The following is a 288,358-nucleotide window of genomic DNA, read 5'->3' as shown; positions in this document are numbered from 1 at the left end:
GGTTTGAACTGCCAACCTCTTGGTTAACAGCTGTAGCACTTAACCAGGGTTCCCTGCTGTAGTCTAAAAGGAGATGGAATTTTAGCTGGATCTACGAGTTAGAACAGCAAAGGAAAAAGGGAGAGGATCATTGGTCCGGCCTGGCTGGAAAGGTGGGGCAGATTACAAAAAACCCTTTGCCATTGAGTCAATTCTGACTCACAGAGACCCTACAGAACAGGGTAGAATTACCCCATAGGGCTTCCAAGGCTGTAATCTTTATGGAAGAAGACTGTCACATATTTCTCTTTTGGAGTGGCTGGTGGATTTGAACTGCCAACCTCTCAGTTAGCAGCTGGGTGCTTTAACCACTGTGCCATCAGGGATTCGTGGGTAGATTGCAGAGGACGTTAAAAGCTTAGCTGAGAAGTTTGTACTTGGCACATCTATGCATATTTTGTATACATGTAAGCCAGAGTTCCAGAGGAGGGTACATATCTATTCTTGAAGCTCTAGAAACACCCTGTCCAATATGACAGCGACTAACCACATGTGGGAGCCCTGGTGGCATGGTGGTTAAGAGCTCGGCTGTTAACCAAAAGGTTGGCAGTTCAAATCCACGAGCCACTCCTTGGAAATCCTGTGGGGCAGTTCTGCTCTGTCCTATCGGGTCGTTAGGAGTTGGAACCGACTCAATAGCACCTAACAAAAACAACAACCACATGTGGCTATGGAGTACTTGGAATGTGAGTGGTCTGAATTGAGATATACTGCATAGGGCCGCTACGAGTAGGAACCGACTCGACGGCAGCAGGTTTTTTGTTTTTTTGTAAATGTAAAACACATACTAGATTTTGAGGATTTAGTACTAAAAAAAGTGTGTGGGGGGGTTATCTCATTAAAACTGTTTACATTGATCACATGTTGAAATGATAATATTTTTGATATTTTGGGTTAAATTTAAAATGTTATTAAAATAAATTTAACTTTCTTTTTTTTTTCTTTTTACTTTTTTGAAACTACGGTTTCTAGAAAATTTTAAATTACACATGGGCCTGCATTGCATTTCTATTGGAAAGCACTGCTCTTGAATATCAGGATGGGCTTTAAAGAATCTTGTTTGTACAAATAGCCAATAGACACAGACACCCTGGGAGAAACAGGAAGGGCTTTAAGGAAGAGGACTGGGAGATGCACTGAAGTCGGGGAGAATCAAAGCAGTGGAACTTGGCCCTAGGACAGTGAATAAAATTAGTATTAAGGGATATTTTTGTGCGCAACACTGAGGGATATCCTTCAAAGGGAAGAACTATTAAGAAAAAAGATAGCATGTAATGTACACAAATTGAGCTCTCTGCTTCAAGCTTGAAAAGCAGAGTTGTATAAATCATAAGCCTGAATGAGAGACAGAGACCTCTCCCACCTTGGGAAAATATCACTGGGGGCTGCATGTTCTACCACTGGGCAGGGCCAAGGGAGCAGAGCAGCCCCTGGGCAGCAGAATGAGGGAGTGGAAGCGGCTCCAGTTTCCAAGCAGCTGAGTGGAGGGAGATCAGTAGCTCTGACGGAAGAGCAATATCCTCCCAGGAGAACAAGGGAGCCCCCAAGAAACTCAGCCAGGGAAACAGAGGTTTCCAGTAGTTCCGTTTGTTTAGGCCCAGAACCGAGCATGATTCCTATTGTTAGTCACACATTCTGATACGTGGGTATGTGTGTATATACATACATACATATATATATCAAAAAAAAAAAAAAGAACCAAACCCATTGCTGTTGATTCCGACTCATAGTGACCCTACAGTACAGAGAAGAACTGCCCTCCAGGGTTTCCAAGGAGCACCTGGTGGATTTGAACTGCTGACCTTTTGGTTAGCAGCCGTAATTCTTAAACACCAGGGTTTATATATATATATATATATATATATATATATATACACATTTCCGGATGTTAAGGAGGAAGTTTTGCTATGTGTCACAATGACTATACCCTAAAAAGAGTGAATTATATTAATGAAGAATCTTTTGTTTTTCTCAGCATTTTGATGGGTAGGTTTGTGCAAACTTGAGTAGAATCTAAGCCCTATTTTCTTCTTGCCTCCTCTCAACCACTCCCCACCTTCATCCAGATTCTGGATGTCAGCTAACACTGAGTTTTCAGAAACAGAGAGAAACTACCATGCCTAGTAGGTAGAAAAAAATTTGGAAGTGGTGGTAGGCAGAGGAAGGGCCCGGAGATGGCTCCTAACTCTGTGGTAGGATTCTCTTCTTTTAACCCCACCAAAGCTTAAGTAAATTCTACTAAACTCACCAAAATTTAACATGAGTGTTTTCTTGGAGAAACTAGTGGAGGGACTCAGTTTTGGTTCTAGGGTAATCTGGGAGACATGTACAGCATATTCAAAGTCCAAACCAGACCTCACAATGTAAGTGCCTCTGTTCTATCTCAAGTTAGGGAGTGAGACAGAGAAAATATCAAAAGAACAAATAAAAATATAAAATTTGGAGTTTAAACATGCAAAAATTGTGCTCAGAGATAGTGTATGAGTGAACTGGTCCCATTGGCCTGCTCCCCGGTTCTGGCTACCTGGGCCAGGCCAAAAGGACTGAAAGGAAGGCCCGGCTCTGCAGGCTGTGCTTAAGCTGGTTTAAGAAACTGCCTGTGTCCCCAGGAAGGAGTGCTGAACTTTTCCAATGCTCTTTATCACATGCATTTTTATTTCTTTCAGTTTCAGTAAAGCCTTAATTGGCTCAAAGACCATAATGTTGAAAAGTTGAGAAGTGGAAGATGCTAGGTCTTCAGACTTAAGTATTAATGCTGCTCAGATCCAGGGACTGTGGGGAGAGGATGAGTCTGGAATGATGGGAAGAGGGAGCCAGGGAAAATGGGGAGGGGTGGGATCATGACAATTCCTTTCCTGTTCTCTCACTCATTTGTTAGTATTGGAATGAGTTGACTTCTGGAATTCAGCTGAGCGTTGAGTTTTTTTTTCCTGTTTCTTTTTGGGCACCATGCGTTAACTGAGGATTCCCACACAGAGCTCCTTGGACCATGAGCCAGTCCTGTAGCTAGCAGTGTGTATTTCTCCCTGGTGCTAGGGAGGGCGTGGGCAAGAAGAGGGACCTCAGGAAAAGAGAGGGTTCCTCATCAGAGGACCTAAGTTGTCCTAAATGAAGCTCTCTTTGTCTGAGTCCAGGTCTACCCGGAAAAGCTGTGTTTATTCCAGCAAGAATCACCGTGGCAACCAGCATAGCCGAAGGAGTCTTAGTTTTTAGGAGTGTGTTATGATAGAGCAGGTAGGAGATATGAATATAAATATGAATTCTGTATGTGTATGCGTGTATATGCAGATAAATGTTGTATGTACATTTTTTTCCATCTTATTGGCCCTATTGATTTTCACACCAAAGAGGAGCCATCAGTCTAACCTAGTAAGATTTTCTCAGGTTATTCCTTGACTTGTAACCATGCTGCCTATCTTTTGCTGATATTCTGTGTAGTAATACAAATATGGTGAATACTATATTTCAGTATATAGTATTGTAGTCAATACGGCAAAGAAAGCTGGAAAGAAGTGTCTGCTGGTTAGCCACATTTTCACAGAGTGTCAGAACTTTGCTGGGGCCATCAGGGACCTAGGATGTGGTCGTCAGCTCATCAAGTTCCAGGGTTCCCAGTCACTAGGCTTCTCGGTTATTTTTCTACAACCGTTGCCAAGAGGGCATTGGTGGTTCAGTGGTGGAATTCATGCCTTCTATGCAGGAGACTCGGGTTTGGTAGCTGGTCACGCACAGCCAACACCCATCTGTCAGTGGAGGCTTGCACACTGCTGTGATGTCGAACAAGTTTCAATAGATTTTTCAGACTAGTATGGACAAGAAAGAAAGGCCTGGTGATCTGCTTCTGAAAATCAGCCAATGAAAACCCCATGGACCATGAAGGTCTGATCTATATCCTGCATCATGGGATGGTGCAGGACCATTCAGTGTTTCATTCCTTTGGACTTTTCCAATGGTTTTTATCAAACCCTTTTTTTTTATTTCTTTCAGTTTTAGTAAAGCCTTAGTTGGCTCAAAGACCATAATGTTGAAAAGCTGAGAAGTGAAAGATGCTAAGTCCTGGTCCAACTCAATAGCCACTAACAACAACAACAACAGGCTTCTTCTAGAAGGAAGAAACATGAGATATGAAATTCATTTCAGGAAATTCTTTGATAACACAGAAGGTCAGGATAAAAGGAGGTGAAGTAGCTCAAGGAATATTGATGTTTTTTTAAAACAGTCATCTCCCTGATGAAGGACACTAGCTAAATAACCAAGGACGTTCACATTGGTGTACTTTGCCCCTGGTCAGCTCAGGAACACCATGTCAAACGCTCAAGCCCTTCCCACTCCAAAGTTCATGTACCCCTGAGGGAGAGGTAGAAACAAAAGCCATCTACCCCCGGAGAAGAGCAGGAAACCTGCTCAGGCCCAGTATCCTGCAATGATACAAAGCAAATGTCTGCTCTCTCTGGAGGTAGGCCAAGCAAATCTCTCCTTCCCAGGAATCCACACAGTTATAAGACAGAAATAGGCTTCCATGGATAGTTGGAGGCACAGGAATGCAGAGTAAGCTCCGTTCCCAAGGCCCAGGCACTCAGAGCCTACCTAAGACTGAGGTTGGATTAGCATAACTACGAATCCCCTCCTTTCCCCATCAAGAGCCTTGCACTGATTGACAAGTCATGGTAGCCTACCACCGGGGGAAGGGAGGGAGCATTGAAAGAGGCACCCCCCCCCCCCCCCGCCAGTGTGGTACAAGCATGCAAGGCCTGAAGAGAGCCGAGAGTGGTGCGAAAACACAAGAAAAACTCTTAAAACCCTTCAGCGCCCTGGACCCCACAGTAAGTACAAAATAACGGTAACTGATCACTAGAGTAATTTAAATGTTTTGATGTACCGAAAAGAACTATAGCAACAACAAACCCAAACCCAGTTCAACTACTGAATAGATTGACTGAACATTTCACACAAGTGGCTTGATGGTGAAGAAATGCTTCCATTTCCAGGTGCAAATATTATTTGCAATAGTATCTACTGTTTTACTATAGTGTCCAGCATTCAGTTGAAAAAAAAATTATGAGAGACACACACAAAAAAACAAAAACACCACAGCCTATTGTCAAAAGACAAAGCAATCAACAGAACCAGGCCCAGAGATGACCCAAATGTTGAAACTATCAGGCAATGTCTTTAGAATAACTGCTATTAATATGTTAAAGAATCTAGTAGAATAGAGAGACAACATGCATTAGCAGATAGAGAATTTTAGCAGAGAGATGAAGACTACAAAAGGAGTCAAATGAAATTACTAGATTAAAAAAATGCACTATGGTAAACGAATTCCTTCAACAGTCTTATCAGCAGACTTGACACAACAAAGGAGTTAGTAAACTTGAAGATAGATTAATAGAAATTATATAAAGTGAAATACAAAGAGAAAAAAATGGAGAAAACAAAAGAGAATATAGCATCCAATAGTATATATATATATATACACATATACACATATCTGAAAAGAAAAACCAAACCCATTGCCATCAAGTTGATTCCGACTCATAGCTACTCTACAGGACAGAGTAGAACTGCCCCATAGGGTTTCCAAGGAGCAGCTGGTGGATTCGAACTGCCAATCTTTTGGTTAGCAGCCTGAGCTCTTAACCACTGCACCATCAGGGCTCCATCTATATGTAGGAAAAAGAAAATAGAAATTTAGAGATAACGGCAAAGAATTTCCAAGTGAAAGACAGCAAATTACAAATAAAAGGTCAGAGAAACTCAAACAAGTAACAAAGGGAAAAAACAAACAAACAAACAAAAACACCCACACATTATAGTATAACTGTTGAAAAGCAAACATTAAGAAAAAATCTTGAAGGCAACCACAGAAAAACAGAAACATTAGGCACAGAGGAACAAATATAAGAATGACAATAGACTTCTCATCTGAAACAATGCAAGTGAGAAAACAACGGAGCACTATCTTTAAAACACTGAAAGACAAAAGCAGTCAACCAAGAATTCTATACCCAGTGAAAAATATCTTTCAAAAATGAAGTTTGAGAACAGATTAGTTAACAAGAGGACTGGGGTGAGAAGGAAATGGGCGCAGCTATAAAAAGGCAAAATGAAGGGTCCTTGTGGTGATAAAAATATTGTGTACCTAAAAAAAAAAAAAAAATTTTTTTTTTTTTTTTTTAATGATATCAGTGTCAATATCCTGGCTGTGATATGTACTATAGTTTTGAAAAATGTTACTATTAGGAGGTTTCTTAGTTATCAAGTGCTGCTATCACAGAAATACCACAAGTGGATGGCTTTAGCAAACAGTGATTTATTTTCTCATAGTTTAGGAGGCTACAAGTCCAAATTCAGAGTACCAGCACTAGGGGAAGGCTTTCGCTCTCTGTTGGCTCTGGAGGAAGGTCCTTGTCAATTCGACTTCTGCTTCCTTGCAGACCTCCTTGTGTCTTGGCATCTATCTTACCCCATCTCTCCTCTGCTCACTTGTTTAACCTCTTGATTGATTCAAGATACGCCCTACACTAATCCTGCCTCATTAACATAACAAAGACAACCCATTCTCAAACGGGATTATAACCATAACCATAGAGATTATGATTTATAACACATATTTTGGGGGGACATAATTCAATTCATAATGGGAAAACTCTTACCATATACAAAAGCCACACACAAAAGCAAATGCCAGGTGAATTGTAGGCAAATTATGTGGAAGTTAATATAGAATATCTTCATGGCCTTGGAAATACCTTAAACAAGGTCTCTTAAGTCACAAAAGCACTAATCATAAAGGCAAAGGTTGAAACACATTGGATTACATTAAAACGAGGAACTTCTGTTTACCAAAAGGTACCAAAAAAAGGGCATGAAAACAAGCCACAGAATGGAAGAAGATATTCCCAACACATTTAACTGACATAGGACTTGGATCCAGAGTATATAAGGAATCTATTCAAAACTCAATGAGAAAAAAACAGTGAAATGGGGAAAGACTTTTGACATCTTTCAAAAGTGGAAGTATAAATGCTTAATAAGCATGCAAAAAGGTAATCATTGCTTGAGTAGACAGAGAGATGCAAATTAAAGCCACAGTGAAAATCCAACTATAGATGCATCTGTTTGGCAGAAATTAAGAAATTTGACAATACAAAGTTTTCGCAAGGACATGAAGTCATGAGAACTTCCGTACACTGCTTACAGGAGTATAAATTGGTACAACTTGGAAAACAATTGGGTAGAATCTAGTAAAGTTGAGGAAACCCTGGTGGTGTAGTGGTTAAGTGCTACGGCTGCTAACCAAAGGGTCGGCAGTTCAAATCCGCCAGGCCCTCCTTGGAAACTCTATGGGGCAGTTCTACTCCGTCCTATAGGGTCGCTATGAGTCGGAATCGACTCGACGGCACTGGGTTTGGTTTGGTTTTAGTAAAGTTGAAGATATGCATATACTATGAGCCAGTAATTTCACTGTCAAATGTATAACCTAGAGAAATATACACACATGGGTATCAAGAAATATGTTTAAAAATGACCACAGTGTCAACATTATTCATAATTGTTTCAAATGAAAGTAACCAAAATATTCAACAACAATATGATGAATAGATAAACTGTGGCATATTTATACACTGATGTACTATAAACCCAATCCCACCCATTGTCATCAAGTTGATTCTGACTAATAGTGACCCTGTAGGACAGAGTAGAACTGCCCTGTAGGGTTTCCAAGGCTGTAATCTTACAGAAGCAGATTGTCATGTATTTCTCCCTCGGAGCGGTTGGTGGGTTCCAACAGCCAACCTTTTGGTTAGCAGCAGAGCGCTTTAAACACCGTGCCATCAGGGCTCCTTGGAAATACTATACAGCAATGAAAATAAATGAACTCTAGCTATATAACAGCATAGATCGATCTTAAAAAATGATGTTGAGTGAAAGACAAGATACAAGAGAATATATGTGTTACATAAAGTTCAAAACAAGCAAAACTAAACTACAAGAAGTTTTGTCTAGAAGGAAGGAGAAAGGTGGATGTGATCAGGAAGAGACACAGAGGTAAGGGCTTTTGGGACACCAACAGTGTGTTCTTCCTTGATCTGCATAGCGATTACCTAATTGTTCATTGTCTATACTGTACTATGTAGCTTATATGCTTTTCTTTATTTCATGATTTTAAAAGTTAATAAGAACTGTACATGCACATTAAAACAAACAAACAAACAAAAAACCACCCCCTGCCGTGGCATCGATTCTGACTCATAGCGACCCCATAGGGTTTCCAAGGCTGTCAATCTCTACGGAAGCAGACTGCCACATCTTTCTCCCTCAGAGTGGCTGGTGGTTTTGAACCGCTGACCTTTTGATGAGCAGTTGATTACTTTAATCCCTGGGCCACCAAGGCTCCTTAGGTACATGCACATAGTTTTAAAAAAATCAGGCCAATGAGCATTGCAGGACTCTGGCTGGAGTGACACTTTTTTTCAGAGCCAGGCAGAGCCACGGAAGCACCGTGAGTCTTTTGCTGAGACTGCTGGGAAAGAGACTTTTGTCCTTTTCCCTCCGGATTAGAGTCAGAGAAGCTACATGATCTGGAGCTCCCTTGGTGGCAATTCCTCCTCCGCTTGTTGGTCTAGTCCAGCCTAACGTGGTCCAACCCCATGGATTCAACGCTAAAACAATCCATCGAACATCTACCCTCTTCTCCACCTCTGGTCAGCTTTGCGGGGGACATATGGGAAAGGGAAAATATTTGGCTCTTTTTGTGCAATGGTTTAAAGACAAATTTGACAGCAAGACTAGTCCCCATGAAACAAGGGGCTGCGAAGGACAGCAGAACTGAAATACAACTATACTGCTGTTAAAGGAAGCATTCAGGAACTAGCAAAGCCCTGCTGGCCCCAACCTTCTCTGACCCCTTTACTGCCAGCCTACCAGGAAGGAGGCCGTGCTTGCCACACCAAAATATGTATGCTTTAAGATGTGCAAGTTCAAGTTCACTTCAAGGGGCACACAAACAAAAAGAAATACTAAAAATCAGAGTTTTGTGGCTAACAGAAGTGAGTATAAAACATCACCAAAAGGTATACACTAGAATGTTCAGAAAAGCACTATTTGTTATAGCTTCCAACAGGCAGCTACTCGAATGTCCATCAACTGTAGAATGGATAAATTGTTGCTATATTCACACAATGGAATACTATACAGCAGCTAAAATGAACAAGATGTTGTTACCTGTAAAAAACATGGGTGTTTAATCAAAGAAGCCAGAGACAAAAGAGTACATACTGCCTGATTGCATTTATATTAAGGCAAAAGCTAATTTATACCCTTACAAATCAGGATAACGTACATGGTGGCGGAGAGGGACGACTACTGACTGGAAGAAGGTCCAGGGGCTTCTAGGATACCCAGACTTCTCGGTTTGGGTCCTGGTTAGGAAAATATGTTTAGTCTGAAAAGTCAATAGGCTGTACACTTATGGTACATGCACTTTTCAGTATGTATTATATATTAAAAGTTAAAACAATAAAAGTTAAAATAAATATATTGGCATCTTAACAAGTTACGAAGTATGCTCAAACAGCTTTGCCAGGTAGGTAGGCATTTAATACTCTCATTTTACAGATGTGGAAACTGAGGCTCAGAAAGTTGACATGATGCACCTTTTGTCACGAACACAGAACCGAGACCGACCAAGGGGCTGGGCTCCTAGTTTTGTGCATTCTGTCCCACACCTCGCAGCCATTGCTGGTCATTTTCCCGGGAGGTTCACAGGTTTTCTGTTTGTGTTGTTCAGGGGCAGAGTCAGAGTGGAGAGTGGAAGCCGCTGCAGAGGACGTGGGCTCGTGCTCTAAGAAGAATCAACCCAGAGCCTGGTACGTGGCGGAGCTTCAGTAAATGCTCACACGCGTGGCCCTTTCCGGGGGGAATGACATGAGTGAGCAAGCTGAGGGGCACCGGTGGGTCTGCAGCGACACCATTCACCCCAGGGCAGAGCGGCCAGACCGCGCTCTCCACCACTAGGCCAAAGCTCTGTTGGGGGGCGGGTCTTCTGCCTGAGGCCCCAATCCCTTGCTGACTCTTCGTAGGGCAAGTGAGGGGCCGAGCTGCAGAATCCAGAAGGAGAGGAACGAGACCAAGTGTGAGAAGGGAGGTTCCCAACACCTGATGTCCCAAGTGCGTATGCGCGTGTGTAAGTGGGTGGACTCTTTCTGTGCTCTCTGCTGACCTTCTTGCTGGTCTTTCCTGTCTTACAGGTCTGGAAGTATAGGGTTGCCCCTCTACCCAGAGGGCTGCAAAGGTTTCTCCCTCCAAGCTTCCCTGACAACCAAGGATTTCACATCATGACGGCGACACCTAGTGGCGAGGTGTAGAAGTTCAGCCCGCCCCCATCCGAACCGGGTCTGGGAGCGAGGGGAGGAGGAGCGTTGTGAGGTTCCAGGCACTTCCTTTCCTTTTAGGCGCGGCTTCCAGAGTCGTTGCTCCCGCGGCGCGCCGCGCGCTGCCAGTTCCACACAGCTCAGCCTTAATCACATCCTGTCCTGGGTTGCCCTCTACCATGTGTAATCGTTTAAAATAATTTCATCTGCCCAACTGGGCAAACGCTCTTGAGACTAGGGCAGTTAGAAGTGCATCTTTTAAAAGTTGGATGAAAATTTAGGGTCCTCTCATCTGCTCCTTGTCTTTTCAGATGGAGAACTGCAGATGCCGAGGGGCGAGGAGACTTGCCCAGGTACTTAGAGGTGAGGTTTGAAGCAGGCCCCAGATCTCCCGAAGACTCCCAGTCCAATCCTTTCCATGGCACCGTGCTATTCTTTTAAGGAGCCCTGGTGAAACCCTGGTGGCGTAGTGGTTAAGTGCTACGGCTGCGACCCAAGGGGTTGGGAGTTCGAATCCCCCAGGAGCTCCGTGGAAACTCTACGGGAAGTTCTACTCTGTCCTATAGGGTCGCTATGAGTCAGAATCGACTCAATGGCACTGAGTTTGGTTTTTCTTGATGGCACAGTAGAAGCCCTGGTGGCACAGTGGTTAAGCATTTGGCTGCTAACCAAAAGGTCAGCAGTTTGAATCCACCAGCTGCTCCTTGGGAGCCCTATGGGGCAGTTCTGTTCTGTCCAGTAGGGTTGCTATGAGTTGGAATCTATTGGATGGCAAAAGGTGCTGTTCTTTTTGTCATACAGTTGGTACCTGGCACACAGGAGGTAGTCCAGAGATACTGCCTGACTGCACCCCACCTGCCATAGGATGTGAGACTTCAGTTGTCACCTGGGCCATCATCCGCTTCTGGATCCCTTGAGAGTTCTCATTAATTTAAGCCAGCACCCAGGCCATACCAGGCCACAGCCTTTTCCATTTAGAAGGCACACTGTGGATTCAAGGAAAGAGGAAATGAAGAGAAGGTATAAGAATTTAAAGTAGAAGCCCCATCCCAGCATCCATTTGGACCTAGCAGCTACAGTGGGCTTCACATGGTCTAGTCACACTTCTCAAACTTCCACGTGCATCGCAATCTCCTGGCAGTCTTGTTACAAGGCAGATTCTGATTCAGTAGGTCTGGGGTGGGACCTGAGGTAAGCTCATGGGGGAGGGCTATGCTGCTGGTCTGCAGACCACACTTTGAAGAGCTAGGATGCAGGCAACGGGTGTTGCATTTAATAGTGGCCCCAAAGGAACTGGGCTGCTTCTGCCTGGGTTTCTCCTTCCTCAGCCCCTCTGTGGTGGTTCTGACCTGGGCTTCTGGGAAAAAGGAAAGAAGCTGAGCAACTGTGGGCACTGTGGCTCTTCAGTGAGTCATTTCGTGTCCCTTTTCTCACCACTCAGCCCTCCAGAAAAGCCTGCCTTCAGGCAGCCTGAAGAGGAAGGCAAGGTGAATCTGATCCAAGCATTGCCCAGGAAAGGAGACGTGCCACTGGCATGCATCACAGTTCTTTTGGGGAACAGCCCTGCCTAGCTGCCATTTTATGGCTGAATGCTCATGGCATAGCTACAAGTGGCCAGGTTCTCTTTTGAATGAAAAGAGTTTAAAGGTAATATATTTATAGGTTATGAATATTTGCATTATTACTCTTCGTTTCCCACCAGTAAACACACCAAAACGTGTCCGGAAATGCTAAATTAAGTAAAAGTGAAAATGGGAATTTATTGAGCCCGTACTATGTGACCAACGCTATGTTGAGTATTTTCAAGTATATTGTCTCAATCTTTACGACAACCCTGCTGGGTGGTGTTACAAATGAGGACACTGAAGCTTACCGAGGTTTGGTAATTTACGCAGGACCACCTGCAGGGATAGGAGCCCATATGTTTGAAAAATTCCTGTTTACCATGCTAAGAAGCTTCTCTGTTTCTGTTATCCAGCTAAAACTGTCTTGGGCTTTGGGCTTTCTTTGTATCTGTCTACAGTTGGGGCCTTCCAGGAGACCACCCTCCCCATTGGCTGGAAGCTGAGGAGTCTGAAAGAACTTGGAGAGTCATGAGCCTCTCCACTGGGTCATGACCCTATCCCATGTTCCTAGCGGCTCAGGGGCTGGCTGGCAAACTGAGGAGGGCTGGCACTGTTAGAATCCTCTCTGTGGACACAATAAGTGTTGGGTGTACACATAGGACTCGTTCCCTACTGATTGGGAATGTTTCCTCACTGTATTGTTGAACTCCTTGTTTCCTTTTTTACCTTTCTAGTCATGAGTCTTGTTTTCCTACCCGAAAGATTCCAGAAAGGTGAAAGTGGCTTCATATTTCTGTGCACGCACCTACCCCCGCTCTCCCTCTAGCTGTGTAGCCACGGGCAGGTTACTCGAACTTTTTTGAACTTTAGTTTTCTCACCTGTAATGTTAGGATAACCAGAATCGACTTCAGAGGACCACTACCTAGGGATCATGAATTTAAAGTGCTTATTATAGGTCCATAAAGAGTAGCGATTTCTAAATACCTTCCTTCTGACTGAATGAATGTGTTGAATGAATTTAAGGGAAGTTCGGGAAGGCTAAATTGATGACCCCAAAGCCAAAAACAACATCCTTAAAAGTAGACATTTAGAAATGTATTATTTTGGGTAATAACTGAATAAAAAGAGAGGATCCTAAGGAAAAAGTTCAACTTCATAGCACTGTCAGGAGCTAGGCTAATCTTAGCAGATGGTGGTAAGACAAGCCCCTCAAATCTTCCTTTGGCTCAATTCTGATCCAGGTCTGAATTCAAGCTCAAGGTTTTTCACTGAAGATCTCCTGAATGACTGGGTTTTTTTTGTTTTGTTTTGTTTTTGCATAATGTGACTGCTTTCTATGAAAAGAGCAAGGTTACTTATTGAAGTTGCTTTTCAGTGGTAAAGAGCTCGGATTCTAATGAAAAGGTCGGCAGTTAGAATCCACCAGCCCTTGGAAACATTATGGGGCAGTTTTCTGTCCTATAGGGTCACCTTGAGTTGGATTGACTCAAGGGCAACAGGTTTGAGTTTTGGGTTCAAGTTACCAAAGGAAGTTAAGGTACAGTTGTACTATGAGTACGCCTACTGATAAGACTGGAGCCCTGGTTTGGATCCACCAGCTGCTCCTTGGAAACCCTGTGGGGCAGGTCTTATTCTGTCCTATAGGGTCGCTAGGAGTCGGAATTGACTCCACGGCAACAGGTTTGGCTTTTGGTTTGACTGATAAGGCTGAAAACTCTTCTGGAAAGAAGAAACATCAAAGTCTGAAAGCAGAAAATAGCTTTTCTCGTGTCTGAGAGGATAAAAACAAACACAAAAAGCCCAGTTCCCCTTGACTTAATTCCAGCTTACGGCAACTCCATATGTTACAAGAGTAGAACTGAGCTCCATAGGGCTTTCCTTGGCTGTAGTCTTCATGGGGAAACCCTGCTGGTGCTGTGGTTAAGAATTCAGCTGCTAACCAAAAGGTCGGCTGTGTGAATCCACTAGGTGCTCCCTGGAAACCCTACGGGGCAGTTCCACTCAGTCCTATAGGGTTGCCATGAATCTTTACAGAAGCAGATCTCCAGGCTATTCCTCCGTGGTGCCACTGGGTGGGTTCAAACTTTTCAGTTAGTAGATGAGTGCAAACCATTTGTGTCACCCAGGGACCTGTCCAAGAGGGTAATGTTGTTGTTAGTTGTCATTGAGTCAATCTACCTCATGGCGACCCCACATATTAGAGTAGAACTGCCCCAGAGGGTTTTCTTGGCTGTAATCTTAATAGAAGCAGATCGCCAGGCCTTTTCTTCTATGCTACTACTGAGTAAGTTTGAACCACTATCTTTAGGTTAACAGTTGAATGCAAATTGTGCCATCCAGGGACCTTGAGAGGATGATGGATTTTAAAATATTGTGGTTGGGTTTTTCTGGTCCTTTATTTGTGCATGTTATGGCTAATACATGGGCTACTTGCCTTGAAAACGAATTTATTCTCCAAATCAAGATATATGTGGTTTACCGATTGTAGCATTCCAACTCCTCTTGAATGGACTGTGTTTCACTTGACTTGAAAAAATAAAGTACAATTAACATCACCCACACGTTGAACGTAAGACTGTACGACTCATAAGTTTTAAAACTTCTGTGTCTGTGTGTGGATTGCAGTTGGTTGTAAAAGTCGGTGAGCGAAACTAGTTTTCCAAGTTAGAGTGTGTGTTTACCATCTGCTGGAATCTATGATGCTTCCAGGAAAAATGACTCCTGTCGACTCCTAGAGCCACGAACTCTGCCCTAATTACAATGCCTCAGTTTCCCTATTTTAGAAAATGAAGTTGTCACCTGCCTGCTTCTCTGGAGTGTTTGGAAAACCCATGGAGGTAATGGTCTTTGAGTGCTTTGAAAGGACAGAATACATTATAAATACGTAATAATAATAGGAAACCTTTAATAATACCCATCAAATATAATAACATTGCTAACTAGTAAGAACAAGACACAGTGTGTCTGTCTTCTTAATCCTTACTTTGTATCATGGGAAATTGGTGGGGAATTGGCGCCTCATTCAGGGTGAAGATGGTGTCCTAGAGGAGGCAAAGCCCCTCAGTGAGGCTTCTCTCCAGCGAACACCTGGTTGCCTTTAGGAAGATGCGCTCGTGCCGTTAGAAGAGGAAGAATGAGGCATCACAGCTCAACTTCTATGTCCAGAATACACGCTTTTCAAATGACAGTTCCCAGCAGGTTGGGGAAAGAAGGGAAGCAATGTCTGGGACCCAGGAAAGTTTTAGGAACGCCGGTCCGTCGGTGCGCCTGTGCGACCCCTCAATCCTGCCACGAGGTGGCGACAATCCAGCTGGAAACGCCAGCCCGGAGCCCCTGCCAGTTTCCAGCCCGGGAAGAGGGTCCTGTCTTAGACACAAAGAAGGGATCTTCCGAGCCGAGGACAGATGGAGGCGTTTCAATCTCCGAGCCGGGATCTTCCCAGCCAGGAGGTGCCGTGACTAAAACTGCCCAGAGAAGAAGTGGTTACCTTCCCTCTCACCCCCATAGGGTTCGGCTTCACGGGGCTAAAAATTCTAGGGGACTTCTGCGCCAAAAGCACCCGAGGAATTCCAGGTCTGACCCCTCCTCTGCCCAAAGGCCGGACAGATGCTTCCTGGACCGGCGACATTCCCGGGATTCCGGCAGCGGGAGCGGGTGCTGCCCGGGGCGGCGGGCAGATCCAGCCCAGCGGGGCGCCCTTCCCGGCTCAGACCCCGGCGCCTTCGGGGTTCAGGACCCCGGACCTGACAGCGGAGAGGGCTGCGCTGCGAGGCTCGGAGTCGGGGTAGCAGCCGCAAACCCGCGCGCTCCTCTCCTGCAGTACATGTTGCCTGGGAAAAGGTCCCGGCGCCGTTCCGTTGCTTGAGGGTTGGGGGTGGGGGGTGGAGGTGGGGGTTCTCTTTTTTGTTTTGTTTTGTTTTGAATGTAAGGAACCACCACGCCCGCGTTTTTTCAAGCTGGAGTAAACTTGCTTTGAAACAAAGAGCTATTAGGAAACACAGATTCCTATCTCCACCTCGCAGAGAATAAAGTTCCAAGTGCCATTTATGGGCCTGTCCTGGGCTGCAGAGTCTGACCCCAGCTGGTGCAACCTCCGTTTCCCAGCGCTTGGCTTGGCTGAGGCAGCAGCTGGGAAGATCCCTGTTCCCCCAGCTGGGGCCGTGGCCAGCACGAAGGAACCTGGAAGGGAAGCCCAGGGGTCAGTGGCCCATCCTGGCCTCACCCTGCCACCGATCTCACCCACCCTGCTGGGGTTTAGGTGGGAGCGATAGTAACCATGAATACTGATTGACTGGGAATTGACAGATACGATTAAACTGTTCAAGCCTCCTCGTCACCAAAACACCAAACCCGTTGCTGTGCGGTCCATTTGGACTCACGGAGACGCCGTGCGTTACAGAGTAGAACCGCTTCGTAGGACTGACTGTAATCTTTACGGAAGCAGATTGCCAGGCTTTTCTTCCTTGGCACTGCTGGGTGGGTTCGAACTGGTGAGTAGTAGAGCACGGTTTGTACCACCCAGGGATGTGTATTTAAGCCTCACATACCATTTTTATCTCCATTTTACAGATGAGGACACCATGGTTTAGAGATGTTGAGCAATTTGCTTAAGGCCATACAGCTCTTTAAAATGGTGGAGCAGAGATTTGAATCAAGATCTGTGTTTACCAAAGCACAAGGCTATATTACCTCCATTGATAACATCTGCAGCCGTGCTGCAAGTACCTGGGCCAAGTATAAGGAACTATTTGGTGCTGTAAAACCAAAACCAAAACCAAAACCAAAAAAAAAAAAAACAAACCCACTGCCGTCAAGTCGATTCCGACTCACAGTGACCCTATAGGACAGAGTAGAACTGCCCCACGGAGTTTCTGAGAGCACCTGGCAGCTTCGAACTGCTGACCTCTTGGTTAGCAGCCATATCACTTAACCACTATGCCACTAGGGTTTCTGTGAGCATGCTTAAATACTGGAGTGGGCAACCAAAGATATTTTGAACTTGTTTTGCCTTCCTTCTTTCAACAAATGTTTACTGAGTGCAGATTACATACCAGGAACTTTTCTAGACACTGGGAAATGCCAAAATCAAACCAAACCCATTGACATAGAGTCCATTCTGACTCGTAGCAACCCTATAGAACAGAGTAGAACTGCCTCATAGGGTTTACAAGGAGCGGTTGGTGGATTCGAACTCCCGACTTTTTGGTTAAGAAAACAGATCTTACCTGCTAGCTATGTGACCTTGGGCGAGTCACTTAATGTACTAATTATTATGCTATTGTCTCTTACCCAATCCACCTTTTGTATATGGCTTGGAGATGCTGGGGCTACGACTCTGCAAGCCACATTTCTCCTTTGCCTGCTGCTTCCTGTTTAGCTCTCAGAGGAAGAGGGAGACTGAGACAGAAGGAGGAACAAGGACACACTCCTTTCTGTGGTTTGCTAGCCTTGTCAACTTCACCACAGCATCACCAATATAGGTCCTGGCCTCTAGTTTGCTTTGGCACTCCCAATCCAGTATTGTCATGCTTCTCAAGTATGTCAGCACCAGTGACCCTCCTCTGCAGTCTGAGCCCCAGCACTGGGGGTCTATCCTCGGAGCTCCTAAACTTTCATGAAGTCAGCTTCTTCCCTCTGTTTCCCTAGCCCTGAGGCGTTAGCTGCTTTTCCAGTGACTATTTGTTTTTATCTTTCTTAACTCCATGTTCCTTTTTTCTCCCATCCTCTGATACCTGTAATCAGAGGTGTGTTGCTAAATGCTCAACAACTGGCTCTCCAGGAAAAAAACCAACAAAAAGTCCTGATTTGCTCTGTTTGCCAATTTCTGTAGTGTAAATAAACCCACCACGGATAATTTTAAGCTATCAACAAACCATCACTCGACTTCATGAGCCAGTATGAAAAATTCCAGAACACAACTACCTGCAATCAATCTCCTGTGTTAAATTTTCTCTGTTGAAGTACCTAGTTTGAGTTTTGTTTTCATGACTGGACCCTGCCTGATAACACTTAACCTCTTTGAGAATCTATTTTTTTGGCTATAAAATGGAAATACTATCATTTCATCTAACTCACAGGATTCTTGGGATGAGATGAGACAGTAACAATAAAACATCCCCAAAACTGCATTTAAAAATTATGGGCAATAACTGTTTCTGAAAATTTCTGCTGGAAAAATATAAAGTTGGGATAATAGTAGGTGATATATTTTAATGACTGCTCCTAAAGAGGCTTTCAGAACCTATGGTGACCTCAGGCCAGAGGTGGAGTCTGATGACTCAGAATATGGGAAGTGGTCATGTCAGTTACTGGATTATGATGTCACAATGTGCATGTGAGAATGCTTTGTTTTCAAGGATGCTGGGGCTCAAAATTGTGCAAACCAAGAAAACACACAAACTCATGGGGGCAGACTATTTCTGTCATTCAAGCAACGCCACATACACGGGGCAGGATTGAAATTTTACACGTTTCACTACTCCATTGTACAAAGGAAAGGAAACTTCTTCCCCACCCCACCCCCCATAACTGGTCTAATTTTCCCCTCAAGTTCTCAACCAACTGAATAGTGAGAAAAGAAGAAAAATAAATTTTAACCTTCAAATTAGCAGTATCTCCATTTTTGCCATTTAAATAATCCCTTTCGAATGACCTGGAGTTTGCATAAATGCTTAGTCCTCTTCATTTCATTTTTCTGATTCTTTCAAAGATGACATCTCAGGCGTGTGAGAGCTTAAATTATCTCATAGTATCAAGGGGAAAGAGGCCTCAGATCCACATGGCATCGTCTGGTTCTATGCTGGTCTGTGACCTGGCCTCTGGACTGGTGCTATCCTGTCTTTTGTCTTTTGCTGGCCCCCATACCTGGAGTTGGAGATCCAAGACATGCCCCTCTGATTTAAAAAAATAAAACAAGACCAAAAAAAAAAAAAAAAAACCCCTCAACACTGAAGATTCTTCATCCTGACCTCAGATTTTGGCTATTCCATCAGGCCTCAGCCCCTTTGTGTTTTCTTACAAGGGCACTTGGGAAATTCTATATTCAATAAAGGGAAGAGAGTTTCTCAATTATCCTGGTTTGGCCAAGAGCCCCCTACCCATCCAACTGCTTACAGACTAGTAGCTCATATACAGTGAGATTCCTTCGGAATGTGCCAGTGTTACTGGGGAACTGGTTCCTTCTAAGTCACTGGGAATCTGCCCTCTTCTTTTTTGCTGGTCAGGGACCAGCAAGGACATTTTGCTTTGGATTTGGGGACTATGAGCTAGAGAAAGAGTGGAAGGTGGAATATGTATGAGGGGTAGGGGAGTCGTGGATACAAAGTATAGAAGGAGATTTATGTTTCTTGGAGCCAATCTGGATTGGGTTTCCAACTGGTCTTCTGACGTGCTATTTTTTCTGAGAACAAATGCACTCTGATTTGTTTGGCTATGTCCTGTGGGGCTTGATGACCTTATTTTGAATAGGATGGGGATACAAGCACCATGGAGTCCCTGCTCAGTTACAATATGCTGAAAGTGGAATGGGTTGCTGGGCCCCAATAGAATATAAGTACTTTAGCAAGCACAGTGCGCTTTCTCTTCCATTCTCCCATTTGATCTTCAATAGCCAGCCCCATGTGGTGGACAACTGTTTAACAAATGAGGTAACCAAGGCCCATAGTAGTTGAAATGAATGCCCCAGATCTGAAGGAAAGTAAAGAGCACAACAGGTCTCCTAATTCTCAGTCCAGGCCTCTGTCTCTCTCCCTTTCCTTCCCTCTCTCTCTCTCTCTCTCTATACCAGGCTGCTGCTGTACCTTATATAGCAGTTCTCCTCTGCACACACAGGGTCTCCGTGAGTCAGAATTGACTTGATGGCAATTGCCTTTCCTTTCATCTGGCTACAAGTCTGGGTGCTCCTGGTCAGAGATGAGGTTTGCCAGCCTGTGTACTGGGTGCCCGGAAGCCAGGACACTAGTATGTGAATCATCAAACCAAAACCTGTTGCCATTGAGTCCATTCTGACTAATGGCGACCCTATAGGACAGAGTAGGACTGCCCCATAGGGGCAGGAATCACAGTGACCAAAAATCCAAGTTGGCCTTTTTTGGATTATCCCTCATCCTCCTGTCCCACTTCACAGAGAAGAAAGCTGAGACCCAGGCAGAACAAGTGTTGATCATAGAGGAACTTGAACAGGAAACAAAAGGAGTTGCAGCCCATGCTTAGTCTGGGGGATCCCAGGAGGGTGCGGGGCGGGGTGAGAGGGAGGGAAGACAAGGAGCGCAACAGTCAGGGACTAAAGACGAGATTATTGAGCTGTCGGTGCTGGAGGGTCAGGAGCCAGGCAGCTCTCAGCCAATGTTAAACTGGTGCCTTGGCAGTGTCCCTCACCCTAGTCTACATTCCCTGACTTCTATCCCCCGCTGCCACCACCTGAATGCCATTTTGCCCACCTGCGGTGGCTTGCGTGTTGCTCTGAAGCTGGAAGCTGTGCCATCGGGGTTTCAAATCCCAGCAGAGTCACCCATGGTGGACAGACTTCAGAGGAGCTTTCATGTTAAGACAGCGGAGGAAGAAACGCCTGGTGATCTACCCCCCAAAATCAGCCAATGAAGGCCTTATGACAACAGAACACTGTCTGGCTTGGCTGCTTTGCATGTGGCATCAGAAAGGATCAACTGCCGGAGGAGAACACGTTCCGTGAAGTAGAAGGCCCGTGGGGGCAAGGGAGACCCTCGGTGAGGTGGATTGGCACAATAACTGCAACAATGGACTCAAATAGGATGACACAGGACTGGGCAGTGTTTCCTTCTGTTGTACATGAGGTCGTTATAAGTTGGAGTCAACAGCAGCTGTCTGTCTGTCTGTGTCTATCTCTCTATCGTCTGTCTATCGACCAACCGACCGACCAACCGACTGACCTATCTACCTACCTACCTATCAATCTATCAGTCTATCTATCTATCTGTCTGTCTGTCTATCTATCATCTATCAATCATCTATCAATCATCTATCATCTATCTACCTACCTATCATCTATCTATCTGTCTATCTATCTATCTATCTATCTATCTATCTATCTATCTATCTATCTATCTATCTATCTATCTATCTATCTATCTATCTATCTATCTATCTGCCTATCCCCTGCTAAGCTCAGGGTCTATTTCCTCAAAGGAGAAAATTTGTATTATTTGTAATATTTGTAATAAAGACTTCGATAAACTTAAAAAAAAAAAAAGTATTGTGGTAAAACATGCATAACAAAAAGTTTGCCATTTTAACTATTTTTAAGTGTACAATTCAGTGCCATTAAATACATTCACCATGCTGTGCTACTATCACCACTATCCATTTCCAAAAAGTTTACATCCTCACAAACAGAAACTCAGTATCCCTTCAGCAATAACTCCTATTCCCTCCTCTCCCCAGCCCCTGGTAACATCGGTAAATTTCTGTTTCTATCCGTTTGCCTATCCTAGATACGCCATATAAGTGGGATCATACAATATTTGTATGGTACATATCTGTCCTTTTGTGACTGACTTATTTCACTCAGCAAAATATTTTCAAGGTTTATTCATGTGGTAGTATGTACCAGAGCTTCATTTCGTTTTATGGCTGAATAATGTCCCATTGCATGTCTGTATCACACATTGTTTATTCTCTCGTCTGGTGATGGGCACTTGGGTTGTTTCCACTTTTTGGCTATTGTAAACAATGTTGCAATGAACATTAGTGTACAAGTACCTATCTGAGTGCCTGCTTTCAATTCTTTTGGGTATATACTAGAAGTAGAATTGCTGGATTATATGGTAATTCTATTTTTAGCTTTTTGAGGAACCATCAAACTGTTTCCTACTGTTGCTATGCCGTGGTACATTCCCACCAGGAATGTGCTAGTGCTCCAATTTCTCTACGTTCTCACCAACACTTGTTATTTGCTGGTTTTTTTTAAATAATACCCCTCCTAGCAGATAAGTGGTAGTATCTTATTGTGATTTTGATTGGCATTTCCCTAATGACTGATGATGTTGACAATCTTTTCATGTACATATTGACCAGCTGCATATCTTCCTTGAAGAAATGTCTGTTTAAGTCCTTTGCCCATTTTTAAATTGAATTGTTTGTCTTTTTAATTGAGGTGTAGGAGCTCTTTATATATTCTGGATACTAAACCCTCATTGATTCATGGTTTCCAAATACTTCCTCCCATTCTATAAATTGTCTCTTTGATGATAAAGTCCATTGATGCACAAAAGTTTTTTATTTAGATAATTTATCTATTTTTCTTTTGTTGCTCATGCTTTTGGCATCATATCTAAGAATTTATTGCCAAAAACAAAGTCCTGAAGATTTACCGTTATGTTTTCTTCTACGAGTTTTATGGTTTAGCTTTTATGTTTAGGTCATTGATCCATTTTGAGTTAATTTTTGTACATGGTGTGAGTTATGGGTCTACAACTTGCATGTAGAGATCCAGTTGTCCCAGCACCATTTGTAGAAGAATCTGTTTTTCCCTCATTCAATGGACTTCATAGCCTTGCAGAAACCTGTTTTCCACAGACATATGAATTTACTTCCCAATTCTCGATTCAATTCCGTTGCTCTGTATGTCTATCCTTATACCAGTATCACACTGTTGTAATTACTAGAGCTTCGTAGTAAGTTTTGGAACTAGAAAGTGTAAGTCCTCCTATTTTGCTCCACTTATTCAAGTTTTTTTTTTTTTTGGCTACTTGAGACTTTGTAATTCCATATGAATTTGAAGTTTGGCTTTTCTACTTTTGCAAAAAAGCTGTTGGAATTTTGATAGGGATTGCTTTGGGTAGTATGGACATCTTAATAATATTAAGTCTTCTAATCATTTAACATAGGATGACTTTCTGTTTACTTAGTTCTTCTTTAATTTCTTTCTTTGTTTCATAGTTTCCAGTGCACAAGTCTTTCACTTTCCCTGTTAAATTTATTCCTAGGTATTTTATTCTTTTAGATGCTATTGTAAATGGAATCGTTTTCTTAATTTCCTTTTTGGATTGTTCATTGCTGATGTATAGAAACAACTGATTTTTGTGTGTTATTCTTGTACCCTGCCACTTTGCTAAATTCATTTATTAGCTCTAGTGGCTTTTTTGTTGAATATTTAAAAATTTCTGAATACAGAATCTTGTCATCTCCAAGTAGGGACAGTTTTACTTCTTCCTTCTATTTGGATGCCTTTTATTTCTTTTTCTTGCCTAATTGCACTGGCTAAAACTTCCAGAACAATGTTAAAAAAAAAAATGTTGAATAGCAGTGGTTAAAGCAGGCATCCTTGTTTTGACCTTGATCTTTTGCCATTGAGTATGATGTTGTGGGTTTTTCATACATGCCCTTTCTTATGTTGAGGAAGCTCCTTTGTCATTCACGAGTAGGGAGCTCACAGCTTTGGAGGCTAGGAGCCTAAATTCAGGTCGTTGGCAACGGTAAGCTCTCTTGCTCTGTGAGCTCTCAGGGGAGATCCTTGTCTCTTTCAGCTTCTTTGGCTCCAGATGTGTCTTGATTTTCCTTGGCTGTTTGTAGATCTACCTTCACCTGGTGTTTGTCTTCCTGTATGTATGTCTCTCTGTTTTCCCTTTTATAAGAAACTACTCAGTCTTTTTTTTACTCAGAAGAGATTAGTTTAGTACCCACCCTACGCTGGTATGACCTCATTAACACAACAAAAGGAAAATTCTATTCCCCGAACAGGGTCACATTCACAGATGCCAGGGTTAGGAGTTTAATGTCTTTTTTGGGGTCACAGTTCAATCCATAATGAATAGTATAAGTTTTATATTATTATTTTATTACTTTTGCAGTTTAGTGACTTGCTGGGATTCAAATCCAGCATTCCCCCCGCACCCCCGCTTCATTTACCACAAAGAACTGATTAACATTTAATTTTCTTTCCTAAGAAAAGATTCTGAACTAGAAAGCAGGGTCCATGATTTTGGCTAACAAAGGGAATTAGTAGAAGTAAGGGGTGAGGCAAAGGATTGAGAAGGAGAGGAAGGAGAGGTCCGGACCTTATGATTTCGATCATCTTATTCATTTACTCAGTCATTTGGAAACCCTAGTGGTATAGTGGTTAAGTGCTATGGTTGCTAACTAAAAAGGTTGGGAGTTTGGATCCACCAAGGTGCTCCTTGGAAACTCTACAGGGCAGTTCTACTCTGTCCCAGAGGGTTGCTATGAGTCAGAATCAACTTGATGGCAAAGGGTTTGGTTTGGTTTTTTAGTCTTCATCCAACAAGTGTGAATTGAGTTTCTACTTGTGTTTGACACTGTTATAGGAGATTTGGGAAATAAATGAAGCAGGAGAAGACAGCACTTTTGCTCTGGGGGAGTTATATCTAGGTGGGGAGATGAGGTGAACATATAAGAAACAAATAGAGAATAATACAAAATAGTCTAAAACCAAATGCTAAGCTGACTGGCAGGTGGTTTAATGGGGACAATACTGGTGTGGAGGCCAGGAGACCTAGCTCTGGCATGGTGTACTTATTAGTTATTTATTGCTGCTAACAAATTCCCCTCAAAACTTAGTTTATATGTGTCAGGTATTCAGAGGCAGCTCGGCTGGGTGGTTCTGGCTTGGGATTGAAGTCAAATGTCAGCCAGGACTGCAGTCATCTGAAGGTTTGACTGGAGCTGTAGGACCCACTTGTAAGGGGGTTGACTCACACGGCTGTCAGCATATGGTGCTGGCTTGAGTGTCTTTACAACATGGCGGCCAGTGTTCCCCAGAGCAAGAAATCTAAGAGGAAAAGGCTGAAGCGGCACTGTCTTTTATGCTCTAGATTCAAAGTCACACGCTGTCACTTCCTCAGCATTCCACTGGCCACCTAAGCCAGCCAGGATTTACTATGGGAGGAGACTACTGCATAAAAGTGTGAAATCTAGAAGATGAGGCTCACTGGGGGCCAACTTGGAGGCTGGTGACCATAGTGTCTGATTTTTGACAAATTACTCCCCTTTTCAGTCTCTGTCTTTGTTTTTGTCTATAAAATGAGAAGGTAGACTGGATGATTTCTAAGGGTTCTTCCAGCTTTGAAATTCCATGATAGAGTCCACAAGGAGATAAACTATGAATGCCTTAATAATGGAGAGAAAAACAGAGAACTCTATTTGCATTAGAGGAGTTCAGTAAAGTTTTATGAAAGATAGGTACACCTAGGGGTAGGTACCTACAGAGGAGTGAAGAGAGGCTCGGGACAAGCCTGATATTATGAGATGATTTGTGCTCCCCAAAAAGATATGTTTAAGTCCTAACCCGCAGTACCTGTGAATGTAACATTATTTGGAAATAGCGTCTTTGCAGATGTGATTAGTTAACACGAGATCATACTGGAGCAGGGAGGGCCCTAATCCAAAATAAGTGGTGTCCTTATAAAAATAGGAGAAGAGACACAGAAAGACAGTCACAGAGGGAAGATGGCCACGTGAAGACAGAGGTAGAGATGGCAGTGATCGATGGAGAAACCAAGGAGTGCTGGCAACCACCAAAAGCTAGGAGGAGGCAAGGAAGGAGTCTACCCAGAGCCTCAGAGGAAGCCTGGCCCTGCAGACACCCTGAATCTGGACTTCTAGTTGGGGACTGTGAGAGATGAATTTCTGTTGTTTTGAGTGACCCAGTTTGTGGTACTCTATTATGGTAAAAATCAAAAATAAACTCACTAGTGTTGAGTCGATTCTGACTCCTAGTGACCCTGTAGAACTGCCCCATAGGGTTTCTAACGAGTGGCTGGTGGATTCAAACTACCAGCCTTTTGGTTAACAGCAGAACACTTGCCCATGGTGTCAACCAGGGCTCCTCTATTATGGTAAAAAAAAAAAAAAAAAGAAAATCATGCTCCCGAGTAAGATGGGAATGTGAGGTTCCATTTAGGGACAGCTTAGCTGGGTATCACTATAGCATAAAATGCTTAGATTGAGAAGTCAATAGAAATATAATAGGAAAAGAATGGTAATGCCAGTGCACAGAGGGCTTTGAATTCCAGGCCGAAGAATTTGGATTTTCTTTCTATTTGCTCTAAGTAGGAGGGTGCTATTGTCAATTTTAGTGAAAGTGGAAAGTTTAACTGTGCCTGACTCTTCCTGAGGTATAAAAAACAAACAAACCCATTGTGGTCAAGTGATTCCGACTCACAGTCGACCCTATCAGACAGAGCAGAACTGCCCCACAGAGTTCCCAAGGAGCGGCTGGTGGATTTGAACTGCTGGCCTTTTGGTTAGCACCCAAGCTCTTAACCACTGCGCCACCAGAGCTCCTCTTGAGGTACAGAAGGCCGATAACTCCACTCAGTAGACATTTGCAAGTCTTTGACGGAAGAAGCACTAATGAAAAAAGAGAAAGGGCTACAATCTCATACTGGGAAAGATGCCTAAAGAAGCAGAACCAAAGCAGGTAGGTTACTTGCTTTGATTTTTTTTCCTACTTTTTTTTTTTTCTATGTTGTCAATATCACAGCTTAGGTCCAACTCGAAAGTGGTCACATCGACTTAATAGAGAATTATCTTAAAGCCTTTCTGTCCTTTCAGAAAGCAAATTAAGAAGAAATCAGGCAGCAATGGCCAAGGTGGCCAATACTATTAGGGATCAAAAGCCTCTAGGTTTTGTTCAAGAAATGAAAAAAAAAGAAACAGATTAGCCTGACTAAAATGTAACTCATTAACCATATCATTTATTATTAAGGTCTTTTAAGCCCACAGACCATTTTTGCCAGCCTCTGGATTTGCCTAGAGTGACAAAAATAGGATCATCCAAATTAAATTATAAAGATTAAAGGACAAAGCCCCCTTAGGGCTAAAATAAAGAAGCTGACATATGCCATATAATGAGAAAGAACGTGCCAGCTGTGGTGAAAGGACCAAGAGCCAGAGACCCCGGAAAAAAAAAAAAAAAAAAAAAACTGGGCTCTAAAATTGGTAGTTAGGAAGTATAGCCATGATCAGAGAAAGTAACTAGAGCACCCGCTCTGGAGAGGGGGAAGGAATGCTTCCGCTGTAGGACACCTCCCAGGACTTACCCATTCCTCTGTCTGATTTTTGAACAGCTTATTTTTTTTTTTTTTTATTAGTGAGCTATAACACTCAGTTGAGCTAAAATACAACCAACAACAGTCACACACACACACAAAAAAACTGTCAGCTTGAGAACTAGAGGGAAAAAAGAAAATACAAGGAGTGGTTATAAAATAATATGGCTCGGGTCCTTCCCCTCCGCCACCCCAAAAAAGAAGAGAATGTTACATAACCAAACGAATGTTGCCCTTTTTAAAGAAGTCAATCTGAGCTTTCTTAGGAGCAAAACGTTTTTGGAAACTCCTCTTCTGGAAGTGCCCTGAAAGGCTGTGATATTTGCTTTTGAATATTTTCAAGAGTAGCAAACTGTCAGCTTGAGTTTTAGTAACTACGGTAGTAGGGTGCTGGGCCAATTTACTAAGCCAAACTACGGTTCCCAGAATTTTTTTAGGGCCAGGTTAGGTGGGTCCTGAGAGAAATTTGCACAAGATTTGGAAGGTGGAATTGAATTAGCAGCATTAGGCTCTGAAGGTTGATATAGGGTGCCCGGTGACGCTGAACTTGCACACATTGTCGCTAATCTGGGGACTCTCCTTGTTGGCCCGGGGCAGCAGTGGGCTCGCAGCTCCTTTGGCTGGTGCTGGGTCTCCTGCTTCTGCTTCTCTGACCCCTGGCCAGACTCTAAAGGCAGGTGCGGCCCAGCTTCTTCCGCAGGCCACATGCATCATCAGGGATGAAGGCAGGGAGAGACCAAGGTGCATTTCAGTTTGTCTTCACTCTCCTCTCCTTCATGTCAGCTTTTCTTCCTGAGCCCGCTGGCCTAAAGAGACTTTAGATCCACACCAGAAGCAGAGGCGACAGTCTGGTGTAGGTATCTTCACCAGCTCCCACAATTATATAAAGCTAATCCATAAATAAATCTCTCATTCTCTGTCACTCTTGAAGTCCCTGCAAATGGTTAAGGCCTTCTACTGCTAACCCAAAGGTTGGAGGTTGGAGCCCACCCAGGGCACCTTGGAAGAAAGGCCTGGCAATCTACTTCTGAGAAATCAGCCACTGACAACTCTATGGAGAAGAGTGAACAATTCTACTGTGACACACACGGGGTTGCCACGAGTAGCAATCCACCCAAAGGCAACTGTTGTTTTGTTTTTGTTTTTAGTTTACATCATGCATAGGAGTTCTGTTTTTCTGAACTCTGCTGTTATAATTCCATACAAGAGTCATTTGGACTCAAGTCTGAAAAATAAAGTAGCCGAACAAGCTGAGTAAATACTGTATGGGGCCCAAAATTCAGAATCACAATGAAGAACAAATCTATTTCTTGTGCAATTCATAAACTAGGTCAGAAGGTTATTCTCAAAGAAAAAAAAAAAAGAGTTCCAAAATTGTTTTGAATGGGAACTATTTGGAGGCACTTCTTTTGGACGCACTCTGCAAGGTTTTTAACCAAACCGTCTGTTATTTCCTTATAGTCCCTCTTCCCCACATGCTGATGTATAAAGGATGACATGCCCCACAGTGAATGACAGCACACGGTCAAACAGAGAATGCAATCAAGTAACAGGCTGTGGAGTCACTGAGGCATGTTGTACCATCCTAAGGAGAAAGGGGGGTCTGGATGAGTCAGGGAAGGCTTCTAAGAGCAGGTGGGATGGGATTGAGAGACAGGGAATGGATTGTAGGCAGGGAGATCAACATGAGCCAAAGTACAGCATGATGAGAACAGGGAGGTACAGCGACCGACCAGCTTGAGTGAGTGGGACTTGGGGAGTTAAATTTGTCAATGGCTCCCCTTCACTGACAGAAACAAAAATCAAATGCTTACCTGAAATATGATATTCTCCATCTCTGGGTCATGGTTATTGTCCAGTCTCATTTCCCCTTCCCCATCCATCCCTACACCTGTTTTCCGTATTAAAGAACTTGAAATGCCTCAATATTGTTTGATTCATTTGACAAATATTAAGCATTTAGTAAATATTTGTTAAATGAATTAGAGACTAACTAGGAACAATGCTGGAAGCAGACAACCATTTAGGAGATCAGCTGGAGAGAAAGAATGTGACCTGAACTAGCTTAGAGACAGTGGAGATGAAGGAAGGAGGCTGGCTTCAAGAGCTACTTGGGAGGTAGAATGGATGGAATTGGGCACTTCATTGACTAACGGATATGGCCATGAGGCAGGGAGAGGAAGAGTTTGGGTAGTGGCCAAGATTCTTGTTTGAACAGTTGAGATAGAGAACACAGGAGCAGGAGGAGGTCTACAGAGAGGGAGAAGATAAGGACTCTGGTGTTGGGCTTGGTGAGTCCAGGGCACCTGGGAGACATGCACCTACTAGTCAGGGAGATAAGTGGGCCTGGAACTCAGGAGACTGATGACGGCTGGGTACCCCAACGTGAAGATGACAACTGGAACAATTGAGATTGAGGAGTTCTATGGATTGAATTGTATCCACCCAAAAGATAATTTTGAAGTCCTAACCCCTGATACCTGTGAAGGTGACATTGCTTGGAAGAAGGCTCTTTGAAGATGTTTATCAGTTAACATGAGGTCTACCGGAGTTGGGTAGGTCCTAATCCCAAGTGAGTGGCGTCCAGATGAGACAAGGAGAAGAGGCACACGGGGGAGACAGCCACGGGAAGACGGAGGCAGGGATGTTGCTACACTGCAGCTGCACGCCAAGGAGCGTCTGGGGTTACCAGAAGCTGGGAGAGATACAAACGGATCTTCCCCCGGAGCCGTTGGAGGGAGCATGGCCCTGATTTCAGACTCCTAGTCTCCAGGACTGTGAGATAACAAACTTCTGTTCTTACAAGCCATCCAATTTGTGGCACTTGGTTACAGGAGCCCTAGGAAATGAATACAGAAGATGATAAAATTAGAAAGGCAAGGAAGCAGAGCAGAAGCTTAGGAACAGCACATTTAGAGGAGAAGCAGGGGGAGAGGATCCAGCATAGGAGACCATGAAGACATGACTGGAACAGTAGGAAGCCCTGGAGGGTAGAGTCACCCGACTAAAGAGAAGAAAGTAATCAAGGAGGAAGGAGTAACAGGCAAGAGCCAGCATTTCCAAGAAGTCGAGAAAAACGGTATTTATTAGGACTCTTGAGTTGCCCATAACAAAAACCCATTTGAGTTGATTTAAGAAAAAGGAACGTATAGACTAGAAGGATACAGCAGTGTTTCATGGACCCAAGGGCAGAAAGAACTGAAGGCAAGAGCTTAAACGCTTAGCACGCTTGGAGCTCGTCTTCTGCAGGCATCATTCCTTGGCTCATGGGGTTACGTAGGATAAGACCATTCTTTCAAGAAGTCCCACAGTAAAGGCCATTGGAGAGAGATGGTGTTGAGGGTTTTGTTTGTTGGTTTGCTTGTGTGTGTGTGTGTGTGTGTGTGTGTGTTTAAGACCTGTAAGAATCCTACATATTTAAGAGTCTGTAAAATGAGCATAACGATCACGTGGGCATTTTGATGAACATAAAGATTTGGGCTCAGCAGCCGAGGAGGGCATCCGTGCAGGATGGTTATGCAATTTGTAGGGCCTGGTGCAAAATGAAAATGCAGAGTCCCTTGTTTCAGAAGCAGGAAAAATACTTTTTTTTTTTTCCTTTTTCTTGTCTCTGTCAGTCTGCGATGGTATTTTTAATGTGCTATTTAATGTCTCACTCCTGTGGGCATGGGATACTTGTGGGTTAAATGCAGACCCTCGAAGGCGCTTGGGGCCCTGCACCTGAAAAAGTGCTCAACATTATCAGTCGTCAGGAAAACGTAATTTAAAGCCACAATGAGATACTACTTCTCTCTCACCAGAATGACTAAAATGAAAAAGACTAACCATACCAAGTGTTTGGAGTGTAAATGGGTTCAATCAGTTTAGAGAACTTTGGCTGTAACTACTAAACCCAAGAGTCCCTCGGTGGTAGAAACAGTTAAGTGCTCCACTACTAACCAAAAGGTTGGTGGTTCAAACCCACCCAGAGGCACCTCGGGAGACAGGCCTGGTGATCTGCTTTGGAAAGGTCACAGCCTTGAAAGCCCTGTGGAGAAGTTCTACTTTGCACACATGGGGTCGCCATAAGTCAGAATCGACTCAACAACAAATAACAACTAAACCTAAATATATGCTATGACTCAGCAACTGAACTCCATAGAACTGCACGGGTTCATCAAAAGTGATGTGTAACAATGGTCATAGCAGCTTTCTTCACAATGCTTGGCCCCAAACTGGAAACTTCTAAAAGTTCATCAATTGGAATGGATAAATATGCCGTGGACTATTTATAGAGTAATATGCAGCTAAAAATAAATGGGCTGCTCATATGATATCATTCATGGATGATACTCACAGACACCATGCTGAGATAAAGAAGCCAGATATTAAAGAAGCTCATGCTGTATGATTCCATTTATACGAAGTTCAAGAACAAGCAAAATTAATTGAGGATGATAGAAATCGATAGTGTGTATGTCTGGAGGGGTATAGACTAGAAAGGAGCACGAGGGAGTCTTCAGAAGTGTTTGGAAATGTTCTCTACATATAGGTGTACACGTGAGTAACAACACTTCAAGCTGAACACTAAAGCTTTCTGCACTTTACTGTATGTTACACCTAAAAAATAAACAAAATAAAAGAGAGTACTCCACTATTTCAGTGCAGTTGGAAGTGCTGCAACCCTTGAAGGCAAATGACTCAAAGGAAGAATCCAATGTGAGATGAATTAGATGCTCTGTTTATTGATAAATGTCAGTGGCCATTGATGATGGAAGCAACATAAGACGTCAGTTCCTATGGTAGAAATAACAGTTCCTATGGATTTCTGAGGCTGGGTGATACATAACTGCTCCAACTCACTTGCCATGCGGCATCCTGCATCCTACCCCTTCTCTCCAGCAGATGATGGGAGTAGGGTGTGGAATTGCTGGTCACCAAATGGTGACTTGGAAGTCATTATAATACTCTCCCTCCGTTTCCCTTCTTCCCAGACCAGAGTGGTGGGGGAGTGTCAGAGTAGGGTGGGCTTTTGGGATCCTGAAGGTGAGCATGATAGAATTTGAGCTCTGGGCACCATTTTCATGAGAGGTGAGTGATGCTGGTCATTTCTGAGCTTCTTCAACTCAAGCCCCAGCCATGTGCTAGAAGGCTGACGAGGGCCATGAAGATCTGATCAGGAAGATTTGCTAAACATATGAAGTGATTTAAAGATTCAAATAAGATAGCCAAATAAACAAGCATCAATTAATATTTAATGCAGAGTGAAGATACTGAGAGTTAAATCTCCCCTTTGTTTAATATTTCCTTCTGTCTCAATAATGCTGGAGGTGATTATGATAGAAATTGGAAGCCGAAAGAGGGCCTGAGGGCAGAAGGTAACAGAGGGACTCTGTATCATTTCCTTTTCCACACAACATAAACCCAGATATTTTCTATGACCAGGAGATGACCCAGCCCATCTTCCATCTAAAAACTAAATTCTACACCCTCAGAGGAAAGTTATAAGGATCCTTCATGAAATACATCTATTCCATGCAGGGTATTTCAGGCAAGGAAGGGGAACTGTTGGTGCAAACTATTAACACACCTACTGATAACTGAAAGGTTGGAGGTTTGAATAACCACAATCAACACCCATGGAAACAGCAGTCAAGAAATCAAAAGACACATTGCATTGGGCAAACGGGCTGCAAGAAATCTCTTTAAAGTGTTAAAAAGCAAAGATATCACCTTGAGGACTAAAGTACGCCTGACACAAGCCATGGTGTTTTCAATTGTCTCATATGCATGTAAAAGCTGAACAATAAATAAGGAAGACCGAAGAAGAATTGATGCCTTTGAATTGTGGTGTTCGCAAAGAATATCGAATATACCACGGACTGCCAAAAGAATGAACAAACCTGTCTTGGAAGGGGTACAACCAGAATGCCCCTTGGAAGCAAGGATGGCGAGACTGTGTCTCACATACTTTGGACATGTTGTCAGGAGGGATCAGTCCCTGGAGGACATCATGCTTGGTAAAGTAGAGGGTCAGCGAAAAAGAGGAAGAACATCAACGAGATAGATTGACACAGTGGCTGCAACAATGGGCTCAAGCATAGCAACAATTGTGTGGATGGCACAGGACCGGGCAGTGTTTCGTTCTGTTGTGCACAGGGTCGCTATGAGTTGGAACCGACTTGACGGCACCTAACAACAACAGAGGTGGCTTGAAAGAAAGGCCTGGGGATCTACTTTCAGAAAATTCACTGTCGATAACCCATATGGAGTACGGTTCTACTCTTGACAACTCCTGGAGTCGCCACGGGGTTAGAATCAACCCCACGGCAACTTTTTTTTTTTTTTTTAAAGATCACTTAAATGTCTGTGTATCTTCCTTGAGCAGACAGAGAGTCACAAACTCAGGTCCTGGTTTCCTCTATGGACTGTATTTTTTTTTTTTTTTCCTGAATATTTGAGAATGAGTAAAACAAAAAAATTCTCATCAGGCTGAGCTGGCTCACTCTTTTGTAAGAGGCGAGTGGTTCCAGCCAGTCATGAAGTCTGGGTAGAGGAGAACATGAATGTTTCCTTTGAGAAGCCAATATTAGCCTTAGGTTTGCTTGCAGCATGTGTTTTGGATTTTTTCCCAGAGGTTTCGGCGAGAAATTGTGTGTCTCAGAGGTGAAAATAAAAAATATTTGAGTTCTGCAAAATCACAGTGGATTGGAAACAAGGTAGTCAGCCTTTTTGCTGTAAACATATTAAAAAAATACATTTCGAGTGCTTTTGTTTTCTCTCTTGTGGAAAAAAAATGTGTCTTTATATACACATACACACTGAGGGGTATGGAGGGGGCGTTCAGAACAAGATATTTCTCATTCCGTTTGTTTCAAGCAATAACTCGGAGACTCTGGAGAAAATAAACCATACATAAATAGTAGAAAACAGACTGCATCTTGTTGCTATGGCAACGCCCTACTTATATCACATTAAGCTGATTCATGTCTTTTCTCACCTCACTGTTAATAAATTATAGTGGCTGATGAGAATTACACTGGCTGGAAGGGTTGGCCTGGACAAGTTGCCTATTAATTTGTCACTCAATCCTGACTTTTTTTTAAAGGGCAAAGCTCCCTTTGATCTAACAATGCATCTTTTAAAAAATATTTTCATTGTCTTTTTTTTTTTTTTTCTAAAAAACTATGTGAACAGGATTCTCAGGTTTAGATATCAGTTCCTTTCTGGCTGCTCTGTAAGGCTCGTGACCCTTGTGGAAGGAGAAACGCACTTGAGCAACAGGGCTGGGAAAATTCCCTGGTTTCTTTTTCTGCTCCGTCCTTCTCTCCACAGCTATGTGTTTAGGGGCTGTAGACAATCCCTCTACTCTCTTTAGCTGCTCTCATTTATATACACTCCTACTTCCCCCCTCCAAAACAAGCAATGAATCTAAAAGACAAGAAAAACAAAAATCAAAAACCCACAGGTTAAAAGATAGATGACAAACCAGGGAAAATATTGGCAACCCATGCAACAGGCAAAGGGCTAATTTCATTAACATGCTAAAAATAAAACAAAACAAACAACTCTTACCAATCAAACAAAAAACCCAAAATCAACCAACTAACCAGTAGACAACCCACTAGAGGATATGAAAAGTCAGTTCATTGCAAAGAGAGAGACCAGTGGCCAACAAAATATCTGACAATATGCTCAATTTCAAGCATGATTAGTTAAAATAGCAACGAGATACAAATTTTTCTTTGTGTTAGAACACCAAAGACAAATGGTAAAGATGAGCACAAGAGACAGAAAGGGCCACATAAACCAGAGATCACATCAGCCTGAGACTGGAAGAACTAGATGGTGCCCGGCTACCACCGATGACTGCCCTGGCAGGGAACACTTCAAAGAATCCCTGATGGAGTAGGGGAGCAGTGGGCTGCAGATCTCAAATTCTCGTATAAAGACCAGACTTAATGGTCTGACTGACACTAGAGGGACCCTTGAGTTCATGGTCCCTGGACCCTTCATTAGCCCAAGACTGGAACCATGCCTAAAGCCAACTCTTCAGGCCGGGATTAGACTGGGCTGTAAGACAGAAAATGATACTAGTGAGGAGTGAGCTACTTGACTCAAGTAGACACATGAGACTACGTGGGCAGCTCCTGTCTGGAGAGGAGATGAGAAGGCAGAGGGGGACAGGAGCTGGTTGAATGGACACGGGGAATACAGGATGGAGAGGAGGAGTGTGCTGTCTTCTTAGCAGGAAAGCAGCTAGGAGTACATAGCAAGGTGTGTATAACTTTTTGTATGAGAGACTGACTTGATTTGTGAACTTTCACTTAAAGCACAATGAAAAAAAATCTGTATGGGATAAAACTGGCAACATCAACTTGAAAGTTTAGATAGAAAACTTAGGGGCCAGTGAGTTTATGTTAATGGGGGAGGAACAGCTCAGAAAAGGAGGGTGAGAGTGTTTGCACAACTCAAAGAATGCGGTCACTGTCACTGAATTGTACACGTGGAAACTTGAATTGGTGTATGTTCTCTTTGCATATCCTCAAAGACAATAAAAATAAATTATTGAAAAAATTTTTTTCTTCATGTTAAATGAGGAAACTTTAAAAAGCTATTTGATAGAACCCAGAGTTGAATATGGCCATTGGGGTGGGGAGGGGGGAAGGGCAGAAACAGGCCTTCTCAGACACTGTTTATGGTAGTATAATTTGGCATAACTTTCATGAAAGTAAATGTGGCCATACTTACCAATATTTTAAATGCATATACCCTTTGACCCAGCAGTTCCATATCAATTAATTTATTTATGAATATATTTGCATAAGTGATTAAAGATTATTTTACAAGGATATTCATTACAACATTGATTATAATAGCAAAAAAGAACTAAAAAAAAAAAAAAAAACCACTGCCATTGAGTCGATTCCAACTCATAGCAACCCTATAGGACAGAGTAGAACTGCCCCATAGAGTTTCCAAGGAGTGCCTGGTGGATTTGAACTGCCAGCCTTTTGGTTAGGAGCCATAGCACTTAACCACTATGCCATCAGGGTTTCCAAGGACTAGAAAGAACTTAAATGCCCACCAATAGATGGCTGGCAAATAAAATTAATCCATTCATACAATGGAATACTACACAGTTATTAAAAAGGAAAGAATGTACAACTACATAAGGATGCTAAGAATCTAACAAGTGAAATTATTAAGTTTCAGAACTGTATGCGTACCATAACCCCATTGATGTTAAAAGATATGACACATATATATGTTATTATATGCATAAAAATTCCTGGAAAGATCCACATAAGCAACCACTGTTGCTTCTGTGGAGTGGGAATAGACAGTGAGAAAGCAGGAGATGAAAGGAGAGGATTGGGAGATTCAGAAAAATTGGGAAATTTTGGCTCTCATTTTCCATCCTTCTATACTGTAACTCTCTTTTTTAACCTGAAGACACATTACCTTTATGATAAAAAGCTTTTAAACACCATGTACACACACACACACACACACACACACGCACACATCTGCATGTCATTCTTTGTAAATATGAAAGATTAGAAGATACGTAAGATACTCTTTCTCACCTAGCTGGGAAGACGTATGCGTGTAAAATTTAACAAAATATAGAAGGAATGTCACATGCAGAGACTGATCACGTGCCAATGGTTGGCATCTACAGCAAGCGGTCTAGGAGGCAAGAAGAGGAAAATTACCTTTGTAATAAGTACAGAAGACGGGGCATGAACGTCTGGCAGGACCTGGGTACAAGATACCCCTACACGTCAGAAAGAGGAGTGCTCGCTGCTGCCAAGAGTGGAGCTGGGTCAGCCTTGCAGATAATGACTTACCCTCTGCAAGTCTCCTCTTTGGCCACAAGGGGCTCAAGACCATGCTGAAAATTATACCTCTTCTGCCTTTGGACGTTACCTGCCTACTGGCCGGAAGAAGAGCTGATGGCTGGTTTCTCTTAACAAGTACAGAGAGAAACTGCTTCATGAATAATCTTGGTCTGTGCATAGATCAAGAACCCAAACTCTGTATGGTGTTAACTCTTACCTAGTACTTGAAACTGCATTAATGGGAAATTTCTTTGGTTACTTTTGCCCTCTTCAGGAAGCTAAGAATAGTGGTTAAAAGGATGGTCTATAGAGTCAGACAAACTGGATAGAAATCCTGAGCTCCTCAACTACTTAGCTGTGCGACCTCAGGAAAATAGCTTAATTTCTCTGTGCCTTGGTTTCTACTTCTGTAATGTGGGAATAATTATAGTATCAACAACTTCGCAGGGTTGTTTGAAAATCAAATGGCTTAATAACATATAAAGTGCCAAGAACATTTTCTGGGCGCAAAGTAATTATTCACAAGACTACTTATTCTTACCAGAGACAACAAAAAGATCCTAAAAGTTTTCAGAAAGAGAAACAATCCACACAAAGCATTAGGAAGGAGAAAAGAATGATGGTGATTTCTCAATGGTCTCAATGGTATCATTGAAGTCAGAAAAAAAAGAACAATGCCGACAAAATCAACTTCCGCTTAGAATATTATGGAGCCCTGATGGCACAGTGGTTAAGAGCTATGGCTCCTAACCAAAAGGTCAGCAATTTGATCTAGCAGCCGCTCTTTGGAAACCCTATGAGGCAGCTCTACTCTGTCCTATAGGGTTGCTATGAGTCGGAATCAACTCGACGGCAGTGAGTTTGGTTTTTAGAATATTGTGCCCTGGCAAATCAAGTGTGAGGGCCCAATACAGATGTTTCCAGACATACAAAGTCTCAAAATTTTTCTTTTCCAAATGCCCTTTCCCAGGAAGCTACTGGAGTATGTGTTTTATCAAAAAGAGAAACTTCTTAATCATCTATTGAGAAAACACAGAAGAACCAACTGGAAAACATAGAATGAATAAGAGCTTTTAATAAGAAGTCAGATAACTAGATAGCTACCCTCCCACTAACTTTTACATACGCTAAACATGACAATTAGAAAATGTTATGAAAATAAATGCCATTCATGATAGTCACAAATGCTATAAACTGAATAAACTGAAATGACAATACGTGATTCCCACTTAAGAGTTTCACAGAAAATGGGGCAAAATGTAAAGACGTGGTGCAAATGGGTAAAGAAATATCTTGTACTGTTCCTGAAACTTCTCTGTACTTAAAAATTATATCAAAATAAAATGTTACTCCAAAATTCAAGGGAAGTGAAAAAGAAAATGCACAACGCTGCAAACACAATTAGTGATCTGCACATATAATTGGAGACACTATATTATCTCCAAGCAAAATTACAAAGAGAAATGAAGGAAAAGGTGAGCCACAGAAGCCATATCTGAAAGTCTTAAAATGAGATCATACAAGTTCCAGATGGAAAAAAGGAACGGATGAAGAAGATGCAAATATAAAAGAAGTAGAGGAAGAACTTTCCTGAGCTAACCAACGTTCAGTTTGAAAAAATTCCCTAAGTGCCATGCAGAATTCGGGAAGAAGGAACAAACCTGATCATAAACCCAAAAAACCCAGTGCCGTCAAGTCGATTCCGACTCATATCCTAGAGAAATTTCTAAGCCCCAAAGATAAAGACAAAACCTCATAAGCTTTCAGAAAGGTATGTATGTGGTTGCCTAGATGAAAACATAATCAGGCCAGGTTCAGATTTCTCACCTTCTCATCTGTAACACTCTACCATGGATATAGTGAAGCAACATTTGCAGACATTTGAAAGAAAAGACAATCCAAATGCCTATTCTGAGCCAAGCTATCATCACATATGAAGGTGAAAGACAGATGTTTTCTCAGACATTCAATGGCACAAAAATATATAGACATATGGTCAGTCTGAAGGAATTGCTTGGGAAGTACTCCAACCAAATAAAAATTAAGTTCAGAACAAAGATCTCAAAATAGGGTAAAACAAACAAAAAAAATCACTATTCCTTGGAAACCCTATGGGGTAGTTCTACTCTGTCCTATAGGATCACTATGAGTCAGAATCGACTTGAAGGCAGTGGATATACATACAAAACAGGGGTAAGCCATTTTAAAATACAACTCATAGTTAAATCTATATGGATAACGCTAATGTGATTGTAAGCTGCTGTGTAAGGGTTGAGAAAGGTGTCTTGGAACAGGACAGGCATTCTACAAGGAAAGATGTAATAATAACCTGAAACTAAAATCCTGTATTACTTTAAGCAAAAAAAAAAGAAAGACATGGGTGGTTGGGGGGTTGGAATGGAAGACGTAATAAATGAAAACTGTTCAAATGGCTTAATCTCAGTGCTGGGGAACATAGTTGTGAGTTGATTAAGGAAAGGAAAAAAGAGAAACAACAGTAAAATACATTATCTAAAAGCTAAACCCATCGCCATCGCCTCGATTCCGACTCATGATGACCCCATAGGACAGAGTAGAACTGTCCCCTAGGGTTTCCAAGGCTGTAGTCTTTACTGAAGCAGACCACCACATCTTCCTCCCGTGGAACAGCTGGTGGGTTCAAACCACTGACCTTTTAGTTAGCAGCCAAGTGCTTAACCACTGCTCCATCAGGGCTCCATTAAGTATAATTAGTAGAGGTAAAATAAGATCTCGTGGTCCCTGGGTGGTGCGAATGGTTAACATGCTTGGCTGCTAAACAAATGGTTGGAGTTTTAAGTCCACTTAGAGGCACCTCAGAAGAAAGACTTGGTGATCTACTACCGAAAAACTGGTATTAAAAACCCTTTGGAGCATTGTTCTATTCTGACACATATGGAGACAGAATCAACGTGATGGCAATGGGCTTTTAAAATAAAATGAAAGCATTAAAACTCATGTAAATGAATTCAATTCGAATCCCTATAAAAATACTCTCAAGTATTTTCTGTTTAAAAGAAATGTACCAGGAACAAAATGAGAAAGGTTGAAAATAAAGGAAAGAGCCAAATAGAGCATGCAAACTCAAGCAAAGTAAGCAGGAGTGCCGAAGTTATTATCTGATAATGTAGGTTTCAAAGCTAAAAACATTACATGTGACAGAAAAGAACATTTCATAGGGAGAAATAAGACAACCCGTCAAAGAAAATATTTTATTACATTAAACATCAACAGAGCAAAACATTTATGTAAAAATGCTCAGAAACAAAACTTGATACAACCATCAAATGGGGAGGAAGTAATACAGCTGTCAGAATTTGGCAGAAAAAAAGAGCCCTCCTGGCGTGACGGTTAAGAGTTTTGTTGCTAACCAGCTGAAAGGTCGGTAGTGAATCCACCTGGTGGTCTGCTTCTATAAAGACTGCAGTCAAGAAAACTCTACAGGGCACACAACAATACAAGAACAACTGACAAAAAGTAGATAAGGGATAAAAAGGACTTGAGTAAGACAAACAACAAACTTGATGTGAGACAGTTTGCTTGTGAAGTTTCACGTTTATACCCACAGCTCCATGGTTCTTAATTTCTTTTTTTTTTTAATATACATATTTTGAACCAGGTAACTTTTTTTTTTTTAGTTGTGAGTTAAGTGAAAGTTTACAGCTCAAGTTAGTTTCTCATACAAAAATTTATACACACATTGTTATGTGACTCCAGTTGCTCTCCCTATAATATGTGAGAACACGCCTCCTTTCCACCCCAGATTTCCCATGTCCATTCAACCAGCTCCTGTCCTTTCCTGCCCTCTCATCTCGCCTCCAGACAGGAGCTGCCCATTTAGTCTCACGTACCTACTTGAACATTCTTCACGAGCATCATTTTTTGTCTTATAGTCGGATCAAATCTTTGCCTGAAGACTTGGCTTCTGGAATGGTTTTAGTTCTGGGTTAACAGAGAGTCTGGGGGCCATGTCTTCTGGGGTTCCTCCAGTCTCAGTCAGACTCTTAATTTCTTATAACTACCTAATCTTCCTCATGAGCGCTTCCTGATAGGATGCAACAAGGAGGAGTACTTAGGTTTGCTAATTGATAGTGTCTGTCTCTCTTGGATCTTTCATTGTCTTTGGGTACATACTCAGCATTTCAGGTTTCTTCTCCCAGTCCCTGCTTCTCCCAAGAGGATATCTGTTATGGATCTGTGTGACCAGGATCTGGTTGTCTTCAGAGACATCTGGTTTCTGTAATGATGTCATTGGTCTTCCTTTTCGGATGGCATCTACTGCTTAAGTCTGCAGCTGGTGGCTTCCTTGTTCCAACTCTTAACGCAGGCAGGCCCTAGTGGCCCTACTTGGGATTGAGCAATTACTTACTGACTGCATACTTCTCCAAGTCTCACTAAAACCAACATCTGACCCCTAGCTTAGACTGTCCACCTGCAGCCTCTATGGTGGGGTCAGCTCAATCCTCACCCTGGAAGCTAGTCACCTTGGGGCACATGACAACTTCTGACTTCCTTCCTTACCACACACAAGCTGAAGGAGGCAAAGGGGCCAAGCTCTTTCTCTGCCTAACTAAACCAGGGGACGGTGCTTCCACTGCTGCGGCACCCCACTCCCTCGCATGACAGAGATGGGCCCACTCTTTGTGGAAGACAACAGTTTTAAATAAAGGCACAGGCACAGGCACAAGGTCACTTCAAGTTCAGGTTTCCTGATATCCTTTTACTTGCAACCACCATGCCCCACTACCACTAACATTTAAAACCTAAACCAAGCCCATTGCCGTCGAGTTGATTCTGACTCATAGCTACCCTGTAGGACAGAGTAGAACCGCTCTGTAGGGTTTCCAAGGCTGTAGATATTTCTCCTGTGGTGTGGCTGGTAGGTTCGAATCACCAACCTTTTGGCTAGCAGCCGAGAGCTTAACCACTGTGCCACCAGGGCTCCTTCCCCTAACATTCCCCCAAACCCCAGTGCCATTGAGCCAATTCCGACTCATAGTGACCCTATAGGACAGAGTATAACTCCCCCAACATTACCACCCCCCAAACAACTCAGTCCTAGATTTCAACCTGGAGAACGTTTGTCAGAATACACATTTTCCCGTTTCCACCCTTCCCCAAGACAAAAAAGGTGATTTCCTAACAATGACTTAAGGAACTGAGTTCTGTCCGTCCATGGCTTATTTTAAATTTAACGAGCAAAAGTTCCAAGCCTGGCGTCGGCTATGCTGATGAAGCTTACAGAATTTAGAAAATCCTTTTCTCTGTGATCAAAACCTGGTTTCTAAAGAATAGACTCAAAAAATTCCATTTCGGTGGTGAAAGTTGAATATAGACTGTCACTTTATATTTTTCCTGTGAATGTCCAAACTTCTACCCTAAGGTAACGGATTACTCTGAGGAATGAAAGAAAAACACACATACGTTAATGTAAAAGAAAAAAGCACACTCACTTAGAGCATTTAAACCATAAATGTTATCTCATTTGCATAGGGTTTCTATAAACAAAGAAAACACATTCTTTTCTATTGTTTATGGAACAGCCATAAAAACTGACCATTTACTTGGCCCAAAGAAAAGCTTAATAAATTCCAGAACAGAAAGATTTTATAGACTGTATTTTCCGCCCGTAATCCAATTATCTAGATATATATAAACAGAAAAATATAGAAATATAACAAAAGCAAAAACTCTTAACCACTTTAAAATTAAAGAATGCTTTTCAATATATTCCTGAATCAAAGAGGAAATCAAACCTGAGATCATAATTTACTTAGACATTAACAAATGGAGAGCAATTTATAACAAAACCCATGGGAAATGGCTAAAATTGCATTCAATGGAAAATTCATAGCCTTAAATGCCTTTATTGTTTTATAAAAGAAAGAATGAAAACAAGCAAACTGGTCTATTTCAAGTAGTAAGCATGCCTAGGTATTTTCTGGCTCCCTAAATCCTCCTGGAAAATAAAGAAAGAAAGAACTAAAATGTTGAATAAAACATAGTTTTAAAACTTATTCTTAAAAGCATTCAACAGGACCATACATAACAAGGAATTACCAGGCCAAATATTTAAGTGAAAGAAGGAACTCAAAGATTGTTGAAGGCACATTTGCCCCAAGGACATTTTCCTAACTTGGCAAACTTAAGCTTCCGTGGTTTTTCACAGCTTGTTGAAGCTAGGCGGACTGAAGATAAAGTCCAGTGGCCTCTAACAGTGGTAAATGTAATAGAAGAATCGCCCTCATATACATCTGGGATTCCTCACTGGAGGACTATGCCCGCACTGCAGGTAGAACCAAAAATGAATAGACTACCTCAACACACACACACTGAGGATTTCAGGAATGTTGCACCGTCACTGAGCAGAACAGAAAGGGAAACATCTCTGACAATTTATAACCAAAAGCCTACCCCTAAGTAGACTTAAACTCAAATTCATATGACCTGGGTGACCTCCAAAGCCTCAAACCATGAGTTCTAGACTGGTAATGACTTGGGAGCCTGGTCAAAACAAATTCTCTCAAAAATGTGCTATAAAGGGTTAACTCTGCAGGCTTCAGGTGTTGAAGTCCTGCACATTCCAAAGAAAGGAATGACCCCTGACAGGCTCCTGGCAGATAACCTCTAAACCCTGGGAATATCCTGCCTGATGAGAAAAGCTTTGTATACCTGGGGCCCTGGCCACACGAAAGAGTTTATGCAAATGATGTGATTTAAGGTGGGGGCCATTGGCCACACTGTATCCGTTTGGCCTCTGGAGGGGTTAGAGACTAAGTAACTAAGATCAGTCAGGTGGTTGCTCCATGCTTATGTGACTGATTCCCGTAAACACCGCGGGCCTAGGCTTGAGTGAGTTCCCTGGTTGACAATACTTTGTACTTGTCACATATCGCTGTGGAAGAATTAAGTGCCATCCATATGACTCTGCTTTAAGAAGACAACTAGAAACTTGCACATTGTCTCTCCTGGACTCTGCCCTATGCACTGTTTCCCTTCTCTGGTTTTAAACGGCGTTCTTTCCCTATAATAAACACTCGCTGAGTATAACAGCTTTTTAGCATTCTGTGGATCCTTCTAATGAATCACTGAACCTGAGGGTAGTTATGGGGACCCCAACACGAAAAGAACTCATGTTCATTCTAGGCCTGAAATAATGCTCACAAATCATTTTCCAATAAAAAGGGGCACCAAAATGTCAAAAATAACCAAGTACACAGGGAAACATGCATCTTGAGCAGGAAACAAGAGAAAGACTTTAGATATTAGAGTTATCAAATACAGATTATAAAATGACCATCATTAATATGCTTAAAGAAATAAAATACAAGATTGAAAACATCTGCAAAGATCAGAAAATTAAAAAAAATGATTAATTGGAATTTAAAAGAACTAGACAGAATTTCTAAAGCTGCAAAATGTGATGATTTACATTAAAATCTGAGTAGACAGATGCATTAGTTATCTGCATAAGAAATTACCACAAATTTAGTGGCCTAAAACAACATCCATTTATTAGATTGGAAAGAGACGATGCAAAACACAATGTCATCAGTCAGAACAAGGCCAGGGGCTGACTGTGGAACAGACCATCAATTGCTCATTTGCAAGTTGAAGTTGAAGCTAAAGAAAACTAAAATAAGCCCACCAGAGCCAAACCACGGCCTTGAGTACATCCCACCCAGATTTGGAGTCATTTAACTCATTTGACTCATTTAACACTAATGACCAAAGACCAGATGAGTTGTGGGATGACATCAGGGACATCATACACGAAGAACGCAAAAGGTCATTAAAAAGACAAGAAAGAAAAGACCAAAATGGATGTCAGAAAAGACTCTGAAACTTGCTCTTGAACATAGAGTAGCTAAAGCAAACAGAAGAAATGATGAAGTAAAAGAGCTGAACAGAAGATTTTAGAGGGCAGCTCAAGAAGCTAAAGTAAGCATTATAATGAAATGTGCAAAAACGTGGAGTTAGAAAATCAAAAAGGAAGAACACACTTATTAGCTTTTCTTAAGCTGAAAGAACTAAAGAAAAAATTCAAGCCTCGAGTTGCAATATTGAAGGATTGTGTGGGTAAAACATTGAACGATGCAGAAAACATCAAAAGAGGATAGAAAGGAACACACAGAGTCACTGTACCAAAAAGAATTGCTCAACATTCAACCATTTCCAGAGGTAACATATGATCAGGAACCAATGATATTGGAGGAAGAAGTCCAAGCTACACTAAAGGTACTGGCAAAAAACAAGGCTCCAGGAACTGATGGAATGCCAATTAAGATGTTTCAACAGACAGATGCAGCGCTGGAGGTGCTCACTCATCTATGCCAAGAATTTTGGAAGGCAGCTACCTGGCTAACTGACTGGAAGAGATCCATATTTGTGCCCATTCCAAGGAAAGGTGATCCAACAGAATGTGGAAATTATTGAACGGTATTATTAGTATCACACGCAAGTAAAATCTTGCTGAAGATAATTCAAAAATGGTTGCAGCAGACATCAATAGGGAACTGCCAGAAAGTCAGGCCAGATTCAGAAGAGGATGCGGACCCGGGGATATCATTGCTTATGTCAGATGGATCTTGGCTGAAAGCAGAGAATACCAGAAAGATGTTTACCTGTGTTTTATTGACTATGCAAAGGCATCTGGCTGTGTGGATCATAAGAAATTACGGATCACATTGTGAAGAACGGAAATTCCAGAACACTTAATTGTGCTCATGAGGAATGTGTATATAGACCAAGAGGCGATTGTTCAAACAGAAAGAGGGGATACTGCATGGCTTAAAATCAGGAAAGGTGTGCTTCAGGATTGTATCCCTTCACCATATATATTCAATCTGTATGCTGATTAAATATGGCAAGAAGCTGGACTATATGAAGAAGAATGGGGCATCAGGATTGGAGGAAGACTCATTAACAACCTGCAGTATGCAGATGACACAATCTTGCTTGCTGAAAATGAAGAAGACTTGAAGCACTTATGGATGAAATCAAAGACCATAGCCTGCAGTATGGATTACACTTCAAAATAAAGAAAACAAAAATTCTCCCAAATGGACCAATAAGCAGTATCATGATAAACAGAGAAAATATTGAAGTTGTCAAGGGTTTCATTTTACTTGGATTCACAATCAACACCCGTTGAAGCAGCAGTCAAGAAACCAAATGAAATATTGCGTTGGAAGATTTTGCTGCAAAAGAGCTCTTTAAAGTGTTGAAAAGCAAAGATGTCACCTTGAGGACTAAGATGCACCTGACTCAAGCCATGACATTTTCTTTTTTTTAATAATTTTTATTGTGCTTTAAGTGAAAGTTTACAAATCAAGTCAGTCTCTCACACAAAAACCCATATACACCTTGCTACACACTCCCAATTACTCTCCCCCTAATGAGACAGCCCACTGTCTCTCTCCGCTCTCTCTTTTTATGTCCATTTCGCCAGCTTCTAACCCCCTCCACCCTCTCATCTCCCCTCCAGGCAGGAGATGCCAACATAGTCTCAAGTGTCCACCTGATCCAAGAAGCTCACTCCTCACCAGCATCCCTCTCCAAACCATTGTCCAGTCCAATCCCTGTCTGAAGAGTTGGCTTTGGGAATGGTTCCTGTCCTGGGCCAACAGAAGGTGTGGGGGCCATGACCACCGGGGCCCCTCTAGTCTCAGTCAGACCATCAAGTCTGGTCTTGTGAGAATTTGGGGTCTGCATCCCACTGCTCTCCTGCTCTCTCAGGGGTTCTCTGTTGTGTTCCTTTTCAGGGCAGTCATCAGTTGTAGCCAGGCACCATCTAGTTTTTCTGGTCTCAGGATGATGTAGTCTCTGGTTCACGTGGCCCTTTCTGTCTCCTGGGCTTGTAATCACCGTATGTCCTTGGTGTTCTTCATTCTCCTTTGATCCAGGTGGGTTGAGACCAATTGATGCATCCTAGACGGCCGCTTGCCAGCGTTTAAGTCCCCAGACGCCACTCTTCAAAGTGGGATGCAGAACGTTTTCTTAATAGATTTTATTATGCCAATAGATGTCCCCGAAACCATGGTCCCCAGACCCCTGCCCCTGCTACACTGGCCTTCGAAGCATTCAGTTTACTCAGGACACTTCTTTGCTTTTGGTTTAGTCCAATTGTGCTGACCTCTCCTGTATTGTGTGCTGTCTTTCCCTTCACCTAAAGTAGTTCTTATCTACTATCTAATTAGTGAACGCCCCTCTCCCACCTTCCCTCCCTCCCCCCTCTCATAACCACAAAAGAATGTTTTCTTCTCAGTTTAAACTCTTTCTCAAGTTCTTATAATAGTGCTTTTATACAATATTTGTCCTTTTGCAACTGACTTATTTCACTCAGCATAATGCCTTCCAGGTTCCTTCATGTTATGAAATGTTTCACAGATTCGTCACTGTTCTTTATCGATGCGTAGTCTTCCGTTGTGTGAATATACCATAATTTATTTATCCATTCATCCGTTGATGGGCACCTTGGTTGCTTCCATCTTTTTGCTATTGTAAACAGTGCTGCAATAAACATGGGTGTGCATATATCTGTTCATGTAAGGGCTCTTATTTCTCTAGGATATATTCCAAGGAGTGGGATTGCTGGATCGTATGGTAGTTCTATTTCTAGCTTTTCATGAAGGGCCAAATCAATTTCCAAAGTGGTTGTACAATTTGACATTCCCACCAGCAGTGTATAAGTGTTCCAATCTCTCCACAGCCTCTCCAACATTTATTATTTTGTGTTTTTTAGATTAATGCCAGCCTTGTTGGAATGAGATGAAATCTCATTGTAGTTTTGATCTGCATTTCTCTAATGGCTAATGATCGTGAACATTTCCTCATATATCTGTTAGCTACCTGAATGTCTTCTTTAGTGAAGTGTCTATTCATATCTTCTGCCCATTTTTTTAATTGGGTTATTTGTCTTTTTGTAGTTGAGTTTTTGCAGCATCATGTAGATTTTAGAGATCAGGCGCTGATCAGAAGTGTCATAGCTAAAAACATTTTCCCAGTCTGTAGGTAGTCTTTCTACTCTTTTGGTGAAGTCTTTGGATGAGCATAGATGTTTGATTTTTAGGAACTCCCAGTTATCCAGTTTTTCTTCTACGTTCTTAATAATGTTTAGTATACTGCTTATGCCATGTGTTAGGGCTCCTAACGTTGTCCCTGTTTTTTCTTCCATGATCTTTATTGTTTTAGATTTTATATTTAGGTCTTTGATCCATTTTGAGTTAGTTTTTGTGCATGGAGTGAGGTCTGGGTCTTGTTTCATTTTTTTTGCAGATGGATATCCAGTTATGCCAGCACCGTTTGTTAAAAAGACTGTCTTTTCCCCATATCATAGTTTTGGGGCCTTTGTGAAATATCAACTGCTCATATGTGGATGGATTTATGTCTGGATTCTCAATTCTGTTCCATTGGTCCGTGAATCTGTTGTTGTACCAGTACCAGGCTGTTTTGACTACTGTGGCGGTATAATAGGTTCTAAAGTCAGGTAAAGTAAGGCCTCCCACTTTGTTCTTCTTTTTCAGTAATGCCTTATTTATCCGGGGCCTCTTGCCCTTCCATATGAAGTTGGTGATTTGTTTCTCCATCTCATTAAAGAATGTCATTAGGATTTGGATTGGAATTGCATTAAATGTATAGATCGCTTTTGGTAGAATAGACATTTTAGCCATGACATTTTCAATTACCTTATATGCATGTGAAAGTTGGGTGATGAATAAAGAAGACCAAAGAAGAATTGATATCTTTGAATTATGGTGTTGGTGATGAATATTGAATATACCATGGACTATGGGAAGAATGAACAAGGCTGTCTTTGAAGAAGTACAGCCAGAGTGCTTCTTAGATGCAAGGATGATGAGACTTCATCTCGTGTACTTTGGACATGTTATCAGGAAGGACCAGTCCCTGGAGAAGGACATTATGCTTGGTAAGTACAGGGTCAGTGAAAAAGAGCCTTGACCAGATGGATTGACACAGTGGGTGCAACAAAGGGCTCAAAAGTAACAATTGTGAGGATGGCAGGGGATGAGGGTTGCTGAGTCACAACTGACTCAATGACACCTAATAACAACAGACAGAAAAAAGTATTTTGAACTGAACAATAAAGAAAGTTCTCCATATTAAGATCTGTGGAGGGTAGCTGTCTTAGGCTGGGTTCTCAAGAGAAAAAGAAAACAGTAAAGCATATAAATACATATACAGAGAGGTTTATGTCAAGGAAATGGCTCACTAGGTTGTAGAGGCTAGAAAGTCCCAAGTCCGTGCATCACACTGGAGGGTTCTCCTGGCTTATAGGCTGCAGGGACTGACAAATTCCAAGATGAGCAGGCAAGATGGCAGATAAGCTGCTAGCTCAAATCTCAAGAATCAGAGGTCAGAGGAGCAGGAGACGCCTGCAGGAACCAGAGCAAGCAAATGCCCATGAACTTTGCCAGAAAGTCCTATATTGGGTACAGGCCACACTCCCAAGGAAACTCTCTTTCAACTGATTGGCTACTCACAGCAGATCCCATCATGGAGATGATTACATTATATCACAGAAGCTAAAGCAGTAATTAGAGGGAAATGTACAGCCTTGGAGCACATAAATTAAAGAAGAAAGATTAAAAATTAGTGAGTAAAGCATGCAACTTAAGAAGTCACAAAAAGAATAGCAGAATAAAAGCAAATAATGTTTTTAAAAAAGGAAATAATAAATACATAACAGATGTTAAACAAACTGAACAAATATCCAAGGGAGAATCAATAAAGCCGTAAGTTAGTTCTTAAAATAAAAAGTAATCAACACTAAAAAAAAAAAAGAAAGTAATCAACACTGTAAATGATAAAGGGGATATAGCTCCAGGTTCCAGATATTAAAAAGATACTAAGAGAGTTTTATGCAGTCCCTTGGGGAAGAGGGAAGAGAGAGTAGGTTTATTACTAGCTCACTCTTACACTGAGTGTGTAGCCTTTTAATGTCGTGGGTTCATTAGGTTTCCTAACAGATGTCCCCTTCCTTAGGATCCCCAGATTTTTTATTTTTATTTTTATCTTATCCCCAGAACTTTATGAAGCCATAAAAAAGAAAGTTTCAACTTCACCCAGCTCAGCCAGTGTCCTCAAGGTAAAATCAATTTTATTGCTCAACTTATGTCTCTTGGTTCCTTTATCCCCTTTCACTTACTTTTTTGCCTGAGTAGCCCTTCTTTTCTTACCAGATAACTGACACATTTAAAAAGATAGTTTTAAATTTGCTCAGTGTTTTAATTGTTTTCCTCTGAAGAGCTGATCAGGTTACCTACCTCGCTACACTACTGGGAATGGACACTCTTTCTGTAGATATGTTATTTAGTGATTAGGCTACAACTTTTTTTCATTTTGGGGCAAATCTTTACTAGATTTCCAGGTATTTCCTGATTGTGACTTGAGAGACTGTCTATCTTTTAAGCCAACTTCTTCAGAACTCCAACCTAATATGTGTTTCCTTTATAAGATTAACTATCAAAGAGTGACTTGATTTCCAAGTTCCCTTCTGTTCTGACTGTAAGGCTTAGGGGCACACAGCAGCAGAGCTGAGTTACAGCTAATTTATATTGACTCTGTTCTCTCTTTAATGTCTTTGTGAATCTTTTTTGGGCTTAAACATTATACCTTATCTAAACCGAGAAACTGTTGCTTTTAAAATATGTAGAATGGATCTATGTGTGAATGGTTAACTGCATAAATAGAAAACACAGGCCCTTGACCTTGGTAAGGGATCCTAAATTCATGAATTCGTCATGAATAACCAAATTTATAAATACCACCACCACAAGATATAATTTCCCCCGTGAATTGCAGGAAATTATTACTGAAATTTTACTTTATTATTTTATTTTTATTGTACTTTAGATGAAGGTTTACAGAACAAACTGGTTTCTCATCAAACAGTACACACATGGTTCTATGACAGTGGTTAACAACCCCATGACATGTCAACATTCTCCCTTCGCAACCTTGGATTTCCTATTACAGCCTTGCTGTTCCCTCCTGCCTTGCAGTCCCTGCCCCAGGCCTGGTGGGCCCCTTTAGTCTTGTTTTGTTCCATGGGTCTGTTCCATCTTTGGCTGAAGGGTGAACCTCAGGAGTGACCTCATTACTGAGCTGAAAGAGCGTCCGGAGACCATACCCTCAGGATTTCTCCAGTCTCTTGTCAGGCCAGCAAGTCTGGTCTTTCTTTCTGAGTTAGAATTTTGTTGCACATTTTTCTCCAGCTCTGTCCGGTACCCTCTATTGTGATCCCTGTCAGAGCAGTCAGTGGTGGTAGCCGGGCACCATCTAGTTGCACTGTACTCAGTCTGGAGGAGGCCTGGTAGATGTGGTCCTATCACTGAAATTTTAAAGTGATTCTTCAAGCATTTAAAATGTTTCTAAATACAACCCGTACCCACTGCTGTTGAGTCGATTTCAACTCATAGTGACCCTATAGGACAGAGTAGAACTGTCCCATAGAGTTTCCAAGGATTTGAACTGCCGACATCTTGGGTACAGCTGTAGCTCTTAACCACTATGCCACCAGGGTTTTCTGTTAAATACAGGACTACAGTATTTTATATATAAAGTTATTAAAATAAATTCTGCCGTTAAAGTAATTTTACCCTATCTTACATAATTACTGAAGTAACATTAACTATGAACTTGGTCTGAAACTTCAAAACCCAGCCTGTAGTGATGAGACACTATAACTTTTGCCGTAAGGTATGTGTCCTAAATAGAGGAGGATGACAAGCCACAGGAGGTCAGCAGGGTCTTGCTGACCTTTTGGGTCAGGAGTCAGAGGTGGAAGAAGTGTGGGAAGGGGATTGTAAAGAAATATGCAATGTTAAAGCAGAATGCAAAGAGCTGGTCTCAGAAGAAGACCGCTCAATGTTGTCAGTGCTTTCCTAAAGAACATCAGGAATGACAGCTGTCTTTTTGTCCCCTTTGCAACTGTATCCATTTCCTGGCAGAAAGATAACACCAGATGTATTTCTCAAAGTAATTGTCTTTGAATATAGGCAAACTCCCTGTGCTTTGAGCACTTTTTCTGTGTTAGGGTGCATTTCCCGTATTTGTTTCTTCAGCTTGAGAGGAAGGTCAGCTGAAGCCACCTCCCTGTTAGCCTCACATTCTGCAGGTGATTGAGGCAACTTTTACTCGTGGTGGTTCAATTGCAGCAGGAGAAGCTACATCACCTATGGCTTCATACATGTATCTGTACGGGCCTTCTCCTGAGCCCTGTTTCTGTCAAAGTATTTCTAGTGTATTTCCTCAACTACTAGTTAAAGACTTGGCAGTTGTCACTGAAGTTTTATTTCTCACTTGAGAAGCAGTGTGCGTTGGCCCAAGAAGTTCCTGAAACAATTTCCCCAATCCCTTTTCCTTGTTTCTTTAGACAGGATATGGGAGACTTATCGTATCATCCATCTGAGATAAAGCAGGAGTTGACAATGGACTCTTAGGAGCCCAAATTTATTTTTTGGCTAAGAACAATCATTTTCTTAGGTTTTTCATCTTTCTTCAGCAACATTAGGACTAGAGGTTGTCTTTCTTTGCAGGGTCCTTTTCACAAGACAAGGAGGATTTCTACACCTCTTGAGGTTTTTACTGCACATGCAGCTGACGGAGCAGTCAGGCTTCATTGAGATGGGGCTGCTGGGCAGTAGGCTAGGCACACTTCCTGAATTAGTATAGTAACTCGAAAACCCCAAACTTGTGGCATTTTATCCAAACGTGTGCTCTCGTAAATTGCAAAGTTCTATTAGTCCTATCAGTGAAAATTCAGAATCACCCAAAGATGTCAACCTAGAAAACGTTAAGCCCGCACACCTGAGGGGCCACGTATTTCCAAACATATGGAGTTTACTTGGAATTCTATGAACCTTTGAATAACTGGACCTCAGAGTTAGCATTTTACATAGTTCAGTATATTTCTTTTCCAACTCTTAAAGTCTACAGAGAGCAGATTTTGTACTTGCTGTGAGAAAAAAAAAATCAGAGACTTCATTCATCATAAGTTATCTGATATCAAATATCAAGGCCAAGCAGAAGAATTGTTAATTTACTGCACAGACCTTTGCATTCGTCAGCTTTCCCTCTCCTTGGAGTGTTAGTTCTGGCTATGAAAGAATCCATCGAATATCCTTGATGCCAGATTTTATAGTTGCTTTTAAAGTAAGTTTTCCAAGTTCTTTTCTTCTTATAAATAGCTCTTCCCTTTGATGGAATCTGCTTCCAGGACCAGAAGAGGAGGAGGAGGAATTTGACACAAATTGTAAAATCAGCACAAATGTGATATCTTTGGAGAATTTCAGGTGTAGAGTAATTTAGACTCTGGTTATCCAGGTCTTGTTTTTCTTCATATCTTCTTTGAAACAGGTCCTTTTCTGATCACTCCACCACCAAAGGCAAGGCAAGAGAAGAGATTCAGCAAGGTTATAATGCTCTGTCTTCATCAAGGCTTCCTAAAAGGAAAAGGCCTTGCCTAATAACATGAATTATAGGCTCTAGGACATTATAGCAACCCTGGATATCAGTGGTGATCCCTGGATAGAAAGGCAAGTTGGGCTCAGCCTGTAGAACTTTGTCCTTGTGTTTTACCTTCCAAACAACACATGTATGAAAATCAACTGATGATTCAGTATGCAACAAACACCCACAAAATTGACCAAAGGTGCTTCTACTATTTCAAGACAAAGCCACCTTAAAAAAAAAAAAAATACTGCTTTTGTCGTTGTTGTTTTTCAAATATACATTTTACAGTTATTTCAAAGACCATTTTAAGCAGTGGTGTCTCAGCGATAGAACTCTCGCCTTCCACGCGGGAGACCTGGGGATCGATTCCTGGTTAATGTCTCTCGTGTAGCCACCACCATTTGTCAGTGATGGATTGCCTATAGCTGTGATGCTGGACCGGTTTTAGTGGACCTTCCAGACTAAGATGGACTAGGAAGAAAGGCCTGGCAATCTATTTCTGAAAATCAGCCAACGAAAACTCTATGGATTGCAATGATCTCATCTGCAACCAATCACGGGGAGGGTGCAGGACCGAGCAGCATTTTGTTCAATTGTTCATGAATTTACCATGAGTCAGAGGTGACTCAATGGCAGCTAACAATGGCCACGTAGTTATAAATGCTATATTCCAGAAAACAAAAGCAGTAACAACACTGTATTAGTTCGTTTTATTTTGTTAGGTGCTGTTGAGTTGGCTCCAACTCATAGCTACCTTATGTACAACAAAACACTGCCCGGTCTTTTGCGATCCTCAAAATGTTTGAGTCCATTGTTGCAGCCACTGTGTCAATCCATCTTGCTGAGGGTCTTCCTCTTTTTTGCCGACCCTCTACCTTACCTAGCATGATGTCCTTCTCCAGGGACTGGTCCTCTTGATAACATCCAAAGTATGAAAGATGAAGTCTCACCATCCTCGCTTCTAAGCAGCATTTTGGCTGTACTTCTTCCGAGACAGGTTTGTTTGTTCTTCTGGCAGTCCATGGCATATTCAATATTCTTTGCTAACATCATTATTCAAAGGCATCAGTTCTTTGGTTTTCCTTATTCAATGTCCAGCCTTCACATGCACACTAGGCGATTGAAAACACCATGGCTTGGATAAGGTGCAATTTAGTTCTCAAACTGACACCTTTCTTTGTCAACACTTTAAAGGTTTTTTGAAGCAGATTTTCCCAATGCAGTGTGTTGTTTGATTTCTTGACTGTTGCTTCCATGGGCGTTGATTATGGATCCAAGTAAAATGAAACTCTTGATAACATCAATATTTTCTCCGTTTATCATGATGTTGCTTATTGGTCCAGGTGTGAGGATTTTTGTTTTCTTTATGTTGAGGTGCAATACGTACTGAAGTCTGTAGTCTTTGATCTTCATCAGTAAGTGCTTCAAGTCCTCTTCACTATCACCAAGCAATAGTTTAGACAAACAACCCTCAAATCTTTACAACAAAGGTTTATTTCTTGCTCTTGTTACATGTCTACTCTGGGTCAGTGGTAGAACAGGGGCCCTGCTTCACATTGTTCTTACTCAGGGGCCCAGGTTGACGGAGACACCGCCATCTGGACATTGGTGGTCACTATGGTGGAGGAAAGGGAGATAAATAATTAATTATACACAACTCGTAGAAGCTTCTGCTTGGAAGAGACATATATCACTTTAATCACATTTTATTAATCAAAGTCATGTGGACATTCTTCAAGAGGGGCTGAGCCTAGAAGTAGAAGAGAGCTGGATATGGATAAACAGTAGTAATGCCTACTGTAACTATTTTCATTTTTTTGCAGGCCTTTTCACTTTTTGAAGCATTGACACATCCGAAGAACAAAGTAATTGCTTATCAGAGTGTTCACGCTCCATTCCTGACCCACAGGTCCAACTTCATGAGTATGTGACCTGTGCAGTCATAAAAGGTCCCGTGCTCAGAAGGGCCCTATACTTGGTTTAATGCTCTGCTATCCCCATGTTGGAACTCTTAACAGTTTTATCTTTGAACTTGTATTCTGTAAGTGAAGTTTGATGGGGGCAGTGGAGCATGTGTGGGAGCAGAGGAGGTACGCACAACACACGTGTCAATCACCATTCCTTGCTGCTCCAGTTGCATATAGCTTCCACAGTGCCTCATAAGCATAGAATTCCAGTGGACCCACAATGTGTGGGAATCAGTGAGATTCAAGGAAACTACAAAGTAAGCATGTTATGTCAATGAATGAGTAAGCAAGGGCATTGAGAGTCCTGAGTTGCTACTAGAACTTGCTTTGAACACAGAAAGAAGGCAAAGGTGGTCTAAGAAACACCAACAGCCAAGGAACTCTATCATATCCTTTCTTACTTGTTTTACTTTTCTGTATTAGCCAACCACTTATGCTGAAAATGATGACGTAGAAAGAAAGGAAAAATTGAGCAACAGGTAGCTCCTCCCCCCTCAGTCCTTTTCTTCTTACCAGTGAGCCAGAGGTAGAGAGGGTTGGTAGAACATGTGCATAGCAAGATGAGAAATAAACAATTGAGCTAGTTTTGTGCAGTTTTCCACTCTTCTGGCAAGAACAAAATCTATATGCACGTACAAGGTACAAAATACAAATTGTGTAAATTTGATGACTCTGCATATGAGCTAAATGCTCTTATATGTGGATTTGAAACCGGCATTGGACGACATAAAGATGAACAGCAAATTTTGCACTAATAATTTAAAATTTTAATTTTTCTTTATTTGAATGACATTAAATAGTAAATAAAAACTCCACGTCAGTTTTTTCCTGCCGCCATCTGGGTTCCATGTTCTGTGCACGAAATGCCCGGTGAAGCCACAGGAAGCGTCCCTGCCACAGAGCAGGAGTTACTGCAGCCCCAGGCTGAGACAGGGTCTGGAACGCAACCTGACAACGGTGATGAATCTGTACCAGGGCTGGAGGAGTGGCTTTCCACACCGGCAACCACACATCAACCCAGCTGGCAGCAGCAACTGAAACTGATGAAGAACCAGCTAGTAAGGCAAAACAGTGGGAGTGCAAAGAAGGCATAGAAAGCTATATCCAAACTGGATCGACAAGTCACAGGGGTTACTAAAGCCACTATCTAGAAATCTAAGAATATCCCCTTTGTCATCGCAAAGCCAGATGTCTACAAGAGCCCAGCTTCAGATACCTATGTAATTTTGGGTGAAGCCAAGATTGAGGACTTATCTCAGCAAGCGCAGCTAGCAGCTGCTGAGAAATTCAGAGCTCAAGGTGAAACTGTCTTGAACATTCAAAAAAAGTATATAAACTCTAACTGTACAAGAGGAGAGTGAAGAGGAAGGAGTTGATGAAACCAGTGTTTGAATTAAGGCCATAGAATTGGTCATGTCACAAGCAAACATGTCCAGAGAAAGGCAGCCTGAGCCCTGAACAACAGTAATGATATTGTAAATGTTATTATGGAATTAAAAATGTGGCCATCTAAAAACGAGAGCTTTTTTTTTTTTTTTTTTTTTTGGTGTTTCAAAAGAGCAACTGCAGTTTGGTTTGAAATTTGTGCTGTTTCTATCATTAATAAAGTTACAGCTTCTTGTTGGATGAAAAACAAACAAAAAAAACCCTCAAGTTAAAAGAAAAACAAAATGATATTTTCCCCCTGCTTTTGGAACAAAGACCCCGCATTTTCATTTCACACAGGGTCTTGCAAATTCTGTAGCTAACGCTATTCACCCACAAGTCCCAAGGATGCAATGCAAAGGGAGACTCATTCGAGGTATAAAGTGTGAGCTCATAGAGGCTGTAGAGGATGTAATCCTATGATTTGTAAAATTTCTTTCTAGCTGCAGAACTTTCTTCAGGGTGAAAGTCGGAAATATATAACAGATAAATGCAAACTTCTCTGGTTCGAAGGGGAGGAATGGCAGGCTTTGAGCCCTGTCCATCTGGCCTCTCTCTCCCCAGGCCTAGACAGCTCTTGGGGAATCTCTGTGAAACCTATGGGGCTTTCAGAACACCATGGAAAAGCTCTGATCTACAGAAGTTAAGTGACTCGCCCAAGGTCATAATCTCCTAATTGCTCATCTAGCCCTCTTTCCTCTGCTTACTAGTGCTACCTGACTGAAGCAGCTAGCAGTCTGAAAGCGTGGGAGACCATTTGGTGGCTCTGGCACATTTGAGGCTATTCTTATCTGTAAAACAAGGGTAGTAATTCATACTTCAGGGAGTTGTTTTAAGGACTGAATGAAATAATGTACCTAAGTAGATATCGGATAACTATTAGCTGCAATTTTATCATAATTATTATTCAACCCCAAAGCCGTAACTTACGTAGAAATTAGTGAGGGGTGGCAAAAGTTTCTTTTTTTTTCTTTAAAGTAAGGAAATACTTACCATAAAAATCAGGATAATAACTACCTCTATGTGGAGAAGAGGATGTGATTGAGAAGGGACACAAGGGAGGGGTGGTGTGCGGTAGTCCTCCTGAGCAAATTATAGTTGTAAACGCTTACATTAAAAAAGAAGAAACAGGAGGCGGAGCCAAGATGGCGGACTAGGCAGACGCTACCTCGGATCCCTCTTACAACAAAGACACGGAAAAACAAGTGAATCGATCACATACATAACAATCTACGAACCCTGAACAACAAACACAGATTTAGAGACGGAGAACGAACTAATACGGGGAAGCAGCGATTGTTTCCAGAGCCTGGAGCCAGCGTACCAGTCAGGTACGGCACAAGCACAGAGACCTGCTCCACCCCCCTGAACTAACCCCGGGAGGGGGACTAGCCGGTTCCACGGGCGGCGTGGGACGCAGCCGTTAGGAGAAGTCCCCGGGAGGCAGTGACTGATCTTGGAGCAGAAAGAGCAGCATCCGAGCCGGGGAACCGTCCCGCAGGGATTTGGACTGCACGCAGGTACGCCATAAACACGGAGAGTTGCTCCACCCCCTGAACTAACCCCGGGAAGGTGACCAGCCGGGTCGCGCGGGCGGCGTAGGACGCAGCCGGTAGGAGAAGTCCCCGGGAGGCAGCGACTGGTATTGGAGCGGGGAGAACAGCGTTCCAGCCGGGACACTCGGTCGCGGCACAAGCACGGGGAGCTACTCCACCCATCTGAACTAACCCCGGGAGGGGGCCTACCTGGTTCACGGGGGTGGCACGGCCACGCGGCTGGAGGGACGAGAAATCCCCGGGAGGCAGCGACTGATTTTGGAGTCGAGAGTGCACCGTCCCAGTAGGGGAGCCTTGACGCTGGGCGTGGGGCTGGAAGCGGAGGATCTGACCGTGACTCCAGCGGGCCAGACCCCCCGGGGGCAATCTCCACACAGCCAGCACACATAGGCGACGCGCCCGCGGGAATCTCAGATATAATAGTCATTCCAAGCAAGACAAGCAACTCTGGCTATATTCTGAGGTGCTACTCTCCTATCTCTCTGTTCCCTCCCCCACCCTCCCCAGGCGGCTTCATTAACATCTGAATAGCCTGAGCCAGAGGGAGAACTCTGATAGGGATCTGACTGCTGTTTTTTTTTAGCGGATTTTCTGGAAAAACTAGTTTCCCAGTGATGGCTCGGAGACAACAATCCATATCAAACCACTTAAAGAAGCAGACTGTGACAGCTTCTCCAACCCCCCAAACAAAAGAATCAAAATCTTTCCCAAATGAAGATACAATTTTGGAATTATCAGATACAGAATATAAAAAACTAATTTACAGAATGCTTAATGATATCACAAATGAAATTAGGATATCTGCAGAAAAAGCCAAGGAACACACTGATAAAACTGTTGAAGAACTCAAAAAGATTATTCAAGAACATACTGGAAAAATTAATAAGTTGCAAGAATCCATAGAGAGACAACATGTAGAAATCCAAAAGATTAACAATAAAATAACAGAATTAGACAACACACTAGGAAGTCAGAGGAGCAGACTCGAGCAATTAGAATGCAGACTGGGACATCTGGAGGACCAGGGAATCAACACCAACATAGCTGAAAAAAAATCAGATAAAAGAATTAAAAAAAATGAAGAAACCCTAAGAATTATGTGGGACTCTATCAAGAAGGATAACCTGCGGGTGATTGGAGTCCCAGAACAGGGAGGGGGGACAGAAAACACAGAGAAAATAGTTGAAGAACTTCTGACAGAAAACTTCCCTGACATCATGAAAGACGAAAGGATATCTATCCAAGATGCTCATCGAACCCCATTTAAGATTGATACAAAAAGAAAAACACCAAGACATATTATCATCAAACTCACCAAAACCAAAGATAAACAGAAAATTTTAAAAGCAGCCAGGGAGAAAAGAAAGGTTTCCTTCAAGGGAGAATCAGTAAGAATATGTTCTGACTACTCAGCAGAAACCATGCAGGCAAGAAGGGAATGGGACCACATATACAGAACACTGAAGGAGAAAAACTGCCAACCAAGGATCATATATCCAGCAAAACTCTCTCTGAAATATGAAGGCGAAATTAAGATATTTACAGACAAACACAAGTTTAGAGAATTTGCAAAAACCAAACCAAAGCTACAAGAAATACTAAAGGATATTGTTTGGTCAGAGAACCAATAATATCAGATATCAGCACAACACAAGGTCACAAAACAGAACGTCTTGATATCAACTCAAATAGGGAAATCACAAAAACAAACAAATTAAGATTAATTAAAAAAAAAAATACACATAACAGGGAATCATGGAAGTCAATAGGTAAAAGATCACAATAATCAAAAAGAGGGACTAAATACAGGAGGCATTGAACTGCCGTATGGAGAGTGATACAAGGCGATATAGAACAATACAAGTTAGGTTTTTACTTAGAAAAATAGGGGTATATAATGAGGCAACCACAAAAAGGTATAACAACTCTATAACTCAAGACAAAAACCAAGAAAAACGTAACGACTCAACTAACATAAAGTCAAACACTATGAAAGTGAGGATCTCACAATTTACTAAGAAAAACGCCTCAGCACAAAAAAGTATGTGGAAAAATGAAATTGTCAACAACACACATAAAAAGGCATCAAAATGACAGCACTAAAAACTTATTTATCTATAATTACCCTGAATGTAAATGGACTAAATGCACCAATAAAGAGACAGAGAGTCACAGACTGGATAAAGAAACACGATCCATCTATATGCTGCCTACAAGAGACACACCTTAGACTTAGAGACACAAACAAACTAAAACTCAAAGGATGGAAAAAAGTATATCAAGCAAACAATAAGCAAAAAAGAAGAGGAGTAGCAATATTAATCTCTGACAAAATAGACTTTAGACTTAAATCCACCACAAAGGATAAAGAAGGACACTATATAATGATAAAAGGGACAATTGATCAGGAAGACATAACCATATTAAATATTTACGCACCCAATGACAGGGCTGCAAGATATATAAATCAAATTTTAACAGAACTGAAAAGCGAGATAGATACCTCCACAATTATAGTAGGAGACTTCAACACACCACTTTCGGAGAAGGACAGGACATCCAGTAAGAAGCTCAACAGAGACACGGAAGATCTAATTACAACAATCAACCAACTTGACCTCATTGACTTATACAGAACTCTCCACCCAACTGCTGCAAAATATACTTTTTTTTCTAGCGCACATGGAACATTCTCTAGAATAGACCACATATTAGGTCATAAAACAAACCTTTGCAGAGTCCAAAACATCGAAATATTACAAAGCATCTTCTCAGACCACAAGGCAATAAAACTAGAGATCAATAACAGAAAAACGAGGGAAAAGAAATCAAATACTTGGAAAATGAACAATACCCTCCTGAAAAAAGACTGGGTTATAGAAGACATCAAGGAGGGAATAAGGAAATTCATAGAAAGCAACGAGAATGAAAATACTTCCTATCAAAACCTCTGGGACACAGCAAAAGCAGTGCTCAGAGGTCAATTTATATCAATAAATGCACACATACAAAAAGAAGAAAGAGCCAAAATCAGAGAACTGTCCCTACAACTTGAACAAATAGAAAGTGAGCAACAAAAGAATCCATCAGGCACCAGAAGAAAACAAATAATAAAAATTAGAGCTGAACTAAATGAATTAGAGAACAGAAAAACAATCGAAAGAATTAACAAAGCCAAAAGCTGGTTCTTTGAAAAAATTAACAAAATTGATAAACCATTGGCTAGACTGACTAAAGAAATACAGGAAAGGAAACAAATAACCCGAATAAGAAATGAGAAGGACCACATCACAACAGAACCAAATGAAATTAAAAGAATCATTTCAGATTATTATGAAAAATTGTACTCTAACAAATTTGAAAACCTAGAAGAAATGGATGAATTCCTGGAAAAACACTACCTACCTAAACTAACACATTCAGAAGTAGAACAACTAAATAGACCCATAACAAAAAAAGAGATTGAAACGGTAATCAAAAAACTCCCAACAAAAAAAAGTCCTGGCCCGGACGGCTTCACTGCAGAGTTCTACCAAATTTTCAGAGAAGAGTTAACACCACTACTACTAAAGGTATTCCAAAGCATAGAAAATGACGGAATACTACCCAACTCATTCTATGAAGCCACCATCTCCCTGATACCAAAACCAGGTAAAGACATTACAAAAAAAGAAAATTATAGACCTATATCCCTCATGAACATTGATGCAAAAATCCTCAACAAAATTCTAGCCAATAGAATCCAACGACACATCAAAAAAATAATTCACCCTGATCAAGTGGGATTTATACCAGGTATGCAAGGCTGGTTTAATATCAGAAAAACCATTAATGTAATCCATCACATAAATAAAACAAAAGACAAAAACCACATGATCTTATCAATTGATGCAGAAAAGGCATTTGACAAAGTCCAACACCCATTCATGATAAAAACTCTTACCAAAATAGGAATTGAAGGAAAATTCCTCAACATAATAAAGGGCATCTATGCAAAGCCAACAGCCAATATCACTAAATGGAGAGAACCTGAAAGCATTTCCCTTGAGAACGGGAACCAGACAAGGATGCCCTTTATCACCGCTCTTATTCAACATCGTGTTGGAAGTCCTAGCCAGGGCAATCAGGCTAGATAAAGAAATAAAAGGTATCCGGATTGGCAAGGAAGAAGTAAAGTTATCACTATTTGCAGATGACATGATTATATACACAGAAAACCCTAAGGAATCCTCCAGAAAACTACTGAAACTAATAGAAGAGTTTGGCAGAGTCTCAGGTTATAAAATAAACATACAAAAATCACTTGGATTCCTCTACATCAACAAAAAGAACACCGAAGAGGAAATAACCAAATCAATACCATTCACAGTAGCCCCCAAGAAGATAAGATACTTAGGAATAAATCTTACCAAGGATGTAAAAGACCTATACAAAGAAAACTACAAAGCTCTACTACAAGAAATTCAAAAGGACATACTTAAGTGGAAAAACATACCTTGCTCATGGATAGGAAGACTTAACATAGTAAAAATGTCTATTCTACCAAAAGCCATCTATACATTTAACGCACTTCCGATCCAAATTCCAATGTCATATTTTAAGGGGATAGAGAAACAAATCACCAATTTCATATGGAAGGGAAAGAAGCCCCGGATAAGCAAAGCACTACTGAAAAAGAAGAAGAAAGTGGGAGGCCTCACCTTACCTGACTTCAGAACCTATTATACAGCCACAGTAGTCAAAACAGCCTGGTATTGGTACAACAACAGACACATAGACCAATGGAACAGAATTGAGAACCCAGACATAGATCCATCCACGTATGAGCAGCTGATATTTGACAAAGGACCAGTGTCAATTAACTGGGGAAAAGACAGCCTTTTTAACAAATGGTGCTGGCATAACTGGATATCCATTTGCAAAAAAATGAAACAGGACCCATACCTCACACCATGCACAAAAACTAACTCCAAGTGGATCAAAGACCTAAACATAAAGACTAAAACGATAAAGATCATGGAAGAAAAAATTGGGACAACCCTAGGAGCCCTAATACAAGGTATAAACAGAATACAAAACATTACCAAAAATGATGAAGAGAAACCCGATAACTGGGAGCTCCTAAAAATCAAACACCTATGCTCATCTAAAGACTTCACCAAAAGAGTAAAAAGACCACCTACAGATTGGGAAAGAATTTTCAGCTATGACATCTCCGACCAGCGCCTGATCTCTAAAATCAACATGATTCTGTCAAAACTCAACCACAAAAAGACAAACAACCCAATCAAGAAGAGGGCAAAGGATATGAACACACATTTCTCTAAAGAAGATATTCAGGCAGCCAACAGATACATGAGAAAATGCTCTCGATCATTAGCCATTAGAGAAATGCAAATTAAAACTACGATGAGATTCCATCTCACACCAGCAAGGCTGGCATTAATCCAAAAAACACAAAAGAATAAATGTTGGAGAGGCTGTGGAGAGATTGGAACTCTCATACACTGCTGGTGGGAATGTAAAATGGTACAACCACTTTGGAAATCTATCTGGCGTTATCTTAAACAGTTAGAAATAGAACTACCATACAACCCAGAAATCCCACTCCTCGGAATATACCCTAGAGATACAAGAGCCTTCATACAAACAGATATATGCACACCCATGTTTATTGCAGCTCTGTTTACAATAGCAAAAAGTTGGAAGCAACCAAGGTGTCCATCAACGGATGAATGGGTAAATAAATTGTGGTATATTCACACAATGGAATACTACGCATCGATAAAGAACAGTGACGAATCTCTGAAACATTTCATAACATGGAGGAACCTGGAAGGCATTATGCTGAGCGAAATGAGTCAGAGGCAAAAGGACAAATACTGTATAAGACCACTATTATAAGATCTTGAGAAATAGTAAACCTGAGAAGAACACATACTTTTGTGGTTACGAGGGGGGGAGGGAGGGAGGGTGGGAGAGGATTTTTTATTGATTAATCAGTAGATAAGAACTGCTTTAGGTGAAGGGAAAGACAACACTCAATACATGGAAGGTCAGCTCAATTGGACTGGACCAAAAGCAAAGAAGTTTCCGGGATAAAATGAATGCTTCAAAGCTCAGCGGAGCAAGCGCGGGGGTCTGGGGAACATGGTTTGCGGGGACTTCTAAGTCAATTGGCAAAATAATTCTATTATGAAATCATTCTGCATCCCACTTTGAAATGTGGCGTCTGGGGTCTTAAATGCTAACAAGCAGCCATCTAAGATGCAGCAATTGGTCTCAACCCACCTGGAGCAAAGGAAAATGAAGAACACCAAGCCCACATGACAACTAAGAGCCCAAGAGACAGAAAGGGCCACATGAACCAGAGACCTACATCATCCTGAGACCAGAAGAACTAGTTGGTGCCCGGCCACAATCGATGACTGCCCTGACAGGGAGCTCAGCAGAGGACCCCTGAGGGAGCAGGAGAGCAGTGGGATGCAGACCCCAAATTCTCATAAGAAGACCAAACTTAATGGTCTGACTGAGACTGGAGGAATCCCGGCGGTCATGCTCTCCAGACCTTCTGTTGACACAGGACAGGAACCATCCCTGAAGACAACTCATCAGACATGAAAGGGACTGGTCAGCGGGTGGGAGAGAGACGCTGATGAAGAGTGAGCTAATTATATCAGGTGTACACTTGAGATTGTGTTGGCAACTCTTGTCTGGAGGGGGGATGGGAGGATAGAGAGAGAGGGAAGAAAAAAGAAAGAAAAAAAAAAAAAAAGAAGAAACATCTCAAATCTATAACCTAAATTTACACCTTGAAAAACTAGAAAAAAATCAACTGAATTGACAAGACCTTAACTAGACTGACAAGGAAAAAAAGAGAGAAGATACAAATAACTCTCCGAAATGAAAGTGGAGACATTACTACTGACACTACAGATATAAAAAGGCTTATAATACTATGAACAGTGGTACACCAACATATTAGATAATGTATGTCTTATTTACCCAGTGCTGCTACAACAGAAATACCACAAGTGGATGGCTTTAACAAAGAGAAATTTATTCTGTCACGGCCTAGTAGGCTAAAAGTCTGAATTCAGGATGTTAGGTCCAGAGGAAGATTTTCTCTCTGTCAGCTCTGGAGGAAGGTCCTTGTCATCAATCTTCCCCTGGTCTAGGACCTTCTCTGTGCAGGAACCCCAGGTCGAAACAATGCGCTCTGCTCCTGGTCACTGCTTTCTTAGTGGTATGAGGCTCCCATGTCTCTCTCCTTGCTTCTCTCTTTTATATCTCAAAAGAGATTGGCTTAAGACACAATCTAATCTTGTAGGCTGAGTCCTGACTCATTAACACAACTGCCACTAATCACATCTCATTAACATCATAGAGATAGGATTTACAACACATAGGAAAATTCCATCAGATGACAAAATGGTGAACATTCACAATACTGGGACTCATGGCTTAACCAAACTGATACACATATTTTTTGAGGACTGAATTCAATCTATGACAACATAGACAAAACACACATACCACCTAAACTAACTTCTATTTCAAGAAGAAATAGAAAATCTCAACAGACCTGTAACAAAAAAAGGGAGATTGAATCAGAATCAAAAACCTAAATAGGAAAAGCCTGCAATCACATGCCTTCACTGGAGAATTCTACCAAACACTTACAGAAGATTTAATACTATTCCTTCTCAAACTCTTTAAGAAAAATAGAAGAGGAGGCAACACTTCCTAACTCATTCTATGTGGTTAGCATTACTCTGATACCCAAATGAGACAAAGACACCGCAGAAAAAGAAACTACAGACCAAGATCTCATATGAATATATACGTAAAAATCCTCAATAAAATGCTAGCAAACTGAATCCAACAGAATATTAACAGGATATTACACCATGATCAAATGGAATTTATCCTAAGAATGCAAAGTGGTTCAACATAAGAAAATCAATTCATGTAATACACCACGTTAATAGAGCAAAGGAAAAGAACCACATAATTATCTCAACTGATGCAGGAAAGGCATTATAAAATCCAACACCATTTTACAACTGAAAAAAGCACTCAGCAGAATCCCGGCGGTCATGGTCCCCAAACCTTCTGTTGGCACAGGACGGGAAACATCCCCGAAGACAATTCATCAGACATGAAAGGGACTGAACAGTGGGTGGGAGAGAGATGCTGATGAAGAGTGAGCTAATTATATCAGGTGGACACTTGAGACTGTGTTGGCATCTCCTGTCTGGAGAGGGGATGGGAGGATAGAGAGAGTTGGAGGCTGGCAAAGTTTTCACGAAAGGAGAGACTGGAAGGGCTGACTCATTAGGGGGAGAGCAAGTGGGAGTAAGGAGTAAGATGTATATTAACTTATGTGTGACAGACTGACTTGATTTGTAAACGTTCACTTGAAGCTCAATAAAAGTTAATAATAATAAAAAAAAGCACTCAGCAAACTAGGAATAGTACAGAACTTTCTCAACATGAGAAAGGGTGTTTATGAAAAATCCACAGCGAACATCATACATAATACTGAAAGACGGAAAACTTTCCCCCTAAGATCAGGAATAAGACCAAGATGCCTGCTTTCACCATTGCCATTCAACATTGCACTGAAAGTTCTAGCCAGAGCAACAAAGCAAGAAAAAGAAATTAACAACATTAAATCAGAAGGAAAGATGTAAAACCCTATCTATTCATAGATGACGTGATTCCATATATAGAAAATCTCGAAGAATCCACAAGAAACCTACGAGAGCTAATGCATTCAGTAAAGTGGCAGGGCACAAGATCAACACACAAAGATCTGTTGTGTTTCTATACACCAGCAATGAACAATATGAAAAGGAAATTTTTTTTTTTAATTCTATTTTCAATAGTGTCTAAAAGAATAAATTCCTTAGGAATATATTTAACCAGGGAGGTCAAAGGCTTGTACACTAAAAACTATAAAACACTGCTGAAAGAAATTAAAGAAGACATCAATAAATGAAAAAACAGAAAAAACAGTCTGTGTTCATGGATTGGAAGACTTACTATTATTACCCAAAGCAGTATACAGATTTGAGGCAATTCCTATCAAAATTCCAATAGTTGTTTTTGTAGAAATAGAAAAGCTGATTCTCAACTTCATGTGGGATTAGAACAGATCCCAAATAGCCAAAACAATATTAAAAAAAAAAAAAAAGAAGAAGAACAAAGTAGGAGGATTCACACTTCCCAATTTCAAAGCATACTATAAAGCTACAGTAATCAAAACAATGTGGTATTGGTATAAGGATAGACATATAGACCAATGGAATAGAAATGAGAGTACAGAAATAAGCTCATACATCTATGGCTAGTGGATTTTAGATAAAGGTGCCAAGTCCATTCAACAGGGAAGGAATAGTCTCTTCGATAAATGGTGCTGTGACAACTGGATTTTCATATGCAAAAGAATGAAGCTGGACCCATACCTCACACCATAAATGAAAATTAACTCAAAATGGATCAATGGCCAAATATAAGAACTAAAACCTTTGAAAGAAAACATGTGGGTAAATCTTCATGACTTTGTAATTGGCAATGGAGTTTTAGATACAACACTAAAAGCACAAGGAACAAAAGAAAAAAAAATAGATAGATTAGACTTCATTAAAACAAACAAAAGAAATGTTTGTGCATTAAAAGGAATTATCCAAAAGTGACAAGACAACTTATAGACTGAGAGAAAATATTTGGAAATCACATATCTAATAAAAGAGTTTAAGACAGTAAACATATAAAGAAGTCCTACAACTCAACAACAAAAAGACAACTCAACCAAAAAAAAAGCAAAAGTCTCAAATAGAAATTTTTCCAAAGAAGATATACCAATGGCCAACAAACACATGAAAAGGCACTGAACATCAGCCACTAGGGAAATACAAATCAAAATTACAATGAGATACTACATCACATCCACTAGGACGATTATTATACACAAAAACAGAAAAATAGCAAGTGTTGATGAGAATATGGGGAAATTGGAAAACTCATCCATTGCTGGTGGGAATATAAATGGTGTAGGTGCAGTAGAAAACCGTTTGGCAGTTCCTGAAAAAGTTAAAGGGAGTTACCATATGATCCAGCAATTCCACTCCCGGTTATATACCCCAAAAACGTGAAAGCAGGAACTCAAAAACAGACACTTGTACACCAGTGTTCATTGCACCATTATTCACAATAGCCAAAAAGTGGAAACAACACGAGTGTTCATCAACAGATAAAGACAACGTGGTATATACATACAATGGAATATTATTTGCCCATAAAGATGAGTAAAGTTCTGAAACATGCTTCAACTTGGGTGAACTTTGAAAACTTTATGCTAAGTGAAATAAATTAGGCAAAAATGACAAATATTGTATGATTCCACTTTTTCAAACTATCTAGAACAAGCAAACATATAGATACGAAAGTTTATTAGTGGTCACCAGGAGTTGGGGGAAGGAGGAACAGGGAGTTATTGCTTAAGGGATAGTTAGGTGCCATCAAATCAGTTCTGACTCTTAGTCATCCTGTGTACAACAGAACGAAACACTACCCGGTCCTGTGCCATCCTCACAATTGGTATAATAGTTGAGCCCATTGTTGTAGCCACTGTGTCAATCCATTTCATCCAGGGTCTTCCTCTTTTTCACTGCTCCTCTACTTTACCAAGCATGGGACTGGTCCCTCCTGATAATATGCCCAAAGTATTTGAAACGAAGTCTCACCATCCATGCTTATAAGGAGCATTCTGGCTGTACTTCTTCCGAAGCAGATTTGTTCATGCTTCTGGCAGTCCATGGTGTGTTCGATATTCTTCGTCAACACCATAATTCAAAGGTATCAATTCTTCTTCATCTTCCTTGTTCATTGTCCCGCTTTTGCATGCATATGAAGCAATTGAAAAAATTACGGCTCGGGTCAGGTGCACCTTAGTGCTCAGAGTGACACCGTTGCTTATAACACTTTAAGGAGGTCCTTTGCAGCAGATTTGCCCAATGCAATACGTTGTTTGATTCTTGACTGCTGTCTCCATGAGCACCGATTGTGAGTCCAAGTAAAATGGGATCCTTGACAACTTCAGTCTTTTCTCCATTTCTGTTTGGTGTGATGAAAAACTTTTGTAAATAAATAGTGGTTGGACAACTTGGTGAATGTAGTTATGTCATTGAATCGTGCACTTAAAAATGTTTAAAATAGCAAAAAAAGAAAAGGAAATTACTGGAAAATATTATTATTTTGTACAGGATATTGTTTAAAGGACACTTTCTCTCTCTCTTGCAAAATGTAGTGGTCAAGAGTCAAGACTTTGGAGCCAGACTGCCTCGTGCCAGCCTGGGTCCTCCCTTCTCTACTAACTTGCTGGGTCACCTTGGACAAGTGTCTGCGTATCTCTATTGCCCTCTCTAAAATAGGATCTGAATCACAGTAAGTGCTCAATAAATGTTAACAATTATTAATATTATATGCAAAACATTTTTAATGCCAACCTGAAACTCTATTAAATATTATTTCCTAAACATCAGTCCTCATATCAGGGCCAGTACTGGACAAAGTTTTCACCAAGTGGAAGTAAGCTGATGGCAAAAGAATAACTTTTCCCATACAGCTATTTGTATATTGGAGCCCTGGTGGCACAGTAGTTAAAAGCTCAGCTGCTAATCTAAAGGTTGGCAGTTCAAATCCACCAGCTGCTCCTTGGAAACCCCATGGGGCAGTTCTACTCTGTCCTACCGGGTCCTTATGAGTTAGAACCAACTCAGTGGCAATAGGTTTGGTTTGGATTTGTCTATCATTTAAAGCTCTTGCCTTTTGTTTGAGAATTATTTCCTTCTTATCTTTCAGGAAGTAAAACGCCTTTACTTTTAAGAAATAACATTGGGCATAGATGCTAATTGCTTCATTTGGGTCTTACTTGGTAAAATTAGAAATTGTGTATCATTTTCATTCTCCCAGTTTAGAAATTTTCTTTTGAAATTTTACTGCTCTGTAAAAGTAAAAAAAAAAAAAAAAAAATGAGATTCACTGCTCTAAACATTTTTTAAGGGCTTCAGCTATCCTTCCTTTACCACTTTGCCTAACCATTTCCCTTTCCATCTCTCCTGGATAGCCCAAGGCGCCTTTGATCAGAAAGGCCGCTTTGGAAAGGGTGCTTCTGTGCGCTCCCAGCTGGGGAAAAAGGCCCCAAATCAGGACACCATCCCCAGGTGCAATGCTGTTTCCCCACGCCATTAGGCATTTCTCTTGGTAGTCCCAGTCTTGAATTGGCTCTGCCCTCTCCAGCTGGCAACTTGCAGCCTTTTCATTGTGAGGTTCCTGCCCTAGCATCGTTGTTTCCATTGCCTCTTTCTATTCTTCTCCTTTTCAGAATGGGGTCTCCTTCCTCCCCTTGCCCCCTCCCTGCTTTTCTAGGCTTGTGTAGTGTGTCGGTGCAAGGCTAAGGCTGTGGCAGTTTCGGCACCCAAAACCAGGAGCACATCCCAGGGCAAAAGATGCGTAAATCCTAAATTGCCCTTTGAAAGCAGCCCGGAGAGTACTTGTTTTTTTTTTTTTTTTTAATTCTTGGTAACTTACAATAATAGAAATGCAAATTAAAACTGCAACCAGATGCCTTATTTTATTATCAGACTGACAAAGAAAAAAATTGGCAAAGCATTGTTCCTGACTAGAGCATGGGTAATAGCACTCTCAAATACTACTACATTTTGGAAAAGTATCCCACAAACATACTAACACGTGTGAAATGTGGCATGTACAGAGGTCTTCCATGCGACATTGTTCATTACAGAAAAAGACTGGAAACCAACTGTCCATCTCTTAAAGGACAGATTGAATGTGTTAGTATGACCATGTAAGGGAATATAATGCTAATACTGTGTCCAAGACGTGCTGTTAAATGAAAAAAGCAATAAGTGCATGGTAGGTTACTCTTCGACATTTAAAAAAATTATATATGTGTATCTTTGTATATGTTTGTGTGTGTGTATATAACATGTTGCCATCCAGTCAATTCCTACTCATAGCGACCCTATAGGACAGAGTAGAACTGCCCCATATGGTTTCCAAGGAGCACCTGGTGAATTTTGAACTACCAACCTTTTGGTTAGCAGGCCTAGCTCTTAACCACTATGCCGCCAGGGTTTCCTGTGTGTACACAGTCTATAAAAATTCTGTGGGAAGTTTCACAAGGAAATAATATTGGTGGTCGTTTGGATGGGAGGTGGAAATGTATGGCTGGAAGATGAGGCTGGACAGAGAACTTTCTTTCCACTGTATGCCTTTTGTGGTCATTGCACACGTTGCTTATACAAAAAACTAAGTACGATAATTTAAAAACAACAAGTCTCTTTTCAGCAGTTCTAGCTCCCTTCCTAGCGGCGGGGAGCCCTTTCTTCTCAGCTGCTGGGAGGGAAGGGCATTTCTGCCTGCCTGCCTTGATGAGCTATTTTTTTTCTTCTTTAGCAGCAACAGAAGAAGGAAAGAGAAATAAGGGGCAGTATTTCCAATCCTGTGATGGTGGGTTTTGTTGTTGCTGTTGTTGTTTGTTTCTTTGTTGGGGGGAGTGTTAGAACTGGGGCCTTATGTGTCACCATTGGAAATTGGGTGTTCTTGATGAGTTGTTGAGGTTTACTGCCATCAACAGCTCTATGCGGACACATTCAAGCCCAGGATCTTCCTTAAAAATTCATTTAATAAAATGACCACTAATATTAAGTAGTGGTTAAGAGCTTGGCTGCGAACCAAAAGACTGGCAGTTCAAATCCACCAGCCTTCTTTGGAAACCCTGTGAGGCAGTTCTCCTCTGTCCTACAGGGTTGCTTGAGTCAGAATCAACTCAACGGCAACAGGTTTGGTTTGGTTTTTTGGTTTAGAGCAGAGCAGACAAGGGCCTTGATCATGGAGTTAGACCCTGGTTGTAATAGTTTGGCCCATTACTATGTGACATTGAGCAAGTGACAACTTCTTTGAACCACGGTTTCACCTCTGGTAGAATCTGGAAAATAATAGTAAGCATAATAAAGTTAGTAAAAATTATTGCGAAGATTTAGTGATACGGTGCAAGTTCAATGTTTAGCTTATTAAATGCCAGCAAATATCAAAGGAAGAAAGAAAGAAAAGGAGGGAGGGAAGAAGGGGTGGGGGGGGAGGGAGGGAGGGAAGGAGAAGCATAGACCATAAACCTGTACATAGTCACCACAGTTCTCTCACTTGAGATGAATGCTCCAATGACTCAATACAAAATTCATTCAGAAAACTCCCGTTGACTTCTGTTTCAAAACGGAGTTCTGAGCACAGACTTTCATCTCCTTCCCTCATGACAAACCGTTAAAATGAATTTACCAAAGAAAAGGAAAAGGAGGGGAGGAAGAGGAGAAAGGAAAGACAATCTCACTACAAAGAGAATGGGAGCTGGCCAACAACAGATGACGTTGGTCAGCAAGTTTCTGACAGTGGAAAGTGAGTTCAAGGGTACTTCCTGTTGATGCCAAGCAGCGTCTGCCATAGCCGTGAGTATGAACACAGGCAAATACAGCTACAGTGAGTACTAATCTGCCTCATGGAAATCACTGAAAAGTGGGGATTAATTGAAAGTCAGTATGCCAAGTCAGTATGGCGACATCTCTTTAAAGTGTTAAAAAGCAAAGATATCACTCTAAGGACTAAGGTGCACCTGACCCAAACAATGGTATTTTCAAGTCCCTCGTATGCATGCAAAAGCTGGACAATGGATAAAGAAGACCAGGGAATCATTGGTGCCTTTGAATTATGGTGTTGACAAAGAATGTTGAACATACCAAAGGACCGCCAGAAGAATGAACAAATCTGTCTTGGAATAAGTACAGGCAGAATGGTCCTTAGAAGCAGGGCTGGCAAGACTTCACCCTCACGTACTTTGGACATGTTATCAGGAGGGACCAACCCCTGGAGAGGGACATCATACTTGGTAATATAGAGGGTCAGCCAACAAGAGGAAGACCCTCAAGGAGATGGATTGGTACACTGGATGCAACAATAGGGTCAAGCATAACAATGACCACAAGGACGGCCCCAGACGGGGCAGAGTTTCATTCTGTTGTACATATAGGGTCGTTATGAGTCGGAAGTGACTGGATGGCACCTAACAACAACATGCCAGATAGTAGGTTTCCTCTGTTCCACTCCCTATCCTCTGCAAGCTAAACAGCATATGGCAGGGGGCAAAATTCCAGGCAAAAATATCATATCGAAGGGTTTTCCTCTAAAGAAAGTGAAGAAGGGATCAAGAAAACTTGAGTGTGCATTGATTTCACACAGCAAAGTCATCTTCCTTCTGTCATTTCATGTCCCCAGCAAATGCCTGCATCTCAACTGCATTTATTCCGAAGCAAACACTGCCACATGGCAAGTGTTCCCCACATATACAGCACTCATGCTTTTCTATTGCCTTGTTCTTACACAAGACTGGACAAGAGAATCACAGTACACTTCATGTAAACGAGCAACATGAAAAGTACACAACCAGATGTAACCTGAAGAACAACGGACTTAAAAAACAAAAACCTATGGTCTTTGTGACTGTTTTAAAACAAGCCAGAGATTATTTGACATTCCTTCCATTGACAGGTGAGGTCTATGTCCCCTCCTTTTAAATCTGGGCCACACTTAGTGACTCATCTGTAACCAAGGGAGCAAAGGTGGCACTGCTTGACTTGAGCAGCTAGATCAGAAATGAACATATAGCTTCCATCTGGTCCTCTTGAGATACTTGCCTTTGGGGCCCTGAGCCACCATGTAAGAAATCCAACTGCTCTGAGACCGCTATGTGTTGAGGAGGCCCAGGCCACATGGAGAGAGCACGTGCAGGTGCTCCTGTAGAAGGCCCCAGCCTGGGCAACAAACATACGAGTGAGGATGCCTTCAGATGATTCCAGGCCCTGCTATCGGGTCATGCCCAGCCTTTGAGTCTTCCCAGCTGAAGTCCCATATCCACTAGACCAGAGGTGGGCCACCCCTGCTGTTGCACTGTCTAAATCCCTGACTCGGAATCTGTGAGCAATAGAATATGGTTGTATGGGGATAGGTTGTTATGTAGTAATAGTAACTGGGTCAGGTTCTTTAGAGAGACTGAGAAGGTAGAATATACATACATCCAGAATATTATTAAAAATGAACCAAAAACAAGAAGTCTCTTAAAAATTAGAAATAGCATTGTTGAAATAAAAAAGTCAGCAGGGAATTGGGAAGATAAAGATATGGAGTTCTTGTAGACATTAGAATAAAAAGAAACAAAATGAGAGATGTAAAATATTAAAGATCAGACACATGTACGAAGGATCAGTCTAGGAGGTTCAACATCTTACTAACAGAAGTTCCAGAAAGAGGCAACATATAAAATTGAGGAGTGGAAATCAGCGAGAAAAAGTGGAAGAAATTTTGCTCACATAATACATGAGGAAAAAAAATTAAAAAGCCATGCTCAGACAAACAATTATGAAATTTTAGAAAGTCGAAGATAAAGAGAATACTCTAAAAGCGTTCAGAGTTGGAGGGGGGCTTGTGCGGGATAAGTTACCTACAAAATGAACGAGAATCACACTGGCATCTAACTTCTCATTGGCAATAAAGAATGACTGAATGTTCTAAGGGAAAATATTTTGAACCTTGAGTTCTAGATGTAGCCAAACTAGTAATAAACTGTGAAAGAAGTATAAAGATATTCTCTGGAATGTTAAAAACTCAGAAAGTTGACCTTCCTTCCTAGTAAGTTACTTGAGGATATTTCCCAGAAAATAAGGAATTAATGCAAGAGTGAGGAAACATGGAATCCAGGAAGCCGTGGTTCCACCCTAGGAGAGCGTGAAAAGAATTCTCAGGATGACAGCTATGAAGCTGACCTAGTGAGCAAGAACATTCAACTGAAGGCTTCAGGCAGGAAAGTTCTAGAGTATAGGTTGGCAAGCTATAGCCTGTGGGTTAAACTTAGCTTACTGCCTGGTTCTGTATGACTCATAAGCTCAGAATGGTTTTTACATTTTGAAATGTTTGAAAAAATAAAAAAGATAATAATATTTCATGAAACTTGAAAATTATATGAAATTCAAATTTTGGTGTTTATAAATAGTTTTATTGGTACACAGCCACAGTTGTTTGTTTACCTATTGTCTTTGCCTTCATACAATGGCAGTGATGAGTAGTTATGACAGAAACTGTATGGTCCACAAAGCCTAAAATATTTACTATGTGGCCCCTTACAAAAAAAAAGTTGGTTTACTGCTGCTGTAGGGAAGAAAAGAACTCCATAATATAGACTGTGTGGCTAAGCACTTGGAAAAACTTGAAGACGTTATCAAAGCAAATAATGCAAGAATGGGAGGGGGTAAGGGAATTAAAAATGCCACACACACACACATACACACACAAAACCATTGTACAAGAAAGTCACAGTTCAAACATGAAGAAATTAATCCAAATTAAAACAAGAAGGCAGCAGGTCTCAAGGAGAATGGAATATATTCTAAGCGAAAGATAAAAGGAGTAAGAAGCTGGAAAGTGTTCAATATGTGATAAAGATAAAATGTGTTTCTTCTTTCCACAAAAAGAAAGGCAGTTCAGAAACTCCAGGAGACAAACAAAACAAAAAACTGTACAAAAATAAGCATGGTCTAAATATGATGCAGATGGGATGGATGTGAGTGAAAGACTTTTCACTCTATAACCTTTATATAATTTTGGGTTTTGAACGATATAAATACATCATTTATTTAAAAAAAAATGAAACAAACAAAAAGCGATATGGTTTTAGAAAGAAGAATTCATATTAACTTATCAATAGGAACCTTCTCTTTTGAGTGGCCCAAGGGATCATATCATAACTTTGCTGGGAACAGTGATTACCCAGCCATAATAAATTTATGCTGTTTATTAGTTTTCAACTTTTAGAATTAATTTTTAGAATCTATTAAAATCAATTAATCCTAGGAGGCGGAGCCAACATGGTGCTATAGATAGAAACACCACACCGTCCCTCTGCAGCAAAGACCTGAAAAGCTAAGTAAAACAGATACAAATGTCATCCTGGAACCCTAAGTGCCAAATAAAGGAATAAATGACTTGATCAACCACCCAATGAACAAGAAACTGACAGAGAACAGAGAATGAGGAGAGCTAGAGAGTGGAGGTTCCCTGACAGCCAAAGCTGCACTGATTCACCGGCTTAGGCTACAGCCACCAAGGAGCATGGACAGGGAGTATGGAAAGGCAATTTCACAGAACTCCCAACAAGAGATAGAACACCTGATAACGAGGGACACACGCTTTCCCAACCCCCACCCTTCTTCTCTGTACGAGGCCTCCACCACTTTCCAATGGGCCACAGGCAATTTGCTGGAGAGGCATCAGCTCATTACCACAAGGGTGTGCCCCACCCCCACTGGCCAGCCCCTTCAGTGCCATGTTTTTGTTTGTTTGGGTTTTTTTTTTGGTATTTTTATTTTATTTTGGCTTTTTTTGTTGCTTCTCTCTCTCTTCCTTCCTTCCTTCTTTCTCCTGCCTGGCTAGCCCCATGTATCATCCCCTCCCCTTCTTGACGGGCTGCAATTTTTTTTTTTGGTTTGTTTGCTTAGTTTTTTTTTTCCTTCTTCTTCTTTTTCTGTTTCTTCTCTCTCTCTCCTTTCTTTCCTCCCACCCACCCAGCCCTGGGCACCATCCCTGCTCCTTCTGAAGGGGCCATGCTGCACCTCTTGGCTGGAGAGTCACTGCACATGGCTTCCCAGTGTTTGTGCCTGCTGTCACTGACTGGGTACCTCAGTGTCATTTTATTTACTGTTTGTTCTTGTTTTTGTTTCTTCTCTTTCTCTCCCTTCCTTCCTTTCCTTTCTCCCACTCATCTAGCCCCATGGGCTGTGCCCCCCTCTTCTTGGTGGGCTGTGCTGTATGGCTTGGCTGGACAGCCACTGGTACACAGCCTCCCTGGGTTTGTGCTGCCCCCAAAGGGGGCTTCCTCAGTGCCATATTTTAAATTTTTCTTTATCTTTCCCCTTCTCCATTTTCCTTCTCCCTCCCACCCAGGCCTTAGACTGCCTCCATCCTTTCCTGATGGGCTGTGCCATGCCACTTGGGGAGAGAGACATCAGCTCGCTGCCACCCCAATTCCACCCTGTCTCCCAATGGCTGGCTCCCCAGCACTGTATTTTTATTTATTTATTTATTTATGCTGGTTGGTTGGTTGGTTTCTTCTCTCTCTTTCCCCTCTTTCCTTTTCTTTCTCCTACTCACCTCGCCCCTTGTGCCACCATGCCACTTCTCAACAGGCTGAGCCACACTGCTCAACTAGAAAGCCACTGGCCCATGGCCTTGCCAGGTCTGCCCTGTCCCCACCTGCCAAATTCTATCGTAAAAAAATTCTACCATAATGCTATTTTATTTACTTTTTTCTTTTTTTGCTTTTATTTTTCTCTCTTCTTTCACTCACCCACTTAGCTCTGCACATCACATCCTCTCCTTTCCCTCCTGCCTATTTGCACCATGCACCGAGCACCATGTCCCCAAGTGGCACTGATGTGGTCCCCCAGACCCTGCCCTGCACTGCCCCTGCCCCACTCCATCAGCCTCAGTTTGTGCTGCAATCTATCCATCCCCATGCCTCCACCCCCTCTGGACCAGCCCTGCTGCACCATAACTGAGTGACCAGCCTTGCCCACCTGCACAAGGTGGTGAGAAGCCCACAGGTGAGCAAGCAACAAAACATGCCCAGCCCACCCTCCCAGACATAACCAAATAAAACAAAAAAGCAGGAAGAAACAATCAAACCTACAGTTAGTAAACAAAGAAAATAACTCCTGAATGTCCTGGAGACAGCAGACAATATCAAAACTTATTAAAAACAAAAAAAAAACAGAAGAGGATGGCTCCAGAGAGTGACCAAAATAAAACATCAGATGACCTTCTGGTAGAAGAAAAGGCACTGGAACTACCTCATAGGGAATTTAAAACTCTATTCAAGGCTTTCCAACAGATGAAGGAAAATACAGACAAAGTAAGGAAAAATAGACAAAATCAGGGAAAACATAGACAAAGCAATAGAAGGACTCAGGAAAAATAGTACAGGAACAAAGCATCAAAATAAATGAACAACTAGAAATCATACAAAAACAACAATTAGAAATCCAAAAGATAAACAGTAAGATTTCAGAAACGGACAGTGGAATAGAAGATTTTAGGAGAAAATTTGAAACAATGGAAGACAGGATCAGTGAAACTGAAGACAAATTCTTGGCTACCACTTTGAGAAAAAATCAGGGAAAAGAAAGAAACAAAATGAAGAAACCCTGAGAACGATATGGGATACAATCAAAGGCAAAAGTCTGAGAGTCATTGGAGTTCCAGAACAAGGGGAGAAAACAGAAAACACGGAAAGGATCATTGAAGAATTGCTGACAGAAAACTTCCCTAATATCTTGAAAGATGAAAAACCAGCCATCCAAGAAGCTCAATGAACCCCATATAGAATAGACTTCAAAAGTAAATCTCTAAGACATATCATGATCACACTTGCTAAAACTAAAGACAAAGAAAAAATCCTGAGAGCAGCTCAAGAAAAATGAAAAGTCACACACAAAGGGGAAACAATAAGACTAAACTCTGATTACTCTACAGAAACCACGCAGGCAAGAAGGCAATGGAATAACATATATAAAACCTTGAAAGAAAGAAAAAAAAAAAAAACCTGCCAACCAAGAATAATATATCCTGCAAAACTCTTACTCAAATATGATGGCAAAATTAAGACACTTCCAGATAAATAAAAATTAAGGGAATATGTAAAAACAAAACTAAACTTACAAGAATTATTAAAGGGAGTTCTTCAGTTAGAGAACCAACATCAGACAACAACCTGAATCTAGGACACAAGACAGCATCAGCCAGATACCAACCTAGATAATGAACTCTTAGGGATAAAACAAAGGTAAAAAATTTACAACAGAGAACCGGAGAGGTCAATCTGTAGATGACAACAACATCAGAACAATAAAAGAGGGAATAAATGGTGTAGGTATAGAACTTTCAAATGGAGAGGAAGTCAAGGAGATGTGAAGTAGTAAAAGGCTGGTTTAAACTTAGGAAGATAGGGGTAAATTTCAAGTAACCACAAAGAAAGTTAACAAAAATATTTATGCAAACTAAACTTAACTTCCCTTATCAAGGTGATAATAGCAAGACCTTTAAAATACCAGCTGAGTTACAGTGACTCAGAGGAGGAACCCCAGGCTCTTTTGGAAGAAGGCCTTGCTGAATCTTCAAGCCACAGACATTAAAAGGGACACTATTCTACCTTACATAACATTTCTGTGATTTAAAAAGTCACTTATTTTATTGGTGAGAATTCTAAGTTGCAGGCAACAGAATTTATTTTAGCTAGTTTAAATAGAGAGGAATTTATTAAAAGATTTTAGATAGCTTACAGAATCTCCAAAATGGTCAGAGAAATAGGCTTGGATGCTATACAATTAGGAACTGAGAGAAGTGGTCTCACACCACAAAACTGGTCTAAATACCACTGCTACCACAACATCTTGGAACCTATGACACTAGGGAATTGCAGCGGACACTGTAATATACTGTCCCCAATTTTCCAGCACTGACGAATTTATTCCCCCAGCTGGTGGGAGTACTGTGGGTTGACACCGCCTACTGTCAGCCCTGTCCAGGAATTTCCCTTAGGTAGAGAGTAGCCACATCCAAGGTCACATCCCTTCCTAGGAGCTGCCTGCACTGGTGACTGGTTGATGCGTGATGTAAAGGCCCAGTCCTCTCACACCAACTGGAGACAGCGCTGAAGGATTACCCCCGCTTCAGAGTTTCCTAAGGAGTGGGCTATAGACTTTAGACTGAATTGCAGTTCTCAGACCAATCCTCCTTACTTCCCTTCCTTCATAGATGTTGATCCTGAGAGTGCTCCCTAATAAGTTTTTTGCATCCTAAAAAAAAAAAAAAAATCAATTAATCCTGTGGCTCAGGATCAAACCCTTGGAGTCAACCTTGACTCACCTTTCTCTCACACTTCACTTCCAATTGGTCATGAAATTCGGTCAACTGTACCTTCAAGATATATCCATAATCCAGTCACTTATCACCACCTCCATGGCTGTACCCAGGTACAAGCCACTGGCTTTCTCTCTCTGTCGGCTCTGGAGGAAGGTCCTCATCTCTTTGAGCTTCCGCTCTTGGGTGATCTTCATGTGGCTTGGCATCTCTCTTTCCCTCTCTCTGCTTCTCCCTCGCTTGCTTGTTTAATCTCTTTTATATCTCAAAAGGTATTGGTTTAAGACACACCCTGCACTAATCTTTTCTAATTAACATATCAAGGACAACTCATTTCCAAATGGGATTATAACCACAGGCCTAGTGTTGTTGTTGTTGTTAGGTGTGCCCTACATACCACAGAATGAAACACTGCCCAGTCCTGCACCACACTCACAATCGTTGTTGTGCTCAAGCCCATTGTTGCAGCCACTATGTTAACCCATCTTGTTGAGGGTCTTCCTTTTTTCCGCTAACCCTGTACTCTACCAAGCATAATGTCCTTCTCCAGGTAATGATCCTCCCTGATAACATGTCCAAATTGTGTAAGACTCAGTCTCACCATCCTTGCTTCTAAGGAGCATTCTTGTACTTTTTCCAGGACAGATTTGCTCGTTCTTTTGGCAGGCCATGATATATTCAATATTCTCCAACACCACAACTCAAAGGTGTCAGTTCTTTGGTCTCCTTTATTCATTGGCCAGCATTCACATGCATATGATGCAAGTGAAAATACCATGGGGCAAGCCGAGTTCTTAATTTTAGGTGTCAAAATGTCCCTTTGACCAAAAACCTCTATCTCATGGGTTTGCCAGGATAATCAAATTTACTATTATCAAGGTACCACTATAACTCCTCCTACTATTCTTAATGTAGAAGCTGTGAATCTTAACAAAAGGTTCATGTGTTAAAGAAATGCCTCTATTTACTTTCTTTTAATGCAATTAAGACATTGTGGACACACCTCACAGTGGGCATGCATTGCCATTGCGCAGTATTGAGGATTTCTGCCCTGTCTGCAAAACATGATCCTTTTATGAGTTTCATAGGTAGCCCTCATGGCCCAGTGGTTGAAGTGCTCCACTGCTAAGCCAGCAGTCGATAGTTGGAACCCTCCAGGCGCTCCACGGAAGAAAGATGTGGCAGTCTGCTTCTGTAAAGATTTACAGCCTTGGAAACCCTATAGGGCAGTTCTGCTGTGTTCTATAGGGCTATTCTGAGTTGGAATCAACTCCACAGCAATGGGTTTGGTTTTTACGAGGTACAATGGCTTTCTGCTTCTAACCCAGCCTCCCTAGGGGCACCATGTAATAATCCCTCCCTTTTTGCTCCCTCCTTGAGGTCTGCCAGCAACACTGCCTGGGTCTCTGCTCTCCCATCCTCAAAACAACTAACCTTTGACCTCACCTTATTCTGGAAGAAATTCCTCCCCCACCTCCCCACCTCCTTATCTTATTGTCATTAAAGACACTTTGCAAAGTCTCTTCATTTGGAATTTTACAAAAGACAGGAAGGACTTTTGTCTTGGAGCAGCTCCTGCTTTCCACTCTGCTTTCTCCAAGCTTCTTTTGCCAGTTCTCTTCTCCTCTTTCAGAAATCTCTGGAACATCTCATCTGCGGATGACCCGTCCCTTCTATTCTCTATAGTTGTATGAATCTATTTCTTTTTGTGATAACACATTTGACTTCAGTGAGGTTTCGGGAGAGACAAGAGGCAGAACTGGTACTTATTCCACCATCAAAACTTTTCGATTGTTAAAATGACTTTTCTGCTCTGCAAAAGATTTACAGGCAAGATCCTTTGCAGGTAGCCTCCTACATATACATAAGGAAAGCCTAAAATGTATATACAGAAGTTGAATGTTACAAAGTTGAATCATCTTATATATTACAATGGAAGGGCTGTTTGCAGAAAGCCAGAAAAATGATAAAATGCTTAATTATATCTTTTCATTTAGGTAGAATCTTCAAATTATTTCCAATTTTCATGAATGTTCTTTAATGTTCTTTGTTCAGCCCATTCAAACACACTATACTGGCTTAAGTTCAGTGAACAGTAAACTGAAACTAAAAATGTGTTGCTTTTAGCATTCCTGATATTGTCCTGTAAGAATGATGTGAGGGCGGCATCTGACCTCCTCTACCTTCACAAGGGGGAAGGAGAATCAAGATCAACAGCCCGAGGCTGATTCCTATGAGGCGGAGGTCAGACATGCCTCCTCTTTCCCTCATCTTTACCAATTCTGACACCTCCTTCTGGCCCCTTGGCCTCTGCCCTGCGTGGGCAAGTGTTAAAAAATTCTTTTAGCTCGGCAGATAAGTACCCCGAAGCATCCCACTCCTCCAGTAAGCCTTGCCCTAAGGGACTCAGCTCTAGCTCTGTGGGTAGGCAAACCTAGTTCCACCAAATGCCCAGAGGCACCCTACTCCTCTAGCATGCCTCCTGCCCAAAGACACTCAGCTTTCTTGCTCTGTGGGCCAGGAAACCCACCACGCTGTCTCCTGCCAGTCTCTCCTGCCACCATTTCTCTGCCACCGAGTCTTGCTATCTTCAATGTTACAGCTCTCTCTCTATTTCCGGGTTCCAGGAGCTTCTCAGCACAGGGATTCTGGGTCAAAAAGACATGCTCTGCTCTTGGCCCTCCTTCCTTGGTAGTGGTGAGATCTTTCCTTCCCTGCCTCTGGAATAGCTCATTTTAAGCCTAGCGGGATGGCAAAACTGACCAATCCCTTCGGTGGGCCACAATGACCTCGTTTGGACAGTCCTGCCCAAACATTTGGGTGGGGATTACAAGACCGTGGCAAGAAAGGCCACACAAAAGTGATCCACCATGCCATAGTTCGTCTTTTCTCAGTTATATTGATTTCAAGACCTGTGTTTCTTGTCATTCTCGCTTTTTTTCCTTCACTTAGCACCTATTCTCTTAAAATAAGAGCAAAGTGCAAATCTAGTATTAATATAATTGCAAAACAGTGCCAGACAAGCAAAGATGGAGAGCCTGTCAGAATTGAGCCGTTGATAGGCTAGCAGTGCATGCAAAAATTTAAATGCTCGTTCATCAGCTAATGAAGGAAGGTTTGTTTTTAACGTTCAATATAGGTGGTTTTTTATAGGTGGTTTAGGGGTATCAGCATGGAGAGTATCAAAGGGTAGGTTGTACAAAAGTTGAATGTTCCAAAGTAAAAAATAGAAACTGGTTGCCTTCAAGTCCATTTTGACTCAGGGTAACCCCGTATGCTTCAGAGCAGAATTGCACTACACAGGCTTGGTTTTCAACGGCTGTGATCTTTCAAACCATCAACTTTCTGGTTAGTAGCAGCTAAGCTCTTAACCATTTGGGCCACCCAGGGACACCAAAGTCAAGGGCAGTCTAGATGTACTAAGTCATGGAAATATAGACACGTCATCAGGAAAGACACATCTCTGGAAAAGGCCTCATATTTTGGAAAGTAGAGGGTCAGTAAAAGCGAGAGAAACTCTGAATGAGAGGTTTGACAGAACAGCTGCAGCAATGGGCTCAAACATATAAAAGATCACGAAGATGGTGCAGGACCGGACGATGTTTTGTTCTGTTGTACATAAGGCTGCCATGAGTTGGAGCAGAGTCAATAGCAGCTGAGAACAACAACTTTAAAGTAGATTAAAGTGTGAAGACAGACCTTCCGGGTTGAACACTCATTGGGAATGAGGAAAATACATCTCAGAAAGTATAATTTATTAACCCTGAACCTAGTAGGCGCTCAATAAAAATTTGCTTTCACAGATTCGTGCCAAAGGAAGATGATTTAGTGTACCTAGAACTTTCGAGGAACTTGTTGTAATGTCCAGTCCATTGGCAAAGTGCCTCTGTACTAGGATGGGCATGAGAAGATAGTGGGGCTTCACTTTCATCCAGGCTTTTACTCCCTCTACTCCTAACCCCGAAACCCTGGTGGCGTAGTGGTTAAGTGCTATGGCCGCTAACCAAGAGTTCAGCAGTTTGAATGCACCAGGAGCTCCTTGGAAACTCTATGGGGCAGTTCTACTCTGTCCTATGGGGTCACTATGAGTCAGAATCGACAGCAACGGGTTTGGTTTGGTTTGGTTTTTGCTAACTCCTAACTCACAAGAAAACAGAAGTGGACTCCCCCTTGTTGACCATGACAGTTACTATTTTATGTTGCCTTTTTCAAGACACTGACTAACTCAAATGATTTTTATCTTAGCAAACTCATGCTTCTCCAGCACAAACAGCCTTTGCTGGACTAATCCCTTTGCAGGGAAGATTTGTACTGGCAAGGATTTACATTGTCAGCTCCAGGCCCTGGATCTGAGGGAAGCCTACATGGTAAGCACCAGCGCTTCGGAGGCAGCAGTTCGGACGTCTGTAGTATGTAAGAAACTGCTTTCTTCTTTTTTTAACTCAGAGTGGCCTTGGGCTGCATCGTCTCAAATAAATTAAACAAATTCATATGCTAATCTAATAAAAAATACTTTTAGGGAAATAGGAAGAGAGATAGAGGCATTTAAAGTTTTTCAGGCTACACCATCTGTTGTTGTCGTGTGTTTTAGGGGTGGGTTTTTGTAAGGAAATTGTCTTTCTACAGAAAGAAATAAAAAAAAAATAAAGCTACCTGTAAAGCTAAAGACATGACTTAGGGCTCTCACATGGGAAAAGGTGGAAAGGGCAAACCTTGGCAACTCAATTTCATTCTCCTGAGGGATGTGGATACTCAGCACACGGTTCATCTGGAGTTAACTATTTATTGGATGAGGAACGCTTAGTTTTCTTTTGAGGAAAAGATGATAATGAAGACCAGAAATGGAATTCTTCAAATTGCAAAAGGATTATCATTGAATTTTGAAGTAATGGGGAAGTTTCTGTAAAATAAGGTCATTGAGCCTAATGATCTCAGAAATTGAAGCAGATATATGAGGTCTTCAGTAACAAGTTAGAGTTTTTAAAGTATTTTTTAATTTTTCAGACATTCACAAATTATATAAAGGCTGATGCCTTTCTAACTTCACTTTGTGAGTTTGTTGTGAAAACTGGAGAGGCAATACAAAGTGTATGTCAGACTGTGTCCTTAGGAATTGATATATGAACACAACTCTTGAAAGTCCCCCAGGTAGTATCTGGGGAGTGGTTTGCAGGCGTCTTGAACTTTCTGGATGAAGTTTTAACATAGCAACACAAGTTTTTCCTGGCCAAAGGGGCTAGCAGAGAGATGGTGATAAATCAAATAAAAAAAAAACCCTCCATTGCTGTTGAGTCAATTCTGACTCATAGCAACCCTATAGGACAGAATAGAACTGCCCCATAGGGTTTCCAAGGAAGGCTGGTGGATTTGAACTGCCAATCTTTTGGTTAGCAGCCAAATGCTTAACCACTGCACCATACTCTGTGCCAGGCACAGTTCTCAGCGCTGTGTGCATTTTTTCTCATTTAGTTCTCACAACAAGCCTATGAGGTAAGTAAGTACTATAAAGATCCCATTTCACTGATGAGGAAAGTGAGGCTTGGAAATGTTGGCAACTTGCCAGTGGTTACACAGCAGTGAAGCAGGATTCAAACCCACAGCCCACACCTTGGACCCAGTATCTCCAGTTTGGGGCAAGAACTGTCTTCCTACCTATTCTCCTTGAGCTCATATCCCTGTCCCCACTGAAAAGTCAAAGATAAGGCAAGATAAAAGGAGCCATTCTCATGTGACAGGATCATGCCTGTATATTTCTCAGGGTATTTTCTTCTCTGCTTTGCTCTCTCCCTGGTAACCAAGGGCCAATTTTCCCTCCTCAAGTCACACAGAAGCAGAAAAAAAGACTCAAAGAAGCTATTGGTCAAAGTGGAGAAATAAAGATTTTGGAAGCTGTGTGATAGTGGGGTGGGGGGCGTTCTGCTCACGTAGATGGAGGTGAAGCAGGGGTGCCGAGGAATGGGGGAAGAGAAGTGTAGGAGCGACGTGGAAGATGTGGAGGGGCACCCCAAGAACCAGCACATGGACAAGTCTTAGTAAAGATTTCTCTTGGAAGCTTCCACCTGTTAAAGAAACTGAGGACCGACCAGGTTGACAAATTCCTCTGAGCGCATAGAAAAATTTACAAAACCACTGACCATTGTGGACTATATCAAAGAACAGATTAATAGAAATATAGAAGACACCAAAAAGCCCCAAAAGCTGTTGCCATCGAGTTGATTCTGACTCATAGCTACCCTATAGAGCAGAGTAGATTTACCCCATAGGGTTTCCAAGAGTGGATTCTAATTGCCAACCTCTTAGTTTGCAGCAGAGCTCTTAACCATTGTACCACCAGGGACACGGTGACCATAAAATCAGGCAAATTCCCCCCTTTGTAACATCTGTTAACCATAAACTGCACCAAATCAAACCAGTTGCTGTCAGTCAATTCCGACGCATGGCGACCCCATGTGTGTCAGAGGAGAAGTGTAGTCCACGGGGTTTTCCAGGCTGTGACCTTTTGGAAGCAGATCTCCAGACCTTACTTTTGAGGTGCCTCTGGGTGAGTTTGAACTGCCAACTTTTCCAGTTAGTAGGCAAATGCTTAACTGTGCCACCAAATTTACCTTGTACAAAGAATTTAACTTTCCCAAAGTAATTTTTTCCCCCCTTATTTCCTGAGAGATAACTAACAGCTTGGAATTTCCTGAGTCACCGAGCTGCCTTTATTATTTCAAACCTCTAACAACACCTGAGGATTTGTGCAAGTAAGGGGAAGGCTGCAAGGCCACCTGGTAGCCTGATATCAGCTGACCCCAGGGGAGGGAGAGGAGCTTGATTCGGTCAACTGACTGAAGGTTAGCCAATGGCTACTTTTCTACTCTTAGTTCCTCATGTCTGAAGGTTAGCCAATGGCTACTTTTCTACTCTTAGTTCCTCATGTCTGAAGGTTAGCCAGTGGCTACTTTTCTACTCTTTGTTCCTCATTTACTCCTTAAAAATTCATTGTAACTAGCCTAAGATGAGCCTTCTTGTTTCTTTTGAACCGAGAGGTCCCCCTGCATGCATACAGATTAACCGTTCTATTAAACCCTATATGCTTTAATTGTTTTTGTGCTTTAAGTATTTTGATACAACCCATCACCTGTGGCTATGTCACCTGCATCCAACAGTCCTAGACCCAGGGTGAGGCAGTGGACACCTTGTCTGGAAATGACTGTATCAAGAGAAGACCTCGCCTACCACCAAGGTGGGAATGAACAGAACCAGTTGAGAATTTTCCTGAGGTAGGGCAGAGATAATATGCATCATCTGATAGAGGAAAAGATAAAACAGTAAAATCCAGTAGCTCTTTGTAATACAGTTGCATTTGAAAGAAAAACACTACAGAGGACCAGGCAAGGTCTGATTTAGCTTTATCTCAATTGGAAATATTTAAAATCATAATAAACATGTTCTATGTGGCAAGCCAGAAAGCACTGAAGGAAGGGTGGAGGTAAAAATATTTGCAAAGGTTGATGTCCCCTGAATAATGAAGGTTCTAGTTGGCCTTGACCCTGATCAGGAAGCCTATGGGCTTTTCTTATTTGTCTCTTTTGTGAGCGAGGACAGAGCAGTTTCTGCCTCTGCCAGCAAAATGGATTCCAGGTGGGATACAAGCCACTGCTTGAAGCTTCCTGCTGGCAGCAGCCTGAACTTATTAGCCAGAAGATGACCTCTGTAAATGTTGGTGCAGTACAGTGAACTACTTAATATGGCCCTTCTAGCCATGGTCTGTAAGTCTCATCAAACAACTGGTAGGACTATGCGAATGAGATAATTGTGGCCCACTAAGAGGATTGGATAGCTTGCTAATAATGTAAATAAGGTGCATGACACCCTTTTGGGGGTGGGACAATGCAAATAAGGCATATGGTACCCTAACAAGGGGATTGGTCAGTTTTGCCATCCCACTAGGCTTAAAATGAGCCATTCCAGAGTCAGGAAGGGAGGATCTCATTACCACCAAGAAAGAAGAGCCAGGAGTGGAGCACATCCTTTGGACCCGAACCCCTGCCCTGAGAACCTCCTAGATCCAGGCGACAGAGAGGGAGCTGTAATATGGAAGACGGCGAAAGAAGGCAGAACATGTTGGCAGGAAGCAGGAGACTGGCGTGAGACAGCTGGGAGGGGCTTGTTGACCCACAAAACTAAGAGGTGTAGCAGGGCCTGGCAGCTGAAGGCCCCAGCAGGGTCCGGTGGCAGAGGGCAAAAAGAAGCCATTTTGATCAAGAAACTGCATTCTAAGTTGTTGTTACTGTTACTTCCAAGCTCATTCTGATCCTGAGTTGTACCCTGTTACTCCCCTAATAAACCCCATACTTGTGAGTATTGTCTCTGAGTTCTGGTGGCCATTGCAACAAATGATCGAGCCCAGAAGAGAAGAGAGTGTCGTGGGAGGAACCGTTGGTGTCAGAATTGGTAAAAAGGTTGGAGGGTGGAGGCATGTCTGACCGCTGCCTCATAGGAGTCAACCTTGGGCTTGTGATCTTGAGTCTCCTTCCACCCTTGTGAAGTTAGAGGTCAGATGCCCCCGCCATGTTGTTTTTAAGGTGGGATTTCAGTGCCTTTGACGATGGCTTCTGAACACTGAAAGGAATACAAAAAGGTTCATTTATTTTTAAAAAATTAATATTCGAGTTATTAAAGTTACAAAATCAAAAACCTAGTTATTAAGCTTTTAAGTTCAAGTTACAGATCTTATGATTCTATGTATTAATCTAGCAGATTTTAATAATCACTTTGAAAAAAAATGGGGGGCCTTTAATTATAATGCTTTATGTTATTTACAAACTTAGTAAATTAAACCTCTTTAAATATTTCAAATGCATTTATACATTTAATGCATTCTATTTTCTTTGAAGAGCTATACTTCTCTGACTAATAGATTTTCCCAAAGCATCAAGTCTTATAAATTTAGTAATAAATGACATAACTATGGTGAATTCTTAGGCTCTTCTGACTGTTCCAAGGCTGTTAACAAACTCGGTAAAATTTCAACTTCAAATCATGCCTGAATTCATTTTTTGATTGTATAATATTTTATATTAGACCTATAAAGTTAATCTGTGTGATACTATGTGTTTAATCTGTGTTATGGATTGAATTGTGTGCCCCCAAAATGTGTGTTAAATTGCCTAGGGCATGATTCTCAGTATTGTGTGATTGTCCACCTTTTTGTCATCTAATGCAATTTTCCTCCCTGTTGTTAATCGTACTTCTATGGTGTTAATGAGACAGGATTAGAGATAGTTATATTAATGAGGCAACACTCAATCTTTAAGATTAGGGTGTACCTTGAGTTGATCTCTTTTGAGATATAAAAGAGAGAAACGAGCAGAGAGACAGGGGGAGGGGGATCTCCTACCACCAAGAAAGCAGAGCCAGGAGCAGAGTGCGTCCTTTGGACTTGGGGTCCCTGCACTGAGAAGCTCCTAGACCAGGGGTAGATTGATGTCAAGGACAATTCCCCTGAGCTGATAGAGAGAGAAAGCCTGCCCCTGCAGCTGGCACCCTGAATTCGGACTTCTAGTCTCTTAAACTGTGAGAGAATACATTTCTCTTTGTTAGAACCATCCATTTGCAGTATTTTTGTTATAACAGCTCTAGATAACAAAGACATACTCTAAGGTCTTAAATTCTCTTAAAATATAAAAAATACAAATTATTTGTAATATTTTAATTTAATTTATTTTATCTCTACAAACTACTATAATTTTTTTTATTGTTAAACCATTAAGGGTTAACAAATATGTCATCCTAAATAAAAAATTTTGGGATTCATTGCCAGCAAATTTTGTCTGGTGTTGTTCATGGATCAGGGATATTGGCTGAGGTTTGAGGGCTGGAACTGCAGACCTTCAGAACACTATTCTCATGGCCCCAACTGCCAGGTGAGTCTCTTTGCATAATCGTGTCTCAGACTCCAGAAGGTAAAGAAGGGTGCAGTCAAGTTATGTAAAACTTAATTCTCCAATCAGAGAAGCTCTGGTGGCATAGTGGTTAAGAGCTCGGCTGCTAACCTAAAGGTTGACAGTATGAACCCACCAGCCACACTGCAGGAGAAAGATGTGGTAGTCTGCTTCTGTAAAGATTTATAGCCTTGGAAACCCTCTGAGGCGGTTCTACCCTGTCCTATAGGGTCACTATGAGTCAGACTCTACTTGATGGCAGTGTCGTTTTTTGTGGGATCTTGGGGGAAGTGATTCTCCCGTCTACTTGGGACAGCATATGACAACCCAGACTGAGACAGCTTTGTCTGGGTTTTGCATTTCTTCAGATATTTAAATGTCTTCCCGGCAAGTCTAAAGTCCTTTGGACTTAATGGAACTCTTTTCATGTTCTTCCTACCTAATAGAGGCACACTTTATACAGATATTAAAACAGTATCTGATTAAATTCTAACTCTATCTCAAGACTTGGTCTGATTCTGGCTACAGCTTCTAAAGTCATTCTACGGACCACCTCCATGAGAAGAAATCATGAGGCCAAAGGGTGGTGTTGCAAGGACATCAGCAGGAAAGAATGGAGTCTACAGTGAAGACTCCATTGGAGGCTACAGTGAGAAGCTGAAATGTTCATTGAAAAAATTGCTAAACATGACAATTAAATGCAATGTGTGATCCTGGGTGGAGTCGGGGGTGGAGGGTTGTCATAAAAAATATCAGGGTACTTGGCAAAATTTGAACACGGGCTATTAGGTAGTAGCATTGTATCAATGTTCAATTTCTTTAATTTGATCATTTTACTGTGGTTATGTAAGGGAATGTCCTTGTTCTTAGGAAATACATACTGAAACATTTAGGGGAAAGGGGCTTTATGTCTGTGCTTTAGTTTCCCGGGGTTGCCATAATAGAAAAAACACAAAATGGGTGGCTTTAAAGAACAGAAATTTATTTTCTCACAGTTTTGGAGGCTAGACGCTTAAATCAGGGTCTTGGCTATGTCACTTACTTCTGAGGGCTTTGAGAGAGAAACCATTCCATGTCTCTCTCCTAGTTTTTGGTGGCTGTGACAATCTTTGGTGTTCCTTTGGTGTTTATAAAACACCATCCAGAAGGCATTAGGATCAGGGCCCACCAGACTCTAGTAGGACTTGACTGATAATATCTTCAAAGAAAGACCCTATTTCCCCGAACAAGGTCACATTCACAGGTCCAGGGCTTAGGACTTCAACATATCTTTGGTGGGCACACGATTCAATTCAGAACAGTTTGAAACTCTCAAATGATTCAGGACAAAAATAAGGTACATTATACCTATTACATAGTTATACACATTATATAGATGTACATTCTATAGATACACCTAGAAACACACATTACATAGATACAGAGTGATGAAGCAACTGTGGCAAAATGTTAACAGTTGCTCAGTTTATGCCATTTGTAGAGCTGTTCTAGAAGACAAGGACTAATTTTTATTGGATCAGCCATTATTTTCTTTAAAATACCAACCTTTAGCAAGGTAAGCCAGGCAGAAATGTTTGGATGAAACATTCATAATTTGATCACTTGAACACTAGGAATCAGCTGGACTCATTATCTAAAGGTTTTCTTTTTTAAAAAACCATAACTCCAATATTAATTACTTATCTATGTAATGGTGTGTGGTCAGGTATAAAATAGGTCTTTTTGGGGCAAACTTACATTGAGGGAAGTAGCTGAATGCTATAACCCCCAGACCCTCATCAACTCACAGAGAGGCTTGCTTAGGTCAGTATAGCTGCACCACACTTGCCAGGGTGGGTTTCCCTGGCAAGAATTCTCCCCCCAGTATCCTGCATAGTTATAGAGACAGGGGCATAGGACATTTATGTGAGCTTGCAACAATGGAAGTTCCCTGGTGGAGAAGTGGCCTTGTCAGAAAAGGAATCTTCTAGAGCTCAGCCACTGATAGCATCCTGTTTTCCACTGAGTTCCTTCAGACCTGCTGAGCCAGCTGTCCTCTCCTTAGTTACCAAAATGGGGAGGGAGTCAGCCTCCAGGGCTATCTGCATTTGTCTTTGCTCACATATTGCCCAGTCAAAGACTATTCCCAACACCCTTTGCATCTTGCTATAGCCATACAACAAAGCTGAGGTCACTGGATTTTAAGTAGAAGTAACATTTGCCCCGTGATGTGTTTAAAAGGAAGCTTTGCTTTTTCTCCCTTTACACAGGCTGGCATGAAGATGTGGTGGCCAGGAGCCAGTTTCCATCAAGTGAATGAGGACAACACCCAGGAAGTGGGAGAACAGTCAGCTAGGAGGGAGCTGGGTGTCTGCATGGCTGCCTGGAGCAGAGCTGCCTAGGGCTCTGGACAGCCTACCGGCTCAGGCTTGCAGGAAAGTGAAATCAGCCTATCTCGTTCGAGCTGCTGCTGTTTGGTCTCAGCTAAAGCAACCAAATCAATGTCCCAGCTGAGGTGATTTATGTACACATTACTAAACAAAAGTCTCACAAAACAAATACTTACTCTTAGAATGTGAGATGCCCTCTGATGTTTTCTTTTCTAGTCAATTTTACTTTAAAAAAATGCTCATCCCAATAGATTAAATTGATTTTATTATTCACTAATGGGTAGCCACAACTTGCAGGATAAAAACCACAGTGGGCTTATATGTATTGTGTATACACACACACACACACACACACAAGCAAACACACACGTGTGTACTCAAGGGAGGGTCGTGGCGTCCTCAGTGTAAGAGTGTTCATTATCCTGGTCCCTGTATTTTCAAGGGTGCTTTGTAAGACAAAAGTAATTAAAACATAAAAAATATTCATTAATATACTGACCAGTTCTAAAATTAGTTCCTACTCCAAACGTCCTTCCTTCTCTACTAGTAGTGTCAAACCACATAGATCTTGTCAAACTTTTTTGGTCAGTTTCTCATGCATTGTTAGGTATACATGTGACCAAACCAAAAAACATATGACCAAACCAAAAATACATATGACAGTACATTGCAAATATGGGAATCAATCACAAAGTGAAGTGGTAAGTCTTCCAGAAGATACCAAACTTCATAAAATGAAGGAAAGTGAAAGAGAACTACTTGGACCACAGGCAAAACCATCATCAGAGCAATTAGCAGTTGATAAAATCCACAAAGAGGAGAACAGAGTGAGTCTTTCAGAAGATAAGAGAAGTCCTTGAACTCTACTCAGTAGTAAAAAAAAAAAAAAAAAAAAGAATTACGGATATATGCAGCAACAAAGATAGACCGGAAATACATTGTGTTCAAAGAAAGAAGCCTGGCACAAAAAGCCCATATACTGCACGAATCCATTTGTTTGCAATTCTGGAACAGGCCAAACTAACCTATGGTGATAGAAATCAGATCAACAACTGCTTGGGGGGAGACGCTGAATGGGAAGGTGCACTAGAAGGAGATTTCTGGGGTGATGGAAGTGGACTGTCTTGTTGTGAATTTATTGAAGTGGATTGAACGACGCACTTAAAATCTGACCATTTCACTGTAAATAAATTATGCCACAAAAAAAATTATCATGCATACTCAGAGAGAGAAAAGTCTTTGGGAAAATTGATAAAAGCCTCAAACATTTTTGCAAAAAATAATCCCTCATAGTCATACTGCGAATGTCAAATAGGAATGTTTTAAGTTCTATCATGCCCTCATGCAGTGTGGCCAGAAAAACTATGCACCCTCTCAGACAACCAACACTTGGTTCATTCTTTGCTCTAAGAAATATAATACTTGTAATTATAAACTAAAAAACCCATTGTCGTCAAGTCAATTCTGACTCATAGCGACCCTATAGGACAGAGTAGAACTGCCCCATTGGGTTTCCGAGGAGCACCTGGTGGATTCAAACTGCTGACCTTTTGGTTAGCAGCTGTAGCACTTAACTATGACACCACCAGGATTTCCTATTATGAACTACACTGGTGAGCCCTGGTGGCATAGTGGTTAAGAGCTCGGCTGCTAACCAAAAGGTCGGCAGTTCGAATCCACCAGCTGCTCCTTGGAAACCCTGTGGAGCAGTTCTACTCTGTCCTATAGGATAGACTATGAGCTGGAATTGACTTGACAGCAGAAAATAAACTACACTATATCCTGTGAAATATATGTCCAAGTATGCTTATAATTTTTGTTTCTCTCTTTACAGATAAGCCATCGATCCAGATTTGGTCCCTGTTGTAAGTGGATTCACTGTAATATTATTTATTCAACAAATATTATCAAGAGCTTATCACGTGCTGGGTATTGTTCTAGTGCTGGGGATACACCGGTGAATAAAACAGACAAGGGCTCCTCCCCTGTGGGGCTTGCGTTTTCACAGGGAAAACAATCAATCCACAATAAATGTTTAAATTAAGAAGCTAGAGAAGAACAAGGGGGATCTGCAGTGTGGAGGGTGTGGCCAGTGAGATTTCAGCAACAAGGAATGAAATGCGGTTTCCAAACCAAACTCACTGTCGTCCAGTCGATTTTGACTCGTAACAGCCCTCTAAGACAGAGCAGAACTGCTGCATAGGGTTTCTAAGGCTGTAATCTTTATGGAAGCAGGCTGCCACACCTTTCTCTAGTGGAGAACCTGGTGGGTTCGGACCACTGACCTCTCAGTTGGCAGCTGAGCACTTAGCCACTGTGCCACCAAAACCAAAGCAAACCTATTGCCGTCGAGTCAACTTCGACCCATAGCGACCCTACAGGACTGGGCAGAACTGCCCCATAGGGTTTCCAAGGCTGTAATCTCTATGGAAGCAGACTGCCACATCTTTCTCCCTCGGAGCAGCAGGTGGGTTTGAACCTCCAACCTTTTGGGGGTTAGCAGCCAAGTGCTTTAAGCACTGCACCACCAGGGCCTAGAAATGAGGTTCCCAAACCCGTTGCCCTGGAATCGATTCCGACTCATAGCAACCCTGTAGGACAGAGCAAAACTTCCCTATAGGGTTTCCAAGGAGCAGCTGGTGGATTCGAACTGCCAACATTTTGATTAGCATCCTGAACTCCTCACTAGGGTTTCCATATATAGCATGTTGTTGTTGTTGGGTGCCATCGAGTTGGTTCTAACTCATAACGACCCTACGTACAACAGAATGAAACACTGCCCGGTCCTGCGCCATCGTTACAATCATCGTTATGCTTAAGCCCATCCTTGCAGCCACTGTGTCAGTCCATCTCTTTTCCGCTGACCTTATACTTTACCAAGCATGATATCCTTTTCTAGGGTCTGATCCCTCCTAACAACATGTCCAAAGTATGTGAGACAAAGTTTCACCATCCTTGCTTCTAAGGAGCATTCTGGCTGTACTTGTTCCAAGACAGATTTGTTTGTTCTTTTGGCAGTCCGTGGTATATTCAATATTCTTTGCCAACACCACAATCCAAAGGCGTTAATTCTTCCTTGGTCTTCTTTATTCACCGTCCATCTTTCAAATGCATCAGAGGTAATTGAAAACGCCATGGCTTGGGTCAGGTAAACCTTAGTCTTCAAGGTGACATCTTCGCTTTTTAACACTTTAAAGAGGTCTTTTGCAGCAGATTTGCCCAATGCAACGTGTCTTTTGATTTCTTGACTGCTGCTTCCGTGGGTATTGATTGTAGATCCAAGTAAAATGAAATCCTTGACAACTTCCATCTTTTCCTTGTTTATCACGGTGTTGCTTATTGGTCCAGTTGTGAGGATTTTTGTTTTCTTTACGTTGAGGTGTAATCCATACTGAAGGCTGTGGCCTTTGATCTTTATCAGCAAGTGCTTCCGGTCCTCTTCACTTTCAGCAAGCAAAGTTTTGTCATCTGCATGCTGCAGGTTGTTAACGAGTCTTCCTCCAATCCTGATGCCCTGTTCTTCTTCATATAGTCCAGTTTCTCATATTATTTGCTCAGCATACAGATTAAATAGGTATGGTGAAAGGTTACAACCCTGATGCACGCCTTTCCTGAATTTAAACTAATCAGTATCCCCTTGTTCTGTTTGAAAGACTGCCTCCTGGTATATATACAGGTTCCTCAAGGGCGCAATTATCTGTCTGGCATTTCCATTCTTTGCAATGTTATCCATAATTTGTTATGATCCACACAGTCGGACACCTTTGCATAGTCAATAAAACACAAGTAAACATCCTTCTGGTATTCTCTGCTTTCAGCCAGGATCCATCTGACATCAGCAATGATAACTCTGGTTCCATGTCCCCTTCTGAACCCATCTTGAATTCCTGGCAGTTCCCCGTTGATACACTGCTGCAGACACTTTTGAATGATCTTCAACAAAATTCTGGTTTAGTGTGATATTAATGATATTGGTTGATAATTTCCACATTCGGTGGGATCACCTTTCTTGGAAACTGGTATAAATATAGATCTCTTCTTGTTGGTTGGTCAGATAGCTGTCTTCCAAATTTCTTGGCATAGACAAGTGAGTACTTCCAGTGCTGCATACATTTTTTTGAAACATCTCAGTTGGTATTCTGTCAATCCCTGGAGCTTTGTTTTTCACCCATGCCTTCAGTGCAGCTTGGACTTCTTCCTTCAGTACCATTGATTCCTACTCATGTGGAACCTCCTGAAATGGTTGAATGCCAACCAATTCTTTTTGGTTTAGTGACTCTGTGTATTCCTTCCATCTTCTTTTGATGCTTCCTGAGTTGTTTAATATTCTCCCCACAGAATCCTTCAATATTGCAACTCAAGCCTTGAGTTTTTTCTTCAGTTCTTTCAGCTTCAGAAATGCACAGCGTGTTCTTCCTCCACGTGTCTGTCAGTTTGTCATACTGTGGGGGCTTGCATGTTGCTGTGATGCTGGAAGCTATGCCACCAGTATTCAAATACCAGCAGGCTCACACACGGCAGACAGGTTTCAGCCGAGCTTTCAGACTAAGACAGACTAGCAAGAAGGACCTGGAAGTCTACTTCTGAAATGATCTAGCCAGTGAAAAATAGATATCATAAAAAAAAGTATAAATATGTATTTACATGTCCAAGAACTATTCTATACCTTATACAGTAAAACCTGCGAAAGCCAAAACCTGTGCAAGGCAGAAACCTGTCAGAGAAGGAAAACTCAAATATTTTCCACTAATAGAGAATGACAGAAAAGTGGTAAGGCTACACCCTGTCAAAGGTGGAAAACTTTTGAGACCCAGAGAAACAAGGCAGTCCTGTCTAGTTCCGACTCTCACAGGTTTTATTGTATATGAACATACCCACATATATAAAATGAAAGCTCCATCCTTGGAAGGCCATGTTTCTATAACACAACATTTCTGCCAAAAGATATTTATAGCTCTCGATATCATTGCACAAACATGTAGCTATATATTTATTGCTATCTATATATGCCATGGAAACCCTGGTGGTTTAGTGGTTAAGAGCTATGGCTGCTAACCAAAAGGTCAGCAGTTTGAATCCACCAGGCACTCCTTGGCAACTCTATAGGACAGTTCTACTCTGTCCTATAGGGTCCCTAGGAGCTGTAATTGACTCCATGGCAGCAAGTTTGGTTTTATATATGCCGTAGGAGCCCTGGTGGTGCAGTGGTTAAGAGCTATGCCTGCTAACCAAAAGCTTGGCAGTTCTAATCCACCAGCTGCTCCTTGGAAACCCTATCGGGCAGTTCTACTGTGTTCTATTGGGTCACTGTGAGTTGGAATCGACTCCATGGCAACTGGCTTGGTTTTTGGTTTTTTATAACTGCCATAAACAATTTTAGGATCTCAGTAACTACTACTAATCAGGGACTAATATATCTAGATATATGGGTACAATTGCAGAGTTTCAGTAATAACTGATCATCTAAAAATTGCCAATCATACCTCTAGCCACCCAGTCCCAAAAGGAGAAGTCCCTTCTCGAACAAATGGCGTTTCCGGTTCCCCAGGGGAACAGAAGGTGCGTTCATGGTCTCAGCAGATTCACATCCTTCCCTTGTTCCGCTCCCCTCTGAGTGCACGACAGCTGTGTGTGGCGGTGGGAGAGCCCTTGCTCGATTTCCCTGGGGTCCCCAGAGAGGAGAGTTGGTGCTGAGTGCTGGGCTAGTTACCTTCAAGCCTGCTTAGTGTCCGGGAGAGGACTGAGGGGAGGGGGCCGGGGGCCTGAGGTGCCTCCTCACACCTCGGTTCTGCTGTTGTCTGAGAGCTTCCTGGCTTCCTTTTGTCATCAGCCGGTCCTAGAGAGGCTGCAGCAGATGGTTAATTACCATAATGCACAGAGCTTTTGAGGGTCCTGGGTGCAAACCCAGGCGTGACCAAGCCACAAGCCATGTGGAGCCAATTTAGGCTTTACCCGCACACCCGTCCTGACCTTTCCAAGGGGAGCTGATGGCTCGGTTGGGAACAGATGGCTGAGAGCAACACGAGGGAAAAGCCCTCCCGACCAGCTGTACTGTCCTTTTTCCAGCCTCTAGCCTCACAGCTCCTGAGCTGACACGAAGCTCATTATCTCCATTGTGTCTTTCTCACAGGGCGTTAATTCTCAGGGCAAGCACAAGCCCTGATAATTCTGTTTTTTAGCAGGCCTGGCTATTGATAAATTTGGTTTCTAAACCAGATGATGCTTGTGGTAGTTTGGGACCCTCAGACTCTGCCTGATTCCTGGCCTTGGCAAACCTCCATCCCCACAGGTAAACTTCAGGTCCCCAATAGTGGATTTAACTCTCCCTGCTCTGGAAGCCCTGATGGTACAGTGGTTAAGTGCTACACCTGCTAACCAAAAGGTCAGTAGTTTGAATCTACCAGGCGCTTCTTGGAAACTCTATGGAGCAGCTCTGTTCTGTCCTGTAGGGTCACTATGAGTCGGAATCAACTCCACAGCAATGGGTTAATGGGTATGGCTTGTCTCTTGAACAAACCCTAAACCTGAGCAGGCTCTAAGAAGCTTTAACCCCATGCTCAGGATTTAACATCAAAGCATACTTGATACTCGTGTGGTGTCAACTAAGTATTTAGAGCTGAAAAAGAAACAAATTATTGTAGCAGAGTGAAAAAGAAATTTTTTTTTTTTCCTTCTGGATTCCTCTTAAAGGTGAAAACAAAGTTTTTGGTTAGGAAAATCCCTTGACATTTGAGGAACCTGGGTAAAATGACAAAGGAGGCACAGATAATAGTATGTTTAAAGATGGAGCCCTGGTGGCGTACAGGTTAAGAGCTCAGGCTGCTAATCAAAAGGTCAGCAGTTTAAATCCACCAACTGCTCCTTGGAAACCCTATGGGGCAGTTCTACTGTGTCCTGTAGGGTCACTGTGAGTCAGAATCGACTCGATGGAACACAACAACAACAAAGATTTAAAGTTAACAAGATGTTAATAAAGTTAATCAAGCTAACTGTTAAGTAAAATTTGTCCGATCTTCCCAAGTTGATGTTCTTTCTTAACGACCTGGAAGGCCAGCTTCGAGTTTGGATTTCTCAGACTCCTCAGAATTCTAACTCAGAGCATAGTGTCCTGGAGAGAGCTGGTCCTTAGCCTTGGCTCCTGGCCCATGAACACCCCTCCGTCTTTCTTCTTATTTCCAAATCGATCCCACACCAAGAGGGGCTTCTTGCATGCTTGTAAAGACACCTCGGCCCTCACAGCCAAGCTCCAGACACACTCCTGCCCACAGATGACCCTTGGCCACCTCTCAGGCCTAGGGGTGCGAACAGAGTCAGTGAGGTCTACTCTGGGAAGGTGAATCTGGAGAAGAGTGCTGAACAGATCCTGGAAGTAGGCCCTATTTTGGCAGGAATTCAGCATACCTGGTACCTGGAGCGCGTCGTAGAACAGTGGCAAGCAAACTACGGTTCATGGGCCTAATCTGGCCCACAGCCTGGTTTTGTAAATAAAGTTTTATTAGAAGACGGTCATACCATTCATTCATATGTTGTCTACTGCTGCATTCATGCTACAATGGCAGAATTAAGTGGTTGCAGTAGAGACCATGTGATTCACAAAGCCTAAAATATTTACTATCTGGTCTAGAAGGGGTAGGGGCAGGGTGGGGCAGGGAGCAGACTCAAAGTGGACATTGCCATGGGCTCCCTGGATGCCTCAACTTATAGCCAGGGGCTCTAAGGCACAGGCTACAGAGTTGAGCCATTCTTATGTGGGTCTGAGAGCAATACAGTACCTAGGTAAGCTTCTTGGGGTAGAAGATAAGACCTGAGGGTTTGTGAAATTAGTAAGACCTTGGATATCAGAAGGTAGAGGAGAAACAGTGTGCCTGAGCAGTGTGCCAGGGCACTGAAGAACTCTTAACAAGGAGGGTGACTTTTTTTTTTTTCCCATAAGTTGTGTGTATTTCTGCAATAGAACCTTTTCTCGCCTTGCCTCCCCATACCGTCAACGAAGTCTGCTGTACACTCCATGGCCTTGTATGACTCACACGGTGGTAGTGGAAGGGGTTGGAGGTGGTAGGAATCAAGGAACGGGACTGATTCCAAGTCTGGGTCTATGTAACGAGTAATAGAGGCAGTATCTATGGAGTAGCAAAATGATCATCAAACAAGTAATTCTGCACAGGCAGGAGATGAGAACGAAAATTAACTAGGCACTTGCCCTAGTCACTGAAATCGAAACAAACTGAGGAATGAGTCAATCGCATCCAGCTTTAAGTGGCAGGGTGACTTCAGGTGCATTATAGTACACATTTTTATAGCTAGAGATTAAAAAGTGAAAATCTTTTAAAAATATGTATTCTATATCTGACAACTGGACTTCCATTTTGTTCCCGAGATGGATTCCTGTCTTTGTTATCCAACCAATACTCCGATCTTCCTCATCTGGGAAACTTCCTTGTTCTTTTCAGACCCTAACCCAAGACCAGGGTCCTGCTACCAGGGGACAGGTTCAGAGGTGACACCCATCTTGCCTACCAGCAACCCCTGGACTCCCCCAGTTGTGTTCAGCTTGGCTTCTGGGAGCCTATGCCTTTGTACTGTACTCCTCAGTACCCTAGACTACTTCTAGAGTACCACCACTCTTCCTGTTTCTTACCTCTCAGTCACTGAGACCAGGGAATATAGTCAGTACTCCGTGGTATTTATTTCCCCCGTTCTTGTGGTCATCTAGGTTTAGTCTTGGGTCTGTTCTAGTCTGTGTGTCCTTCTCAGTCCTGGGCCTGATAAATACCATTTCTTCCTGGGCTGTCCTCACTGAAGATGGTAAAAAGGTTCCACTGGGTAAATTCCATTCATTTAGGATCTCTCTTTCTCTTTTTATTTCCTTTTGGTTATTTCTTGATATAAAAGAAAGTAATCTAAGTGACTTTATATTTTCTGTATGTATTTTATTTTCATTAAAAAAATCCTTGCAGAGTTACTTAATTATTTGTATGCTAAGATTCTTCCCAAGCAAAGCAAATTTTTGTTTCTTACAAATCTAACATACATTCTATCTCAAGGCTCTATTAGTATTGGTCTTTATTATTGCCAAAAATTTATTTTATCTGGTCTTTTCTAGTTCCAGATCTGTAAGCTACTTGAAGAGCCTCACAGAACATCATCAAGTTGTTTGTATTTGGAGGGTGGGGAGCTAAACTGAATACTGACCAAGCTGTCAAACCTAAATTCTCTGTGTGTATTCAACAACAGTCAAACATGACACTGCTTCACACACTGGAGGTGAGGTTTCTCCCCTACAGACCCTGACCCTGAAGCAGCCAGAGCCATGCTTGACTTGGGTACCTCTCCTCGATCATGAGAGAACAGGACATTACACCAAAAATATTTCAAAATGTTTTATCATTTCCCTCATTCTGTTGAGGAATTTCGGTATATAAACAAAGGTTTTTGCAACCTTGACTGCATATCAAAACATCTGAGGAGGTTTTTAAAAAAAATGCAAATCCCAAAGCCCCATCCTAGGCCAATTTCTCTACAAGTAGAGACTGGGTGTTTAAAGAGCTCCACAGTGGATCTTCACGGGTAGTGAAGCTACAAATGGGTGAAAAGAAAAAAAATTACAGATACAGAGCTTAGTCATGGAATTCAGCTCTGCCTAGCTTAAAAATTAAGTCAGGCTTTCTTCTTCGTTTTCATGTTGCTTCACACCAAAACCAGTCGGTTTTTCTGTCTCCTTTCGTCCCTGTTTTTTGATGAAAGTAAGATTCTTCCCGGCTCATCTCAGGTAAAACCTGAGTTGAAATTGAACCTACTCACTTCCTAAATCACACGCAAAGAAGCTGATTGTTCTCCTTCCCAAACCCATATACTTTATATCTGACCTTTAGTTACCCAAAGATGCCAATTAGTCTAAGGCTATGCTTCCTAGTGAGCTTTGTTGGTGCCCTCTCAATTGAACTACGCTTTCTGCTCTTAAATAAAAGGTTTTGGTTCAACTTCCTAGCTATGATTTTTTTCTTCCTAAACGCCTCCCTTAACGCCTGTTATCTCTAGGTCCTTACTTCCTACCTTGACCCATTCCCCCCCCCAAGATGTCTGTCCTACAATTGTAATAGCTTCAATCCATTGACTTATATTTTGTTATGATATTAACACCTTCGAAACCACAAACAAATAAACCTTCACTAAACCGCACAAACAAGCCACTTCTCTATGACAAAAGGATTGCGGTTGCTATGTCAAATGGGACATGAGTTATTCTTTAAATTTTTGGATTTTTTTCTCTTATTTTTCCTTTCCTTTTAGGGGCAACAAATTGACCTTTATTCTTGTTAAATATTAGCTAGGATCTTTTAGTTAATAGTGATAGAAAGCTAAGAAAAGGGAATTTGCTGGCCCACATACTGCTGATTCTCATTATTTGCAATTGTTATGTTCTATAAAGTCACTGTGTACATTGAATTAGCAAATACTTAACCATTGAGCCTAGGGGAAATACATGGTTAGGTTTCTGCAAGCCTCTGGTCACAACATTTTTGTCAACTGATCAATACACAACCTTGTTTTACACGTGTCTCTGTTTCAAGATATCTCATTGAATACATATTGTTGGTTCATTAACATTGAACTGATGGCCACCATTTCTATAACTCATACTTGAATGAAGCTTATCTAACATACATATTTTCTCCGTGGGGCATGTCACAGCCTTCTTACACTTAGGAACTGTAGATAGCACTTCAACATTGTGCATGTAGACTATTTTAAACAGCAAAATCATCGAGAAAAAGCACAACATTGCAAAAAACAAAACAACACAGCACTAAATAGACTACAAAGAGGACATTTATGGTATGAGAGCTGAAGCAAGAAGGCAGAGCAGTGCCCTGTTCAACCTTAGCTGGGGACATGTGGGTCAGATGACTCAAATTTTTCACAACTCTGCACATGTCCATGGATCACCACAAAAATGCCACAAATATTGATTTTGGGGTTACAAATGAATTTTAACAAGTGGACAAATTTACAAATATGGAATCAGAGAATAGTGAGGGTTGGCTGTATCAGAAAAGTGTAGGGGTAGAACACCCGTCGAGCATGCTAGGTCCAGTGCCTCCAATCATGTTATCAGAACTTAGCCTCTCTTTGTATCTCTCACCCCTACATCCCTCTGTGATGCCATCACTTTTCAGACAAGCTCTCTTAACAGAGCGCGCCCCCAACTTGAATAGGCTCACGTCCTACTAATGTCTCTTTTTGTCTATAAAAGTCCCAGAATGAGCTCTGCAGGACAAATCAGAGTGCTAAGTACAGCAGAAAGGGCAATGGATACTGGCAGGCAGGCACCATAGATGCCCATTACAAATGGAGGAAGTGTGTGCAGTAAGGGTCCCAGCTGGGCAGCCTACATTCCCTCTAGGATTCAGGAATGTCTGGAGGGACTTAAGTCATTTAGCTTGAGAGATGAGAAGCCTCTTGAGAAAGGACATGGGGAGTTAAGGCACACATGTTTGATGCAAGAGGAAGGCTCATGGTCATACTGCAACCAGATTGTGTCACTATCTCAGTCCCTTGGACAAATGCCTCATGAAGGGTGGCAATAGAAGAACAAAAGCTCATATGGGCTGTTTCAGAAAAATCCCTGTGAGATACTGGGAACAGAAAGTAGCGGTGCTTGGAAGTTACATAACAGGGAGAATGGTTTAATGCGGGGAGAAGGGTTTGCCACACATTGATGAGAAGACAGGGCTTTGCAGAAGACTGGCTTTGGTGTGTCTGCGGAGTTATTTTTAAGGGGCAATTGGGACCATGTTGCAGGGAAATGGCAGCTCTGCCCTGAGAGAGGAAGGAACCAACACTCTTTGGGAATGGGTGTAGCTCTGCTGTAGCTTCAAACTGGTCTCCATCCTTGTTACCACCATGAGCTGCAGGGAATCAAATAGGAGGAAAATGGTCACACAACTGCCCAGAAATGGCCTTGCAGCTACTTGTAGAACTCTCTGGGGCCTCCTAATATTGTTTGGAGAGGAATTTGAGGGGGGCTGGAAAGCCTTGGAAAACAGGCATGAGCAGATAAATATTGTTATTGTCATGTGACCCAGTTGTGACTAGCGAGGGGATGTTTCTGGAAGGCTTTGTTTCTCTGAGAAAAGGGGGAAATGCCAATGGCAATGCCCCTTCCCTCTTCCTCACTTTGACTGGGGTGTGCTGTCTGGAGCTGTTGTGACCATCTTGTGACCATGAGGGAAAGGCCAAGAGAATTTCAGAAATGCCAACCCAGAGCCCTGACATCAGTGAGCCACTGAACCAAAACTAGCTAGTCTCTACCTCTGAACTTCTTGTTCCGTGAGAATAATGGACATCTATTTTTTAAAAGTCACTGTTAGTAAGGTTTTTTATTGCTGGCAGCTGGAAGCATTCCTAAGTAATACACGGTCCTATTGAGTTCATTGGCTCCAGACCTTTTCAGTATATTCTCAGCTGGGAATTTACATCACGTGTACGACACAAATTAGGAGTTCCTATTTCTCATGGTTGATCCTTGTATTAGTTTCCTATTGCTGCTGTAAGAAATTATTACAAACCTGGTGACTTAAAACAGCACAGATTTATTACCTTGCAGTTCTAGAGGTCAGAAGTTCAAAACACGTCTCACTCAGCTGAAAGCAGGGCTGCGTTCCTTTTGGAGGCTGTAGGGGAGAATCCATTTTCTTGATCTTTCTAGCTTCTAGAGGCTCATTCCTTGGCTCATGGTCCCTTTCCATCTTCAAAGTCAGCTGTGGCGGGCCAAGTCTTTCTTACCCTGCATCACTCGGACACTGGCTTTCCTGCCTCCCCATTTTCACTTATAAGGATCCTTGTGATTACATTGGCCCACCCAGATAATCCGGGGTAATCTCATTTCAAGGTCAATTGATAAGCAATCCATAACCTTAATTCCACCCACATCCTTAACTCCCCCCCCACCCCTGCAATAACATAATATATTCACAGGTTCTGGGGATTAGGATGTGAACATCTTTGGGGAACTTTATTCTCCTTACCACCATTTTGTTTCCATTTATAGCCTGTGTTTCAATGGAAATCTGTTCATTGGTTATAATAACATATTCCAGGCAGGTTCATTGTCTTTGAGCTATTTTACAACTCTGTAAATTGTAGCTAGCTGATAAACCTGCAACCAAACCCACTGCCATTGAGTCAATCCCGACTCATGGTGACCCAACAAGACAGAGTAGAACTGCCCTATAGGGTTTCCAAGGAGTGACTGGTGAATTCAAACTGAACTCTTAACTACTGTGCCACCAGGGCTTCCAGTACTATTTAGAGCAGTGCAAAATTGGGAGCCACACAAATGTTCAGTAATATGGTAATAGATAACTTCTGAAATTTACTCAGTGGTATGTGTTGCAGTCATTTTAAATGGTTAAGTATGAAGACCATTTAGGTAAGTGGTTTAGTGAACAAAAGCAGACCTCAAACTATTTGCGATACGATGATTACAACTACATAAATACCGTACCGTACCCGTTGCCATGGAGTCAATTCCGACTCATAGCGACCCTAAAGTACAGAGTAGAACTGCCCCATAGAGTGTCCAAGGAGTGTCTGGTGGATTTGAACTGCCAACCTTTTGGTTAGCAGCTGCAGCACTTAACCACTATGCCACCAGGGGTTTCAACTACATAAAAGAAAGATTAAAAAAAAAAACGGGGGAGGGCTAGAAACACCCCCATAAAAATAATTGTAAGACTATGGGTTTCCGAGTAATTTTTTTAACCCATTTTCCAATTTTTTGAAAAGTTTTACTCTAATAATCTTTTAATTCAAAAAAACCTATTAAAATAAAAGGGTTACAGGGAAAATAACACTTAGGTCTGGGGTATTAAGAAGCCAATGTAGAAAAACTTGCTTCACTTATTAATAACTTTACTAAGTAAAAATGTACACCCCAATATACATGTTTGCATATATTTTTTAATGGCTAATGGTTTTAATGAAAATATCCTTGATGAATTTTCTTCCACTAAAACAAAGAAAACAAAATTATAATAAATTCTGGATTGTGTATAAATAAAATATTTAAATTAAAATAGTGTGAGTTTTAACACACCTTTTAAATTTCTCAATATTTTACCAACTACTTTAGTGTTCTGGGAAAAAAAAAATAAACCACTAAAATAAATACATAAAAACATGTATGTAGGGCTGCACATTTTTCCTTTTGTCTTAGGTTCCAATATGACTTGGCACAACACAGTTGAATCCTCTTTATTTAAAATTTGGGTATTTTGTTCATCAAGAATTTTTTGAGTTAATTTTTATTTTTTTAAAAAATGGCATAAAAAACCTTTTTTTCTTGGTTACTGAGGTTTTTTAATGCCCCTTTAAATTTTGCATCAGCAGTGAATACTTTACTGCTTCATCCTAGTCCTGGTCCTGAATCACAGAAGTCTAGAACCTGTTCCGGTGGAAAGAAACTCTTCAGAGTTGATTTGGACAAGACAAGCAGCAAAATATATCCTTTTAATCAGGCTAGGAGAATGAGGGAGGAGAGTCTGGAAACATTTACGTATTAGTAATTTGTTAGTCGTTTATAAACTGGGGTTCCAAGTAAGAGTTCATTAGCACAAAGGGTTCAAAAGTTAAAAAAAAAAAAAAAAAGAAAACCACCGATTTTAGCTGAGGTGTGGTTACCTGAGCCAATCAGAGCTCATGTGATAAAGTAAAGCTTTCTCTGGGATGTTTCGGAAGTAAAATCTGGCTCTCTCAGGTAGGACTTGAACCTGAAAGAATTCACTGTGTGGAGCTGCTTCACTGCTGTTTCGACAATAAGAGGAGCATATGCTTGAAATTTATGGCAACCTGGAGCACAGCTGACTCAAGAGATACGGGTAAGTGGAAACTAAGTCCTGGTGACATAGTGAGGCCCTGTGCAGAGCCACCTTCAAAGCTGGCATTGTCACCAAACTCTCCGTCACGTTAGCCAAAGCTTTCCTTTTTTTTGCTTAAGTCATTTTGGGTTTGATTTTCTGTCACTTGCAAATTCAAAGAGACTCAACTGACACGACTGATAAGATTTTAAGTTTCTTAAGTAAAATACGAGATTGTCCCAAGTATGTTGTTCGTTTTCTTTTGTTTTTGTAAATGTTCAAAATTAAAGAATTGATAGGCTGTTATTTTTATTACCAGCTGATATTTTTGGTAGAAAAAAGAATAAGTGATTGACTCATGTGCTAAACTATCTAACATTCAGCTATACGTTCCTGAGGAAAGCCTAATCCTTTGGACTAACGTATATAATAATAAACCAAACCCATTGCCATCGAGTTGATTCCGACTCATAGCAACCCTATAGGACAGAGTAGAACTGCCCCATAGAGTTTCCAAAGAGCACCTGGTGGATTCAAACTGCTGGCCTTTTGGTTAGCAGTGTAGCACTTAACCACTACACCACCAGAGTTTCCGTATGTAATAATAAGTCTGAAAATATCTTCGTTATAAAATAGGTGAATTTTTCATCTAAAAGAGGATGTGAGTTCAGTTGAAAAGTAGGTAAAGGAAAAAAATGAATAAAAAAAATCAAGTATTCTTAAAGAAGGCAGAAAAAAAGAACGTAGAAAAAACAGGACAACCAGCACAAATTAAGAGGGTAACATAACTCCAAAAACATTATTCTTTACAAGTGAAGTAAATGTCCTAAATTCACCAGTTAGAAGACAGAGATTGTCAGACAATAATAAAAGTAAATCCAGCTGTATATTTTTTTACAACAGAGATACATCTTAAAAAACATAAAGACACCAAAAGGTTGAAAGTAAAATGACAGAAAAAGTTGAACCAGACATTTACCCAAAAAAGCTGGTGCAGTTATATTAGTGTCAGCCAGAAAGATTTGTTACCTCTAAAGATGTTCTTGCAACTAAGAGGTGTGTCAGGAAGAGCCTCCTGTGGTGAACAGTGGAGATTCCGTAACTTAGGGTATAGTTCTCACTTTTCAAATCATTCATTTAATTCTTTTTTTTTTTTTTTAAGGCTATGTGCTAAGCTAACAAAGCATGATCCTTGCTCTCAAGTTTACAATCTCGTGGGAGACAGAGATAAGTAAATACTTCAACAATGAAAGCACCGTACAGTCAGTACCATAATAAAGGAATACATACGATGCCTTGAGAATACTCTGAGAGAGAGGAAGATGTTTCAGTGAAACTTTGAAGGTTATTTATTCAATTTACCTATGGGATAAATTTCCCTGACAGTCAGGGCTGGCCTCCTACTAAATTCATTCTTGCTACACAGCTATGGCACTCTGTGACACCAAGGGAAAGAAAAGCGTTAACTATGGGAGAGTGAGATAGGTCTAGGACTTAGAAGCATCACTCCCACTGGGTGCGGGCAGCTGAAGGAAATCCAGTTGGATGGGAGACAAGTAATAGACAAGGCTCAGATCAGCCTCAGGGAGGACCAGCGAGAGATAAAGGATGGAGGAGGAAGGAGCAGGGAAAGCTCCTAGGGAGCCTGCAAGGAGAAGCCTCTTGGCGCGACTCTGGGGAGAAGGGAGACTCTGGGATGGAGAATCAGGGAGATTGCTAGGAAGCTCCTAGCTCTGATCAGTGGTGAGAAGGTGTGAGTTGAGAGTGATCAGAGGCAGAACTGGCAACACTGAAGTATGGACCCATTTTTAGAAGGCCTGGAAGACTGGGCGGACCAGGTATTAGAGTTGAAACACAAGGAAGAGGCTGGTTACCAATATGGGGCACTGGTCAGAGCAGGATAGGCAGCAAAGAAACCTTGAGGGTCACCTGAGGGGCACACCAGAGTTTTTTCAATTTCTACAAACTGAAGCCAGGGTTGGTCCTAGAGAACTTTCAGGGAGAAGCTCCCTGGCCCAACTCGGGGGACAATGGAGACTCTGGGGAACCACCACGAAAGCTTCATCCCTTCTAGTTTCATGATTCCCTATCCAAGCTCCTCTTTTGAACTGCAGCTCTCTTGGAAAGAGTAACTCCTTATGTCACTCCATATGAATGAGTTTATCGGATGTCTTCCTGCCTGAACGTAACAATTTGAAATCACTGGGCTCCTGGGAAAGAGTGAACATAAAGGATGGGTGGAGAAGGAAGGGCACTGAAAGGGAAAATTGGAGGTTCCAGAGATAAGGATATTTATTGACTTCAGTTTTGCTGATGACCAGCTCTGCCTACGGTGTCTTCGCACCATCCAAGAGTTCAAAGCCAAGCTCCACCCTGCTGAAAGCCTGTTGGGCATAGCTGTACTGTATACATAATGCCATGTAATGACTGGTTGGGGTTAATCAAATTAATGCCCAACCCAGACCTATTAAATTTCACCACAAAAGAGGCTTTAATCGGTCCTTTATCAGCTTGGTGCTCTGGCCTAAGAAGACAGCTTTTGTGTGCCCGAATAAGAGACAATGGGTGAGCCAGGATCAGCCCGCTCTCTGGAGTACAACAAGCGAATTGTCCACAAACAACAGATCATTCAAGGCCATGGGAGAGGAAAGGCAGGAGAGGGCCATGAATCTACAAAAGTGCTCACTGTTAATGGTTGTAGCCCCGAGTGTTTAAATTCAGGCCACATTCCCCCTGGAGCTTCCCAAATATAGGGAGGACAGTCACTAAAGGGCTCCAATGTGCTCCGTGTAAACTCTCTGGCTTGGGCCCTCTACAGGACATTCTTGCTTGCTGCTTGCTGAAAAGAGGAAAAAAAATTGATATTTGGTTCTTTCAGGAAGGAAAGCTCAGATCCCCATGGGGTTGGATGAGCTTCGAGGGGCCAGGGATTCAAGTTATGAGAAAAGGCTCTATGTCAAACTTCACCTGCTGTACTGCCCCTGCTTCTCTTGAGCTATGGCAGGGGTGAAAAGAGAAAGGAGATGGGAGGAGAGGAGAGAGAAACGAGTGGGTTGCCCCCTGGCCCAAAAAAGAGAGTGACATTTAAGCTACCAATTCAACGGAGTTCAACAAATATTTGAATTCTTTCTAGGAGGCAAGTTTGAGACACATCCTGATACAGAAACACACACACAAAATCTCTCTCCCGTGTAGAATCAGAGAATGATAAAGATGGGTAGGTCCCAAAACATCTTTCTTTATGGTGTTATGGTTTTCAAAAGAAGGCGTGCATTCAAACAAACAAAAGAACAAAAAACTGAGAAACGGCCCATTCCATGAGGAGTAACTTCAAATTCTGGGTATGATTATGGGGTTGTAGCAGGAATGTGTCATGGGTCACTGGGGGAAGAAAGGTTGAGAACTACTGACCTAGCCCAATTCAGGCATCCTCCAAACTAAACCCACTGCCATCGAGTCAATTCCAACTCACAGTGACCCTATAGGACAGAGTAAAACTGCTCCATAGTGTTCCCAAGATGGAATCTTTACAGAAGCAGACTGCCACGTCTTTCTCCTGTGGCTCATCTGGTGCGTTGGAACCGCCAATCTTTCTTGATAAGAAAATGGAAGTTCAGAGAAACAAAATGACTTGTCAAAGACTACTCAACTACTTAGTGGCAGAGAGGGGATTAGAACCCAAGTCTTCTAATGCCCAACTCAGGACCCTGCCACCCGTACCACACTGTCTCACCATTCAGCCTGTGTCTTGGGAGGATGCATCCTCATTATAGGTCCCCCATTAGCTGCCGCTGCCACTAGCCAACACTTTGTTTCCACCACTTTGGGTCTTCAGAATTTAGATTTATGTTTGTAAACAGAGATTTTTCTCTTCTGCTGTAGATGGAACTTTGCTGGGGACTGGGAGTCTTTAAAAGAATACAGGGAAGAAGGAAAGATGGAGTTAGACTGACAGCAAAGGAGAAAGAGGAGGCCTTTCTTCCTAGGACCAAACCTGTGGTCTCTCAGCTCCAGATGCGTGTGAAGGCAGGGGTGGCAGCTACTTCATTGCGTCTTGCCTAGAGCTGCCTTTAAATATGTCTTGGGGTTGATAATCATAGGTGGAAATTCCTATAACCAGGAGGGAGACAGACCATGCAATTCTATTTATGGAAGGTTTACTGAATATAACCTGAAACAAAGCCGTTGCCATCCCGTCAATTCTGACTTGTAGCAACCCTACAGGACAGGGTAGAACTGCCTCAGAGGGTTTCCAAGGAGTGGCTGGTGGATTCGAACTTCTGACCTTTTGGTTAGCAGCTGAGCTCTTAACCACTGGGCCACCAGGGCTTCTACTGGATATACCAATAACCAAACCAAACCCAGTACTGTCAGGTGGATTCCAACTCATAGGAACCCTACAGGACAGGGTAGAACTGCCCAACAGGATTTCCAAGGAGCGGCTGATGGATTCAAACTGCCGACCTTTTGGTTAGCAGCTAAGTTCTTTACTACTGCGCCAACAGGGCTCCTACTGGATATAAAAAGTATCTAAAAATTAAATGAATGATGCCAAATTTGGGTGACCATTAGAGGCTGAAGAGAGATAAAAAAGGAACCAGAGAAAAATGAAAGTTATTCTGTGCATCGTAAGGGGTGCAGGCGGTCAGAAGCTTTTCACCGTTCCCATTCGTCATCCTGCGCTGCGGACCCCTGCTTTGGAATGGTTCCGTTTCCCTAAAGATTTTTTGAGCTATAATTGCAGATTTCCATTTTAGGTTCTTGTTCTCTCCCGTCCTGCCCTGGACAATCCATTCGAAATCCTTCCTCAGGCAATATGCAAAATGCCTTTGCGGAGTTAAGGCTCTGTAGTGTGGCCCGGGGTGAATTGATCCATTTTTTTTCTGCATGTGAATGGGAGCGATTATAGCAAAACAGTTATTAGCTAAATTAGACCAACGATTTGGGCTGATGGGTCTTGGTGACATACCCCCCTCTGCTAATAGCCTGTTTATAAATTACATTAATTATGACTGCCTTGCACTGCCCTCATAGGGACTGAAAGCTGCTGCTTTTCTTTCAAGCTTCAGTAGCAATGCTGCCTCAGGTTCTTTACTGACATCCCTGGCAATTAAGTGCTATCCCAAAACAGAAATACAATTTCCTCTTTTCAAAATCATCCTATGAGGAGTGCTGTGTAAAAGCTGCTGCTATGTAAAATACGATCTTGTAAAAAAATAAAATAAAGGGGAGCTTTCATATTACTGAGGCCAGTGCAGAGCTGTTATTAAAAGTCTTTACACAGAAAACTGTGCTAGCCGATTCTGTTTTACAGTTTTCTTTCTCCTTCATCTAAAAAAAAAAAAAGAATTGTGTCCTTCCCATTGGGGTGTTTTTAACAGCAGAGGAGAAACAAATATTTTGACTGTTTTTACTGTGGTTGTTAAAATATGGCCTACAGAAAAATATAGAAATCAAAAGAATTCTCACATGCCCTTCTTTTCCCCACATGATGAATGGTAGGTGTCAGGATTTACCTGCTTCGAGCTGCAGAGGTGGCTCTAAACACTTCCGCCCCCATCACGTAAGTGTCCCCGATGGATGCATTACCTGCAGGCCTGCCCAGATCTCACCTGCCTTCACCCTTCCCTCCCTCTGGCCTCCTCTGGACCTCATCCACTCAAGGAGTGGGGACCAATCCTGAGAACCACTAGTAGAGCAGCGGTTCTCAAAATTTATTCTATGTAAGAATCACCTGGGGATCTTGTTAAAATGTAGATTCCGCCTAAGTCTGGTCCCCGGGTGATTCTGGTGCGAAGTCCTGCCAAATCTGACAATTTTATGTGGTACGACATAAACTCTCCTCAGTGGTAGACCTTCAGGTTATTATTGTGAGGGTCACAGATAATACACTTTAAATGCTTTACTTATTCCCTGGCACTCAGCATGCCCTCAATATGTGCTAACTAACATGAACGATAAGAAGTGGCAGAATCATTTCATCTCAGGTCAGTTTAACAAGCCTTATTAGAGACCATCCTCTCTGTCCCAGGGGTCCCTGAGTGGCACAAATGGTAGCTAAGCACGCGCTGCTAACCAAAAGGTTGGAGGTTTGGGTTCGAGCCCACACGGGAATGCCTCAGAAGAAAGGCCTGGCATCTACTTCTACTCTGACACACACAGGGTCAACATGAGTTAGAATTGACTCAGTGGCAATTGGTTTGTTGATTTTTTGTTTGTTTCTCTATGTCTCAGGCACTGCTTTTGTGTTGGGAACACCTAGGTGAGGGCAGGTCTAAGTTCAGCAGGGCAGACATTTAAACAGATAGTGGCCAGGTGGTGGGACACAAGCAGGGATTCAGCAATATGCCCCCGATACAGGGAAGCATGGAGGAGGAGGTTGTGAACTATTAGGGGAAACGGAGAATGAGAAGAGTCTTTCCTCAGGAGAGATGCCTTGGCAGGGTGATGAACAGACTTTGGCCCTGAGAACAGCATGGTGGGGACATTCCAGGCTGGGTGTTCAGAGAACCACAGGCCAATGGGAGTGAGAGAGAGACACAGTGCACTGCCATATGATGAGGTTGGAGAGATAAGTATGGCCCACGAGCAGATCCAGGTTTTGTGAGACCTGGGTTTTTACAATCTGGGGGACTCGCTTCACAAAAGAGAATACAAAGTGGCCGTGTATACACATCGTTAGGATCCCTTCCAGGACCTGAAGTTGGGGAGCCCTGACATTTCAGCTTTAGTCTCTTCCTAGTACATCTGCCCTTGGCAGGCCACACTGTGAGGGACCTTGCTGAAGAGCAGGGAGCCTCCTGGCAGACAATGGGGGACCTACTGAGGGATCTCAACCAGGAAAGTGACACCATCATATTTGCCATTTAGAAAAAGCACCTGGGGGGCTGTCTGGAAGATGGATCAGAGAAGCTTATGAAAGATGGCAAAACAAACAAACAAAAAAACCAAAAAGGGGCTATTTTAACAACCCAGGAGAGAGCCAAGAGCCTGAGCACCACCGAGGTGATGTGGAACGCACTGACCCCGCCCCGCTCAGCAGAAGCTACCGAGGGTTGTTCCTTCCAGGATGTTCGGTCCTCTTGTCCCTGAGCCCATGCTGAGCAGGTGGCAGATGCTTTCCCCATCAACTTCTCCACCTGGGAAGGTCTTGAATTCATCACATGAGCAGAGGCCAGTCACCCCGCGCACCAGGGATGAGCCATGGCACTGACATGCCCACGGAGACCTGGTCATTCCTCACCCCTGCTCCGCCCTGTCGTACGTCTGGCTTCCGCTTCAGTTTCCTCTTTAGTAGCTCAGTTCTCTGCTGCGCTCAGAATCTGGCCCGGAACCCAGCCTGCTTAACCGGAGATCTGTCACCTGCTTAATTCTTGCCACGCCCTTCCTACCTCCGTGCCCTAAACTCCGGACTGAGCTTAGGGCTACCCTACCCACTCCACCCTCCTGGGAAAGCCCCTATTTAGCTAATCCAGCCTTTGAAATGCTGTACGCGTATCTGCTCCCCAGTGATCCTCCCCTGGCATCCTTCCTCCATTCCCCCGAACTCGGCGATGCTCTCATCGCTTCCACATCTTGCATGTGCCTTCATTATTGTATTATTGTCTTTATTATTTACATATATGTCTTTATTATTGTATGCTGTATGGAGTCCCCGGGTGGTGCAGTCAACACACTCAGCTGCTAACGGAAAGGTTGGCAGTTCAAGTCCACCCAGAGGCACCTCGGAAGAAAGGTCCAGCAATCTACAAAAACCTCAGTTGTTGAAAATCCTGTGGAGCAAGGTCCTACCCTGACACACGTGGGGTTGCCAGCAGTTGGAGTAGACCCAACAGCAGCTGGTTTGGGTTTTTGATACTGTGCTTTATAATCTTGCGTGTGTGTGTGTGTGTGTGTGTGTGTGTCTCCTCCCCCTCCTCACCCCCACTCCTTAGATTCTTAATGTTAGGACCGTGACCCATTCTGTCATTCCCCACTAGCTCATACGTGCTACCAGTGGCCACATGTACAAGCTACTGGCATACTACCACTCATTGCCATCGACTCGGTTCTGACTCATAGTGACCCTACAGGACAGAGTAGAACCGCCCTATAGGGTTTCCAAGGAGTGGCTGGTGGATTCCAACTGCCAACCTTTTGGTTGGCAGCTGAGCTCTTAACCACTGCACCATCAGGGTTCCACTGGCAGAGAGTAGGCACTTAATAAGAGTTTGATGAACTGACTTGAACTGAATTCAGTCCTCTTCACTTAAAACACGGCAATAACTTGGCCAGGATCTAGCTGTGCCTGCCTTCTTAGGACCGCAGTGGCTCACCCTTCCCAGCTTTGTGTATCTCCTATTGCCTGTACGTCCTGTTTCTAAGCCTCCATTCAAAGGGCTGGAGGACTTCTGCTACGCATCCAGAATCTAGCCTGAATTTGTCACGCCCCTTGGCTTGGGGGCCTTACTACAGCTGGGCCAGATTCTTCTGGCCAGTCCTTGCTTGGTCCTCACTTCTTCCTCCCAGCCGGACTCTGAGACTAAGAGCCCCAGATGGTTTGTGACCCCTTTGGCCATGGCTGTTTGGACACCAGGAAGATATTTAGGTTAAAGGCAGCCAAATACGTGGGCTGGACAGCACCTATGACGTAGCCCAGTGGGGAAAGTTCAGCTTTTTAAAGGTGTACAACTTATTGACAGTGACTGCAGCAACAGGCTGCACAGCCCTACCCTCCCACCAGCCCCCGGCAATCACCAACAAACTCTGGTTTCCATGCATTTGCCTTTTCTTGTCTTTTTAGATAAGTGAATCCTACATCTTGCAAACCCATTTCATCCTTCTGAGCCTAGAAGTTCTCCTTTTATTGGTCCAACCCACACTAATTTCCTTTGTCTGATTATATTTATTTTAGTATTTAATCCCATTCCATCCTACCTGGCTACTATTTCTCTATATATCAGGTTCTGTGCTACTTGATAAATAAACCTCAAAATAACCTACTAAAGTAAGCATTATAATATCTACTTTAAGAAAAGGAAGTTTAGGAGCACCAAGATTAAGTAATGTGTCTTTGGCCACACAGCTAATATAAGATGGGGCCAAGATTCAAACCTAGGGAAGCCTGCTTCTAAAAGCTTGATAGCCTTTCGCTTGGATGTGATAAAATGCAAGGGAGCCGGGCCTTCTGGCTCCTTCTCAAGCGTAGCCACGCTACAATTTCTTTTACCATCTATCTGCCATTAACCCTGTCTGAGTGAGATGATCAAATGCTTTTCTGAGAATGGGCTTTCACAAGCTGGAGGAGGGAGTGAAAAGGGGACCTTGAGACTCTCAGGAGGTGTTAGGGAAGAAACAGGCTGTGTGCGGCTAAAGGCACACTGGCTAGCTGAGGACTAGGTAGCAACTAATTTTTTTTTTTAATCTACTACCAGATAGAACTTATGTTATAGCTCTTCATGTCACCAGTAAGAAAATATGGGCTCTCCCAAGAACTCTTGGTTCGGAATCTGTTACTTTTCTTTTTTTATATGGGTATTGTTGTTGTTAGGTGCCATGGAATTGATTCTGACTCATAGCGACCTCATGTACAACAGAAGGAAACACTACCCAGTTCTGCACCATCCTCACAATCGTTGCTATGTTTGAACCAACTGTGGCAGTCACTGTGCCATATCCATCTCTTTGGGGGTCTTTCTCTTTTTCGATGACCCTCTACTTTACCAAGCATGACGTCCTTCTCCAGGGAATGGTCCCTCCTGATAACATGTCCAAAATATGTGAGACAAAGTCTTACCATCCTGGCTTCTAAGGAGCATTCTGGCCGTACTTCTTCCAAAACAGATTTCTTCATCCTTTTGGCAGTCCATGGTATATTCAATATTCTTCACTCACCCACAATTCAAAGGCATCAATTCTTCTTTGGTCTTCCTTATTCATTGTCCAGCTTTCATACACATATGAGGTGATTGAAAATATCATGGCTTGGGTCAGGCGCACCCTAGTCCTCAATGTGACATCTTTGCTTTTTAACACTTTGAAGAGGTCTTTTGTAGCAGATTTGTCCAATAGAATCTGTTTGATTTCTTGACTGCTGCTTCTACGGATGTTGATTGTGGATCTAATTAAATGAAATCCTCGACTACTTCAGTGTTTTCTCCATTTATCATGCTATTGCTTATAAGTCCAGTTGTGAGGGTTTTTATCTTCTTTATGCTGAGGTGTAATCCATACTGAAAGCTGTGGCCTATGATCTTCATCAGTAAGTGCTTTAAGTCCTCTTCACTTTCAGTAAGCAAGGCTATGTCATCTGCATAACACAGGTTGTTAATAAGTCTTCCTCCAATCCTGATGCCATGGTCTTCTTCATATAGTCCTGTTTTTCAGATTATTTGCTCAGGATACAGATTGAATAAGTATGGAGAGAGGATACGACCTTGACACACACATTTCTTGACTTTAAACCACTCAGTATCCCCTTAGTTCTTTTCTAACAACTGCCTCTTGGTCTATGTACAGGTTCCTCACGAGGACGATTAAGTGTTCTAGAATTCCCATTCTTTGCAATGTTATCCATAACTTGTTATGATCCACACAGTCAAATGCCTTGGTGTAGTCCAATAAACATCTTTCTGGTATTCTCTGCTTTCAACCAAGATTCATCAAATATCAGCAATGATATCCCTCATTCCACATCCTCTTCTGAATCTAGCCCTGAATCTCGGGCAGTTCCCTGTGGATGTACTGCTACGACTGCTTCTGAATTACCTTCAGCAAAATTTTACTTGGGTGCAATATTAGTGATATTATTTGATAATTTCCACATTCTGTTGGATCACCTTTCTTTGGAATGGGCACAAATATGGATCTCTTCCAGTTGGGTGGCCAGGTAGCTGTTTTCTAAATGTCTTGGCATAGATGTTTCTAACCGTTTGTTCCAACATCTCAATTGGTATTCCGTCAATTCCTGGAGCCTTGTTTTTCACCACTGCCTTCAGAGCAACTTGGACTTCTTTCTTCAATACCATCAGTTCCTGGTCATATCCTACCTCCTGAAATGGTTGAATGTCCACCAGTTCTTTTTGGTACAGCGACTATGTGTATCCCTTCCATCTTCTTTTGATGCTTCCTGCATCACTCAACATTTTTCCCATAGAATCCTTCAATATTGCAACTTGAGGCTTGAATTTTTTCTTCAGTTCTCTCAGCTTAAGAAATGCCAAGTGTGTTCTTCCCTTTTGGTTTTCTAACTTCAAATCTTTGCACATTTTATTATAACACTTTGTCTTCTTGAGCTGCCCCTTGAAATCTTCTGTTCAGCTCTTTTACTTCATCATTTCTTCCACTGTCTTTAGCCAATTCTACATTCAAGAGCAAGTTTCAGAGTCCCTTCTGACATCCATTTTGATCTTTTCTTTCATTCCTATCTTTCTAATGCCCTTTTGGTTTCTTCATGTACAATGTCCTTGTTGTCATGCCACGACTCGTCTGGTCTTCCGCCATTAGTGTTCAATAAGTCAAATCTATTTTTGAGCTGGTCTCTAAATTTAGGTGAGATATACTCAAGGTCATGCTTTGGCTCTTGTGGACTTGTTTTAATTTTCTTCAGCTTCGGCTTGAACTTGCTTATGATCAACTGATGGTCTGTTTCACAGTCAGCCCCTGGCCTCGTTCTGACTGACGATATTGAGCTTGTCCATCATCTCTTTCCACAGATGTAGTTTATTTGACTCCTGTGCGTTCCATCTGATGAAGTCCGAGTATACAGTTGCTAATTATGTTATTGAAAAAAAGGTATTTACATCGAATAAGCCTTTTGTTTTGCAAAATTCTACCATGCAACCTCTGGCATCGTTTCTATCACCAAGGCCATATTTTCCACCTACTGACTCTTCTTCTTTGTTTCCAACTTTTGAATTCCAATCCCCAGTAATTATCAATGCATCTTGATTGCATGTATGATCAATTTCAGACTATAAAAGTTGGTAAAAATCCTCAATTTCTTCATCTTTGGCCTTAGTGGTTGGTGCATAAATCTGAATAATGTCATATTAACTGATTTTTCTTGTAGGTGTATGGATATTTTCCTATCACTAACAGCATTGTACTTCAGGATAGATCTTGAAATGTTCTTTCTGACAATGAATGCAATGCCATTCCTCTTCAATTTGCCATTCCCAACATAACAGAGTATATGATTGTCCCATTCAGAATGGCCAATACCAGTCCATTTCAGCCCATTAATGCCTAGGATGTCAATTTTATGTGCTCCATTTCATTTTTGACATCCTCGATTTTCCTGGATTCATACTTTGTACATTCCACATCCCAATTATTAATGGATGTTTGCAGCTGTTTCTTCTCATTTTGAGTCGTGCCACATCAGCAAATGAAGTTTCCAAAAGCTTTACTCCATCCACATCAGTAAGGTCAGCTCTATTTTGAGGAAGCAGCTCTTCCTCTGTTGTATTTTGAGTGCCTTCCAACCTGAGGGGCTCATCTTCTGGCACTATATCAGACAATGTTCTGCTGCTAGTCACAATGTTTTCACTGGATGATTTTTTCAAAAGTAGACCTCCAGGTCCTTCTTCCTTGTCTGTCTTAGTCTGGAAGCTCTGCTGAAACCTGTCTGCATTGGGCTACCCTGCTGTAATTTGAAATACCCATGGCATAGCTTCTAGAAAGCCACCACAGTTTCACAAACTGACAGAAAAGTGGTGGTACATTGGTATTTAAAAAAAAAACCCATTGCCATTGAGTTGCTTTTGACTCATAGTGACCCTATAGCAACCCTGTAGGACAGAGTAGAACTGCCCCATAGGGTTTCCAAGGAGTGGCTTGTGGATTCGAACTGCCAGCCTTTTGGTTAGCAGCCGGGCTCTTTACTACACCACGAGGGCTCCCATATTGGTATTAAAAAAAAAAAATAGATGTAATCAAATGGAATCCTAGCCATAGTCACTGCCATCCGTGTGAAAATATTGGCCCTGGAAAAGGGACAGCCTGTTAGGAAACCAAAGACATAAAAATATGTTTTGAGAATCTTGAAACAGATCTCACCCTAGGGAAGGTTGACTGAGGCCAAGGTGCTAAGGGCGGGAAGGGGGAGAAACTGAGTGGCTTGTTTTTCTGCAGTTGCAGTAGAGCAGGGCAGTCAGGGAAGGTGGGTTTCAGTTTTTACCCCCTCTCCCAAGGAACAAAGCAGCCCAGGTTGGTGTCTCTGTAGACTAGGGGAAGTCTGTCTTAGCCAGGCAGACCCTCCACAAAATTGTGGAGAAGTTTCTTATTGGCACCATGCCAGTGTCCCTGGGTGGGAAAGAGTCTCTCTTTCCCCCGGGAGCCCAATATTCTCCTAGTACTCCTGACAACCCAAACCACCAACTCAGTTAATGTGGCTTCTGTGTACAGTGAGATGGTCTGAGTCAATGGTCAGCCAAGTAAATTTGATGACTCCATCATCTCTTACTCCCATTGTCTCCAGTCATATTTGATTGAATTAAATAATTAGGAAACTATTTTTAAATCATGTTTTAAAAAGTAACTTTAAATCATGCTTCTGATTGACAGGTATTTTTGCTGCCTTATAAATGAATGAGTGACTTGGTTCTGTATGTGCACAATCTGTTTATCCAGAAGTATGTTGATATACTTTCTGATCTATTTCAGTTCTTTACTACTGCCAAGTCCTTATGAATCTATAAGCTCAAGCATGTGGACTGAATAAATAATGTCTATCACATAAACGGGAAACCCTGGTGGTGCAGTGGTTAAGTGCCACGGCTGCTAATCTAAGGGTTGGCAGTTCAAATCTGCCAGGCACTCCTTGGAAACTCTATGGGGCAGTTCTTCTCCGTCCTATAGGGTCGCTACAAGTCGGAATCGACTCCATGACACTGGGTTTTTTTTGGGGGGGGCGGGATCACATAAATGTACTTCTTACATTAACTTAAGAATCATAAAAATAAACAAAACTAACTTAATTGACGAAAATTCCAACCAAAAATGTCAAAATGGAGTTAATTTGTTCAGAGTAAAACATGTCGATTCACAAAAAAGAGGGTCTGTCATCCACACCGTGCTTTCCCTGAAATTGTCAGGATTTGTCAGTCATGCCCGTACTGCATTATAGCCACTGTGACAGCCTACATCCACCCTCAAATCCTCAACTACAGATTCTGGTCTGTATAATAAGTAGTCAATAAATAACTTAGAAAGTAGAGCAAAGAATGACGTGATTCATTACCTATAATATCTCTAGCTTCTATAAAAATAAGATGTAGGAATTGCCTGCAATTTGTGAAACAGGCAGGTTCGGTTTGAATCATGAAAATCTTCATTTTTTTCCAAATGCCATCCCTTGTAGCCTTCCTTTCCTCCCCGTCAAAATCATTTCATAGTCCCACTCTGCACAGGGCTGATGCTGCACTAGCCCCTAGGACAGTGTTTCTCAAAGTGTACTGCATGGATCACCTGCATCAGAACCAGCTTATAAAGTTACTATAATTAAAACAGTGTGGTATCGGTGCATGAAGAGATAGATATAGTAGTCACAGAAGAGGAAGTTCAGAGTTAAAAACAAATCGATATGGAAATTGAGAACATGAAAAAAGTGGCAATTCACACCCTAGGCGAGGATGGGAGTGAGCAATAGATTATTCAATAAATGGTACAGGAAAAATAAAGTAGTGATCTAGAAAAAAAAAGTTGGAACTAAACTTTACCTCTTGTACCAGGATAAATTTTAAATGGATTGAAGATTTAAATATTTAAAAAGAGAATATGCAAGGTACTAGAAGTATCTACGGGATAATTTTTCATAATCTCAGGGTGGGGAAGACCTTGCTAAGTATAAAATAAAATCCAGAAGTAATTAAAATATTAATTAGAATTCAATAACAAGTAAACTCTTTATAAAACGTTACCTTGCAGAAGTCACCAAAAGGGAAGTCCAAAGATAAAGGACAAACTGGGACAAATATTTACAACTCTTATCCCAGCCAAAGACTTAATTTCCCAAGTACATTAAGAGTTCCTGCAAAGCAGGGGGCTGTCGGTGATTATAACTGCTCTCAATAAGTTGTACACCTATAAAAAGTTGAATTGGCGAAAGTTGCGTAATAGATATATTTAAAAAATAAAAAAGGAGTAGTTGCTAAGGCTGCTTATGTACAGCTAAACACCTCATATGATTTGGTTCCTTAACTTGGAGATTTAGGGTCATGGTTTCATGGGACATTCCAGTTAATTGGCCTAACAATGTGTTTAGTGCTTCTGTTTTACCTCCTAGTTTGCTGCGTAGTGCCCCGGGGTCTTAAAAGCTTGCAAGTGGCCTTCCAAGGCACGGTAATTGATCTCTATTTGCCTGGAGAAACAGAGGAAGGGGAATCAGGAATAGGAGGAGGATATGGAATGTGTGGCTAACTGCCTCCATGAACAACTGCCTCCTTTGCCATGAAACGAGAAGACCTGGTTGATGCCTGGCTACCATTACTGAACATTTGATCAAAGATTCCATAGAAGAATCCTGATCAAAATGGGAAAAACACAGAACAGAATTTCAAATTGCCAGGACTCTAGACTTTCTGGAGCCATGGCAGGGTGGATGAAACCCTGAAACTATTGCCCTGAGATAATCTTTAAACCTAACACAAGGCTAACATAAGGTCTTAAAACCAAACAATTGCTTAGCTTACCTAGTGAAAAGTCTGCCTTGAGCATTAGGCTCTTTTAAAAACTATCTAATTGACAACAGCAACTCAAAAGATTAGGTAGGTGAGTTTATGTTAGTGAGGGAGGAACAACTCAGAAAAAGAGGGTGAGAATGGTTGCACAACTGGAAGAATGTGATCAATGTTGCTAAATGGTACATGTAGAAACTGTTGAATTGGTGTATGCTTTGCTGTGCATATTCACAACAACAACAAAATAAATAAAATGTGGAGGGGAGAGAGTTCCTACAAACCAATGAAATAAAGACCAAAAGACTCAGTAGAAAAATGGTCAAAGAAAATAGACTTCACAAAAAGAAAACACAAAAGACCTAAACATTGAAATATACTCATCCTCCTTGTAGTAAAAGAAATGTAAATGTCAGTGAGATACACTTTTTGACCTATCACATCGTCAAAGCTAAAAAGTTAGATAACACACTTCGTTGGCTAAAGTTTGTGAAAAATGGTGCTCACGCTGGTCAGAGTATAAAGTGATTTAACTTCTTTGAAGGATAGTTTCACAGTATCTCTCAAAATTACAAAATCACTTGCTGTTTGACCCAGTAATTCCACTTCTGAGAATTTATCGAGACATACCCATGAGTGTGAAATGACCCATGTATGTGGTTATTCATTATTGCATTGTTCACAGTTGTGAAAGCTCAGAGACAACCTACATGTCCAACAGCAGGGGATGGTTAAATGACTTATGGTATAGTCCCACAGTGGAATACTACGCAGTCATCAAAAAGAATAAGGAAACTTTATATACTGGTATGGCACAATCTCAAAGAAACATTGCTAAGTGAAAAAAAATAAATAAGGCTCTGATCAGTGTGTATGGAATGCAACCGCGTAAATGAAAAGGAAGAAAATACATATAAATCTTTTACTTAATATACATAAAATATTTCTGGAAGGGTATTCAAGAAAAAGTGCAGCTTCCTGGACTGCGATTCCTATCCCAGACCTACTGAGGCAGAATCTGTGTAGGCACCAATTCTGAGCTTCCTGAAGTTTGATAACTACCGGCCTTTGGGAGGAAAAATTTGAGGAGCATTTTGAAACTTGTTGCCAGAGTTTCCACAAGTAGAATTTGCTCTTTTTCTTAAACCCAGTACATCTGCTAGTATGTTCATTCTAGTAGCTAGGTTTCTATCCCCATTTCCTCACCTCTGTCTCAGGAAACTGCTTAAAAAAAAAAAAAAAAAAAACCCACTGCTGTCGAGTCGATTCGGACTCATAGCGATCCTATAGGATGGAGTAGAACTGCCCCATAGAGTTTCCAAAGAGTGCCTGGCGGATTTGAACTGCCGACCTCTTGGTTAGCAGCTGTAGCACTTAACCACTATGCCACCAGGGTTTCCAGTAAGCTGCTTAGCTCCATCATATTCAACCTCTTCTTCCAGGTCTGTAAGGGTCTCGGGGCATTGACCTGGGCCAGGGTGATTGGAACCGAGGTGGACCTAAGGGTGCACAAAGCTGGCCAGTGGCTTCCTCCCTTACCCTTGATATGAATATTCTGGGAAGAGAGGGAAAACCCAATGCTTGGTAAGCAGAGAGCAAAACCAGAGCCCTAGGCTTTTTTTTAAGGCTTGGTCTGACAGCAGAGGGCAGAGATGATAAACAGGTTAGCAGGAGGAGGGACTGGAGTTGTCCCCTGCAATGATAGAACTGAAGGAACCTTTTACAGAGAGCTAGTAACCGAGCCTCTGGCTGAGAAAAAGTAGGGAACAAGCTCAGAACCCTGGTTCTTCCAGAACTGGGACTCTGCCTTTCTCTTCCCAAGCACCAGCGTCACCAACACCTACTCCTGAACAGAATCATGTGGCTGGCCACTGCTACCCAACCCCAGACTTCTCTGAGCTGTCTGCCCACCCACTCAAATCTCGAAATGTTCCTGTTCCCACTAATCACCAAGTGGGTGCCTGTACCTCTGATCACCAGCACTCTGTGGTCATATTCTTGGGATACCTTGCAGGACTAGACTTGCTCCTAGAATCTGAAGCTCCATTTGTTCTCCAGTGACCTTTTCCCCTCATTGTTCTGATCTGATTCCTAGATCTCAGCTCCAAAGGTCAGTACTGTTATTTTGAAAGGAACCAAGGCCCATGGGCCTCGTAAACTGATCGTTGGCTGAAATCCACATCTCAAGCTACATGGCAGCTTCTGCCTAGAGTGACTTGGTCTGTGAACACAGCTACCTGTAAACACATGAAAAGTGAATATGATATGGTTACAGATTTGATTTAGGGTGATGAACACCAATGGAGCAAAGGTTTGGGCAGTCTTATGGATTGAATAGAAACGCAGGTGGTGTAGTGGTTAAGTGCTATAGCTGCTAACCAAGAGGTCGGCAGTTCGAATCTTCCAGGTGCTCCTTGGAAACTCTATGGGGCAGTTCTACCCTGTCCTATAGGGTCTCTATGAGTCAGAATCGACTCCATGGCTGTGGGTTTGGTTTTTTGGGGGGGAGGGGTTATGGATTGAATTTGAAGTTGTCAAGGATTTCATTTTACTTGGATCCACAGTCAACAGCCATGGAAGCAACAGTCAAGAAATCAAAAGACATATTGTGTTGGGCAAATCTGCTGCAAAGGACCTCTTCGAAGTGCTGAAGAGCAAAGATGTCACCTTGAAGACTAAGGTGCGCCTGACCCAAGCCATGGTATTTTTAATTGCATCATATCCATGTGAAAGCTGGACAATGAATAAGGAAGACCGAAGAAGAGTTGACACCTTTGAATTGTGGCAGTGAAGAATATTGAATATACCATGGACTGTCAAAAGAACAAACCTGTCTTGGAAAAAGTGTGGCTAGAATGCTCCTTAGAGGCAAGGACGGCGAGACTGCGTCTTACATACTTTGGACAAGTTTTCAGGAGGGATCAGTCCCTGGAGAAGGACATCATGCTTGGCAGAGTACAGGGTCAGCGGAAAAGAGAAAGACCCTCAACGAGGTGGATTGACACAGTGGCTGCAACAATGAGCTCAAGCATAACAACAATTGTAAGGATGGCTCAGGACAGGGCAGTGTTTCGTTCTGTTGTACATAGGGTTGCCATGAGTCAGAACCAACTCGATGGCACCTAACAACAACAACAACAACATGGATTGGATTGTGTCCCCCCCACCAAAAAAAGATATGTTGAAGTCCTAACCTCTGGTACCTGTGAATGTGATCTTGTTTGGAAATAGGAAGATATTATTAATTAGGCTAACAGAAGGTCATACCAGAGCAGGGCAGAGCCTGATCCCTACAGAATGGTGTCCTTATAAAGTGAAGAGACATAGAAAGGCAGACAGAGAGGAAAGACTGCCATATGAAGATACATCTACACACCAAGGAATGTCAAGGGCTACCAGAAGCTCAGACCCCTGGTTCTGAGCCAAGAAAGGATCTTCCTCTAAAGCCTCCCCAGAAAGCACGACCCTGCCGGCACTCTGAATTTAGACTCCTAGCCTCCAGAACCATAAGACAATAAATTTCTGTTCTTTGAAGTCACCCACTTTGTGGCCAGCAACCCTAGGAAACAAATAGAGATAGTATCAGGCTGGTACAAGGACAGACCGTCAGTTATCAGATGCCAGAAAAATAGGAGGCCAGGTAGGTTAATGGATAAGCAGCACTCAGGGGTTAAGACAGATCAAGGATGTGTCAGGGCAAGTGCTCAGAGTCCTGTGATAGATAAATCTGACTCTGAGGCAAGGTCTGCCCAGCCCACTCTTGGCCACGACAGGGTTAGGTATGAGTGTGTGCAAAACTTCTCCCCCAGATAAGGGATCCTAAGAGGCTGAGGAGGGGCTATGAGAGCGGCAGGAAGTTGTAAACCTTATAATAGGTATATCCACAGCTTGGTGTAGTATACAGAGCACTGGACTAAGAGCTAGTAGACCTGAGTACTGGTCCTAAGTCCTCTCTAGGCCCCTTGTTCCAGCAACTTCCATCTTATCCTCAGACCAGGCCCAATGGGGCCTCCTTACTTTCAGTTCAGCGTCCCTGGTTCCAGCAACTTGTCCCACCTGACTCTGGTGGCTCAGAGAAGATGGTTGTCTCCTTTAGGTCTGTTTGAGAGCCAAGCGTTTCTCAACATTACTGAGGAGTCAGCACCATCAGAAATCTTGGCAACACTTTGGTCTTTGAGAGGGAACAGTCATTTGTCCTTATCAGTTGAGGCTCCTGTCTGCGAGGTGTTTCATTTCCAAAGGCCATCTTGGTGCACCTACAAAAACTCCTAGCTTAGAGGAAATTGGCTCCCTGTACATGAAATGCCCTGTCATGTTAATATAAACAACTAAAGTTTTTTTTTTTTTTTTTATGAAGCAGAAACTTATTTTAAAAGAGGAAGAAAGATCACATTGTGCTTCATTGGTTCCCAGTTTTGAAGGTCCCCTATGTTCCCACATTCGATCTGTATATTGAGAACTGTGTTCCACTTTTCCTGAGGAAGTGGCCCCTGCCACAGTTGTTCCCAAAATGTCAGCAATGTGAGTAAACGCTAGCAAAATAACAGTCTTCTGCTTTAGATAAAATTCCGCCTGCTCTTTTCTCTCCCTTCCTTCCCACACAAGTCAGCAGTCAGAATCAAAAAAAAAAAAAAAAGAATTCAGAGTTTCCTAAACGTTTGATACATTCAAAAGTCTCCTCAAGGCTCCTTTATTTCTGGGATGTTAAGGTTTTTCTGCCACATTGTCTTAATTTGTGTCCCTACTGGCCAGTCATCTTTAAAAGTAATGTTTATTATTTCAAAGCCTGTCTCCAAAAATTTTTAAGACTGTCTCATGTCCTATGAGGTAAAGTCAAACTCCTCACCCTGGCATTCAAAGCCCCCCCCACCCCCAATCAGGCCTTATCTTCTATGAGTTCCCTATAGGACCATCTTGGTACACTAGTGCTGCTGTAACAGAAATACCATAAGCCTGTGACTTCAAAAGAACAGAAATTTACATTCTCACAGTTCTGGAGGCTAAAGTCCAAATTCAGGTCTCAGGCATGTTGATTCCTTCTGTGAGCCTCTCGCCTAGATTCCAGTATCTGCACGCAATTCTTGGCATTCCTTGGTGTTCTTTGGTGTCTGTCCTCCCCCCTGTGTGTGTCTCTGTATCAATTTTGCTCTTTTTATAACTCAGACGTGATTAGGTTTAGGATCTACCCTACTCTGGTATGACATTGTTAACGTAACAAAAGAAAACCATTATATCCAAACCAAAAAATAAAGCAAACCTTTTGCTGTTGAGTCAATTCCTACTCATAGTGACCCTATAGGACAGAGTAGAACTGACACAGGGTTTTCAAGGACTGGCTGGTGGATTTGAACTGTTGACCTTTCAGTTAGCAGCCATAACTCTTAACCAGTATGCCACCAGGGTTTCCAGGCAGTTAAAATTTTGGACCTAGGGCTCAGGAGTAAGAGATTGGAATGAGGAAGTCATAATAGCGACAACAGGTCTGATGCTGGGAAGAGAGAGAAAGCAAAAGGGAGAGAGAAGAGCACCAAGGAGAAAAGTTAAAATACCCTGATTAAAGAACTAAGAGAAGAAACGGAAGTCAATGAGGGGGAGTAGAAAAAGAGCTGGAAGGCAAGGAAATTAAAAGATTCAAGAAGGGTATGAGTATGGTCTTTACTTTCAAATTCAACTGAAAAGTCAACTCAGATAAAAACAGTAGATTTTTGGATTTGGTGACTAAGAGTCATTGGTCATCTCTGAAAGAACATTTTTAATTTAAAGAGGTGGGGGAAGCCCAAGCGATTAAGTGGGTCTGCTTTTGCTTCTGTATTCCAAGAGATTCTCTACCACAAATCTCTTCTTTAAGCTAACAGCTTGCGACAGAGCAGAGGGGAAGCTAGACAATAGCAATAGAGGCTAATCCTCTTGTTTGTTTGAGATTAATCAAAAAATTCCTTCCATCAGGCTGAGTTGCTGACTACTGGCATCTGTGTTTTCGCCCAGTAAGAAATAAAAATACTACTCAATTTTCAAATATCTTTCTGATAGGCTTATTCCGGTGGGTAGCTTCATACAAAGACACTTCTACAAATAATAGTGCATTTTTAAAAATTGCCTCCCAAAACTTTTCTGCTTCCAGCAATGATGGAGTCGTTTGTTGCAGACCAGCTCTTCCACTGACAATAACTAGAAAAGCTGTCAAAAATAAAAATAATTCTGAAATATCAGAGAGCTACTAAGGTAGATAAGACTAGAGAGCCAGGATCCCTGAGAGAAGAGAAGGACATTAAAGTGAGCCAGACACTAAGCTGTGTTTTTTCCCTTGAGGCATTGGCCAATTCTTAAGCAGAGTGGGGCTGTGAGGCTAAGAAGCTGAGCATAAAGTGGTGGTATGTGACTGGGGTCCTGGGCTAAGTTTTTAACAGGAGTCTCACAGGGATGGGGAGATTAAACATGGAGTGCAAAGCTTCCAAAGCAACTAGGCATCCAGAGACCAAGATCATGAAGAAAAGGGAAGTTCATTGAGGTGAGCCCAATGTATTGCTTTCCCCCTTGAAGCATTTACTGATCTTTAAGCAGCTCAAGACTGAGAGGCTAAAATACTGAGAAGAAAATGGTGGCCAAGTGACTGGGGAGCCAAGTAGAGCTTTCAGCAGTCACTCGAAGTGTGGGGGACAAAAACTGGAGTTCAGAGTCCACCAAGGAGAAGGGCCCTGGTAATACCCAGACCTCCAGTTAGAGCTCCAAAAGGGCTACAGACTAAGAATGCATCAGAAATAGATAAGTCTTCCCAAAACTAAAACATACCTTTTATCCAGCTCCATTCCAGTCTCGATAGAGTGATCTACCAGCCAGAAGGGAAAATGATTGCTCTGAAAGTAGATCTCAAAGAATATTACATGGGTTTAGAAAATACAACAGAAGCAGATAAAAGCAATTTGGCAGAGAAAAAAATGAAAGAGAAAATAAAAAATCTCAGACAGAAAAGCTACATTAGAAACAACCAAAAATAGGGGGCAAGTATGATAAAAGTATATTAAGACATAAAGGACAGACTAGAGAGAAAGACAGAATGAGAGAACAAAGATATAAAAATGCTAATATAGAGAAGGTATAAAAAGGAGATTCAATTTCTTCAAAAAGACAGATATAGAAATATTCAAAGATATAATAGAAGAAATGTTTTCTGAAATAATGATTTTAATCGGCAAATCAAAAAGTCAAACCAAATATTAGGGGGAAAAAAGATACAGATCAACCCAAGATATATCCTGAAGAAACTACTCACCTTCAAAGCAAAAGAATTAATCTATGAGAATCCAAGCCAAAAGGCACATTACTTACCAAGAAGAAGGATTTAGGTTGGCTTCAGATATTGCCATAGAGTCTCTGGGTGGTGGAAACAATTAATATACTCGGCTGCCATCCAAAAGGTTGGAGGCTGGTGTCCACTCAGAGTTTCCTCGGAAGAAAGGCCTGATGATTTACTTCCAAAATGTCAACCATTGGAAACCCTATGGAACACAGCTGTACTTTGACACACATGAGGTTGTCATGAGTTAGAATCAACTCAATAGCTACTGGTTATTTTGTTTTTTTTTCTCCCAGACATCTCCATAAAAAAACCAAAAAACAAACCCATTGCCATCGAGTCAATTCCGACTCATAGCCATCTCCATATTGATACTCAAATGCTGGAAAATAGTAGCACAAGACTTCATAGTTTTGAGAGAAGGAATGCATGACCCCAAAACTATATCCAGGTGTGGTAGGCAAAGACCGCTAGTTTTTTTCTCCTTTTCTTTCTTAGTACTAAGAACCCAGATTTTGAGCTTGGCAATTGACATTATCTAAAAGGCTGTTTCCTAAAGCCATGTAATTAAATTTTTTTGTTTGCCACTTCAAAGAAATCCAGTTGGTGGGGCCTACTCTTCTTGACCCCTTCCTTTATCCTGTTGCCTGAAATGTAAATATGACAGCTGGCACTCAAGCAGCCTTCTTGGACCAAGAGGACAAGGACACTTGTCTAAGAAATGGCAGTAAGCTGGAAAGAGCACAGGTCCCTGATGACTTCACGGAGCCATCATGCCAGTTCTGGGTTTTTATTATGAGAGAAAGCAATAAACTTGTTATAATTTCTTATCTGTACATGTTTTCTGGGAAGAAAGTTCTTTATATTCAGCCGAACTTAATTCTAAATGGTTACATCAGGCAGCTGTAACAGAGATAACAAGAAAAGGGACAGGCTTTTTTAAGATCATGAGAACGTAGGAATAGGGAAGTCATTGTGAAAGTCTTAGTGAAGGACATTCAATCCACCAAAAACAAAACTAGACTGAACAACTGTAGGAATTAGGGTTACAGAATAGAATGTGATAATAATAATACAAAAATCAAGAGGATGGGGAGATGCTGGAAAGGTAAATATGCTAGTTTTCTCATCTTGTATCACGTAGGGTGAGTAGATATACTCTGAAATGGATTCTTAAAACAAAATTAACATAATGATTCCAACTTCATAGTGGTTTTCATAATTTTTTTTTTAATTTAGGAACTAATAAATTTCATGGTTAAGAAAAATTTATCTCAAGTTCAATGATTATTATGGTTTCACTTCAATTTCTTTTACCTCTATTAGTTATCATAATTAAAGTTATTATTTTCTGCTTTAAAATAGCATGCAGAATGTGATCCAATTTTTGCCTGCTTACATGTCTTTCTTACTCTACCTATGTTTACCTATTTAGCCATCTTTCTGTCTGTGTCCTAAATGTACACAGAATGTCTTGAATGACCTTCAGAAAATGTCATTTGTTGTGAGTCTGAGTGGTAGAAATTTTTTTGTGTGTCTGTATTTTAATAAAGGTCATATACAAGTTTAATTTTTATAAGTTTAATAAAATATACAAACTCTGGAAAAAAAGGTTATATTTTAAAAACAAAGGAATTCCCCCAATTTCTTCTGGAAATTTCTGTAACTCTGCACTAACGAAGGTGAATACCTGTCCCCATACCTGGACATTACTACTGCTTCCAAGCTTTTGGTTTTATTTTCATTATGAACAGAAGTGGTAACTGTACAGCAACTTTCGAGTGAAGTCAATGTCCACATCTCTTGTCAGGCATCTTCCTGAAAACCACAAAGCACGTTGCCGTCAAGTCGGTTCCAAGTCATAGCGACCCTATAGGACAGAGTAGAACTGCCCCATAGTGTTTCCAAGGAGCGGCTGGTGGATTTGAACTGCCGACCTTTTGGCTAGCAGCGGAGTTCTTAACCACTCTGCCACCAGGGCGCCAAGGCAATAGTTTAACGTTGCACTCTAATTTCATTTTTAACTAAACAAGTGTATTGAAAAATAAAGTAGGTAGAAAACGCTTTATTCTCATTTCATAGATGAGCAAACAGCTTCCAAGGTAATAGACCTAAGCAGTGGCAAAGCAGGGATAGAACTCATATGCTCTCGTTTCCAGACCAGATGTTCCCGGAGAAAGACAGCTACTATTATTTTCCCCTTGTTGAGTACTATCGGCTTTCGTGGTGATAAGACAGCCAGCACATACTCACAGAGTCACTGGTTCATAGAATTTTAGAGTTGCAAGGGACCTTAGAGATTATCTTAGGCAGGGATTCTGCAGAGGGGCCTTGGCAGCCTCTCTTCGAGGCTCAAGCTGAAGCTGAGCTGGCGTGCCTCCGATGCTAGCTCCAACCCAGCAGTTTTTTTTTTTTTTTTTCTTATCTGATTTACATATTAATGTTCCACACATCAGTTCATTTGAAAAAAGAGGCTTGACTTCTACAAATAGGTTTAAAACCACTGATTACCTAATTTTACAGAAGTGGAGAGGTGATTTAATAAAATCGTTGCAAAGTGAGGAAGTTTTGATCAAGAAATACCAACCAACTCATGAGAGAATAAGCAATCTCTGACCAATCTTATTTTTGGATGGCGTGATATCATTCCATTTCGGAGCAGCTGCTTTTCTGAGCTCATGCTTCGCCTTTTTCTAAACCACTAACTCGCTAACCCAAGTGTACAGACTGTACAAAATCTATGCGGTCAAGATATCAGAGATTTGAGGCACAAACAAGAATCAGAGAAGATTTGCAAGAGTCTTACAACTGTCCTCAGTTAAAAATGTAATGCACATATAAAAATTGTTGAATTTGTGTATATTTTGCTGTGCATATTCTCAACGACAACAACAAAAATAAAATAAATTAGAAAATAAAAGAAAGCATATAAACAAAACCAAATGATGAAATAAGTAGTTAAGTGAATTTAAAAACCCAATTATGTTGGAAGAAAAGGGAACAGCAAGAAAATAAAAGCCAAGGGCAGCAATAAGCATACAAGAATGCAGAGGTCCTGTTAGAACCTTTGTTGGGAGGATTACACAAGTATAGATACCCCTTACCATCTGAACTCTCACAATCTAGACATTTGTATAAAGCCCAGCAAAAATATTTGCTAAAATTCACTATACTAATAAATAATCAGCTGTAGTGAGTCCATCGGTATGCACCAAGGAAAGTGTTATGGGTGGGTAAAAGCTGACCGATTCCTGGGGATGTCCCTTGACCTGGTGTTCAGAGACACTCATGAGCAGGAAGTGAGTGGTAGAGGCCCATGAGCCCGACAGAAGGCACTGTCGAGGTCAGACCTGCAGGAAGCTGTGGAGGGCAACACAGAGCTGGTCTCTGTGACAGTGGCTGGAAGAGGAGGTGAGGATGTGAAATGCTGTTGGCAAGGTCATCAATTCATTGCCTATAAAAAGTTGGACTGGCAAAACTTGCGTAATAGACATATTTACAACTACAAAAAAAAAAAAAGGATAACTACTGAGGCTGCTTATGTACAAACAAAATCCTTCTGGGATTTGGTTTCTTGGTTTGGAGATTTAGGGTCATAGTTTCATGGGACATCTCAGTTATTTGGCCTAATAACTTGTTTAGTGTTTCTGTTCTATCTCCTAGTTTGATGTGTAGTACCTGGGGTCTTATAATGTTGCAAGTGACCATTCAGGGCACAAAAAATTGGTCTCTATTCACCTGGAGAAACAGAGGAAGAGAGAGCCTGTGGAATAGAAGAAAGATATGGAATGTGTGGCTAATTGCCTCCATGAACAACTACTTCTTTTGCCATGAGACCAGAAGGAGTAGACGGTGCCTGGCTACCATTACTGAACATTTTAATCAAAGATTCTATACAAGGATCCTGGTCAAAAGAGGGAAAATGTAGAACAGAATTTCAAATTCTTATGGACTCAAGACTTTCTGAAGCCATGAAGTTTGGATGAACCCCTGAAACTATTGCCCTGAGACAATCTTTAAACCTTAAGCCAAAAATATCTCAAGTCTTCTTAAAACCAAACAATAGTTTAGCTTAACTAGTAAAAACTGTCTGCCTTGAGCATTATGCTCTTTTAAGAACAATCTACGTGGGATCAAAATTGACAACAACAACTCAAAAGATTAGATAGGAACCTTAGGGGGCAGTGAGTTTATGTTAACAAGTTAGAAAAGGAGGGTTAGAATGGTTGCATAACTCGAAGAACATAACCAATGTCACTAAATGGTACCTGTAGAAACAGTTGAATTGGTATATGTTTTGCTGTGTATATTCTCAACAACAGGGGCAAAATAAATAAAATTAAAACAAAATGAAATAAAAAAAAAATCACTGCAGCAGGTAACAGAATGATTTGAGCTAGAGTTTCGACTTTTTGGACAAAGAACAACCACATGCTGGAGGACTATTGCCAAGCAAACCCTTGCTCTAAGGAGCCGATCTCTGACAACTCTTTATTGAGACCACTCTTAGTACATGATGATATAACTATGTCCCATAGTTATGTTACACGTATCACATGGATGAGAAGATAATTCTTATGCTTCTTTTATCAGTGGTAGGTAAGCAGGTACCCAGCTTACTCAAAAGCGGCATCAGGTGATTAAGACACAAATAAAGAGGAGGAAGACCAAACCCATCTCTCTGAAATTGTTATTAAATCTGTCAGGAAATAAACGGAGCCAATTCCAATTTTCCCAGCACTCTCAGTACAGTCTCTGTCACTGACTCCTCACCGCTAATTCTTTTCTCAACCGTTGACTACACTCTGGCTTTGGTCTCCATTGAAATTGCTCTCATAAAGGTTGCCAATGACCTCCCTATCACTAAGCTTAAGAGCTGCCTTTCAGTCTTTATCCTGACTCTCAATATCATTTGAGACTCAGTCTTCCATCTTAAAAATTCCTCCACTTGGTTTTTTTTTTTTTTTTTGGATGCTGCTTCCTCTTAATCTCTCCCTAACACTCTGGAGTTTCCTTTACGTCTCCACTGGAGACTCTTCTGGTGCTGTGCTCTTCAAGGCTCTGCCCTAGGCCCTCTTCTCTTCTTACACTAGACATTCTCTCTGAATCATTCATCTATTTCTATAGTTTCAATTGCTGTCCATATACTGACATTTCCAAATTTAACTGTATGGTCCAAATGTCCCTTCTCATATTCAGAGCTCTAGGTCTCTACTTGGAAACCCTGGTGGCGTAGTGGTTAAGTGCTATAGCTGCTAACCAAAAGGCTGGCAGTTTGAATCCACCAGGCACTCCTTGGAAACTCTACGGGCAGTTCTACTCTGTCCTACAGGGTTGCTATGTGTTGGAATCGACTTGATGGCAAGAGATTTGGTGTTTATTTATTATGTCGTTACTCAATAATAATTCATTTTATATGTCCCACTGGCACCTCAATCTCAACATATTCAAAAACAGTCATCTTCTCTTGAAAACTTGTTCCTCCTCTTGAGCTCCCTTCTCAATAAACGGCACCACAATCCATCCAGTTGCCTAAACCAGGAACCTGGGAGTCATGTTTCATTCTTCCCCTTCCCTTCCCTCATTCCAATTAATTCCTAAGTCCTCGTCATTCTATTTCCTAAGTATCTCTCAAATTCATCCACTTCTTTCTATTCCCATAGCCTCCATCCAATCCATTCTCTGGACCACAAATTAATTATGTCATTCCCTGACTTAAAAAACAATTCCACTGGAAGGCATTATGCTGAGTGAAATTAGTCAGTTGCAAAAGGACAAATATTGTATAAGACCACTATTATAAGAACTCGAGAAATAGCTTAAAAAGAGAAGAAAATGTTCTTTGATGTTACGAGAGGGGGGAGGGAGGGAGGGTGGGAGAGGAGTATTCACTAATTAGATAGTAGAAAAGAACTACTTCAGGTGAAGGGAAAGACAACACACAACACAGGCGAGGTCAGCACAACTGGACTAAACTAAAAACAAAGAAGTTTCCTGAATAATCTGAATGCTTCAAAGGCCAGTGTAGCAGGGGCAGTGGTTTGGGGACCATGGTTTCAGGGAACATCTAAGTCAATTGGCATAATAAAATCTGTTAAAGAAAATTCTGCATCCCACTTTGAAGAGTGGCTCTGGGGTCTTAAATGCTAGCAAGTGGCCACCTGGACCAAAGGAGAATGAAGAACACCAAGGACACAATGTAATTATGAGCCCAAGAGACAGAAAGGGCCACATAAACCAGAGACTACATCATCCTGAGACCAGAAGAACTAGATGGTGCCCGGCTACAACTGATGACTGCCCTGACTGGGAACACAACAGAGAACTTCTGAGGCAGCAGGAGAGCAGTGGGATGCAGACCCCAAATTCTCATAAAAAGACCAGACTTAATGGTCTGACTGAGACTAGAAGGACCCTGGTGGTCATGGCCCCCAGACCTTCTATTGGCCCAGGACAGGAACCATTCCCAAAGCCAACTCTTCAGACAGGGATTGGACTGGACAATGGGATGGAGAGGGATGCTGGTGAGGAGTGAGCTTCTTGGATCAGGTGGGCACTTGAGACTATGTTGGCATCTTCTGTCTGGAGGGGAGATGAGAGGGTAGGGGGGTTAGAAACTGGTGGAATGGACACGAAAAGAGAGAGTGGAAGGAGGGAGGGGGCTGTCTCTTTAGGCGGAGAGCAATTGGTAGTACGTAGCAAGGTGTATATAAGTTTTTGTGTGAGGGACTGACTTGATTTGTAAACTTTTACTTAAAGCACAATAAAAAATTAGAAAAAAAAAAGATTACACTTTTCTTTGCGATAAAGTCCAAATTCTTTGACATGCTTAAAAAATTCATTAAGATCTGCTCCCTGCTTACATATAGCTCACTTGGCATAACATAGTTTATAAAGAAAATATTCTACATTTTATTTTAATAAGTAGTGCCTGGGGTCTTAAAAGCTTCTGAGGGGCCATCTAAGGTACTCATGGTCTCACCCCTTCAGGAGAAGGGAAATGAAGAAAACTAAAGACACAAGGGAAAGATTAGTCCAAAGGACTAATGGACCACGACTACCACAGCCTCCACCAGACCAAGTCCAGCATAACTAGATGGTGCCCAGCTACCACCACCGACTGCTCTGACAGGGATTACAATATAGGGTCCTGGATACAGCTGGAGAAAAACGTAAAACAAAATTCTAACTCACAAAAAAAGACCTGGCTCTTTGGCCTGACAGAGACTAGAGAAACCCCAAGAGTATGGCCCCCAGACAGCCTTTTACCTCGGTAATGAAGTCACTCCTGAGGTTCACCCTTCAGCCAAAGATTAGACAGGCCCATAAAATAAAATGAGACTAAAGGGGCACATCAGCCCAGGGACAAGGACTAGGAGGCAAGAGGGGACAGGAAAGCTGGTAACAGGGAACCCAAGTTTGAGAAGGGGAGAGTGTGGACATGTTATGGAGTTGGTAACCAATGTCACAAAACAATATGTGCACTAACTGTTTAGTGATAAGCTAGTTTGTTCTGTAAACCTTCATCTAAAGTCAAAAAAAAAAAAAAATCCTCTTTCTGCTTCTCTCTCTGCCTTTGTTTCTCCCTTCTAAAAACCCGTTGCCATTGAATCAATTCTGACTCATAGTGACCCTATAGGACAGAGTAGAAGTGCCCCATAGGATTTCCAAGGAGCAACTAGGGGATTCGAACTGCCGACCTTTTGGTTAGCAGCCAAGCTCTTAACCACTGCACCACCAGGGCCCCCTGAGGGGACAGGGTTACTTTCTTAGTCATTGCTATATCCCAACCTGGCAGAATCTGGCACCTGGCAGGTGCTCAGTAATTACTTGTGGAGTTGAATGAATGAGTTAAAATTGGAAGCAACTATACAAGGAAGCTTTTGTTGAGCCCAACGATAATAGAACTTAAGTTACTCATCTGGCAGTTTCAAATATTTGAAATAAAATGAATTCTGGGAAACTAGGAAAAACAGCCAAAGTAAATTTTGTAATGTTGGTCCTGTCTGTCTCTTAGCCCCTCCCCAGCCCTAGAACTTCAGCCTTCAATCTGAACTTCAGACCCTAAACAGTCTTCACTGAAGCGGGTTGTTTCTCAGTAGACTTTGGAACACAAGCCAACAGGCAGTGGAACTGAAATTACTCCTTAGTGTGATATTTATGTGAGCCCTTTGCTCATGAGGATCAACAGAGTCCCTAAACCCAAACATGAATGTGTGACTGGTTTCTGCTTGGTTTCCTCTTTGATCTCAAGGTCCACTGTTAAAGAGACCGGCTCTGGATTCAGTTGCTGGGCTGATATTCTGACACCCAGCTCCTTCTCCCCAGAGGATTGCATTTATTTCCTATTTTCCCAGCCCCTGGATGCCCTGCTTCTAGTTGCTGCCTCAGTTTCCAATTTGTCATAATTTAGAGGGGGCTGCTTCTGTATATCGACCACCAACACACTCCATGCACTGAATATTAATGGACTTGAATCAAGTCCAAGTTTTCCAACATCCTTTAGACAATGGAATGATCAAACTTTCCGTTAAGTGCCAAAATACTTAAAATCCATTTTTATCATTCTTAAATGTTATACATATTCGTAATGTACTACAGAAGGGAAAGAAGAAATAGAAAAAAAAGAACCTACAAACAGTAGATATTCATTTAAAGTATGGCATAATGGGGTAATTTAAGGAAAAATTCCTACATGTGTCTATCACTTCTGAGTTTGTCCGCATGTCATAACCCAGTATTATATTTGAAAATAATAATGACCTTATTCAGAAGTTAAAATTGTATTCTGAATAATCTGTGTAAGAAAGTGTGTAAATGTTTTAAGAATCATGGCCAAACCAAACCAAACCCACTGCCATCAATTCCAACTCATAGTGACCCTGTAGGACAGGGTAGAACTATCCCATAGGGTTCCCAAGGCTGCACTCTTTATGGAAGCAGACTGCCACATCTTTCTCCTGAAGAGTGGCTGGTGGGTTTGAACCACCAATCTTTCTGTAAGCGTCCAAGCACTTAATCACTGCACCACCAGGGCTCCTGAGGAATCATGGCAGGATCCTCTAAAATGATTCTCAATGAACCTCACCTCCTGGTTTCACACCCTTGTGTGATTCCCTCCCCTTGAATGTGGGCTGGGCCTAGAGACTTGCTTATAATAATTATACACGGCAAAAATGATGAGATTTCACTCCCAAGATTAGGTAACAAAAAGACAGTGGCTCTTTTCTTGTTCTCCTCTGTTTGCCCTCTCTGCAGGGAGTCAGCTGCCATGTTGTGAACTGCTGTGGAGAACCATGTGGCCGGGGACCAAGGGAGGTCCTCAGCCCAACAACCCACAAGGAACTGAATCTCCTGACAACATTGTGAGTGAGTTTGGAGGTGGATGAAGTCACAGCCCTGGCTGACACCTTGATTGCAGCCTTACAAGAGACCTTGGGAGTCCCTGACTGGTACAAATGGTTAACTCCCTCAGCTGCTAACACCTTCAGCTCTTCTCTGATACATATGGGGTCGCCATGAGGTGGAATCAACTCCATGGCAACTGGTTTTTAAGAGATCTTGAGACAGAGGCACCCAGATTCCTGATCCACAAAAAGAAGATAATACCCTCTAATTCTGGGCGTAATTTGTCAGCCAGCAATATGTACCTAATACAAGAATCCTTCACGCAAAAATCTTTACCAATTTTTAACATCGCCATGTAAAAGAGTATGTCTTCCTTATACAGAATTTTCATTTATATGGATCACCTTATTCCTTGACATTGTCAACAGAAAAAATGCAAAGTTGGACAAATTAGAGCTCAGGTTAACCAGAGAGCAAATGTAGTCCAAGGCTGCCTCCCAGAAAATCCCCAACACAAGATAGGTGCTTTACTAAATACCAGTAGAAAAGAATTGACTGGCCAGAGTAAATAACCAGGAGCCTTGAAGGACAGAGGAAACCCTGGTGCCATAGTGGTTAAGAGCTACTGCTGCTAACCAAGAGGCAGCAGTTCAAATCCACCAGGTGCTCCTTAGAACCCATATGGGGGGCAGTTCTACTCAGTCCTATAGGGCTGCTATGAGTCGGAATTGACTCGACAGCGACTGGTATGGTTGAAGGATAGAAAAGGAGATTCAACTTGATCCAATAGACAGTGGTTCTCAACCCTTAGTATGACTCAGAATCAACTAGAGGGCTGGTGAAATCATAGATTGCTGGATCCCAGTTCCAGACTTTCTGATTGCATATGTCTGAGTGGGGGGTGGGGGGTGGGGGTGAAGGCTGAGAATTTGCATTTCTAAATTCCCAGGTGATGTTGATGCTGCTGGTCCAGGGACTACGCTTTGAAAACCACTACAATCAGCAATCGTGTCTGTCGCTTGCTGTTGTGGGGAGTAACATGGTGAGAGTAACGCTTCCAGAGGACTCACTGCTCCAGAGGAAAGCAAGGCAGCCAGGCTGGAGACAGTTGTGCAGCTCTTGCCAAGGTAATTATGTGGTGGTAGTGGGAAGCAAGGAGCTTCTCAGCCAAGGGAAATTAAAAGGAAACTATTGAAAGGGTTTCCTGACTGCACCAGCTCTCCTCCAAATATTGCAGTTAAACACTAATTCTAGCAGCAGAGGAAGAAAATAAAATTATTGCATTCCTAATCAAACAGCCATGGGACCAGGTTCACCAAGCATTGGTGAAAGAGATGAAGAACCGTTCAGAATGGCTTCTGTGAGTCAGGTGCTCTGATCCCTACGACTCTGCCGGTTCCATTTACCTGATGGAATTGTTTTTGAGCTTCCAGATGGCCCTGGCTTCCTCCGGGATCATCGACCGGAGGTCCTGAAGGCCATTCGAGTCCTTCAGACTTGGGCCTGATCTGATTTACCCGTTTCAGATCACTGGGTACAACTTTCCCTATTGGCATCCCTCGCCTCTATTTCCAAATGAAAATGATTCAAGCCATCGAAAGAGCACGTTATTGTATTTATTCATGGACTGTTTTTGAAAATGCATTAATTTCCTCGATGTTCCACAGCCAGTGGTGTTTATAACAGAGCGCCTTCCAAAACACACGGGCTGTGGTGGCCATTTCCAGGTTTGTGGCAGCTGTTAGTGGATGTCGGAAGAGATGGTGGGAAGGCAATAAACAAAGAAGGCCTTATTTTCACATGTGTCTTGGCATGCTCCCCTGAAGACTTGGTTACTTTTGCATTTTCCTTAGAATTTCCTACAAGTCAGTCATGAGTTCTAGTGTGACTAGTATAATGTCTGAGTGATAATTTCAGAGGCTTCCTTATTTTTCCTATTTGGGCTTCCAGCAATTTCTAATACCAAGACGATGCCTCCAGGACTGACAGCATTGACGTGCTGGTGGAAGTTATCTATGGTTGATTTACAGGGAAGAGGAAGAGGAAAACATATCCTCAGGGTTAAACCCAAAACCAAACCCGTTGCCGTTGACTTGATTCCAACTCATAGCAACCCTACAGGACAGAGTAGAACTGCCCCATAGGGTTTCCAAGGAGCAGCTGGTGGATTTGAACTGCCAGCCTTTTGGTTAGCAGTCTAGCTCTTAACCACTGTGCCACCAGGGCTCCTCTTGAGGGTTGAAAGGATGGAATTTACCACGGAGCTTCCAGTTTAGCAGGGGGAGAGACGTTTGTGAACAACCGAGCAAGCAGGCTGGTACAAATTTTCAGGGCCAGAATAAAGCATCACCAATTTTAAATTGTTTTTAAAAACACAGTTAGCACAGTTAGGTTTATTTTCAGTATTATCAATGGTTATTTCCACAGTAAAAATGAACAGAGACTCCTAGACTTGAGCAGCGAACAAAAACAGGAGTTCTTTTCGGCATCTCCTTTCCCTTATTTATTTATGAAACCTCTTTCTTTGGTAAACATTTTAACAAGTGAGTGCCCTGGCTCTCCCTCATTCTCTTCTCTGCCGGCTTCCTTGGCACGGAGCTTCGTGCTGAATATTGATACACACGTATTCTATGACCAAAGCATCCCTCAAGTGGGCACAGCAATTACAGTGTTGGTGGTGGTTTTACTCCATTTCTTTCAAACAAAACCTGTATTTAGAGGTGCTAACAGATACACTTTCAAGTTCAACTGAAGCAAATACTTAATATTATTATTTTTTTAACTGCTCTATAAAACTCTGTGAGACCAAAACAATAGGAGTATTTACCGGCAGAGTTGTCATATAATACAACAGTTTTGCCATGCCATTACGTGGCTAAAAACCAACCCAAACCAAACCTGTCGCTGTCCAGTCAATTCCATCTCATAGCAACCCTACAGGAGAGTAGAACTGCCTGCCCCGACCTTTCAGTTAGCAGCCGAGCTCTTAACCACTGCACCACCAGGGCCCCATTCTGTGGCTAGGCGAATGTTAACATGCCTTCATCGTACCTGCAAGTTTCAGGTAAACCACTCTGGGTGTCTGTGCTCAGTTTCTGTGGAGGCCAAACTGTTTTGCAAGGTCTAACGGTATACAATGACCGGAAGTGTTGAAGAGCGTGCTTTTCCTTGGGTCTTTTACATTCTTAAACTGTCTATTTTCTCACATTCACCAGACATCCAGCTCATGGCAGCCCAGGCCCACAAGCACACTCACCCCAATGAGGTTGTTTACATCTACTTTGAAGGTCTTTTCAGTTGACCGTCTTCCTGACCCATCCCATAACTCCCTCTGGTCTGTTATTTGATAGGCTATCCAAATACTTTCCCTAAGTTGTTTGCTTCTTTCCTACTGAAAGGTTTTTATTGCTACCACCAGCCTCTTTCAGAGGGCTCCCATTTGTCTTCCTCAGCACGGATCTGGGCAAGGTTTTCTTCAGACTGGACTCTGTGCACGTGGCCCCACTTAATAGCTCTCAGTACCAAAAAACCAACAAAAAAACAAAACAATTGCTGTCAGTCAATTCCTACTCATGGCAGCCCCACGTGGGTCAGAGTAGAACTGGGCTCTCTGCAACGGCTGATTTTTCGGAAGTAGATTGCCAGGACGTTCTTCTGGGGTATCTCTGGGTAGACTCAAACCTCAATCTTTTGGTTAGTAGCTGAGCTCACGAACCAGTTGCACTACCCAGAGACTCCATAGCTCTTAGTAAAACCATGATTTTTGAACTGCTTGTTGAAAGCCGGAGGCAGGTTTGAATGATTAACTCAGCTATAGAGGTGTAATATAATTAATTGTGAGCACTTAGAGTAACTAGATTTAAAGCTAATAAAACGTTTCTAGGGAAAGGCCCCCTGGGCTTGTTATAATTAACAGGTAAGCATCGTTCCCTTCAATTAGTCTATCAGTTATTTATATGAAAAGATTTCATTCTCTAAAACAGTTTCATTATTTCTCTATGAAAACTTTCCCTTTTAGGCAACTATTCAATAAATCTTATTCTCATAAATAGTACAAAGGCACAGTCACAAACAGCACAAATTCCCCATTAGTGGATTCTGAAAGGAACGGTTGGAGGCATCCTTTGATTTGCTCCAGGCAGAGAAGGGGTCTGCATTTTAGTTTTCTTGAGAAGCACCAAAGGCTTCCCCCATCTCCCATTCCTAAAGAAAACCTAAAGTAATCATTTTACCCACCACTCATCTGTCAGTTTATTATACTATGGTGGCTTGCGTGTTGCTGTGATGTTGAAAGCTATGCCACAGGTATTTCAAATAGCAGCAAGGTCACCCATGGTGGACAGGTTTCAGCAGAACTTCCAGGCTAAGACAGGCTTGGAAGAAAGGCCCGGTGATCTGCTTCCAAAAATTAGCCAATGAAAACCCTGTGGGTAGCATCAGAATATTATCCATACCAGTGATCATGAGGATGGCACAGGACCGGGCAACGTTTCATTCTGTTGTGCATGGGGTCGTCATGAGTTGGAGCTGATGCAATGCCAATTAACAACAACAACAATCCTCTTCAGGTTTACCGCTCCGTTCTTTGAGCCCTGGAGTCTAGGACCCCAAAAAAACCAAACCAAACCCACTGCTGTCAAGTTAATTGCAACCCTATAGGACAGGGTAGAACTGCCCCATAGATTTCCCAAGAAGCACCTAGTGGATTTGAACCGCCAACATTTTGGTTAGCAGCCATAACTCTTAACCACTATGCCACCAGGGATTCTGGAGTCTAGGGCAGTACTTAATATTTGTCCTTTTCTCTCCTGGAAAATCCCAAGTGTTAATGCTGGCTACTTCATAACGAAAATACATGGGTTTCTGAAGTCACCCTTTCTAAAAAGTGAAAATGACACCAGGAAGTATTTTTAAATTGCCAGATTAAACAGACGTGGGAGGATGACCATTGTTCCATGCGTGTTCAGTTCTCTTAGCCACTGGGTGTGAATTTGGAAGACGGCTGTGTTATCTGAGGTGTAACTGTGTTGACAGACTAAAGCTCTGTGTTCTAAACATCCACACTAACCACTACCCACATATTCTGGGCTTGAATAAGGAACTATAACTTAATAAAGCCATCTTTGAGCTCTATAACAATAGCATCTGAATGTGGGCTGCATGTCAGAAGATGTGGATATAACCCTGCCCCATCGCTAATTGCAATCTATGTTACGGAGCGATTCAGTGGAATGGTTTTATAGGCTAGTGGAAACTTTTGCTCAAAATAAGGTGGAGGTGGGGTAAATCAGCTACATCATCTGTTATTCCATCATTGAAGTTCTACTCTTTTGATTTTGAACCCTTTTTGATTTTGATGAATCCTCTCTTGAAATGCAAATATCGCTTGAAGGGATTGTACCAATCTTTTACCAGCTGACATATTATGAGCAGTTAATATTTGAGCAATGACCGATACAAAGGCAATGCAGGCTGGAGAGAAAGGGGAGAGCTGAGGCTGGTGAGGTAGGAAGGAGGGCACCCAAATGAATTTTATCCGAACGGCTTTTTGAGGACTACCCAAATGTCTTTGCAATTACCCCTGATGTCCATTCTGGATTGAGGTGGGTGGAGTCCTTAAACATAGGGTCAGGCTTCCCAGCTTGGATGATGATGACCCATGGCAAACTTACCACTTGCTAGCTTTGGATCCAAGGCACATGTATCTTCCACCAGTAACAGAGAAGGCCACACTCCAGGCTGCCAGCCACCTCCTATTACTGGACCAGGGAGAGAAGAGTTAGCTTGTTTGAGAGAGTAATGGGATTTCTAAAAACTTTTTTAAAGCCCTGGTACTCTCCTTTTGTGTGCATAAAAATCGTCTGGAGTGAGAGTTGAAAAGGTAGAATCCTGGGCTCCAGCCCCAGAAGTTCTGCTCCACTAGGTTGGGTGGAAGTGCTCAGCAGTCTGCCGTTTTATTTTCAAACCTCCTATACTGCCTGCTATGATCCTGATATTGGACTTTGTGGAGTAAATTCCAATAAATGGCGGTCTAAATTCTGTTTTAATGTAAAATTATACAGCTTCCCTTTACTTATTGACTACCTCATTATCCAACATTTCACATTTATGACAATAGTAAAAAATGTACTATCTGACTGTTTTGCACATTAATGACGTATGTCTGGTAGTAATGAACACCAAGGTGTGAGACAGGAGTAACGTTGGCTATGATGATTAAGGTTATGTAACAACTTGGCTGGGCCATGAGTCTCAGTGGTTTGGCAGTTATGTAATGATGTAATTTGGCAGTTATATAATGATGTAGTCATCTTCCACTTTGTGATCTGATGCGGTCATCTTCCATTTTTGCAAAACACTGATTTAGCGTACACCCTGGTCTTTGGAACCTAACCATGTTGATAATTGAGGAGAGGGTGTACAGATCAACAGAAAACCACTCATCAGTATTACTTAGTTTGATTTCATGCAAAATCCCCTTCACTGAATTAGATTTAAAGATAAGCCTTCAGCTTTCCTGAGGATTGATACGAATAGCAATATAGAGGTCATTTTTACATTGTTCTAAAACTACTGACTGAGGCTGTCTTAGTTACCTAGTGCTGCAGTAACAGAAATACCACAGTGGGTGGCTTTAAAGAACAGAAATTTATTTTCTCACAGTTATGAAGGCGAGAAGTTCCAATCAGGGTTTTGGCCCTGTCGATTCTTTCCGTGGGCCTCTGTTCTAGTTTCTGGTGTCTGCGGGCAATCCTTGATGTTTCTGTGCCTATAGACTGTCCTCACATGGCATCTGTCTTCCCCTGTGCGTGTGAGTTTCCATGTCTGTTCTGGTCTTTTTATAAGAAAAAGTGATTAGATTTAGGATCCGTCCACACGGGTATGATCTCAATTTAGTAATTAGTACATTAGATTACATTATAGAAGGTAATCTGCTCTCCCCAAGGCCATCTAACTAATTAAGATGTCAACTAGACTAGTGTTTGGCTATATAACTAGGAGCCATAGACTAGCAAAGTTGATGCATAAATTTAACTATCACAGAAGTATAATTAGGTAATACCGTATTTACAGAGCTCTTACTGTGTGCCAGATACTATGCGTGTGCTGTAAAGTATCTTCTCTTTTAATTCTCACCATAATTTATGGAATGGATCCTAGTCTTATTCCTGCTTTATGTATGAGAACCCATTAGTTTAGAAGGGTTATTTTGCTTCTAAAGTGAAACGGTAAGTAAAGGGGTTGGAAGCCAAACCCAGGTAGTCTCTTAGTTGCTTGTATACAGTAATATCAAATCAGTTTATTAGAATATTATCGCCAGAAAATATTTGCCTTTCTTGAGGAATTGGAATGATATCTTCTACCTGATCATTATAATTATGTGACTTGTCAGATTTTACTTTCTGTCCTTGCCTTCAAAGTGATAAAAACAAATCTAACATTTAATAACATGAACTGTATTAGTTTTATTCTCCTCTCTTTTATGATTTTGGTTTTCTAATTGAATTCTAATAAGTTTATCATATATAGGTAGATTATTGTACATCACTTTAATATTTCTGGAAAAAGTAAGATACAAATTTACACTCAAATATTCACTTATATTACAAAGTTTCTCACTTATGCATGAGTATGACTATTAGACAAGGACAGAAGACTGAAGCATCTTCAAAGGGAGCACCATAGCTGTGACCTCCTACTTATTCTGCTAAGCCAATCAGGGACTTCCTTAAAAAGTATCAGAAAATCTAAGACTCTATACAACACCCACTTTTGCTTAACTTTCTAAGAGTGCTCAGCTGTCAAACGTTAACTTTCAACTGAGACTCTCTTATCTGCACAGAAAAGTGCGAAACACGGCCTCTGTTTGCTTTTCTCTTTTTATGGGAGTTGATAACATCAAAACTAGCCCTGCAACTCCAGAAGAGCGGGGATATGTATTTTGAAAATAACAAACGATAAGGGAGGCTCTTTATGAATTTTTTCCTTGGCTGTTCAAAATGTCTAGAGCTGCCACTAATTGAATTAACAGATAAATGAAACCGAAATAGCTGAGTTGCTGGTAAAAAGGAAGGAAGTTTTAAATACCACTATGGCCTCATGACTGGTTGCAGACCAAGGACTACAGCAGCTAGCCATATTTTCTTCCTAATGCACACATAATTATCTAAAATAGCCAGTTTTCCCTCTCTCTTTCCTTACTATTTCATATAAGGTGTATTGTTGTTGGTTAATTTTATAACTTAGTTCTTTGGTTATAGAATATCAAGAAGAGATTGTGCCTAAACAAGAAGATGAATGAACACTACCCAGAGAAGTACTTTAATTTTTCCCTTGAGGGAGATTCTGAACATATTTTCATTTGTACAAAGGATTGTTGCATTATGTTAGGTGAAAGCATGTTCTCATTGCTATCATTGTTTAGAAATTAAAGTGCCAGTCAAAAAAAACCAAACCCAGTGCCATTGAGTCGATTCTGACTCATAGTGACCCTATGTAGAAGGGTATATATATACACTTTGATTGGCCAAAGGGGTGGACTGTGATAGCTATGGGGAATCGCTTTCAGCATGTATTCCAAACTCTTGATGTGGTCCTTCCTCTATTCAGAAGCCGAAAAGTTAAAAACAACATTTTCTGATTCAATATAGTGGATTGATTACACACACCTAACTTTGCTTCCTCCTGAAACCCTATAAAAATTACAATAAAGGAATTTATTAAAAAGAGAGAAAGAGATACATCTGAGGCTGGGAAAAGAAGCAAGAACAACAGTATTTTGGAAGCTGGACAGTGCAGGGAGGGAAGCAGAGCAACTTACATTGCAGGATTTTCAAAAGGCTCAGGAACTAGCTATACTAGGTAGCACTGGAGCTGGGATGAAGAGAGTATTGTGCTGAAATTAGGAGGATTAAGTGAAAGATGTTTGAGAAGCAGTTAGACCCTTAGAGCCCTTTCTCCACCCTACACTGCTGGATAACGTCCCTGCTCTATCCTAGCCGGGCCTGGAGGTTTATTCTCTATGGAGGTGAAAGAGAGTATTGGGATTAGTGAATGCCAGCAGGACTCAGGGCTGGGTCCTATACCAACAGATGGTCCACCTACATGTCCTAAATGTAAAATTCTAGGTTGGTAAGCCTACTCACTTACCCAGAGCATTGAGTGTTTTCATTCTTCATTCATTTTTAGTTTTGTTAAAATAGATCTTTTTTTGGAGGTATAATTTATGTATAATGAAATGCACAGATATTAAGTAAGTATACAGTTTTTACACTTAAGTTGAGTAGTTTTGACAACTGCACACACCTATATAACTCACACATCTATCAGGATATAGAACTTTTCCAACACCCCAGAAAATCAGTCCCTGGCTTTAATCATGAACAGACAACCAAAGATTACCAGACATCTGAGAAAAGACTCGAATATGGAAGATAAAAACCAAAGCAATCAAACAGAAAAAAAGCAACTTAGAGGAAATCATCTTTTCAGGAGAAAAAAAATGTATTTTTTTAAACAATATTAATATCCTTAGAGAGGTACGATTCTGCATATAGAATGCCATGGAAATTAAAAAAAAAAAAAGCTCTTAGGAATTGAAAACATAATAGCAATGGGGGGGGCGGAAACAATTTTGGAAGGTAAAGAAATTTTCCAGGAGGTAAAGAAGGAAAATAGGAGAGAAATGATAAGAATAGGGAAGGACGAGTCAGGAGGTCTAACATCTAAATCACAGAGTGGAAGAAAGCATCCATGAAAAATTCAAGAGAATTTACACAGGGTTCCCAGACTAAAAGGGTCTACTGGATGCCCATCAGAATGGAAGAAAATTGGACTCACACAGAAGTGTATCATTGTGAAATATTACTGACAACAAGAAGATCCTACAAAAGAACTGGTCCCGTACCAGAAATCAGAATAGCCTCAGGTTTTTCAAAAACAACACTAGAAGCTAGGAGTCAATGGAGCAAAGTCTTCAAAACTCTGAAGGAAAAATATTGCTAACATAGAATTCTAGATCCACATTATGAATCAAGCTGAAAGGTAGAATAAAGGCATTTTTAGACATCCAAGATCTCAAAACATTTACCTTCAACATATGCTGTCTCAGAAAACTGGTAGACAATGTATTCCACGAAATGAAGAGAGTATACCAAGAAAGAGGAATATATGGGTCACAGGAAACAGGAGATTCAACAAAGGAGAGAGGCAAAGGGACTCTGTCTGATTATGGAGAAAGAGGATCCCAAGATGACTCTTATACATGAAGCATAGAGGGTATTGTTAGAAAATTTAAGACCAAGGACTGTACATGCCCATTTTCACAGTCATTGTTCCTCAGAGCCACTACGCAGGCAGAGAAAAAGCCCACGCATGACTGAGATGGAATGATACCATAATAAAGAAGAATGTTTCTGACATAAATGATACACCAAAGCCTGGGGTCTCTTTTTAACCCATGTCTTGGCAGAAGTATTCTGATCCCCATCAAATATAACATAGAAAAAAATAAAAATCTACCCAAAGAAGAGAATTTCTCCTACCTATTTATTTATATGTACATATGTTGTAACTGGGTATATAAGTGTATTTGTGTATGTGTATGTAATATCTATATAGAGCCCTGGTGGTGCGATGGTTAAGTGTTCAGCTGCTAACCAAAGGTTGGCAGTTCAAATCCACAAGCCACTCCTTGGAAACCTTACGGGGCAGTTCTACTTTGTCCTATAAGGTAGCTAGGAGTTGGAATCAACTCAACAGCATTGGGTTTGGTTTTTTGGTTTTTGGTATATGCTTACATATACATAGAATATCTCTGGGTGAATTGTAGATGGGAGTATGAAGGATATCTACTTTTCACTATCTATCTTTGTACTAGCTTCAAAAATGAATTGATGAATAAAATGAAATATATTTCTTTAAAAAAAATTATAACCTGCCCACTAAGTAATCCTGCTTTTAAAAGTAATCCTATAGACCAAGCGGTAGAGTAAAAAGCTTCACATTCCTGTTCCCACCCAGAAACATCAAAAAACAAGCAGAAACTGTCAGAACTAAACTTGTCATAACTCTGGTAAATAATCAGGGGTTCACAGTAACTAAACAAGAGCTTGTCAAAATGATAGGAAAACTTTGTAGCTTTTTGTTAGTGGCTCATGCCCTGCCTCTGTTTCAGCTCAGCAGCCAAACTGACTCAAGAAGAAACAGAAAATCTCAATAGACCTGTAACAAGTGAAGAGATTGAATCGCTAATCAAAAACTTTCCAGTAAAGAAAAGTACAGGACCACATGACTTTGCTACAGAATATTACCAAACATTTGAAGAAAAATTAGTACCAAACTCTTCCAAAAAATAGAAGAGGACACTTTATAACTCACTTTCATGAGGCCAGCACTACCCTGAAACCAAAGCCAGATAAACACATCATATGAAAATGAAAATGCATCATCCCTATCAAAATTCCAACAGCCTTCTGGTGGGAATGCAAAATGATACAACCACTTTGGAAAATGATATGGCGCTTCCTCAGAAAGCTAGAAATAGAAATACCATACGAGCCAGTATTCCCACTCCTGGGAATATATCCTATAGAAATAAGAGTCAACACACAAATAGATATATGTACATCTATGTTCATTGCAGCATTGGTCACAATAACAAAAAGATGGAAACAACCTAGATGCCCATCAACAGATGAATGGATAAACTGTGGTATATACATACAGTGAAGTATTATGCAATGATAAAGAACAACAATGAATCGGTGAAGCATCTCATGACATAGATGAATCTGGAGGGCATTATGCTGAGTGAAATAAGTCAATCACAAAAGGACAAATATTGTATGAGACCACTACTGTAAATACTCATGAAAAGGTTTACATACAAAAAGGAATGGTCTTTGATGGTTATGAGGGAGGGGAGGGGTGGGAATGGACAAACACTTAATAGACAATAGATAAGTGGAAACTTTGGTGAAGGATAAGATAGTACACAATACTAGGGAAGCCAGCACAACTTGTGCAAAGCAAGGTCATGGTAGCTCCATAGACACAACCAAACTCCCTGAGGGACCAAGTTGCTGGGCTGAGGGCTGTGGGGACCATGATCTTGGGGAGTATTGAGCTCAACTGGTATAATATAGTGTATAAAGAATATGTTCTACATTCTACTTTGGTGACTAGCATCTGGGGTCTTAAAACCCTATGAGGTGAATGAAGAACACCAAGGTGATCTTCACAAGGTGATTACGAGCCCAAGAGACAGAAAGAGCCACATGAACCAGCGACTACATCATCCTGAGACCAGAAGAACTAGATGGTGCCCTGCTACAACTGATGACTGCCCTGACAGGGAACACAACAGAGAACCCCTGAGGGAGAAGGAGAGCAGTGGGATGCAAACAGCAAATTCTCATAAGACCACACTTAATGGTCTGACTGAGACTGGAAGGACCCCAGTGGTCATGGCCCCCAGACCTTCCGTTGCCCCAGGACAGGAACCATTCCCAAAGCCAACTCTTCAGATATGGATTGGACTGGACAATGGGTTTGAGTGGGATGCTGGTGAGGAGTGAGCTTCTTGGATCAGGTGGACACTTGAGACTATGTTGGCATCTCCTGCCTGGAGGGGAGATGAGAGGGTGGGGGGGGTTAGAAGCTGGTGAAAAGGACACAAAAAGAGAGAGTGGAGGGAGAGAGCAGGCTGTCTCATTAGGGGGAGAGTAATTGGGAGTATGTAGCAAGGTGTATATGGGTTTTTGTGTGAGAGACTGACTTGATTTGTAAACTTTCACTTAAAGCACAATAAAAATTATTAAAAAAAAAAAGAAAAACCCTATGAGCTCCCATCGAGGGCACTCCACTGGTCTCACCCCTTCAGGAGCAAGAAAAAATGAAGAAAACTAAAGATACAAGGGAAAGATTAGTCCAAAGGACTAATGGACCACATCTACCACAGCCTCTACCAGACTGAGTCCAGCACAACAAGGTGGTGCCCGGCTACCACCACTGACTGTTCTGACAAGGATCACAATAGAGGGTCTTGGACAGAGCTAGAGAAATACGTAGAACAAAATTCTGACTAAGAAAGAAAGACCAGACTTCCTGGCCTGACAGAGACTAGAGAAGCCCTGAGATAATGGCCCCCGGACACCCTTTCAGCTCAGTAATGAGGTCACTTCCAAGGTTCACCCTTCGGCCAAGGAGTGAACAGGCCCATGGGACAAAACAAGACTAAAGGGGCGCACCAGCCCTGGGGCAGAGACTGGAAAGCAGGAAGGAACAGGAAAGTTGGTAATAGGCTGAGAAAGGAGAGTGTTGACATGTAGTGGGGTTGTTAACCAATGTCATACAACAATGTGTGTACTAACTGTTTGATGAGAAACTAGTTTGTTCTGTAAACCTTCATCTAAACTACAATAAAAAACAAATAAAAGAAAAAAAAAATTCCTACAGCTTTTTTGCAGAAATGGAAAGGTCAGCCCTCAAATTATAGGGAATTGAAAGGGTCCTCCAATAGTCAAAACAATCTTGAAAAGGAACAGAGTAGGAGGACTCACTTTGGGGTAATGCAAATCAAAATGACAATGAGATATCATTTCACATCTACTAGGATGGCTTTTTTTTTTTTTTTTTTTAAGGAAAATAAGTGAGAAGATGTGGAGAATTTAGAACACTCTACATTGCTGGTAAAGGAGCCTGGTGGTGCAGCAGTTAAGCACTCAAATGTGAACCTGAAGGTCGGCAGTTCAATTCCACCAGCCACTCCACAGGACATAGATGTGGTAGTCTGCTTCGGTAAAAATTACAACCTTGGAAACCCCATGGGGTGGCCCTACTCTGTCCTATAGAGTTACTATAGGGTCACTATAAGTTGGAACTGACTCTATGATGATGGGTTTGGGCATTGCTGGTGACGAAAATGGTTATGCTAACAGAAAGATTGGAGGTTTGAGTCTACCCAGAGGGACCTCAGAAGAAAATCCTGGTGATCTATTTCTAAAATATCAGCCACTGAAAATCCTACGGAGCACAGTTCTGCTATGACACACACGGAGCCGCCATGAGTCAGAATCTACTTGAAGGCAACCGGTTTATATCCTGTACTTTGCCTATGTGATACTTATCACAACAATGATTAATGATTATTTGTGTTAAAGAAAGATCTTACACTTCTCACGCAGCTGGGGTTCTGGCTGAGAAATGGATTGGACCAATTCTATGCACTAAGCCAGATTTGGAAATCAGAAGTTGCAGATGCCACCTTCATGTGGTCTTGACATTGTTGCTGCTGGCAGGCATGGTGCTGGAGTCATAGCAGGGTAGAACTGTCCCGTATGGTTTTCCAGGCTGTAATCTTTATGAGAACAAACCACCAGGTCTTTCTCCGTCTGAGTGGATTTGAACCATCGACCCTTCAGTTAGCAGCCAAGCACTTAACAGTGTCCAAGTGTCCATATTTAGTGTCATAGATGGTATGAGGCAGGCGCGATGGTAGCTTCCTGATTCCTGAGTCACAGCGTCAGTGGCATGTTCTTGAACTCATGAGTTCTAGAGGGGGGCTCCTGGTTCCCTGCCTTCCTGACTGTGGGGCTCCCGTGGCAAGAATGTTCTGGTAGTTGTTAGAAAGGACCCAGCCTATGCCTCTCCTCTAGCCTTTCTACAATTCTGTAAGCACCTGATTCCCTGTGTCAACTCCGCATCTGCTTAAAATAGGCAGGGTGGGTTCTGTTTCTTGTAACTGAACTTTGATACAATTGAAAATACATCATTTTACAATAGAGGACCTGCAAAATATTTATTTTAGAATCATTAAAGTGATTTCCTTTATTTATATCTACCCTAGGCACTCTGTGCTACCAAAGTGAATGTCACACGGTTGAAAAACGGAGAATTATCTAAGAGATTCTCTTCTGTGTGTAAGTGTTGGCACAGGGCGGAAAATGCGCACCGAATCAGCGCCTGCAGGTTTAACTCTGTGTTTCAAGTTCATTCAGAACATAGAATTAGTAGGTATTAGAGATTAGTTTCAAAAATAAATACTTCATTTTGTTTTTGCCAAAAAGTGGGTGAAAATGAACAGGACAAGTGGGAGGGTAGTGGCTTACTCTCTAAGGAATGCTTGGTGACATCAACTAAAAGTGATGTCAGGGACAACTGGGTGATTCCAGGCTTCGTTCTTGTTGACTCAGCATTCTGAAATGGCTGACAACACCCGGGAAGGCCATGAAAATACCTCCTGGCCCATAGCAACGTTGTTGTTAGGTGCCGTCGAGTCGGTTCTGACTCATAGCGACCCTATGCACAACGGAATGAAACACTGCCCGGTCCTGCGCCATCCTTACAATCGTTATGCTTGAGCTCATTGTTGCAGTCACTGTGTCAATCCACCTCATTGAGTGTCTTCCTCTTTTCCGCTGACCCTGTACTCTGCCAAGCATGATGTCCTTCTCCAGGGACTGATCCCTCCTGACAACATGTCCAAAGCATGTAAGACACAGTCTCGCCGCCCTTGCTTCTAAGGAGCATTCTGGCCGCACTTGTTCCAAGACAGATTTGTTCATTCTTTTGGCAGTCCATGGTATATTCAATATTCTTCACCAACACCACAGTTCAAAGGAGTCAACTCTTCTTCGGTCTTCTTTATTCATTGTCCAGCTTTCACATGGATATGATGCGATTGAAAATACCATGGCTTGGGTCAGGTGCACCTTAGTCTTCAGGGTGACATCTTTGCTCTTCAACATTTCGAAGAGGTCCTTTGCAGCAGATTTGCCCAATGCAATGCGTCTTTTGATTTCTTGACTGCTGCTTCCATGGCTGTTGATTGTGGATCCAAGTCAAATGAAATCCTTGACAACTTCAATCTTTTCTCCATTTATCATGATGTTGCTCATTGGTCCAGTTGTGAGAATTTTTGTTTTCTTTATGTTGAGGTGTAATCCGTACTGAAGGCTGTGGTCTTTGATCTTCATTAGTAAGTGCTTCAAGTCCTCTTCACTTTCAGCAAGCAAGGTTGTGTCATCTGCAGAACTCAGGCTGTTAATGAGTCTTCCTCCAATCCTGATGCCCCGTTCTTCTTCATATAGTCCAGCTTCTCATGTTATTTGTTCAGCATACAGATTAAATAGGTATGGTGAAAGAATACAACCCTGACACACACCTTTCCTGACTTTAAACCAATCAGTATCCCCTTGTTCTGTCCGAACAACTGCCTCTTGATCCATGTAAAGATTCCTCATGAGCACAATTAAGCGTTCTGGAATTCCCATTCTTCGCAGTGTTGTCCATAGTTTGTTGTGATCCACACAGTCAATCGCCTTTGCATAATCAATAAAACACAGGTAAACATCCTTCTGGTATTCTCTGCTTCCAGCCAGAATCCATCTGACATCAGCAACGATATCCCTGGTTCCATGTCCCCTCCGAAACCGGCCTGAATTTCTGGCAGTTCCCTGTTGATATACTGCTGCAGCCACTTCTGAATGATCTTCAGCAAGTTTTGCTTGCCGTGATATTAATGATATTGTTCTATAATTTCCACATTCGATTGGATCACCTTTCTTAGGAATAGGTATAAATATGGATCTCTTCCCATCAGTTGGCCAGGAAGCTGTCTTCCACAGCAATACTGGGTTCATTATATTTCAATCACGGTGGCACTGTGGAAGGTGATGACAATCCTGAATTTTATCTCGTTTTACATTGTTTGCAATGGGGACCTGGTACTGAAGGAGTAGAAGGAAGCAATACACAGGAAATGACAGCCTTTGAGTACCAGCGAGACTCACTTGATATGATTGATTTTAGGAAGTTTTTTTTTTTAATGGATTTTTTTTTTTTTATTGTGCTTTAAGTGAAAGTTTACAAATCAAGTCAGTCTCTCAAACAAAAACTTATATACACCTTGCTATATACTCCTAGCTGCTCTCCCCCTACTGAGACAGCATAGTCCTCCTCTCCACCCTGTATTCCCTATGTCCTTTCAACCAGCCTGTCCCCCTCTGCCTTCTCATCTCCCCTCCAAACAGTAGCTGCCCACATTATCTCATGTGTCTACTAGAGCCAAGAAGCTCACTTCTCACCAGTATCCTTTTCTGTCTTGTAGTCCAGTCCAATCCCTGTCTGAAGAGTTGGCTTCAGGAATGGTTCCAGTCTTGGGCAAACAGAGGGTCAGGGGACCATGACTTCTGGGGTCCCTCTAGTCTCAGTCAGACCATTAAGTCTGGTCTTTTGACAAGAATTTGAGATCTTCGTTGCACTGTTCTCTTGATCCATCAGGGATTCTCCGTTGTGTTCACTGTCTGGGCAGTCTTTGGTGGTAGCCAGGCACCATCTACTGCTTTGGGTCTCAGGCTGTTGTCGTCTCTGGTATATGTGGCCCTTTCTGTCTCTTGGGCTCATATTTACCTTGTGTCTTTGGTGTTCTTCATTCTCCTTTGCTCCAGGGGGGTTGAGACCAATAGATGCATCTTAGATGGCCACTTACTAGTGCTGAAGACCTTAGATGCCACTCACCAAAGTGGGATGCAGAACATTTTCTTAATGCATTTTGTTATGCCAATTGAGCTAGGTGTCCCCTGAAGCCATGGTCCCCAGACCCCAGTCCCTGCTACTCTGGCCTTCGAAGCATTCAGTTGTATTCAGGAAACTTCTTTGCTTTTGGTTTAGTCCAGTTGTGCTGACTTTTCCTGTATCGTGTGTTGTCTTTCCCTTCACCTAAAATAGTTCTTGTCTTTATCTAATTAGTGACTATCCCTCTCCCTCCCTCCCTGCCCTTGTAACCATCAAAGAATATTTTCTTCTGTGTTTAAAGTTTTTCTTGAGTTCTTATAACAGTGGTCTCATGCAGTATTTGTCCTTTGCAACTGACTAATTTCACTCAGCATAATTCCTTCCAGATTCCTCCATGTTACGAGATGTTTCACAGATTCATCCTTGTTCTTAATTGTTGTGTAGTGTTCTGTTATGTGAATATACCATAATTTACTTATCTATTCATTTGTTAATGGCCACCTTGCTTACTTCCATTTTTTGCTATTGCAAACAGTGCAGCAAAGAACATGGGTATGCATATATCTGTTCGTGTGAAGGCTTATTTCTCTAGGATATATGCCAAGGAGTGGGGTTGCTGGATAATATGGTAGTTCTATTTTTTTTTTTTTATTTCTAGCTTTCTAAGGAAGAGCCAAATCAATTTCCAAAATGGTTGTACCATTTTACATTCCCACCAGCAGTGTATAAGTGTTTCAGTCTCTCCACAACCCCTCAACATTTATTATTTTGTGTTTTTTGGATTAACACCAGCCTTGTTGTGGTGAGATGGTATCTCATTGTAGCTTTGATTTGCCTTTCTCTAATGACTAATGATCATGAGCATTTCCTCATTCATCTGTTATCCGCCTGGATGTCTTCTTTGGTGAAGTGCCTGTTCATACCCTTTGCCCATTTTTTAATTGGGTTTTTTGTCTTTTTGTAGTTGTTTTTGCAGTATCATGTAGGTTTTAGAGATCAGGTGCTGATTGGAAATGTCATAGCTAAAAGCTTTTTCCCAGTCTGTAGGTAAACTTTTTACTCTTTTGGTGAAGTCTTTAGACGAGCATAAGTGTTTGATTTTTAGGAGCTCCCAGTTATCTGGTTTCTCTTCTGGTGTTTGTACATTGTTAGTAATGTTTTGTATACTGTTTATGCCATGGATTAGGGCTCCTAGCATTGTCCCTATTTTTTCTTCCATGATCTTTATTGTTTTAGATTTTATATTTAAGTCTTTGATCTATTTTGAGTTCACTTTTGTGCATGGTGTGAGGTATGGGTCTTGCTTTGTGTTTTGCAGATGGATATCCAGTTATGCCAGCACCATTTGTTTTCCCTATTTAACAGACTTTGGGCCTTTGTCAAATATCAGCTGCTCATAGGTGAATGAATTTACATCTAGATTCTCAATTCTGTTCCTTTAGTCTAGGTATCTGTTGTTGTACCAGTACCAGGCTGTTGTGACTACTATGGTGGTATAATAGGCTCTATAATCAGGTAGAGTGAGGCATTCCACTTTGTTCTCTTTTTCAGTAATGCTTTACTTATTGGGGGCCTCTTTCCCTTCTATATGAAATTAGGGATTTGTTTCTCCATCTCATTAAAAAATGTCATTGATATTTGGACCAGGATTGCATTGTGTCTATAGATCGCTTTGGGTAGAATAGACATTTTTGCAATGTTGAGTCTTCCTATCCATGACCAAGGTATATTTTTCCACTTATGTAGGTCTCTTTTGGTTTCTTGCAGTAGTGTCTTGTAGTTTTCTTTGTATAGGTCTTTTAAGTCTCTGGTTAGATTTATTCCTAAGTATTTTATCTTCTTGGGGGCTACTGTAAATGGTATTGATTTGGTGATTTCCTCTTCAACATTCTCTTTGTTGGTGTGGAGGAATCCAACTGGTTTTTGTATGTTTATCTTGCATCCTGATACTCTACTGAACTCTTCTATTAGGTTTATTACTTTTCATGAGGATTCTTCAGTGTTTTCTGTGTATAAAATCATGTCATCTGCAAATAGAGATAATTTTACTTCTTCCTTACCAGTTTGGATGCCCTTTATTTCTTTATCTAGCCTAATTGCTCTGACTAGAACCTCCAGCACAATGCTGAATAAGAGTGGTGATAAAAGGCATCCTTGTCTGATTGCCATTCTCAAGGTGAATATTTGCAGACTTTGAACTGGTGGATATGAACTGCTGACCTTTTGGTAAGCAGCCGTAGCCCTTAACCACTATGTCACCAGGGTTTCCATCAGACTTTAAGCCAGCTTTGTATTTTTCTACTCAGTCCTATAGGATCGCTATGAGTCAGAATCGACTCGAAGGCAATGGGTTTTATATTTCATGTATGATCCAGTGACATATTTGTTGGTGTTTTTAGAAGAGGAGCATTTGGGGGTGGTGGAGGATAAGGATATAGGGTTGCTATGAGTCAGAATCAACTTGATGTTAAAGGGTTTGTTTGTTTGTTTTTTGGAGAATAAGGAACGAATGACAAAGAAGCCACATACAATTTTATAATTTTCCGGCAGAGAAGAAACAGCAAACATTCCACTCTAAGCTTTCAGAAATTTGTTCAATATTAATGAGGTCGCCATTGAGGGCAGAATAAGACAGAATTGCTTTGACTCTCAGGACGGTTAAAGACTGGCTGGAGCCTTTCAATTCTTGACCATATGTGAATTATCCACTTGGCAGATTACTGTTTCCTTGAAATTCAGCCAGCACATCCCAAGTGACCTATTCTGCTTGTTATATTTAGGAAACCTTAACTGATTTAAACATTTGACTGTGTAAAATTTTATGGGGTGACTGCGTCTGAGAGAAAAAAATATAAAACATTTCTAAAACTAAAGGGAAATACGTACTGGATTATTCAAAATTTTGGACTTAAAAGTATTCAGAGCTGGCTGAGCCCTTAAAGACGTCTTGTCCAATGGCTTCATTTTATAGCTGAGAAAACCACACAATGGGGTTTATTGACTTGCCCAGAGTAACCGTTAATTCTGAAATTAAAATGCTTAAATCATAGCTTCCCTTCCATTAGCCTGCATATAAAGATTTTTTTGGATAATTTTTAGGAGTGTCTGTCATATGGAGTAATGATCCAAGGCCACACTAAGGCCCCTGGGACCATTTTGTCCCTAAGAACAAGGTGGACTTTGGAGGTGATGGGCTTATATGCTGGGGTATGTTGGCTGAGGAAGGGGGCGGGGGTCGTCTGCCAGGTGCTCACTAATATTAGTTCTCTCTATAACACATTTTCAGAATCTGTCCTCACTTTCTTTGTACCTTAAAACTTGCTTAGACTGCGTATTACCTCTATGCTTTCCTGCAAGTAAGCCTTGTGGGGGTTCTCTATTGGTTGTATTTTGTGAACTGTTAAATCTTAGAGGGGCAGGACCCCCCACGCCCCTGGACAGTCTCCCCCAGGCTAGAAGAGAGAACATGCTTCAGCTATTGGTGAGGAGGATAAACGTTTGCAGTGTATATTTAGTGTTGTCCAGCTGCTGGGCTCCAGGAATCGCGTGAATTTACACCACAGAAAAAAATCTCCTCTATAATGGGTTGCAGGGCTTTGCTATGAGCGAGCAGAGGGGGCCAGCAGAGAGGAAGCATCTACACAATCTGTGAACAAATCCCAGAGGCTTAACTCAGCACGGCTGCTTCTGAGGCTAAAGATCCCCAAAGGGCACTTAATCTATCCGCAGATGTACTTAGATTTAAAAAGGAAGTCTGCAGTACTCCTGAAGTGTGTGTTAATTGAATTCGTGTTGGAGGATTTTTTTTTTTTTAATTATCAAGTTATTATCCCTTGTAAAGTGGAAATCACATCCTATCTTCCATCCATTCTTCCCTTTATTTCTTCTTTCCTTCCTTATTCCCTCTCTTGAATCATCTCCAGTGCCACACACTGTGTGAAATCCTGGGGTTGCTGAGATTAGAGATATCACGCTCTGCTCAGGGTCCAGCAGTGAGGTGCCTCAGGTAAACACACATTTCATGCGGCCACAGCTCTGAGAGAGGTGAGTTCAGGTTGCTATGGGAGCTTGGAGAAGGGGCACCTAACACAACCTTGGAGATAAAGGAAAATCTTCTTGGAATTTGGGATTCCTAATGGGAATCTTTGGAGTCCCTGGGTGATGCAAACAGTTAATGAGTTTGGTGGCTAACTAAAAGGCCAGAGGTTTGAGTCCACCCAGAGGTGCCTCAGGAGAAAGGCCTGGCAATCTAAGTGCTCCACTCTGACACACATGGGGTTGCCAAGAATCATAATCAACTGGACAGCAACTGGATTTTTTAAAGCAAAGTCTTGAAGGGTGAATAGAAGTTAGCTGGCTAAAGAAGGAAAATCTGAATTATAACAACAACATCAGTAATAACCAGGGCTTCAAATCAGTTCTTCCCAGTTCAGCCACGGCCAAGGAAGTGACATCAAAACAGACCAGGAGCCCTAACCTGAACGGGAAAAATTACAGGTTGATGCCCTGCTAGAAACCTAATCTCCCTGTTGGAAAACAAGGGCAGCGTTCATGTTGCATAGCAACCAAATCTTTGCCCTTCAGATTTTTCGCAGAGTCAGAAATAGCCGGTGCCCCACTCAAAGATGGCGGCTGACTGTACAGCTTTGAATGTCTGTCACTTTCCTCAGTCCTGGCAATAATCCAGTCTCACACATCAGGCTCCTGAAAGGGCTCATTATGCCTCTTCCCAGTCTCCCAAGGCTTCGACCTGTAATTTTTCCCGTTATGATTACGGTTCTGGTTCACCCAAATTTAAAAAATTTGGGTCTGTGCTGGTGTCGCTTTGTCAGCCACAACTGAACCAGTTTGAACCTGTTCGAAGTCCTGATAATAACAAGTTTTATAGTAATAAAGCTACAAATTCATATATTATTTATTTACCCTGCCAATGTTCATTAGACAGGAGGTGCCAAGGTCTGTTCTAGGTGCTGGAAATATGGAGGTAAACAAGATGAACCCCTTCTCTCATGAAGCTTGCACTGTAATAGGAGAGACAGTCAGATACAACACAAGTAAATACATAGCATATCAGATGTTGGTAAGTGCTCTGGAGAACAACAAAGCAGGGGAAAAGGAGAGGTAGGTTTGGAATGAGAAAGAGGACATCAGTAATTTTTATATGGTGATTGGTGAAGGCCTTGATAAAAAAAAGTGACATTTGAGCAGAGAACTGAAGGCAGAGAAAGAAGGAAGACCTGTGAGAAGAAGCAGAGGTGAAGAAAATGGCAAGTTCAAGCTCCTGAGGTGACAGCAAGCCAGGTGTGTTTGGAGGCCAGTGTGGCTGGAGCAGGACGAGGGATGGGGATTTGGAAAGAAAGGAGAGTGATATGAATCAAATTGTGTTCCCCCAAAATACATGTTGGAGTCCTGATGAGAGTGAGGAGGGGCAACAGATGTTGGAGGTTTGAGGAGAGGTGAGAAATGTGAAATAGTAATCTAAGAGATGAGGAAACTGGAGATTTTAAGGAAGGGTAGTAGGATTACCTAGCGGCACTGAGGGCCTAACTGAGACTGGTGGTGATGAATTTAAAGTGAAACCCTGTTTTCTAATCATCTTTACCTGCATGGATGGCGGTTCAGAGGAGGTGGAAAGTTGGCAGTATCAGGTCTGGGGTTTTGTCAGGCAAATATAATAAAAGGAGAGGCAGTAAGAGACTGAGTAGGTATGCAAAGTGTGATTGCAGGGCAAGATCATGCAACCTAAGCTGGAAAAGCAGGGAAGTGAGGCTCAGACGGGATGAGAGATGGTGAAAAGGTGGTAGAATCCTGATGGGTACTAGAGAGAGGGCATGGGAAAGTTAGGAGGTGGGGTCAGAGAGTGGATTACTTGACATCAAGGTGATAGAGGGGTTGCCATTATTGGTAATGACAAAGCTGAAGACCATAGACTGGATGGCTGAGGTAGGGTGGAATATGAGGTCATTGGAGAAGAAGAAAAGTGAAGGTCAAGAACAGAAGAGACCAGAGTATAAGAAAGATTATCTGCATGTCATTGAAATTGCCCAGAATTAAGACAGCATTACCTTTGGAGAAAATGACAGTGAGCCAGGAGCTAAGTCTTTAAAGAATGAGGGAGAGTGACCCAAGGTCTGTAGATGGCTGCAACGAGAAGAGTTGGCAGATGTTCAGTCTGATGTAAAGATATTCACATTTTGGAGAATTTAGGAAGAGTCAAAGACATTGGTCTTAAAGTAGCAATAAAGAGGATGCAGGTTACCTACTTCACCTCCTGGCCCAATGGAACATGGGATGTGGGAGAAAAAGCAGCCACCACCTGAGAAAAGTGCAAAGGAAGCAGTGCTACAGGGGACAGCTAGTTTTCAGTTAGGATATTTCTTAGCTTCCTAGAGCTGCCATAACAAAATACCGCAGAGTAGGTGGCTTACAACAACAGCAATTTGTTTTCTCACAGTTCTGGAGGTTAGAATTCAGAATCAGGAGATCAGTGATGTTGATTCTTTCTGGAAGCTTTGAGAGAAGAACTGTTCCATGCCTATCTCCTAGTTTCTGGTGGCTGCTGGTAGTCTTGGTGTTCTTTGCTGCTTATAGATGCATCTGCTTCTTCATCACAGGGCATCTTTCTTCTGTGTAGGACCCTCTTTCTGTACCTGCCTTCTTCTTTTAGAAGACACCAGTCATATGGGATTAGAGGCCCACCCTACTCCTGTTAACATCAGCAAAGAAAAATACTATTTCCCCAAGGTCGTAGTCACAGTTGCAGGGGTAAGAATTTCAACATATCTTTTGGGGGACACAATTCAATCCACAGCAGGGCAAGAAGTGAGGGGGATGAATGGAATTTTTCTGGTGACGGACTGTGAGTTCCAGGGGCACAATGAAGAGTTTTCTTGTGTTGTGGAGGGGAAGGAGACAGGGTCATATTCAAAAATATACAGAGAGTACATTCCCCAAAGTTTGAGTCTCTTTACATGCAAATCTGGAGGATGCAGTCCTGTCTCATGGTGACCTAGATAGATTAGACTGTGGTAGTGAGGCTGTGACGCGGTGGAGGAGGAAAGGATGAGGGTCTTGCCAGGAGCATACAGGCTCTGGGGCTGTGTCTTTTCACCTGTGGATGGTGGGAAGAAGGCTGGAAGAGGTGTGGTGCTACCAGAAGCATCGGTTTATTGCAGGAGCCCCGGTGAGGGAAGGTGATAGCTTGGTTGTGGTAATGAGAAAGATTGGAATTAAAGATAGTTCCTAAGTTTTGATCTGAGTAACTAGATAAAAGGTGGTACCATCTACTAAGATGTGGAAGACTGAGAAGAAGGATGACAGTGAGGGAATAAAAAAGTAGTTTTCAGCATATTATGTTTGGAGTTACCTACTGAACATTTATGGTGAAGATGGCACAGGACTGGGCAACGTTTCATTCTGTTACACATAAGGTCACCATGAGTTGGAGGTGACTCTGCAACAACTAACAACAACAACCTGGGACAGTAAGATGGAAATGGTGAGTAAGCTGTTGGGTAGTTGAGCTTGGTGACCTTGAGCAAGTTGTTTAATTTCTCTAAGTCTGTTTCCCACTTGTAAGATAGAACTATTTATCATTATTATATATGGGATGTGAGAGTTAAATCAGGTAATGTCATAAAGTATTTATGCTAGAGCCTGGTACATAATGATGCACAGGAAATATTTAATCATTCCCACTGAGAGAAAATGGAGGTCTATGAAACGTAAAGTGACTTTTCCAAAGACATTGAGTAGTGAGTCCCAGAGCTGAGACTTTCTGTACAATTTTTTTGTAAACCTTAAATTCTTTAAAAATATAAAATGTATTAAAAAATACTTCTGTGCTTATGGATTATTGAGTTTCATTTACAGCGATAGAAAAATTGAATTGATTAAGGGTAGGGTTGCACAGCCAGTAAATACAATTGCTGACAATATGTTGTACGTCTGTAAAAAGCTGAATTGGCAAGTGTGTTAGATAATTTACAACAATGACAAAAAAATTAAAAAATATAAAAAAGTAGCTGCTGAGGCTGCTTATGTAAAACCAAACACTTCATGGGATTTGGTTCCTTGGTTAGGAGATTCAGGGTCATGGTTTCATAGGACATCCCAGTTAATTGGCCTAATAACATGTTTAGTGTTCTGTTTTACCTCATAATTCATTGCATAGTGCTTTCAAATGGCCATTCAAGGCACAATTGGTGTCTATTTGCCTGGAGCAACACAGGAAGAAGGAGAGTCAGGAATAGGAGGAGGAAATGGAATGTGTGGTTAATTGCCTCCATGAACAACTGCCTTCTGGCCATGAGACCAGAAGAACTGGATGGTGCCCGGCTACCATTACTGAACACTTGATTGAAGATTCTATAGAAGAATCCTGATCGAAAGGGGGAAAATGCAGACCGTTACTGAACGTTTTGATCAAAGATTCTTCATAGAATCTTTGAAAGGGGAAAGTACAGAACAGAATTTAAAATTCTCTTAGAATCCAGATTTTCTAGAGCCATGAAAGCTAAATAAGCCCCCAAAACTATTGCCCTGAGATAATCATTAAACTTTAAACCTTAAACCAAAAATATCCCCTGAAGTCTTCTTAAAACCAAACAATAGTTTAGCTTAACTAGTAAAGAACACTTGCCTTGAGTATTGTGCTCTTTTAAAATCTATCTACAAGGGATCAAATTGACAAGAGCAACTCGAAAGATAGAAAACTTAGAGGGCAGAGAGTTCACATTTAAGGGGGAGGAATAACTCAGAAAAGGAGGGTTACACAACCTGAAGAATGTAATCAATGCCACTAAATGGTGCGTGTAGGAACTGTTGAATTGGTGTATGTTCTGCTGCGTATATTCTCAACAACAACAAAAATAAAACAAATTATATAAAAAAAATACTTCTCGTTAACCCTACCTACAAAAATGCTTAACAAATGGCTGCAGCTTTAATAACTTCGGAAACAGGAAACGTATTTATTCCACCACTATGTCTTAACTCTGGGATGCATAGATGAAGGGTTCCTGCCTTCAGGGAGTATTCTGCCTAGTAGGAAGACAGGCAAGGAAAGAAAAAGATACATAGTACAGAATGATAAACACTATAACACGTGCTTAATATGTAATGGGGTCAAGGCACAAAAGTGGGGCCAGCCTCCACGGGGAGGAGGTCACCGCCAGGGATCAGAAAGACTTTCGGAGAATGTTATTCCTGTGCGGTAAAGGACAGACCTTGAAAAACCTAAAGGGACACAACTTGCATTTTCAAACTGTTTTATTGAATACAAATGTCTTTTTTTATATATAACTTCCATACAAATGCATTTTTTATAACTTCTATTCATTTACTGAACATTCACTGGGGACCTGCTCTGTGCTAGGCACTGGACTAGGTCCCAGAAATGCAGCAGTGAACCAGGCAACTCCTGTCTTTGCTCACAGTCTGGCTGGAAGGCCAACACTAAAGAAGTAAATTCAAGAGCAAAGAGCAGGGTCCGCAGCAGGGAGTCCTGTCCTGGCCCCAGGACAGACATGGGCACGCAGCTGAGCACTTAGGTATATGTGTTTGCTGTGAGTTCTGTGCTCTCTCTGAGGGATGGAGTCATTTTCACAGTTATTCTAAATCCCCCACGGTGCCTAGCCAGGGATAGAGTGAGGTGCTCAAAACACATTGCCCAAGTGATCTGGCCTTTTCTCTTATCCTTGAGAAGGCATGTCTGGATCTTCACCATTCTGAAAATAAATGATCTGTAGTTTTATAGAAATACCAGAGAGAGTTCTGATTAAACTCTACCAGATAGCAGAGTTTTCACTGAATATCTATTAAAGTCTTGTCTGGTTAATAAGGACGTAATACGATAGGTCCTGAGATCACTTAATTTCATGTAGAACAAATTTCTGTTCTTGCAATGCTAACTCTAGCCAGCCACCTTACAAATGCCCACCATAGGTCACAACAGGGCAGTTATTCACTGCATAAATTTTACTGAAGGTGGGTCAGAACTGCTATTACCACAGGTACATGGTACGTTGTTGTTAGGTGTTGTAGAGTCAGTTCTGACTCATAGCAACCGTATGTACGAAGAAGGAAACACTGCCTGGTCCTGCGCCATCCTCACAAGTGTTGCTATGCAGCTATGTCAATCCATCTCATTGAGGGTCTTCCTCTTTTTCACTGACCCATCTCTTTACCAAGCACGATGTCCTCCTCCAGGGACTGATCCTTCCTGATAATATGTCCCAAGTATGTGACTTGAACTCTCACCACCCTTGCTTCTAAGGAGCATTCTGGTTGTACTTCTTTCAAAACAGATTTGTTCATTCTTCTGGCAGTCCATATTCTTCGCCAACACCATATGGTATATGCATATATGGTATATGCATATGTATATAGTATATTACAGAAGCTCTTTGGCTTGCCAACTTCCACCTTATAAAATCTGATAGCTATAATCAAAGCCCGGAGACAGAGCAAAAGTAGGTTAATTCTGCCCACCAACAGATGACATTGGCAGTAGCTTATGAAGTGTGAGCCTTTCAGGACCCTGTTACAGTTGTACACTTAGTAAGCGCTTGGAAAATTCACTGAAAACAGTCTGCTTTCCAAACCCGAAAACAAAGATGTAGCATCAGAGTGAGAAGGGATGGCTTAGAGGTCATCTAGTGTAGGCTTTGCCAGCCAGTAGATTTTAGAGCTTAACTTTATATCTTTAAACAAGACATTACCCAAGATGAACATCTCATATTCCGTCAACTTCTCTAATTTTCCTGGATCCCCCATCAAGGAGAGTAGCTCTGTTGATAACTCTAACCCACACACACTGCTGCCACTCTTTTCCTGATTCATGCAATGTCTTGACCCTTCAAGGTCATCAGCTACTCCTGTTGGGACTTCATATTTGCAAAGGAACTAAAAGTGGAAGAATAATGAGAGAACATTCTGGGGTGATGATGTTGTTGCTATGTTGTTAGGTTCCATCGAGTCAGTTCCCACATCACAGCAACCTTATGTACAACAGAACGAAACACTGCCCAGTCCTGTGCCATCTTCACAATCGTTGCTTATGCTTGAGCCCATTGTTGCAGCCACTGTGTCAATCCATCTTGTTGAGGGTCTTCCTCTTTTCCATTGACCCTCTACTTTACCAAGTATGATGTACTTCTCCAGGGAAAGGTCTCTCCTGGTAACACGTCCAAAGCATGTGAGAAGTCTCGTCATCCTTGCTTCTAAGGAGAATTCTGGCTGTACTTCTTTCAAGATAGACTTGTTCATTCTCTGGCAGTTTATGGTATATTCACTATTCTTCACCAACACCATAATTCAAAAGCATCAATTCTTCTTCTGTCTTCCTTATTAACTGGCCAGATTTCACACGCATATGAGGTGACTGAAAATATCACGGCTTGGGTGCACGGCACCTTAGTCCTTAAAGTGACATGTTTGCTTTTTAACACTTTAAAGAGATCTTTTGCAGCAGATTTGCTCAGTGCAATACTTTGTTTGATTTCCTGACTGCTGCTTCCATGAGGATTGATAGTGGGTCCAAGTAAAATAAAATCCTTGACAACTTTAATGTTTTCACCATTTATCATGATGTTGCTTATTGGTCCAGCTGTGAGGATTTTTGTTTTCTTTATGTGATGATAATGTTCTATGTATTGATAAGGGGGTGGGGTACACAAGTATATGCATTTGTCAAAATCCATCATACACTAAAAATCTGTGAATTCTATTGCATGAAATTTTATCTAAAAAATTAAAGTATAAAAAATCAAACTGTCATAAATGACATGTATACAGAAAAGTTTAGAGATGAAATATACTCATGCCTGCAAATGTGTAAAAAATATCAGATGGACTGATGGATGGATGGGGGGTAGATTATCGTTGTTGTTAGGTGCTGTCAAGTTGGTTCCAACTCATAGCAACCATAAGTACAACAAAACGAAACACTGTCCAATCCTGGGCCATCACCAGTGTTTAAGATCCCCGAAGGGTTCCCTATTCTCTTTGCAATAAAATCCAGTCTTTGGCTTGGCACAGAAGGCACTTCATAACCTGTCCTCCGACCACATCTTCAATCTTCCACACATAAAAGCAGAGTTGTAATGAGACATGTAGACAACTCAGTAGACTAATAATTTGGTTCCTTGTCAATATGACAGGTTTTTTTAAGCTAATTTTTTTTCTTATCCAAGCAATATATGTATATAGTTTAAAAGGTCAAGTAGGGGCAGTTACTCAAAAAGTTGAAAATAGAACTACCATAAAAATCAAACCCCCCAAAACCTCATGGAATTTGGTTTCTTGCTTTGGAGGTTTAGGGTCGTAGTTTCATGGGACAGCTCCATTAATTGGCCTAATAACATGTTCAGGGCTTCTGTTTTACCACCTAGTTTGTTGCATAGTGTCTGGGGTCTTAAAAGCTTGCAAGTGGTCATCCAAGGCAGAACAATTGGTCTCTATTTGCTGGAGCAACAGAAGAAGAAGGACCATCAGGAATAGAAGGAGGATATGAAATGTGTGGCTAATTGCCTCCGTGAACAGCTCCCTCCTTTGCCAAGAGACCAGAAGAACTGGATAGTGCCCACCTACTATTGCTGAACATTTTGATCAAAGATCCTATAGAAGAATCCTGAGCAAAAGAGGGGAAACACAAAACAGAAATTCAAATTCTAATGGACTCCAGACTTCTTGGAGCCAGGAAGGTTGAATGAACCCCTGAAACTATTGCTCTGAGATAATTTTTAAACCTTAAGCCAAAAATATTCCCTGAAGTCTTCTTAAAGCCAAACAATAGTTTAGCTTAACTAATAAAGAAGGCCTGCCTTGAGCATTAAGCTCTTTGGAGAACTATCTGTATGGGATCAAACTGACAACCAACCTAGCTGTTGAGTCAATTTCAACTCATAGTGACTTCTATGGTTATAGGAGGAGCCCCAGTGATGCAATGGGTAAGCACTTGGCTGTTAACCAAAAGGTCAGCGGTTTGAAATCGCCAGCTGCTCTGCAGGAGAAAGATGTGACAGTCTGCTTCAGTAAAGATTTACAGCCTTGGAAACCCTATGGGGCAGTTCTCTGTCCTACAGAATCACTATGAGTAGAAATTTACAATAGCAACTTGAATAATAGATTGGAAACTTAGAGGGCAGTGAATATATGTTAATGGGGAGGAACACCTCACAAAAGGAGGGCGAGAAAGGTTGCACAACTCCAAGAATATAATTAACATCGCTAAATTGTACATGCACAAACTGTTGAATCGGTATGTGTTTTGCTTTGTGTATTCTCAACAATGACAACAAAATAAGTTTTTTTTGCAAAGAACCAAAAACAAATGATACAACATACAATTTTGCAACAACAATAACAGCCAAAAAATATGTGTGTGGTTACATAGGTAGACATGTATACGTGTATGTATACAGGAAGGCACATGTGAGTATACAGGTGTGCATGAACAGGTGTGCATGTACAGGGGCCCCTATGTGGTTATGGATACTTCCTAGACATAACCAAATACTTCACGGGATTGGTTTACTGGATTTGGAGGCTTGGGACCAAAGTCTTACGGGACAACTCAGTCAAATGGCATAACATAGTTCATAAAGACAATGTTTTACATCCTAGATTGACAAGTAGCATCTGGGTCTTAACAGCTTGCGAGCTTTCGTCTAAGATACAACTATTGGTCTTTACTCGTCTGGAACAAAAGAGAACGAAGGAAACCAAAGTCTCAAAGAAGAAACGAGTGCACAGGGCTAATAGCCCACATGAACCACAGCCTTATCTTGCCTGATACCTTAAGAACTAGAAGGTGCCCAGCTACCACTACCGACCTTTCTCACCAGGAACACAATAGAAGGTCCCTGATACAAAGAGAAAAGAATGTAGAAAAAAACCCTTATATTTCTAAAAAAGGTCAGACTTACTGAACTGATAGAGACTAGAGGAACCCCCCAAAGACTACTGCCCTTAAATACCCCTTAAACTTGGAACTGAATTCATACCTTGTGGTCACCTTTCATTCAAATAATAGATTGGCTTAATCAACCGTGAATACTATGCTCTCTTAAATAATCAACTACATGAGACCAAGCAGTCAATATTTACCCTAAAACAAAGATGAGAAGCTAAGGAGGGGCTGGGAAGCTAGATTAATGGAACAGAACAAAAATAATAGAGATAATGAGAATCTTGACACATTGTGAAAAATGTAACCAATGTTGTGGAAAAAGGTGTATAAAAATTGTTAAATAGGAACCTAATTTGCTATGTAAACCTTCACCTAAAATACAAAATATTAAAATCTAAAAAAAAAAAAAGAATAAAAAAAATTGCTCAAAAAATAAAAAGACATCCATTTTGGTCTTTTTAATGACCTTTTGCTTTCTTCATGTATGATGTCCTTGATGTCATCCCACAATTCTTCTAGTCTTGTGGTGGTTAGCCTTCAGTGCATCAAAAACGAAGCAAAAAAACCAAACCCATTTGCAGTCAAGTCTATTCCGACTCATAGCGACCCTATAGGACAGAGTAGAACTGCCCCATAGGGTTTCCAAGGCTGTAAATCATTACTGAAGCAGACTGCGAAAATCTTTCTCCCTCAGAGCAGCTGGTGGGTTCAATGGCAGTATTTTCACAAAGCTCTGCCTTCCCCCACCATCCTATCAGCCAACTCCTTTCAGCTTTTTTTTTTTTAGTTGTTTCTGTTCGCCTCCAAGTTTCTGGGTATATGATTCTCTCTTTATTCATCACATTAAATATTATCTATTTTTTCCTCTTATTGTAGGTGAGGCTATTAGCTCTCTTACTTTTTCCCTGCCCCTCCCCCTATCCTCCCAACACAGTTGTATCATAGCGCTTGGGTTCGATCCATACTCGGTGTTAATTAATATGATTGTAAGAACTGCTTGCTGATAAATCAAGAAGCATATTACGATTACATTTCCTTTTCTGTATGTCTTTTCATTGCTCTTGAGGTTGATAGCTGTCACCGTTTTTTTTCATTTGCTTAGGTGGCATTGAGCCAATTATACCAACAGCTCTGTAAAATATTTCTCAATCAAGTTTTCCACATGACCAAACCTGTTAGATAATCTAGTCGTTACATTTTATTTCCCCTGGAAATATCCTTCCTGGAGCCCTCCATACCACTTAATTCACTTGGGTTGCTTTCTAGGCGTGCCACAGTGCCTCATCTATCTGCTGTTTTTCTGGGACTTTGCCTTCATCCTGGAGATTCCCTTCACCCTACTCTTGTGTTGCATCCGCCATTTCCTGGATCCACTGTGTTCTTTCTGGGTTAATTTCTTTATTTGGTACAGCCTATCATCCAGAAGTTTCCTGAGAAAGGATACAAGAGAGGAGCACCTCTTCGAGATTTTGCATGCACGAAAATGTTTCTACTCTATTCTCACACATAATTGGTGGTTTGGGTGGGTGGCTATAGAATTCTAGGTTGAAAGCCATTTTTACTCAGAGTTTTAATGGCGTTACTCCACTATCTTCTAGTGCTCAATGTTACTGTTGAGAAGTCCCATGTTATTCTTTTCCCCAATCCTTGGAATAATTTTTCTCCTTCTCTGAAAGCTTTATTCCCCCCACCCTTGAGTTTTTGTACTTGTTATTTTTGTTCTGGTTTCTAAGTTTCACGTTGAAGATTTCCTCAGATCTTTAGTGGCTTTTCTCAATCCATTTTTACTTTAAAATGAGATGCTTAAAAGCCATTTGGAAGCTATTTGTATGTGAGCGGGTTTGCGTTCTGGTGGCCTTTACTGTTGTTTAAGCAGCGGTCAGCCAACTTTTTCATTTAGTAGCCCTGAATTTTCTTATAGATAGATCTCTTCTCCAGTGGTGTTCAGCTTTTCCAGAAAAAGATCATCCAATCTCCTAAAGGAATGGGAAGTGGTTAGCGCCTGCCAGGGCAGGGGACTGAGGTCCTCACTTCCCTCTGTTTTCAGACTCTACCACCTCACTGCCAGCTTTCCTCTGTACCTAATTTCCCGAGACTTTCTAGTTCAGCTTTTCCAGAGACCGCACCCTCATGGCCTATGAAGGTGGGGGAAAGGTAGCCACCTACATTACAGAGTGAGTGGGAATGTTGAAGATAACGTCTTATTTTCCAGTTTCTAATAGTTCTCACTTTCACTCCCTTGCCTCTGCGTTCCAGGCTACCTGGTGCCCTATAAACAAGTAATTGCAACACAGTGTTGTGAGTGCAGCAATTGAGATGCTTAGAAAGCATAGAGTAAAAGGAGGCGGTAATTTCCTCTGCCGAAGCAGTGTTTTCGGGTAGTGATACAAGCCGAGTTTTAAGATATAAAAATATGTGTTTGCCAGCCAAATAGGAAGAGAGATGACATTCTAGGTAGAGAAAAAATAAGCTCAAAAGCTTGTTTATTCACTTCTTCAAAAAATACTTATTTTTTTTAGATACCTTGTACTAGGTAGGGATTGGGGTACAATTCTGAAAAAAATAGGCATAGTTCCTGGAGTTTGCAATATGCTAAAGAAGTCAGCCAATCAAATTATCACACACATAAATATCTAATTGCTAGCTGTGATAATTGCCATGGAAAGAAAAGTATACAGTGTGATGTAACCCAACAGGGTTGATAAGAGTGGGGCAGGAATATGAGGGAGGGGTCACCACATGCTGTATTCAGAGAACCATAAACAGCACCATGTGGCCAGATAGGAGCAGAAGGTCCAGTGATCTTGGACAGGGCCCCCCTTCCACCCCTAGGGCTATTCCATACTTGTAAATAATCCTGCAATCCCTGGACAGAGAATTATGAATTCTTGAAGTCTTTCCTTCCTTCAACAAATTTAGCTTATCTGAGAATTTCAAGCTCCTTTTTGAAAACTGTGAATACTCAGGTCAGATCTAATCTGCTGTCCGCTGCCTCCCTCAACATGTTCAAATCCACTTGGAGTTTCTCGAAATCCTTGAGTAGCTTCCTTTTCTTTTTCACTTACCCAAACAACTTAGTATCATCAGCTGTCTTCACTAACATAGAGTTCCCCTCTTGTTGTTGAATTCAGTAAGTATACCACCAGTTAGAGACATTTTTAAAGGTTGAATTTTGATGTGCACTTCTCTTCTACTTTACGAAGTGACTAGTGTTTTTTATTTCCATTTATCAAACCCAAGCTGCCAAGATTTGTCCTTGTCTGCAATATTATCAAGTTATGGTGAGTCGCTGGTCTGCCCACAAGGCACTGGCTTCCTGGTGGTGCCAGGTTGGATTCCTCTGGGTCACATGCTTCTGTGCCCGCAGTGTCCAGGTCTACATCGACACAGACCATTCACCCAGGGCAGCCTATTAAATGCTTCACCTGGAGCTGGTCTCCAGGGACATCTGAACACACTGACTAGCAAGGGCTCTTAGCAAAATGGCAGGGTAGGTATGGTTTCTCTTCGGTGCTTTCTCATAGCCTACACCTTTGCCTTTCCCCACATCCCTTCTCCTCAACCCCAACTTTTATGCTCTTAGCGCTAGTGAAAAGCTGTCCTGAGATAGCATGAAAGACACATTGAGAGGGATTAAGGCAACTGTCCTGAAGTGACTCTGACAGCAAATGGTTTCTTGAGTCTGGCAGCCTTCCACCGTCTACATGTACACACCCAAACTGTACTTACACATCTTGAAAGAGAGGCCTGCAGGAAAGGAGGAAGAGGTGTGTGGAAACAAGATAAAGGAGGGAAGAGGTACAGAAAGGAGGAGACTTTAGAAGAGCTCCACCGTTAGGGGCAGAAAATGAACCATTTACACTACTGGGTACCAGATAAAAAGTTAGACAGCATGTAAGGCTTTTGGAGACTTCATAACTTCCTCATGTTGTCATTTTTGTTGTCCCCTTTTGTTTTGCAAGGAGCCTGATGACTCAGTGATTAAATGCTTGGATGCTAACCAAAAGATCAGCGGTTCAAGCCCACCAGCCTCTCTGCAAGAGAAAGATGTGGCAGTCAGTCTGCTTCCGTAAAGATTACAGCTTTGGAAACCCTTGGCGTGGTTCTACTCTGTCCTACAGGGTCACTGTGAGTTGGAATAGACTCCACAGCAAAGAGTTTGGTTTGGTTCTTCTGTTTTACGTGGTAATTAGCCCTCTACAAAGCCCTTAAAACTAAAGGTACAGACTATAGAATTCTAATCAAACAAGTACAGCTCAGGTCTCTTTCCCATACCAGGAATGGCAGAGAAAATAAGCAGCCTTGTGTTTATTCTGGTGCAGAGCAAGAGGGGAGTGTACTCCTCTCCATGTCCACTCTGGAAGGAAAAGAAGAACCAAGGGATAGGGTAGTTGATAACAACAAAAAAAAAAGAAGAAGAAAAGAAAGAAAGAGGGAAAAAAGGAAGAAGAAGAAAGCAGGCTACATTTCGCAAATCTGTGGGAAGGAGAAAAGCGGTCTGGACACCAGGAGTCTAACTGGGAAGAGAGCCTTAGAGTTCCCCCAACATCTCCTAGAGCAGCATATCCCTCCCTGCCACCAAGTGCTCCAGGTTTTTAAATTACCTTTCCCTCCTTAATAAGGAGCCCTGGTGCTACAGTGGTTGAGCGCTCAGCAGTTCAAACCTACAAGCTGCTCAGCAGGAGAAAGATGTAGCAATCTAGTCTCCTAAAGATTTACAGCCTTGGAAACTGTATGGGGCAGCTCTATCTACTCTGTCCTTTAGGATTAAAATCAACTCGATGGAATCGGTTTTCCCTCCTTACCCTAATCTAAGCTCCCATTTGGGCAGATTTGGAAGAAGGAGTACCTGGATTGCCATGGCCAAATCGAGGAAGGCTTAATGCAAAAGACACAGATGAGCTGATACTTGGAGGAGTCAAAGAAGAAGTGTTTGCCAGGTAGACCGAAGGCACAGAGCATCTCGGTCAACTGCATCAACAAGCTCAAAGACAATAGAAGCAAGAGCAGAACAACTTCTGGGAGGAATTTCCCTGACATGCTCAGCATGCATTCCCCCCCTTTCTTTCCCTTTGGGAAACTGCTGTCCTGTGGCATGCATATTTTTGGGAGACTTTCAAAGTGCCTTGCCCTTACCAGTTAAAGGGTGGCTCATAACCCAAGTTAGGCCAATCAGACTCTCCCCGGAATTAAAGTCTTGAGTGGAATTCCACCAGAACAGACTTGGATGCAACCACTTCATCCCAGCAGCCCTACAGAGGCAGGCCAGAGCTCCTGCCCCAGGGACCTAGCTACAGAAAATAGTGCCTAAGGCAATTAGTTTTAAATTGCTGAATGATCTCTCACAGCTGGAAATGGAAACTGCAATGGCCAATTGGAACTATTCATTAGCTCCCCCTCCTCAAGTGGCACCCAGAGCACATGCCCTACCTGCCATACCTTAGTTACACCTCTGTCTTGCCCTCAGGATTCCTGAAGATGCTTTGGCCCCACTGCCTTTTCTCCAAGCTATGCAAACCAAAAAACCAAACCTGCTGCAGTCGAATTGATTCTGACTCAGCAACCCTATAGGACAGAGTAGAAATGCCCCACTAGGTTTCCAAGGCGTGGCTGGTGGATTCAAACTGCCAACCATTTGGTTAGCAGCCAGCTCTTAACACATTGCGCCACCAGGGAGCCCCAAACTGTGTAAACACATTGCCATCCAGTTGATTCCGACTCATAGCAGCCCGATAGGACAGAGTAGAACTGCCCCATAGGGTTTCCAAGGAGCTGTGTACTCCTCTCCAATACAGTTTCTGAATATGTGAACCACCAAGGACTAACTACATGGAAATGTGGTAGGCTCTGGGGGTTGCACTCAGAGGCTCATTGCTGGGTTATCCATTCTCAGGGATACCACACCAGAAGGGAAGGACAGTTTTTGGAATACAAAGAACAAAGTGAAGAATCCGATCTAAAGTTTATCAATCAGTGTATCAAACTAGAGTGATCCAGCGGAAGGGAAACTGGAGAACAACTGAGAGCCAAGAGTGGTCAGACACAGACTGAAGTAAGATAAGAAGGTCAGCTGAGCAGTCTTGGAACTACATAATTCTGTGGCTCAAACACTGAAGCACTGTCCTTAAATACAATAAAGTGTAAAATCCACAATTTTGATCTGCTGTGATAAAACATTGTCTAGATCAAAGTCTGGCACATAGCTAGTTCCCCAAGTCAAGCACATACTTGATAAATAATTTGTTAAATGAATGAATGAATGAGTGAATACTGGACGGCATAGCTCAAGAAATGGGGGCAAATTTAGAGACACCTGTTGTTTAAGTAGACACAGATTTATTTTTCTTAAGGTATACAGTTTTGATTCACACCGCTTTTTAGGAACGATCCCCCAGAGAACTCAGTACTCAATGGGCATTATGTATGCCACCTGGAGACTTGGTCGGGTTTTGAATTCTTCCTATCCCAAGACTTTGAGGTCTGCTCACTTGTTAGACAAATGAGAACGAGTGCTCAAGCTTTGTGGGTGTGAAGACACAAGGGAGAAACAAGTTGGCTATTTTAAACATGTCATATAAAGAAGTTATAACTTGAATTCATAGGTTAAGAACAACATAGTAACATAGAATTGTCTTACACATCCTCCAAGGTTTTTGTAAGCTGTCATATCTTTAAGAGGTAGAAATATTCTACTGTCTAACATATGGGCTCCAAAGGATCTACCCTTAAGGAAATGGCTTTGATAAGACCAACTCTATGGGCCACTGCATTACTGTTGTCCCATTTATATGGATAAAGAGCCTATCTCAGCAATTTCAGTATTTTCTCTGCCATTCCTAGAATGGAAAAGAGAGGCAAGCTGCACTTGGTTGACTAGAATCCTTTAGTCTCTACCCGTAGAACTTTGAACTGATTCATGTGGCCTGTGCAGTAAACAAATCTCTCTACATAAGAAAATGTGGCAGCGTGAAGTTCAGGTCAGAGTTTGCACAGGAAAGACTCCAGCTGTCCACGGGTTTCACTGTCCATGAGCGAACTTGATTTGTACTTCCTGCTATCTCAACTTGGGAAAAGTACAGTCATCTGGAGCCAATCTGTGCTGAAGGACAGCCATCTGCTTCCCACATGCCCTTTCTTTTTGGACAAATAAAAATAATCACCTCACATGAAAACCCATTAATTTATAATCCTTCAAAGACAGCACCACCTTTGACAGCATTCTTAGGGTAGCAAGAATCAGTCACCTAGAGCAAACCTTGGAAGTACTGAGAATGTCAGCACAACACAGAAAATACACCTGATTTCTTCTTTGGGAACTTTTACCTTCCCATCTGTGTGTAATCGGATTACTCAGATGAGGCTCAAAGAGTGGGTGACCAACTATTTACAAGAGCCGTGGCTGAAACCACTAAGTTTTGACCATACTGATGCTGGCTTGAAATGATACGTAATATTATAATCCTATTACTATTTATATTCATAACATGTTTCCTGTCTTTATAGATAATCCCCTAGGTAAGTATTAGGGAGTTGGGAGTGGTGAATAAAAGAAATGAATTAAATTCATTCATTCCACAGTATTTATTGTTGGCATGGTGCTAGCGCTGGGATGCTGGGGTGATTTTAAATTCATTCTGGGAAGACCCTGTGACTTTTTTTTTACTTTTTTCTTCATTCGGAAGGTACCTGTAGCTATGTACCTATCTATCTTTCTATTAATCAATTGCTGTTAACATTGTCTGTAGCATTGTACAAATTTGCACTATAATTACTTTTTTAAGACGACCGTTTGCCTTGGAGTCAATTCCAACTCACAACGACCCTATATGATAGAGCAGAACTGCCACGTAGAGTTTCCAAGGCTGTAATCTTTACAGTAGCAGACTGCAGCATCTTTCTCCTCCAGAAAGGCTGGTGGGTTCCAACCACCAACCTTTTGGTTAACAGCTGAGTGCTTAACCACTGTGTCACCAGGGATCTTTTTTATAAGAGACTAGAGTGTTAAAATCTTATACCACATATACTATAAAGCTTGGACAAGTCACCTGGAGCAAATAATTTCACTTTTTTTAGTTTTCCCTGCTGTCACAGATGATTTTATCAAAACAAATATAATCGGGAAAACACATACTTTCAGAATCAATGGTAACAGTACCATAAAATTTGCCACTTTAGTGCAATTGATGAAATAAAAGAGGTTGAGAAGTCACCAGATTCCCAGGAATCCACCTCCCATTATTGCTTGGACAAAAACAGCAGGTAGTGAGAACGCTCCAACAACAAAAAAGGAATCACAGAAGTAAAAGGTTTACAGCTCTGGTGCTGCCCTGTCCATAGGAAATCTCTCAATAGGGCAAAGGGTACCAGGGTGACTGCTGGCTTAAAATAAAAGTATCCCTAGAAAATTTTAAATAAAAATGTCCCTATAGATGTGTGTGCGTGTGTGCATGTACGTGCATGCATGTACACAGACATATATATATATATATAGTACATAAAATAGTCTACGTCTGAATGAAAGTAATGGTGAGAAGTGTAGAAATCAAAGGAAAACTATTTGTGAACCCCCCTCACCTCAGGATTTCAGGAGGTTCCACTTGGCTCTGTTGTTTTTTTTCCTTTGCATTGCCTATCACTAAGCAGCAGAAGGAAACTTGGTGGCACACTGGTTAAGAGCTCGGCTGCTAACCAAAAGGTGGGCAGTTCTCCAGAAGAACTCGATAGTGCCTGGCTACAACCAATGAGTGCCCTGACAGGGAACACAACAGAGAACCCCTGAGGGAGAAGGAGAGCAGGGGGATGCAGACCCCAAATTCTCATAAGACCAGACTTAATGGTCTGACTGAGACTGGAAGGACCCCAGTGGTCATGGCCCCCAGACCTTCTGTTGCCCCAGGACAGGAACCATTCCTGAAGCCAACTCTTCAGACAAGGACTGGACTGGACAATGGGTTGGAGAGGGATGCTGGTGAGGAGTGAGCTTCTTGGATCAGGTGGACACTTGAGACTATGTTGGCATCTCCTGCCTGGAGGGGAGATGAGAGGGTGGAGGGGGTTAGAAGCTGGTGAAAAGGACACGAAAAGAGAGAGTGGAGGGAGAGAGCAGGCTGTCTCATTAGGGGGAGAGTAATTGGGAGTGTGTAGCAAGGTGTATATAGGTTTTTGTGTGAGAGACTGACTTGATTTGTAAACTTTCACTTAAAGCACAATAAAAACTATTTAAAAAAAAAAAAGGTGAGCAGTTCGAATCCATCAGCCACTCCTTGGAAACCCTATGGAGCAGCTCTACTCAGTTCTGTAGGGTCTCTATGAGTCGGAATTGACTCGACAGCAATGAGTTTTGTTTTTCTTTTTTTCAAACCACAGAAAGGACTGACAATTCTTTTTCACAAAGTGTGGTTTAGTCCCTGTTGCGGCAGAAATGTCAGTCATTTTAGGGTCCATAATTTAGAAAGGAAAATAAGGGTACCTTGGGTCTACCCTTAATCCAGCCACTAAAACGGAAGTTTCATGAGAGCACCAGCTCGCTCACAGCTGTATTGCCAGCATCAAGGGCGGTACATAGCAGGTACTCAATAAATACATGTTGATTGAATAAATGAATGAATTAAAGGATCAATCAATGAGGTCAATGAGTATGAAGTGTCTTCTATATGCACAGAGAATACAGGAAAGTATAAGGCAGGCTGGCTGGCTTCAGGAAGCTTTGTAACTGGATAGGGACACCAAGTTAATAATAAAGTAGTTGGAGAACAATATACAGTAGTAATAGTGGCAACAATGAAAGCTGGGTTATGAGTGGTTCAGTTACAGCGCTGTTAGAGGGGCTTGGAGAGCAGAGGAGTTCCCGGGTGGTGCAAATGGTTGAGCGTTTGCCTGCTAAACAAAAGATTGGAGGTCAGAACTTTCCAGAGGTACCTTAGAAGAAAGTCCCAATGATCAGCTTCTGAAAGGTCACAGCCTTGAAAACCCAATGGAGCAACTCTACTGTGCACACATGGGGTCGCCATGAGTCTGAATCAACTTTATGGCAACTAGCTTGGGTTCGTTTGTTTGTTCATTTTGAGAGCAGAGAGATGATGTTGAGCTGGACCTTAAAGAATTAATAAGATTTAAGTACCCTGCCTGCTTGTTAATTCGACTCCCCAGTGACCTCCAAGGCACCGCCTCAGAACCTCTTGGACTGGTTCTCATCATTTAAAAAGTTGAGAATGTGTTAAATCCATCTGTTAGCTCCACCTGTAAGAGGAGCATTGTTCTTTCTAGGAACGGAAGAGAAGGCAAAGGATGGTTTTGTCATATAAGTATGGTGACCATATATTTGGAACTCCAACTCCGGTCTTACAAGAGGACTTCTTATTGGAAATTGAGACAAGACAGAAAAAATTGTGCTCAATATTTGCAAATTGTCCAATTGATATTGTTTCCTCACTCATCACAGGTAATGTGTTACTGAGACACGTTGTGGACTCCAGGTTCATGGCTTTAATTTCCCCTCAGAAATGTTAGCTTTCAGAAAGATCCTTGCTGATGAAGACTGATTTGAGATGCAGACTGATTTCCAGACATCCTTTTGCATCTTAAAGTTAAAAAAAAAACAAACAAACAATGGATTGAATAGATCAAGGTGGTTTCACTTGTCTGAACTAAGTGAAGGGAGGTTGTAAGCTTGAACAGACAGTGAGGGGTTCTCTAGTTTCTCAGGGAGCTTTTATGATACCACCTATTGATGTTGCCATACCTATACCCGGAGCCCTGGTGTGCGGTGGTTAAGAGCTCGGCTGCTAACCAAAAGTTCAAATCCACCAGCCACTCCTTGGAAACCATATGGGGCAGTTCTACTCTGTTCTGTAGAGTAGCTATCAGTCAGAATCAACTCGACGGCACCTAACAACAACAACAACATACCTATACCTATGCTTTCCCAGGAATTCAGCTTACTCTTATAATATTATTATTACTGTTTTTTGGAGAATTTTGCTTGAATGGCAAAACATTTTTCCTTTCAACTTTGCAGGTGTCTCACTTGCTTCCCTAGGGTTGCAGGTAGAAACGGGCATTTGCTACCCCAAGAACAGGATTCGCTGAGTTTTATGGAGAAATGGGGTATACTAGGATTTTGGGGAGACGTGGCAAACCCACTGCCGTCAAGTCAATTCTGACTCATAGCAACCCCATACAACAGTAGAACTGCCTGATAGGGTTTCCAAGGCTATAAATCTTTATGGAACCAGACTGCCGCATCTTTCTCCCGTGGAGCAGCTGGTGGGTTAGAACCACTAACCTTTCAGTTAGCAGCCGAGCGCTTTAACCACTGTAACACCAGGGAAGTGTCCTGAAATGTGAACAACATACAAGTCTCTTTGTTTTGTATACTGCTCTTGGGATGGGGGGGAAGATTTTCATTGAAAAACAAAACAGATACAGGAAACCAACGAGCTACTGAGCCCTTGGAGACAGGAAATGGCTGTTGCACCTGGCTGCTAATGAAAAGGTTGGAGGTTGGAGTCCACCCAGAGGCATTGCCTCAGGAGAAAGACCTGGCAATCTACTTCTGAAAAATTTGGCATTGAAAACCCTATGGAGCACAGTTCTACTCTGACACATAGGGGGTAGCCACATGTCAGAGTCAGTTCAACAGCAACTAGTGGTACTGGGTAATTCGTTATACGGAAAACCTTGTAACTACTATCCAAGCCAATAAATAGAACTCTGTTACCCCTCATCAAGAACCCCCTCCTTAAGCCCCATCCCAATTATGACCTCCTCTCTCCCCAAAAGTAACTGCTATGTTATTATAGAAACCTTTGCTTTCTTCACAGCATTATCACTCAAGTGTAATAAAACAATCCAAGTGTACATCCCTAGACTACTGTTTCGTCTTGTCCTATATATATGTATTTCTTTTAAATCTCTTTCAATCCTTAGGCTCTCTTATGGATTGAATTGTATCCCCAAAAAGTATGTGTTGTAAATCCTTACCTCTGTGCCTATGGTTATATGTAATCCCATTTGGTAATGGGTTGTCTTTGCCATGTTAATGAAGCAGGTTAGAGTAGGGTGTGTCTTGAGTCAATCTCTTTTGAGATATAAAAGAGATTAAAACAAGCAAGAGAGAGAAGCAGAGATGGGGGAAGGGAAATATCAAGCCACATGAAGAGCTTCCAGGAGCAGAAGTTCAAGGAGACAAGGACCTTCCTTCGGGGTGACAGAGAGAGAATCCCTTTCCCTAGAGCTGCCACCCTGAATTCGGACTGTTTGTTAAAGCCAACCACTGTGGTATTTCTGTTATAGCAGCACTAGATTACTAAGACAGAACTTGATACCAAGAAATGGAGGTGCTGCTCTAACAAATTGAACACTAGTGACTGAAGACCAGAGGAGTTGTGGAATGACATCAAGGACATCATACATGAAGAACACAGAAGGTCATTGAAAAGACAGGAAAGAAAGAAAAGACCAAGGTGGATGTCTGAGAAGACTCTGACACTTGCTCTCGAATGTTGATCAGCTAAAGCAAAAGGAAGAATTCATGAAGTAAAAGAGCTGAACAGAAGATTTCAAAAGACCTCTCGAGAAGACAAAGTAAAGCATTATAATGACATGTGCAAAGAGCTGGAAATGGAAAATCAAAAGGGAAGAACATGCTTGGTGTTTCTCAAGCTGAAAGAACTGAAGAAAAAATTCAAGCCTCGAGTTGCAATAGTGAAGGATTCCATGGGGAAAATATTAAACGACACAGGAAGCATCAAAAGAAGATGGAAGGAATACACAGAGTCATTATACCAAAAAGAATTAGTTGATGTTCAACCATTTCAAGAGGTGGCATATGATCAGGAACTGATGGTACTGACAGAAGAAGTCCAAGCTGCTCTGAAAGCATTGGCGAAAAATAAGGCTCCAGGAATTGATGGAATATCAATTGAGATGTTTCAACAAACAGATGCAGCACTGGAGGTGCTCACTCGTCTATGCCAAGAAATATGGAAGACAGCTTCCTGGCCAACTGATTGGAAGAGATCCATATTTATGCCTATCCCCAAGAAAGGTGACCCAACCGAATGTGGAAATTATAGAACAATATCATTAATATCACATGCAAGCAAAATTTTGCTGAAGATTATTCAAAAATGGCTGCAGCAGTATATCGGCAGGGAACTGCCAGAAATTCCGGCCGGTTTCAGAAGGGGATGTGAAACCAGGGATATCATTGCTGATGTCAGATGGATTCTGGCTGAAAGCAGAGAATACCAGAAGGATATTTACCTGTGTTTTATTGACTATGCAAAGGCATTCTACTGTGTGGATCTTAACAAATTATGGATACCACTGCAAAGAATGGGAATTCCAGGACACTTCATTGTGCTCATGAGGAACCCTTACATAGATCAAGAGGCAGTTGTTCGGACAGAACAAGAGGATACTGATTGGTTTAAAGTCAGGAAAGGTGTGTGTCAGGGTTGTATTCTTTCACCATACCTATTCAATCTGTTTGCTGAGCAAATAATCCGAGAAGCTGGACTATATGAAGAAGAACGGGGCATCAGGATTGGAGGAAGAGTCATTAACAACCTGCGTTACGCAGATGACACAACCTTGCTTGCTGAAAGTGAAGAGGACTTGAAGCACTTACTAATGAAGATCAAAGACCACACCCTTCAGTATGGATTGTACCTCAACATAAAGAAAACAAAAATCCTCACAAATGGACCAATAAGCAACATCATGATAAACGGAGAAAAGATTGAAGTTGTCAAGGATTTCATTTTACAGCCATGGAAGCAGCAGTCAAGAAATCAAAAGACGCGTTGCATTGGGCAAATCTACTGCAAAGGACCTCTTTAAAGTGTTGAAGAACAAAGATGTCACCTTGAAGACTAAGGTGCACCTGACCAAAGCCAGGGTATCTTCAATCACATTATATGCATGTGAAAGCTGGGCAAAGAATAAGGAAGACCAGAGAAGAATTGATGCCTTTGAATTGTGGTGTTGGTGAAGAATATTGAATATACCATGGACTGCCAGAAGAACGAATAAATCTGTCTTGGAAGAAGTACAACCAGAATGCTCCTTAGAAGCAAGAGTGGCGAGACTGCGTCTTACATACTTTGACATGTTATCAGAAGGGATCAGTCCCTGGAGAAGGACATCATGCTTGGCAAAGTACAAGGTCAGTGGAAAAGAGGAAGACCCTCAACGAGGTAGATTGACACAGTGGCATCAACAATAAGTTCAAGCATAACAATGATTGTAAGGATGGCACAGGAGCGGGCAGTGTTTCCTTCTGTTGTGCATGGGGTCGCTATGAGTTGGAACTGACTCAATGGCACCTAACAACAACAACAACAGCTCTAACAAATACCTACAGTGTGGAAGTGGTTTTAAAATTAGGTAATGGGTGGAAGCTGAAAGAGCTCTAAGGTGCCTAATAATAAAAGCCTAGATTATCTTGAAGAGACTGTTGGTAGAATTACAGGTATCAAAGGCAATTCCAGTGAGGGCTCAGGAGGAAGTGAGGAGAGCTATAGAGAAAGTCTCTGTCATCTTAGAGGATACATATGGCGCTGGCAACAGCATGTTGCTAGAAATGTGGACATTAAATGTGCTTCTGGTGAGGCTTTAAAAGAAAATAATGGACATGCAATTGGAGAATGGGAAAAGAGCAATGCTTTTTATGCAGTGGCAAAGAACTTATTCGAATTATGTTCAAATGTTTGGTGGAAGGTAGAATTTGAATATCTGGCTGAGGAGATTTCTAAGCAAGATCTTAAATGGGCCCCGTGGTTTCTCATTGCTGCTTATAGTAAAATGCAAGAAGAAAGAGATGGACTTAAAAATGAACTATGCAAAATGAAAACAAAACTTAAAGATTTGGAAAATTTTGTTGTACAAACTAAGGACATGTGTCCTAGAGTTTACATCAAGGGCATGGCTACACATCTTTTGTTAAAGAGATTAAGCCTGTGGCTGATGGATCTAACCAACTACTACAGCAGAAAACCCATCAGTTTAGGCTGAAGGGAAGAGAAAAAAAAAAAACAACAAAGGAAAGAAAGCTGTCTATCTCTTGGAATCCTACAGGCAGGAAACAGGCCAAAGGAGCTCCATCTGTTGTCCTCCAAGGAAAGAAAAGGACCATCCCTGGAGCAGCTTGGAGATCAGCAGAGCTGTTGGAAGGAGCACAGGAAGCAGGGCCTTTTGTTGGAAGGAGCACAGGAAGCAGGGCCTTGGTTTCAAAGGGTAGAGCCACATTCTTCTGGATCTCAGAGGGTGGGACCACAGCCTCCTAGGTTTCAAAGAGTTGGATCTTTGACAACTCGGTTCTGGAGTGTGGGGTTGCCAGTAAGGTGTGCCATGGGGATAGGGCCACTGCCCAAAGCTGAGGGGGCAGGGCTACCATGCCCAAAGGGCAGAAGAACAGGGCCTGCCAGGGCAGAAAGGGTGGAGTTACCACTCAGATGGACTTGGAGAATGGGGCAGCCCAAAGCTGAGGGAGCAGAGGTGCCATCCCAGGAGGCCTGGGAGGCAGAACTGAAGCCCAGGGCCGAGGGGTCTCCACCTAGAATCCAGAGAGCATGGCAACATCCACAGTTTGGAGGGCGGGGCCATTGCTTAAATGATCTCAGAGAAGGGAGGACTATTTTCAAGGCTCGAGAAAAAAAAAAAAAGCTAATGTAAATTGTTCTGTTGGGTGTTGGACTTGCTTGGTGCCTGTTATCTCTTCTTTCCCTCCAATTTCTCCCATTTATAGTGGAAATATCTGCCTTGTGCCTGTTCCACCACTGTACTCTGAAAACAGATAACTTGTAGCCTAGATATTACAGGTCCAAAGATGAAGAAGAATTTTGCTCCAGGAGGGAATACACCTAAAGTCTCACCCATATTTGATTCAGATGTTTCAGAAGATGAGATTTTGGACTTGGAGTAGATTTAAGACTTTTGGGATGATGTGATGGGGTGGGAAACCCTGGTGGCGTAGTGGTTAAGTGCTACGGCTGCGAACCAAAGTGTTGGCAGTTCAAATCTGCCAGGTGCTCCTTGGAAACTCTACCGGGCAGTTCTACTCTGTCCTATAGGGTCACTGTGAGTCAGAATCAACTCAACAGCACTGGGTTTGGTTTTTGGTGATGGGATGAATGTGTTTTGCATGTGGCAAGGACATGAATTTTGGGGGGTCAAAGTGTGGATGTTATGGATTGAATTATGTCCCCCCAAAATATGTGCTGTAAATCCTAACCTCTGTGCCTGTGGTTATACATAATCCTATTTGGTAATGGGGTTGTCTTTGATATGTTAATGAGGCAGGATTAGAGTAGGGCATGTCTTGAGTCAATCTGAGGTATAAAAGAGATTAAAACAAGGAAGGGAGAGAAGCAGAGATGGGGGGAAAGAGATGCCAAGCCATATGAAGATCTTCCATAAGCATAAGCTCAAAGAGCCTCGGACCTTCCTCCAGGCTGACAGAGTCTCTCTGTCTCTGACAGAGCCTTCCCCTAGAGCTGGCACCCCGAATCTGAACTTCTAGCCTCCTAAACTGTGAGAAAATAAGTTTGTTTGTTAAAGCCATCCACTGTGGTATTTCTGTTATAGCAGCTCTAGATAACTAGGACAGGCTCTTCCTCCAATCCTTTTTTTTTTTTTTTTCCACTTTCTCTGTTGAACAATCCAGGACATTTGACACAGTCTGAATGTTGATGATTAAGTGTGCGGGGTGAGGCTCAGCTAGTTCTTCTGTCCTCTGTATTTCCAGAATATGGGTAGCTGGATCCAGAGGTATGAACAGACTCAAGTTTGATCCCCTTGGGAAGGTTAAGTGATAGCGTTTTCTTTCACCAGGAGGCACATGTCTGGTTGTTTTAGTTGTTGTTGTTTATTCGTTTTATGTCAGCAGCTTTGATGCTCAGTGTCTATGTCCATTAATTCTTTGGAGGTTGAAAATGATGATGCTCTATTAGTTGGAATACTTTTCTAAAGAGATGCTTCCCTTCATCTACTATTTAGTAAGCCAATGGTACCGATATAGAAAAGGAAGTATAAATGCTTGATTCTTTTGCGTTACCAGTTGTTATGGATTGATTATATCCCCTAGAATCAAATATTGCAGTCCTAACCCCTGGTACCTACGAATTGACCTTATTTGGAAATAAGGATCTTTGCAGTTGTAATGGAGCCCTGGCGGTACAGTGGTTAAGAGCTCAGCAGTTTGAATCTACCAGCCTTCCAATCCTTGGAAATCCAATAGGGCAGTTCTACTGTGTCCTGTGGGGTCGTTATAAGTCAGAATGGACTCAGCCGGCACCCAGTTTTTTGTTTTGCAGATGTAATTAGTTAAATTAATGTAAGATCATACTGAAGTTGGGTGGGCCCTAGTCCAGTGTAATAGTGTCCATATAAAAAGAGGGGAAGTGACACAGAGACTCACCCCATATCAATACAGAGGCAGAGATTGGCCACAAACCAAGGAAATGGCTGGAGTTACCAGAAGCTAATGACACAAAAAAGAATTCTTCCCCGAAAGCCTTCAGAGAGAGCATGGCCTGTTAACACCCTAAATTCAGACTTCTAGCCTCAAGAACTATGAGACAATAAATTTCTGGGTTTTTTTAAAGCCATATAGTTTGCCTCCAAAGAAAATTTAAAAAATACGTGCAAGTGTATAGTTATGAACACACGTATTTAAATATATTTGATGGGTTTTGACCTACTGCAATTGATCAAGTTTGAAACTCAAATTGTCCTATGTTTGGCCAGTGTTCTGTGGACACGTGTTCTGATGTGTTTTCATCGCCTGAAGTGATGTCATTCTGCTCCTTCTTCTCTTTTTTTCTTATTGTAACTGACTTGCAGCTCATTTTTATGTGAAATTAGTTTTTCTGAACTTTTAGAAGGAAGAACGATTCAAGTAGCCTTGCTAACTTCATGGAGCTCCTGTTGCTTTCACTATGTGTTAAAACAAAAATTAGCTTGATATAATTTCCTGGCCCTGTGAATTCTTTCTTTCCTTTGTCTCCCTTGTCTTTATCTTGATCAATTTTGATTCCACTCCCAGCGGTCTAAGACTGGCCCTGTCCCAGAAGAGCACCCTGGCTCATAAGTTTCAGGAGTTTGATAGGGTCCATTTGTTCCAGCCTCTCCTGTCCTCACTGTGGGCCTCTTGCTCTCATCTGCTGTCGAAGTGGGGGAAGCACCTCCCAGTTGCAGCTGCTCTTCTTGAATTAGTCCGTCGCACTTCCAGAAAACATGTGTTGGCTGTTTTGTCTACTCTGTCCTTAGGTTAGTCAAAGGCCTTGTTGCTTTCCTCTGCTTTCTCCTGATGGCAATAACACGCAGGTATTATAGACATTGGTAGTTTGTTCTCATTCAATTGTATGTTGGGTTTTCTGGGGATACTTTGCCATATAATTGTGTTGTAAATGTTTTTGGTTTTGCTATCTAGTTGTTCCATCTGTTGTTATATGAGAATTTGGAGAAATTCTAAAACTATGCTGTTGCCACCATCTTCCTAGAATAGTATCAGTCCTAAAACATCTTAAAACATGTACTTAAAAACACAACGGTACTGTCCAGCACAGAGCCCAAAAGAAGATCACTTCCTGACACGGCAGGTTGTATCACAGATTTTAGGCAGAGCCTTAAGAGATCATCTGGTCCAGCTCCCTGCTGTCAGGGAGGAAAGTCATCATCCTAAATTTAGAATAGGCAGCAGGAGTCCTTGAAATTAAGTAGGAGGTAGAGCCTATTGCTTAAAAAAAAAAAATTGCTTAGTGGCTTGAAAATGTGATGTTTTCTTATAGTGTACATACAATTAAAAAACTAAATGTATAAATATGTATCAAAATATTATTCATTCTAATGAAAATATTTTAGACATACAAACAGTTCAAAAGTACAGACGCCAGGTTTATGTTACATTTGGGTATGAATGAGTGCTACGATCCCTGTTTTAGTTACAATCATAAATTGAAAATATTAATTAAGAATAACTACCCAACAAATCTGAGATTGAGCTAAAAAAAATCCAGTTCAATCAGTTTGTGAATGAATAGCTTTTTGAGTGAGCCAGGGTATTTTCATGCAAATTCTTATGAATTAACTAACAAAATCTCAAGTGATGGTAAAATATTGAACTAACAAATGATAGGAGGATTTTTTTTTTAAAGGAAGATCACGCTCCCTAATAATGAAAACAAATAACTATAATACAAAAGGAAAATAACCTAAAAGCAAACAGAACGTGTCATTAATAGAGTCCTTTATTATCTAGCATAGCCTGTAATGGAGGAAATGATGGGCATAATTCTGTTATCTTACCATAGGCAGTATGCATACACTGTAAAATCCATCTCTTCATTTTCTGGTTGAAAAGATCATTGTAAAAAGGCTTGCCAGGGAGTGGAGGTCATGCTGATTTATTGGCAATTAAACCTGCAGGATTTCTGCACTTGCTTCAAAACAAAGTATCTGAGGCTATTCAGCCAAGGTGATTACATACTGGGCTGTCTACTAAAACCCAGGAGTCTTTCTGTTAGCGCACAATGGATACAATTGACTTGGCTGTATTTAGAAAATTACTGCTATTTTCTGTGTGAATTCTTGATGTATCTTCCTCAAATCACCTGGGTCCAAAGAATTACCTTGTTAGTCAGTTTAATAAAGCAAAATCTTACCAAGTGATATATAATTCTGCTTAGAAGTAGAGGAACTTTGGTACAAATAGAAATGTGGACTCGCCTAAAGCAAGCAGATGCATTGCTAAATCTATATAACCTGCCTATGGTTTCTCAGCTCTAGCTTTCTGAAATGTTGGCTAATTTGGGATGATTTGGGGGACTTTGACACTGGTGCAAATTAAGTAGCTTTGATTCATTCCATCTCTAGGCACTAAACAGGTTACTTAGGCTAGCTGTTTAGTCCATGAATGACATGTATATACAGACATTCCTGCTTGTCTACAGACGATGGGGGGCAGGCTCAGGTGTTAGGAATGAGGGAATCTCAGGAACGCAAGTAGGGGAGAAAGAAAAGGAAGGTGGGAATAGGTTGAGTGAGGATGGAGAAAAGCGATCAGATTAGCATTTCTGCCTTTGCCCAAGCCCACCTGCCAGAATGGATCTGATGATACCTGAATTGGTTCTCCTTAGAAAAAGAAATACTGGCCACCATACAGTGTACCTCAGAAATGAGCCTCTCTCCACCATTCCTAACTGCTTCTTCCTCTCTGCCAGCCTGTGTGGCTAAGGTCTCATTCATCCAACCACCCATTTATACATCCATTTGTCCATCATCCATCCATCCATCTGTATGTCATCTCTCTGTCCATCGATCTATCCATCTATCCACCCATCCTTCTATCCATCCACCCTTCACCCACCCACCCACCCACCCACCCGTCCGTCCGTCCGTCCGTCCGTCCGTCCGTCCGTCTGTCTGTCCATCCATCCATGTGTACATCCATCCATCTATTTAATAAACAGTTACTGAGATTTTAATATGTGCCAATTACTGTTCTAGGCCCTTGGTCCATAGCGTGGCTCTGTAATGTACTCTGTTTTTTTCTTTAAAATTTTATGTAGTAAAAATGACACATTTATTTTGAAAAATATAGATGAACATAAAGAAGAAATTTTGATGCACATGTGATTCAAAAAAATACTGTTAAATATTTCACTGTGTTTCTTTTTCAGTCTTCTTGTTAACTTTTCTAATGTTTTTGGTGAAATATTTCAGGGATACAAATATTAGAGATCAATAAACAAACATCCACATGCCCATGAGGAGCCCTGGTGATGCAGAGGCTAAGGACTTGACTGCTAGCCAAAGGGTAAGTCAACTGAACCCACCAGCGGCTCCTTGGAAGATGTGGCAGTCTGCTTTCTTAAACACTACAGCCTTGGAAACCTTATGGGGCAGTCCTACTCTGCCCTATAGCGCTGCTATGAGTCAAAATCAAGTTCACGGCAATGGTTTTGGTTTGGTTTTCATATGCCCATCACTCAGTTTAAAAAACAAGACATGACACAAACTGTTGAAGACCCAATTGTATTCACCTTCCTTGCTGTCAGAGGTCACTGCTATCCTGAATTTTTATATTTTTAACCACATAATACATAGTGTGCAGTATATTTTTACTACATATGAGTAGTATGCATGTGTTGTATGTTTTATAAACTTTATATGGATACCATTCTGAACGTATTCTTCTACAAATTGCTTTTACCCCTCAGCACTGTTTTGAGGTTTATTCATGTTGATGTACGTAGCTCCACTTCATTGCTTTTAACTGTTACATTGTAGGTATTCAGCGGATGAATCTGCCACAATTTATTTATGCATTCTTCTATGGATGGACATATAACTTGTTACCAATATCTTGTTATAAAAGCATCGCAAGGGACTTTTTATTCATATCTCCTTGAGCACAAGAGGGATTTCTCTAGGTTGTATGCCTAGGAATAAAATTGTTGGCACAGAGTGCCGATTACCCGGGTATCACCAAATGGCTCTTCCAAGTGGTTGTATTAACATGCACTCCTACCGGTAATATACTCTCTGAACACAAAGAAATATATACATGGCCACACTTGTGGGCATACATGAGCTGTGTATATATGTGGTGTGGACATATGTATATATCAGAGCTCAGAAGACTCAGGCCTGATCTTCCTGCCTTGATCTCCTTTGTCTCTGTTCTTGGCCCTGACCCAACTCCTCTCAGCTTCAAGGCCCCTATCAAGTTCCTCAGGGAGCCTTCTTTATCACTAGATTCTGTACACCTCTTCTTTCCCTGGCTCCCAGAGGCAGCCCTAACTTACACTCGCTACACATAAGGAAGCTGTTTTCTCTTTTGTGTGTTGAGTGTTTCCGGGGTCCATGCTGTGGCTCCACATTAGATAATCAGCTCCTTGAGGGCAGGAGCCATCCTGGGAATTTTTTGACATCTCCCAGAATCTAGCAAGTGCCACACACATAATAGGTTCTTGATAAGGCTGGCACATTGCTGACGAAGTAAAGGTAGGTTTTTTTCCCCTGCCACAAAGACTTCAGGTCATGTTCTTCGATCAACTTCCTAGGAGCAGCTATCCTTTCACTTTGGTGACAGTCCGTTAAGATGCACCTCCACCCAGCCTTTGCCCCAACTATTTCATCCCTCTGTAAACACCCTAGAGAAATTCCCACACTCCAGAGGAATCTCTCCTCCTTTTCTCTCACAAGCTTCCTCTTAGTAAATTCTCAACAACAGCAACACACGCTTAAGCTAACCTTTCTGGAGCCACTACAAGTGATGGAATTATTCTTTGAAATCCACTGTTACATACAGGTCAGCAAATACAGGCTCACAGTTCAGCTTTGTTCAACACAGAAGGAATCTATTAACAAGAGGCTCTCCAAAAAAAAAAACCCGCTGCCATGATGTCGATTCAAGAGCCTCCAGCCTCCTCAGGTACCCAAGTACATTTCATGCTTTGTCCTTGGTCCCGGAGAAGTCTGGATTCTCCTGTTTTCTATCAAGTCTTCTGGAGCCCTGGTGGCTTAGTGGTTAGGAGTTTCAGCTGCTAACCAAAAGATTGGCAGTTCAAATCCACCAGCTGCTCCTTGGAAACTGCGTGGGGCAGTTCTACTCTGTCCTCTAGGGTCGCTATGAGTCGCAATCGATTCGACAGCAACAGGTTTGGTCTGGTTTTAGCTTTCTCCTGCCATGTCCTGAGCAATATACTCTTTTTGGCTTTTTTTTTTTTTTTTTTTTTTACTCCCAAACCTTGTGTCTCCCTCAATAAGCTATCACATACTCAGATTGATTTTTTTTTTTTATCAGATTTTACTGGCCCATCTTTCATTTTGATTACAGCATGGTATAGGGAAAAGAAAGCAGGCTTTGGAGGGAATACAACTGTGCTTGGATTTCTGCTCCATCTCTTTACTGTGTGATGGCAAGCAAGTCACTAAACCTCCACTACATGTCAGGTGGAGGAAAGGCCTGGTGATCTATTTCCATAAAGATTACTGCCAAGAACACCCTACGGAGCAGTTCATCTCTGTACCACACGGGCTCACCCTGAGTAGAAATCCACTGGACAGCAATGGGTAAAGAGAGAGAAATGTTTCTCTTGGACAATTACGTATATCTTTATACACAATTTATGACGTCATTACACCAGAGATATCCTGCCTCTCTACAGAGTGAAGGAGCCCTGGTGGTGCAGTAGTTAAGCACTGGGCTGCGAACCAAAAGGTCAGTGGTTTGAATCCACCAGCCACTCCGCTGGAGAAAGGTGTGGCAGTCTGCTTCAGTAAAGATTTACAGCCTTGGAAACCCTATGGAGCAGTTCTACTCTGTCCCATGAGTTCGCTTATGAGTTGGAATCAACTTAATAGCAATGAAATTGGTTATATTGAGTGCATCCACTTTTTACCACAGGCCCAGAATATTTTCCCGCCTGAATAGCATGTTATTACTTAAAATAGTTAATTACATTTTCATAATTAAAATCTCTGTTACCAGTAGCATTACCATCAATAGGGCTTAGTATTAATTTCCTGTACCCACATCAAGGTAAATAGGTTGACTGGTAAAGCTGCCAGAAAAGAGCTGATTTCGTTCTGAACTAGTTACCTGAAAAGCAATTGGCAAGACTCAGTCACACTTTTAATTCTCTAAGAAGAGCTATCCTAGATCACTACCAGATCTAGATAATTTGAGACTAAGGAAAAAGGAATGATTCATTAGGAAGCACGAGGAATGTCTTAGGTTGCCTTCATTTAAATGCCAAGGTGAATTGATCATTAGCATTTGCGAGAGCTGTGCAAATAACACCACCTAAGGGGCTAACCAACATGGATTGTTTCAGAGCAATTAATTCACTTCCAAGCATCTTGTATTAACACCACTTTATTTCCCCCGTGTGGGGAGACAATTTGTTTGAAAAAAAATCAACCAAAAACTGAGATTCTGCCAACGAGATTATAGGGATGAAAGAACAACCCCCTAGTCAAATGCAAATGGAATCCGTATTAGTATGCTAATGTAGTAAGTGATAAACTGTGGGTCAAATTTCCCCTTCTTCAGCGTGAATAGCACTTGAAAAGGACTTTAAATGTTTGGGAAACCTAGGAACTGTGACAATTAAGGTTTATTATGTGAACATTATCTGTTCAACAATATGAAAGATGAATAGAACGAAATGAAAATAAGACATCGTTCTTCCTAGTGATTTACAAGTGATCAAGAAACGTGGCTCAAAGGAGACCAAATTTAATTATTCTAAATTCGGAGTGAAGTTGGTTCAAATTTCTTATTTTACAACTTTAAAAATCGAGATCTTGTTTTGTCTAGTTGAAGGATATCTGAGGAGGAGCCCAAGAGGAAAACAGAGTAAAAAGGTCAAGAAGAGATATGTTTTCATGAGAAAGACGTTTAAAATTTAGAGACATCAATTTCTATTTCTTAGCCACTTACTCAAAAGAGCCTTTACTTCGATCAGAAACTATTCCCACCTGCTGGTTTCTCTCATAAAGCAGCTATATCCTTTTATGGAATTTTTCATATTCACTAGAGTTTACATCTTCATGTTATTTTATAAGTTCCTTAAAATTCAGGCGAATCCCTGGATGCTGCAACTGGCTAACGTGCCTGGCTGCTAACCAAAAGGTTGGAGGTTTGACTTCACCCAGAGGCACCTGGGAGGAAAGGCCTGGTGATCTTCTGAAAAATCAGCCATTGAAAACCTTATGGAGCACAGTTCTACTCTGACGCACATGGGGTCACCATGAACTGGAGTTGAATCAACAGGAACCTAGTTTTTGTTATTGTTGTCTTTTATAATCTGGAGCAGGTCTGATTGTATTTTTCCATCATCCAAATCAGTTCCTTGTCTGCAGGCCGGGTTCCGGAAAGCTCAGTGAAGACTGAAGAAAGCCAGGAGATGCAGGAGAAGCAGCGAATGAGGGTCATGCGGATCCCTCCCTTCTTTGTGCCAGTGTCCACCTCCACGCTTGCTGCCACTTCCATCAACTGCATAACCATGAAGAGTCACTGAATTTCCCTGGGCCTCGTCTTTAACATTTGTAAAACGGAGGTAGTAATAAAGCTATAGGTCTAAGCCAGTGGCTCTCACCCTGGCTGTGCAACGGAATCCCTGCGGAGCTTAAAGATACTGATGACTGGGCCCACCCCGAAAGCTTCTGAATTCATTAGTCTGTAACCAAGGTATAGGAGTTTTAAGGCTTCCCAGGTGACTGTAATGTGCAGCTTAAGTCCGAGCCACTGCTCTAAGGGGCAGTGTGAGAATTAAATAAAGAAACATGAAAGCACCTGACAAGTAGTTGGTCAAAAACCAAAACCAAACCCTTTGCCGTCAAATCGATTCCAACTCATAGACACCCTATAGGGCAGAGTAGAACTGCTCCACAGGGTTTCCAAAGGAGCACCTGGTGGATTCGAACTGCCAATCTTTTGGTTAACAAACGCTTAACCACTATGCCACCAGGGTTTCCAAGTACTAGGTAAGGGCTCAAAATTCATTCGTTTCCTTCTTTCTCCAGCTGGTTTTTCTATTCATGTTGGTTGTTGTTGTTGTTAGGTGCCATCGAGTCAGTTCTGACTCTAGTGACCCCATGTACCACAGAACGAAACACGGCCTGGTCCTGCACCATCCTTACAATCGTTGTTATGCTTGAGCCCATTGTTGCAGCCACTGTGTCAACCCATCTCATTGAGGGTCTTCCTCTTTTCTGCTGACCCTGTACTTTACCAAGCATGATGTCCTTCTCCAGGGACTGATCCCTCCTGAAAAATGTCCAAAGCATCCTTGTTTCTAAGGAGCATTCTGGTTGTACTTCTTCCAAGACAGATTTATTCATTCTTTTGGCAGTCTATGGTATATCCAATATTCTTCACCAACACCACAATTCAAAGGCATCAATCCTTCTTTGGTCTTCCTTATTCCTTGTCCAGCTTTCACATGCATATGATGTGATTGAAAATACCATGGCTTGGGTCAGGCACACCTTGGTCTTCCAGGTGACATCTTTGCTCAACTCTTTAAAGAGGTCCTTTGCAGCAGATTTGCCCAATGCAATGCATCTTTTGATGTCTTGGCTGCTGCTTCCATGAGTGTTGATTGTGGATCCAAGTAAAATGAAATTCTTGACAACGTCAATCTTTTCTCCATTTATCATGATGTTGCTCATTGGTCCAGTTGTGAGGATTTTTGTTTTCTTTATGTTGAGGTGCAATCCATACTGAAGAAGGCTGTGGTCTTTGATCTTCATTAGTAAGTGCTTCAAGTCCTCTTCACTTTCAGCAAGCAAGGTTGTGTCATCTGCATAACGCAGGTTGTTAACGAGTCTTCCTCCGATCCTGATGCCCCATTCTTCTTCATATGGTCTAGCTTCTCGAATTATATTTGTGTTGGTAGTTGTGTTTAATCCTGGCTGGAAGCTAAGGGAGAAGGGGACTTTTGTTCAAAGGTTTATTTATTTATTTATTTTGCAATAAGTTTAAACTTACAGAAGAGTTGCAAGAACAGTACAAAAAATTCCCATACACCCTTCTCCCAGACTCACCAATTGTTAGTAATTTGCTGTATTGCTCCTCCTCTCTCTATATATTTTTTCCTGAGCTAGTTGAGAGGTAGGTGCAGAAAACATGCCCCTAAATACTTCAGCATGTAGTTACTAAAAGAAAGGATATTCTCTTACATAACTACAGGACAATTATGTGGGAAATTTAACACTGACACAATACTATTATCTAATCTACAGCCCACGTGCAATTTTCCCCGATTTACCCAGTAATGTGTCCTTATGGTATCTTCCTGCACCTACTCCCCCTTCCCATCCAGAATCCAACCCGAATCATCCATTTGTCATTGGTTGCCATGCCTCTTTGGTTTCTTTTAATCTGGAATAGTTCTTGTCCTTCATAACATTGACTTTTTTGGAAAAATACAGGCCAGTTGCTTTGTATCCCACGCTATTTTTTTTTTTTTTTGGTGAGTGTACAATTCAATGATTTTTAGTAAATTAATAGAGTTGTGCAACCATCACTACAATTCAGTTTTAGAACCAACGATGTTTGGAACATCACCCAATAAAGTTCCCTGTGCCCATTTGCAGGCAACCACTAATCTCTTTTCTGTCTCTATGGTTTTGCCTTTTCCAGAATGTCAAATAAATGGAGTCAAACGCTATGTGGCTCTTTATGTATGGCTGCTTTTACTTAGGAAGCCCTGGTGGTGCAGTAGTTAAGAGCTTGGCTGCTAACCAAAAGGTCAGCAGTTCAAAACCACGAGTTGCTTCTTGGAAACCCTATGGGGAAGTTCTACCCTGCCCTATCGAGTCACTATGGGTCAGAATCGACTTGGCACAACGGATTTTGTTTTTTGTTTTGCTTTTACTTAGCCTAATGTTTTTGAGGTGTATCCATGTTGCAGTATGTTTCTGTAGTTCATTCCTTTTTTTCGTTGAATAGTATCCCAATTTATGGGTTTACACATGTGGTGGGCAGCTTCTAAGATGGCCCCCAAGGATCCCCACCTCCCCGTGTCAAGCCCTTGTGTGATTTCCTCTCATTGACTATGGGCTGGACTTAGTAACTCACTTCTAATGATTAGAATATGGCAGAAATGATGGGATGTCTCTTATGCGATTAAAAAAAAAAAAATGCTGTGGCTTCCATTTCAGGGATTCTCATTCTCTCTCTCTTTCTTGAATCTCTTGCTTTAAGCTGCCATGTTGTGAGCAATTCTATGAAAAGGCCCACAAGGCAAGGAACTGATGTCGCTGGCCAACAGTCAGCCAGGTGGATAAGCTTAGGAGCACGTCTTCCGAAGCCTGTCAACAGTCACATGAGTGAGCGTAGAAGCAGATACCCTCCTCCACAGTCCAGTCTTCAGGTGAGACCTGAGCCCTGGCCAGCAGCTTAGCTGAAACCTCATGAGAGGCTTTGAGCCAGAGTTACCCAGGAAGCAGGGTCCGATTCCAGGCCCCAAAAAACTGTGAGATAATTAACGTTTGTTATTGCCAGTCACTACGTTTTGGGGTAATTTGTTCGTGGCAACAGATAACTAATACACTACATTTTATTTATTCCCCGGTTGACAGACTTTGGATTGTTTCCAGTTTTTCACTTTTATGAATAATATTACTATGAATATTCACATACGTCTCTCAAAGGACTTTTTGTGTGACACCAAGATTACTTGGCTTACACTATCCTATAGTTCCCAATCAACTTTGGATTTTTAAGTGTTTACTTGTTAAAAGTATTTTCATATCTCGTCAAATAAAAACTGTGTAGTCTACCACTATGATCCTCAGTAATATCTTAAATCAGAACATAATATGTTAGGAGAAGTAAATTGACTTAATTTTAAAAACCGCTAGAGTGCAACCTATAAAATTCTTGATAGTCTGGTAATTAATGTATCAGGATATTAAAATATAATTTGGGGACAGCAGTGATGATTTGCTTAATTTTATGCTAAATATGTGTATGCATGAGGTGGAGATAGTTGTGTACCCTGGGAGAATTACAATCTTCCTTATTCTCCAAAGCATGCATCTCTTAGAAAACTACTAACTGAAAGGTTGACAGTTCAAATCCACCCATATGTGCCTCAGAAGTAAGGTCACAGCCTTGAAAACCATGAGGTCATCATGAGTCAGAATCAACTTGCCGACAACTAACAACAACACCTGCAAAGTGGTACTGCATTCCCTTAGCTCTTAACTAAGGATACAGTTACCATGACCCTCTGTTCAAGATTTTCTTTTCATACTCGAATCATGTATCATTTTATAATAGTTTGCTAACTAATGAGCCCTTACCATGCGTCAGGCACTATTATTATAAACTCTTCATATGCATTATACTTTGTGTTACACTCTATGTGGAGGTACTGGTAACAAGATGGCCCTTTTGCAGAGTTCTAGAAGATGCCATTCACATTGCAATCTTTGTGAATGGTCTCCTTGGAACTGTGTATTGCTAGGCTGCCTGGTGGTATTGTCTATTACCCTCTCCACATTATAGATGAAGAGGCACAGGAAGCTTAAAAGTATCTTCCTCAAGCTCACCCGGCTTGGAAGAGCCAGGATTCGCACCCACGTCCCTGGATGGTGCAAACAGTTTGCACTCAACTACTAACCTAAAGGTTGGCGGGTCTAACCTGCCCACCAGTGCCATGGAGGAAAGGCCTGGCAATCTGCTTCTGTAAAGATTACAGCCAAGAAAACCCAATGGAGCAATTCTACTTGGTAGCACATGAGGTCTCCATGAGATGGAATTGACTCAGTGCAACAGGTTTTTTTTTCCATCTGGTTCCAGAGGATGAGCTCTTAACCACTACACTCTCCTGGGGAAAAAAAAAAATCTTAACTTTGGTATAAAAAATAGTCATATTAGATACGGGCCTTAGGTGATTATTTCTAGGACATTGGTTTTTCAACAGCGGTCACTGGACTACCAGCAGCAGCATCACCTGGGATCATGTTAGAAAAGTGAATTCTCGAGCCCCAGCTCCAATCTAGATCTACTGAATCAGAAACTTTGGGGGTAGGGCCCAGCATCAGTGTCTAACAAGTTCCCCAGCTGATTCTGATGCACGTTAGACAACCACTGTTTTGTTGTTGTTGTTAGGTGCCGTCCAGTGGATTCCGACTCATAGCAACCCTGTAGGACAGAGTAGAACTGTCCCATAGGGTTTCCAAGAAGCCACTGGTGGATTTGAGCTGCCAACTTTGCGGTTAGTAGCTGAGTTCATAACCATTGCGCCACCAGGGCTCCTCTACTGCTTTAGGGAAGAATTACATTTGGAAGGAAAAAAAAGGAAAAAAGATTTAAAAGTTTTTTTCTATTTACTGTAGGGCAAGGCTGATTTCCAGGAAAGCTAACCTACTCAAACAGTTCAAGTGTCTATTAGACCTTTGATCTGTGCAATAGGAATGCTTATCTCACAGAGATAAGGGAATGAGTAAGGCAGTCACTCCCTGGGGCTCCCCTATGAAGGTGACTCAGCTACCCAGTCCTTAGGTTTCTGTGTCTCCTGTCTCAATGTTCAAAAAGGACTATCTGATTGGCTTAGGTCAGCAATGGGGTACATTTTCTTGCATCAGCCAAGTGTCCACCCATGGCTTAGTTACCTGAGTCCAGGAGTGGTGTGGGGTCACATAGGACAAACAGGCCATGGAAGCTTCCCCAGTGATGGAGACAAGGCTCGGCATACTTTAGAATGGGGGATGGGTGGAATCAGTGATCTCCATCTCTAACAATTTATGTTTAAAATTATGGACTAATAAATAGACAAGAAGGCATTTTACTCTATCACATGTTTGTTACTGCACACGTGGCATTTGACATGGTAGATTGGTTTAGGAAAGTACAAAGACATGGCCTGGCCAGGAAGCAGAAGTCCAGGCCGGGGCAGCAACGGGTGCTGGTCAACACATTTCCCTATTAGTGGCAACACAGACACCCAAGAAAGGCTCAGGAAATAAAAGGAATAAATTGCTTAATTTGCCAGATTAACTGAATCAACGTTAGCATTTTTATTTTAGAGATCCGAGGGTATTTTTTAAAAGGATGTGAAATGCAGGAAGTTTATAAATATGTATGTGTGTGTGTGTATATGTGTGTACATATGTACATACATGCAGTGGTTAAGAGCTATGCCTGGTCAGCAGTTTGAATCCACTAGCAGGTCCTTGGAAACCCCATAGAGCAGTTTTACTCTGTCCTATAGGCTTGCTGTGTGTCTTAGTCATCCAGTGCTGCCGTAACAGAAATACCACAAGTGGATGACTTTAACAAATAGAAATTTATTTTCTCACAGTCTACTAGATTACAAGTCCAAATTCAGGGTATCACTCCAGGGCAAGGATTTCTCTGGAGGAAGGTCCATGTCCTCAATCTTCCCCTAGTCCAGGATCTTCTCAGGCCCAGAGACCCCATGTCCAAAGGACATGCTGTGCTCCTGGTGCTGCTTTCTTGGTGGTATGAAGTTCCCAACGCTCTGCTTGCTTCCCTTTCCTTTTGTCTCTTGAGAGATAAAAGGTGGTACAGGCCACGCCCCAGGAAAACTCCCTTTACCTTGGATTAGGGAGGTGAACTCAGTGAGGGTGGTGTTACAATTCCACCCTAATCCTCTCAACATAAAATTACAATCACAAAATGGAGGACAACCACACAATACTGGGAATCATGGCCTAACCAAGTTGATGCACACATTTTTGGGAGGTCACAATTCAATCCGTGACACTGTGAGTTGGAATTGACTCAACGGCAACGGGTTTACGTGTGTGTATGACTCAATGGCACCTGACAACTATATATATATATATGAATGTGAAATACTGATGAGAAAATAAAGCCAGTGTTAGTTCAGACTTGTTCAACGTGACATCATCATTGGCTGAATTTATGTTGTAACTGGCTATTTCCTGAACAGTCTACAATCTTTGAGTAAATCCCGCCTGGAACTTACTGTCCTGGCTGCCCTACCGCACTGCTTTCTCCCCAGCCACAACTGATTAGATCAGAGATGGATCCCCCCCTCCCCAGCCAATGAGAAATAAGCCATTTCAGCCAAACAGGTTCTCTATCTCAATACTTTGGTAGCTGAGTCATATTAATGGTGGAATTCTACCAACCAGCCAAACCCAGTGCCGCTGAGTCAATTCCGACTCATAGCAGCGCTATAGGGCAGAGTAGAACTGCCCCATAGAGTTTCCAAGGAGCACCTGGCAGATCTGAATTGCCGATCCTTTGGTTAGCAGCCGTAGCACTTAACCACTATGCCACCAGGGTTTCCGGTGGAACCCTAGGCCTTAGGAAAGGTCCCTAAGCTCTTGATACCGAGGGTGCAGAACCGTATTGATTTCTGGCCTTCCTGAGAGTTAGTTGTTTCCTGTTTTCCTGTAACCATGAGATATTTTTATAATGCAACTCCTTTTTTTAAAAAATAGTGGTAAAAATATACATAACAGAACACTTGCCAATTCAACAGTTTTTACATGTATTATTAAGCGACATTGATTCCATTCTTCTCGTTGTGCAACCATTATCACTATCCTTTTCTGAGTTATTGTACCACCATTAACCTAAACTCAGTGTCCCCTATGCAGTAACTCTCCCCTCGCTTTCCCTCCCTCACCACTAATAAGATTTGGTTCCCTTCTATTTTTCCGTTTCATAAACATGAGATCACACAGTAGTTGTCCTTTTGCTGACTTATTTCATCAGCATAATGTTTTTAAGGTTCCGTGTTGTGGCATGTATCAGGATTTCATTTCTCTTTATGGTTAATATTCCATTTTATGTACGTACGTTTTGTTTACCCATTCATCTGTTGATGACATTTAGGTTGTTTCCACATTTTGCTATTGTGACTAGTGTTTCAATGAACCTGGGTCTAATGCAACTTCTTTAAAATAACATATTGTTTAAGGTCATTGGGTGACAAAAACAGTTTATACTTGGCTACTAACTTATGCGGTTGCCGTGAGTCAGAATCAACACGGCGGCAACGAGGGTTTTTTTTTTAAGGACATTGAAATCCCTGGTGGCACAATGGCTAAGTGCTCGGCTACTAACCTAAAGGTCAGTGATTAGAATTTACCAGCCTGGTAATCTACTTCCTTAAAGATTACAGCCTGGGAAACCCTATGGGGCAGTTCTACTCGGTCCTATAGGGTCTCTACGAGTCAGAAGTAACTCCACAGCACACAACAAAAACAACAACATAGATGGTAAAATTCACAAAGAATAGCAAATGAACGACCATCTCAAAAAGCAATAAACCGGTTACATCTGGAGGGGAGGGAAGGAGATGTTATCAGACTGGCAGACAAGTCGCTTCTAAGAGGTAGCAGTGCTATATGTCTTAACCTGGCGGGTGGTTACTTTGTAGTTTTTTCTGATAGCTGTGCTTATGTGTTTCAAGCACTCCTATTCTGTATGGTGGAGTCCTGGTGGCGAAGTGGTTAAGAGCTTGGCTGCTAACCAAAAGGTCAGCTGTTCAAATCCACCAGCTGCTCCTTGGAATCCCTATGGGGCAACTCTACTCTGTCCTATAGGGTTGCTATGAATCAGAATCTACTTGATGGCAATGGGTACAGGTTCTATATAGCACAATTTCACAAATGGACAAAAAAGATTTTTTACTTGAACTAATTCAGCAGGTTTCTTTGGCTTTCATGTAACATGTCCAAGGCCCCTAGTTATGAAAGGTGGTTAAATAGTAGTGGTATTTACTCAAATAAATAAATTGCGTGTGTTTTAAAAGTATGCTATTCAAATTTCATTGAACTCGAGAGTGGGAAGAAACCGTAGAAATTTTCTAGTTTGTGGAAAGTCATTTTATAAATAGAAAATCAAGAACAACAACAACAACAAAAAGAATCCTGGGTTCTTCCTTGTAAGCTACGCATACTACTTCCCTAACACTAGAAGAAACAGCAGTCATATTAGTGAATGTATTTTTCAAAGATTCAATTATTTTTCATTCTTATTTTATTCCTAGAAGACTTGGCTGAAAATAAATTCTCTGACGTAATATGATATCTCTACAGAAGCATCACTTTATATCATGATTGCTGGATATCAAGAGCTTCCAGAAAAAAAAAAAAATTACTGCAATTTAAATGGAATTTTATGGACAACCACTAAATTTCCTTTCCTGCTTATTAATTTTAAATCATATAATAAAGCGAATTTAACGATACAGTGAGTATTATGGGTACAGTACAAAATTGCTTCCCCATTTGCTAAACCCATCAAATGTAATTGAAGATTAATAATACTTCATATGGTAAAAAGTGGCTTATTTTCACTAACAGAAGACATAGCACCACTTCTGATGTCATAGTCGGTTACTTAAAAAGAAGAGAAAAGTAGAATGTACTAGCTTTGTAATTTGGGGGGCCCACTGAAAAATGAAAATGTGGGTGCCTTGTTCAAAAAGCAAGGGGGAAATGTCTTTAAAGGTACTAAAATATAGAACTTTTTCCTTTCTCTCGCTGCCTCTCTGCCAACCTGTCATGGTGTGCTTTATTGGCTATTAAATGCTACGCCTTCTTACCTGGGTATACTTGCAGGGTGAGTGTAGACCCTCACAGGTGCTGGGAGGCCCCGCTTCACAACTCTGTGTGTATGAGTGGTCCATGCCCTGGTTGCCGAGTTCACCCTCTGTACCCCGGTCGGGCACAGAAGTCAGCCTCCCCCACAACTGACTGCCCCAACCATGGCAGATAGGTGAGTCCAGAGGATGGTAACCTCCATGCCAGGACTCAGGTAGTAGCTGGATCAGGGCTAGGTGAGAGCCTTGCTCCTTCCTGCCAAACCAAACAAAAACCAAACCCATTGCCATCCAGTCTATTCCAATTCATAGCAACCCTATAGGACAGAGTAGAACTGCTCCAGAGGGCTTCCAAGGTTGTAACTTTTACGGAGTAGGAGCCCTGGTTAAAACAATTGACTGCTACCCAGAAGGTTGGTGGTTTGAAACCACCAGCAGCTCAATGGAAGAAAGATGTGGCAGTGTGCTTTCATAGAGATTTACAGCCTTGGAAACCCTATGGAGTCACTATGAGTTGGAATGGACTGGATGGCAGTGGGTGACATCTTTACGGGTCAATATGTTAGACCAGGCAGTCCTAAAAATAATGGATATTTGGACATAAAAGCTCTGTGATGTGCATAGGTTGGACATGCCTGAGAACTAGGACACAAAAATCAAAACCATACTCATTGCCCTCAAGCCAATTCTGACTCATAGTGACCTTATAAGACAGAGTAGAACTGCACCATAGGGTTCCCAAGGAGCAGCTGGTGGATTTGAACTGCCAACCTCTTGGTTAACAATCTAGCTCTTAACCACTGTGCCACCAGGGCTCCAGGGAGTGGGAGAAAGCCCAAGTATATAACAGCAACGTGTGGGCCATGGGTTTTTAGGGAAGGAAACGTACGCATTCTCTTAGAGCAGAGTTGGATTCAGGACATTTGGTAGAATGAAGACAAAATTGAAAACAAAGAGAAGTAGGAATTATTTGAGAAGTACAATTATTTGCTTTGTTAAATGATTGTCAATTTGGTATAGTCAGTTCAAATAGACACTGCAACAAAAATGCACAAAACCGTTATTGTTGTGTGCCCTCACATCGATTCTGACTCATAATGACCCTATATGACAGTAGAACTGGCCCACAGGGTTTGCTAGGCTGAAATCTTTACAGGAGCAGATCGACAGGTCTTTTCTCCCATGGAGTCCCTGGTGGTTTCGAACCTCTGATCTTTCGGTTAGCAGCCAAGTGGTTAACCATTGCACCACCAGGGCTCCTCACACAGAATGAGTAACCACAAAACTAATTAAAGCATTTAAAAAATATTTGCTGAGTGTGTATCATAAGCCAAACACTGTTATAGATGCTTGGAATACATCAGGGAACAAAAACAAACAAAGATGGCTACCCTTGTAAAGCTTGCATTCTAGCGGACGGAAGCAGACTCAAACAAAACCTAATAAATAAGATATTTAATGTGTTAGAAGATGATTGCTACGGGAAAGATAAAGTGCCTTAGGGGAAGAGGAAGGGGATTCCTGAGATGTGGCTGGGGTTAGTTTGCAGTATTAAATAAAGAATTCAAGGCAAATCTCATCAAGAAGGTAAAATTTGAGCAAAGACTTAAAGGAAGTGAGCGAGTTAGCTAAGCAGATATCTGGGGAGGCGCATCCTCAGCAGAGAGCAAGGGTCAAAGGGTAGAGTGTGCCTGGTATGGTCAAGAAAAAGCAGGGACGCTAATGGCGGTGGAGGTGGTTAGATTATGTAAAACCTGTGGCCTATTTTAAGAACTTTAGCGTTATTTTGAGCGAGATAGAGAGCCATCGAGGAGTGCATCAACTGACAGATTTTAAGAGGATCACTATGGCTGCTGTGTTGCGAAAATACTGTCTGGAAGTAAGAGTGGAAGCAGAGAGGTAGCAGGCTATTACAGTCATCTGGGATAGGGTCACTCTGAGTCGGAATTGACTCGAGGACAATGGGTTTGGTTTTGGTTTTTGGTGAGTGATGACGTAGCATGGGCCTGGGTGGTAGCAGCAGAGGTGGGGAGAAGGACTCAGATTCTAGGTAGAGTTTGAAGGAATTAGAGACAGGCAGGAGCCAAGGATGACTCCAAGGTTTGAGGCTTGCACAAATTAAAAGAATGGAGTGAAGCAATTCACCATAGTTACTACCTTAGTCACCTAGTGCCACTGTAACAGAAATATCACAAGTAAACAACAATAACAAAAAAACTCACTGCCATAGAGTCAAGTCCAACTCATAGCGACCCTATAGGATGGAGTAGAACTGCCCCGTAGGGTTTCCAAGGCTGTAAATCTTTACAGAAGCAGACTGTCACATCTTTCTCCCACAGAGCAGCCGGTGGGTTTGAACCACCAACCTTTTAGTTAGCAGCCAAGTGCTCTAACTACTGCGCCACCAGGGTGCCTATACCCTGACTGTGTTTAAAGAACAGAATTTTTTTCTCATAGTTCAAGAGACCAGAAGTCTGAATTCAGGGTGGTGCTTTAGGGTGAGAAACTTCCCTATCCATAGCCCTGTGAGTTCCTTGGTGTTCCTCAGCATTCCATGGTGTTTTCCCTGTGTGTGTCTCTACATCTATTCCACAATTAGTGATCCTGTTTGGAAATGGTGCTTTCTTTTGTTATGTTCATGAGGTTATACCAGTGTAGGGCGGGTCCCAAACCTAATCGCTTCTGAGTTATAAAAAAGTTACAAAACACGAAACCAAACCCACTGCTGTCCAGTCGATGCCGTTGAGTTGGTGGTTCAAACACACCGGGTGCTGTGCAGGAGAAAGATGTGGTAGTCTGTTTCTATAAAAATTTACAGCCTTGGAAACCCTATGGGGCAGTTCTACTCTGTCCTATAGGGTCGCTTTGACTTGGAACCGAAATCGACGCACTGGGGGTGTGTGTGTGTGTGTGGTATTTCTGTTACAGTGGCACTGCAACAGATTTTGTGTTTTATAACTCAGAAGCAATTAGGTTTGGGACCCACCCTACACTGGTATAACCTCATGAACATAACAAAAGAAGATACTGTTTCCAAACAGGATCACATCTACAAGTTGAGGGGCCAGAACTTCAATACATATTTTGTTGGGGGGGAGGGGACACAATTCAATCCATAACCACCAAACCCAAACCCATTGCCATCGAGTGGATTCCAACTCATAGCGACCCTACATGACAGAGTAGAACTGCCCTATAGGGTTTCCAAGGAGCAGCTGGTGGATTCAAATTGCCAACCTTTTGGTTAGCAGCCAAGCTCTTAACCATTGCACCATCAGGGCTCTCAATTCATAACAGTTACTAAAAATGCTCGACTCTAAATGCAACACCGCTATGGAGCAAAAAGTTACATTTGCTATAATGTAATTTGAAATCTCTTTAATACTCATTGCTTTTCTCTAAATATTTACTTCATTTATCAAAAAACATTTTCACAACTGCAATATTCAATTTTAAATAAAGTGTATTTACAATTAGCCTATTGCTGCACACTTAATCTGTTTTGCCCCTCTAGCAGTAGGTAACAAACAGTCTTCTACAGCTTCACATGTGCAGTCCTTCCAAAGGTGATTTCAAAAATTGAAGTAGGTTGACTTTGTAGTTGTTCATTTAAAGACAATATTAATAGCAGCTAGTATTTTTTGAATACTTATTATTCACGAGGCTGTGCGCTGTCTCACATTGATTTGCCGGACAACACCTCCTCTGAGGCTGACATTATTATTATCTCCATTTTACCTAGAAAAAATTTAAATAATTTGCACAAGCAAGAACGAACAAATCTGTCTTGGAGGAAGTACAGCCAAAATGTTCCTTAGAACCAAGGGTGGCGAAACTTTGTCTCACTTTTGGGATATGTCACCAGGAAGGGCCAATTGCTGGAGAAAGACAACATGCTTGGTAAAGTAGAAGGTGATTGAAAAAGAGGAAGACCCTCAGTGAGATGGATTGATGCGGTGGCTACAACAATGGGCTCAAACAGAGCAATGACTATGAGGATGGTGCAGGACTGGGCAGTGTTTTATTCCTTTGCACATAGGGTCGCTATGAGTCAGAATCGACTTCGTGGCACCTAACACCAGCAAGTAAGCGGTGGAGCCAGGATTCAAACCAGGGTCTTTCTAAGTCCATATCTTTTAAAAACTATACACACTGTCTTTTACTTCACTATTAGGTAGGCAGGGGACAAGAAGGGTGTTATGGTTTGAACTGCGTGCCCCAAAATAATGTGTCGAATTCCTGGCCCCTGTACCTGAGGAGCCCTGGTGGTGTAGTGGTTAAGATCTTGGCTGCTAACCAAAAGGTCAACAGTTCAAATCTACCAGCCGCTCCTTGGAAACCCTATGGGGCAGTTCTACTCTGTTGTATAGGGTCAGTATGAGTCAGAATTGACTCAATGGTAATGGGTTTGTTTGTTTTTTGGTACCTGTGAATGTGATCCTTTTTGGAAATAAGGCTTTTCTTTTGTTATGTAATGGATGGGCCATACTAGTGTATGATATGGGTCCTAAACCTAATTGCTTCTGAGTTATAAAAAGACCAGAACAGACACAGAGACACACACAGGGGGAAGACAGACTCTGTCAATGGAGACAGATATTTTCTATTTCTAGAAGCTGAAATAGATAAGGAAGAGCCTTTCTCTAGAGCCAGTGCCCTGAATTTGGACTTCTAGCCTCCTGAACTGTGAGAAAATAAAATTCTGTTCTTTAAAGCCACCCACTTATGATATTTCTGTTACGGAAACACTAGGTCACCAAGACAGAGAGGATAGGAAATTTTAGCATTTTTTTCCCCTAAGAATGAAGCTTCAGGTCTGCCTCTTTTACTAGTGATTGGTATAATTTCAAATCTAGCTGTGTTCTAGCAAAGTTTCATTGAGGTCACATTCGGAGCCCTAGTTCCCCATCTTTAAGCTCAGAGAAAGGATCTAGATCAGTGATTCCCAAGCTTTGAAAAATCTCGACTCCGGTGGGACAGAACACACTCAGGGGCGGATTAACCAGTAATCAAGGTACACATAGGCTTACAGTAAGCAAGGTACCCATGGGCTAAATTGTGGTTGCTTACTAATCAAAACCCGTTGTCATTGAGTGGATGCCAACTCGTAGCGACCCTATAGGACAGAGTAAAACTGCCCCATAGGGTTTCCAAGGAGTGGCTGGTGAATTCAAACTGCTGACCTTCTGGTTAGCAGCCGAGCTCTTAACCACTGCGCCACCAGGGTTTTACTTACTAACCTGTAGGGCACAATTTCACATGCATTTCACCACATCTCTGATGTGATGAAAAACAGGTGAAATTGTGCATTACAGATTAGTAAGTAAGCCTAAGTAAGCCTGTGCATACCTTGTTTATTGGGTCACCCGTCCCTAGGTCTTTCTTAGTCCACATCTTTTGAAAATTACACACACTGTCTTTTCACTTGACTGTGAGGTAGGCAGAGGCCAAGGAGAGTGTTACGGTTTGAATTGTGTGCCCACAATTCTGTCTCCATTGGGAAATCCTCTGTTACTGTCTGACCCCATCGCTGCCAGGGATTCGTTGTAGTAGAAGAAAGTGGAGGAAGGCCTGGGATTCTGACAGAGCCTGGACCAGAAGATTCTGACATCACTTCTGTTCATTCTGTCAACTCAGCGGCTGTGTTTCTGGGTAGCCCAGGCATTGGATGAAAACACCTAGACTTTTGCGACCCTTTTCTGCCTTTAAGCATTTTCCCATCTTCAACTAGAACAGGTCTACTTTGATCTGCTTTATAAATTTGGGTTCCATGTAAAAAGTTTATCAAAACAACTGTTCCACTGTTTTAAAAAGTCTGAAAACTACCATTATAATTCAGTGTTTCTCATACTTTAATGTGCATATGAATCATGAGAGTTTTTTTTTTTTTTTTAATGCAGATTTCTATTCAGTTTGTCTGGGGTGGGGCCTGAGATTCTGCATTTCTAATAAACTCCCTGGTGATGCCAAGACTGCTGACTCTCAGACCAAACTTTGAGTACCAATGGACTAGAAAGATCTCTAAGGTTTGTAAAACCCTAATATTTTTTTTCCGTTCACCCTTTGCTTGTGAAAGAGGTTTCCCACAATGACCTTTAAGTTTACCAAAATGGTAGATTCTAGATTTAATCACGCCCAAAGTCTCAGCCTTTCCATCTATCTCTGTCATTCTCTCAAGTCCTTTTTTCTCTTGCTTTTGAAAGGTAAGTAATACTGTAACCTGGACTTGCATTTAAAAGTGTGTGTACACGTAGCAAACTTTTTACCCCAGCTACTTCATCTCAGCAAGAGCCAACTACGGAAGGTCCGGGAAACTTGCCACAAGTGAGTTATTTAAAGGTAGTTGCGGTGACACTCTCTCCTAAATTTAGCATTTTAATGAACTTCTCCAGATTAAGGAGTAACTGTCTTGCACTCTTCCACCGTTGTGTAAAAACTTGAGCACATACTTGAGAAAGATTCTTTTCTTTCCTGTGTTAGAGCCTTCAAACAGTTGCTTTCTCGTAATACTTTTTCAGCTGCCTTTCCCTTCGCCTTATCCTCTTTTTGTAGGGAGCAGGAGGGCTTATCCATTCTTGGAGCTTTGAATTACCAGAGCTGACTCCCCCTAAGTCTTTGTATACAGCCCCATGTCTCTACACTCGAATGTCAGCACATTTTTTCTGTAATGGGCCAGAGAGCAAATATTTCCTGCTTTGCAGTCCTTAGGGTCTCTGTTGCAACTACTCAACTTTGTCCTTGTGATGCCCAAGTAGCCATTATGTAAATAATGGGTGAGGCTGTGCTCCATTAAAACTTTATTTACGAGGGCAGATTGGGTTCCTCCGGCCATAATTGTGCAGTGGTTAAGCACTTGGCTGCTAACCGAAAGGTCAAACATACCACACTCTGCCTGAGAAAGATGTGGTGGTCTGCATGGAAACCCTATGGGGCAGTTCTATTCCATTCTATAGGATCACTATGAGTTGGAATCAAGTTAACAGCAATGAGTTTGGTTTCAGGTTTGGATGGTGCAATGGTTGATGCTCAACTACTAACCCAAAGGTTGGAGGTTCAAATTCACCGAGCCACCCCCAGACAGAAAGACCTGGCGATCAACTTCCGTAAAGATTACAGCCAAGAGCTCCCTATGAAGCTCAATTCTACTCTTTAACACATGGGGTCTCCTTGAGTTGGAATTGACTCAAAGCAAAGGGGTTTGGGTTTTTTTGGGTCATAATTTTCTGAACTCATCTAGCATGTAGTCAAATTACAGCTCCTTGCAATTTGGAAATGAGACCCTGAGGCTGAGTTAGGTAATAACTGTGGGGAGCTAAGCAGGAAAGTTGGGAAAACAGGGTAGGGGGTAGAGGTGGAAAGCTAAGGATGCTATTTGGGGTAGTCCTAAGAGGCCACGTGCAAGTGAACGGAGAGGCCAGTATGCAGAGAGAATGAAGCAGACACACAAAGAAAACTCTAGAGACCAGGTGATGAGACAGAGAGGAGAGTTATCCTGAATGTTGCCTGTGATTCCCACAGTTGCGACCCACGTGATTCCTGCCTGTTTTTATACTCACTCCTCCCTTACTTTAGCCAGCTGGTATGTGTTTCTGTTTCTTGCAACCAGATAACCCCTAACTCAAACAACCTTCTATACTGCAGACATTCTAAATGATTGGCAGTTTTCTGACTCGGAAGAGTCATGCTCTTACACTACGAGGCTTTACTTGAGAATCACTCTCCCTCAATTCCCGTTGGACTCCATATTCTTTTCTTTCTTCAACCTTTGCTCAAGCATCATCAATTCTGGGAAGCCATCCATAACTCCCACCCCAGGATGCGTTAGGATTTGGTTCCCATGGTTTCTTATGCAAAGCTCTATCACTGTACTTATAATACATATTATTTCCTGATTTGCTTGTCTGTAGTTTTAACTATAGCATTCATCTCTGTACTAAGTACAGGGCCTGGCACATAGTAGGAACTTGATATGTTTATTTGATGACTGAGGCAAAGGTATCAAATGGTAAATAAATCTGTAACTTGCCTAAAGGCTTGGGAAGCCCTGAGGAACCTTCCAGCTTCAATGAACCAAAACAGAAATAACATGAATTGATGAATTTGTTCCTGTAGAAACACATGGAAAGAACTATAGAAACGTACTCTATCCATCCTTTCACTCGAGCTTGCTAATACCATTGTTCATACCTTCTACAGAATTTTTCATCTGTTGTTTTATCAGTAACCGAGTTTGTTAAGGAAACGCTGGTGGCGTAGTGGCTAAGAGCTACGGCTGCTAAACAAAAGGTCACCAGTTTGAATTCACCAGGTGCTCCTTGGAAACCCTGTGGGGCAGTTTTACTCTATCCTTTAAGGTTGCTATGAGTTGGAATCGAATGGGTTTGGTTTTTTGGTTTTAGGGAAGTGCTATGGAAAAAGCGTAAAACTGCCCCACAGGGTTTCCAAGGAGCAAGATTTAATCTTCCATGAAGTTAAAAAAAATTCTAAATTTTTATTCCCCAAATAACACAACCTCAAAGTATATAAAGCAAAAGTTATAGAACTACAAGGAGGAATAAAAAAACTAAAAAAAAAAATAATAATAATACAATTTTAGCAGGAGATTTTAACAAATTCAAAAACCAAACCTGTTGCCATTGAGTTAATTTTCCGCCTCTCAGGTTCATTGGGAAGTTGCTTTCCCACTGATAGTGCATGCCGCCGAAAGGCAGGGGCTTTTTTGATTCTTTGAAACAACAACAACAAAAAAAACAGGCGTGTGTCACAAATTACTGTTTCTACGGGGTGTTGTATGAGGTGTGTGCATCTTTGGTAGGAAAAATAGAAATTTTGAAAAAAAAATTTTTTTGACATATATGTCCCAGTGGGCTTTGGGGAATACTGAGGGTAGAATTAGTGGAACAACGTATGTCCCTCTGGACTCTAAGAGTACGTTTGTGGGAGGGGACAAGAAAAAAAATCCATACTACCTAGCGAAAATGCAACAAAACTCAACGATTCAGCATGCTTCAATTATTGAAAACACATGGTATCAAAAAAAAAAAAAAATTCAAAGCAGGAAATAATTGGGTCTTGAAAGGGTTACATATGATCCTAGTCAAGTTGTTTCAGCTAGCCCCCAGGCATCGGAGCCATCCTAGCTGACCTGCCGTGCCAGACAGGTGAGTGAAGGAGCTATCTGGGATCTTTTAGGCCCAGAGCGGAGATGAGCTATCTCTGCTGTGTCTTATCCAAATTCCTAACCCACAAAATAATGAAAGTTAGTAGGATGGTTATAGTTTCAAGCCACGAGATTTTGGAGTAGTTTGTTACAAAGAAATAGGCAAACTAAAACAACCTTTATCATTAAATAAAGATCTGTTTTCACGTAATTAGTGATAGATTTGGATTTCAATCTATCATCTCAAGTACTTTCTGTTTTTCCTCCTGTAACATGTTCTTATTTTCCTTGTATCTTGCATTTAGGTTATTTATTACTCAGCTTCTCCTACCCCTTCTTAGATTAGAAATTCCAGACTTTTTTTTACTATTCTCTTAGTGGTTATTCTAAAGATTACAGATTCATTCTCGACCTACCAGAGCCTACTATTAATTGTAACTTTTTCCATCCTCACGGACAATGCATGGATTTTAGAACACTTGATTCCATGTACCCTCTCCTGACTTATAAACCATTGTTGTTGTGGTTTTAAACACAGCAGACATTACTATTATTGTCTTATATAGTCAATGTTCATTTAGATTTATCCACACGTTTATCATTTTTATTGACTATTATTCTTTCCTATATCTCCAACTTTCCTTCTGAGATCATCTTCCTTTTGACTGAAGAATGCCCCTGCGGGTCTGTTGGTGACAAATTCTCTGTTGTGTTTGCCTTAAAATTTCGTTATTTCACCTTCATTCTTAAGATGTATTTCAATCACTAGAGTTATCATTTTCTGGCTCCAGCCATTTTTGCCAAAAAATCAGCTATCGGTCTAATTGTTTCTTTGAAGGTAATAATCTTATCTTCTCTGGTTGCCTTTAAGAATTTTCTCTTTGTCTTTGGATTTTAGCAATTTTTCACGATATGTCTTGATGTCAATTGTGTGGATTTCTATTTATCTTGCTTGGGATTCACTGGTGCAAATATTGTTTCTGCTTTATTCTCCTCTTTCCTTCTGGAATTCCAATCATATGCATGTCAAACTTTCTCACTATATCTTTTACATGCCTTCACTATATTCTGTATTTCCATCCTTTTTCTTCTTTGTGCTTCATTCTGAATATTTTCTTCTGACTTATCTTCTAGTTCACTAATTCTACCTCATCACATAGGATTTTGTATTAGAAAATTAATAGAGAGATACTCAGGTTTGTCATATATAAACTTGTTTATTTTATTGCCAGGAAGTCATGGCAAGGCATGCAAGCAAAACGTTACAACCTTCATTTAAAACCAGAGAATCAGAATGAACAATCACAATTACAATGTTAATTGAACAGTTAGAGTCCAAATCTTTAGAGTTTCGGCTTTTACCTTTAACGAAAAGTCTTGGGAAGAAGAGTTAACCATAGCTCAAATTTGGCAGTTTCCTCAAACTAAGGTCCAACATCAGCAGTAGCAGACAGAATCTCAGCTCTGTCTCTGCCTTCTCTCAGTGAACCCCCAAAAAACCAAACCCGCTGCCATCGAGTTGATTCTGACAGAGTCGTTTCCCACTTACAGCAAACCTATAGGACAGAGTAGAACTGCCCCATAGAGTTTCCAAGGAGCACCTGGCGGATCTGAACTGCCGACCTTTTGGTTAGCAGCTGTAGCACTTAACCACTATGCTACCAGGGTTTCCTCTCTCAGTGAGTGAGTCGAAATTTAGGGCTTATATTTGGTGGCGCAGTGGTTAAAGAGCTATGGCTGCTATCCAAAAGGGTCACAGTTTGAATCCACCAGCTGCTGCTTGGAAACCCTATGGGGCAGTTCTACTCTGTCCTCTGGGGTCACTATGAGTTGGAAGCAACTTGATGGCAACAGGTGTTTTTTATTTGTCACTTTGGGTCCACACAACAAGGGGCAGTGTGACGTCAAAGACTAGTATGTTATGTCTTTTCTCCAGGGTTACAGAGTAGCCAAATGATACATTTTATCTTCAACGGAAGTTGTTTAGATGTCTGTTATGTTTCCTTGTGTCACAGCATGCCTGGTCAAAGTGAACTTAAAGGTTGTTTACATTCATTCTTTACATACTTCACATGCTTCTATGTTTCTACATCTAAGTTCACAAGTTTTCTCAATAACTTTCTTAGGATTTACAGGTTTCTAAAATTTTTTTGTTTTTTTTTTTAAATGACTTAGAGTTAATGTTAGAGAGTCTCACAAAGATAAACATGTTTCTATTTCTAAATTCAGATTATTGGTACTTATACATAAGTATTTTGAAAGCATAATAGTGCCTTATACCTTATGGGATTTCAGATCATTTTAGAAACATGCAGAACATCTATGGCTAATAGGCTGTTGATACAATTGTTAAATACTCAGGAAGGCTGGTAGTTTGAACCCAGTAGCCACTGGGAGGAAAGAAAAGATCTGGTGATCTGCTCTGTAAGATTACAGCCTAGGAAACCCTATGGGACAGTTCTACTCTTTCAATATAGGGTCGGTATGAGTTGGAATTGACTCTACAGCACACAACAGCAACCATACGCTGTTGTACACATTCACTGGGTTCTTAATTACTGTTAGTGAATTTTTAGTTCTAAAATTTCCATTTGGTTCTTTTTCAAGTTCTTAGTTGTCTTCAAAAAGTATTAACCTTGTGTCTTATGTCTTTAAACATAATGAGCATTGTTTTAAAATCTGTGGTAATTCCACTACCTCAATTCCTTTGGGTCTGTTTTTGCTCTCTATTGTTTCTGCTATGTTTTTTTTATTTCCTAGTGTGACATTTTTTAATGTATACTAGATATTTACTTTCAAGATTGTTTGTAAAAACGACTTGAGGCCTAAGATAATATTATCTTGCTCAAGAAAGGATTTTAGTTTGCTTCTGTCAAGACCTTCAGGGCATTAGCCTAATCCAAATTCAAGGTTGAGATTATTTGAAATAGCAATAGCCCCTTTACCTAGGTGGAACCACTTGGTTTCCCAGCCTAAAGCAAGGTGACTTCAACAGGTTTCTTTCTCCTTCCCCTTGTTATGCCCTAAACTTTGACCTCTGTCCCCGGACTTGCTTACCCTCTTAGCAACTCTCCATGGGATAGGAAAATGGCAGACTTACCTCTCAGGGCCTCCGTCATTTCTCAGATACGTTCTAGTAATTCCTCACTATCTTGTTAGCTCTCTGATTCTGTCATGCTGATATTTTTTATATCTTGTTGAGCTGTTCTAGTATACTCAGCAGGAGGATTGGCCCAAATTACCACCAATACCTGGGCTTACGAGAGTGTAAAATCAAAAAACCAAACTCACTGCCATCGATTCGATTCTGACTCAAAGCAGCCCTATAGGACAGAGTAGATCTGCACCATAGAGTTTCCAAGGAGCACCTGGTGGATTTGAGCTGCTGACCTCTCGGTTAGCAGCCGTACCACTTAACCACTACGCCACCAGTGTTTCCTATGACAGTGTAGATATTATTAAATATAGGCACCTACTTTTTTAAAATTATTTTTCCTTGTGCCTTAAGTCAAAGTTTACAAATCAAGTCAGTCTCCCGTACAAAAATTTATATACACCTTGCTCTTTTTTTTTTTTTTTTATATACTCCCAGCTGCTCTCCCCCTAATGAGACGGCACACTTCTTCCCTCCACTCTCTATTTTCGTGTCCATTCGGCCAGCTTCTGACCCCCTCTACCCTCTTCTCTCCTCTCCAGACAGGAGCTGCCCACATAGTCTCCTGTGTCTACTTGATCCAAGAAGCTCACTCTTCACCGGTATCATTTTCGATCCCATACTCCAGTCCAATCCCTGTCTGAGGAGTTGGCTTTAGGAATGGTTCCTGTCTTGGGCTAACAGAAGGTCTGAGGACCATAACCTCTGCGGTCCTTCTAGTCTCAGTCAGACCATTAAGTCTGGTCTTTTTATGAGAATTTGAGGTCTGCATCCCACTGCTCTCCTGCTCCCTCAGGGGCTCTCTGTTGTGTTCCCTGTCAGGGCAATCATCGGTTGTAGCTGGGCACCATCTAGTTCTTCTGGCCTCAGGCTGATGTAGTCTCTGGTTTATGTGGTTTCTGTCTCCTGGGCTTATAATTACCTTGTGTCTTTGATGTTCTTCATTCTCCTTTGCTCCAGGTGGGCTGAGACCAATTGATGCATCTTAGATGGTGGCTTGCTGCCGTTTAAGACCCCAGACACCACTCTCCAGAGTGGGATGCAGAATATTTTCTTAAAAGATTTTATTATGCCAACTATAGATGTCCCCTGAAACTATGGTCCCCAACCCTCGCCCCTGCTACGCTGGCCTTCGAAGTGTTCAGTTTATTCAGGAAATTTCTTAGCTTTTGGTTTAGTCCAGTTGTGCTGACCTCCCCTGTATTGTGTGTTGTCTGGGTAGCTACTCTCAAGAAAAGCATTGAAAAAGGTCTTTAAGTGGAAAAAATTAGACTTTGATTCATAATTCTAACTTTTTAGCTCAGTGGTAGACCAGTAAAAAAAAATTACGAGGAAATGCTATATCATGTAATTTGAGGGAAGTTACTTCTTTACTGGAAACCCTGGCGGCCATAGTTGTTAAGAGCTATGGCTGCTAACCAAAAGGTTGGCAGTTTGAATCTATCAGGGCTCCTTAGAAACCATATGGGGCAGTTCTACTCTGTCCTGCAGGGTCGCTATGAGTTGGAATTGGTCTTATTTCTTTACTGACAAATATTAAGATGGAAACGAAACAATCCTTAACATCAGGGGGTTTGAAGTCTGGATTCCTTTTTGGTATACTAGTTATTTTTAGAATCATCAATTCATGATTACCAAGTCTTTTGTAAATATGTGTGACATTTTGCAATGATAAATGCATTTAAATGTAAACACATAAACTTGAGTGACTATCACTTTTCAGCCTAAACATGAAGGCATTTTAAAAATATATTTGCTGACACATTTGCAGGGGTGGATGACTCAATAGGCAAGGTAAGCATGGTGCTTGCCTTGCTTACCAGATCACCTGTAGTAAATAATTTCACTTTTTTTTTTTTACCACATCAAAGATTCTGCTTCTAGGAATTGCTGGCATCTGTGTCTCTCCCAACCTCACAGCTCCTTCCTACAGAATCAAAGCCTCTTTTCAAATTTGCAATCCCTGGTAGGGGCAGATGACCCAGTAAGCCAGGTAAGCATGGGTTTACTTGTGCTTACTTACTAATCTGTAGTGAACAATTTCACATGGGTTTCACCAGATGTGGTGAAACCAGAGGCATAACTGGGGAATGGCGGGTATGGCAAGTACTGCACCAGCCTTGGGCACATAGTGTCGCTGTGCAGTTTCTATTTACCTGGTACAGCCAGCGGCATATCTATAGGAATGGCTCACATGGCAAGCACTGAAATTGTGTCCCTGTCCAAACATCTGACATCCCTCTTTTAGATGACTTTACCATAATATCAGCTCAAAAATACAAGTCTAGTTTGTTAATCTTTTAATTAGTACATTACAGAGCTTGAGGAAGGATGTTTTATTGACTATGCAAAGGCATTCGACTGTGTGGATCATAACAAATTATGGATAACATTGTGAAGAATGGGAATTCCAGAACACTTAATTGTGCTCATGAGGAACCTGTACACAGACCAAGAGGCAGTCGTTCAAACAGAACAAGGAGATACTGCATGGTTTAAAGTCAGGAAAGGTATGCGTCAGGGTTGTATACTTTCATCTACTTATTCAGTCTGTATGGTGAGTAAATAACCCAAGAAGCTGGACTATATGAAGACGAACACGGCATCAGGACTGGATGAAGACTCATTAACAACCTGTGATACACAGATGACAGAATCTTGCTTGCTGAAAGTGAAGAGGACTTGAAGCACTTACTGATGAAAATTAAAGACTACAGCCTTCAGTACAGATTACACCTCAACATAAAGAAAACAAAAATCCTCACAACTGGACCAATAAGCAACATCACGATAAACAGAAAAGATTGAAGTCATCAAGGATTTCATTTTGTTTGGATCCACAATCAACACCCATGGAAGCAGCAGTCAAGAAATCAAACAACGTACTACATTGGGCAAATCTGCTGTAAAGACTTCTTTAAAGTGTTAAAAAGCAAAGATGTCACTTTGAGGACTAAAGTACACCTGACCCAAGCCATAATATTTTCAATCGCCTCCTATGCATGTGAAAGCTGGACAATGAATAAGGAAGATCCAAGAATTGATGCATTTGAACCATGGTGTTGGTGAAGAATATTGAATATACCAAGAACTGCCAGGAAAACGAAAAAATCCGTCTTGGAAGAAGTATAGCCAGAATGCTCCTTAGAAGCAAGGATGGTGAGACTTCATCTCACGTACTTTGGACATGTTATCAGGAAGGATCAGTCAATGGAGAAAGACATCATGCTTGGTAAAGCAGAGGGTCATCGGAAAAGAGGAAGACCCTCAGGGAGATGGATTGATACAGTGGCTGCAACAATGGGCTCAAACAGCAATGACTGAGAATGTCGTAGGGCTGGGACGGTGTGTCATTGTACGCAGGGTTGCTATGCGTTGGAACCGACCTGATGGCACCTAACAACAGCTCTGTTTTTGAGGTTGCAGACACAGAAATTCAGAGATTTAATTATTCATGTCATAATGATAATAGCACATTGGTGTCTTTTTGGTGTCTTAGCTGTGCTGCTTACCATATATTTGACAAGTTATTTTTCTACATCTCAGTTTTATCATCTGTAAAGTGGGAATTCATAAGGGTGAGGATATGGTTGGCAGCTTTAACAAAAACAAAAAAATGACAAGAAAAGTATCCCACACGGGGCATTTTTAATACTAAAAAGTTATTCAATGTTTATCTGAAATTTAGTTTTAACTGGTATCCTGTGTTTTATCTGGCAATCCTATGTGACGATTATGGTTGGTGGCACACTAGTTAACGCTGGCTGCTAATTGAGAGTTCGGTGCTTCGAATCCACCAGTCGTTCTGCGGGAGAAAAGATGTGGCAGTTTCCTTCAGTAAAAGATTACAGCCTTGGAAAAGCTATGGGGAAGTTCTATTGTCCTGTAGGATCACCGACTGGATGGTAATGGGGTTATGGGTATACCTGTGAAAGGATTTAGCACAGCCCTAAGCATCTGGTGAATATTCAAAACATATCACGTTTAGTCAGATGAGTCCAAGATCCATTTTTTTCCCACCACAAACACACTGAGTACAATTTTGGTCTAAAATCCCGCTCAAATGACAGCAATAATACTTTAAGTTTATACTAATGCGGTAAAGTTTATAAAACGCGTTAAGGATTTGGGGAACCCGGAGGAGCTCGGGCTACGGGGGTCAAAGGTCGCCTCTTAGCTCTCCAGGGCCGTCGCTGCAGCCCAGGACAGGAGGCTGCTCAGACCCGCCGGGGGGCCGCCCCCGCCCCGCCCCGCCTCGCGTCAGCCGACCACTCAGCGGCCGCGCCGCGCCCCCGCCGCACTCCTATAGGTCCATCCCGGGACGGGCGCGGCCTTTTCATTTTCCCGCCTTCCTCAGCCCCTTCTCACCCCGAAACCCGCACTAGACCACAACGTCTCCGCCCTGCCTTCCGTGCGGGCCCCGCCCTTCCGGACACGGCAGTCCCCCAGTCGCTGATCCGGGCAGCCGGCGGGTCGGGACCCCTCCCTTCGGTAGGAGATGGGAGGAGACCGGAGGGGTGGGTGGGCCGAGCCCCTTTCCCAAGAGTCGCGGGAGGCGGGGACTGGAGGGTGGGGAGGGGCGGGGCCGAGAAGGAGGGGCGGGGCGGGCGGGAGGGCGGGGACAGGCGGGAGGGGAGGGGCGGGTCGGGAGGGGGGCGGGGCCAATCGCCTAGGCGCCGCGTTGCCATGGCAGTGGGGGAGGGCGGAGGGAGGGGGAGGAAGAGAGCGGGAGGGGGATGTGGTGCTGCTTTGGCCGCCACCGCAGCTGCCGCTGCCTGCTCGTTGCCGCGTCTTCCCGGAGGCGGCTGCTGGAAGCCGCCGGGAGCAGCTGCGGGGCTCTGCCATATTGTGTCTTCCCCTGGCCGGCCCTTGCCTTCCCCCTGCGGCGGCCGAGCTGACGGTGAGTCCGGGCCGGCGCCGCTCGGCAGCTGCGCTCCCCGCCCTGGCCCGGGGCGCCGCTCCGGGGCGCTGAGGCAGCGCGTGCGGCCAGCGCCAGGCGTGGGGCGCGGAGGCAGCCGTCCCGTGACGCGCCCGGACATTTTTGTTCTGTGAGGAATTGGCGCCGGCGCGGGGGTCTCCCCGGCGCGTGGCTCGGGTGGCGTGCGGGCCCTGGGGGTGTGGAGCCCAGGCGAGTGTGGCCCCACGAGGAGTTGGGAGTTTTCCGGAGAGGTAACGTCAGCCGGGAGGGGGTGCCGGCTCCCCGGAGGGCTCGGAGGCGGCCCCCGGCAGGCGAAGGGCTCCCGTCAGGGCAGGGTCCGCTGTCGGCGGAAGTACCCGCGGCCCTCGCGAGCCGCCGCCGCCTGGGAGCGGAGCCCGACGTGCCGGGCGCGGGGTCCTCGTGCGGCCCCAGGTGGGAGTGCCCGGGCCCGGCCGAGTAGTGGCGGGGAGGCGCGGGGCGCGGCCGGGAGCGAAGTTCGGCCGGCGGGCGGCGGGGCGCGGCCGGGAGGTGGGCGACCGCGGGCCGACAGCGGGCGTCCTGGGCCCCTCGGCGGGTGGCCGTCGTGCTGGGTGGGAGCGAGGGTCGCGGCGGTGCGGAGCGGACACTTCCTGTTTGCCGCCCGCTCGGGGCCCGCGGTTGCCGCTGCCCCTCAGGCGTCGTTTTCCGGGCGAGGTGAGGGGCCGCGGGAGAGCGGTCGGGGCGTGTGGGAGGCCCCCCTGCCTCCCGGTCCGCCCCGCCGCAGGCAGCCCGGAGGCCGGCGGGGCTGGGAGGGGACGCGGCCCGGGCGCGCGGTGCGCCCCGCTCCACTCCTCGCTCCGCCCCTTCGCCCCGCGCCTTGTTCCTCCGCAGCGCTCGGGAGTTGGGTGCAATTCCAGTGCGGTCTCGAGGTCTTCTCGGTCCTGATTGCTACTTTAAAGTCTCTTTAAAGCAGCTCCTGTAGTTCATTTTCTCCTTGGTGGGGGAAGGCTTCGCGTCTAAAGAAATGACACAGACTTTTATTCTTCTACCCCAAATGCGAGGGAGCGGGAGGAGGGCGGTTTAGTTCCTGGTTAGTTTGGTGCTGCTTCTCCGACCGTCCTTCTGGTTGTGACAGCCACGTGGTCGGCTGAGCGCAGCCCGGTGCTTCGGCGGCACTGGGATCTGGGGCTTCGGTGGTAGCCGGGGGCTTTGCAAGCTTTGCATCTCCGTTTATTTTGGCGCTTCTGAGTTGGGGAAGTGGAAAAATCGGCACCGTTTGCACGCAGTGTATCTTTGTTCCGTCTTAATCTTAAAACTTAATTCTGTCCCCTTGGAGTTAACTTAAGGTATCTTATTGACATTTTTTGCCTTCCTCTGCCGTTTCGATGATTGATCTTTAAAATCTCAGCAGCAGTATTAGGCACTGTCAATTAGGCGCTAAGCCCATGGTTCTGGGGAATAGAATAGTACGTTATGGAGTTTCCCAACCCTGGAAAACAATCGTTTGAATTTCAGAATCATCAATAAGAGGTTCAAGTGTAATCAGAAATAATCACATTCAGGAGGCTTTCTTACTGGTACTTTTATAAAAATCTCACTTATTTTCTTTTTACATAAAAATCGTGACCCGAAAAGATAATATATTACCAATGAAAAGCTTTTTTAGGGATGAAAGAAATACTCCATATAAATTTAGGTATGTGCACTTTCTTAAGCTTTTTTTGGAAAAGTATTAATACAGCAGTAGTTGATATGAATGTTAACACGAATAGATTTCAGTTAAGGAAATAAATTTAATTTTTATTATATAGTACAGTAAAAGGTAAAAGAGTTGAAGGTAAGATTTTAAAAAAGAAACTTTTGGAGAGTTTGGAAAACTTTAAAATTTAAATCAAATCCGTGGTTACTAATTTCATCAGGCTTCATTTCGTGCTTGCTTTGGTGGATTTGAATGATTTCAGTAACGTGTTTTTGTTTGAGTTAGTTTTCTTTGCAGAATGCTGAACCACAGGGAACATTTAGAATATGTAGATAATTTAAGTTTTAGCAGCACTATTCAAATTTTTAAATTACACCACAACAGTGCTAAATTAATAAAATATTGGAGAGGCGCTCTGGCCTTCAGTGCAGAAAAGATAATACAATTAAGAAATGAGTGTGTATGTTGGCCACTGGGAGCAATGCCTAGTTGAGAAAGGAAAGTAAATGTGACGAAATACCTCATGTAAAGCAGGAAGCACTAAAAATACGCCGAAGGATATGCTGGAGTGCTATTGGTTGTGGGAACCAGCTATCAAAACGAAGCGTTGAAAAGGGCTGCCCTTAGTGTTTTAACTAATTTTCTCTCTAGGTGTGAATTTTCCTTATGTCCTTTTGGTTGCTTTTAGACTGTTGTCACTTTGGCCACCGGGTTTTGCATAAATAAATGCAAAAAGAGGTCCTCAAAAATAGCTTTGAGCGCCCAATGCTTTACTAATTCCTTAAGGAAGGAAAAGAGGTCTTAAAATTTGACCCCTATTCTTAGGTTGGAGAGACAAGATTAACATAGATTAAAAGAAAAAGTTTACAATCTGAGAGGACATATTTTAGGAGTTAAATTGTATGATGCAGGCAGGTACTGTAAGAATTGAGAGGGAAACCTTAGAGGGTTTGAGTAGATGGGGCTGAGGGGGGACTCCTTGGAGAAAACAAGGCCCTTGCCTTCTAAAGTCTCATCTTCGCATTACTCGCCTTAGGTTACGGTTCCTGAGGATGATACCACTCTAATGACCAAAATCCCTTATATCAAATGTGAATACAGTAAGTCCCAGGTTAGGAACATCCACCCTATGGACAACTCTGTACTTGTCCTTTAATGTTGTATAAATTTCAAGGCTTCTAACTGGTTAGTTCCAGTTGGAGCCCCTGCTGAGAACTTGCGTTTCTAACAAGCTCCTAGGTGTTGCTAATGCTGCTGGTTAGGGACCAATTCTGAGACCCACTAGTAAAGCCTAAGGAAAAACCAAGCCCGTTGCTGTGGAGTTGATTCCAACTCATGGTGACCCTAGTGGACAGAGTAGAACTGCCCCATAGAGTTTCCAAGGAGCACCTGGTAGATTCGAACTGCTGACCTTTTGGTTAGCAGCAGAGCACTTAACTACTACGCCACCAGGGCTTCCACTAGTAGAGCAGTGGTTCTCAAATTTTAGTATACATAAGAATCACTTGGGGATCTCGTTAAACCGTAGATTCTGATTCAGTCTATCTGGGGTGGAAATGTAAATTCTCAGCAGGGGTTCAAACTAGATCGAACCTGTTCGAATGACAACAAAAACAAAAAAAACCCAAACCTATTACCATGGAGTGAATTCTCACTCAAGTGACCTTATGGGGCAGAGTAGAACTGCTCCTATAGGTTTCCAAGGCTATAAGTCTTTGTGGAAAGAGACTGCCACATCTTTCTTTCATGGAGCAGCTGGTGGGTTCGAACTGCCAGCCTTCTGATTAACAGCCAAGCACTTAACCACGGTGTCACCAGGGCTCCTGGAACTGGCTCAAAGCCCTGGTAAATTTGCCCTCACTTTGAAGCGATTGAACCAACCCGGGCTCACAACAGATTCTTCATGACAGTCACCTTCACTTGCTGCACTGGAAGCTTTTAAATCATTGAAAAGGCTTCGAGCCTTGTTTTGCCCTAAAACCACCAAAACCAAACCGAGTGCCATCGAGTCGATTCCAACTCATAGCGGCCCTATTGGAGAGAGCAGAACTGCCCCATAGAGTTTCCAAGGATTGCCTGGTGGATTCGAACTGCCGACCCCTTGGTTAGCAGCCATAGCACTTAACCACTATGCTGCCAGGGTTTCCTTGTTGCACTAAAGTAAGGCTAGATAAGAACTGTACAGACCTGTTCTGACTTACAGATTTGACCTAAAGACACTTTGGAACAGATCTCATTCGTAACCAGGGGAGTACCTGTACCAAACCTCTTCTCACAACATTTTGGACTTTTTGAACTCTGTCCCCAGCCTTCTCCCGTCTTATCTTCCACCAATCTATAGGAATTGTTCATTATCCACTACTCAACCTGGTATTACACTTTTACTTTTTTTAAACCTTTGCTGCTGTACCGTTTTTCTGTTGGAAATGGACCTGCACACATCCTCATAACTACTGATAATTTGCTGAAGCTAGAGGCCTGGCTGAAATCTTCATTTCCCTGAGAAGTCTTAGAATCATAGAATTTTAGAGTTCCCTTCGTCTTTGCAACTGAAAATTCTTTCCCTTCTCTAAACCTGTTGCTGTCGATTCGATTCTGACTCATAGTGACCCTATTGGATGGAGTAGAACTGCCCCATAAGGTTTCCAAGGATTCAAACTGCTGACCTTTTGGTTAACAGCCGAATGCTTAACCACTGCGCCACCAGGGCTCTGTCCCTTCTTTAATAGCATTTAATTTCTTTGGGTTGTAGCATTCTATATGGCCTTGTTTTCATTTAGTATTTTTTTAGCCTATACCATGTGCCAGACATTGTTATAGAAACTGAGAATACAACATTGAACAAGACAAATATTCCCATGTTCTTTTTTAGTTATCTTTTTAGGTTTTCTCACCACAACTAGATTATAAGGTCTTTTATCACCCAGAGGAGTCTTATTTTCTCAGATATCTGTTACATGCTTAGTGAATATTTGGTTGTTTTCTGCATAAAGAAAAGGCAGGACTTCTAGTAGAGGTGAAGAGATGGATGGAAAGACATTTCTTTAAAAGTGAAGGGAACAATACGAAATAACAACCAATTATGGATGGTCTTTGAAAACATTGCCTCTGAATTTAAACATGGTTTAGTACAAAAGGAAGATGGTGTTTGAACTGGAGAATATGATAAAAATCCTTATTTGGGAAAGTTTCATTTGACCACGGTGTACAGGACTGATTACTAACTGTGGGAATGGAGAGGAATCTATTAAAGGAAAAATCAAGAATTCAGAGAGAGCTTTGGAAAGAGAACATCATCAGGAAAGATGAGTTCATTTAGCTGACTGAAGTGAGTGGGAGATATCATAGTGAATATAACTTGTAATGACTGGAAATGGAGACGTGAGGTAATCCATTCGTATAGAGGTGACTGTTGGGAATTTTGTCATAGAGGTAACAGCTAAAGTGTTGAGGACTAAGGAACATGCAGGGGGTATTTGCTTTGGTTATATGTGACTTCATAATTCATACTGTAGACTTGTACAATGCCTGTGGTACTGTTTTATTAGGAATGCTGTCCCTGTCTTACCATCAAATATAAAGGGATCAAAATAATGTTTATCATTTCACTTCTGAGGGATTTGGGTTCATGTATTCCTTATTTCCCTTAATCCAGTTTTTAAAACTTAAATGAACATTATCTTAGAGTAGCTTTACATTTACAGTAAAGTTGCAAGATAGTACAAAGAGTTTCCTTATACTTCTTGCTCAGTTTCCTCTGTTGTTAACATCTTACATTATGTACTCTGGTACATTTGTCATAATTAAGGAAACAAAATTGCTGTATTACTATTAGATAAACTAAACATTTTATTCAGATTTCACTAGTTTTTCCCTAATGTCCTTTTTCTGTCTCAAAATTCCAGTTTCTCAGACTTTTCTTGTTTTTGATGGCCGTGACAGTTTTGAGGTGTACTACTGAGGAATTTTGTACAGTGCTTCTCAACTGGGGTTTGTTTGTGTTTATCTCCTGATTAGAATGGGGTTATGAGTTTCAGGAAAGAAGACAACAGAGATGAAGTGCCATTCTCTTCACATTTTGTCAAGGGTATATGCTAACAACATGACTTACCATTGTTGATCACCTGGTGGAAGTTGTGTTTGCCTTGGTTCTCCGCTGTAGATTTACCCACATCTCGCCCCTTCCATACTCTGTTCTTTGGAAACAAGTCACTGAGCACAGCCCATGCCCAGGACCTTAACCTAATTTTGATTCATCTATTCTTTATTTCCCTCAACCTATTTTTTATTTCCAGAAGTAAACATTTAAACTTGGATGGGTATTGACTAACTACTGTATTTAGGTGCTAAGTTGTGAGAAAGAGAGTCATCATTCCTACTCTTCTGGAGTATGTCTGATTTAATTTATCCCTTCATCTATATAGATCTTTATTTCATTGACAGTTATAAACACAAAATTACTGTAAGCCCTAAAAGGCTAAATAAAGCTCTTTACTTCAGTAGCCGTGTAGAAGATATGTTATTGTCATAAGGGTTAAATGTGTGCAACATAAAAATAACTGTCTTTTTGCTGCTAACACAGATAATGAAAAAATAACTTTGATTCTCTCCAAGCAGATGTATTACTGTTAAAGTACCAGGATGGTTAATGAGCATGAATTGAGTATAAGAAAATTCTTGGAAAAGATAGGTGTAAACCTAAGAAAATAAAAGCTTTTTGATAGTATTTTCATAGGTATTGATGCTTCTGCCACTCAGGAGCTTTCTTTTCTGAGAAATGGTTTGGGAGCTGTGTTGGAGAAAGAGGAGGGACCCTGGCCTCTCTTTATGAGAAACCATGATTACTTATGGAAGAGAAAATGAGGGTAAGGGAAATAAAGAACATTAATCGTATTTTTGAAAGTGATGATAAACCTTTTTTTGGAGGGAGGCCACTTTATAATTAATAGAAGACTGATGGCATTCTAACATTGGAACGTTATTGATAAAATAATACCAGTTGTATTGGAGAGTAAGATTTGATTAACCAAAGATTTGTTGAATGAAAATTCCAGTTAGTTTTTTCTAGTTAACTAGGTTAACTACACAGCATGCTTACTTCGAACTGTTTCTGAAAATCTTTCTAAAATATATTAATACACATCACATTGTACAGCCCACTGAACATAATTTAATATTTAGAATGTTGCAGTGAGCGAGTTAGTGTAGTTATTTTGAGTTTTATACATAACCTTGGAAGTAGAGAATTGGGGAAACTGATAGACTTATATCCTCGTGGTTTATTTCTTTATCCTGAATGAAGAAGTAAAAAAGAGGAAGAAATTTCTGTAAATTAAGATTTTACTGTTTTGCCTGTGCTATGCACAGTGATTAAGAAGTTGGCAGTTTGAGGCCCCCAGCCACGCCTTGGAAATCCTGTGGGGCAGTTCTGTCCTATAAGGTTGCTGTGAACAAGGTTTTTTTTTTTTTTGGCAGTATACTTTTGACCAATCCCCCTTTCCTTAAAAGGTCAACTGAAATACTACCTCCTCCTAATCTGACTGAAAAACATTTATTAATAATCAAAGCAATGCTTGCCACCTTTTGTTAAGTGTCTACTGTGTACTGGCACAGGACTATACTCTAGACACATGACTATGTAATTGAATTCCCAAATAGTAAAACCGTGTATGGAGTGTTTTATTCCCATAGATAAACAGATTCTGGGAAATTATGTAAATAAATTGCTGAATATTTGAACCCAAGTCTGTCAGGCTTTAAAATCCATATCCTTTGTACTGTAACCTAGATTCTTAAAAAATGGTATTTACCAGGATGAAATGCTTACATGTTGCCTTATTCTCTTTAAAGAATAGGGAAAAATACAAGGTCGGGAGAGGAAACAAATATTTATATACCACCTATTATGTGGCAGGAATGCTACTATTTATTAGTGAGTTAAGTAAGTGGTGTTATTCCCTGAGACTCAGGAAGATTAAGTCATTTGTCAAAGATTACATATGTAAGTTGTTGGCTGATGGACGTACTTGACTTCAAAGCCTTACTTTTTGACTTTTCTGGTATAGCACCCTGTTACGTTTATCCATTTCAACATTTGGTTCCTAAATATTATGGTCTGTGCTAGATGCTGGTTACACAAAAATGAATGTAATGCTTTCTGCCTAAAAGGACCCATCTTTTAGTATTTTTTCAAGTGGGTGATGAAAATTGATGTAGTAAATTGTGGCCAGCATTTCTTAAAAGAAAAAAAAAAACAATGGAAAAATTCAGTGCCTTGTACATGGTAAGTGTAAAGAATTATTTCATGAAATTTTCAGATAATAACGTGTATGTTTTGAGTCTTTATGAAAAATGCATTTCTTAGTGTGGGATAACATCAAAAATTTGAAAACCACTTGCATTAGGTTGGATTCCCTAGAGAAGCAAAACCAGTGAAACATATATATATATATATATATATATACACACACACAAACACGTATATATATGTATGAGAGAGATTGATTTATCTCAAGGAAATGGCTCATGTAGTTGTACGGGCTGACCAGTCCCAAGTCCTTAGGTCATGCGGCAGCTGGAGGCTTCTCCTGACAACATAGCTACAGGGGCTAACAAACCCAAGTTTGGCAGATCAGATGGCAGGCCACTGGCTCGTGGGCTGTGGAGGCTGACGATTTCCAAGATTGGAAGGTAAGTTGGCAGGGCACTGGTTCACAGGCTGCAGAAGCTGGTAAATCTTAAGACCAGTGGTTAGCGTGGCAGGCAAGTGGCTCAAGTCCCAAGAACTGGAGGTTGGATGGTGACAGGGCCAGATGCAGGATCCAGAGCAAGTAAGCGAGTTTTGCCAAAACATCCATATATATTGGATGTAGGCCACCCCTGAGGAAACTCCCCATACAACTGATTGGCTGATCACATTAGATTACATCATGAAGGATAACTACATCATTACATGACTGCCATACCACTGAGAATCGTGGCCTAGCCAAGTTGACCCACAACCTTAACCATCACAGTGGAAGAGATGGAAAGGTAAACAAATGAATAATCCTAAATAGCAAGTCATTTATATAATGGGGAGGTCAACACATGGGGTCACTATGAATTAGAATCAACTCACTGTCAAATGGTTTTTTTTTTTTTTCTTTTTATAGGATGTAAGAGGTACAGGTGCTAACCAAAAGAATGGCAGTTCTAATCCACCAGGCACTCCTTTGAAACCGTATGGGGCGGTTCTCCTCTGTCCTTTAAGGTTGCTATGAATTGGAATCAAATGGGTTTGGTTTTTTGGTTTTAAGGAAGCGCTATGGAAAAAGCAAATAATTCGAGGAACTCTCCCAGGAGAGGTGGCTCTGAGCAATCTTAAAGCGTCTTAAAGCATTGAGTATGGAGTCCATGAAGGAATGACCATGGTATATCCAGGAAATCTAGGGGTAGTGTGAAATGCAGCAAACAGGAGCCTAGTGTTTTAGGGAACTTATAGGTCACCGTACCAAAGATTTTAGATCTTTATTACTAAGTCTGTGATTCTGAAGTCTCATGGTGTTCTCTTGCTAAAGAGCAAGTATATTTATTTATTTGACTCCATCACACAATCTAGGAACAATTTTAGTAATAGAAAATTTGGCTGTATGACATATATGCAGTAAAAATGATGATTTATAAAAACAATTGTAACCAAAAACAGTTACTTTGAGGTGACTATCAAATATTTTCCACTTTTTCTTGTGTTTTATTATCTGTTGACTATTACTAGCAGACTAAAGTTGTAAGAAAACTTTATTAGAGAAAAAGTTGTCAGTTAACTTTAACCCTGAATTGTGAAGACCACTATTCAATTTTGATGATACCTAGGGGCCAGCTGCTGGAACAAAAGTATCAGAACTAGAGCTTGTAATCTTCACCTACAGCTCTGTTTTGTTTGGCTTGTAATAATTATTTGCCAATATTTAAATATTGGTACATTTCACACAAAAACCTACAGTCTGTTATCTCTTGGAAATTTGAATATCGTGGCAACATTAGTTTCTTGTTCCCAAATGGTCATAATTGGCTAAAGCTCCTTAGCTGCTGTCCCCCTTTTAGGCAAGGCAGTCCGTGTCATTCTCTGTTGTCTTACATCAGGTCCTTTTCATTCATTTGTTGCTTACCTGGCTGGCCCTTGTAGGCATTTGAATTGAGTCCTTTGTATAACACTTTGTGTTTTGAAAAGGGGATTTTGGTTTTTAAAAGATCACTCTGCTGGTATTGGTGAGGAAGGATTGGAGGAATATGAGAAGGGCCTGGTTAGAATGTTGTTATTATAGAGCAGCAGATGAGATATTCTTTTCTTCCTTTGAGCCTATGGTACTTTGTACCTTTCTCAAAGCACTTAACTCTACCGAGTGTTTCTTACCTCTTCAACTGAATTGTAAGTACCTCATACATAATACGTGCTAGAAAAGTACTTGTTGAATTTAATTATGTGTATTCTAAGAATCAGTAAATGTCAAATACTTTTTAAACATGTGTTGCACGTGAGTGGGAACCAGAACAGGTTGGTACCATGTAATGACAGTAGAATTTTAATTCATTGTTTTGTTTGCCAAACACCGGAAGGAAACACTGTTGTGGGAAAATTGGTCTCTTGGTTTGCCATGTAATTTAATTACATTGTTTTGAAGATTATTCCAAAACCTCTTTATTAACCTGTTTTCTACTGATACCTGTAAGTAGTTTTCAAATAATATCAGCTGCAGTTTTTTATTTTCCAAAATTTCTTTATTCTTTTTATTATAAAATAAAACATAGATGCAGAAAGCCACACCAAACAAATGTATAGCTTAGTGAATTATTATAAGGCAAATGCCTTTTAACCATCTTCCAGGTAAAGGAGTAGAATTTTGCCGGTCACCTTAAGAGTCCTTCCACGTGCCCATTCCTAATCACACCCCCCTTCCTTCAAAAAGTAACCACTCCTGACTTTTTTTGAATGATCACTTAATTAGGGTTGTTTTTAGTTTTATTACCCAAGTGTGTACTCCTAGTTGTCTGTATAGTTGCATCTCCCTCCCTCTGTGTCGACCTGCTTGCCCGCCGCAGTTTGTCAGATCTTTAAGTCTGCAGGTTTTCCCTCTCTCCCTTTAGTTTCCCTAGAACTTACCCATTCAAGAATTCTGGGCCTTTTGACTTGCCAGGTCTCCCGCAGCCGGGATGTTGCCCGTTGCACACTCACGGAGCAGCTCAGCATGCGCCTCTGTCCTTTCCATCTCCTGCCAGTTGGCAGTTGGGCCCGTTGTTTGATTCTGCTTGAAGACTATAGTTGCTGGGCTTTTTGTTTTGTTTTAGTTTTCTTCATCAGGGGGCATCTAGTATCCTATTTTTGCTCTTTCTTGATGTTGGCAGCCTTTAATGCTCAAAGCCTAGATCCATTAGTCCACTACAGCTTGCAAGATGATTTTTTTTTTTTTCAGTTCCATAATTCTATTTTTGTTTCTCTATTGGAATAATTCCATGACAATACAATTTTATAGAATAGTTTTCTGTCACCTACTGTTTGGTTACCCAGTGGTACAGATCATACAGGAAAGGCAGATTATTGCTTGATTCCTTCCTTTTGTTTAGCCAATTTTTAAGATAATGAATTGATTCCTTGCATTTCTCAGAAAGTGACATTTTTCTTTCTTTTTAATCTTACTAATTTATGGGCTTCAGTCCATTGCCATGTATTCATTGAAACATTATTTATTTTTTGTATATTAAATCTTTGTTCTCCTATCATTTAAAAAAGTAGTATGGCATTACTACCCTGCCAGATCATATGGCCGTTGTTGTTGTCAGGTGCCATTGAGCCTGTTCTGACTTGTATGTACGACAGAACAAAACACTGCCCAGTCGTGCACCGTCCTCACAATTTTTGCTGCATTTGAACCCATTATTGCAGCCACTGTGTCAGCCCTTCTTGAGGGGCTTCCTCTGTTTTGCTGACCCTCTACTTTACCAAGCATGATGTCCTTCTCCAGGGACTGGTCTGTATTGGTAATGTGTCCAAAGTATGTGAGACAAAGTCTTGCCATCCTCGCTTCTAAGGAACATTCTGGCTGTGTTCGTTCCAAGGCAAGTTTGTTTGTTCTTCCTGGCAGTTCATGGTATATTCAGTATTCTTCACCAACACCATAATTCAAAGGCATCAATTCTCTTTAAAAAAAAAAAACCCATTTCTGTCGAGTCAGTTCCAACTTGTAGCGACCCCAGTCCTCCTTACCCAAAACCAAACCCAATGCCATTGAGTTGATTCCGACTCCTAGCAACCCTATAGGACAGAGCAGAACTGCCCCATTGAGTTTCCAGGGAGCACCTGGCGGATTCGAACTTGCGACCCTTTGGTTAGCAGCCGTAGCACTTAACCATTATGCCACTAAGGGTTTCCCTAATCCTTCTTAAAAAAAAAAAAAAAATCCTCCTTAGGTCTCCCTTATTCATTGTCCAGCTTTTGCATGCCTGTGAGGCGATTGAAAACACCCTGGTTTGGGTCATGCATACCTTAGTCCTCAAGGTGACAGCTTTGCTTTTTAACACTTGAAAGAGGTCTTTTGCAGTACTTACTTGCCCAATGCAATCCGTCCTTTGATTTCTTGACTGCTGCTTTCATGGTCGTTGATTGTGGGTCCAAGTAAAAAAAAAAATCCTTGACAGCTTCGGTTATCATGATGTTGCTTATTGGTCCAGTTGTGAGGATTTTTCTTTTCTTTATGTTGAGGTGTAATCCATACTGAGGGCCGTAGTCTTTAATCTTCATCAGTAAGTGCTTCAAGTTTCTCACTTTCAGCAAGCAAGTTTGTCATCTGCATATTTCATGTTGTTAATGAGTCTTTCTCCAATCCTGATGTCATGTTCTTCATATAGACCAGTTCTCAGATTATTTGCTTAACAAACAGATTGAGTAAATATGGTGAAAGGATTACAAGCCTGACACATACCTTTCCCGATTTTAAACCATGCAGTATCCTCCCTTGTTCTTTTTGAACAGCTCCCTCCTGGTCTGTGTACAGGCTCCACATGAGCACAATTAAGTGTTCTTATGGCCATTACATACTATAATCTTTCCTTTTAAACCTCATTTAATCTAATTTCTTCAAGTATAACCTTTTGTTTAATGCTCACCACCAGGTTTTATATTGTTACCTGTAGTCATTTTGGCTTCTACTTTATCTAGTTGGTTCCTTAGGAAGGGCTTCTGAGAACAGTGTTTTCCAAGTTCTTCTATACCATTAACCATTTGTGTCCTATATAGTTGAAATTCAGTTTTGTTTGATACAAAATCCTTGGCTCACATTTTCTTTGAGCAGCTTAAAAATGTTACCCCATATTTAACTGGCATAAAGTTACTGTTGAAAAGGCTGATGATAATCTATTTTATTTCCCTTATAAGTCACATGGTCTTTTTGCCTAGATTCTCAAAGGATTTTTTTTTTTTCTTTAAACTTTCTTAGTTTTACTAGGTTATGATTTGATGTTGGTCATTCCAGGTTGATATTCTCAGATACATGATGTGCTCTCTCAGTATGTGATTGCATATCTTTTTTATTTCAATAAAGTTTTCTTGAATGATTTTTGTATTCTTTTCCTTTGCTTTGATTTTGCTCTTCCTGTTACCTGTATATTGGATCTTCTTTGCTTGTGTTCACTCTTGTCATTTTCTCTTGAGTCTTTCTTCATTTCTTTTCATTAAGTTTTCTTAATTTTCACCTGTTTCTCTTGACTTTATCTGATATGTTTATTCTTTCTTGTATTCCTTTTAAGTATTTATTTACAAAAAGGTTTTATCTTTTATCTCAAATTCTTTCTTGAGCTATGTTGCTTCAAATCTGAGCTTTTCTAATTATATATATATATATATGTATGTAGCTGTGCATATATTTCATGTCTTATGTAATTTCCTTAAGATCATTTTGAAATAAAAGCTGATTTTGATCTGTTCTGTGAGCATCTCTTTCTGGCATGCTTTCATTGTGTGTAGGGATATTATTTTAGCCTGTTTCTTTTTTCTTATTATAACTTTGTTTGAGATACAACCTTAATACTTTCAGTCATTTTGTATGTGAAACTAGTTTTCCTAGACTTGCAGAAGAAGACTTGGTTTAGATAGCCCCTCTAACTTTATTGTGCTCCCCACCTACCTTTTTTTTTTTTTTTTTCAACTGTATGTTGGGTTTGGGTTTGTATCATTAACAAATATGGTGGAAGGCATACTGAGATTTCCTGACTGCTATGCTCTGACACTTCTGTCTGGACTTTATTGTTGCTTCATCTTGTCTGTTCCTATCCTGTTCAGTTTTACTTCCACTCTCGGAAGTTGCTCCTAAGTGTAGGGCTGTGTCTTGGAAGAGAGCGTACAATATCAGTTTCAAGAGTTCAAAGGGACTAGACTGCTGCAGTCTTATAGACCTTACTGTAGACCCCTTACTTAGCTCCTATTTGGAGTAGACACCCACTTCTCCCCAGTTTCAGCTTGTGTTCACAAATTGTCTCTCAGTGCTTTCTAGTGAATACCTCCTGGCTATTTTGTGCTTCTATTCTCAAGTCTCTCAGACAATTCATTGCTTCCTTCTCCTTTTTCTCACTTAGACACTGATAAAAACAAATCTTGTGGCTGTTGGTGGTTTGTCTTCGGTTCTTTGTATTTGGAGGTTTGTGGGAAGACTTTGTTGGTAGTTTTGTTGGAAATATCATCCATGGGTTTTTGAGTTTACTCTCTAGTTGCTCTGTTTGTATGTAGGGCTTCACAGGGAATAAAAAGTTAATGCTGCCACCACAGCTGCTATCTTACCAGATCCTCTTTAGGATAATTTTAATTTGGATGATCATATCTTTTTTTCCTAAAATCTTGGTAAAGCCTTAACTTTTTCATTTGTTTTAATGGTATTATAATTTTATTCTTTTCACTGATTTTGCGTGTCAAAAAGCTCTGAACCTGTTGTTTTGCCCTAATTGTTTTTTCTTAGTAGAGAGAGCATTTAAGAATCTATTAAAGGTCCTTTGGGCAACATGTGCAAGGGTCATGGGATTATGGTTCTGTTGCAAATACATATGAGTGTTAAGTGTTTTGAAATCTAATGCTCTAGTTTTTCTCATATTTAAAAGTTAACCTGCATTTGGGTGTACATCTAGGGACATTCTTAAGTTATGGAGAAGGAATTGTGTTTAATAGTTTAATATTGATCGGTTAGAATTTTGGGAATACATTTGTTCGTTTTCCTTTATTTAAAGGTAATAATTCAGAAGTATGGATTAAATACAGGCATACCTTGTTTCATTGCCCTTTGCAGATATTGCATTTTTTTTACACATTGAAGGTTTCTGGCAACCCTGCATTGAGCAAGTCTTTTGGCACCGTTTTTCCAGCAGCATGTACTCACTTCATGTCTCTCTGTCGCATTTTGGTAATTCTTGCAATATATCACACTTTTTCATTATTGTTATATCTGTTACGGTGATCTGTGATCAGTGATCTTTGATGTTACTATTTTAATTGTTTTTGAGGTGCCATGAAGTGCACCCATATAAGATAGGGAACTTAATAAATGTTGTATGTGTGGTGACTAAGTTGAAGCCAATGCTTGTTTGCCATTTTGAAAATCCTAGGACCCTTAAGAATTATGCTAAGTCTACTCTGCCTGTGCTCTTTAAATGGAATAACAAAGCCTAGATGGCAGCACATCTGCCTACAGCATGGTTTACTGAATATTTTAAGCCCACTGTTGAGACCTACTGCTCAGAAAAACAGATTCCTTTTGATATGTTACTGCTCATTGGCAGGGAACCTGGTCACCCAAGAGAGCTGATGAAGATATATAGGGAGATTAGTGTTGTTTCCATGCCTGCTAACAGAATTTCCATTCTGCAGTGCATGATCAATGAGTAATTTTGACTTTCAAGTCTTATTTTATTTTTTCTTTTTCCTTTAAAACTTTTTTTTAATTGAAAAATAAAAAGGTGAAGGTTTACAGAACAAACTAGTTTCTTATCAAACAGTTAGTACACACATGGTTGTATGATGTTGATTAACAACCCCACCACATGTTTACACTCTCTTTCTCAACCCTGGGTTCCCTATTACTAGCTCTCCTGTTCCATCAAGTCTTATTATTGAAGAAATACATTTCATAAGGTTATAGCTGCCATAGATAGTGATTCCTGTGATGAATCTGGGCGAAGTAAATTGAAACCTGGAAAAAATTCACCATTCTAAATTAAGAGCATTCATGATTCATGGGAAGAGTTTGGAAGAAGTTGATTCCAACCCTCATGGATGATTTTGAGGAGTTCAAAACTACAGTGGAGGAAGTAACTGCAGATGTGGTAGAAACAGCAAAAGAACTAAAATTAGAAGTGGAAGCCTGAAGATGTGACTGAATTGCTGCAATGTCATGATAAAACTTTAATGGATGAAGAGTTGCCTCTTACAGATGAGCAAACAAAGTGATTTCTTGAGATGGAATCTACCCCTGGTGAAGATGCTGTGAACATTGTTGAAATGACAACAAAGGATTTAGAATATTTTGTAAATTAGTTGATAAAGCAGTGGCAGGGTTTGAGAAGATTGACTGCTATCAGACAGCATTGCAGGCTACATAGAAATCTTTCATGGAAGGAAGAAGAGTCAATCGATGCAAGAAGCACCATCGTTATCTTATCTTAAGAAATTGCCACAGCCACCCCAGCCTTCAGCCACCACTGCTCTGATCAGTCAGCAGCCATCAACATCGAGGCAAGACCCTCCACCAGCAAAAAGATTATGACTCACTCGCTGAAGCCTTAGATGATGGTTAGTGTTTTTTTAGTAACAAAGTATTTTTTAATTAAGATATGTATGTTGGTTTTTTAAGACGTGCTGCTATTGCACACTTAATAGATTACAGATAGTGTAAACATAATTTTTATATGCAATTGGGAAACAAAAAAAATTCATGTGACTTGCTTTATTGCAATGTTTGCTTTATTGTGGTAGTCTGGTACCGAGCCTGAAATAGCAACGAAGTATGCCTGTAATCAGAAAGCTTCATGGGAAATTCTCTTGCTGTTTAGAAGAACAAGATTTAAATAAGTTCTACAAGGTGAAGATAATCATTTAACAAATATTAAATGATTGGTATGCGGTCACAGTCAGATGCAGTGTGAGACATACCCTTCTAGGGATAGTCAAGATGCCGTGAGAACACAGGGGCTAAGAAGTAACCTTCCTCAGGGAGTGAGGGTTGGTGACATAGCTTTTGTAGTCATAATAGAGGTTTATATGCTGACTTTATTAAGGGTTTTTCAACGCTTTTAATGAACTTATTATCTATTTGCTTTTATAAACTTTTCCATTAGTACTGCTTCATAAAATGGATTTACTGTAGACTTCCTACAATTACTACTTCAAAGTAGCATACTGTCAGGTGGAATTAAAATAATTAATATTTTCAGAGTTTTCTTTTGTGATTTTTTTTTTTTGGACGGGGCGAGGTAACAAGTATTTATTGAGCACATTTTAATTTCTGGGCACTGCACAAGGTTCTGGGGATACAGTGATAATCAAGACATGCCTCTGCTCTCAAGGAGCTTACAGGCTAGTGGAGGAGATGGCTAAGTAAACAGGCAATTAAATACAGTGTGAGAAGCGCTGCAACTGGAATATAAGCCCAGAGTGTCGTGGGAACTCATCATGGGAAACATACCTAGTTTTGTAAAGTTAGGGAAGGCTTTCTGGAAGAAGTAAGTCCAATTTGAGACCTGAAGGATACGTAGGGATACCAGTTACTGTCAAGTTGATTCTGACTTACGGTGATCCCATGTGTGTCAGGGTGCAACTGTGCTCCACAGGATTTTCAGTGGCTGATTTTTTGGAAGTAGATTGCTAAAACTTTCTTCTGAGTTGCCTCTGGGTGGACTCAAACCTCCAACCTTCAGGTGAACCTTTCAATTAGCAGCTGAGCAGGTTAATGGTTTGTACCACCCAGGGACTCCCTTAGCTCAATGGTGACCCATGTGTTACAGAGTAGATCTGCTCCATAGGGTTTTCTTGGCTATAAACTTTACAGAAGCACATTGCCAGGCCTTTCTTCCATGGTGCCACTTGGCGAGCAAAAAAAATCCTTTGTGCCAATCAGGGACCTCAGGCCTAGAATACTCGTTGCAAATGGCCTTTTACTTTCTCTTCTACTCACAGACCATATCAGAATGCAAGTGACAGATAAAAATGTTATGCTAGCAAACAAACTGGAAACCCTGGTGGTGTAGTGGTTAAGAGCTATGGCAGCTAACCAAGAGATCTAACCAAGAGGTCGGCAGTTCGAATTCACCAGGTGCTCCTTGGAAACCATATGGGGTGGTTCTACTCTGACCTGTAGGGTTGCTATGAGTCAGAATTGACTCGATGGCAATGGGTTTTTTTTTTAATGGGTTAGCAAACTGTGATGATAGTATTTTCCAGATACTTCTCAGGTGGAGAATTGAGATTTAGGAAGTGAAAAGATCATGAAGCAAAATGCAAAACATAGTATCTAGCATAGTATTCTGTACTTGAGCGATAAACTGCTCAGTAAAATCTTTTTCATGAATGACATATTTCACTCTTCAACTGGTTGTACTTGATTGGAGCACTCTGCTTAGGAATGTTGAGTCCATTATTTTCTATTCTCTTTCTCTGTTTAACATTTCCTTTGAGTTAGTCTGGGTTAAGTACTTTATAAGGTATAGAATTTTAGTGTTTACCAAGTGATTCCATGAATGTTGTTTCTTTTGAGCTACTGGCACAGGTAACTGTTACTGGAACACAGTAGGAGGGATTAAAAATCTCTAAAAGAAGTTGGAGTGGGAATTGCACGGAGGCGTTGTCATTAAGTTAGGCCTTAAATGTTAAGAGTTTTGACTGAATGGTGGTAGGGAAGATAGGCAATCCAGATGTTAGAATAGCGGGAACAGGCATATAAAAAACTGCACAAGAAGTATTTGAACAGGATTAGTATAGTTTGAAGTAATTTCAAGTAGAGGAGCTGTAGCTTGGGAATGTAGATAAAGGTTTGTGATACTGGCCATATCATTCACCCTCTCCGTATCTGTTTCTATGTTTAAGATGGAAACTAATGATAGTACTACCTGATAAGGCTGTTATGAAGATTATAAAACAATACCTGGTATCAATAAGCAATGAGTTTTGTGTTCTTTTTTTATATACGAAAGTGTTAACCTTTCTATCTCCCTCTTCCCCCCCCTTGCACACAGACACACAATGTATGACACACATATAGGAAATGTAGGTCTTACATGTATGTATCTATAGAAAAGCTAGTAATATTTGGATTTTATTTTTGATTAGCATTTATGTTATTGTAGAAGGAAAGTCCACTGTCTCGCTTTACAGATATTAAAAGTTATGTATCAGCAGAGCTAGAACCAAGGTCTGTCATACAACAGATATTTGAGCATGAAGCAGTAAAAAAAAAACAACTAGCTCTGCCCCTACGGAGCTTTTAGTCAGTTAGAAAAGATATGTATTAAATCATCACAGGTGTGATGAATGTTACCAAAAAGTACAGTATACTATGGGAGAGTAGAATTGGGGTTCCCCCCAGTCTCGGATGTTAGAGAAGGGCTCCCTTAAGATACTTAAGCTGAGGTATGAATGGTAAACAGCAGTTAGCCAGGGCTGGGTGGAACAAGGAGTAGCACTTGTAAAGATCCTGAGGGAGGAAAAAGCATGGAGTGGAGAGAACAAGAAAAAGAGTGGTAGAAGATGTATTCAGAGAAATTAAAACTCATTGCCATTGAGTCAGACTCTTAGTGACCCTATAAGATGGAGTAGAACTGCCCCGTAGGGTTTCCAAGGCCGTAAATCTTTGCAGAAGCAGACTGCCACATCTTTCTCCTGCAGAGCGTTTGGTAGGTTCAAACCTCCAACCTTTCAGTTAACAGCCAAGCATTTAACCACTGTGCCACGAGGGCATCTTTCAGAGAGGTTAGACAGGTGCTAAGTCATGCAGGGTCTTATATGCCTTGTTAAGGATTTGAACTTTGACCTAAGGGTCCGCTTGATGGATTAAGCAGGAAAGAGATAACTGTCAGATTTATATAGTATGAAGATCAATCTAGCTATAGAATTAACAAAGCCAAACCAGTCGCCATCGAGTTGATTCTGACTCTCGGCGACCCTGCATGTGAGAGTAGAACTGCGTGTTACAGGGTTCCAAGGCTGTGACCTTTCAGAAGCAGATCATGAGGCCCTTCTCCTGAGGCACCTCTGGGTGGGCTCGAATGGCCAGACTTTCGGTTAGTAGTCAAGCTGCTAACCGTTTGCATCACGCAGCTGTAGTATAGAGAACAAATCACGAGAGGGTCAGGCATAGATGCAGGGAGACAAATTTAGGACGATTTTGTCAGGGCCACCACGTATGGTGGTGCAGAATGCAGCTATGAGGGCACCATTCACGTAGACTAGAGCTGTAGTGGTCTAGATAAGAGGCGGTGCTGACCTGGACTATAGTTATGATAATGAAGATGGAAGAAACGGGCAAATTTTAGAGATACTTAAAAAAAATATATATAAAATCAGTATGCTGAGTTAAGCAGTATGGAGCCTTAAGTCATTTTACTCCTTCCAAATTTGACGTCAGTGGGCTATCAGTAAGATACCGTCTGCTTTTATTAAATTTATTTCTGATTTAAAAGATGCTCGTTTTCAGTGGCATTATTAAAATCACTTGTAGGACATGCACTGCATGGCTGACAAATTATAGCTTATATTCAAAGCATTGAAATGATATTACACATAAGTAAATTTTGATGACAAAAAATACCACCCGTTGACATTAAAATGTCAACCAAATTTACCCTTGTCCTTTAGAACATTAGATCACATGCCTTTTAGGTTCCCAAAGCTTTGTTTCTTTCAGCATTACTGTTCAAGTGCAAAACAGGGCTGCCAAAACAGACCAAAAAACCAAAGTACTGGTTGGCTAACTCAGTCACTGCATGATTTAGAGAACAGGTGACATTACTTCTAATTCTAGATGGCAAGGATATTTCCCTCCATTAGTGATTATTTTGCTTTGATTTCTGTGGACTGAGCTCTCACCTCTGACACATCTTTGTCTGGACACGGGGTTGGTTGCAGTCTTAAAGTTTGAGAAGATGGGTTTTCTGAACTAGATTTTCTTGGAGAACCAGTAGTGCTTTTCCCTCATTTCATTTACTAACGTAGAGTAAATTACCAGTAGGACTGTTTTAAAGTTGTTGATAATAGTAGAAGTTTACAAATTATTTTGCCATCAACATTTTTAAAAGTTTTTATTAGAAGTAGCCTTTTTCCTAACCAGAGAAAACATTTCTTACTCAACTTTGACCTTATTTTGTGGAAATACCTTTGAATTTCTTACTCAACTTTGACCTTATTTTGTGGAAATACCTTTGAAATCAGTGTGAAAGGCAGTGTTTCATCACATTAGGGATTCATTCTAAATAATAATATTTGGTCTTTTTACATAAAAATCAAGTTTGTTATAATGTTTACTGGTTAGAAGCCAGTGTGTTTCATTTGTTAACTTTTAAGCCATTGCTTCATTTTAACTTCCCCAAGACACTGATGAAAAACTGAGACATTTTAGAGACAAATGCTGTAACAATATGAAACTCTTATACCTCTCGCGTACTGTGTACAAAGAGCACAAAATTATTAAGATAGAAATGGAATTTAAATGATGATTTGCAATGTGTATGTGGACAATTGCCTCAACAGATTTTTTTGCTCCCAGATTTTAGTGTTTTCTGCTTTTAGCACGAGTTGGAGAAAAGTTTGGTTCCCCTCCTCCACTTAATTTTACCCGGATTTGAGAAGCAGTTTCCATATGAGACAAATCTTTGACTCTCTTGGATTCTGCCCCTACCCATTTCTTGACTAGAAAATGCAGCTGCGCACGTGTTTTGTGTAGAGACAATGGATCCCGTGCTGTGTCACCTAAATCGGTGACCAAGAGGTAGTTTTATCCCTAAGACACCATAATGCTTCAGTTGTCCTGGGTACATGACATCATGTAGCATTGTAATCAAATATACGCCTTTTTGCAGTACATTTGCATTTTGGCTCTACCTTGTATTCTCAGATTTTATGGAGTGGGCAGCATTTATAATGGAGAATCTTAATCAAAACAAAGATTACATTGTTAAATCAATAGGAAAGGTTGTGAGTTTCTTCCTTTTGTATGTCTTTTTTTTTTCTCCCCCCTTACCTGAAGATTACCAACGTTTTCAGATGTTTTGAGGCGAGAGTATCTTTAAAGCTTGTTACATCCACCCAGGCCTCGCAAATAGTATGTGCTTAGTAAGTGCGAGAATGTTTTTGCTACCAACTCTCAATGATAGATTAACAGGAAGGACATTGTTTTCCTTTTTAAAAATTAGAAATTCTTCAAATTTAGAAAATAATTATCTCTGAGCTGCTAAAATATTTTCTGTCAAGTTTATTGTAAGTGTATTATACTGTTGAATAACTCTAGGAAATCTAATGCTGTGGCTTTTAGTCTTGCGAAATGGTGCCTTGTTATAATTAATAAAGGCTGCTCATTCCTAAGGGAATTGAAGGTGAAAGGATAGGGAAATTGAATGGACATGCCTTTTCATTATATAGTAAATCTTAATCAGAGGCAACATTTAAAGAACTGAGGTAATTGACATTTTCAATAAAATTCACAAACATTTGGATTTCTGTGCTGTGCCATAGTTCTGTAGTATTTTTTTTTTTCCTATAAAAAGCGTTGTTTAGTGATCTGAATTAAATTAATGACTGCTTGTTTCCCCTTGTTTCCCTTTGGTAGGGTTATCTTAGCCTAGGTCAATTTTTTTTTTCTTTATATTAATTTAAAGTGATTAGATGGGAAAGCCACCAATCTGAGATGGGGCCTATTCTCTGATTGCTCTTTTGACATTTGCAAGGTGGCTTGATTTGCGGATGACATTAAGTTCTTGGTGGGTGGTAATACAAAGATCACCTAAAAAGACAGAGATTAGAAACTGTAAACGCATTTAATTAACTAACCAAAAAAATTCCATTCATTTGTCATGTATGTCTGGAATTCAGATTTTTAAAGTAAGTATTTAATGAGACTGATTTTAAGTAGGAAGCTAGAATAGTAGGGTGAAACTGGTGAGAAACAGTTTTATCTGTAAGTCAGACGGTGTCATATAGTTTGAGGCGATCAGCCATCTCTTGCTTTAAGTGTAGGACTGACTGCAGGTCTCCTGATTCAGGGGCTCTTGGCACAACTGTTCCAACTTCTTCCCAGTACTAGTAGAACATGACAGATGGCATGGTTCTTTTTCACCCTAATTAATATAGTAAAAGCTTTTTAGAAACAGCAAAATCGACTTTCTTTTTTACCTTCTCTGGGTAATGAGGAAAGAAATATTTAATGACTGGCTCAGGGGTATAAGGAAAAATGAATTGGTATACCTTTGCTCTGGGGTATCAGGATTTGACTGTCATTTTATTTTTGATCTGAGTCTTTTCGGTGCTAATTTTTATTTCCTGATAAGAATTCTTAGACAAGGTAATGGATTAAATATAAAATTTTAATAACTACAGATTATTTAGTAAATAATACTTAATAGATTTAGGGCTCTAAGAACTATAAGGCAAAACTTTAAAATCGAAAATGTAACATGAAGAGATTCAATAATATAACATGTTTCAAGCATTCAACACATCATTAATAAAATGAATAGTTAATTACAGTTATTTCTTATTTACTATGGATCTATATTACTAAAGTATACACTAAAAAAACTTTTATGTGAGTAATTGCTGAAATGAGAGCCTGATGTTTTGATCGTTAAATAATTTTTATATTCATGAACCCATATTTTTGAAGTGCTATAGATGTCAACAGTCATAATATACGTAAAGTAATATTTAAATTATTGAATATTTTAATTTGATAAGAATTTTGTAACAAGATAGTAGATTCTGAATTTGTTGGATACAAATGAGTGTAACTGTAGATATTTATATTTCTGTGCTGTTTCAATTATAGCATAGACTTTTTTAAGGTTATTAACTACAAAATGGAACCCTGGTGACGTAGTGGTTAAGAGCTACAGCTGCTAACCAAATGGTTGGCAGTTAGAATCCACCAGCCGCTCCTCGGAAGCTCTGGGGTAGTTCTACTCTGTCTTACAGGGTGGCTGTGAGTTGGAATCCACTCGACGGCAGCAGGTTTTTTGTTTTTTTAACTACCAAATACTAAAAGTTCTAAAAGTTTATATGCTTTAAATTCTCTTAGATTATTTAAACTACAAAGATTTGAAGAAGGACAAAATACCAACATAAGATAAGAAACAAAGTTCATGAAGCAAATCGAATAAGGAAGTGAAAGTCTCATCATAAAGAAAATGATGAAACTGTTCTTGCGGCACTCTTCTGAGAAGTGCTGGTTTCAGATGGCTGCCTTGCCCAGGAGGTGTTATTCATCATGACACAGGCCCATCCTTTTTAATTTCAAAACTTCAAAACAAAGTATTGTTACCGATTTTGTACCCTAGTTTTTGTATTTGAAGGATCTAACATTTATAAATCCACTACTTTAGGAAGAAAGCTAATAATTTTAAAAACCAGTAACAACAGTAATCATAATCATTACCATCTCCACAACTGGTATTCATTGTGTACTTACTCTGTACCTCTGTTCTGAGTATTTTATTCTTATTTAATTTGTGCCAATAACCTTGTGAAAGTTAGTGCTATTATAATTCTAAATCAATAGGTCTTACAGCTAGTGAGTGACAGAGCTGGGATTTGAACCCAAGCACCCTCTGTCCCCCAGCTCATGGTCTTAACCCTCAGCCCCACTGACTCCAGATGTGTTATAATATCAAGAAGAGTGATTTCGAGTCTTTTGGGATTTTTTTTATAATATGAGATTGCTTATTTGTCACAATTTTAACTTCAAATATACTGCCCTTCCACTGAGTTCTCCTCAATATTTCCTAGTATTACATATTTCAATTCCTTTCTCAAGCAAGAAGCCTTTTATTTTATAGCTGTATGCTGTTTTACCATAGAATATACCAGCTATGATAACAGCCATGTGAGTAGTAGAAGCAGGAAGTTTCTTTCTCAAGCTTTTTAGAAAAGGACCAGGAGAGGTTATCCTGAATAGTTTTATGTCTATACTTCTCTTTCTGTACTTTTTATCCACATTGCTAAATGTAGAAATATTGTAACCATGATCCAGAGTAGCTAACACTGTTTTGGAATGTATTTTAAATGGCCTGTATACCCTTAGGTACTTCTGACATTTTAATAATTCATAATATAATGCATTCTAGCTTATCAGAAGGTTACTTCCTCTTTATCCTCAACGATTAAACCACAAATAGGCAAAAAGGGGCTTCTAAAAGTAGAGGGGGTGTCACAAAGTTTATGCGTTAAATTCGTGCACCTTAAGGCAAGCTTTTAACCCTTATTCAGATCTTAATTACTGTCATAGGAAATTCATCTTTCCAATCTAGTAGATAGTAGATCTACAGTTACAGTTCCACAGTTTAGGAATCCAAAAAGCTCTGAAAACCAAGTCCCCCCCCCCCCCACCAAAAGCTTTCACTTAACCCATTTTGTGACAAAACATGATCTGAAATTATATGAGGCTGTTGATAGTCTTAATTTACCCTTTTTTGTGTGAAGGTACATTTTGCTGCAGAAATACTGATTTATTTGATTAGTGAGAGCTGCTTCAGATTTCACTGGACATACAAAATATATGTGTTGTCTTAGCTTTCAAAAATTTAAAATATTCTGAATTTTGAAATGTATCGGCCCCAAGGATTTTCAGTATCATAAGGATTTTCAGTATCATAGACCTGTATAATGAGGCATACTGACCTATACTACAAGTGAGGAATCGTATCTAGAACTAAGAAGATGAATCCAGTAAACTCAAGTATAGGACTATGAGGCCCTTTAGTATGAAGAGGTGTTTTTCAAACTTGAATGATATATGGATCCCTTTTAAAGAAAAAAAAATTATAGGTCTCATTTTTGAGAAACGCCTACTTTAAATTTAGTTAATGAAGTAGTTTTCTTTAAAAATGCCTCTCACTTAATCTTTGAAAATGGTAAAATACATTCTTTAGACTGTTAGTGAAATGAAAGCACAAAATGAAAATACACGACATTTGTGCAGCCCCCAGAATGTAACCAGGGATACCCTGATTTGAGGAACACTCACGTAGTGGCAAATAACCCTATATACTTTGTCTTTACAAACATTATTCTTTTGAATTTCTTGTTTATAATGATGAGCCTGAATCATAACTAAGGGGATAAAATATGTTTCTTCTCTTAAGAGTGTAATATTTAAAGAGAATGGAAAGAGGCAACCCTCTTTTTAAAAATGTGGATAGAGTTTTTGTTACCTACCTTCTATCTCCAGGGACGTGTCCTCTACTTACTTCCAGTCGAAAATCTGTCATAGTGAGCCACTCTTACTAGTAGGAATATGTCACATTTCTCAAGTGTGCTGAGGCAGGAAAAAACTTCAGAATCAGTCAGTGCTCTAAGATACCAGATAACATACTTTAGGGATATTGCCATCAAGACCTAATGCAAACATCTATTTCCAGCAGCATGGTGAACTAGGTACCTGGATCAGCCTAAAATACTAGACAAAATCTTAAATGCATCAGTGCGTTGGCACAAAAGTAAATAATACTTAGGTCAAACACTGATTGGAAGCCCAGTGAGGTAAGCGGAGCACCAAAGCTAACGCCTTAAGGGTATTTGCCAATTTGTCAGTTGTTCTTTGATGAGGCCTTGCAGGGTTCAGGGGCCAGGAAACAAAGTCCTGGCCCAGCCAAGGTGGAGTATCTAGCAGGAAATGATCTTCCCCATTAATCTGGAGCCATATGGGGCTGACTTCTAGGTGTAAGAGTGATCTCAAAATTCTTTGTTTTCATGTCCCTAGAGTTGTCTACAAGGAAAGTTATTTGTCTTGGGCATCTAATGCTGCTATAACAGAAATACCACAAGTGGATGGCTTTAACAAAGAAAAAATTATTTTCTCGCAGTCTAGTAGGCAAGAAGTCCAAATTCAAGACATCAGCTCCAAGGGAAGGCTTTCTCTCTCTGTTGGCTTTGGAGGAAGGCCCTTGTCTTCAGTCTTCCCCTGGTAGAGTAGCTTGTCAGGCACACAGACCCTGTGTCCAAAGGACATGCTCTGCTCCTGGTGCTGCTTTCTTGGTGATATGAGGTCCCCCGTCTCTCTGCTCACTTCTCTTTTTTATATCTCAAAAGAGACTGGCGTAAGACACTACCTAATCTTATAGACCTCATCAATATAACTGCCGTTAACCCATCCCACTACATCATGGTGATAGGATTTACCGCATATAGGGAAATCACATCACAAGGTAAAATGATAGACAGTCATACAAGGGAATCGTGACCTAGCCAAGTTGACAAATATTTTTGGGGGACACAATTCAATCCAGGACATTATCTTTCTAAAATATTGCTGCTAAGGGAAAAAGTAAATAAAACTTCGCTGAAAATTTGTTACCACAAACCAGGCTTCATACTGATTTGCAGCCTGAATTCACACTAAACATGAAGCTAAGACTTTAAGGTGATCCAGGCCTGTTAATACTTGTGGGGGCCTGGCTTAAGCAAACACACATCATTTCTCGATGGACCCGGTTTCATTCCCAGTTTCAAAGAATTTCCTTTGGTAAAGGTCTAATGGAAATAAGTGGCTTATAATAAAAATTACAAACTGTCTAAGGAAATCAAGTATAATATAAGTGAATTAGCAGAACCAGACCTGAAAATAGTCACGTTTTAAAATTATCAGATTAAAATATAAACTAAATACATCTAATATGATCAATTCCAAACCAGAAAAACTCATTATCATGGAGTCTATTCCGACCCATAGTGACCTTATAGGGCAGAGTAGAACTGATTATCATGGAGTCTATTCCGACCCATAGTGACCTTACAGGGCAGAGTAGAACTGCCAGGGAGCTGCTGGTAGATTTGAACTGCCAGCCTTTTGGTTAGCAGTCAAGCTCTTAACCAATATGGTCAATGAGAGGCTTAAAAATGAAGAAAAGAGCAAACATTTTGAAAAAGAATCAAACATTCTAGAAATAACGATATACAGTAATCGATATTAAAACTCAATAAGTATGTATAAAGCAAATAGTCTCTATTGAAGAAAAATTGGTCGAATGAAAAGTAAATCTGAAGAAATTAATCCAAAATGTGATGCAGAGAGGTAAAAACTTGGAAAATATAAAAGAGATTAGTAGAGAGAAAAAATCTGAGAAAAGACAGATTACCTTCAAAGGTGTCAATAACAATAATGGAAGAAGACAATGAAATGGTATGCTGAGAGAAAGTAACGGTCAGCCTAGAGTTCTATAGGTAGCAAAATATCTTTCAAGAACAGGGGCAAAGTCACTTTGGTGAGTGGCATCTGGGGGTCTTAAAAGCTAGCAAGTAGCCATCTAAGATGCATCAATTGGTCCCAACACACCTGGAGCAAAGGAGAATGAAGAACACCAAAGACACGGGGAAAGTATGAGCCCAAGAGACAGAAAGGGCCACAGAAACCAGAGACTCCATCAGACTGAGACCAAGAGAACTAGATGGTGCCCAGCTATCGCCAATGACCACTGCAACAGGGAATACAACAGGGAGTCCCTGACACAGCAGGAGAAAAGTGGGTTGCAGAACTCAAATTTTAGTAAAAAGACCAGACTTAATGGTCTGGCTGAGACTGGAGGGACCCTAGGAATACATGGCACCCAGACTCTCTGTTAGCCCAAAACTAAAACCATTCCTCAAGCCAACTCTTCAGACAAAGATTAGACTGGAGTATAAGACATTAAACGATACTTGTGAAGAGTATGCTTCTTAGCCCAAGCAGATGGATGAGACTAAATGGGCAGCTCTCGTCAGAGGCAAGGTGAGAAGGCAGAAAGGGACAGGAGCTTTTTGAATGGACACGGGAAATAACAGGGCGGAAAGGAGGAGTGTGCTGTCATAGTATAGGGATAGCAACTAGGGTCACATAACTATGTATAAATTATTGTATGAGAAACGAACTGTGAACTTTCACTTAAAGCACAATTAAAAAAAAAAAAAAACCAAGGGCAAAGTAGAGACATTCTCAGACAAATAAAATCTGAAGATCCCCTAGCACACCCTCACTAACATAAATGTTAAATTACATACTTTTTAAGTAGAAGGAAAATGGTCATAATCAGAAAGCCTGAGATTCAAGAAGGAATGCTGATCGAAGAAAGTGGTAAATGTATGAGTAAAATAGTAAAAATTGACTCTATAAACATTAATAATAGTGTCTTGTGGCATTAAATAAGCTAGAACTAAAATACCAGTTAACATTTTATAAACGAGTTGATTGGAGCTAGTGTTCAAAGATCTTTTTTTATTTAGGAGAAAAAGATAACTTTGGGTTTTGATAAATATATATACATATAAGTATGTGTGGTAAAATTTCTACAGAACTATTCAGTAGTAGAAACAAGTATATGCCTTGCTAGTAGATGAAAAACAAAAATGAAATGAGAAAAAATATCATCCCAAAGAAGGCAAGAAAAGAGAGAGAAAAACAGAAAGCATGGGACACCAGATAAGATGGTAGGAATAGATCCAAATTTATATATGCATTATTTTTTAAGCTCAGCTATATGGGGTTTAGAACAGAGACTGCAGGGAGACTGGTTGAATGTAAAACGATAGAAAAGACATACCACGCAAATATTAATAGAAAGAAACTTGGTATATCATTTGAAACAGGCGTTAAAGCAAATAACATTACTAGAGATAAGAAGAATTGCTACATAAGGGTAAATGGTAGAAACAGGAAGATAACAGAAAATTTAAATTTGAGCGCAACTAATAAACCCAGCCACAAAATAAATGCAGCAAAAATTAACAAAACTAAAAGGAGAAATAGAGAATTCACCGGTGTAGTGAGAGATTTTAATATCTATAGCTGCCTCAGTTTTGGGCGGAGCCCTGAGGGCTCAGTGGTTAAGCATTCAGTTGCTAACCGAAGGTGAGCAGTTCGGATCCACCAGGCAGCTGCACCTTGGAAACCCTATGGGGTAGTTCTACTCTGTCCTATAGGGTCGCCATGAGTCAGAATCGACTTGATAGCAACCGGTTCAGTTTTGGTTCCTCGTTTTTTGCTCATGAAAGCAGATCAAAAAGAAAAAAAAAGTGTGGCTGTAGAGAATTTTAAACAGTGTTGTTGACCAGCTTTAATCGAATGGACGTGTATATTTTATCTAATCACCATAGAAACATCAGCTGAATAATTATGAAAATCAGCACATACTGGACCATCAAACAATTCTTAACAAATTTCGAAGAGTTGGTATCCTGTAGACCATGTAAGGAGCCCTGGTAGCACAGTGGTTAAGACCATGGCTGCTAACCATCAGTTGGAGTCCACCAACTGCTCCTAGGAAACCCTATGGGGCAGTTCTACTCTGTCCTTATAGGGTCGCTATGACGGCAACTGGTTTTTGGTAGACCATGTAACTTCGCACACGTCTTCCAAATACCTTCTCAAATGCCTCCTTCTTTCATTCCTTCACACCCCACAGCAATTTTGCGCTGCAGGACCTCAGACCACATGGGAGCTGGGAACCCAGAATAGGTGCGGGCTGGCTCCGTGGCTGCCTGTGCGTCCACCTGGAGGCCATGGCCATGGAGGAGGCTGGCCCCACGTGGCAGCTGAATGCGGATCCCCCTGCCAGCAGGAGGGAGCAGAAGGCGTGAGGACCCAGCTTCCTGGAGGCCACCTGGAGACCCTTCTTGAGGGAGGGGACGCGCTCTAAAGCTGTTGCCACCTTGCCTGCTGCCTCATTAATGCACAAAATAGTTGGATACTAGATTTTTTACTATTGTCGTAAAATGTGAAATGTCACATAACAAGGTAGTTGATAAATGAGTAAAACAAAAACCAAATCCGTTGCCTTAGAGTCGATTTTGACTCATTTTTGGTGAATGAAGGCTTAAATGTGAAATGCAAAAACTGTAAAACTTAGAAAACAATATGTGGGATAAAACCTTTATGACCTTGGTGTAGGAAAGAATTTCTTAAATGAGGCACATAACTGCAAAAACCAATAAAGGAAAGGGTTAATAAGTTCTGTATTAGAATTAAGAACTTTTTTATTTAAAAAGAACAATAAAGACACTAAAAAGACATGCCATCTATTGGAGAAAGATATTTGTGTTACACATAAATATTAGTATCCAAACAATACAAATCATTAAGAAAAAGACAGTCCTGCAGAAAAATAGGCAAAAGACTTCAGTAGACACTTAATAGAAAGGACACCTAAATAAGTATATATACGTGTGTGTATATATATATATGTGTGTATATATATATATATGTGTGTATATATATATGAAGAGGCATTCAACCTCATTTTTCATCTGAGAAATACAAATTAAAACCACCAAACCCAAAAACCAAACCCACTGCCGTCGAGTCAATTCCGACTCATAGCGACCCTATAGGACAGAGTAGAACTGCCCTGTAGTTTCCAAGGAGCGCCTGGCAGATTCGAACTGCCAGCCTCTTGGTTAACGGCTGTAGCACTTAACCACTGTACCACCAGGGTTTCCATTAAAACCACAGAAGGTATAATTTCATAGTCATCAGATCGGCAGAAAATTTTTTTGGTGGGACATGGAGTACCCAGAATATATATACAGTTCTGGTGGAAGTGTGAGCTGGTTCAGCCGTTTTGGAACAGTTTGTCATTATCACTTAAAGTTGAAGAGAAAAATACTGTGATTCAATAATTCTTTCTGCTCTCTGAGATGTATTCTATTTTTAGACATATACTCTGGAAAAATTGTTGTCACTTGTGTTCCGGGAGATACAAACAGGGTATCCATAACAATACTATCTGTAATAGCCCCATAAAGAAACAACTATAGTGGCCGTGAAGAGTATAATAAAATGTGATGTGCTCATGAAATGGAATATTAGTCATCTGTAAAAATGAATTACTTCTGCAATAACTTTTTGTTAGTAAATTTGGTGGCAGGAAGTCTCAGAACATACTCAGTATGATTCAGTTTTATATGATTCTTAAAAAACATGGAAAGCTAAATAATACAATGTTTAGGGATCCTAACATACGGTAAAACTATAAAGAACTGTTTTTACTCAGTGTTTGATACAATCAATTAAAAACATGGAGAAGTAATATAACTAAAAAAAAATCTTTCTTAAAACCAAAGTTTTGTGTTTAGGAGGTCCCTTCGTTGTTTTTTGGAAACCCTGCTGCCATGGTGGTTAAGTGCTATGGCTGCTAACCAAAGGGTCAGCAGTTCGAATCCACCAGCTGCTCCTTGGAAATTCTATGGGGCAGTTCTACTCTGTCCTATAGGGTCACTAAGAGTCAGAATCGACTCGACGGTGACAAATACAGGTTTGGGTTTTTTTGGTTTTAGTTGTTTTTGGGCAAAAAGGCTATCGATGTAAAGCCTCTGATTGATTCCCTGCAAGGCTGCATATCGTGTTTTAGGTAATACTGAAAATTCTGTGGGTTGGTTTCTGTTATTTAGTCTCAGTAAAGCGTTTCCTCTCAGACCAGTGTTAATATCAATCTAAGCAAAAGTGCTCTCTTTGGACCTTTTGGGAAATGATCTGAGAATTCCAGTATGAAACATTATTTTCCTTGTCTTAGAGGAAACATCGTTGTAACCTGGGACATAATATGCAGATGTGCTGATCTCTGCTGGACACCTTTGGGAGGTGCATGAGCTTTGCAGCTGTGAAAGAAAAAGGGTCCCAAGACTCGAACCATTCCTGAAGCCAACTCTTCTGACAGGGATTGGACTGAACTATAAGACAGAAAATGATACTGGTGAGGAGTGAGTTTCTTGGCTCAGGTAGACACATGAGAGTACATGGGCAGCTCCTGTCTGGAGGCGAGATAAGAAGGCAGAGGGGTACAGAAGCTGGTTGAATGGACACAGGGAATACAGGGTGGAGAGGAGGAGTGTGCTGTCTCAGTAGGGGGAGAGCAGCTAGGAGTACATAGCAAGGTGTATGTAAGTTTTTGTATGAGATACTGACTTGATTTGTAAACTTACTTTAAAGCACAATAAAAAAAAAAAAGTCAGCAAATTACGTCTAAAACAGATGAATCTAGAATGTCAGTATATGTATTATTCAGAAATAAGGAAGGAAATACCAGAATAAACAGCTAAGAGTTGAAAGTTTTTGCCCCTGGTGAGTAGGATAAGGATTGGGAGAAAGGCCAGGGGTATTTTGTTTTTGTTACAAGCCTTTTAGCACTCTTTGATTTTTAAACTATGTGTGTGTATTATCTTGATAAAAATAAATATTAATTTTATAAAGGAAAAGGGTACTTTTTAATCCTGAACTCTCTTCTTGAGATACAGCTGTGACAGAGTACTCAGTCACACTCTAGACAAGGTTTCTAAAGTGGATGTACTGGGTTTCTTTGAGTTCTCTACTTTTAAAATTCTCCTTGTGAGAAGAAATTGATTGTTCCTGAAATGTAGATTTGGAGTCTTCACACAAATTGTCTGGAAAACTTACCTACTTATTTTTGTGGAAATGTCTGGGTTTTAGAAATTTGCTTTATTAGTGGATATATTATTTAAAAAAAAAAGCTTTTTTCTTTTTATATTAATCTTTTGGATTAAGCTAGTTAAAGTGCTAAAAATTAAAGTGTATTTTTCAGCTTCCACATCATATTCCCTTGGCTTTAAAAACGTATTTTGAGTGCCATTTATTATAGGTAACAGTTACATGTGGTTTGTTGCAGTATTGTTACTAGTAAAAGGAAGTATTACATCACAGGCCTGGATTTCCTTCTCTTTCTTTGCTCTTTTGGCTTTATGAAGCAAACTGCCATGCATGTGATTAGTGCTCTGCTCCTGAATGGTTTCAGTTCATTTGATGAAGTGATTTCTCATAAAAATAGAATTTTCAAAATAAGTAAAACTTTAAAATTCATCTCAATTTTGTTGTGAGATAATACATCCCTTTTTGTTGTATGATTATATTACATATTCCTGAAAACACTAAAATTGTACACAGCTGACGGATCAGCTCACCCAAAATGTGTGCTGCTTTGTAACCAGAACGCTAACAAAAACAAGTCCTAATAAAAGACTAGGCTATCTTTAAAGAGATACTAAATTTGTTACAGATAAATGAAAACTACGGTCAATTTAGGACAAAAAAAAGAAAGATGAGTATTGCCCGATGGAAGGGTTGAAGCTGCAAGGTTACGGAGACAAGGGTAAAATGCATCAAGATTTGGAGAGAAGATCTCGTTTAGACTTCCAAGAAAGGCGTGTGGCCGAGCTGTGCCAAGAGGAAGAACACGGGTTGAATGAGAATCGTCTACACTACCGCACTGTATTTTCAGCAGCTTGCTGCCTTCCGCTGGGTTAACCTATTTTGGTTGGGTTCAGCCGTTGTCACTTGGTAGTGCAAAAACGTAGGCTGGGAAAAGTGTACAAGCCATTGTGATCGCCACATTATGCTAAAATCATTCCTCTGTTGACCGCGGAGCTAATTCCTGTTCCAGGAAAACTTTGTAACAGAATAAGCTGTACTGAGAATTCAAGAGGTGGCTTCTGTGCTTGACTCGAGCCTTAGGAATGTAAGCCCATGATCTTTTAGTGATGTGTGAAGTGAAAATACAACTAAAAAATAATCTAGTAGAAGCTTTTTTCCCTTAAAGCTAATTGTAATTTTAAACTGTAAAAATAACAAACATATTTTTAAAAAAAGTGGAAAAGAGAAGAACAAAGAAAAATTTCCAAGTTACTGATAAACCACTGTTAGCTTTTTTACGTATTTTGTACTTTTTCACGTTTTAAAAAAAATTTTTTTGTTTAATGCCTTCAAGAAAATTATTTTTAATGACTTAGATTGCATAAATGTACTTCAGTTCATTTAACTACTTATGTATGATTGGATATGTAGGTGGTTTTTAGTTTTATACTACCTTTAATATTCGTAGATGAAAGTCTGTATTTGAGAGAGATCTACTTCTTACATAAAGGGTGTAAATTTTTAATGATTCTTAATACCTATTGCCCATTAGTTAGCTTTCCAAAATGGCCTAGGTCATTGCCCAAAGTTGTATATTAAATGTTTTAAACTATTGGCTAATTTGGACAAAAATGGATCCCATCATTTTTATCACTTATTTTTGTGCTTACTACATACCAGGAACTGTGCTGAATGCATTGACATATTTAATATCACATTTTTGTTTTGCTTTGCATTTCTTTGATCATTAGTGAAGTTGAATATTTTCTAATACATTTCTTTACTATTTATATTTACTTTCTTGTAAAAAAAGATAATTTGCTTATTGTGATTTTAGTGTTCTAAGTATAGTGTTCAAAAATGTTATAAAGGCTAGTTTAGAAACTAACCCAAAGTTGGTAGTTCGAACCCACTTAGAGACACCATGGAAGAAGGGTCTGGCAATCTGCTTCTGTAAGGCTTGCAGCCAGGAAAAGCCTATGGAACAGATCTGTTCCGTAACATGTGGTTGCCATGAGTTGGTATAAATGTGGCAACAATTGGATTGGTTTTTGGTTGCACCAATACAACTCATTGCTTCTGTTCGTTTTAGCATTGCTAAAAATATAAGTTCTTTAAGAAATCGAGTGTACACTTGGGGATATAAAACTCGAATAATGAACTCAGTCCGGTTTATAATTTTGGCCATATTTTATTAGTAGAATTCTTAGGCAAATAACTTTCTTAGCGCACTTTCTATGTTTGTTTACCAGCCACACCCATCCCCGCATAAGGTATTTTTGTAAGTGCTATGGTGATTTTGTTACAGCAGCATGTAAAAAAAAATTACAGTAGTGGTGTTTCTGAAAATACCTCATGGGCAGGGGGCGTGGTTGGCAAACAAAGTAGGTATGCGTTATTTGTGTAAAAACACCGTAGGTGGGACCATACAATAGTTGTCCTTTTGTATCTGTCTTATTTCACTCAGTAAAGTGTTTTCAAGGTTCATCCATGTGGTAGCATGTATCAGAACTTGATTTCTCTTTATGGCTGTTTAATGTTCCATTGTGTGTATATGCCACATTTTATTTATCCATTCATCAATTGACAGACACTCAGGTAGTTTCTGGAAACCCTGGTGGCGCAGTGGTTAAGGGCTGCTGCTGCTAACCAAAAAGTCAGCAGTTCGAATCCACCAAGTGCTCCTTGGAAACCCTATGGGGCAGTTCTACTCTTTTCTGTAGGGTCGCTATGAGTTGGAATCCACTCATCCACAACCATTATTTTTCTTTTTTGCTGGGAGGGGGGTTGTTTCCACCTTTTGGCTATTGTGAATAATATTGCAATGTACATTGGTGTACAAGTATCTGAGTTCCTGCTTTCATTTCCTTTTTTTTTAAATTAATTTTTATTGTGCTGTAAGTAAAAGTTTACAGATCAAGTCAGTCCCTCATACAAAAATGTATATATATACACCTTGCTGTATACTCCTAGGGAAAAGCTGGTGGCGTAGTGGTTAAGTGCTGCGGCTGCTAACCAAAGAGCCAGCAGTTCGAATCCGCCAGGCACTCCTTGGAAATTCTATGGGGCAGTTCTACTCTGTCCTGTAGGGTCGCTATGAGTCGGAATTGACTCGACGGTACTGGGTTTGGTTTTTTTTTTTGTTTGATATACTCCTAATTGCTCTCCCCCCAATGAGACAGCACACTCCTTCCTTCCACTCTCCATTTTCGAGTCCATTCAGTCAGCTTCCGGCCCCCTTTACCCTCTCATCTCCCCTCCAGACAGGACATGCCAACACAATCTTATGTGTCTATTTGATCCATGAAGCTCATTCTTCACCAGTATCATTTTCTATCCCATAGTCCAGTCCAATCCGTGTCTGAAGAGTTGGTTATGGGAATGGTTCCTGTCTTGGGCTAACAGAAGGTCTGGGGACCATGACGTCAAGGGTCCTTCTAGTCTCAGTCTGACCATTAAGTCTGGTCTTTTTATGGGAATTTGGGGTCTGCATCCCACTGCTCTCCTGCTCCCTCTGGGGTTCTCTGTTGTGTTCCCTGTCAGGGCAGTCATCCCTTGTAGCTGGACACCATCTAGTTCTTCTGGTCTCAGGCTGATGTAGCCTCTGGTTTATGTGGCCCTTTCTGTCTCTTGGGCTCATAATTACCTTGTGTCTTTGGTGTTCATTCCCCTTTGATCCAAGTGGGTTGAGACCAATTGATGCACCTTATATGGCTGCTTGCTAGCGTTTAAGACCCCAGACGCCACTCTCCAAAGTGGGATGCAGAATGTTTTCTTAATAGACTTTATTATGCCAATTGACTTAGATGTCCCCTGAAACCATGGGCCCCAAACCCCTGCCTACTTTCATTTCTTTAGGGTATAAACCCAAGGGTGGAATTACTGACTCCTAGGGTAATGCTTTGTTTAACTTTTTGAGGGACCACCAAACTGTTTTCTATTGCAGCTGTACCATTTTTCATTCCCACCATCAATGCATGAAGGTTTAAATTTCTCCACATCCTCGCCAGCATTTGTTATTTTCTGTTGTTATTTTTCTATAATAGCCATCCTAGTGGGTGTCGCTGTGAGTCAGAATTGACTCACTGGCTACAGGTTTTAGTGGGTGTGAAGTGGTATGTCATTGTGGTTTTACATCTTCCGGATAACGAAGGACGTTGAGCATCTTTTTGTGCTTATTGACCATTTGTTTATCTCCTTTGGAAAAAATGTCTGTTCAAGCTCTTTGTCCAATGTTTTGTGTTGTTTGTCTTTTTTTTGTTGAGTTGTAGAAGTCCTTTATATATTCTGGATGTTAAACTGTTGTGAGATACATATTTTCCATTTTTTTTTCTCCTTTAGAGTATTTTTTCACTTTCTTGATAATGTCTTTTCATTTACAAACTTTATTTTGATGAAAACCAATTTATCTGTATTTTCTTTTGTTGCTTATGCTAAGAATATCTAAGAATTTGTAGCCAAATACAGGGTATTAAAGATTTACCTCTCTGTTTTCTTCTAAGAGTTTGATGGCTTTAGCGTTTATATTTTGGCCCTTGCTCCATTTTGAGTTAATTTTTATATGTGGTGGAAGTAGGGGTTCATGCATATGGAGATCCAGTGGTCCCAACACCATTTGTTGAAGAAACTCTTCTTCCCCATTGAATGGAGTTGGCCCCCTTGTCAAAAATCAGTTAGCTGTGTGTGTATATATATATGTGTGTGTGTGTGTGTGTGTGTGCGTTCATTTTTGGACTCTAAGTTCTATTCCATTGGTCTATATGTCTATCCTTGTACTAGTACCACACTGTTTTGACCACTGGAGTTTTTAGTGCATTTTGAATTTGGAAAGCATGTTCCTTCTACTTTGTTATTTTTCAAGATTGTCTTGGCTATTTAAGGCACTTTGCAATTCCTCATGAATTAAAGGATCGATTTTTCCATTTCTGCAAAAAAGGCTGCTGGAATTTTGGTAGGAATTGCATTGAATCCGTAGATCGCTTTGGGTAGTAAAAACATCTTAACACAATTAAGTCTTCCAGTCTATGAGCACGGGATGTTTTCCCAATTATTCTGGTCTCCTTTAATTTCTTTCAGCAGTGTTTTATAATTTTCAGTGCATAAATCTTTCACTTACTTGGTTAAATTTATACTTGTATTTTATTATTTTAGATGCTATTGTAAATAGCATTGTTTTTCTTAATTTCCTTTTCAGATTGTTCATTGCTAGTGTATAGAAACACAACTGATTTTTGTGTGTTGATCTTAAACCCTGCATTTTGCTGAATTCGTTTATTAGTTCTAGCAGCTTTCTTGGGGGCATCTTTGGGATTTTCTGTATATATAGAATCATGTTATCTGTGTATAATGATAGTTTTACATCATTTTCAATTTGGGTGCCTTTTTTTCTTTTTCTTGGGTAATTTTCTGTACGGTCACGGTGAGTCAGAATCAACTTGACAGCAGTAGTTTTTTGGGGGAGGTTTAATTTTCTGGTTAGAACTTTCAGTACAATTTTAAATAGCATTGGTGAATGTGGGCATCTTTGTCTTGTTCCTGATCTTAGGTGGAATTAAAAAACAACAAATCCAAACCTGTTGCCATAGAGTTGATTCCTACTCATGGTGACGTGTGTGTGTGTGTGTGTGTGTGTGTGTAGATAACAGGAATAAGGACTGAGTGTGGAGAGAACAGTGTTAAAATTTTAAATGGATTGGATTATTGTCATTGGTTACTCATAGGTGATATATGTGTACTGTTGCCTGGATATGGTAGTAGTTAAGAGTGTAGGCTCTGAAGTCAGTCAGCCTGGATTTAAACTATGGCTTTTCTGTTTATTTACTAGCCACATAACCTTAAACAGGCAGCTTAACCTCTCTGAGTCATTTTCCTCATCTGTAAAACTAGGTTAATAATAATGCCTAGTTCATAGGGCTTAATTGATGCTTAATTAAGATACAGTATGTCAAGTGTTTAGCACAGTGACTGGCCCAAAAAAATATTAGCTAATGCTATTGGTAATGGAGTGTTCTGAGACTACATCTAGTAGTAGATTACTAGTCACAGATGAGAGTAACCTGCCAGCTATGTTCTAAGTAAAATACGACTCTGGAGATATTTCCCCTTACTTCAATTATGTAAGTATGAGTAGATTGGACAGGACTTCGGAGGTTTTCCGTTGAATTCAAAGATGAGATGTCTTAATGAACCATTGAAAATGAATGAAATAACACATTAGTTCTGTCACTTTGCTCTCTGGTTATTTTTCCATGACATGTTTTTGAAGTGAAGTATGTTTAAAAAGAAAGCAAAAAAAAGTCTCTGACAAAGCTAAAATAAAAAAGGATAGTTTAAAAACAGATATTTTTCTCCTTGAAAATACAGTGATAGTTCAAACCTCCCTGAGAGAAAGTAGACTATCAGCCTTTCCGTGCCAGTGCTGGATGAGATAATAGAGGATACAGAGTTAAAGATACTGGAGTTTACAAAAGAAATAATGAACTCATAATAGGCTTAATGTACCTGATAATGAATTTAGTGAAATAAGAAATGTTATCTCTTTTTTAATATGGTGTACTATAAAGATTTGAGAAAGAATTTATCCCTTTTTTGGATTAAATATTTCAGTTTTGAGGGATTTATTTGGAGTTATTGTTTAAAGAATATTTCAAATTTAGTTATTTTTATGATTATGCCATATGTATGGCTATTAGATCATAGATCCTTAAGATTTTTAGATTATAAAATCTTATAATTCAAAGAAATTGTCTCTTTACTTTTAATAATAATAGCTATGCTTAATAGGCGATTACTGTGGGCTTAGGTACTTTACTAAATATTTAAAATATGTAATTTAATTTTGTTAATAACAACCATACATTTGGTGCTATGATAGTGCATTGTATTTACAGCCATTTCAAATAGTATGAAATGAGTTCTGTTCTTGTAACCATTAGTGTTTTTGTTACGCAAATATTGTGCCTAAGTATTATGTGGAAAATTGATCACATAATTTCTCTGATTTGGGAATATTTAAATATGTATTTTCGTCTTCCCAGAGGTTACGAATCTTAAGAATTACAATTGATTGATAATTGTTTCCTTTGTTGCAGAGTTATAAGAGTCAATGGGTCCAGTAATTGGAATGACACCAGAGAAGAGAGCTGAAACCCCAGGAGCTGAAAAGGTTGCAGGATTAAGCCAGATTTACAAAATGGGAAGCTTGCCTGAAGCTGTCGATGCTGCCAGGCCAAAGGCCACTCTAGTGGACAGTGAGTCAGCGGATGATGAACTCACAAACTTGAACTGGCTTCACGAAAGCACCAATCTTCTTACCAACTTCAGCCTGGGAAGTGAGGGTCTTCCTATTGTTAGTCCACTGTATGACATAGAAGGAGATGATGTGCCGCCTTTTGAACCGTCGCGCTACCAGGACCCCGAAAAAAAATCGGCAACTTCAAAGCCCCCTTACTCCTTTAGCCTCCTTATTTATATGGCTATTGAACACTCTCCAAACAAATGTTTGCCCGTCAAGGAAATTTATAGCTGGATTCTGGACCGCTTCCCATATTTCGCTACTGCACCAACAGGCTGGAAGAATTCTGTTCGTCATAATCTGTCCCTGAATAAATGTTTTCAGAAAGTGGAAAGAAGCCATGGCAAGGTCAGTGTTTATAAACATTGCTATATTTGGTGAGGTGGGGGCATGTAGCCATGGAGCACTGAAAATGCGGGGAAATCAAGGGAGTTAAGACAGTTCAGTCAGATTACTTCAGTTTGATCTTAATTACATGAATTCATCATTTGCTTTCATTTCGGATGTTTCAAAATTTCTGAAGTGTTGATATAAATCTAATAGAATTATGTTTAGTCTACGCTAGATACGTAAATTAGTCTTTTTAATATCCCAATTTACTATTCCTAGTTTCTGTAGTGTTCTTAAAGGTATTTCAGTATATCATTCTTACTTATTCAGTCTGACAGTCTCTGATTTATAATTGGAGTGTAGACCATTTACATTAATGTAATTAATATGGTTGGGTTTAAATCTATCATCTTGCTGGTTTTTTTTTTTTTTTTTTTTTTGCTCTATCCTTTTTCCCTTTATCCTGCCTTCTTTTGGATTCAGTATTTTTTAAGATTCAGTATTATCTCTAGTGTTAACTTATTAGCTATAGGTCTTTAACGTTTTTTGTTTTTAGTGGTTGATATAAGGTTTTCGGTTTACATCTTAGTCTACCTTCAAATGATGTACCACTTCATGTATATTATAATAATTATACCGTAGTATACTTTTCCCTTCCATCCTTTTTGCTATCATTACCATACATTTTACTTCTATGCATATTACAAATCCTATGATACATTGTTACATTTGCTTCAAGCAACCGATTTTACTTTTAAAGAGATTAAAATAAAAAATACCGTTTTTACCATTTCTATGTGTTCTTCATTCCTTTGTGTAGATCAAGGGTTGGCAAACTAAAGCCTGCAGGCCAAATCCAACCCACCACCTGCTTTTGTAAATAAAGTTTTATTGGAACACAGCCATATCCATTTGTTTGCATATTGCCTTTGGTTCCTCTGGTGCTATCACAGCAAAGAGAAGTAGTTGGAACAGAGACCTTATGACCTGCAAAACCTAAAATATTTATTATCCAGTCATTTAGAGAAAATGTTTGCTGACCCCTGATGCCCTCTGTGGTGTCAATTCCTTCTGCTTAGACAAGTTACATTTCTTAGAGTGCAGGTCTGCTGATAATGGATTTTTTTTTTTTTTTTTAAAGCTGTTTTGGGGGAAGAGAGTATATAGGTTTTTTCTTTCAGTACTTGAAAGGTGTTTTTACCTGTTTTGGGGGAAGAGGTTGTGACAGGTTTTTCTTACAGTACATCTTCTGGCTTGGATAATTTCTGATGAACTGTCATTCTTATCTTTGTTCCTCTGCATGTAATTTTTTTTTTTTCTTTAACTCTGTTAAAGATTTTCTCTTTACCAATGCCTTTCAGCAATTTGACTATGATGGGCCTCAGTGTGTTTTTCTTTATATTCATCCTGCTTTGGCTTCTCAGAGGTTCTTTGATCTGTGGTTTGTTGTCTCTTACCAGTTATCTCTTCAGATATTACTTCTGCCTCGTTCTCTTTTCTACTTCTGTGACTCCAAGTAAAAATACGTTAGACCATTTGCTGCTGTCCCACCTCTTGAATGCACTCTCTCTCCCCACTCTTTTTTCTCTTTGTTGCAGTTCGAATAGTTTCTTTTGACCTTTATTAAGGTTCATTTTTTTCTCTGCTGTGTTCATTCTGCAATAAGCCCAATAAAAAACTTTGTCACATTTTTCATTTCTAGCATTTTCTTTTTTTAGTAGTTTACATCTCTTTGCTAAAGTTCCACACTAGATGCCGTAAGATAGTAATCATAGCTATTTTAAAGTGTCTGTGCAGTAGTCTCAACATCCGGTCCATTTGTAGGTCTATTTTTGTTGGCTGTTTTATTTCATGTTTTTGCGTGAATTTTGTAATTTTGGATTGAATGTCAGACATCGTTTGTAAAAGAACAGCAGAGACTGAGTTAAGTATTTTTCACCTAGAAATCTGGCATGCCTCTTCTGTCAGTTGTTAGTGTGGACAAGTATGGATTAATCTAGTTAGTAATCGAACTGGGCTTGAGTTTCGTAGTTGCCATAGTTACCTTCAGTGTACCACAGGCTCCAAATTCCTGCAAAGATGAACTGCCACCATTTGTACTTAATGTGAGGCCTGAAGCGTCTGATGATTTTTCTCACCATTGCTCCATTCAGCTTGTGCCACAGTTGGGGGTGGGAGGAAAGTAGGGTCTCTCTCTGGTCTTGCCTCTCTCACAGCAATAGACTTCTGTTGCTTATTACTGTATGCAAGGCTTCTGTGGGGTAGAGTGGGTTTCTTGCTTCTCCTGCTTTAATCCTAAGCAGGCTTTGTATGCTTGTGCCTCAAAGGTATGGCTTTGCCTGACTCCCCTAGGGTCAGTCGCCACCTTTTACTCAGTGTAGAGTCTAGAGCTACACTCCTCAATAGCCAAATGTCCACATGTGGCTAGTGGCTAGTGTATTGGACAACACAGACAGACAGTATTTCTATCATCATTGAAGGTTCTATTGGACGGCACTGCACTAGAGCTCAGGCCAATTTTCTGCCCCTTCCCATCATGGTGGGTGAACTCTGCCTAGTTTCAGTAGAAGGTCTTGAGTAAAGGTGAGTGGCCAATCCTTTTCCCAGTGGCAGCAGATCTCTGCTTTGTATCACTTGAGGATGTGGACACAAGGAGATTTTCTGCCCCTTTCCTCGTTGTTAGTGAAGTGTGGGATTAGCTGGGTTTTGTCCTTCTCCCAGCAGCAGCCATCCTTTCCCTGGAACTGGGGTGTTAAGGGTATTTTACCTCTCTCTCAGCGGCAGACAGATTCTGCTTCTTATTGGAGAAGAGTCCCAGGTGCAGGCAGGTTTTATGACTGTCCTCACAGGAAGGACTTGGGCTCATGCAGGGTTTGGAACATGGATGAGCTTTACCTGATATCCCTTCTGCAGCCTCAAACTTTGGAAGGTTCTGTGGATCACCCTGTATATCTTCAAGAGTACCTACCTCTCCTTAGGTCTACTGTCCTGCCAACAGCCTTCTTGAGCACCTGATGGAGGCCCACAGTAAAGAGCTGGCAAGTGGGTGCAGACTCTTCCTCCATGTCTGGGAATACGAGGGATTCTAAATTGTCATGCTTGCTCACACTTGGCTTTTAAGAATTTGTTAAAATTCAGGCTATTTTTTTTTTTTATAATGGCTGCCACTTCTTTCATGCCCTGCCAAAGGTGAATCAGATCCTATGTTCTATCTTTCCTCAGAGAGCCTCGTCACGCTGTAGAGTACAGTTCATTTAGTTGCCCTTTGGCCTTAGGTATCTGATAAAAAAAAAAAAAAGTATCTGATAGACTCATAAAAAATTATGATTTTGTAGATTACTTTGAATTTTTCTTGTTAGGATAAGAATAATATTCTTACCTGGCTTTCCATATCCTAAATGGTAGCAGAACTCTCCTGTTCTCACTTAAACGTTAAAAGAGCCAGTAATTATTTTTTTAGGTGACTGAAGGATCTTCTAGGAAGGTGTAAAAAACAGAGTGGCGGAGTCATCAGACCTCCTCATCTAACTTCACAAGGAGGGAGGAGAACCATTATCAGCATCAACAACCCTGGTGGCGTAGTGGTTAAGTGCTACAGCTGCTAACCAAAGGGTCGGCAGTTCGAATCTGCCAGGTGCTCCTTGGAAACTGTATGGGGTAGTTCTCCTCTGTCCTGTAGGGTCGCTATGAGTCAGAATCGACTCAACGGCACTGGGTTTGGTTTTGGTTTTTTTTATCAACAACCCAAGGCTGATCCCTATGAGGCAGAGGGCAGACACGCCTCCTCTCTCCAAGCTTTTTATCAATTCTGACACCATCCCTCCCACGGCACTCTCTACTGCTCTGCTGGGTGTGATAATTCATTGCAGTGGCCTTACAGAACTCAGAGACAGTACTCATGATTATGGGGTTTATTAGGGAAGTAACAGGTTACAATTCAAAATACAGGAGGCCCTCAGCGCAGGAATTCGGGTCCAAAGGACACACGCCGCTGCTAGCTCTTCTTCTTGGTGGTATTCAGGTCCCCCTCTTTCCACCTCTGGGATGGCTCATTGTAAGCCTAGTGGGGGATAGCATAACTGACCAATCCCCTCACTGGAGTTCCGTACACCTTATTTGTACGGTCCCACCCCAACAAGGGTGTCATGCACCTTATTTGTTTATTAGCGAGTTATCCAGTCCCCTTGGTGGGCCACAAGCCCCTGATTTGCACAGTCCCACTCAATCATTTGGTAGGAGTTACAAGGCTGTGGTGAGAAAGACCATATAAAAGCAATCCTTCACACACAAAGTGCGGCTTAAACTTGAATATACATACTTATCACCTGCGAATCTTATTGAACTGTAGATGCTGATTCAGCAAATCTGGGGTGGAAACTGACAGTTCTTATTTCTAACAGACTCCTGGGTGATGCTGATGCTGCTAGTCCATGGACAGGCCTTGAGTGGCGAAACATTAGGACACATCATCATCTTATAGCTAACACATAGGAAGCTGTATTAGTTACCTGTTGCTCTATAACAAAGTACCCCAAAATTTAATGGCTTAAGGCAACAACATTTATTATCTCACAGCTTCTGTGGGTTATGAATCTGGGCATGATGTAGCTCTGGGTCTGTCACAAAGCTACAGTCAAAATGCTGGCCTGGGCCGTAGTCATCACAAGGCCCAGCTATGGAAGGATCTGCTTCTAGGCTCGTTACGTGATTGTTGGCAGAATTCAGTTCCTCGTGATCTGTTAGTTGAGGCCTCTAGTTCTTCACTGTGTTATCTAGAGAGATGTTGGCCTCCATTCCTTGCCATGTGGATGTCTTTTGAGGGCAGCTTACAACATGACAACTGGGCTCATCGGAGCAAGAAGTGAAAAAATCCAGAGGTAAAGCAAGGCAGATGTCCACTATTTTGTAATCTAGTCTTGGAAGTGATGTCCTATCATTTTTGCCGTATTTTGTTCACTAGGTTCTGCACACACTCAAGGAGGGAATTATAAAATGGTGTGAATACCAGGTGGTGAGGACCATCAGGAGCCATTTTAGCATCTGCCTACCACAGTAGTACAAATTGTTTTTCTCTTTTTATTTTTACGTGAAACGGGATCACAAGTCACTTTATTGTCTAAGCTATTATAAATATTAAGCCCTGTTGAGTGAAAAAAAAAATTTCTCAGCATTTATTATAAATGGGAACTACCATGAACAATGAAATAGGATTAGAAATTTATGAATCAGGCATTTATTTTGCTGACTTTGTAAGTTCAATATACCTCACTTCTTAACATATGTAATGGGATCACTTGACTACTGGTGTCAAGATTAAGTAAAGGCATCTTTGTAAAGAAAGGACTTTTAAGTAATAAACCACTCAATAAGATTATCATAGTATTAGAAATTCTGGATATGTCCTTTCCAAAGTGCATCTTTTGATTTTATTTTTTAATTGTAACAGTTCTTTCCTGGTTTTAGACCTTTTGAGTTTGCATTTATGGTGAAACATAAAAGGGAAACTGTCTACTAGGCATACAGAAATACGAGAGAGTAATGGAGGTGGTGTGGTGAGATTAAAGCTCTTAAGTTTGGAGGTCATCAGCATCAATTCTGAGTATAGTTGAGCTGTTTGGAATGGAAACTTTGTTGGAATGGTGATAGAAGACGAAGTAGAGATGTAGAAAAATCTGGGAAAAGTCTGGTGTAGTAGAAGTCAAATAAGGTAATTTAAATGTGAATGGGTAACAGTGTCAAATAGTGCAGAAACCTTGAAAATGATTGGCTAAGAGGAAGCCACTGGGACAAGTAACAGACAAAAGATTAGAATTCAAAATAATATAAGCAGTGTTATACTAGTAAATGTTTAAAAACTGGCTGGGGGTACAGAGGGGTTGGAGAGTACAGTTTTTGAAGATTTTCATGATATAAATACTCCCATCATGGCCAATTTCAAGTTAACCACGTCATTGAATGTGAAATCGAGAAGAGATGTTTACACACCACTGTTTATAAGGAACTCCTATAATTCATCAAGAAAAGAAAACCTAAGAGGAAAATGGGCAAGAATATGTACAAACAACTCATAGAGGAGGAAATACAAATTGTTAATAAACATATGCAAAGATGTTCATACCCACTAGCAATCAGGGGCATAGAAAGGAAAAAGGAAAAAGGAAAAAACAGTTTTTACCCATTAGAATTCAAAAAATTAAAAAATGTTTGATAATTCAAAATTAGGCAAAATGGAGAATTACTAGTAGTTTTACACCATTGATAGGCATATAAATTAGTACAACCATTCTTTTATTTTTATATGTATATAATTTTATTTGTTGAGAATATACACAGCAAAATGTACAACAATTCAACAGTTCCTGCATGTAGCATTTAGTGATACTGATTACATTCTTTGAGTTGTGTATCCATTCTCACCCTCTTTTTCTGAGTTGTCCCTCTTTCATTAACATAAATTGACAGCCCCCGAAGTTTCCTATCTAATCTTTTGAGTTGCTGTTATCAATTTGATCCCATATAGATAGTTCTGAAAAGAGCATAGTGCTAAAGGCAGGTATCTTTACTAGTTAAGCTAAAGTATTTCTTGGTTTTAAGAAGACTTCAGGTGGTATTTTTGGTTTAAGGTTTAAAAATTATTTCAGGACAATTGTTTCGGGGTTCATCCGACCTTCATGGCTCCAGGAAGTCCAGAGTCCATGAGGATTTGAAGTTCTTTTCTGTATTTTCCCCCTTTTCATCAGGATTCCTTTGTGGAATCTTTGATCACAATGTTCAGTGATGGTGGCCAGGCGCCATCCAGTTCCTCGAGTCTCATGGCAGTGGAGGCAGTTGCTCATGTGCAGCTAGCCACACATTCCATATCCTTCTCCTATTCCTGACTCTCCTTCTTCCTTCGTTGTTCCAGGTGAGTAAGAGACCAATTGTCGTACCTTGGATGGCCATTTGCAAGCTTTTAAGACGCCAGGCACTACTCACCAAACTAGGATGAAGAACATAAGCTTTATCAACTGTATTATGCCAATTGACCAAGTTTTCTCAGTAGACTGTGGTCCTAAACCTTCAAACTTGGAAAACCAATCCCGCGAGGAGTTTGGTTATGTCTAAGAAGTACCCATAACTGTGCCCCCTACGTGGTTCATTATATATATGAATATACATGTATGCACATACATACATGCATATACATATGCATACACTTATATATACGTACCTATACTCATGTACTTTGGACGTGTTATCAGGAGGGACCAGTCCCTGGAGAAGGACATCATGCTTGGTAAAGTGAGGGTCAGCAAAAGAGAGGAAGACCCTCGATGAGATGAATCGACACAGTGGCTGCAACGATGGGCTCAGGCATAGCAATGATTGTGAGGATGGCACAGGACCGGGCAGTGTTTCATTCTGTTGTACATAGAGTCACCATGTGTCAGAACCGACTTGACGGTACCTAACAGCATACACATATATGCCCACCTGCATACATACCTGCACATAATGTTTTTGGTTGTTGGAAAATTATATATGCCATAGCAGTTACCAAAAGGTCCTTTTTTCTTGTGTACATCTTAGTGGCATTATTTACTTTGGTTAAGCTGCACACGCTTCACCCACATTTGGTGTTACATTTGCCATCATCAAACATAACAAATGTCTACTCTCTAGAGAGTGATTCTCGCCCCTGCCCCCCATCCCTGGTACCCACCAATGAACATTGGTCTCTGTATATGTATCTGTTCTTGTGTTTTTATAAAAGTGAAATCATACAATATTTGTCCTTTTGTGATTGACTTACTTAACTCAGCATAATTCCTTCCAGATTTATTCCTGTTACATTTCAGGGACTTATCATTTTTTATGGCTAAGTGGTATTCCTTTGTATGTACGTACCACATTTTGTTTATCCACTCCTTTATTGATGGACACTTAGGTTATTTCCATCTTGTTGCTATTGTGAATAGTGCTTCAGTGAACATAGGTGTACATGTCTGTTTGTGTCTCTTCTATTAGATCTCTAAGGTAAATACCTAGAAGTGGAATTGCTGGGTCATAAGGCAGTTCTGTTTGTAGTTTTTTGAGGAAGCACCGTACTGTTTTCTGTAGTGGTTGTACCATTTTACAGTCCTACCAGCAGTGGATGAGGGTTTCAGTCTCCCCACGTCCCGCCACCATTTGTAGTTTTCTGTTTTATCAGTGCCATTTTAGCAGGGGAAAGATGGCATCTCGTAGTTTTGATTTGTACCTGGTGGTGTAGTGGTTAAGAGCTATGGCTACTAACCAAAAGGTCGTTAGTTTGAGTCCACCATGTGCTCCTTGGAAACCCTATGGGGCAGTTCTACTCTGTCCTATAGGGTCGCTACGAGTTGGAATCCGCTTGACAGCAACGAATTTGATTTGGTTTGGTTTTAATGGCTAATAATCACAAACATCTCTTTATGTGTTTGTTGACTGCTTGAATGTCCTCTTTGGCAAACGTGTGTTTATTCATGTCCTTTGCTCATTTTTTAATTTGGTTGTTTGCTTTTTTGTTGTTGAAGTTTAATGGCGAACATTTAGTTGACATTTTACCGTGCAGAGCCATCCTGTACGTTCTGCAGGCTATTCACTGCACAATTCCAGGCTGTGCGGGTCGTGCAGACAATAACGGGAAGGTGCGTCTTGGGGTCGTGCAGTCCTGTGGGCCTGTGCCAGGCACTGTGCAGAACACTTTGTTTATTTTGATTGAAACCACGTTTCAATTTTGTGAGGTAGATACTATTATTATCCCTACTTTACAAATGTGAGGCTATGGCACAGGCAGATAGAGGTTAGTTAACTTTCCCGAGGTCACACAGCAGTAGGTGGCAGCTGGAGACAAGAACCCAGGCAGCCTGGCTTCTGGGCTTTTAATCACTACAACGCGTGCATACCAAGCCCACCCCAACCTTTACGTTGTATTCGGAAGGTTTTAGTGTTTTTTTCTCCACACATTTATTAACAGCCTTTAAATACTGGTTGTGCGTGTCTAAAAATTCCAAGTCGTAATTCTTGTATGCTTTATTGTAGGTAAATGGAAAAGGTTCTTTATGGTGCGTTGATCCAGAATATAAACCCAGTCTCATGCGGGCACTGAAGAAGCAGCCTTTTTCCTCAACATTGACGGTTTACACGCCTCCTGCCTCTCCGCGAAGGTAAGGGTCTCCCATAGACGGGTCAGTGGTGACCTACCAGGGTCACTGTGCAGCAGCCTTTTTCCTCAGCGTTAATGGTTGACACACCTCCTGCCTCTCCACGAAGGCAGGGGTCTCCCTCCCATAGACAGGTCAGTGATGACCTACCAGGGTCACTGTGCGAAATGGAGAAACTTAGCAAAGCCCTGGAGGTTTTTGTTTATTTTTATTTTATGGATAAGATGTTAGCCTAAAGCATTTTTACTTAGAGTCTCACTTGTGTTTCTAGAACACAATTAGGAAATTGGGTAGGTGAGAACATAAATTCTGAAAGATGTAGTTAATATTATAGTTCAAGTTTAAAGAAAGTTGTAATATGATTTTAGTTACAAAAAAGTTAAATCATTCTAATTGCGGTACTAATGCAGACCTACAGATACAGGAAATTAAAAGGATATTAAAAAATTTTAAATATGATTAACAGTTTTTGTCATTGTACCATTTATATATAATGTGTATATATATTTAGATGTCTTTTTCTAAGTTTTTTTCCCTCTTTTGCAGCACTTTTAGTATTTAAAATTTATATCCAAGTCTCATTTTAAAATGTCTTACAAGTGAAATAACACTATAGAAGGTTTTGTTTGTTCTGCTTTGTTTTTGTGGATAAATATAATACATTTCCATGTAACTTTCCTTGACTTCTGTTTTCCAACCCTGTGACTGACTCCTGTTGATCTTACAGCTGTCTCATTTTAAGTCAAATCTGAAAATGATATGAGCTCCTTAACTCTGATTTTGTTTCTTTTTTCTAAAGAAGCCTTCAGAATCTTTTAAAATTCTATTACATACATTCATTTGAGTTGAAAGCGCCAGATATTGTTAAGATACTTTTATAGGTAGTCTATTATGGTTAATTTGTTTTTTGAAGAAAATTTTTAACTTTTTAATAAAATACTAAGGAGAAATTTTCAGTTGGAAGTGTTAAAATAGTATTAGATAACTTGTAGAGAAGTACTTGTAGCTGAACTATAGTCAAAAGCTAGTAAGGCTAAAATTGAAATGCTGGTAATATATGTATATATACGCTGAAACTTTAAGCTCATTTACCATATTTGAAGATTAGAAGGATCACTGTAACAGAACTACTGGGTAGTTTATCCTTACAAAATTAAACCTAGAAGTTATCATTGTTGTTTGGGGGTTGCTACCTTGTTTTTAGCTAATGTTGGTGCTTATGAGGTGTTCTAGTTAAAGAAATAATAATTTAGAAATTAAAAAAAAGTTCTGTTGATGGTTACTTAGGTGTTTTATTTAGCTATGGGATTTTATTAAACATTAAATGAGAGACTTGTCAGTAATTTTTTGTAAAGCATCACAGATATACTTCACTGTGCTTTTGATATTTTACATTTTCATGTTTGTATTTCTTTAACCTCAACACGTTTAGATGATAAATAAAGGTAAAAAGAAAATGTAGATAAAACATGACAACATAAAAGTTAAAATCTTTGACTTTAAAACATTAATGTGAAATGAAACCTTTTCTCCTCTTCGTTCTTCGGCAAAATAACAGTTCTGTCTGCCATACCTTTGTGTAGCCTCCTCATGTTATAATTTGTAAGTGCGAGGAAGAGTAGAAGATATGGCGTATGGAAAACCGGATATGAAATAGAATTAATTTAATTAACAAAATGTTTTTATAACACTTTCACAAATTCCAAAAAAAGAAATAGCTTTCCCTAAAAAATTTTAATTTTTGGAATCAAAAGCACAACAAAATGTTGGCGTCTTTCTATGGATATAGAAAGTTTAATTTGATACTGGTATTTATTTAGGAATTTATCTGCTTGGCATCATTACCGTCCAGCCCCCCTTAGACATTTGTCTTGATAAGCACTTTCCATTTCTGTGCTAACACGTACACTAATAACACACCACACTTGAGCATTGAATACAAAGCTGAGTAACTGATGTATTGCTTGTTATTTCAGGCATTTTAAATGCATTCTTTGTTTAGCTGTCACAACAGCCCTGTGTGAGAGATTTAATTATTCCTGCTTTACAGATGAAGAAACTCTGAGAATAATTATTTTGCTCAGCATCACCCAAATAGTAATGATTCTGTCTGGGACCTTTTCCACTCCAAAGCCCATGATGTCCGTGCTTTGGCAGACTCTTCCTAAACTGAGTAGTGTTACCAAAGAAGACAAGGCAAAAACAGTTTGTTTTCTGTTGTACAAATTAGATGTCTTCGTTATAAATTCTGTAAAAAATGAAGTAAAGATGCTTATATGCACATTTGTCTTTTCTCTGTGTTTTTCAGTGGTTCTTTATCACCTCACTACTTGACCTCTGTACTAAAGCAGAACCAAGTGCGATCTCTCAAAGGTATGTGTAAAGATCAATATTTCAAATCACAAAAACTCAGGTCAAAATTCAGGGTTTTTTTGTTTAATTTTTTTCTAATTATAAAAGAATTGTATGTTCATTGTGGAAAATTTGAAAAATAAGAACATCTGTAAAAGGTAAAAGTCATTCTTTATTCTGTTGTTAACATTTTGATATTGTTCCTTCGGTCCTTTTTTATGCCATGCATGCATGGGGTCACCTTGAGTCAGGGGCAGACTTGATGGCAGCTAACAACAACAATGTATGAGTAGACCCCTACCTGTCTGTCGGTTTGTCGTACTGTGGTGACTTGCAACATACATGATGCTGGAAGCTATGCCACCGGTATTTCAAATACCATTAGGGTCACCTGTGGTGGACAGGTTTTAGGAGCGCTTCCAGACTAAGATGTACTAGGAAGAGGGACTTGGCAACCTACTTCCGAAACGTAGCCAATGAAACGTATGGATCACAACAGGATATTGTCCAATACAGTGCTGAACGATGCGGCCCCCATGTCTGGAATGCACTGCGCAATAGCCGCGACAGTGGCCCCCCATCCCAGAGATCATGAAGATGGTTCAGGACTGGGCAACGTTTCATTCCATTATACAGAAGGTCACCATGAGTCAAAGTTGACTCAGTGGCCCCTAACAACAGTAGTAACAGATGAGTAGATATGTTTGTGGAACCCTGGTGGCGCAGTGGTTAAGAGCTCGACTGCTAACCAAAAGGCCAGCAATTCAAATCCACCAGCCTCTCTTTGGAAACCCTTTAGGCAGCTCTGCTTTTTCCTATTGGGTCTTTATGAGTGGGAATGGCCTTGATAGTAATGGGTATATAGTGTTTAAAAAAAAAAAAGAACCAATTTTAAAATGGCATGAAGCACGTTAAAAACGGGGGAAAAAGCGTTCTTAAGTGTTTTAAATGTGGTAGTAAACAACTGAGTCTTCAGTTTAGTTTTAATACCAACAGATTGGGTACTACAAATAAAAATTGCTTTAAACTCTATCCATAGAACTTTTATTACCAAGTAGTTTATGGTTGTACTTGGGACAAAGCAGTGATAATCAAGTATTCTTTGATTATCATAGTGTACAGGGTCATTTCTCTCATGCTTATTTTTTTTTTTTTTTATAATAACTTTTATTAAGCTTCAAGTGAACGTTTACAAATCCAATCAGTCTGTCACATATAAGTTTACATACATCTCACTCCCTACTCCCACTTACTCTCCCCGTCTTGAGTCAGCCCTTTCAGTCTCTCCTTTCTTGACAATTTTGCCGGCTTCCCTCTCTCTCTATCCTCCCATCCCCCCTCCAGACAAGAGTTGCCAACACAATCTCAAGTGTACACCTGATATAATTAGCTCACTCTTCATCAGCGTCTCTCTCCCACCCGCTGACCAGTCCCTTTCATGTCTGATGAGTTGTCTTCAGGGATGGTTCCTGTCCTGTGTCAACAGAAGGTCTGGAGAGCATGACCGCCGGGATTCCTCCAGTCTCAGTCAGACCATTAAGTTTGGTCTTCTTATGAGAATTTGGGGTCTGCATCCCACTGCTCTCCTGCTCCCTCAGGGGTCCTCTGCTGAGCTCCCTGTCAGGGCAGTCATCGATTGTGGCCGGGCACCAACTAGTTCTTCTGGTCTCAGGATGATGTAGGTCTCTGGTTCATGTGGCCCTTTCTGTCTCTTGGGCTCTTAGTTGTCATGTGGGCTTGGTGTTCATGCTTATTTTTAATGTTGAAAATTTTCAGTTAATTAGCAAGGCATTGCAGGAAGCCGCATGTAAATATTCTAAGCCAGATAGATCAGATAGAGGTAAAATCCTTTTGCAAAGAAGTGTCTGGTTTCATAAAGTTAATTTCATGTAGGAGAGTTCAAATCAATTTGTCTATAATAAATTCCCTCCAAGAAATAAATCTATTTAAAGAGCACTTCTTTTCTATCATCCCACTGTTTAAAGAAACAGTAGCTAACTTTGTTATCACTTTTAAAATTGTAGAAACTAAGGACTGTGTTCATGCATGCAGCCTTCTTATGTCATCAGGATAAGCTACTTACCAGTTTTCTTTATTTTAGGTATTGTGTTTCAGAAATATGATTCCTTGAATTGTACTGGGAGTTGACCACAAAAAGCCACCGTGCTAACTTTTTAAAAAATAAGATTTTATAGGTACTTCATTTATAAGGTTATAAATTTCTGTCATCCACTCCTGATTATAATAGATTTTAGTGTGAGAGTCTTTTCCTTCCTACCACCTCCATTTTTTTTTTTTTTTTAAATAAATTTGGAAACAAGGTAGACCATTTTTTATTAGAAGAAAATTACATCATAGAGCAAGAGTCTCTCTGTTAGGGCCTTTGCCTAATGCCATGCAAGTTGTGCCTGGCACAGGGACACCCCACTGCGGCAATGAGTGGGGTCTGAAATCCAGCCCACGTTTCATTCTCCAAATTGCGGGCCCTGGGGGGAAGAGTTGGCCTTTTTTCCAGTTCACACAGAGATACCATATGGGCCAGCTACTGCACTTTTTTTCTTCAAAGACATGTTAGAATTCTGAGCTCTCTAAAATCATAAGCAGGTTTCGTTCTAAGACAGGAATTGGAGAGGTCTTTGTTTTGCTGTCCTCTTGCAATGACATATGGGCATCATTGATTTAAATCCTTTGAACTTGCTGTTCTTTCTGCCTGAAATCCTTTTCCCTCAGATTTACATGGCTGCAGTCTGAGGTCTTTGCTCACGTTTCACCTTCTCCTTAGGCCTTCCCTGACTTCTGTACTACAGGGTTGCTATGAGTTGGAATTGACTCGACGGTACTGGATTTGGTTATTTTTTTGGACTTCTGTACTTATTTCTCTACCTAAAGTTGCGGCCACCTCCCTCGCACTGCCCATCTCCCATCCTTGCTTAATCTTCTCCCAGTGCTTATCACTGTCTGGCATACTATGTTTTAATTATATCTTTGCCTTCTGAGAAGTTAGGGGTTTTCCTGTTTTGTTTTCTGCTATATTCCCACAGCCTAGAACAATGTCAGGCTCATAGCAGGACACTAAATTTATTAAACAAATAACAGGATGCAGAAGTTCTAATGTATTCTGTAATTTTAGTAAGTGTTAAGGGATGATAGAGGAATAACTAAAGGCCTAGGTTCTGGTGGTTCACATCCCACCGCCGCCATCCGTACATACTCCTCTGTGTCTGTTTCTCATCTTTAAAACGGAAATGTTAATAGTATCCACATCCTCAAGTTGGGAGGATTTGATGAATTAATACAAGTACTTAGAACATGTCGGGCTCACTGAAAGCACTCAATGTTCCTTATTAAGTTGGTGATAATCAGCTTAGACTAACGAAACTAACAGCCTAATTGGGAAAACCTTAATGTAGACAGTGTTATGTCAGGAGGTCACATTTTATTGGATGGATATGAGCTATAGTATTTCGTGCTGTCTTGTAGTAGCCATCTTCTGATTTACTCAAGCCTATTTATTGGAAAAAAAAAAATTTTTTTTTTTTTTTGTTTATTTATTGAAGTCAATAGCATTTCCTGCCTTTGGAGAGTTTACCATCAAGTTGGGGAGAAAACAAGCCAGTCTTCATGGCTTTATTATCTACAATGACTTTAGAATTAGATACTGCAAATAAAGTTGAAAACATTGGGCTAATAAACATTTTCAGCTTTGAGATAGGAGTGGGAAGTAATCTAAAATGTAGAAATGTTTTCTGACTTTTCCCTTACATTTTAGAGTACACCGTTTTACTTTTCTTAAATGGCACTTACAGCAAGATGGGAAGAAAACACAGTTATCAGTAGATACGTAGACCTGAGAGCGTAACCGCTGCATCGGGAGTAGAACTGCTGATGTTACCAGCCTTTTAAAGTCAGCTTTTCTTATGAAATATGCAGTTACATTTGATCTCTTGAGTATCTAAACTTGTAGCACTTCTAGGCTTGTGTATAATTATGACTAAAGGCACTACTAATACTTTTCTGCCTAGAAGAATTACTCACTTAGCGTGTGTAGAATCTCATGACATAGACCAACCAATTATTTTTCTTATTTTCTGTAACTAGTATGTGGTTAATGCAGTACTTTGTAACAGTAGATATGCATAGGTAAGGATATTATCCAAGGTGAAAATAATAAAAACTAGCAATGCCTTAGTGTACATCCTTATTCTTAGCTAATTTAGCCTGTTTAAGGGTCGCTTGAGTCAGAATCGACTTGACGGCAGTGAGTTTGGCTTTGAGAGTTTGGAAGGGCAAAACATTATTGAAACGCAGTTCAGGTTTTTATTTTCATTTCGAATAGTTAAAGAAGAGAACTTTTACTGTCTCTACCGCTCTGCTCTCCTCTATACAATACTGTTCACAACGTTGCCCCGTAACTTTAAGTCAACAAAGGCAGATTGTAAAATACTATGTATAACATCATCCCATTTTTGTTTCATATATGTGTATGCTTTTATTTATTTACTTATTTTTAAGTAGAAGAATATACACCAGAATCTTCATGTTGATTATTTTGGGGTAGATACAGATACTTTCCATGCCTTCTTTTTTCTAAAAGCGTTAATATTGCCCCTCTTTTCCCTTGCAGAGTCTGATATTGATGCTGCCACTGCAATGATGCTTTTAAATACTTCTCTAGAACAAGGAGTTTTAGAACGTAAGCCATCATGCTGTCTTTTAAAATACATTTCTCCCTGAGCGCCTTTTCAAATCTAATTTGGAAAACAAAATGTTTAAGTATTACAGAGTTCCTTCTTTTTCACTAAATTGTACTTTCATCTGAATAACTTAGTTTCTGTTATATTTCCGTTAATTTATGTGAGCAGTTGAGAGATTGAAGCTAACGCTGTGATACAAGTTTTCCACGTTAAACAAGCAGCAGAGAAAGAAACAGCAAGCTTAGAAAAATAAGCCCGAAGATCTGCAATAGGATCTAAAAAAAATAGGAAAATGTATTTATAGCCTTGGAAAGCCTTCTTTAAGATACTAAATGTAAAATCCATAAAGGAAAAGATTGGTAAATTTAATTAAACATCAAAAATTTTCAAGTCCTGTACAACAGAAGACATCTTTAATAAACATAATGCAAGCAAAATACTGAGAGAACCTATTTTTACCATGTGTAACAAAGGATTAATATCCAGTATATATATATTAAAAAAGAATCCTACAAGCACAAAATAAGAAAACAGGTCAACAGAAGAATCAGCAGTGGGTACAACCCGGTGGGTCTGAGAAGAGTAAGTGTGTCTGGACAGTGCACATGTGAAGGTGTCCAGTTTCTCTACGAATCAGGGAAATGCAAAGTGAAGCAATACTGAGAGACAGGTTTTTATCCGTCAGATTATCAGATAAACGTGATTAATAATATGAGGTGTTAAGTGTTAGAACTGGGCATTGTCATACACTGCTGGTTATGAATTGGTAAGCCTTTTTTTTTTTTTAATTGTGCTTTAAGTGAGAGTTTAAGGTACAGCCATTTTTGAGGGCAATTTGAGAGTACCAGTTACAACTTAAAATGTGCATCTACTTAGCAATTCTACTTCTTGATGTCTTTCCTAGAAATGTATCTGCATATATGTGAGAGAAGAGGCATCTAGAAAGATTTTTATTGCAGCAGTATTTGTACTGGTGAAGAATTGGGAATAACCTAAATACCAACAGGGAAATGGTTAGCTAAATAAGGGTACATTTATATTGAGGTCTTCTCTGCAGTAGTGCAAAATTATTATATTTTTCTCGGAAAGGACATATATATGTACTGTTAAGTGGTTTAAGAAGGTTTCAGAATAATACCTACAGAATGATATGAACTACATAAAAAGAAATAAACCGCAAAACATTATTAATCTAAGGTAGTAAGGTAGTATCAGACATCCAGTTTGTATTTGAAAGTCTCTGGTGATCTCATAAATATTTTCTTTGCAGTTTGTTCGCTCTAATCAGTGTCCACATAAGTTTTAAGTATTGCAGCTGATGGATGTCTCATGTCTCACTCTTTTTTTTTAAATATCTTAGTTTTCAAATGGCTTGTTTTTGCATTTGAGCTACTGATGGAAGTTTTATTTTCCACAGGTGAGAAACCTCTTCCTCTTAAAACAGCACTGCAAAAAAAGAGGAGTTATAGCAATGCGTTTACCCATCCCGGTGCTGCGCGTTTACCAGAGGGCGACTCTCCAGCCACCAGCACTGATCCCAAGGAAGACCACAATTACAGTGCAAGCAGCATGGCAGCACAGCGCTGTGTCTCCCGGTCTAGTGTGTCTTCCCTGTCCTCTGTGGATGAGGTATATGAACTGATCCCAAAGAGCAGCCACGTGGGAAGCGACGGCAGTGAAGGGTTTCATAGTGAAGAAGATACAGACGTTGATTACGAAGACGATCCTCTTGGAGACAGTGGCTACGCGCCACAGGCTTGTGCAGATACCTCTAGAAAAGGACAGCCAGGCAAAAAGATGCGAACGCAGCCGTGCCAAGAAATCGACGAGGAGCTCAAAGAGGCAGCTGGATCTCTGCTCCACCTTGCTGGAATTCGCACGTGTCTGGGTTCCCTAATAAGTACTGTTAAGACACAAAATCAAAAGCAGCGGAAAAAATAGAAATCCTTATTAGAGTGAAATTACTTTAAAGTGTGGCAATACTCTTCTACTTTATTCTTCACAAGGGATATCAAAGCCATAATGGACTTCTTTAGTTTCGGGGTGGGGAGGGGTGCTAATTACTTCTTTCTTTCAAAAGATTAATGTTTTATTTTATTTTTTTATTTCTATTAAATAATTGCTGTTAGGATCATGCCCAATCGTAAATGTATGATGTGAAGTCCTAAGAGGATAACTTCTGTGGATGAGGGTCTCCAAGATTTGGAAGTTTTTATAATGAAATACCCGGCATCTATCTTCAAACTAAAGGGAAAGTCTTTCCTTCTGTTAATACGTCAAAATGTAAGAATTTGCAACTCTGAGTTTTTTTTTTCATTTTCTTTTTCAGTCCATAATTAACTATAATTACTGATCCTGCTAAAAATTTTGCTGATGTCTTTCTTACATATTCCTCCCTTGGCACAAGGATAAGGTTTGGATGTTTTATTTTGTCTTAAATTTCTGTTTTTAATTTTTTTTTTTGAGGCAGAACAAAGTCGAATATAAATTGGAAAAGATCCTAGAAGGTCCTTTTCGTTACATAGGTAGAGAATACAACAAAGAGTGCTAAGATTGAGAAAGTACAGCTTTGTGATATAATTTTCCTCTGAGAACACTCCAATTCCTATTACAACGTTACCTTTGATTTTTTTTTTTTTTTTTAACTTCACAGATACTTCATTACATTTATCGGGCCCCTTTGTTCTTTCCCAGAGTGCTTTGCAAACATTGTTTCAGGTTTAGTCACTAGCTGTCTTTGTCAAGTGGAAACTACCATCCAGTGAGAGGATATAGCCGTGGAGTGTGTTAGGGGTTAGCACCCATGTTGACACACTTTTGCAATAAGAGGGTCTTTCATTTGCTTGTTGAATGTTCTGAATTCTGAGAATCTTGTAATAGGAATGGAGTGTCATCTAAAATAAACATTTAAATGCTTATTATCATCATTAAGGTAGATCACTTAGGAAAAAACTTCTGTCCAAGCTTTGTATGAATTAAATTTATATGTATACCTAATTACAAAGGATTTAACAAAACTAAAGGGAAAAATATGCTCATGGATTTTTAAAATTTGTATAAAATGAAATCTTATACAGTACACCCCTTTGGGGAGGCAGTAACACCTGTATGTGCCATTAATCCTTGCCAAAACAGTTCTGTTGCCGTTCCGAAAGTGCGTCGACCAAGGTGTTTTAAGTATTTGAATTAATCTGCTCGTACGAGACGTTTTGATCGTAACATCATTGGCATAGTTTTACTACATTACTTGGAAAGAACAAGGGACAGCAGTAAAATCAGACTTACTCATTATGGTTTTTTCTCCAGTGTTGGAAAGAAGTTTTTAAAAGTTGAGTCTTAACTCATGCGGCACCCTTTTCCATAGGCAATGACCTTGTTTTTATTTTTCTGCTAACTTCCTGTGTCACTGTACATATACACACACCAGTCAGGCTCATGATGTTGGCTTGCAGCTTGCAGCAGCTTTTTCTAAGGCTACAAAGCATTTTCTTTTCTTTTTTAAGCAACAGACACTCTTATTTTAACTTAAATTTTATTTGGGCAAAACTGTCAAGCAAGAAAGATGATTTAAAAAAGCAAGTGTCTTTTTTAGCTGACAAGACCTTAAGCCAGGGATAACAACATTAAGGTTCTCTGTGTTGTGTCCATGTTAATTGTTATTGAACCTGGATAGCCACATTAACGGCATTGATGCTTCCGAAATACGGTCATTTTCTAATTCATTGATAATGAAAAATAGCCCTTAAGCTTGCAGGATGATGTATTTGAACTTTTGTTTTTCGTATATGTCCCAACTGCTACAGAAAATGGCTAGCCCAAAGTAACACCTTTTACCGTAGGCCATGAATGTAACAATAAAGTGCTTTTACCGCAATAGAAATAGTAAACCTATTCTAGAAATCATTTTACTAACACAGTGTTTCAGCACACATTTATAAGCTCCTTACTGTGGCCCTATGGATAGGCCTTGGTAACAGTGTGTCGGTGACCTGGTTCCAGTTTATTTCATTCTGTTGAAATTCTGCACCACCAGTGTTCTCCCTGGTTCCTGTCTATTAGATATGCCTCTTTATAAGTAAAGGGAAATGGTCTGAGATAAAGAGGGGGAGAGTTGTTCTCAGCTGTAGCAGGAAATCTTCAGAATTATTTTGTCTTAATATAATTAACAGTAACTCTTTAAATCCCTTCATTTTCTCTGCCTTATTTGTCCTCTTCCTATAAATAAAAATGTTTTTAAGTTACATTCATCACTAGCAAGGAGATAAAACACTTGTGCACTAAAAGCTAACAGGGAGAAGTTACAGGATATTTTACACTTGGTTTTCGCACAGAATTCACTGCGTGACTTCCCATTTGCTAATATACCAAGGCAGTTATTTTTAAGGGAAAAAACGTTTGTAATTACACAATCCTTGTCTCCCTGTTATTACATCCAGAGATTATGATCCCATTCAGGTGTGTTGACAGAGAAGCGTGGCTAATAACAACCCAGTTAAGGAGAATCATTCCAAGTCCTGTGGCCTGGAAATTGTTTTCAATATTAGTAACAAATTTTAGTATACTCAAAACAACTGGAAACTCTGGAGAGGTTACATACATGAGGATTTCCCAGCATATTTTAAAACTACGACTTAACAGATAATTTTGTCTTACATCAAAATGTAAATTGTGGAAGAAAAAAAAAAGTAAAGTATGTTGCAGCCGATTCCAGTTCAGAATCGATCCCTGGTAAAAGTTTTGACCTGGCGCGATTAACCTTCATCTTCCACGTCCCAAATAGAATCAGTGTTTGTTGTTTTTAATATATTTGAAATTTATTTGTACAATGTATTACTAAATTAGTGAGTATTTTATTTCGCTTTTCAAATTTAGAGAAAGCAAACAGAGTAGTGTCTATCGCCATGAAAAAGCTCACCACGGGTGGATCACCTCCTTTTTTCACGTTTGGGCTTTCCCATCCTCCTTACGGATGGCAGGACTGCTGTTAACTTAGGTTCCCTTGTACATTGTAAAGTTCAGTACATATAAACGTTTTTTCCCCTTTTTCGACTTTCTGAGGCATTATATGAAGGGTTCGTACTAGATGGTAAATTAAATATCTGTCAGTGTGAGTTCAAAGCTAGCGAAATTGTTAAGGAGGGAATGCCTGTGTCTTCACAGACCAGGAGGCCTTTCCCAGCAATTCAAGCAGTAGGTGTGAACACTTCACAAAGTGGTAAAGACTGTTGTCTTAAATACTACAGTAACTTAACAACATTTTGTGGAGGCCATAGCATTTAATTAATGAAACTTTTGAGGCTTTTTGGTTTACATCTATTTTACAGTTTTTCATTATTTTGAAATGTGTAAGCTTTGATTAAAAACAGTTTACTTCAATATGTGAATGAGTAGTCAAAATATTTATTGAAAGGCAAAGTATTTTAACATTACACCTGCCATTTTTTTCTTGAAGCACATTCTTTGCATCTGACTGCCAGTGCCATTGTCAAACTTTGTTTTAAATTGTTGTACATGTCTTAATAAACTAAGTGCTTAATTTTAAAGTGTTATGTTGCCATCATAGTGTATACAAATGTATAATTGCCAACCCATTGTAACTATTATTTATTTTTAAATGAACGTATAAGAATGCTTTTTGACACGAGAAATTTGAGATACTAAGCCGTTTCCCTGCCCTCTTTTCTGATGTAGCATAACAGTTTTCCTGAGTTTGGATTATAACTGCCAGTAGATGACCAGTCACGAGCGAACCACTTCTCAGCCGCCAGTCCTTAGCCCATATTAAAAGCAACTTACAAATGTTTAGTTTTTGTATCTAATCTGGTTATTAAAATGTTTATAAAGTTTATTTTTACCAAAGAGATGCAATTCATTATGATAAAGTATTACAGAATAAACTTTGTTTTATAACATTTTTGTGCTGTTCATTTGTGGGCCGGGGTGGAGGAGACACAGGTGGCTCGTGGTCCTGTGTACACGCACATGCGTATACACACGCACGTAAACACAACTTTCTGTTGCACTTGTACAGAATTGGAGTCATGCAGATGAAAAACCATGTTTCAATTTCAGAATTGAAAAAATCTTTTATTTTTCAAAGCGTTGTTTTTCCTGGTTTTTACATGTCATCTTAATCACTGAAAGCTAAAATAGGACTAATTTAATGATCCTCTTCCTAAAATTCAGCTGTTTTTCCTGTTTGAGTATTTAAAAGAAAACTCGTGTGTGTGAGAAATTTTGAAATATAACAGAAGAATTGAGTAGGATATGAAAGTATTAAGATTGTTTCTAAGTGCACTCATGTTACTTGAAATACACCAGTAATACTGCTGTTTAAAAACTGGGACATCCAATATAAAAAATAAAAAGGAATCATCTACAACCAACCTCTTCATCTTGTTTCCCGCCTTGAAGTTCTATGCCGATAATTTAAATAGTATTTTCTACATATAGTTCTTCATTTAAATTAAGTGAGTCAACCACATTGATTATAAACTACAACCACCCTCTCTGTGCCCCACTCCTTCACAATGCATCCTTTTGAAGTACAACAGTCGTTTAAAAATCATAGCCATTTGGGACCCATCTATTTGTTCCTTAAAAGAATTTTTTTCTCACTTTTGCATTTATTGTCTAGCTCTGATGGGGAAAGAAATATTTTTACAACAATAACCTATTTTTGAAATGTGGATTAAGAACGCATTCATCCCTTCATAATTTCAGAACATACTAATTTGATAGCTTTTTAAAAACTGGAAATAAAGCTGTCAATGTAGATTGGATTTAGATTTAAAATACCAATAGTTGTTTATGTTCCATGAAATTTTAAATAGAGGTGTTCAGAAGCTGCAGGTGAAAATTAAAATAGCCAGGAGCTAACTTTTGTGTATACGGAGAATTCAACGCACTTATATTCACAGATAGTTTGTGTTCCAAAAGTTTATTTACAAATCTGTTGTTTGGAAAGTAGGCGCATTTTCCAGCAAACTTCAAGGCAAGCTATAAAAGCTTATTTAGCTCATAATGTCTTTGATAAACAACAATCCCTTCTTAACTGAAAGCAACATGCACAAAATTTTTGGATAAGTAGTTTCCTTCCATGAAAGTTTTGCCTCAACCTCAAGATTTTGGCTCAAGTGAATACTGGTATTGAGTTACCCTTGGCAAGTTTAATAAAAGGAAAGGGGGAGTTGGACAAAAAGAGATTACAAAAAGTAATATTAATTTAGGGGAGATCGAAGCTGAAACAACTGATGTGTGTCAGGAGAAGGGAGTTGAGAATTCTAAGAGATTGCAGCCAGATTAAAGTACTCTGCAATGTAATTTAAGTTTATAGGGTAATCTTGTACGTTGGAGAGGGGTTGACAAAAAGCTCATCCTTAGTGAGCTGAGCATCTACTCACTCAAGTATTTGAGCGCCTAGTCCCAAACACAAAAATAGACAAGCCCTGCCCTAAAAATGTAAGTGTAATAGTTGCCATCGAAAGACTAGAGAGCTATGAGATCATGTAACAGGCGGCCTAACAGTTAACTGCTCAGCTGCCAAACAAAATATTGGTGACTGGAACCTACTCGGGCTCGCGGCAGAAAGACCTGATGATCCGCTCCCGTAAATATTACAGGCTAGAAAACCCAGTGGGAGGCAGTTCTGCTTCGTCACGTGGGGTCGCTGTGAGTCGAGAATCGACTGGCACCTAACGACACCCTGAAGATGTGATTTAAGCTAAGATATGAAAGAAGCAGAGGTATTATTTTGGGAACGAATGTATGAAAAATTGTTCCGGTCAGGGGTTACTCTGAGATCTCTGTGATAAGGGAAAATGAGGCTTTCAGTGAGCTATGACAGTGTGGCTACAAAGCAGAGGGACTGGGGCCAGATCTTGCAAAGCCATACGTTGCTGCTGCTGCTGCCGTTAGGTGCTGTTGAAGGTTTCAACTGGTAGCGACCCTATGTACAACAGAACGAAACACTGCCCGGTCCTGCGACATCGTCAGAATCATGCTTGAGCCCGTTGTTACAGCCACTGTGTCAGTCCATCTTGTGGAGGGTCTTCCTCTTTTCCTGACTTCTACTTTACCGAGCGTGATGCCCTTCTCCAGGGGCTGGTTCCTCTTGATAGCGTGTCCAAAGTGCGTGAGACAAAGTTTCACCATCCTTGTTTCTAAAGAGCCGTTCTGGCTATACTTGTTCCAAAGGCTGATTTGTTCATTCTTCTGGGAGTCAATTGGTATACTCGATATTCTTCACCAACACCGTAATTCAAAGGCATCGATTCTTCTTCGGTCTTCCTTATTCACTGTCCACCTTCAGCATGCATATGAAGTGATTGAAAATACCATGGCTTGGATCAGGTGCACCCTAGTCCTTTTCGACACTTTAAAGAGGCCTTTTGCAGCAGATTTGCCCAATGCAACACAGTCGTTCAATTTCTTGACCACTGCTTCCATGGACGTTGATTGTGGATCCAAGTAAAATGAAACCCTTGACAACTTCAATCCTTTCTCCATTTATCATGATGTTGCCTGTTGGTCCAGTTGTGAGGATTTTTGTTTTCTTTATGTTGAGGTGCAATCCATACTGAAGACTGTAGTCTTTGATCTTCATCAGTAAGTGCTTCAAGTCCTCTTTACTTTTATTAAGCAAGGTTGTGTCATCTGCATATCATAGGTTGTTAATTCATCTCCAATCCTGACGCCGCATTCTTCGTATAGTCCAGCTTCT

At 41.0% G+C, this 288,358-nt stretch overlaps 1 protein-coding gene and 1 pseudogene across 6 annotated transcripts; both read left to right on the top strand.

Annotated features, from left to right (window-relative positions):
• The first annotated feature begins 56,173 nt into the window (after nt 1-56,173).
• On the top strand, nt 56,174-196,252 carry LOC126067917 (nascent polypeptide-associated complex subunit alpha-like; annotated as a pseudogene).
• Nucleotides 196,253-221,993: 25,741 nt separating this feature from the next.
• On the top strand, nt 221,994-285,524 carry FOXN2 (forkhead box N2). Of its 6 annotated transcripts, XR_007515521.1 has the most exons (7): nt 222,337-222,505; nt 262,894-263,444; nt 272,469-272,593; nt 274,899-274,963; nt 279,567-279,635; nt 281,054-281,919; nt 285,328-285,524. XR_007515521.1 is itself a non-coding variant. In XM_049870350.1 (6 exons), exons 2-6 carry the CDS (start codon nt 262,908-262,910, stop codon nt 281,575-281,577), a joined length of 1,320 nt encoding a protein of 439 aa, XP_049726307.1. In that variant the 5' UTR covers nt 221,994-222,096; nt 262,894-262,907; the 3' UTR covers nt 281,578-285,524. The 6 variants fall into 6 exon arrangements, 5 of the variants coding, with proteins under 5 accessions (XP_049726307.1, XP_049726304.1, XP_049726306.1 ...); XM_049870350.1 differs by lacking the exon at nt 222,337-222,505 and adding an exon at nt 221,994-222,096 and having other exon boundaries at nt 281,054-285,524; XM_049870347.1 differs by having other exon boundaries at nt 281,054-285,524.
• Nucleotides 285,525-288,358: the final 2,834 nt, after the last annotated feature.

Source organism: Elephas maximus, chromosome 26, assembly GCF_024166365.1.
Source record: "Elephas maximus indicus isolate mEleMax1 chromosome 26, mEleMax1 primary haplotype, whole genome shotgun sequence".
Lineage (NCBI taxonomy): Eukaryota > Metazoa > Chordata > Mammalia > Proboscidea > Elephantidae > Elephas > Elephas maximus.
The sequence above is the reverse complement of the archived record's forward strand: the minus strand, read 5'-3'. Positions and strand labels throughout refer to the sequence as shown.

Bases quoted from the DNA above. Each gene is read 5' to 3' on its own strand.
- FOXN2 (XM_049870350.1), top strand. From the start codon at position 262,908: ATGGGTCCAGTAATTGGAATGACACCAGAGAAGAGAGCTGAAACCCCA. The intron at 263,445-272,468 runs GTCAGTGTTTAT...GCTTTATTGTAG, and splicing joins TGGAAAGAAGCCATGGCAAG to GTAAATGGAAAAGGTTCTTT. The intron at 272,594-274,898 runs GTAAGGGTCTCC...TGTGTTTTTCAG, and splicing joins CCTCCTGCCTCTCCGCGAAG to TGGTTCTTTATCACCTCACT.